Source organism: Anser cygnoides, chromosome 1 (assembly GCF_040182565.1).
Source record: "Anser cygnoides isolate HZ-2024a breed goose chromosome 1, Taihu_goose_T2T_genome, whole genome shotgun sequence".
NCBI lineage: Eukaryota > Metazoa > Chordata > Aves > Anseriformes > Anatidae > Anser > Anser cygnoides.
In genome coordinates this window covers 165,674,892-165,894,192 of record NC_089873.1, presented here as the reverse complement: position 1 = coordinate 165,894,192, position 219,301 = coordinate 165,674,892, and the positions used below count along the sequence as shown (strand labels likewise).

The window sequence follows — 219,301 nt, the reverse complement described above, 5'->3', positions numbered from 1 at the left end:
AACTTCTGTTATCAGTCATTGTTTTTGTCATAAATAAATGTTAATTTTTTGTTTGTTTGTTTACTTCTCTCTGAGTTTATTTTTCTGAAGCTACCAGACTGCTCTATAGCATTATGAAATTCTTTAATTTACCCAGCTAATGCTTCATATTATTATTATTATTTTTAAGTAGGAAAATGAGATTGCATATGTAGCCATTCATTTCTGATTGTAGGTTTTCTACTGGTGTACTAGTTTGGCACGGTAGACCCACCAGTTCCAGCCATGAAGCCTGTCATATCTCCCAGAAATCCAAACAAATGAAAGCATTTAAACATTGCAGGCCTCAGGAGTATCTGATAGAAGATCTGGCGATAGAGAGTTTCATGTCCTTGCAATATACCATGCCCTGTAGCATGAGAGCATTAGCTGAAATAGCAGGGTCAATGAAATTGGATGGCATCAGGACGGTTTTGTGGAATAAAAATATCTTTTTATGTTGTTCAGATTTTTAGTTGGCACTTCCTGTGTGCTTTGGGTTTTGCTGTTAGTTGCTCTTTAGATATGTGTAGATGTACATCTTACATCTGTAGAATTACTGCCTTTGCTCTGCGTAGGAGGGGTCAAGTGATACTCCTCATGATATTCTTTGTCTACCTCACACACTGTAACTGTGTTCAGCTCTGGGGCCCCAGCACAAGAAGGACACAGAAGTGTTAGAATGAGTCCAGAGGAGGGCCGCAGAGATGATCAGAGAGCTGGAGCACCTCTCCTATGAAGACAGGCTGAGGGAGTTGGGGTTGTTCACCCTGGAGAAGAGAAGGCTCCAGGGAGACCTTACAGCGGCCTTCTGGTATTTAAAGAAGGCCTACAGGAAATCTGGGGAGGGACTCTTTGTCAGGGTGTGTAGTGATAGAACAAGGGAGGAATAGCTTTAAGCTAAAGAGGGTAGGTTTCAATTAGATATCAGGAAGAAATTCTTCACTCAGAGGGTGGTGGGGCACTGGCACAGGCTGCCCAGAGAAGCTGTGGATGCCCCATCCCTGGAGGTGTCCAATGCCAGGCCAGATGGGGCTTTGGGCAACCTGGCCTGGTGGGAGGTGTCCCTGCCCATGGCAGGGGGTTGGAACTAGATGAGCTTTAAGGTCCCTTCCAGCCCAAGCCATTCTATGGTGCTAGTAGGATTCTAGGACCTAGTATATCATTAGATATTTTTTTCAGGAAGCATAAATACAAGCTGTGAGGAGAATGTCGTGTGACCTGAAGACTCAGCCTTCCGTATTTCACAATTAGCAAAACTCTGTCAACTCCTGAGCATATGAAAGCTGAGGCATTTCTGCATTTCTTTGTGAATACACTTACTAGTACTGCAACAGAGCAGCAGGTTGGCTTCGTATTACTTGATTGTGGCTCAGAAAGATCAGTGTTTATACAAATGTTCAGTCCTTTGCTTTTACTGTTGAATCCTGCACAGGGCATTGAAAATAAAATTAAAAACCAAACAAACAAACAAACAAATGAAAAAAAAACTGAGGCATTGCCATTTAAAAACTGGGGCCTGTAAAAACTCTGAGAAGAGCAGATGGTCTGTAAGGTAAGAATGTCGCCCTCTAATCTTGAAACCACACATTTTTAATCATGAAATACGCAGTGGACATTAGACGACTTTCTGTTACTATAGTCTTTCTATACTATAGACCTAACTGATGAGATTGTATATTGCTCCTGCTTTTTGTTGCTGCAGGAAGCAGCCAGGTGACAGAGCTGGAGAAAAGGGCTCTTGGGTGGCCCTGCTTGAGCAGGGGGGTGGACCAGAGGGCCTCCAGAGCTCCCTTCCAGCCTCAGCAGTTCAGTGGTTCTGTGAAAGGCTTCTGTCTGGTTGCCTCAAAGCCAGGCAGAGTTGAAGCTGTGTTTTCTGTCCTGTGTCTATCTTACAGATGTGCTGGGATGGACAAAGCACTTCCATAAAGAACAATCTCGGGGCCTGGGTGTGCAAAGGGCACATATAACCTCTCTCCATAAAGTTACTGGAGTTACTGTGTTTTGTTCCTTTGCCTTATTTACAGGTAGAGAATCAATCTCATGTATTTATATTTTTAGAATCAACAGCTGGGCTTTTTGTGTATTCCCAACGTATAAGATTCCCAGACTAACAGATTAGTAAATATTTCTGAAAATGCCTATAATTTTGCCCTGCTGCAGTTTTCACATATGTAAGCTAGGGACATTGGGGATAATCACCTTCATACAGTATTCAGCCACTATCCATGACTGAAAATCTGTGAGTTATTATTTTTATTCTTAATTTTCTGAACACCTGAGTGACAGGTCTTTGAGGTGTTTGTAGATGCTGCATGTTGCATTTAGCCTGAGTTTGCAGGTCATAGAGCTGAGCATTGCTTTGTTGAACTGACATTAACAGTTGTTAAACAGGTTTTCTTGAAAGCCGAGGTCAGAACAAGTAGTTACAGTCAAAAGTCAAATCTACAAACTCTCTGTGTTATTATTGTTTAAATATAGAGACATTACCAGTAGTGGATATTTAACAACATTCCTCATGCTTCTCTAGTCACACTATACTAAGTCTATATGGTATATCTCTAAATGTCACTGTGTTCAAAAAAATAAAACGTGTTAGTTTTGCAATACAAGATGCTCATGCTGTAGAGCCTCATTAGTTTGCACTAATGCGGGGACAGCTTGTTGTGGATTGCTCCATTTTGCCAATGGCAGCAAAAGTAAGCTTAACCCCTACTTCTGCTATGGGAAGAATGACTGAGAAAGGGCCCAGGGTGTAATTAATACATCCTCTTCTTCCCCAAAAGAGGTGGAGCAGGAAAGGAAAGACACCACTCATAACTCTGCCCCTATGACACCAACCAGCAGAGCTTCATCTTCCAGAAAGCTTCTTGGTGCAGTCAGCAAGTACCAACTGTGTCATTCTGGTCTCTGCGTGAGCAAACAATTACGGGGCAGAGCCACACCTGGATTTGTGCCTCCACATGGGCTAAGTGGCTGCACATATTCCCAAATTCCCTTGCAGGAGCACAGAGACTGGATGAGCCTGGTTGAGGCTGGATGCAGCTGTGACGCTGATGACAGCACTGTGGTCTCGGCCTTTGCGTCGTGTAGCACATGCTCTGTACATGGGATTTCCCACTGGAGAAGAGAAGCTGGCTTTCCATTAATTATATCCATCCCAAATGTCATTCCCAAACTCCTGTCTTCTGTGCATCTTACATACCCGCTAGTGCTCTGACCCATTTTGGGCCATAAACCTGCAATTTTGTGCCACATTGCACAGCACATGGACTGTTGACTTCGGAGCTTTTGAGTTGGTACTACCTGGTGTATTTTGGTACACAAATCCTATGTAGGCATACAGAAGGCATAGTACCCTTTGAAAGTTAGATATATAAATCATGGGAGGAAGTAAGCAGGATCTTGATTTTGCCCTTCCTGCTACCTAGTCTGGCCCACCTTCCTGTTAAATTGAACAAAAGTGGAGTTGGTTTTTTTTCGTTTTTTTTTTTTTTTTTCCCCAAACCAGTGTTTGTGCGGGATACATCACGCTGCAGTTAAGCTGTTCCTGAATCACGGTGTGAACCATCTTCTGCCTCGGAGATAGCTCAGCTATTCAAGGTCATAATCAAACTTGTAGTAAATGAGACCATAATCACAAGTGGCAGAATGTACTTTATCAATTTACCTTGAAACCACTAATTTATTTTTAATTACAAATAAATGCTTGTTTCAGTTAAAACCGAATGCCAGCCATCTTGAAAGGCTGCTCAGACAGGCCACGTGACTAATCCAACAAAGATGGCTTCGCACTGCAGATGGAAGAGCTCTGTACTCAACATATTCAAAACACTGACAAAGAATTTTGAAGGATACATTCATATTGGAGGTGAAAGTCGTATTGTTCACAGCACCCATTGTTCTTCACAATAGGCTGCTGTATACAGAATCAAGTATAGCAAAGCAGTGAAATCTCAGTCGTGTGAGTTCTTTCTACAGAAATGTACAAATAAATCACCCCCAAGAGAATGACTTTGTTAATTTTTTATTTCTGTTACTCTTTGTTCTGGGGGAGTAATTGGGTTTACTGATTAAGCAATTAAAAATGATCTAATTTTAGCAGTAAAAAGGGTATTTAAAATTATTTGTGAAGAATGTATTCAATAAACTGTATTATTTTACAACTTGCAGATTGCCCACCACAGATATTAGGATTTCAAGAGCTGGTTGGATTACTAAGGATTACTCCAGTATTACTGAAAAACTGATGTCATCCATTGTGCAAGACATTTTTATATTTATCAACTGTCAGACCTTGGGGGGAAAAAAAAAAAAAAAACACTTTGGAAATACAATCTATTTTTGTAATGATTTGGTTTTCCATTTGAAGCAACTTTTAATTTTTATGTTTCTCCTTATAGAAGGTGAAACAATATGGTGCTTTACATTTTCATTTTCTCTGTTGTGCTCGATGTCAGCGTATTTTTTTTTTTTAGGTCGATGCTGCTGCAGAGCCAGAAGAGGGAGCACAAACATCGTTTCTTGTTGGTCATGCTGTAGGGGCAACCTAGATGATTTCTCTTGGGAAAACCAATAAATCTGCCTTTTTTTTTTTTTCTTTTTAGGGGATGCTTTCTAACACACTCTTAAAATCTCTTTTACAAGATTTAATGGAGGTGAAATTAATATCTAGATATTATCAGCAATTCTTATCAAGTATAAAAACTGTTCATAGTTTATAAATAGCTAGTAAATGAAGGATTCCAATTTATAAAACCTTTTAGTGAGATTTTTTTTTTCTTCTGCAGCCACTGAGAAAGGGGAAACCTACCAGCATCCAAATATGCTAGAAATGTTTGAATCACTTCAGTGTAATATTAGTGTCTTTAAGCCTGTTATTAACCACTCCTATTGTGAGCTATATTTGTGTTCTACCCTTAGATTACATACTTACTGAGAATTTTCAAATATAATTATTAAAGAGTATTTTAAAGACACAAAGTATATATAAAAACTTCCTCCAACTTTTAAATGCTAATTGCTATAATTGCTCAAATCTCATATTTCTCATATTTCTCAATTGTTGTAATTTCTCATACCACTTAGATGTTCCTGACTTTATAGAGAAAGTCACCAGAAAAGGGGGGCCACCCTATTTTCCTGTAGCAGGAGCTGCATGAAGTTTTTTATTTTGTTTTGTTTTGTTTTGTTTTTTAGGGAACCACTGAAATAAAGTAAAATATATAATCTGTGTGACAGCTATGCACTATTAAAAAAAAAAAAAAAAGATTTCCTTTTACCCCTTTGTTTGTACTTAAAATGGCTTTTATTTGCTTAGGGACATTATATATGTTTTTTAGTTGCTACTAGTTACAATATCATTTTTTTTTTTGTCTGCAAGTTGTTTTATTTTGAATATGAATGACATCTGACCCTGCCTGAGAAAGCATCTGACCCCTCCTTGATCTCAAGAGGTCCCTTCAAACCTCAACAATATTGGGATTCAGTCATTTTCTAGTAACTGTTTAAGAAAATATATTTTTTTAAATCCTTCCAAACACACATTCAGATATGACCTAATTAAACATTTATGATACAGTATATAGAAACAGAAAACCATGTTCAAATTACCTGCTGGCCTTCTCCATTAAAATCCTTTCTGCAAGCTATGAATTGTGCATTTCATTTAAGTTCCTGACCTGTTGTTCTTTTATTGCACTGAATAACAATACTTGTCATTTAAATAGCTCCATTTGCTTTAATGTAGACTTTCAAGAAGAGTAGTGTTTTTCAGTGTAAGAAGCAAGGCAGGATATTTCCATAGGAGCCAAAGTTACTTAACACTTCCAGCCTTCAGAGTACTAGCCATAAACAGCAGGATAAGGGAGTGTGAGTAGGATCTGAGATCATCTATAGATTACTCTTTCCAAGAGTGGACATTTGCAAGTCGTGTGTGGCATTACGATCTTGGTCTTGTCCTCTTGGATAAGCATAGTTAAATACTGCTCTTACTCTTAAAGTATTGGTCCTTTTGCTACTCCCTGTGGGTGAAATTACAGCTTCATTAAATGAATGGATTTAACCTGTGAGTTTTGGCCTTACAGAAGTGTACGTATATTTTGCAATAAATTTAAATAAAACTCTTCTCCCTCTCTCTCTCTCTCCCTCTCCCTCCCTCCCTTCCTCCCTCCCTCCCTCCCTCCCTCTCTCTCTCTCTCCCCTCTCCCTTCCTTTCTTTTAAATTTCTTTCATACCAGCTCCTGCCTTTTGACTAATATCATATATGTTCCTTCAAATCTCTTTCTGAAGTCAATGTTCTTTGCAGAACTGCATGCAGGTGGTCAGATAATTAATGAAGTTTAATTGAATTTGAGTTTAATCTTAAATACCATAATGCCTAAGCATGAAATTCAGCTTCCAAAGCCATTAACTCACAAAAAACAAAAATAGAATGATTTTGGTTGGCATCAAAATAAGAAAGAGAAAATGTTACTTATACAGTATTCTGTATATGATGTTGAATGGATTCTATTTTGAGAACATATTTCCCTGATGCTGCAGGATGGTCAAGTTCACAAATCCTTTGTGCCAGCATATATGTTAGCATAGTTCTCTGGAAGCAAATGGAACTGTAGCCTACAGGAAGGTTTTTAATTGGGCCTGTTCATCCCTAGAATAGCTCTACTGCAATAGTGATTGAATTTCATTGAACATTTCATTTCATCTTTACAATAAGACAATTCAAAAAAATTTTAAGGAAAAAGAAAAAAAAAAAAACACAATCAAAAAGCCCACAAAACCACACAACAAACTGAATAAAAGCGTGTTGACCCCACACAAGGGATAGGATTTGTAAAAGCCTATTACGAATTGTAAGTGTGAAGGTATGCCTTGTAACCAAACAAGAACAATGTTTGTGTTAGGCAGTACATAGATGCAGAGTAGATTATTAAATCCTCAGTAAAATTGAGGGGTTTCTGGTGGGCAGAATTGGGCAATTTGAGAATCCTGTGGTCACAAAACAGTCCTTTGGTAGAAGGCCCCCACCAGCAGTGGTTCCCATTTTAAAAGTGCTGAATACTCTGCTGAGCTCCCTTGTGGTAATTCTTCTATAATTAAACACTGGAGAGAAAACATACCAGAGAGGAAGCCACAAACCTTACCAAATCCAAAATACAGCAGAATGTTGAAGTGTATATTCTGACAACTGGCACAGATTTCATTGTCATTGAAGATGCAATGAAGCAATAACAGCCCAGAACCATAACGGATTGCAGCAAACCAAGCCCTGGTCCTTCCCTCTTTGCAGAGCATCAGCCAAGGCAGACACAGAATACCAACGCAGTTTGAGATTGTTGCAGAATAGAGCCCTATTCAAGGTGTAAGTTTTCTCTACAGATTGTCAGTGGCCCAGGTCCAAGCAACATGGAGTCTCATAGATCATGGTCATGACTATGAGATCCAGCTTCTTAAGCAAAATTGAATTTACTCAAAAGTTAATACAGCAAGAACACGATCTCAAAGGCTAATCTGAAACTGTGAAGTTACTTTCTAAAAGAATCAATAACTAGGTATTTCCTACCTGCTGTTTATGGAAAAATTTGCAGGATTTTTCCATTAAAAAAAAAAATAAAAAGGTAAATACCGTAATCCCATTTGATATAACAAATCTACAGCTCTTTTTTTTTTTCCTTTTTTTTTTTTCCCCTCTCAAGCAGAAGAAGGTATGAAATGCACACACAAAATATGATAATCACAACATTTTACACAGTTCCTTAAAGCAGTCTGACCTGGCCTGATCTATGATTTTTTGCACTTAGCTTGTGATTATTCTGGCAAAATGACCATTATTCTTTCCTCTCCCCTTATTGCAGAGTTGGCCTATCGTGCCTTTCAGTCATGTGATGTGACAGGAAAAAATATATATATATGTCCCTCTTTTCTCCCACTAGAGGTCTCTCCCAAAATGCTTGTGGGAGATGTCTCCAGTGACAAACTCTTCTACACTAGATAGGCATTTGTAGTCGCATGATGGGCAGAGTAATGACTAGCCTGCAAGGAAATAAAATCAAATATCTGCCAGGTTTTGCAAAAAGAAGTGGATATGGGTATTTGCTTATTTTAACATGGTTGTGTACTTGCTGTGTGTTTAATTCAACCAAACATGCACAGTCTGACACGTGAAGCTGGCAGAATTTTATATATATATATTTTGGATTTGAAAGAATAAACACAATTTTTACGGAAAAAAAAATTTACATCTTCGTTATCACCCACAGTAATATGCCCATAAAGTTGTTGGCTCAAGAAAACCTTGCTGTGCTACAAATCTGAAACTAAACACTTGCACCAGCACTCAGTAAATATGTTGTTGAACTAAAAATAGGAATTACTGTCATCAGCAAAGAGTATCCATGAGGGAGTGATATTTCCTATAAATATACTAAGATACATGTGGATTAGTTTAATCTAATGAAGGATATGTAAACAAAGCAAACGACATACCTCTGAATGGAGGAAGTAGGATGGATAGAAAATGTTTGAGGGAAACTACTCTGCTTGTAAAAATCCTTAATTTTATGCCTTGATTCAGGAGAAAAAAAAAAAAAGTTTCTTGTTTGTTGAACAATTATTAAAATTTAAGAGCTTGTAAAATACTATCCCCAAAGAAGAATTTATTGGGGAGAATTTTGTAAAGAATTTCATTCAAGCTGGGATATCTTCTATGTTTATCTTACATTTTCAAATATTAACCTGTGGTTTTAAGTATCTAAATTTCAAGTTTCTATCTGAGATGCCTCAAAAGGGGCAAGGTTTCATAGGATGATTGCTTAGTATTTTCTGATTGTAGCATTTTCTCAAAGCAAGACACATTTACAACTCAGGTAAGGTTTCCAAAAACTCATTCAGAATAAATGGTGACATGTTAAATGTAGGCCATGGAATTAAAGACATTAGAACATTTTATAAAGAATAACTTATTTGCCTGCTATTAGCCTTTTCATGTTTCCAAATTTATCTGTAATCAGAAAATGATTGCTATAAATTGGGTAGTTATTCAGAGCATTTAGGCAAAACCTGTATAAGATAAAATTTCAGTCTGTTGGCTGTTCACAATCTTTGGTCCAGGACTATACAGTGTCACTGTCCCACATTTGGCCGTGAGAAGTTCAAATAGAAGAATGTGTCAGATACTTTTTGGACCATAATACCCATGACACAAGAAAAATATCAAGGATAAACAGATCACACACACACACACAAGGGGTTTATTGTTATAGTAGTAATGCAAGAAACACTCAACATATGAAACATCCTATTCTGAACAATCTGAAAAAATATCATGCATTTAAATATTAAAAAAAAAAAAGTTTTAAAGTATCAATGAGGATAATACTGTGGATAAAATACTGATAATGATGCTGTTTACAATCATATATTACAATAGAAATTCTATAGAAATAACTTCTTTAAATTTATAAAGGCATAGACACAAGACACTGAGGCAGAGCTCTTTAAGCTGCGAAGTTTGACTCTTATCAACATTTATTCTAATCTCTTTGGTGTAAAAAACAGTGTTCCTCACTATTTATTCAAAGTGGGTGGAGGATGACGAAAGCCCTTGGACAGGTGCAGTGTCCAGTGGGACATGGGAACACATCCAATGCCCAGTGGGAGCATGAGGAGCACCCAGATTAGCTGAGTGAAGAGGTCTCTGCTGTGCAAAGCAAGGAAAGTTACCAGCCAGCTTTGAAGACCAGCCAGATTTAAGTGGGTTAAATTAGTTCTAATATTGAACTAATAGTCAGTAAAAAAAGGTCATGAAAGTCAGCTTGTATTTAGAGTCAGTGGGCAGTCTTAGCTAAGGGCACAAAATATCTTTGGAAGACATAATCTAATTTTTCTTTAATGAAAGTTATAAAGCTAAATATACTGTAACTTAAGCAGAGTACAGTTAATCTCATCACTGTCCCCAACTAACTGCTTTAATAAATGAAATGAAAGCAATGACATCTTAGGATTTAACACACTACAAAAACCTGCAGACATTTTCTATTGATTTTCTCAAAGGTATAGCCTAAGCTTATACTGGACTACATATAGCCTAATATATATGTAGCCAAAATTATCCAATATATATTGGATTATTGTTCTTCTGAAAGATAATTACCAGGAAGAGAAGATAAAGGACTTTCATACAGATAGACTATAAAAAGTTTTGGGCCAGATATATTCACTACACTTGGCCTTTTTTTCACTGTAATTTTGGCATTTTGTAGCTGTTAGAGGTCATACTTCTGTCACTGACCCTCAAATGTGTGTTTGATTCCATGCAAGTACACAGAAAGTAGCCATATTCCTGCTCAAACATTAGCTACCAAAGTTAGCTACCTATGATACTAGTGGCCTACATGAAGCAGTAAATATTGGGCCATATAGGGAACAAACGTATCTTAAACAAGTATTTTAGGAAGGGAGCTGAACGAGGAGGGAGGATTATGTGACAAGTTACAAGCAGTTCCAAAATAATCTGTAGCACCATCCGTAATAAAGCACACGTGGTGCTGAGTGCACATTTGGGCTTGCTGAGCGCACATTTTGGTTTGCTGGGTGCTTTACCGCTTGGATCTGTCAGGGGGCAGCCAGTGTAGGGTACTCCACAAGGGTTGGAGGCCAGCTGCTGGGGGCTGGCAGGGCGGCAACTCATGGCACCTAAACAAGGTGAACCAAGGAGGGCAGGTTATGGTGAGCAGGTCAGTCAACAACCCGGGTCTCTGGATGTGTCTGCAGCGGCAGGACAGGTCTGGGGTCAAGCAGGAAGTCTTATCAGCGGATGGGGATCATGTCTGTGACAGCAGCCAAGGTCAGCCACCCCTCCAGTGATGTCCAACCATGTCCATGGTGATGAGGTAAGTCCAAGGTCAGAGTCCTGACAGAATGGACAAATAGATCGAAAAAGGATTCTTGCAGCCATTCAAAATAATGATATACTGCAGTTTCTTTCTTATTAGTCTACATTTCATCCCAGGTATTGGAACAATGGTGTTGCCAGCAACACGGCTAAATGCTACATTGCTGTTTTTGTTCTTGATTGTTTCTGTTTTTAAAATACCTACGAATGCCAGCTGACACTGAGAACTTTCAGTCAGAATGCCAATGCATATGGAAAGATTGCAATGGAAAAGTTTACAAGCTAAACAGAAAACACAAGTACTATTAGCCTCATTTTAAAATGAGGAACAGAACTTGCTCCAAGTTATACAAGAAGACTTTTTGGCAGAAACAGGGCTTGGACTCAGTTTAACAATTTATGTGCCAGACCAGCCCTCTGTCCATCACTTGGCTGGTGAATGGTCCAGGTTCCCTGGTAATGACCAACGACTGCATATTCCCAGCTGGAAGCTGCGGTGACACAGATCTGCAAACCATAGTCAAACATTTTTGCTAACTGAGCAATGTGTGAACGCAATAGCAATGTTTATATTGTTAGACCTGGAGGTATTATCATGTTCCCCAGGCCAGATGCACAGCCAGCTATGAGACACAGGCACACACTAGCATCTCTGTCTACTTGTAGACCCTCATTGTTGAGGGAAAGAAAGAGGTATTGAGCCTAAACAGAAACCAGAAAGTCATAGCTGCTTCCATGTCAGTTCTATCAGGAGTTCAGGACCCCACAGCATGACCCCAGTAGGTCAGCCTAGACATAAAGAAAAAGACTTACATGGTTGCCTAAGTCCTATCCTGAACAGATATGCTACTTCAGTTAAGGCATTTCCTCAACTCTCAAGTCCCATGTTTATCCCAATACCATTTAGCCCCTTCCTGCTGCATGCAATGATCACTAGGTAATACAAAGCATCTAGATATCTATTTCCACTCAGTTCTTTTCCTCAAATTTCTATGAGAAAGAGTGTTTTTTTCAAGTGATTTGGTCCTGGGAGATACAAGAGCCATCACTGGGCAACAGGCAAGAGGAGTAAACTGTAGGCTGGTCACAGCTTTGGCTTGAATAACAGCATTGCTTTGTAGTCTCATTTTATTTTAAGTATACACAGTGGACTTTCAATTTAATGCAAATTAACTAGCTGATTTGTTTAAGAACTGTATGTAATGGAGCCCTCCAAATGGTAAAAAATTTCCATACTTTTCACATTAACATTATATGCTAAAATTCCAGATGTGAGAACAGTTGCTGAGATATTATCTGTGATGCAAAATTTCTAGATCTCATAGTGTGTTTTGTATATTAGTGCTGCCTTGCAGATGTTGAAAACTAAGCTAATTTTGGAATGGTTTATAACCCATAAAAGCTGTAATAGACTAACTCTGCATCTTCAATTAGCCCATGGAGGTTGGTATGTACATATGCAATAAATTAGACATCATATTTTATAAATTTTTAAGGATACTATAAAACTATAACATAGAGTACAAAAAGTGCTCTAAGTGATAGTAGTTTATTAAATGCATGCAAATTATATATTATTGATTGCTGTTATAATTTTACAGTGTCTAGAGTTCCCAAATGACTATGGGCTCTGAACAAATACATTATATGTGACATTTCAGGCTACTAAAGCTGTAAAGTACAAACAGATAAAAGGTTAAAAAAAATAGATTAATAAAAGACAATAGAAACAGAGATTTGCCTAAAGTCATAGATCGGCTTATTAGAATATCTTCAATGTGCTAAAGATTTCTAAGAGCTTTAAGACTTTGCTGGTCATAATGCAGTAGGCATATTTAATGCATCCTCCATCCTGACTTAGCTAGCTGTTTCATCACACAGCCAATTCAACTATGTCTTTAAGTCCAATTGAAGTCAGTAGACTTAAGCTCTTCTTCTCCTAAAATTAACAGGTTCCAAATCCCTCAGAGAAGCAAGTGACCATCTACTCTCTTGGCATTCTTATGGCATCTTTATAATTCATGAGATTAAGCAAAAATGCCCTCTGTTTTGTATCCCACCCAAAGGACTGTCAGCTTTTGCCCATCTCATAGTACAGAAAGGATTTACTGCTGCTTCTCATCACTACATCTGGAAAGGGTTCAACAGTTAGAATGACCATTTTCACTGAAGAAAGTGCAAGGGCATCTACCCTGCAGATGTCCAAGCACCAGAGCTGGCACCAGCACTGGCACTGGCACTGGCACCGTGTGTTTTACAGGACACTAGAACCAAAGAATGTCAGGCCCTGAGCGCAGAGTACTCACGGAGTACAACACAAGATGGGATGTAAGATCCTATATATTTTTTCGCTTTAGACAGAATTTAGGAACCAAAATAAACTTAAAGAAAATTCTTTAGTACTTCATAAATCAAAGACACTTCTCTTTTCATAACGAAACAGTCAACTAAAGCTGCAGTAATGTAGGGACCACTATCTTACATAACATGCTTAAGGCAAATATTGCACACATCTTCAAAAAATAATCTGAAAGGATGTTCTGGACAATCCCATCAGCTGCACTGGGAAAATCATGGAATGATCCCTCTGGGAACATAATTCTAGGCACGCAAAGGTGGGAAGTTGTTGGGAACAGTCAGCATGGACTTACTATGGGCAAGTCATGCCCAACCCACCCGATTGCCGTCTGTGATAAGGTAGCTGTATTTATGAATAAGACAAGAGTAGAGGATGGCAATTACTTTGACTTTAGGAAGGCTTTGATGCTGTCTCCCATAATATTCTTGTATCCATGTTTGAACACTATGATCCAGATGGGTGAAGAACCAGTTGGATGACTAGTCTGAGAGGGTAGCTCTGCTTGGAGGCTGGTAACTGATAGGATCTGTACTGGGGCCTGTCTTGTTTAACAGTTTTAGAAGTGACCTGAAGGAGATGAGGCGCTCCCAGAAAGTTTGCTTACGCTACAGAACTGGAGGTGACCAGTGGATAAGCTGGAAGGCAAGGCTCCATCCGGAGGCACCTAGACAGGCTGTGTTTACAGGAACTTCATTAAACTAAACAAGAACAAATGCAAAATCCTGTTCCTGGGGAAAAAGACTCCCTGGCAGTGATACAGCTGTTCTGGGGAGAAGGCCCTGCAGGACAGTGAGCTGAACACGATCCATCTGTGCACCCTGGCAGCAGAGGCAGCCGGCAGCATGCAGGGTAGTGTTAACAGGAGCTCAGTACGTCAAGGGAAGTGATTATCCCCAGCTTTACTTAGCACTTGTTGGATCACATCTAAATGCTGCGCCCAGTTTTGGGCTCCCCAGTACTGATAAAGACACTGATAAACTGAGGTGAGATCAGCGGAGGGCCACCAGGGTGTTTGGGCCTGAAGCACTTTCCCTGCGAGGAGAGGCTGAGGGAGGAAGGCTTCTTCAGCCTGGAGAACTGATGATTTCAGGGGCACATCACTGCAGCCCCTGGTGCCCACGGAGAGGTCAACAGGGAGATGCAGCCAGGCTTTTCACAGCAGCGCGTGGCGGGTGATGGAACAGGCACAACCTGAAACAAACTGGATATCAGGAAGAATTTTTACCCATGAGGGCAGCCAGGCAGTGGAGCAGGTTGCCACGAGAGGTGTTCTTTCCATCCTTGCTGGTTTTCGTGACCTGACCGGACAAAGCCCTGATGAACCTGTTCTGACCTCAGGGAGCAAGCCGTTGGCCTGGAGATTTACTGAGGTCACTCCTAGACTGAAGTGTCCTGCATGTTTACGGTGTATGTCTGTTAGTCACCTTGGACTCTCTTTATGATTAACAACATTTCTAGGATGTGATTAATTTGACTTAATTATGAGAGGAATGTTGCCATACTACTGCCTGTTTCTACACTATGAAGATAGTCTAGACAGCTCAGATCTAATTATCAACATGTGAGGTATCCAAAATGAGGTCAGATGGTCCTTCTAAATATCAGGAAGCACTTCACTCTGTGGCTGATGGAGCACTGGCACAGGCTGCCCAGAGAGGCTGTGGGGTCTCCCCTCTTGGACATCTTCAAAAGTCACCTGGACATGTGGTCCTGGGCAACCTGCCCTGGGTGTCCCTGCTTGAGCAGGCGGCTGGACCAGATGAGCTCCAGAGGTCCTTTCCAACCTCAACCATTCTGCGATTATGTGATTTTGTCGATCCCATCCTGGGTGTCTGTGCCAGCTGCCTGAAGGCCACCGCTGGACATCAGGGAGAGAAAGGAAGAAGTTATTTCTGTGCAGTGACATAGTAGCTACAATGGTTGCCTCAAAAGAAAGATCTTTGAAATCTGGACCATACTTCGCTCTTTATTTACATTTTTTTTTTTTTTAGATCCAAATCTTCATTGATACAAAACTAACAAATGTCCTTACTGTGGATTTCTGCATCTCTCTGTTCATCCTGTTTTTTTGCCTGTCTCTGGCCCCCAGGACCTTGCACTGGACTGTGCACCACACACTGTGTACCATGTGCTGGGCTCTCACACTGTGACGGAACCATGGCTTCTTCCTGAGCAAACCGCGGGACCATCTCTCCCTTTTCTTCAGGAAATGGTCCAGCTGCTACTAAGCCTAATACAGTCTTGCCTCAACACCAGCAAAATTATTAAAAAACAAACAAAGAAAAACTTGCTTCTGCTGGGACTTCAATTTCTGGCAAACAGTTTCTAATTTTGAAACTGATTTTTTTGAAAACACCTTTCCTGGTGTGATTTGCAAATAGACTACAGAAATAACATTTGTGCTACCACATTGTACCTTTGCCAGTGTAACTGTAGCTGACGAAATCTGTTTACATTTTATACCTCTAGCCATAAAAACTTCATCATATTTATTTATGTTACTAATAACATGTTGGATACAAACAACAAAATTAAGCACATCAATAAATGATAATAGGTATGATACTGTTGAATTTTCCTTTGATTACTCCATTCAGGTTATATATTGGAAAAAGTTCAGTAGGTTTTAATCCATTTCAATTTACAGATCAGGAGAAAGAAAACAAAAAACAAGTAACAACAAAACACCTTTAAGCTTGCTAGAAACATCTTTGGTGTTCTTGGCTATTTCTATTGCAAATAAATCCCATGGTGTGTCCATAACACGCTACAACATAGCCTTTTCAAAATTGTGCCTTTAGCTTAATTATAGCCATGTTTTTTCATGCCCTGTTAGAGTTCTGTGATTCATGATTTTTATTTTTTTTTGTATGTTTGTTATACAGACACCTTACTTTACATTATTTTTCTTCTATCACTTTGCATGCTAGTACCCTTCTCCTTTGAAATTCAAGCAACAAACATCTTTGTTCATAATAATTCAAAGCAAGAATGTGATACTGCATTCAACAGTGTAGGTGTTCTTGACACAGCTCTTGCTACTACATGGTGTATTTTGTCTTCAAACATTACCACCCCAAGGCACACATATGTCTGAGTCTTGGGAATGTGTAATTTCTTTTGAAGTTTGTTTGCATTTCTAATTCACAACAGGGTGCAAAGTTAAGTTTTCTGAGCACAGAAATAAGGACTGATTACCATCATTTATTTTCACCATCTCATCTATAGATGTGTACATTCTGTTTGTAATTACTGTGAACTGTAGACTTTGTACATATTGACAGATTAATTTTGTACTAGACTATGAAAGACAGTCTGGTTTGCATTTATTATGCTAAACTGTTAGAAGGAAAATACCTTCTAAATAATAAAATTGGTAAAAAATCAGAGCCACTGAAATAATGTTTGTTGGCATTCTCATTTTTAAAGATAGTATCTTTACCTAGATTAAATGTTATTGAACAATAAAGATTTAATTAAAACCATTGGATTTACAGATGTGATTCCTGTGACCTCAAAGAATTTTAGTGGGTGCTTAACTTAAAGAATAAAAGTAGTGCTACTGTGTGTGCCTGATTTAGCTATTTTTTAAGTACTTGCATGTCTTTAAACACATACTTACATACACAATCATACTGCCAAAGCAAATTGAGAACCCTCAGCTTCTTTCAAAATGTGTTCAGCTCTCTTCAGGATTAGGATGCTACTTGGTCTCAGATTTGTATGCCTCTAGAATGAGTGTGTGTTTTATCCTGGACTGGGTTGCAAGGGATAGGAGTTTTTTGCTTGTACCCATTTTCTGATGCTTCAGAAAAGGAATAGAGAGATAAAGGGAAGAAATGATTGTTTTAAAACAAGAGTGTAAATTTAAAAACAACAGAAAACACACACATAAAAAAACAACAACAATAACAACAACAAAAAAACACAAATCTTTAACAACTGAGTAGACGGAATTACATCTGAGATACCCATCCAAATAATGCCATTTTCCCTTTTCACTTTGTGAATATGCACACCTTCAAAAGTCATATTGTCCTATTTTTTGGTGTTCAGTCTTGGAAACATATACAGTGCTTCAGTTTCACATATCTAAATAGAACTGTTGTAAAAAGTAAAATTTCCATGTAAAATTAACACTTGAAAAATTCTATGCTGGGTAAGTCTTGTTGCAGAATATTTGAAGAGTATTTGAACTATATTTTACAAATTTCTCTCCTACTCACTCTCCTACTCAGTGCCCATACTTTATAATGTCAGAATATCTTCTATATTATATCATAGATCTGTATGAGAAAGCAAACACTTGAAAGGCAAAAATGAAAGTAAATGGTATTAAAATGTGCTCTCATACAGGCCTTGCATATTTTTGATGAAAAACAAGATTGGTAAAACTAATATTCATGTCCTAAATTGCTAAAGCAGACACTGCTCAAATACGGAGGCAATTATGCCCATTCAGTTGTTTATCCCTCCCCTGCAAAATATATGCTCTGATAACTGGGGGGGGGGGGGGGGGTTAGAACTAGATGATATTTAAAATAACAGATTTTTCTTGCTTGTTTCATTTTTTAGAAAAATAGTTGTTCCGTAATGACCGTGACTGTTATTTATCATTTCTGTTACAATGCCCTAACAATATATTCTTTTTTGTTTTTATGTTGCCCAATTAAAAATAAAATATTTTTTAAAAAGTCAGTATATGCGAACATGTAACCATTCTGTGCATCTTTTTGTTATGTCTCTCTATTTTGCCAGGTGTCACTCATTTTGTAGTTATGTTACTGATGTGACATACATTTTGAATATTATAGTTTCAAATGTACTGGTGAATCTTGAAACCAATGTGTAGTCTTTTGCATAGCCTGATTATGAAGACTTCTAAATAAACAAATAAGAATCAAGATTTCAGTAGTTCTTATATACATGAAATACCCTCATTAGTCTGATTGACCATGCTAGAGACCATAAGGAATTTTTGAGTATAAACATTGAATATTTATTTGCTTCGGAAAAGTAATCTGTGGATAGTTCTGCTTAGTTCATGGGCAAAATAAAAGGATGGATTTTACCCTGCATGTCATCTTGGAGGGGAAAAAAAAAAAAAAAGAGACAGAAATCCTTTGATTAGAGAAAAATATATTAAATAATTTCCAGCTTCTTTTTCTATCACAGCTGATGAATCTCAAGTATTGGATTCTAAGGCTTCCTACACTCTTAACAGTGATTAGTGTCTTTTTACTTATGGAGGAAAGCGATGTTTTAATCTTAGTTTTTATTGCCATTTGGCTGCTCTCTAATATTTTAGAGCTCGGATACATAGTTTCAAGATCTATTGTTCAAATAACACCATCCTTAAATTGATACCAGAAGTAGATAGCTCTGACAAAATACAGTTTTTGATAGCAAATCAGGAGGAATAGGAGCTCCTTTTATGATTTTTGTGGTCTTCATCCAAATGGAAGATAAGAAAACTTTTTAATTACATTTTAAATTATAATGATTGAACTTGGTTTGAGTCAACTTTCAGGTTATAACTGTCAACTACAGAAGAATTAGACATGTTCTAATTGCCACTTTCTTCAAAATACTATACTATATTAGGCATAAATATATGTAGACTGCTTTTCTCATTCTCAGACTTCTGAAATATTAAAAAGAAGCAATCTCAGGTTTGAAATATTGTTTTCTTGAGCCACTTTAACCCAACTCTTTAATGCTTATTTAATCTAGGAATTTTCCTCCCCTATGTTTCCTTCCATGTTATCCTGATGGCAGTGCTGAGAATGCACTTTTGACTCATCCTTCTATCTTCAGATGACACTGTCCTTATAAGCATATCTCATGCCTACTCATGCTGGTCTTTGTCTATAGAAGATTGGAGTAATAACAACACAATTTGTCTTATAAGCAAACCAGAAATTCACAAAGTTAACTTTGTAAGAGTTTTTTGGAAAGTTCCTGACATTTTGTCTTTCAAACCAACACTTTTTTTTTTTTTTCTAGAAAGCTTAGATGGTCATGAAAAGATGTAAATACCTGGTTGAATGATATTTCTTTTTTTTTTGTTCTTTTTTTTTTCTATATCTTCAGTCTTACCACAGATATCTTTAGTTTTTAACTTACAAACCAGCAATGTAATCTGTTTTTCATTTCCTTTATTGATTTACTGTGTTGTGAAAGGTTAAAGTTAACTGACGTGACAATTGTAGAACCATGGAAAATAAGGTGGGAAGTGAGTTCCAGAAACTATGCATACCAGTGTTTTTCCACCATTGTTTTTTATTTCCACTACAAGGAATCCCACTGATATTAGTGGAGTACTCAAAGTAAGATATTGTTTACTATAAGCAAGAGTATCATAGGACAAGCAAGAGTAAGTATTGTACCAGTCCACTTCTAACTTTCCGATGTTAATGTGTAACCCCCTTATCTAAGAAAGGAAGGTGGTGAACTGCTGGAAAGAACTTCCTAGTTTAGTGGGAAAGATATGAAGGTCTTTCACTGATATTAAAAAAAAACAACGACGATGACAAAAAAAAAAAAAACTTGGCTTTTACAAATAGGAACTAAGAAAGAATGAAAGGAAAAGAAAAATAAAACAAAACAAACAAACAACAAGGAAAAAAATAAAAAAGAGACCTAGAAGTGCCACACCTGCCTAGCCATACCTGTACTAGTAATTTTAAGAGGCTAGGGAGTATCTCAGGCATTGTAATTCAGTGGCTTGTATCATTAAACTGCAAGTATGATCCCTAGAGAAGTTTTGACTTTGTCCAGATTTCTAACAGTTCCTAGGCACATGGCTTGGGAAATAACATGGGTGAGAGGCCATTCCCAATTTAGGTTAGGCGACCCTATTCTGCAGCTAGTAGTACAGGTATGGGAGTGAGGGGCTACTCCATGCCAATTGCCTCTATTGCCAGAAAACAGTCCTTGGTACATTTGATTTCTTAATATAGACCAGCCAGCTGATGTGGAAATTTCCAGATGCTTGACAATTCTGAAGTCTGATTACTTAAGTTGAAATGTATGGATTGATGGCCTAATTATAGACTTCTTTTTAAAAAGATGTTGGCCTGGATAACTGAACAAGTACAGGGCAAAGAGTTCTTCCCTAATGCTGAAGGAAACTTGATGGCTAGGAGACATGCCAGCTCCTAGCTGGATCACTCACTATGAGCCCTTTATTGGCTTTCCCCTCCTTTGGCTTCTCAGTAAGTGCCCAGAAATGCTCCTTCCATTGCCCATTTGTACGTGATTTATGCACACTGGAAAGCTTAGGTTATAACCAGCAAGCAGTTGTGACAAAAATAGCAACACAAATGACTTGACTTGGTTTGCTTATACTCCTTTGTCCTCTTTGTTACAGCAATACATTTTTGAGGAAAAAAATAAAGAAAGAAAGAAGAAAAAAAAACCTAGATAAGCTAACAACTCTAAGGTTTCAAATAAGTAAAAGAAATCCTCATGTTACACGCTCAAAGAAAAAAATCACCATTGCCCAGACTTCATTCCTTGGAATGTACAGCTGCTTTTTGCTTTTGGCTTTAATGAACACAGATAATATCATGGGGATAAATTTGCACCTAGGTACTTGGATCTTCATAAATCCTCAGATTGATTGAATTAGAAAAACAATTGTATATGTAGGTACCACCTAGACATTTTCCTTTGTGTCCTTCCTTTTGAATCTATTTACTATTTCAAGGTATTCTGGAGGAAGGGGTAGAAAATTCAAATGATAATTAGGTTTCCATAAATTTATTGAAAAACAAAAACAAAAAGAAAAAAATCAGTAACCTATAGATTGTTACTTTATTTTATGATATATGGAATTGTCTTTCTTTCCCATTATATTTTCTGTAAGAGACAGTCTTTCACAAATGATTTTTTAGAGCTAAAATTGTCTGAAGAAATATTAGAAGCATTCCATTTCTGCAACCAGGCCTTAATTTATTCTGTCCCCAGATAATTCTCAATTAATGCTGGTAAGCATTTAACCTTCTTTAACTTACCAATGTTTATGTTTACAGGTTAATATTGTATGCCAACTTAAACCAATAAGTTTGTTTTTCAGTTTGTTGATCTTAACTCCTTTTTCCTAATTCAATTACTTTTTTCCCTCATCTTCTATTTCTCCTATCATAACTAGATTATTAGCATATCTAAAAAGATGGTAGAACTCTTCTGTAGTTGTGACATTCTGAAAATTTTACCTTATATTAAACCATTTTTTTCCATAGTCACTGTAAAGAGGATAGAGTATTTCCCAGTGTGCTCATGAATTGATACAAAGAGAAATTTCCTTCCCTAACTATGCAGTGTATTTTTTTTTCAGTTCTAAGCATCTAATTTTATCACTCAAATGTTTTATTTGAGATTCCAAATTTTTCTTAAAAACTCAAGGCTATTTTATGGAATATCATAGTATTTTCCATGTTTTTCTTGAGCCACTGACAAATTTAAAATATTTTATCCACAAGGGTACCTTTATTCTAAGTCCTTTATTGATGTTCCCTTCTCATTTTCTTTGATTTTGAGATAGTGTAATGAAGATGGCATACATGGTAGAGATGGCATAATAATCTTTAGATTTAATCTTATCACGCTTTTTCATAATTTGGTATATGTTAATTTTTTTCTGTTCCACTGAGATACCTCCAGTCTACTTAACCTAGTTTGTATATTTTTTTTTGTTATTTTATGTGTTTAATAATTAATCAATAGATTTACCATTATCTGTTAATGTGCTGTTCCCAAGCAATCTAATCTTATCTTCAGTTTCTTTGAAAATTTACTTCTCCCATTTTTGCTTCCAGAAGGAGTTTGCTTTTAAGATAATTAAGAAGCTTACTAAAATCTTTCCTCATTTCTTTTATGAGTATTATTTAAAAAAGAAGAAGGACACAGACCAATTCGAACGAGTCCAGAGGAGGGCCACAAGGATTCCCACAGGGCTGGAGCACCTCTCCTACAAAGACAGGCTGAGGGAGCTGGGGGTGCCCAGTCTGAAGAGAAGGCTCCGACGAGGCCTTATAGAGGCCTTTCAATACCTAAAGGAGGCCTACAGGAAAGCTGGAGAGGGACTCTTTGTCAGGGGGGTGTAGTGACAGAACAAGGGGGAATGGTTTTAAACTGAGAGTAGATTTAGATTAGATATTGAGAGAGGGAGTTAGGAGAATATAATAATTTACTAACTTTTAGAGAATTTACTAACTTTTTAGAAAAGGGGGGACTGAGAGAGGGAGTTAGGGGAATCTTATCAAGTAGAGATAGAGTGCTGACGGCATGAAACTAGGATCCTACTTAGTGTCTTTACTAACTATGGTGCTTGTCCAAATTAATTAAAGCAAGAAGCCTTGGGCCCCTTTACCAAGGTCAGTCTCTTAATAAGAGTGTGAGCCTATCTTAAGAAACAGGTAGAAACTGGTCCTGTGGATGGACAAGATCCAAGAAGCAACTGAGTCTGCGCAGAGACAAGAGGTCAACTAGCGGTGACGAGCAAGAGTCATCAATCTTCATCCCCACGACCCCCGACGACCACCGCCAGAATACACTGCGCAAGTGCAGATGGGAGGAGTTTATGGAAACGACTCCTTGGAACTAATTTTAATACGAAGCGGGGACAGGTTATGAATATGTATAGGCGTATTGTGAAACTTCATGCATATGTAACTCTATACTGCATATAACCAAGGCAAGTTGCCCCGTCAGGCGCGCACGACTTTGGCGGGACTACCCCCCGTGCTGCCCAGCGCTGAATAAACATACCTACTTTACAATCTTACTGATTGTGGAGTCCGTTTTCCGCAAGTCAATATAAGGTAGAAATTCTTTACCTAGAGAGTGGTGAGGCACTGGAAGTGTTCAAGGTCAGGTTGGATGGTCTCTTTGAGCAACCTGGTCTGGTGGGAGGTGTCCCTGCCCGTGGAGGGGGGGGGGGGGTTGGAACTGGGTGATCTCAAAGGTCCCTTCCAACCCAAACCATTCTGTGATTCTATGAAAATATTCCATTTTTTTGCTCTCCATCAGAAGTCCTTCTCCAGTTCAATGGCAATATTTTTCTGTATTCCTGCTCTGTCTCTTTCACAGAGCTATATGGGCAGTGCTTTTAACACCAGCTCTTCACTGGCTCTTTCAATACCACACCTAGAAGGTCTGAAAAAGAGAAAACCCAACTGAGACACAACAGCAGTCTATACAAGTAGGGGGAAGAGCATGAATAGAGAGCAATTTTTCATTGTCTCTTGGAGGGGAGAGGTATCAAATGAAGCTGGCAGGTGACAGATTAAAAAAAAAAAAAAAGAAAAAAAAAGAAAAGAAATACTTCATCATACAGTGTAGAATCCTTGGCCATTTGGCATTGGGATATTAAAGGTTTACAAGGGTTCAGAACGCAATGAACAAATTTATTGAAGAAAATCCTACCAAGGCCTATTAGATACAAAGCTCTCTCATGTGACTTTTAAGCCACAAATTGCTGGAATCTGAAAAAATATGCCAGGGATGTATTACTACATGCTTATTTTATTCTTACCATTTTCTCTATGCAGCTACTACTGGCAGTCTTTGGGAGCAAGATCCTGGGGGACTGGGACATTTTGTGTGACTTGGTAATGCTGTCCTTGTCCTCTCTTCTTTATCACATTTTTCAGAGATTCTGTTTCTGAAGACACATGATCTTTGACGCATATAAATTCTCAGTTGTTGTGTTCCAGTCTTCATAAATCCCTGTTCTTATCATTCCTGTTGCCACACTATCTGACAGCCTCCATGTTTACGTCAAGATCAGCCATAACATTCACACTTTTAAAATCCACGTCTGATTTATTACTGTTATTTGGTATCCCTATCTTTATTTGGATTCCCTGAAATCATTGTATTTTATGAACAATGCAGCTATTTTTTTTTCCTATTCTTTATTGTGCCATGGTTTGTTGTTGTTGTTGTTTTGTTTGTTTGTTTTGTTTTGTTTTTGTTTTCACTGCCTTGTAGCTTCACAGTCAACTTCCCTTTCTGCTGTTCTGGCAGGCAAACGTTAAGTGGTCATCAGCTGGCATCGTCATTTTTCAAAGCATCTTCTGAATTTAGTATATGTAAAGCATATTTATATATTCTATATATCTAATAGAGAAAATAAGTAAATATGAGTAATGTTAGCTAAAAGTGTTCCTTAAAATACAAAATGGTTGAGAGGTAGACGCTATTATACTAGTGTAATTACTGTCCATAGCTTTTAGTTTTCATTAATACTTGATTAAATGGCCATATTTTATTATTCAACAAAACCCAGGGAAAAAAAAAAAAAAGATATTTTCCTATGGAGCAACATAAAGAGAACTTCCATTCAGTTGCCATCTCAGAAGCCCTCAGGTTTCTCAGATGGATGCCATCTGACACCTCAGAAAGCTGAGCCTAGATTCTGCCAGTCCTAGGGGGATGACCTGAGGTATCCTAGGGCATTTCACATGACCCTCACCTAGGGTCTCAAATGCTGGAAAAAACACTTTTGTGTGTGGGGTTCTTTTGTTTTTGTGTTTGTTTAACTAGCATTTCCAACTGATTCAGTAAATTGTGTAGTACAACCATAATATGAAGGGAGACAAGAAAAGAATTGCTTTAATCCAGCCTTACTATCCCATGAGCTGGAGGCAAGTCTAATGACTGTCATAAGTTAATAGTGTCTTACAACTATTTTTTTTTCTAAATTCCTGTGGTCTACATTCTGATTCATGGATAGTTGCTCTATGCCAGAAAATATTAAAAAAAAAAAAAAAAAAAGACATTTTGGAGCGATATAGCAGCTTGATGACACCTGAGAATTTCTCTCAGAGGGAGTTATGAATCCTGTTCTTATAGCTGCTTCATGCCTTTGGGCAGATCAAAACTGTTAGGGACATGCAAAGTATCTGACCCTTATGGGTCAGAGATGTTTATTTTAGCCTTGCTTATTTTAACCCTAGGAAGTTCTGCTATTGTGGGGTTGCAAAAGGCACTATTATCTTATTCTATGCTTGTTTAAATAGAAATGATAGTGATTCACTGAATGAATTATTCATACTTGGCTGAAGTGACAACATGTTATTGTACCAGGATACAGGAAAATATAAAATTGTATTTGTTTCTTTAGCTTTGGACACAAGGGTATTAAAAGAAAAAAAGAAAAAAAAAAAGAAAAGAAATACTAATGTGTACTTTGGCACAACATCTTTAGCATTTGTGTCTCCTTCTGATAAAAGGTGATGCAAGGGCTTTCATGCAGCCTCTGTGCAGACAAGGACACTGATTCAGGGGAATGCCAGACAATGCAGTAGCTCTTCTATAGTAGCCAGGGAAAACATACTTCCCCTTAAAGTTAGCTGCAAAGTAGCCTTGTTTTTGTACTCTTTCCTTTTTAACTACCCAGTTCTGCTCTCATTGATGTATGAATGAGATCTTTCACAGGAAATTTGCTTTTGTTCTGTAGAAATTTGAAGGAAGGAAATGGGGCTTCAGGAAGAGTACATTCCTATGAATTTTATGAATTTTCTTTTTCAAGGTTCGCAGCAACAGCATTTCCACTGCATTTACCTGCAATTCAGTAATAAACTTAAACTCTCATTGCTGTCAACTGCACATATTTATGTTTAGCTGCCCTAATGTCTTGCCTTTATCAAGCAAGATATTAAGGGTCCTGCTATAGCCGTACAAGAAAGACTAATGTTAAGTGCTTCCTTAAAACTCAGAAAAGTTTTATTTACGTCTTTTTGCATTTATTGCCACCCTCTTGATGAGATACCTGTTGCTGAGATACTGTGCCTCTTTTGTTTTGCTCTCATGAAGAGGAACTGGACAGTCTTTGTCGCTGTATCTTACTATGAGAGAAAACTACATTACAGCTCGCTTTTTAAAGCAAAAAGAAGAGAAAGGATTGTTTTTTTTTTTTTTTTTTTTTTTTTTTTACAGTCTACAAGAGATAATGAGACATGGTGGGACTATTCAAAAATCATAAGCAACCATTGCACTCACTTTTGCTTGCTTCATTTTCTTAAAACAGCGGAGAGCCACTGCAGATCTTCATCTTTTCTTCGTTATCACAGACATAAATCAAATACAGATTCGGAGACAGGTGTTTCAAATCTCAAACTCTGCATGACATTCAGTACGAAGCCAACATAAAGTGGTTTGTTTTTCTGAAGAATCAAGTCTGAGCACTTGTTTAGGAATATTCCAGTTTTGGCATACATAGTGCACATACTTAAGACATATTTTAGTTAGCAATGTCTGTTGGAATTGTGTGCTTGTGTCCTTAATATTGCCATGCTCAGTACTGAAGACATGGAGAAAGGAGGTTAGTCACGGATTAGGGTTGTTTTACTTTTTTTCCCTATTCATGTTGTTGGGAAGTAAGCTAGTTAATGCCACTTGGTACTGGGGGCATGGGTTAGACTCCTTGATATTTTTGCTCTAGTCAATTGTTTTTACATAGATTTTTTTTCCCCTGGGATTTGAATTGAATCTCAGTCTTTTAGTTTTAAGAGCCTATATAGCATGTCTGTGACTCAATGATCACATAAACCAATTCTAATAGAGTTTACAAACACAGGCGGTGAATATAATTACTCGCATTTAGTGGTAACAGTACTAATAGTGAAGTGAATTAGCAACTTGCTCTATTGGATATTATTAATTTTCCAGCTAGATTTAGACAAAAAGAATATAGAAGAGTGTGGTATCAACATTTTTATCTTAAAAGATAGAGGATACCAGTACTGATTGCCTCAATACTGACTAGTTCACTGTTATTCTCTCTGACATATCAATCACTAGTATATTTGTCATTAATAAACATCAGCAATAATGCTTGGGAACAGTGGAGTAACAAGTTACAACAAAGATTCATACTTATTTTCCCTTTGCTAAATCTGAATTTTTGTATCAGTTTTCTCTACTGTGATAAACAACCTTCTCAGAATTTATACAGCCTAATTCTGTAACACATCTCTAGACTCCCATTACAAAAACCTCTCTCCTTCTTAAGCAGAACTCTTCTTTCTGTGATTCAGAGAAAAGCCTGAAGATATGCCTTTTTTTCCTGTCTGAGCTCTGTTCTTATGTTCTTCCATCTGGTTCAGATGGAGTTAAGGATTTTCTAGTTCATTCAAACATCTCGTGCTATAAATATTCATGCCTTGGTAGGATTCCAAACTTTTGTGTCCATTGGCTACTTTTTCTAAAAAGTACTCAAGTGAGATTTCCCCTGTCTGGATGCTTGGTCAGAATTATCACTGTACCTCCAAAACCTGCTGAACAAGGAAGAAAACTGATGTTGCTTAAAAGCATTTAAATAGCTACACTGAATCAGACAAAAAAGAAGAAAAAAAAAAAGACGGGCATCCTCTCTCTGACACTGATCAACAACACGTGGCACATTCGATAGTGCTAGCATGATTTCACATTGAATTTTTCAACCGTTCATCAAGTTTTGTCTAAAGTTAGCAAAGAAATACTTCTTACAGCTGACAGAGAGAATGGCATAGATGTGGACTCCAGTTTAAATAGTTTCTCTATATTTGGAGATACCCAAAATTTGACTAGGCAAACCCTGAGTAACCTGATCTAACTGGGTCTGGTCCTAGCAGAGAGTTGGACTACCTGACCTCCATGTGTCCTTACCAACATGATTCTGTGATTCTATCCTTTTCATTTAGCGCCCATCCATTGCTAATCCCTTGGTAGGAGAAAAACAAATCTTTCTAGCACTCAGCTGGGATCTTTTCTGTTACGCAATAAGAACATCAAAACACACATTCTGTAGCATTTTGAAGGCACGCAGGCTACGGCTAGACCTACTACCTGAATTTAGGTGAATTCTGATGAGCTGCATGGCAAACTTAAAAATTTAAGATCAAAGGACTGACTATACAAATCTAAATAACTAGTAGCAATGACTTGTTTCCAGATTGATAGTTTTCCCTCTGCTCTCATGTCTTTTATGCTAGGAGATGGCTATAGTTTCTACAATCCGATGGTAACAGAATTACATTGAGATCAGTTTTAATGTGAGGTACTTAAATGATAACTAAACGTAGTTGTCTACATATGAGCTGGATGCCCAAATTCCCATTACAGTCAGTGGATATCAAATTAATACAGTAGACAGTTGCACTCAATTTTAAGAATCTAGGTTGCCCACGTTCTCTATAAACTTGTTACTAATTTGTTGCATTTAAATTACATCTCAGGTTGCTCCTGCCAATTTGGTGCACTGCAGCTTGTACAGTTTATGTGGGTCACACACATTTTATGCAGAACTGGGAATTTACTGCTAGTCTAATTAAAGTCTTGACAGTCTAATCAAAGACTTATTATTAGTCCAGGTACAATGATACTAACAATTATATTTCAAATTATCCAATTATTACAGCTCGTCCCATGATACACCTAAAACCAGAATACCCAAACTTCCTAGCAATTGTTCCTTTCTCTTTCTCTGGTATCATGCTCACCCTTCTGTTGACGCTCTGGTGACTCAGAGACCACCTCCTCAGGCTGATGGCTTCAGTCGTGGTGTGAAGGCGTCATGGCGAATCATCAACATCCCACCCTTCACTGGCAAAGGTGTAATGTTGAGGGGTTCTTTCTCCTTTTTTTTTCTTTTTTTTTTTTTTTTCTTTTTTTTTTTTTTTTTTTTTCTTTTTTTTTCTTTTTTTTCTTTTTTTTTTTTTTTTTTTTTTCCGGAAATATGATGAAAATGTTGATGGTTTCTTCCTCCTTGCTCCTGGGTCTGCCTTGTGTCGTTATTATACACTGGCTAACACAATCCACTTGCTCCTTATTTATTGGTTCACTATTCCGTATTATATCCAAATATACTATGTATGGTATTTTTTACACATATCAGGTACCTGTTCCATGTTCTTTTTGTTACCCCAAAACTGTTTTACCCAGCTCCCAAGGTTGCATTCCTTTGGCAGACAGTAAATGACTACTGCTGAGTTGTTTATGACACAGGGACCTCTGTTATCATCCTGTGTCTGCACTTTCAAGGCCCAGTTATCTTCCTGTGTCTGTACTTCTGTACACTGCATTTTTATTCTAGTGTCATAGTTCATTACAGAAAGAAAAACTACATCCTGTGAATATCTATAACTCAGAAAAGTGTAAGTTACAATAAGTCTTACACCACCCAGTTGTACAAAGCTAAGCAAAGGATGAAACAAACTGAGTAATAGCTGTATGTCAAATAACAGTTGCTACAGCTAAACAGATGAAAAACAAGCTCTAGGAAGGCCAAGACCAGCCCAGATGAATCCCGACATGTCCTAATGCCTGTGTTGTCAGCTTAACACAGAGCCTGTGGCCTGTTACTAGTAACGGGAGCACTGTATGCCCTGAGCTGTACGGGTGAAGTCTGGAGGGCTGTCCAGCTCCCCCTGTAACAGTTGCCTCCCTTTGAACAGCTCAGACCCACATGTACTGTCCTAAATCTGCTTTGAGTCTTGAAGATGCATTGATTCATTCCTTGATCTTCAAGGAGAGTGAATTATTAACATTTTCTTTCTCCATTTCTGATAGTGCTATGATATATTTTTTGTTTCTACAAATCTTCCTGAAAAACACAGGCTTGGCAAAACTGTTTTGAAATGCAAATACCATGGTCTTATCTACACACGCTTTACCTCTGTGAGAGTTCATACGTCAGAACAACTGGTACCTTACACGGTTGGAACCAGCTTTTCAATCACTCATAACTTTGATGTTGTCCAAATAAGCCCAAGAAATATTCCACTTCTTTCATGACTGGAACATTTGCCTCAGAGTAGAAACAGTACAGACCAGTATGTTCTTCTAAGTAGACATTGGTGCGCTGAGTTAAACAACATTCTTTGTTGCTTGTTGACACCTGAATTCCAGTCATATTCCTACAGTACTTGCTGACTTTTTGCTCTACCTGCTACATGTAGATTCACTTCTCTAGTTATATATATCAGGAAAAAAAAAAAAAAAGATGGAAAACACTGTGGCTGTCATTCAGCCAAAATTATGGGCTTCATTGCTGTTAAAACTTGGTACGGTATACACCGAAGGCTGGGAAATTTGTTATGATGCATGCCCGGGTGTCTGTCCTTGAATAAGACCTGGGACATGGTCAGGGAAAATGGGGCTTAGGAAAGCAATCTTAGATCCACAAGTATAGAGAGCAAAGGACTATTTCTTAGTTACAGTCAAACTCTCTCAAAGTATCAGCCAATGTCATAGGCAGTATGGTTTCTCACATCTGCTAGTTTCTAGGTTTTCAAAGGGTCTTGCAAAGAGTTTCTCTCCTGTTTCCTTGCTCTTTGATACCTTCTCTTCTTTCTGAGACATAACAATGTCTGCAGATTTTACGTGGTCTCCCATTTTCATCTCCCAGCATCTTGTTTCTTATTACATTTGTCAATGCAAACAGCTTAATAAGAGTATTATCAGCACATGATCTGGCATTTCTGGAAGATGTCACTGCACAATATTCCAGAACACAATGAAATAAGCTCACTTAACTCTTATTTTATCTAATTATTAAACTGTACACTTATTTGCTAGAATATGTTGTGACTGTGATCATCAGTCATTCATTCTCCTGTCTGAGATAGGCACCTCGTTTTCTTTTCTGCTGTGGCCACATTGCAGAACTAGCATGGTGGTTGATACCCAAAAGTTTTTACTTCCAAGAAAATATAGCTGGCATGTAGACACAGTTCCAGGATAGCAGACTAGTTTCCTATGCCTAGAATTAACCTTTTGAATATTCTTTTCCCATTTCATTTTCTCCCCCTTATGCCTTGATGAGCAAAATTATCTCTTAAATGGCTTATTCATCACTTTTCCAGCCAGAAATACACAGGATTACCTCTATTATATCTGCTTAGAACTAATGCATTTAGAGGAAGACTTCAAAGCCTTCAAGGGCTGCATGAGCAGATTGAATGAACCCTAGAAACTAAAGCAAAGTGCCATTAAGATGTATTAAGATCTAATCAACTGAGAGCTAATCAACAACAACAAAATGAGACTCAACACTGATGTGAAGTAGCTTCTGCTATTTTTCTAAGAAGCACACCCTCATCAAGTATACACCCTGTAATTAATTTCCCCTGCTTCCACATCTTGTGCACTTCCTTTTTATATCTGAATTCAGTTAGGAGCTCCTTGCTCCTCCATGCAGGCCTCCTGCTGCCTTTGTTTGATCTCCAGCTTGTCAGGATAGGCCTTTCTTGAGCTTGGAGGAGATGATCCCTGAATATCAACCAGTTCTTCTGGGATCCCACGGGATTCTTCCAAGCAGATCTCTGACGAGGTTGAAGTCTGCTCTCCTGAAATGCACTCTTTTTATTGTGAGGACGTTTAAATACTATAACAGATTGCCAAGAATTTTTGTGGAGTTTACATCTGTTGAGATTCTCAAAACTTGACAGGACATGGTCCCAGGCAATATTCTCTAGCTGACCCTCCATGAGCAGGGGGGTTAGACTCGGTAATCTCAAGAAGTCCCTTCCAAACTCAGCCATCCTGTGATTCCACAATTCTGATTCTGTTCTGCAACACACAGAGCAGTCAGGTTTTAGTATCTGCTTTGTGTGGCATTTGTCCTTGACAGAAGTGGGCAGAGCTGACACTCCTTTTTCTAGAACAACGCCTTGGTCCTCAGCTAAGTTCACTACTTGTGAATGAAGAAAATCAGCAAAGAGCAAGCCCTTTGAGGGTGGACTACTTACTTACCTCAATGTAACTGTAGTTGTCTGGGACCTTTAGGTTTTGTTGGCAGGGATGGTACCCAGGCTGTCCCTTCTGATGGTCAAGAATTGTCTAGTACCATAGAGGTCTATATGATTTATTCTCATATTACTATTAAGCTTTGTAAATTAAAATTCTGTTTTGGCCAATTTAGCAATGTACTGCTCAATTCTACACGTATAACTTTGGCAAGAGGCACAAAGGAACTACGTGGTCCTACATATCCTCATTGGGTACTGGTAGCCAACGTGCTCTGACCTTGACACATGGTCATTAAGGTAAGACTAATTTTACCAAACTCCATGTGTCTATTGTGTCAACATCCACAGCCAACCTATTCATCAGTGGCTGCTTTTGTACTCATGGAAGAGAAACAGACTCTTAGCAACAGCCTGATCTGATCTGACTGATTTTAGGCATTTATCTTCGAATGAGAAGAAGAATTGTATGCTGAAACTGCCTGTTTTCCTCCACTGAGTATAAAAAATGCCCAGGTATCTAGATCAGATGCAGACATCTGTATCAGAAACATCTACATTTAGGTGAACTAACATCTCTGTAGTGGAATAAATCTGGGCAACACAGCTGACAATATTTCAAACTAAATGTTCTTCCTTTAGTTTAGCTGAACTCTTGTAACCCTGTGCGGGATCAAGCCCTGACTGAAACTCGGCAGCATTTAAACACTCAAGCGTAGCACTATATTTTTGCCTCAAGGCTAACATGAGTGCTGAAATGCCATGCCTGAAGTGTCATACGTGCACCACACAACTGAATAAAAGCTAGCTTCAGTGGAAATTGTCAGTGGAGATGATTTCTCAAAATTCAGTTTTACTTTCTGTCACTGCAGTCCTGAGTCAGTGCAGATGTTGAAGGACACTTCCACTCAAGACTGAGTGCATTAAGCATTTTTTTTCCAGAAAGCTACCTGCTTTTGAAAACATAGCAATGGAAAAGACTTGAGCAATTTTAATTACAGATGTCACTATGTGTTTGGGTATTACCAGTTCCTGAGGTGCGTCTGTATAAACTTTGGGTGACTGCCACTATTTAGCCAAAATAGTACAGTGCATTCTGGCAGTGTAACACATGTTGTTTGACTGTTAACCTGCTAGTCCACTGAAAAAGAACGCTTTTGTCCATGTTTAACAAGTTGCCTGTTGAAGTATTCAGCCATACTCAGCTTCAACTCCCATCTAAGCACATGAACCTAATTAATAGGCAAAACTATGTATGTCAGAAATCCTCTAAATGCCATTTGAAGGGCTTTTCCCGATATAGAATGCTTATGGCCTATCAACAGAAAACTCAAAGGATACGGCCTGAGGCAGAATTTGTTATTAGTGTTGCAACTGGATAGATTTGGTTTATGATATGGTAGTAATGATAGGTAATGATATATTTTTGTTTATACTCTGACTTACAAAGGAAGTTAAGCTAGCATTATATGAAGCCATTGTATATTTGTGCAGCATTGTATATTTTTAATGCTATTGTGTTACAAACAGAAAAAAATGGTGCTTCCTAATCCGAGAGGTTTATAATTTATGCAGAGCTTTATTTTATATAGAAGAAAATCAATTTGGGCATAAAGTCTGCTCAAAAGCTGTATGTGAAACATATATAAAGATGACCAAAATGAGTGTTATCTAGAACAAAACCATTATCTGTAGTGTGCAGGACAGCATGTCACAGGATATCTAATTTGAATTATCAGTAACATTTTGATAATGAAAAGAAATTTTTCATTTCATAGATTTTTCAAGCCGATTTTTATATTGTGTTATAAGTGTTAGGAGAAATGCCAATGCATTAAACTTACTGACCTAGCAGTAACTCACTCTGAATATGTATTCAGCTTCCCTCTGTTCCTGTGGGACCACACATTGCAGTTAATATTTCAAAGCAACATTGGAACTACAAGAGCGTGGAGTTACTTGTGTATCTATTCCTTGGCCTCTCCACTTCTAGTTGTATAACAAAATGATTTTCAGATAGCATCCAGGCCTTTACCACTTAGATTTATTGCACACTTGTTCTCATGTAATTTAATTCGAGGTGTTTTAACACATAGACAGCATTCACTTCATTCCAAGAAGACAGAGAACAACTTTTAGAAAAGTAACTTTCAGATTAATGGGTGAAAAAATATTTGAATAATCTCTTTCCTAAGTAATACACACTAGAATTGTTTTCTACTTAATCATACCTAATTGTAAGAACAACAACAAAAAAATACTAGTATTGCCAAGATAGCAGAAATACCTTGTCCAAATAGGACTTCATAAGAGCAAAAGATTTCTTCTTGTGGTATCCATCTGTATTGACTGTCAATGCACAAAGCATATTGCCATCTGTATTTTCTACCGTTTCCTCCATTTTTCCCATCAGACCAAGGGTCTGGTGGTTTTTTTCGTTCATTGTTTTGTAACAGGAGATATTTTCTCACATATTTACTACATGACTTCATAATTTGGCATATATTTACATTCTGTATTCTGCATTTCTACTTTACTGTCATCAGTTTTATTCGCTCTGCCTGACAGAGCACATTCCATTCAGCTCTGTTTGTTAAACGGAAACTCCGAGGCCATATGGGGATTTTTTCTTTTTCTTTTTTCTTTTTTTAAATGTTGTTTATTTCCATAACATAACATGTTGGGTATTGCCAAGACTAGGGTTTTAACATCATACCTGTACCTGGAGAAACACTGAAAAAAGTATACCACACACATTTTTTAAAAATGTATTTAATTCAGGGATGTATTTTCTCAGGTAGTGCTCACCACCAGGGTTTGTTGCCCACAAATATTTAAACAATTATATTTAATTACAAGGTGTTTAAAAAAAGTTATAAACACATAGATTTTAAACAGATAACTGGTTTTAAAGATAAAAGAAGTCAAACTTGCATGCAGGCAAGTGTTCCCTCCTGTGATTCTTCTCTTGAAGCACACATACCTCTCCGATGAGGTGGAAGCAGATGCTTCTTGCTCACTGCTAGAACCCCCTCTGCCACCTGTGTCAAACTCCGTCAGTTCTTGCATTCGTTCTTCACAGCAACATCCAGTTTGTATCGCATTACATAAAAATACAGCTTTTAAGAAGAACTTCTCAGAGACGAGCACACGCTGCAGCAGCCTTTATTTATGGACTGAGTCCAATTTCCTCTGGCTTCGCAGATTACTCCACAAAATTGGCTATGAAAACATAGCTCTGTGGCAGCTTGCTATGCCTTTTTTTTTTTTTTTTCCCCAAAACACCAAGATATACTGGAGAAGCTAAATCAACGCCACTGTGAGCATTGGCTTCCTGAATCTGTCTGAAGCATAGCTATGTCTGTTTGGCTGATCATTTTCCTTCACTTCTTTGGTTTCCTCTTTTATCCATGCTTGTGGCAGTTAGTGTTTTAATTGTCTGGGAGACAACAGAGACTTAAGGATCTGACCACACTACAAATTTAGACAAAGTATTATTTGCCTAGCTGTGACAAGCTTGTCAGTATATACCTGAACTAGTTTTAAACTGTCTCTGTGACTAACAGGAAATAGCTGTGGCAATAGAAAGATCAGCGCAGACTGCAAAATTCGTCCTAGACCAAGGCAAATATTTGAGATGTTTTCCACCCTAAGCTCTGTGTTGCAGTAATTACAGTTTAGGCTGGTTCACATATATCTGCGTGGTATTTGGACATAACCAAGGACCAGGTTTACAAGACTATATATATGTATGTAAACACTCAACAAAGATGACAACGATGTAATTGAAAATGCGTATTCATCTAAAAAATCTTAAAAGTAGACGCGTGTTTCTGTTAGTGATGGCTCTGGTATTGCCTGTGTTCCCTAGGAAAGGAGAAGAAAAGATGGAGAAAGCCAAGCCAGCCTCCTGCTGTTTCTTTCTAAGAAATTCAGTCCCAGTGGCTTCTTTAAGCCAACTTCCTGCTTAAAGTATCTAAATCCACAGAGATCAGAAACTGTATGCATAACCAAGAACTTGGAATTGAAACAAAATAGTTTATAATCAGAGGTTGAAAGAAGTGGAGAAAATAAATACAGTCAGTAAATTCGCATCCTGGTTTCAGATCAGTCCATGAGTAAATCAGGTACATTAATTTATTAGCTTTATATTTGGAAAAATCTATTTATTTCCCCCGACATTATTTGTATTAGAGGTTTGAAAACCACTGTTCAAGATGCAAAATGAAGCCACAAAGTCTGATGTTTTTTTCTCTTCAGTTTTTGATATCAAGGTACAGCTTTTATTCTAAATTTTATATATATTACAGGAAAAAAATAGCACAGTAAGCATAATATTTACTTAAAATAGTGTAAAATTGTAGAGTGATATAAACATGCAGCATTGGTTTTATGTATGTTTATTAAGATAACATTAACCTAGTTTTGATATCTACTCTCTTAATGTGTATGTTCCAGCAGAAACTATAAAAATTCAAATTGACTTATACAGGCAAAGAAGTGTAAAGTTAAATATAGCACTTCTGTATTTGATGACCACTGATAGAACAATGAGTGAAAAACAAGTCTAAAGTTGTTAAGTCTTGTACTGCTTGCCTTTGTGTGATTAAGTTCAGACTTGTCTGAATTCAGATCACATCCTCTAAGTCAACTTTTCACAGAACTGAGCTTGCAATAGTTGTTACTACCAAGAAGATTGCTTTGTAGGCTCATTTCCATAGTAGAGCAAAGTTTAAACTGTTGCAAACTTGCTGACTAAACGCAAATAGGTTTCTTCTTTCCTGAAACAAATCTGAAGCAATGTATTTTTTTAAATGTCATTTTGACACTATTTTCTTTACATGGTGAATATGTTCCATAAACACAGCTCTTTTACAGTAAACAATTTACTACATGATCCAGAAAACAGTGATAAGCGTTACTGTCTCTGTAGGCCCTTAAGGTTTAAGAAGGTCAAGCTGAAAATGTAAATATAAAAACTAACATTATTCAAGTGTTTTAGTCAACATGACTTGTTCATCAAAGTAATAAAACCCTAATAGTTCTGAAGTTAACGTCTTACATTCAATATATACTTATATATACTTGAATATATTCAATATGTACTTATAAGTCTTAGTGCTTGCTGATTACTTTGCCCTGTACTATGATTACTGTGACTTAATACTATGTCATAGTCAAAACTTCTGGAACCAGACCGTTAAATTAAAATACAGAGATAGCACTATTTTGAAAATACAAAGATCTGACAGAAATGCATGACCTTCCTTTTTTAGCTTTCTATCATGCAGCGACACAGCCACCTACTCAGTTACTTAGAGATAACAAAGAGATCTACAATGTTCCAGAGAAAACAAGAACTGAAAGATGGACATATTCAAAGCCTAAATTAGTTACAATGTCTATTTTGAGGGTAGTCCCATAAGCGCTTTGATAATATTACTAAAGAAAAAGAAGCTGGGTCTCTGTGTATCTTCTAATTTGCATCATTCATCCAAAATTTGTCCCTAAGTATGAAACTCTTCCCGCACAAACCTTCTGAATCCACCGCTACCTCTAGGGTGCTTTTTCCAAGCTTCTACAGAATATTTTTAAATTTCACAATTAAAGATCTTCTAGATCTTGCCTACAGTTGTTTCTTCTTTTAAAAGACAAGTAATCTGTAGAAGTTCAAATGTCAAAGTTGCATCTTAATAAATGCTTTCTGAATTGTACTCTAACATTTACAGAGTGAATGCTATTTGGAAGCTATTAACTAATGCCCAAGTTTTAGTTTCTAGGACAGTGCATTCGACAGAGCTGAGAGGTACATAAAAAAAAAAAAAAAAAAAAAAGGAGGTCAGGTGACATTTTCAAAATGTGCCATGAACACTTCAGAAAGGGTTTACTTTTGGGAAATTTGTTTTGAGCAGTATAGAAGACATGAAGTTAAACCTATTATTACATGACTGATCTAAATTCCATTTCCCATGGAATCTGGTAATACAATTAAGAGTTTTTCCTTCTATTTGGTAACAGAAGCACAGTACAGGACTCTGTACATGCTATTTCTAAACTCAACTTGACCTTTAATAATAATTGTTCCTTTTAAGACAGAATAATTAAACATAGAAACTTTCATTATGTACAGAGGGAGAGAGGAAAAAGGAGGAAATCCTGCTAGGAAAATAATGACATTAATCTGTTTGTAACACATATGTCTTTGCCAACTTTGTTTCCAAACCGGCAGGGCTTTACACACGCAACAAAGTTCTACAAGAAACAATAGGAAATGCAAGAAGCAAGACAGAAGTCCCGCAACATCCCAACTGGGGCTCGTTGGGGTCCCTTTGCTGAGTGCTGCGCTAGGCAGAGGCTGGCTTCAGGAGGTCACAAGGCGTCATATACCCACCCCCCTCCTGCCTCATACTCCAGCACAGCTTTACTCCCACACCCGACTGGAGACAAGCCACGGAGCTCTCCCTCCACCTCTCTGCCCTCCTACACACTGGGGCTTAAAACTCAGCTCCCTCAAGTCTTTCTCCAGGCTGCCTGCATGAAAGCTCTCGCCCCGCAGCTCCGGGCAGTCTCCAAGTAAACCAGTGGCCTGGCGAAAGGCGACCACCTGGATGGGATAAAGCTCTGCCACGCCAGCGATGGCAAGAAACCGCTTTCTGGAGAGCGTTCACCTCTTGGGCCAGCCATGCCCCGTACTCGGTGTGAGCGGCAGGGAGCTGTGCTCTCAGCATTTTCCAGATCGCCCCACACCGCAGCCGCCTAGCCCAGCGTGCGAGAGCCCCGGCGTGAGTCATCCCGGCCCCACTGTGGGCGACCGTGTTTTTCACTGCTTCTGCCCCGCCAGGTCATAAAGCACGCGGGCGTGGAGACGCTTTATGGGTTTCAGGAAACATTTACAGGTTTTAGGAGACGTTTAAGGGCTTTAGGAGACATTTATGGGGTTTAGGAGACATTTAAGGGGAAGGAGGGAAGGAAATGGCGGCAGTTTGCCACACTCTTGTCAGAGCGTTTTGAACTGAGGGCACACCAGCCCAACGACTTAACACGCAGGGAAACGCCAACTGAGACACCCGCAGGCGGCGCACTAGCTGCCTGGAGGGGCCACACGCCGCCCGGTACGAGCCCGGCCGCGTTTTGGGGCGGCCACAACCCAACAGAGCCACCCTGCCCCCTCCCTCCCCGCCCCACCGCTCCCTCAGCGGTCGCAGCTGCGCGCATGCGCGGGCGGGGCGGCTCGCGGCGCTCCGTCACGGAGGCGGGGCGGGGCCGCGGCTCCCAGGGTTCCGCCCCTGGAGGGGGCGGCGGGGGCAGGGCCGGGCTGTGCCGGGGCGGCGGCGGCGGCGGCTCCGCTGGGGCGGGGAAGGGAAGGGGAAGGGACGGGGACAGGGACGGGGGAGGACCGGCACGGCACGGGAAGGGAAAGGAAAAGAAGGGCCGGGCCGGTGGGGTCGGAGGAGCGGCCAGCATGGAGCACCACCAGCCCGCCAGCCGATACCGAGTGGTGAGCGCCTTGTCCCCGGCGGGGAGGGGGGCGAGCCCTTTCCCCGCCCTTTATATTTTATTTTTAAATTAATTAATTTATTTTTTTTCACCCTTATTTTCTCGGCCGTCTCTCGTTTGGAGGCTGTGGATCGCAGGCGGGTGACCTTCAGGCATTATACTCCATAAGGGTTTGCCGCATGCCTGAGCTGCTGGCACTGGCTGCTTTATTTTTATTATTTTTATTATTATTATTTTTTGCAGTTACTGCTTTATGGTCGGTTGTACCCGTCTGTGGGTTTTGTTGCCGGTTATACCTGTCTAGAACCCTGTGATTGTGTATCAGCCTTGTTTAATATCAATTGTGCTCAATATAAAAGGTTGTTGGTCGAAAAAGAGGATGTGAGCACAGCCAGTGTCCTCAAAAGTTTCAGTGTAATCCCTCAGTTCCTTCTCCTTTATGACTTTCGCAGTATAAGTTATGTACATACCAAAGTCTGAAATCTCTGCTACTGCTCATAATTCCTGTTTCTTCTATGATCTTTCACCTGAGTGCTGAATTTGTCTTACTGGCCTTGTTTTTTTTTGTTGTGTTTTTTCTTTTTTCTTTACTACATCTTGAACGTCGAAAACAATGTCGACAGAAGTCATCACATCTACTTGTGCATACATTGTATGTCCGAGGCTTCTTTACACATTTCTCTAGATATAAACGTTGCCTCTGGGTTCCAAGCGATAAGCTCGCTTTAAAGTAGAAATAAATGCTAATACCTATATTCAGGTTCCTAAGTCGTGACGTACAAAAACGTAGCAGCAAATACCTTGTTATAGGTCTGGCATATTTCTGTTGAGAGATCGGCAAGCAGTGTGGGAGGTTTCTATGTGCTCTTGGATGGTGGTACGCTGGGACTGTCACAGAGCTGACGAGCAGAGCCGGCAGCCTGTGACTTCTGAGGAGCGACGTGTGCCTTCCGTACAGCAGCGGGTCCCAGAGCGCTTTGTGGGTCAGTGCTTCTCTTCCTGCACCACATGACCATAATTTAGCTAAAGTCAGCAGAAGTCCTGAAGTCATTCCTTCCTTTTTTTTTTTTTTTTTTTTAACAAAGTCTCTGCCAGCAGCCTTCAAACGCTGTATCCTCCTTAAGGCCTCAAATAACCTGGGTATGTTTTAAGTTTAAAAAAAAAATAGTTCTGTTACTCAAAGGAGTAGAATAGAACATGGGAGGATGGAACAAAGAAATAGTTTGCCTCTAGTATTTTAAGTTATATCTGGAACTTCCAGCTGTGATGCTGATGCCTAGCTTTGCATAAATGCTTCTTGGTGTGGCCTTCCGAAAGGGCTAATCTTAATGTTAGACAGTAAGCGTTAGCCCATTCTGTTCCCCACGTATGTTAAATTCTGTGGCCAATTTATGTCACTGAGGTTTTGTTAGAGAAGTGTCTCTGAAGCCTTTGCAATTACAGCACGTTAAATTCCATTGAATTTATTGTAAGTCATAATGAAAGTGCAATTTTAATCTCTGATGTACTCTGGAGTTTAAAATACCTTCCTAATTACTATCCCATAGGTAAGACCATGTTGTTTCATCTTCTCTCCATTATATCTGACTGCCAGACATTGAGATTTTTGTAATACTTAGTTACTGTGTTGGGTCAGGGAATGGAAGGAACCATCTGCAATTGCAGATGTACTTAATTAGCACCTGACTATTCAAGCTTGTGATCTTAAGTGTTATGAGGTATTTGCTTGTGTAATGTCTGTGATAGGTAGTAGGCAGTAGATTATTGCAGATTTTACGGTCATGTCCTAATCGTTGAGGACAAAATATAGAAGTGAAATACTACTTAACATGGCTAATACTGCATTGGTTTTGTGCGTGTACCACTCCCTAGTGCTAAGCTTATGAAATCTGACCAGTTCTGATATGTTCACAATATGTCCTTTACTTTTTGCCTTCATGAGTAATAGCAAGAACTCCTTTTTTTTTTTTCCAGTTCTGCCTTTACTTCTAACTGATTTTTTTTTCCTCTATTCAGTGCAAGTTCTCTTCTAAATAGTAACAATTATTGGCTTATGTTTCTGTTCATAGCAGTGACAGTAGGACTTCAGTGAAGTTGAAGGAGCTACCTCACTGCTATCTCTTCTTGTTTGTGGCTCCTTTAAACAAGTTAAAAGGCTTTAAGAACTATGGGCACTTGAATTTTAAGCTTTTGCACAACAAGCCACTTTTAGCACTTTTTATGAGATAAAATGTCTGATCATAAATTTAGCCCTCATTTTTTTTTTTTTTTTTTGTGACAAACTACTAATGCTTCATTCTGCATCCTATTCTTTCTTTTGCATCTGTGTTTTATTTAAAAAGCATTTGAAAAATGTTCAAACGATGCAACTGTTAAAAAGCTGCTGTTTGGAATTGCAGCAAAGTAAGTGTTGTAAACTAAGAGTGGGCAGTAAATCAGCATTACGTAACTATCTGCCGCAGGCGTGTGTGACTTGTATTGCTCTCTGCCCCTCCTTTTTCGTCCTCCCTTTATAGGGCAAAAAGACAACTAATTGATGGGTAAGAACTTGTCATGCTTTCCTGCAGGAATATGACATCAGAAATAAATCAGCCAATCTTTGTTGTCTTGCTTTACTTCCTTTTTTTTTTCCCCCCTTCTTAGTCACTTACATACTGCAATTCTGTGGGTAAATGACTTAAAACTTCAATAAAACTTCAATTCAGGCATAATCAGTTCAGTTGTTTTCCTTTCTCCTTGCTGTCTTTTTTTTGTTTGCTTGTTTTCTTCCCCTGTTCTGCTCGTTATTAGACAAGCGGAGTGAGGCATAAACTCTAGGAAAACTATAATTAAAAATTCTTCAGTGATCACTTTCTGATTCTTTTTAACTTCTTGCTCTGTCATCTGACTTCAATTTGTGCATTGCTATCTTGCTGTCTGAAATGTTTGCTCGTAGTCCAACTTGTTTGCAGAAAAAGATGACTCGAATGATGCTTTGTGAATCTCTACTGAAGCAAAGCAAAAGAAAGGCATCTGTTTTCTGCAGTGCGTAAAACTGAGGAAGCGACTAAGTCCTAAAGCTTGCAATTGCTTTTTTCTTTTTTTTTTTTCTGTGAAATGTGGTTTTCCAGGTAAATGAGTCATGAGGGAAGACTTCAAATCCACGAGTGATCTAGGTGCATAAAACCCATCGAAAGCTGCAGAATTTGTATTCTGAACTGCTTAAAAATTATAACTCCCCCCAGATGTTTCCTGATTAAAGCTTTAAGGTTGTTTTTCTGGGATCAGGTAGCCAGCAATCTTTGATTTATATGGGAGGTCAGACCTATATAGGTGAGTGGTAAAATGGCTAGGTAGGTAGAGCAAGAAGCAGCTGTCCACATGGATGTCAGTTTAGCTGTCACTAGACTTGCCAGTGCCACTGGAGCACGTGGGGTTTGGGAATGCTGCTGTGGATTGTGAGTGATGTGTGATGCCAGACTCCCAAGACCTCAGACTGCTATTGTATGGCACTATACAGGATTAAAGAAACTGATTTTTTTTATAGGTGTGCGAATCTTATATAAGTGTGAAGTTGCGCATGCTTTTTAGGAACAGGATGAAGAAATGAAAGTTGCTACTATAAATACTTAATTCCAGTTAATTCCCCTACATAGTGCTACACATTGTGAATAGTTTTAAAATTATCTCAGATAACGCTTAATATTCTGCATCTTTTCTGTGGTGGGTTGACCTTGGCTGGCTGCCAGCTGCCTACCATGCTGCTCTCTTACTCCCCCCCCTCCTTGGCAAGGCAGGGGGGTGGGAAATATAGGAAAATAGGATGAGATACCTCATGGATTGAGATAAGGACGGGGAGATTGCTCACCAGTTACTGTCACAGGCAAAACAAACTTGATTTGGGGAAGACTAATTTATTGCCAATTAATACAAGCAGAGCAGTGAGAAATAAAGAGAAAACTAAAACTACATTCCCTCTACCCGCCTTCTTCCTAGGCCCAACTTCAATATTAACTCTTCTACCTATTTTACCAGCCCCAAGTGGCACAGGGCCATGGGGGCTGCAGTCAGGCCATAGTGCTTTGTCACTGCCTTTCCTTCCTCATCTTCCTTCTCTTCTCCTGCTCCAGTGTGGGGTCCCTCCTGCAGGATACAAGTCCTTCAACAACTGCTCCCACACGGCTCCGTACCACGGGGTCCATCCCCCAGGAGCAAACTGCTCCAGCACGGGTCCCCCACGGGCGGCAGCTCCCCCCAGGCCCCCTGCTCCTGCGTGGGCTCCTCTCCACGGGCTGCAGCTCCGGCCCGGGGCCTGCTCCTGCGGGGGCTCTCCATGGGCCGCAGCCTCCTCCAGGCCACATCCACCTGCTCCACCGGGGGCTCCTCCACGGGCTGCAGCGTGGAGATCTGCTCCGTGTGGGACCCGTGGGCTGCAGGGGGACAGCCTGCTCCACCAGGGGCCTCTCCATGGGCTGCTTTTGGCAGTGGTGTGTCCCTTTTGGAGCTGGTTGGAACTGACCCTCCTCTGACATGAGAGAGAGGGGGGCAGCTCCCAGTCTCTTAGAGAAACCACCCCTGCACCTTCCCGCTACCAAAACCTTGCCACATAAACAGTACATCTTAACTCCGTTGTCACTGACTCTTTACTCTCACAATGTTATCTGGTTGAACCTTAATCAAAGTCAAATCGTCTTTTTAGGTCTTACATAAACATGAAAGTCAGCTTACAGGAGAAATGTGCACAAAGGAAATTTTCTCCTTTCTTTCTTTTTATGGGACTAAGTAGTGACTGGCAAATAAATAAAAACCAAACCGATTATTCTGCATATTTGAAATGAGAACTCTAGCCTATATCTAACATATTTATTGTCTTTGGAGCACTCTTATGTAATTGGTATTACTGGACAGATCGAGCTAGCTTACATTAGGGAGATTTCTGTTGCTTTCCACAGATCTGATGGTGAAGTCAGAACTGGAGATAAGATGCTGCACTTCAGAGATTCAATTTATGGTACTGAAGAATATTGAGTAATGATGCATTAAGTGATAAGCTTTGCTGTTGCTTGCCTATGACAGTTAAACTGGCACTTCAAGGGATGCAAACCTCATATTTATTGAAGATAAACTTTTTTCAGTGCACCTTATTTTTGTACTTGAAGCTCCTAGCATGGACCTTTTAATAGTTTAGAAGGACTAATGAGGATCTACTGAAACGAGGTGGATTACACTTTTAAAGAATGGGCTGTCTTTGCACCTCAGATACTTTTATGATTTAATAATAAAAACTTAAAATTTTGAATATTTCTGTAACGTTTTTACCTGTGGCAAATTTGTCTATTAAAGAGTATGTATTTTCTTGAAAGAATAGCTTAATGTTTTTATAAACTTCCTCTATTTTTTGAGGAATCTTGTCACAAACGAAGATGAAAATTTATTAATGCTTAAGTATGTTTTCAGATACAGTAGTGATGCAGTGAATGTTTAAAAAGTAGTACGTTTTACATTTTTTCACTTTTCAGTTATGTTTTTGAATACTTTCTGTTCCATATGAAACAAGGAACTAAACCTCAAATCTCTGTGTGCTCCTCTCCAGTCAAGGAGATGAGGTACCAGATATTTACAAGGAGACAGAAAGTATTATACCCATTAAGCAGGATGCTCTGACTTGGTGTGCTGGTTTTGGATCCCTTTTTGGAGGACCACAGCTTCAATACCCAGCTCTGTGCCTGATTCAGAGGAAGAAGCCCTGTCTCACTGATAGAGCAGGAGCGGCTGCAGCTACAATAGCTTGCTGCTGCTTTGTGTGGGCGCAGGTTGTGGCATGTGGGTAGCTTCCTGTCTCTTTGGTGGGGACGCAAGGGGAAGTAAGGTGGGTTTTTATCAGCCCCGTGTACAAATTGGATTAGTTATATAGGGCACCAGTATTACCGTACTGAGCAAAATGAGTAATGTGCACTGGTAAAATGTACCTGGGTTGTTCCACTCATGTCTTGCTCCAAAAGTATTTTTAGGCATAAATTTAGGGTTAAGTCTGAGCAAGAGATAGGCAGGGAGGAAAGGATGGAAATATCACTGTCCGTTCCGGTGCAGCAAGCTGTTGGCTTGTGAAAGCTCTGTGTGGGGGGGGTTAGGTTCTTAAAAGAAGGATATGCCTGCCCTAAGATGTGACATTAAGCTGTGGAAGGTAAAAGGAAATCTTCAAGCTGTTGTGTACCTGACACATCTAGTAAGTCTTGTAACTCTGTTAAATAGTAATAAAAGGCAGAAGTTTGGTAGCAGGAAGAAAATGCTTTCAAATAACACGGTTCTCAGCAGAAGACACCTGTAATGTGGCCAAGCTTGATCTGTTCAGATCATGCGACTTTAAAAAAGAGGAACTTGAAGCACTCTGTCAGCTTCTTTGCATGAAAAATGAGGTAGGAAGTACGTTAGGAGAGCATCAGAAACCTAGTACTTAGAAAGTGATGTGTTAATATAAAATTTTAGTAGAAGTCTTCCAGGTGGGGTGAAAATGAGGCACTTAGGAGAAATGCCTAATTCTAGGCTGTATTTGAAACACTATTCCCAATGACAGTGTTAACAAAACGACGAAGTATGTATCATCAGTACAACTGGTAGTATGTATCATTATTCCTAACTTCTTGGGACCTAATCCCTAGTTTTCTGTTGTAGATTTGATCATGGTGTTGAGTTGCATAGTCTCCAAACCTCCTCCTAGACTTCAGGTGCTTAAGCTGCTTTGGAAAGGGGAATGATGGCACATACCAGCACACCCACAGTGGGCAAATCGATTTCACGCTGAGAAGAAAAGTAATCTGAAGAGGAGATGGGCACAAAAGAATGAAAAAAATTGGCAACTTGTTAGCTTGGAGAGGCACTGCCAACCCTTCCTACTGAAGCTGAACTATTGTACAGCCAAGACTGTGGGTTTGAGCTGCCTCAGGCTTAGGTCTCCCACTTCCTGGACAAGTACTGTAACAGCTAGCATATTTTAATAAAATGGGCACCCCCCTTGCCAGCTGTGTTTTTAATGAAAATGACTAACTTCTTCTGTTTTGTGCTGAAGTCATTTCTGACTTGCACAGACAGGGCTCACAGATGTCAGGATGTGGATGCCTTATGGCTTTGAGACTTATAATGAAAGTGGAAAATATATTTCCATTTTAACATTTAACTGTTTATTCCACTTAAGCATCATTTCCATTATCATAGGCTAAGATTAGCCTAAAACAGGAACAGTCTAACTTACTTTTCAATCGCTCTGTAACCAAAACATCATAGGATATCCTGAGTTGGAAAGGACCCGTGATGATCATCGAATCCAACTCCAATTAGGTACTGAGCCACCCCCCACAACCTCGTCCCTGACTGTGCCTCATTCAGCTGAGTTTGGAATGGACAGGATGATTTAGAAAACAGGCCTCAAAACTTTGATGTAGACACAACAAAATCCGGTCAGTATCCTGTATGTTACTTTTTTTTTGTTTGTTTGTAACGCCACTTTTCATTTTCTTCAGTTACTGTTGGAGGTGCTTGGCAGAGGTTTGTCATATTCCTTCTTGTAAAACGTGGCCTTCCAGGAGTAAAAAGAGAGGAGGAATCTTGGTCTCTGACTACTGTGTAGTAGTTCGCAAACATAATTTGTCCATTTTAGCTTTGAAGAATATTTTATATTTTGGCATTAAACCTGTTAATGTTAACTGTAAGAGGGGTCAGAATCAAGTTCTTGGTAAAGCTGTATATGTAGCCTGAATCAATGAACCTGTTTTTGCTTTTCCTTGCTTAATTTGAAAAGATTATGTAGAGCAGCCTTGAAGAAATGATAGATGATACTGTAAACATCATCCTATCTCCATATTGCAGAAATAACCTTTTTTTTTTTTTTCTTGCAAAGTAGCATAAGCTTGCATTTAAACATTGCTCTGGTAATGCTTAGTGTGGTTAACACTTCTCATTTTTGTGACGTGAGGGATGCCTTAGATAAAGCACAAGACGGTTAGAATAACAATGCTGGGTATTATTGAGGCCAGTTGTGCAGTTGATTATGGTATTTTGAATCTACTGTCATTTTGGAATTTAAAGGAAACAGTACCTAAGGTATTTTTAAGGAATGTACTGAAGCATTAAGATTTTCTTAGTTAAAGTTCTAACACTGGGGTCACAACATAGGCTTGCACCAAATGCAATTAGAAAAAATAATATTGTAAGCTGTTTACTATTAAAAACCTATTCCAAATCCTAGAATGAGAGAGCATAATTCAGACAAATGAGTAGGCTGCTGAAGCCCTGCAGTGTTGGTCTACAGCTGGTGATGAGCATTGTTCCGTGTTCCTTCCCTGTACCTCAGGGTCAGCTATTTTTATGTACTTACTGTGGTTCAGAGGTGGCACTAGTTTGGTCTTCTGCTACTCTCCTCTGAACAGTTGAGCTTCCTCCTAGACTGTTATGATGCTTTGTTTTGTTGATGTTTAGCTACCTCACAGTTAAAAATTTGACCTGCTGGAAAGTACCTGCTTCTAGATGTGTGCATCATCTAACAATTGAGGGGCCCAGAGAATTGTGCTTCGGGCCATGTATTATGTAGACGTGTTTTAAAACACTTAGTTGACACTCTAGCTCTGTCTAACAATAGGGTTGGAAAGCTCACTACTATCTGTTGAGACATAAAAATGCATTCCTTAAAGAAAGGGCCTAAAGGTCATGGTTGTTGTGAGTTGTGTTTTATTAAAGCTGTGTGTTCCATAGTGGGTGGAGAAGGATAAGACCACAAATCAAAGTGAGGATTTCTTCATTAGAGCTCATTCTTCTGCATGTAATGCATAGAAAGTATGTTCAGGTCATGTCGTGTATATGTATGGGTTTTTTAACCTGTTGTAACATCTGTTTTTTTCTCTAATCATTTAGTTTACTGCTATCTTAAATTGATGAGCTTGAGTACTCTATTTTCTTGTTACTAGGAAAAGGAGCTATGCTCAAAAAATCACACGTGATTGACCTGCTTATAAGAATAGAGTGAGTTAGTTTTTAATGACTTGATAATTTTTTTAATTTGTGTGTTATTTAATTAATATTTTCATTTTTGGGCTACTTCATGGTGTTGAGTAGGAGACTGTTCCTTCATGACTAGCTTTTTCAGGTGCAGAAGAGAGGAAAAACTCAGTGCTGCCAAAAAAAAAAAAAAAAAGTTGAGACACTTTAAGTTTTTTCTTAGTTCTACTCCAGAATTTTCAAGGACACATAATTACCTGTGATATAAGAGGCATAAACTGGAGTCTTTTTTTTTTTTTCTGCTGAACTTTGGTCAGGGATTTAAGGTGAAATTTTATGCTCCTTCTGCAGTGCAGTTACCACGATACTTCTCCAAGAAAAAAAATTAAAACCAAAAAAGACAAACCAAAACAACAATAACAACAAAAAACTACTTTTTCCTTATCTTCCCCCTGTAAAATGAATTTGCCATTTTTAGCATCCTCCTGCACTGTCCTTGTTAGGAAGCTGTGTGAGCTGTTCTACTGTACTTTGACTTTTAAGTGAAGCATGTATTACATTTACAGTAATACCCAGCTTTTTGAATCAACTGATTATTTTTCAGCTAAAATGAAAGCTGGAACTAGCTGTTGAATATTAAATTTGCTATTGGTGAAAGCCCTGTGTATTTCCCAATTTTACTTTAAAAAAAAAAAAAAAAATTTTACAGCTTACATGTTTTGTATGTGTCAAATGACCAGAATATACTTTTGAACAGATTCTATAAAGCTGCTGGAAAGTCAGGGTGTGTCTCTTTTGATTTGCGATTCCTGGAGCTGTCGCTGATATTTTGCTGGAGCTGTTGGTTAGTGGCAGCTGCCAACAAATCCTGACGGAACATTGGCCATGACCATGGAAGATACTGAGAATGAACAAGAAGGCTCATTGTATGAAACTGCCCAGATGCTGGGTACTGTGTGCACCTGGGGATTCTCACAAGAAGAGCCTAGTGGAGCTACAGCAGGCAAAGGGAGGCAGCCTTCGTAACAGTGCAGTCTAAAATGATTGGTGGGAGTTGGAAGTGACCGGTGCTCGCAGGGTCATCAAGGCTAAGCAATTGTAGAGCTGTTAGTCACCCCCCAAAAGGCCGAACTTTGGTTTAAATCACAGGAAATAAGCTACGTGCAGAGAAATGAATATATGGAGTTTGTTAATACACAGGATCATTGGTAGTATTAGCAGATCCAAGAATGTAAATTCATGCACATCAAATCCATAACAGATGCTAAATGAACGAAGCAGAGATGTACCATTTACCAGCCATAATATAACAGCTGGGAATGTTAGAGAAGTTTGAGGAAAATGGATGGCAAATAAATGACTAAGGTTTTTGTGCTTTCCGTGCATATCCTGATAGTTGTGCTGGAGACAGAACGTTTCCTTAGACTGATCTCTGGTCTGAGTAATACTGCTTTTTTTTACTAATGGGTCTGTAAGTTAGATTTTCATTTTGAATGAGAAAGTGTTCAAGGAGGAGAGCCTTTTTTAATACTTTTTTTTAATAGAGTTTAAACTAGTTCCTCAAGCTGTTCTTGAGTTACCATTTGACAAACAGAAGGCTAGGTGGTGCATGGTGATCTTTTTAGTAACTAGAGTTACTAGTTACAATTTCTTACTGTGCACAGGCTTTAGAGTAAGCTTTTACAAACTTCTCTTCTAGAAATATTTTTACACTAGCAGAAAAAAGATTTGAAAGCTTTTGGTCCTAATTGTCTGCTTCGTTAGTGTTAGAGACATCAGTTCTGTGTTGGTAGATTTACAATTAATTCCTATAATCATGTGGTAGGAAAAACTTCTAGAAACTATAACTGACTTGAAATTTTACAATAAATATGAAAGGTATATCTTGATCATACCAAAATTTCAGTATTCAGAATTATCTCTGAATAATTTTGTATGAGAGAAGAAACCCCCCTAAGTGGGGAGAAATGGAAGTGTTAACGCTACTAAGAATCGTTTAGTTTTTAGAATATTTACTGTTAGAGAAGAGTTCTGATACTGACACATGGAGGTGAACATTTTTCCTTGAGGAAGTCGTGATCACCATTTCTAATTACTGCCTCCCTCTGCTGGTTATAGGTTTCTTTGAGGAATAATTTGATAATTGGGAAAATCCAATAGGCTAGATCTCTAGTTAAACAAAAGTGACTAAAATTATTTAACAGCTTCCTAAGTTAAGTGCCTATAAAGCATCTTCAGTGTCTGTGGCTCACCTTAGTTATACATGGGTGTCTAACTTTGGCAGAAAAGCCATCCTGTTGCAACATATTTTTCAACAACGTTCAGTATAAATCTTTTCGGATTCTTTTCAGTAGAAGTTTGCCGACAGAGGTTGCGGGTTTCCATGGTACCTAATCCTTATTTAGCAGACACATTTGGTATTTCTACACAGCTGTGGAATGGCAGTAATGGACTTGTGTTCTGCTTTTCTGCTTCTACTGCAGATTTTACACCTTTGACCTCAAAACATGTTGACTACTGTTGAAAACTTTCTGCAGAGATGTATCGTTTTAAAAAATGACAACAGACAGACAAAAAAAAAAAGGCAACCAAAAAAAGCCACTCCACTATCATGACTGTCACTAGATCTCAGTATGTGATAGCGGAGACTTGCCAAGTGATGGGATGATGGAGGAAAAAAAAAATGTTCCGTGTGCTTGGGAGTGCTGATTAAATTTGATCAGTTAGTTTTAGATAAATACCAAAGAATTAAAAGCAAAAGGTAGCTGGAAGTTGCTGGACTTTGGTGTTTTACCAGAATGTACTGAGTGCCTTATAATCTTCATCGCTTCAGGGTTTGGTATTTATTAGAAGACTTTCATCTTCAGAGACTTTCAGTTTTCTAGAGTTCTGTGGCTGTGGCCAGTACTGCGTGTTTCAGGAGAGATTGCATATGATGATGATGGACTACAAGTAGCTTGCTTCCTAAGTAGCTGGGAAGTCGTCAGTCCGCTCTGTGTGAGTTTGTGTTGGGCTGGTGTTACAACAGGAACTTGGGGAAAAAGGCATCATCTTGTTGTAAGCTGTTGTATTGGTAGAAGATGAAAACCTGTACTTAAAAGAAAGCTAGTAACTTAAAATGCAGTGATGTGTGCTTCACCCCCCCAATATTATTTTATTTTTAAAAATTATGAAAGATTTCTTCCAAATGCTGTTGTGGATTTTTATTTTCCTCCTAAGAAAATAAGAACAGTTCTTTAGTGGAAGGATTTATTTCTCTCTTCTGCTCTTGCATTTCTTGTCTAAGAGTATTTACAGATTAAAAGCCACCGAACAATCAAAACTAAAAGCAATAGTGACCTAAATGAGGGTTGATTGATCTTAACACTTGAATGGCATTTATAGGTTAATGGTATGGGTTTTATGTTTATTTTTTTCTAAAAATAAGGAAGCAATAGTCTGTAGTGTGAGCTGGTTAGACTGTAATGCCATTCAGAAACAAGAGAGAGAGGGAAGTTGAACTAAAAGCTGTCTCTAACATGAACTATTTTCACAACAGGTTCAGAACTAAATTTTATTTCAAGATTGCATTTGTTTTTATTTTTTTCCCTAGAAAATCCAAAGATTAACACTTTGCTATTTGCAGATGAAGAAGCCCTACTTTACACTACTAAAACTGAAAGAGGCGATGCAAGATGTGGTTACAAGACCAGCACTTAATACGCAACCCTTATGTGGTCTAGTGAAATTGTTTTTGTGTATTCTGCATTTCTTATGAATAGCATCTCATTTGTATGGAACAGTTAAGAATAGGTTTACAAATCATTACCAATAGGCAGGTGTAAAAGACCTTTATCTTTTTTAGTACATAGCAATACCATGTATAACATTAAAAAAAAAAAAAAAGGGAGAAGCTTCCTGAAAGCTTGATGATGAAAGTTTTCTTGTTAACCTGCTGTTTGTTCCACCTATAATATTTACTGTGTTAGAATTCCTGTGGAATAAATACCTGTGCACCAGTATGGAAGAGGTCCTGAATCTACTGCAGAAGTGTTGGAATACTTGTTACGCACTGCAGAGGCAATCTTAAGATGAGTCCTTCCCTGCAGCACCAGAAGCTGCAGTAAGTGGATATTTCTGGTTGACCTTTCGGCATGGTCTGAAACTTGCTCTAGAAAACTACAAGTGTGGAAGTGTTTACTTCTACAAAGTGACAAGATAAGCCTCTGCTGCTGAGAGTGTTGCTTTTCATGGAGGAGGTGTACCAGTTGACTGGCTTAGCATGCAAACGTTGAATTTGCATGATCTAGTTAGGTTATCTCCATGCTTTCACATAAAGCATATCATAAGATTCAGTGTTTTGGAGTTCCTATGCATTGTATTCGTTTTAACACCATTGGGATGAACTCATAAACTGATCAGTGTGAGGTCAAAACTGGAGGAGCCAAGCTTCCTGAAAAATGTAATAGTAATATCATGGGAAAGGCTAGAAAGGAGGACAAATCAAAGTACTTACAATTGAAAATTGCTGGTGAGAATGCTGGTCTTCCGTGTCCCAGGCAGAACCATTACTACTAAAACTTATTCAAAAGCTTACCTAAAAGTCAGGTTGTGTCAAGATGAGCTGGTCATAAAAGTATAAAAAAAAGACAGAAGAAGCAAGCTAGCTAGATGCTTTTTTTTGTCTGTGGCAGCATCTTCTGGATAATTTTATGCTACACTAAAGAAATTTTATAAATAGCATGAAAGTAGCTTATATTTTTAAACAAGGTTTTTATACTGCTTGTAACGTGCTGTTGAAATTAATTATGTTGCAACAATTTTACAGTGTACATAACTTCTGTAAATCGCGTTTTTTAAAATGGAAATTTACAGCTTCTGGAAGAATGTGCAGAATATTAGTTACCAGAATTAATGAGTGATGTTTGTGTATGTTAACCTATCAATGTGAATAGAGCTGGCATGTGCTACTTTATCTACATTATCAGAAAACATCGTTCTAATCTTGTGCAAATAGTATACACGTGGCATTGGACGTCATCACATGATATCTCTTTCCTGTGCCCTTTTTAAAATTTAGTGCATCTTAACAACTTGCCTATATTGCCCCTCTTCTACAAGTCAGTCAATGCATTACCTATGCATTGACTGGAGTAATGGATTTAAACTGAAAGAGGGGAGATTGAGATTAGATGGAGAGGAAGAAATTCCTTACTCTGAGGGTGGCACTGGCACAGGTTGCCCAGAGAAGCTGTGGGTGCCCCATCCCTGGAGGTGCTCAAGGCCAGGCTGGATGGGGCTTTGAGCAACCTGGTCTGGTGGGAGGTGTCCCTGCCCAGGGCAGGGGGGTTGGAGCTAGATGGTCTTTAAGGTCCTTTCCAATCCAAACCGTTCTATTAAATGAAGCAAAATGTTTATCCAGCCCAGCAAAGTTTGGTAGGTCATAGAAAATTACTGTTTGCAGGCAAAAGAATAGCGTAAGCAGAGTGAGGTGGTTTTTTTTTTTTGGTTTGCTTTTTTTCCTCCTTTAAAGGCTTAAAGAGTGAAAATATCCATGCCTGTCCCCTCAGAAAAGGACCCTGTGCCAAGCACTTTCTTCTGGTTCATGTTCTGTATAGTGTATAAGTAGATTTTAGGTATCAGATCTGATTACTTTGGAAATAACTACACAAACAAAACAGAGGACTTAAGGAAAGGAGAATGCAGCACTTAAAGAAGTGATTTGTAATAAAAATTAAATGCTAAAATAGCTGTATTTTCCAAAATATTTTTATGCTGGTATATCTGTCCCTGATTTTTAGCTTCTTCTGGAATGAAATAGTGAATTATTGTTTTATAGATGTTTTCTGCGAAATAAACTGAAGGTGTATTATTTTTCTTCAGGTGACTTTTACCATGTGTTTTTTCCTACATTGCAGATATTCTCTGGTAGTCTCCATGAGATTTTAAGCGTTTGTCAGAAAAAACATTGCTGCTGTATCTAGCTTTGAATTTTAGCTGTGCTAAGACAGACACATCTTGCAGTGTATCTGCTAAGACGGATACATCTGACTCTTCAGCCTGGAGTGTACTGTAGTTCAAGGGCTGTGAAAGCTGGAGTTGAAATACTTGTGCGTATAGTTTAAGAGAAATGTAAGTCGATTAACAAATATTCCCTTTTTTAATTGTAAAGCTTCTGGTCAGCCAGATACAGTGTATACAAGCCAAGATTTAAAGGAATCTGCTTTGGATTTTATGAAGATGAATTTCTAGACAGCTAACTATTGCTAGGTATGGCCAACTAAACTACAGTTGCAAAGGAAAGCATTTTTTCAGAAGAAAGTTTGATACAGAAATAACAGGAAAAAATGTCTTTTGCATCCCACTTTTAAAATGCTGTGATGAGGGCAGGGGAAGGTGGTAACTTGTAGTTGCTTGTAGTTCAAGAGGTCCTAGCAATTGTTTTTTTTTGTTTGTTTTTTTGCTGTCATCTTAGCAAATGCAGTTGTATTGCTTACAACTATATAATGGTGGTGGTGGTGGGGGGTTGAACTGTAATCTGTAATTTCCCCTTGTTCCTTTAATTAAAAAGGCAGGCTAAAATAATCTTGCTGTTGGAAAACTTTTTAGGTCTAATTTCTTCACTTTTAATGTTAAATAGTGAGAAGGTGATGTTTAAATACATAGCTTAAGTAATACCTTGAAACAGACGTTTTCTGTTCCCTTCTGAGTGTTTTTAGCTTGGTTTCTATGGAAATGAAACCAATGCAGTGTGTCAGGCCTCTTCTTCCCCTGTCTCCAAAAATAGCTTCTAAATTTACCAGCCAGTATAAGCCAAAATTAAACAGGCAGGGGGAGGTTCAAAGAGAGTTGGGCTCCTACAGGTTGCCAGCAAACTGGTGACTCCACAGAGGAGGATCAGTGCCCTGTGAAGACAAGGCAGATGGAGACGGTTGTACCGTCCTGTCTTGCAGCACGTCTACACTGTTGGCATAGGCAGAACTTCCAGCTTGCCAGAGCAAGCTATGCTTTTTGTTTTATTTTTAATTTTTTCCATTGGAGTCCGAGGAGAGCAGAAGAGCTGAAGTTACTGTCTTGAGGAGAGAGTAGGAGTCAACACCTGAACCAGCACTAACAAAAGCTAGCTTCTGCTCGTGGGACAATTAGCATTTATTACTCTAGCTGTAAATACTCAAGCTTCTTAAGCCGCTTCCTGTGATTTTAATGCTGGGGTATCCTGTAAGGAATGTTGTGATTGTCTTACTGCAATAGGATAACCCTTATACACTTAAGAAGTTCTGAAAGGTCTAGAGAGTAAAATAAAAGACAGGATAAATAGAAATACGTAGTCCCTGAATGAGTCATACTAAACAAAAATCAGAACTATGCCTTCTCAATGCTCTAAAAGGCATAACAGGACTCCTTTGTATAAAGCCTGTAGTATGGAGTTTCTCAGTTTCCTAATTGCACTTGCTACAACAATTGAATGACTCGTTAACACGGTGAAGTAAAGAAGTCTTAGGTTGGGAGAATAATATGCACCTAATGTTACCTACATCATTTGTAGCTGTTAATAAATTTCAAATAATCTGGAGAAAAGTAGCTTTCAAGAAACCAAGCAAAAGAGAGAGAAAACTAATTTCCTCAGTAATGTCAGAGTGGGTATTGAGCAGTGATATGCTCCTTGACCAACTGGTGCTGTGAATCTTTGCAGAACAGTCACAGCACAAGCGGTGTATTGGCAGGAGGGAAAAAGCTGTTATTGAAGCAGACAGCAAGAGGAAAGGAGGAACGAAGATAACAGACAGAAATACATTAACTAGGCTTTACTTCTTCCCGTGTTTGTAGACCAGGTTGTTGCAGTGAGGTAGTCAGAACTACACACGCATCCCAGATGCTATTTGTATTTGGTGTACTAGCCATTAATGCAAAAAGCCAGAAATTTTCTGTTATTTATCTCATTGCTAGTAAAATGACAATTTTATTTAAAAGTAGTTTTGTTAGCTGTATCAACTTCAATACCATACGATCTTTGAGAATGATTGTACTTAATGTAGAACCATTTTTCTCTGACCTGCTTGACCTTTCTAGAATCAAGTGTCTTGTCTTCTCACACGCTTTCTGTATCTCTAAATACATTAGGTTATTTTGAAGTGGTTTTCTTTTTTCAGGCCTTAACTACTATAAATAGCTTTACGTATTTCTCAGTTTACTGCTTTTTCTGGATCACTGATTAGACATTAAATGACCTGACTGCTCAGTACCCAGAGACCTTCAATAACCCCTATCAGTTCTATTCGAGGTCACCCCTCTTCAACAGCATGTGCCTGTGTGTGTTGTGTGTGCTTGTGTGCATGTGTGTGTGTGTATATGTGTATGTATATAGATTTGTGTATATATCTGTTTTATATACAGATGAAACCTTTCCTCTAAGCTATAGTTCTTTGAATGCAGAATTTGGAAGGATTCTCGAGAAAGGCACTAACAAGTAACAACACTTTTTCAAATTTGACACATTTAAAGACAATAGCATAGAAGCCGTGTGAAAATTTTATGAAGTTGTTCTGTCACAGTAACTTTTTTGAAGTATTTTCCATTTGCCCTTGACCTGTCTTTTCAATTTACCTGTCTTTAGTTGAAATGTCTTATTTGCTTGTAATTCCTTCTGTTATCACTAGTTTATTGTTAGAAGGAAAAGCACAGAATTTATAACCTGCAGAACTTAGATATACTCTGGATATACAATCATTTTGTAAGAATATAATGCTAGTTAATAAAATTTGTTTAGCATTTTTATTTTCCAATAATCTGATTACACTTTGCCCAATACAAAAGTAATGATATATTCTTAGTATTTTTTTTTTTGTTGTTGCTAGGACAATAATATTCTGTATGATGTTTTTAGAAACTATCAAAATTATAGAATTCTTGCTTCAGATATGTTCAATTTATTCACGTGACTGTGTTTTAAATATGAATGCCTCAGTAGTCATCATATAGGCATCTTGTAGTTCACGCTAGTGTGAACACTAGTATGTACTAATACTTTTTTTTTTATATCAAGCTTTTACTCTTCCTTCTTAGTTTGATTCTAAACGCTATCAATTTAGCTAAAATAATCAAAAACACCTTCTCAAAGAACATACGTTGGTTGATGGATCTGAATTCTATTGTTTTAACAAACATGCTTGCTTATCGTAATTCTCAGTTCTTCGTAAGCTTAACTGGACATGTCCTTTTAGAACTACATTTTAAAAAGTAAGCAAACCAGCAACTTAGTTTCATAGGAAAGGATTCTTTCTCGACGGTAGAGAAATGCAGAATTTTTTGGAAAGTCTTAAAATTTGAGTGGAGAAGCTCTCTAACGAGATGCAAGAATATAGGAATTACATTTATACAAGTAGTGTTATTTCTTGATTTCCTGTAGATTGATACAGTAAAAATAGTTTTGCTCACCTGTTGTATTTTAACATCAGTTAATATATTTTATGAACGTATTTAAGAAGATTGTTTAATAGTTTTAAAATATTAATGGAATAGAAAGTATTTTAAACTTAGCATTTTCCCAATAGAAAACATTAAAAATGCAGATTTTTAAAATTCTGCGAATGTCACTGAGCAGAAGTGACATTCGGGGGGGAGGGGGAGCAGTTAAGATTACTTTTCGGCTGTTTACTTTAAAAGTACTTAACTGGACTTAAGTAGTCATGTGCTGTTTGCATAAATATTTTCTTTGGTTTGGTGGAAGAGCAATTTTCTTTTTGATCACAGTCCTGCTAGTGTTAGGTGGTTGTGTAAAGAATTGCCTGAAATTTGTGTGTTTTTCTTTTAAGCTTCACAATGAGGATGACCCACCAGAGTCTTCAGCAGCTGAGCAGTCTTCCACTTCTACAGAGACTACACAGACTCCTCAGACAGCAGCCGTATCTGAAGCAGATACTTCCCCCCCACCTTATTGTAGCATAGCCGTAGAAGCAGCTGCAACGTCAGGTATTTTTCCTTACATAACAGCTTGTCAGAGAGGAGTGTGTATGAATCAGCACTTGGTTCAGAGTGGTACGGTGCTGCGGTATTTCTTCTATGCGCACAATTGCAGCAAAAAGCTAGGCTTTCATGCACAGCCCTTTGTCCAGTTCGTTCGGAAGCACGCTTTTAAATTACACTGATTCTTCCAAATTGCTAGACTAAATGGATGTTCGTTAATTAGTGTAATGATTAGCTTTTATTTAAGTCTGCCTGTAGTTCAGTTCCACATTTAATCTACATATTTGAGTAGTGCTTCATTATTAGACCTCATTAGCAATCTTCATTGCCTGTTTTAACACCCCTCCACTCCCCTGTCAAACCTAAGACTTCTTAAAAGTATGTGCCATGTTTGGTGAAAATATTGCCATGAAAAAGATTTGTTTTCCTTTAAAGACTCTTCATAAAACTTCTTGTGGAAAATTAGAAGCAGGACTTTTTCCCCATTTATTCACTACTCCTTTTCTGATGAGGCTGTGACCCTCCTTTAGGGTATAGGAGACCTAACAGCAGGCAACATCAAAGTCACTGTTTCAGCGAAGTTGCCTGGATTTGCATTTCCCATGTGCCGAGTAAATGTTTCGGAATTAATCTATGACCTAATTCTTTAACGATGATTAAAGAAGCAATTTCCTATCCCTGCTCTTTCAGACAGTGTTTGCAAGTGTAACATGTAGCTGTGCTGAATTAGCCCTACGTGTAACATTTTTGTAGTGTGCTGACATATTTTTGCCATGTGACCTGTGCTGACAAATCTTTCCCATGTAAGCAATCTTGTGCAAACTATTACTGGCTGTAGGCAGAACCTTGAGGTGCATTTTAAATAGATTTATTCACTTAATTAGTGGTTGTATGCTATATTTACTTTGCTATTTTGGTATGTAACAATGAAGTCTGTGGTTCGTTTTGATATAAGGAACATTTTCAAAAGACTATGATGAAACTGAAAATCTGGAGAAAATGAATTTCATGGAGCAATTGAAGTTAGCAACAGGATCTTGCTAATAAAAATACATTGTAATTATTAATAGACTTAACTAATTGATGTTGAAAATTAAAAGCTTTTTAGGATGTTTCTTTGCATGTCTCTTCTATGGTATTATAAACAACACTGGTTGGAACACCTAGAGATATAACTAAGCTCATGAATTTTTTTCATAAACTGTTTGCTTCCTTGCAGCATCTATTTTAAGGTTACTGCCGTGAGTAGCAGCTAAGAGAACCATTAATACATGTTCACCACTTAGTTGTATAAAAATACGTTTTTTAAAAGTTCATAAGAACTTGAACCCCAATATCATAAGTTTCAGATTCTAGAGAATATGCACTTTAAAGCTCAGTAGTTTTATGCACATAAAGCTTGTTATTCTTGATATCTTTCTGGTTTAAAAATGCATAACCTCTTTATTTTGAACAGAAACACACAATGAATTTTACCCTGTACCACCTCCATACAGTGTAGCTACCTCTCTTCCTACATACGATGAAGCAGAGAAGGCCAAAGCTGCAGCAATGGCAGCTGCTGCAGCAGAAGTTGCCCAGCGAGTAAGTGTTGTAGTTCTTTATTTCAACTTTGTGAAACCTGAGGCTAATCTAATTGTTTATAGTAATTCGGATCGTATTATGGCCTATTTATTAAAATAAAGGTAAACAGATGATTTTAGATATTTCAGATTTTTTTTTATAGATTAAATTCGTTGTACTATGGAAAGTGTGTAGTATTTACTGTTCTGAGGCATAGCAGCTGGCTAAACACTTCTGAAAGCCAAATATTACTCTGTTTTAATAATTAATTTACTATTTTGTTACCTTTTAAGTATCCACTACTAACGTTACTTTCTACAATTAGTGCTGATCTTAAGTGTTTCAGATGGTTTAAAAAATTTAATCAGTAAAGAAGGTAGAGCTTTGGAGAGGAAGGGGATTCTAATAGTCTGGAAGGGTTGAAATACCAAACAGCAGAGATCTTCCAAAAAGAAAAGTCCCTGCTACTTGTTTCATGACAGCTTTAATACTGAAGTTTGAAGGAATGTTCCAAGTAACCCTGAATGTTCAGGCTGAGGGAGATTGGGTTGTTCAGCCTGGAGAACAGCAGAAGGCTTTAGGAGATCTTACAGTGACCTTCTAGTACCTAAAGAGGGCCTACAGGAAAGCTGGGGAGGGACTCTTTGTCAGGGATAGGATGAGGGGGAATGGATTTAAACTGAAAGAGTAGATTTAGATTAGATATAAGGAAGAAATTCTTTACTCAGAGCGTGGTGAGGCACTGGCACAGGTTGCCCAGAGAAGCTGTGGTTGCCCCATCCCTGAAGGTATTTAAGGCCAGGCTGTATGGGACTTTGGGTAACCTGGTTTTGTGGGAGGTGTCCCTGCCCATGGCAGGGGGGTTGGGATTAGCTGATCTGTAGAATTCCTTCCAACCCAACCCATTCTATGACTTAAAATAACTTGTGGTACATGATTTTATTTATAGTACACAGTAAATGAATAGGTATATAACCAGTGCTTTTAATTTTGTTTGAACTAACGTTATAAAGAATGCAGTATTCGGAGTAAAACCAAAAATTCGATACCTGCATTAATGTTAAATGTTAGTTTTGTAAACAATTGATGATTTTGTTCTTTCTTTTTCTCTCCCAAATTTTGAAAGGTGGAAGTTCTGCTGTTTGATAGGATTGGCCATAATATGCTGTATTTAATGTAGACTTCCAGTGCTTTCACTAGAAATCCCCATTTTGAGATCAAGGTGATTTAAGATGGATTTTAAGGTGGTTCCTTGCCACCTCAGATAGATTTTGAAGTGGTGCCCCACCACCCTCTGAGAATAGGTTGTCCAGAGAGGTTGCGGATACCCCATTTCTTCAAGACCAGGTTAGATGAAGCCCTGGGCAACCTAGTCTAGTGACTGGCATCTCTGCCTATGACAGGGGTGTTGGAACTAGATGATCTTTGAGGTCCTTTCCAACCCAAGCCATTCAATGATTTTATAATTCTAAAATCTTACTGACTGGGTTGTAGCTATTGGGCACATTGTGCCTGTGAATGGAAAAAAATTTTTACTCACACAGGTGGAGTTGGTTTCTTCCTTGACTGCCATGCACTAATCAGTATATGCAGCTTTAAGTATATGCAGCTAAATTTAAAATGGGTTTGTGTAATGTCACCAGTGAAGGTGTTGTACAAGCCTGTTTTACTAAATGTAGCAGTGAATCTGGAATATTTGCATGGTTACTTGCCAAGCTCCTGCTAGGAGGTGGTCATCTTGTAACCTTTTAATACATGCTTCTGTTAGAGCAATTATGTTGTCTGTTGTTACTGCTTGTAATGTAAGTACAATTTATGATGAAATATTGGTCTGAAAGAAATCCTTAATCTGAAATTACAAACCTTTACATTCAAAACATTAGCAACCAAAACCTTAATTCTAAGGGTACTGTTACCAGTCCTATGACACTTCAGATGGGGCACGTGTAACTTTCTTGCAAGATTCCTGTTGGTTTTAACTTTGTACGTCTGGAACCTTATGGGGTGAAAGCTGTAGACTTAAAAGCAATTGTCCTTGACCTGAATTTCATTGGAAAAAAACCTCAGGCTGGGATTCAGCCAATTCTAAGAATAGAGTTAAGCAAAAACAATAGTTTTTAAACTGTTCTTAAGCCTTTTTATTTTGGAGCACTTGAATTCTCACATGTTTAGGTCACTGTGTCAGAAACATCTTTTGCTCATTCTCAGAAAATCTGCCTGGCTTTGGCCAAATTCAATTATTGAAAAATGAGTTTCCATAGCACATGCATACAGCTTTAAATTTAATACATTTGTGGAGATTGTCCTTCATGAACAAGTTCAGACTGCTGATAGTTCTGAAGGAGATAGGACTTCAGATGTTTTGTCACCAGAGGATGTTTGTAGATGTCTTGTATCAGAACAGGATTATCATTATAAATGCACCGTGTGACTGCTCATGACTACTTCTGGTGAAAACACTGGAACTGTGAGTTTCTGGTGTGCTGTGAAATAGTTTTATTATTCTCGGCCTTTGATCAGTACATAACCACGAGGTTATTTGTATTAGGTAGAAGGGTAAAAGGACAAAGACCGAGTCTCTAAAGCTTACAGCTTACGTGTTTTGTGAAGAGTAGTCTGGTTTTGGTTGGTCAAAGAGGTAACTAACTTAGTGAACACAGGCAGGGTGAGGGCGGATGGGTCTAAGTCAAAATGAGAAAAGGCAAAGCTGAATGGAGAGCATTGGTATGTAAGGAGCACAGAGCGATCTTAATGAGAAGCAAGAGGGAAAAGAATAAACTGGGATTGGTGGAGAAAGGAAACCAAGTGAAGACAAAATGTGGTACTGTAAAAGCAGCTGAAGTGTGTGAGTGAGAAAAAGAATAGGAATGGAGAAGGAACACTAAGATTATGTTGCTTTGTGAGGAGGCACTTGTGGAGCTGAGGAAGGGAAATGACTGTATTCGAAAAATGTGAGTATAGTAAAAAAAAAAAAAGTGAGTAAAATGATTGAGCAGTCAATCAGTAAAGAAAGAATTGCCATGACAGAAGAACAATAAGTAAAATGGAGGTGAGGAGGAATCTAGATTTTAGAAGTAGGAGAGTAGGTTATGGTGACAAAGGGATAAATGAACTTTTGCATGAAGCCTGTCAGTATACATGCTTTTCCAAAACACACAGAACAACTCAGGAAGTGCTTACACTTAAGTGAAATTTATAAGAATTTCACCTACTTATGAAACACAGGTAGGAACACACCATCTTTCCACCAAAGCAGAAATTAACTGGAAAGCTGTAGACTAAGGCAGTACTGTATCAGAAGCCGCCTCAGTGTACCTAAAAGCCTCAGACTGCTAAGGATCTCAGATGTGATAGTTTCTGCTTGTTTTGTTTCTGTGTTTTTTCTCCTCTCTTTTTCCTACCCTTTTTTTTCCTCTCTTTTCCCTTTCAGCACACACTCATGCATAAACGCACAAGCTATATTAAAGACTCGGTATTAAGACTGTGGAAAAAGTCACATTATGGTTAGGGTGGTGATTTGCCATCCAGAGGGGAAGGATTTTGATCCTTAGCTCTACATACCTGTTGAAGAATAAGTCACATGGACTTTACTAGTTTGCAATTGTTTTCTCATTTTCATTGTCTTTGAGATCACAAGCAGTGAGATCTGCACACAGTGTCTGAGTTATGTATTACACACTTTGCAAAATGTACACAAACTACATAATGTATTTTTTCTGTTTCTAATTTTCAGGTTTATGAAATTAGTGCTTTAAGGATGTAAATTATGTTATGATGTGCCTCTAGCTTCCTGCTTGTAAAATGAGGATGTAGTGCCCCTTCACTACTATAATGGGAACAGAGGCAAAGAGTTAGATGCCCTTACATTATCTTGAGTGACACATGAAGCTGGTAACTATTTCATGGTACAGTCGAAAGTGTGCAGTAAAGAAGGCTTCAAACCTATTAATTGAACAAAAGAAAGGAAAATGGTATAAGAAGATAGCACAATTAATGAACTGCTTTCATACTCTTTTACTGAATGAGGTAGGGATGTTATGGAAAAAAAAAATTACCGTAATCACATTATAGATCTCATAGTCCCTGCTTCCATAGATTGTATGAACGATCCAAACTTAAAATTTATGGGTGCTTTTTGTACTTAATTTTGTGTATTTAATCATAAATATTTACACACAATCTGTGTTTTTATTCCCTTCAAATTCTTCCAGTTAGCTCAATGCACCAAAGAAATTGTAGCAATCCTTTGTCATCAGTTGTGATAGCATTAGTTATGCTGGCTTTTTTCATCTTTTCCTTTTCAAATCCTAAAGGTCAGTTTTAAAAGGTTAATTTAAACGGGCAAACATATTGCTAACAGGTAAATGGCTTGTTTGTATGTTGCAATGAATGGCTTTTACTTAATGCTCTTCAGTTGCATTTGTCTTACGTTTTTCTGTTTTTACATGCTTAGCACGCCCAGTTTAGGGAGTCTAGGAGTCTGTTTGATGAAATATTCCTCAGTCGTCCCGAGGTATGGTATAGTTCTCTCTAGTTTAGACTTTAACTATGAATTTTCCTATTGGCAAACAAATGCTTCTGGGTTTCATTATGCCCCCCCACACCTCCTCCTCCTTAACTTCTCCATATTGTTTTGTATGCTGAAGATATCATTTATGGATTTTACTAAGTAACTTGATCCTTTTTCCTTACAAGTTTTTCTTCTGTAAATCCTCTTCATTGAGAAGAGTTACCAGTTTAGCTATCCAAAGGGTTACTGAAAACAGTTTCTTTCCTTGAGTAAAGGTGGTTGTCTCACAGTATGCCATGCTAGGTTTCAATTTAAAAGAAGCTACAAAGCCTTGGGGGAAAAAAAAAAACAAACCACAGCCCTCTTTTTGTAAAACAGCTACAGAGAACACTGTTTCCAGAGGAGTTAATAGGTTTGACTTCAATAGATCCTGTGTAGTATTTCATATCCTTTAGCTTAAAGAAATTCCTCTGTTTGATATACTATTCATATTGATAATATATTTTGCTATTTAACTGTTTTCCTGGTTGTAGGAATACTAATTTTTCTGTTTATACAAATTTCAGCATATTTAGCAATCAAATGAATTGTCTGTGATCCTTACAATGGCTGATTTTGTCAAAAATCAATATAAGATATTAAAAAAGTGCTTCATTTTTTAGGAGTTTGCATGTGTGTATGTATAAACTGTGTCAATAACTAGTTATCTCTATATAACTAGGTATCAATGACATTCTCACTAAGAAGAAAATATAAATATAATTATTCAGTAAATGTCATTAATATAAAATAGAAGTATCACTATAAAGTTGTTCATTTTCTGAGCATCAGCTGAGAGGACAGAGTCATTCTGCATTGTCCCTTTTCATTCCTCAAAAATGGGACCCAAAAGGTGGCAAACAATTATACTTTGAAGAAAAGTTAGGACTGTTGACAATAACTAGATTAAATGAGAGCACTGTCTTGCAAAGGACAGCCTATATTAGTGGGAACTGAGCGGTGGGACTGATTGTAAAACCAGATACTAAGTGATGTAAGCGAGGGCTGAATCTGGTTTAAAGGGAGAAAACCATTTCATTAAAGATTCTGATAATTTCAATGTGCCAATTTTTGGAGATGGTAAATAGAGCTTAGTTTACTATAATTGTCTTTTGACATAGAGTACAATAAATAAGTTGCTCACGCTTATTGCAAATGCCTGTTCTCATGTCCCTGGATTATTTATTGATTCACATTTCTTATACATGTAAGCCTTAGCAACATGCATATAGAGAAACCTGTTAAACTTGTTAATGTAGCTAAGCCAAATCTTGTTTTTTCAGAGGGAACAATTTGTGTAGAGCAAATTTGATAACTGATGTGGAAATGCAAGTATGAAGTACAGTAGCTAGCAGATTATTTTAAAAAAGTTATTTTACAGAGCTTCTGAAATTAAAGTTGAAAATAGTCTGACTTGAAAGCAAAACCTTTGAGGCATACGCTTCTGATATAAACATGTTCAAATGTAGCCTTTTGTTTAATGTATTTTCAGTCCTTCCTTCACTTTTCCCCATCAGTCTTGCAGCTGCAGCAAAATTATGCTAAACAAATTAATATTTTCATAATCAGTTAAGATGACCATTTAGGGACATCTGAAATTATGTACAGTTGAGTTACGGCTTCTTAAGATTGCTGTTCAACCAGCTTTTTGTGATTTCATTGGAATTGTCTGTATGAACAGCAATGTTTTTAAAATATAATATCTTGTGATACAGAGGTCTGGTTAATTAATCTGAAAGGAAAGAGAGCAGCTGGAATTTCATGGCCATGTTATGAAGGGTAGTGCTGGCTGCCTGGAGTTGGTACAGTTTGTTCTTGCATACTTTTAACTGTAATCACTATACCCTGGTAGATTAATTTGCACTGTTCACAAAGGTGAATATGTCAATCTCATGACAGAGCTCTAGATCATTGTGACTGTTTAATGCCCTTTTAGTTATGAATATATCCATATATATATGTATGTATGTATAAAACATGCATAAAATAACATTTGGTACAGTGAGTGAATAACACGTTAAAATCAGAATTACATTATTTCAGTAGTAATTGTTTGCTCTGGGTGAATCGGCAAAATAAATCTCACTTTAATCTTCCTTGATATAATTTTTTTATTACCATTTTTAATAAGCTACTTCTTACCTCAGTTCTAAGTCATTATAATCAGCAGTCGGAGAAAAAGTACAGGAGAAGTCAAAGAATGTTGCTCCTGCTTCTGTCTAGATCAGATTGCTACTGTTACTGGCAGCATTATTTAACTTGTATCATCCTGTGTTGTTTTGCTGTTATTTACTTAACATATTGTTTAACTGTTCTTTCTAGTTTTCATCATGCTCTCTTTAGTGAGAGCTGCCATAATGAAAACTTCTGTTTCCCAGCCTACAGAACAGTATATAAGAGCTACTAAGCCCTGTTGAAAAACAAGCACTGAAAAACAAAACATACTCATACTTTCCGTATTTTAAGATCTGGTATTTTGACATGACCAGAGAAATTTCTGCATTGTTTTGACTGATATCTCTGTTTACTTTTGTGTAAGTTAAGAGTTGTCTTTTCTGAGTTTAGAAGTCTTTAAAACAATTTTAATGTACTCATGCCCTCTAGTGTCCCTAGAGGTTTTCTTTGCTTTATGTACGTTTTGCAGCAGGTTGTTGGATAATCTATAAATTGATTAGTGCTGTGCTTTTGCATCAGCAATATTAAGATACACCTTATTCTAAATCTTTATAGTTTGTAAAGTATTAAAAGGCCTTTCTGTCAGGAAAAAAAAAAATAGAACATACTATGTAATGATTTTATCCAATAAGTTTTTAACATCTTGGCTGCATACCAAGATGGTTGCAATAAGAAGGGGGAATTCTGCTGGTTTTGATTTTTAAAGTACTCGTCTGAAATAATTTCTAGTTTCATTTAAGATGAATATATAATATGTATCTTCTACAGCAATTTTGATTTAATTCTGGGCTCTGTCAACATAAGTACCAATAAGCCTTGTTTTATTGATATGAATTATTTTTCTTTTGAAGTTCCTTGATATGGACATATTATAGAAATGTCAATTCTTTTCTAGATCTAGAAACACAATTTAGTCCTAAAGATAGTTATTCTAAAATAAATTTTTAATTAAATTATCACTAACCTGTAAATCCAGGAAGAAGAGTATCCACCACGAGATGATTTCAGTGATGCAGATCAGCTTAGAGTGGGCAATGATGGCATCTTCATGTTGGCATTTTTCAGTAAGTTATCTGGTATTGCAGACCTATTGAGGTATATCTTAATTTTACCTTATTTCTGTGGAATATGGAAGATAACTGTGATAAACTGAATTAATGTACTGTAATGAATTACTATTACTTTTACCCGTACAGAGATGTAAGCACTTACTGTTCCAGGTGTAGCAAGTGTGTTCCGCTTGTTTTTCTGTGCCACCTTTCATAGATAAGGGGACCAAAAATCACAATCTTCTGAGATGTAATAAGACTGCACTGTTAATTCTGAATTGAGTAATCCTGTCATCTTCTAGCTGGACTGCGACCTTTAAAGGCTGGATCACAGAAATCTGGCCATCAATTCTTAGAAATTTTAGAGAGAAATGATGTACCATATAGAAACTACTTGTGTTAGTATAGTGAAGTTAATTATGGAACAAGTCCAGCCACACTTACTTTCAGGTTGAACTAACCACTAGCATATAAATATGTACTCTTAGGTAATATGTGATTGTAGCTGGTGCTAATTTTACAATTATTCAGGCCCTGTGTGTGTTGTGCATGCCTTGTCTTATAACTTACCTACTGTGTTGAGCAAACTTGGATTTAGCCACTGGAAATTACTTGTAGAAAAAAGCCGTTTGTTTTTCCACTTGCATATTTATTTATCATTTCTAAAGATATTTCCCTGTTCTGAAATGCTTCTCTGGCAGCCTTTATGAAAGTTTGATGTGGGGGATGCAGCTGTTCTTTTTAGCATTCATCAGGATGAAACCTGATTGGTTATCCACTGAATTTTGGTCTGAAATAGGTCTTTCAACCGAAATTTCATTTTAGTTCATGTACCTTTTATGTCTTTCATAGTCTCTTGATTTAAAAGCTAGAGGTCCAGGTTATAGAACTTTATGAAAGCTTTTTAGTGTTGATGTATAAATCACTAGGACAACTGGGGGATTGCATCTTCGGATAATTTTTTTTATAATTTTTATATGTCACGTAGCAAATATACAAATATGTATGTACGGGAACAAAGTGACTTTTGTAGTCTGGCCTCTATCTGTAGTTGGACCATAAAAAGGGTATGTATTCTTGGGGGTGAAGGGTTTTACTCATTTTCTTTTTTTCTTTTCTTCCCCTGCCCTATATACTACAATGTCTTGTATTTAACCTATGTAAGTTCTGTGTCGTGTGAACTTGCTGTTGCAAGTCCTGGTTCAGGCCTTCATTAGCACTGCACTGGGAGGTCAAGTGGGTGAATTTTTGGGTCTAAAATGTTTTGTGTCCTTTATATCAGAGCTTAAAACAGACTTGTTAGCTTGCAGTTAGGAATATAGTAGTAGTAAAACTCATGCTATGCAGAAACTGAAGCAGAAGCAAAGACTCCATTGATACTCAAATGCAGTTGGCCAAAACTGCACACGCAGAACCTTGTGCACATCTTCAAGAATGGAGAGGCTAATTTGGATAAACTGGCTTCTTCCTCTTCAAATCACTCATTTACTTGAGACTGACTGCACAGAGCACTACTTTTACGTATTTTTAAAAAATACCCTGTAGATCATGTTTTTTCTTGATCATTTTGAGACTGTGTAACTGCCAACTTTGATCATGTCTGAATGAAATGCATAAAATGAGTGCTCTCAAAATTAAACGTGTTGCAAGGTGTATATATAAAAATATATGCTTAATTGGTCTCTGTGTTAACTGTTACTGGATACCAGTTACGTATGGGAATTTATATAGTTTACTTGGTGTTTGTGTTCATAGTATGAGGAATTAATGAAAACTGGTTGCATGTATAGACTTGTAATGTTCATTTTCAAAGTTTTTTTTCATGGTGAGATTGGACAATTAAATAAAAAATGAGCTTAACTTAATAAGGTTAGATCTTAAATAGTGTGTGATGTATTCACATAAGGAGATCAAAGTCTTCATAAATTTGATGTATGTAGACTTAAGGAAGCAGGAGTTGAAGTGAAATTTCCAGAACAGCTATCTGTGGGATTTGTTTGTTTTTTTTCCTGGGTGGAATATGTTTAAATGCTGGAAGCAAAGGTGGCAGAACACTGAGAGTCTAGAGTAAATTTCATCGTGTAGTTAAAATTCAGGACAACAATGTCAGGAGCTGTGGTGTAGTGAGAGAATTGTGGAAAGAACGACTTGTTCTAGATGAGCTCTCCTTCATCCTTTTTGTGACTGTTAGGTACGACACTTGTAGTAAGATCCTGGAGGTTGATTACCTTTATTTTAAGTATAAAACAGAATTTAGCTTTTGTTACCTCATTTTATTCAACCAAAATATAACCAAATACATTTTTTACTGTTCTTGCCTACTTGCTACAGTGAACTAGTGATGAGTAGCTACCATCTAGTGGTAGCTGCCTAAATTGCAAAAATATTTGTCTTGAGGCCATCTAGTGGCCAGATGTCTTTTTTGTTTTGTTTTGTCTTTTTGGATCTTGGTGCATGCAAGTTATAAATCTGTTTCTCGTCTAAGTTGAAAAATACTGTTGTGTTTAGCATAACTAAATAAAAGGAGACAATATAGTCTAAAGAATAAAAACCCTTTACACGAGCAGGTATTTTGAGCATCTTTTTTGTGTTTGTAAAATGTCTTTGGGTTTTGTGTGGTTTTTGCTTGAACACTTGGTTCAGAAACTTTGTAGAAAAATTTGGAAACCTACCTATTTTATCTCTTAAGTGGTGAAACTGTTTTAAGAAACTGCTGTCACTTTCGAAATCTGTGATTATGTTGATCAGTGAATAATCTCTGCTCTCTAATGGTCAGGGCTGGTGTTTGTCAATTTCTAATGTGGAACTAAATTAATCTATGAAGTCAATGCAGCAAATTATGCCACCAGACCACTTAATATATTTTTCATTTATGTATTTTAGTCAGATGTGCCTTATACAACATAGTATAAACTTTTCAGAATGCCAGAGAAATAAGTTAGTAGGTGAGTTACTCTGAGTAAATTTTGTATGCATAACAAAAAGGAGGAACTTCTGAGCTGTTTCTTATCATTTTGAACACAGCTGTAACGGTGATAGAGAAAGTAACTGTCATGCCCAAAAATGTTTATTTTTTTTGCTTAATGTGCACATAGTGGAAGTTTGAATCATGTCCGATTGGCTTATCCTGGCTAACTGACAGTAATAAAAGGTTTTTCTCTTGTATTTAAGGAGTGCTTTAGAATATTACCAGCATTTTCACCTGTGGACCCCAAAATAATTGTGGAACTCATTTGGATTCTTTGAAACCATGGAAGAGAGTTTTGGGCAATCCTTGCTCTGGAAGAACTAAATATTAATTTGAATCTCACAAATGGTTTGATAAGGAAGTAGAAAAGGAGAAAAATGTTTGAGACAGCTGAAGTTTAAGTTCTCATCTGGAGATGTGATTCACTTTTGAATGACACGTGGCCAGCCAATTTAAACACATTACAACTTGACAGCAAAAAAAAAAATCTCATAATACAAAGAAACGTAAATGTAAATTTAGTCCAAGATGTTATATTGGAACAGATAACACCCATAACAGTAGTTCAGAAATTAATGTTCACGCTGTTTTCAAACCTAGTAGATGCTTCAAATGATCAATAAATTGCATACAAGCTAGGATATCTACTTGGGACATTGCAAGCAGGCATAAGTTGGGAGGCAGAATTGTAGCGCAGGCCCCAGATTAGCACAGCCTCCTGTTGTATGCTTCCTGAGAAATGGAAACATGGTCTAAATTGCCAGTGGGAGGATTCCTTTGTGCGATTTTAGGAAACCTGACTTTGTGCATGTATTAATGCTATGCGGGTTTCCCTTAGTCATGCAAGAGAAACTAAGGGAAAGTCATTTGACTGAAATAGCAAATGTTGGAACGAGATAAAGGAATTGTGCTTGTTTTCCTCTGATCATCGGGGAGTCTGGCTGACCTTCACACACAATCACCAAACTTCTTTCTTTATGCAGAAAGAAATTGACTTCTGTGGTTTCTACGTGTGCATTGGATGTAATACAAAATAATTGGAATGAGGAAGCTTCCAATTGGGCATTAAGAGAAATTTACCAACGTGGGTAATGAAGTACTAAAGATAAACTGCCTAGGGAAGTTTTTGAATGTTCATCACTGAGTCGGGTAAAAAAAAAAAGAGGCCGGTAGCAAATGCTGTCACTGATCATCAGCAGACTTAAGGTGAGGCCATCAGGAAGGGGGAAAAATGTATACCAGTTCAGAGTAGAATAAATTCTATGCAGAAGTGGGAAGAACATTTTTTAGTGGTGCATGAAAACTATTATTTATTACTGTATGTTTAGTAAACCTAGGCAAGGTATGACGCTTTAAGATCTTTTGGTGTTTGCTGTATATTTAAGAAAAAAAACACAACTATTTGGACAGACAAAGCAGGGAATAAAGGACATAATTGAGCATGGTTTCATTTTGTATATAGTTGCCATTTTAATAGTGTCACAGACTTGACCTGTGCTTAAAATTTGGAACCAGCATGTGTTTTCAGACCAGTTCTACGTTTAGTATCATGAAAAGAAGGTAGTAAACTTAAGACAAGTGATTAATGTGAAGCTGTGGAAAGCTAAGTGGAAAAGATCAGCAAGTGAGGTGAAAAGAACATTGAAGAAGTAGATTTGTAATAGTATGCTTGTCACTACTGTTGTATCTTCTGATGTATTGCAATATGTACACGAGATTGAAAAACTCAGTTTTCTATGTTTACTCTAAATTGTGGGAATAGAATGAAATGATGTGACAGTATTGGAACTGGTGCTGTTTAATATCTTTATCAGTGACACGGTCAGTGGGATTGAGTGCACCCTCAGCAATTTTGCAGATGACACCAAACTGAGTAGTGCAGTAGATACAAGGGAAGGAAGGGATGCCATCTAAAGGGAACTGAACAACCGTGAGAAGTGTGCCCATGTGAACCTAATGAGGTTCAACAAGGCCAAGTGCAAGGTGTTGCACATTGATAGGGGCAATCCCAGACATGAGTACAGACTGGGAGAAGAACTCACTGAGAGTAGCCCTGCAGAGAAAGACTTGGGGGTTCCAGTGGACGAAAAGCTCGACGTGAGCCAGCAGTGTGTGCTTGCAGCCCAGAAAGCCAACTGCATCCTGGGCTGCATCAACCGAGGCATGGCCAGCAGCTTTAGGGAGATGATTGTCCCCCTCTACTCTGCCCTTGTGAGGCCCCACTTGGAGTGCTGTGTCCAGGTCTGGGGCCCCCAGCACCAGAAGGATGTAGGTCTGTTCGAGTGTGTCCAGAAGAGGACTACGAAGGTGATGAAGCTGGAGCACCTTTCCTGTGAAGAAAGGCTGGGGAAGCTGGGAACGTTCAGACTGGAGAAGAGAAGGCTCTAGGAGACATCATTACAGCCTTTCAGTACTTAAAGGGAGCTTATAAAAATGATAGCAACTTTTTACACACAAAAAACCCCCCTTTTTTTTTTTTTGAAAGAGGTGGTACTCTTGATGGATTAATAAAATAGTAATGGCAAAGTATACTGCATCATACATAATCTTTGCCTTGCCCTATATCTCTTAGAGTATAAAAAATACCAATGGATGTAAGGTTGTTTGTCAAAACCAAGTTGGATAGTGGTACTCCATTTTTCTTAGAAGTGCAGATGGATAAAACACTTTTTTTTTTTTTGATTTTTGATATCAAAAATCATATGCTGACCACTGCCACTCAGAAGAGGGCTTTGGTTTTTCAAATAGCTTATGGATGACCTTGTTTGAAGTGTCAAATTCTGAGACTTACATAACATTTAGAACATCCTACATTTTGTATTTCAACTGTTTTTTTAGCACTACAAATCAGAAAAAATAAAATGTTGTAAGCGCTACAAGATATCAAGAAGACTTTTTACTGGAGAAAAAAAAATCTTTAGTTTATCCATCTTCCTCTTGAAAAGCAGCTTCTCTCTTAAATTTATTAAAGGGAAGAGGCCAGTAGTAGAAAGTTGAACTCAAATATGAGTCCAAATGTTAGTCATCTCTGGGACAGGATTAATAAAATCATTAAGGTTGGAAAGGACCTTCAAGATCATCTGGTCCAACCATCACCTTTCCACTAATGTCACCTGCTAACCATGTCCCTAAGCACCAAGTCCAACCTTCCCTTAAACACCCCCAGGGACGGTGACTCCGCCACCTCCCTGGGCAACCTGTTCCAGTGCCTGACCACTCTTTCTGAGAAGAAATTTCTCCTAATTTTCAACCTCAGAAACACTTTTTGTTGCAGAATACAGATGGTTGCATTTGTTGCAATAAGAAGCTTGCACAATTTATTAGTCTCCATCTTGCAGACAGAGAAGGCAGTAGATACTTCGTTCCATTAGTCTCTCCTGATTCTATTTTCTCTGTTGGTGTGGTGGGGAACTCGTGCTATGGTTTATCAACGGCAATACGGAGATGAAAGATGTAGACAGCTTTTATTGCAGTAATTATGTGAGACAGAAATTTTACATAAATTTACTTCAGTAACTCTTTCCAGATGCAGTGTAGGCCACAAAACTCAGAGAATTTGCATCACTGACAGAGGATATACATGGAAACTATGATGGAAGAAGATAGATAAATGAGCCTAATCTTGATGTAGAGAGTTTGAATATAGATTTTAAAAAAAAATAATAATTTGTTGCAGTCTGATCAGAAGCTGCAGATGCATTTCTGCAAGGACAGAATTATTATTTTTTAAACAGAATGAGACAATAAAGATGAATTTTAGAGGTAGAGATAGGACACAAGGGAGGGAAAAAAAGCAATGGGAAATATTGAAAACACGTTGACTTTAGCATTTGTTAAGGTGATGCAATGCCGAGGAAATGTTGGGGGAAGCTCCCTAAGGTGTTGCTTAGGTTTTACAGAGGTAGAAGTAATGATTTTCTCATATTGCTGAAGACATGGATTTTTGATTAGGTCCTCACTGCAGAATTTTCTAGAAATGGACAGAAACTTATACAGAAAACAAATCTCAGTATTTATAGTTCATTTTTTTAGAATGTGTGAACTTGGGTAGTTTACAACTTTTATATATTTTTTTCTTTCCTATATTCATTGTCAGTTTGTAACTTGATGGAACAGCACGCTGAGTTGGGGGGGGAACTGTTGTGAACTGTGCTGGAAGATGATTCCTTGTCTTTTAAGAGTTGGGCAAATAACGTAAGCTTAAATATCTTTCTAATACTCATCCAGTGACTGGATTCTATTTTGAGTATTTGTCTAGGTAAATTTGAAAGGAGGATAAAATTGTTGATGTGTTCAAATTTTGTTATAAGAAACGAAAGAACTTTTCTTCCCTTCATATACTTTGATTGGGAAATTATTTTTTTTTTATTACGTGCAAAAATAGCTATTAGGTACTTTAAATCCTTATCTTTTTATGTACACATTAAAACTGTAAGTATTCTGGGGATCCCCATAGTCCATTAGAAACTTGTCTGTCTTTCGTCCTCTTTGGCATGCCTGTCAGTGGAGCCATGATCAGTCACCCTTTGCAGCTTGAGTAATAGGGAGGACGGGACAGAGCAGTAGCTTGTTATGCTGAGGCAGGAACAGACACATGCCGAAGAACTAGCTTCCAAAATTTGTTACTCTTAAAAGTATGTTGAATTCGGAGAGCTTGCTTAAAAAAGGAAAATCCTGCATTCAGAACAGTGTATCCAAGCTTTCTCAAATGTAAATGCTTTTCTGTTTTGGAAAGCTAGGCGTTAGGATTGCGAACATGCTGTTCTGTAGCTGTTATGTAGTTAAATGCTTACTCTATTTTTTATTAGCATTTGTTCAAGGTTTTTGTTTGTTTTGAGGATTTGTAATTATCATAAAAGTAAGTTTTCTTATCACTACCCTAGGCAAGATGTTTTCTCGCTTGTACAAAATGACTGTGGCGATGATGCAAAGTCTTCCAAAATTTCTTTTGGAACATCAGTTTCTTTACAGTTCCACTTCAGTTTTACAGACTGTTTGAATTTTGCATTTGTGGGCTTGGACATAGATCTAAAAGAGAAGACAGTAACCAATGAAACATCAGCTTCTCAATTTATCTTCATCTCTATACTGTGTTTAAAGAGCAGGATCAGATACTTTATTCTGTTTTATCCAAACTGGATAAAGCTGAATATGCAGCCTTGACGCATGCATTTGTGTGCATATAACTCTGGTTTTGGTTATAAGAGTGTAGCAAGGTTTATTTTTTGTTTTAATCCAGATTTGTATGCTATAGTCCTCTGTTTGCATTTACCTTACTTATCTAGTGTCATTTGGTCAGATTTCTGTAGCAAAGTAATACTTTCCTCTGTGTTGGAATGTTCTCTTGTTTAAAGTAGTAGGTTACAGTCTGTTTACCATTTGCTTTATTATTAAGTGACTATACCATTGGGAATGTCTAGGTTCAAAGTAAATCTCTGAAATCTTGAGTTACCGGAAGGGAACTGGTACTGACTGTATAAGCCTTATTAGTTTATAGCCTTATTAGTTTATAACCTTATTAGTTTATAAGTGAAATTAATGTTAAGTCTGTTTGCTTAGCTATGCAGACTAACAGAAGCTACTGTTTCTTTTATTTTATAGTGGCATTTATTTTCAACTGGATTGGATTTTGTTTATCCTTCTGTATAACAAATACCATAGCTGGAAGGTATGGCGCAATCTGTGGATTTGGTCTCTCCCTGATCAAATGGATTCTCATTGTACGGGTATGTTTCTTGATTCTGCTTGTAGAACCAAGCCATAATAATTTACCCAAGCATCTATAGTAAAAGAATTAAAAATAAGTATATTAAATTCTGCACTTAACAGAGTGAGTAGAACTTTCTCTAACCTCCGCTTTCGTAGGGAATTTACTTAATATATTTTCATACGTGCTTACTAAGAATGAAACTGAATCTGTCTTTATCTGATTTATCATTTTGTGTTGATCTTCCAGCTAAGATAAATGGAGTGACTCATTCTTAGTATTTAAAAAGCATGCAGAAGTGGAGCAAGTACCAGAAGTGTCATTCATATTACTCAGAAAGTGTTCTAAAAGAAAAACATAAATGGTGGCGCAGTCTATCGGGGAAAAAACAAGCAAACAAAAACATTTCTCACTTGTATCTTACAGGGGAAAAGAAAAGCACATACATACTAAATTGAGTCAAAATCAAATATGTGGTCGCATTTTTACCAGCTCAGATACTCAATTTCTTGATGCTTTTAGTGTGGGACTAGATGCTTTTTGGAAAGGTATGTTAGCTAAGTGGAAGTTCCTTAGCTGACTAAATGGATGCTAGGTGAAACTTGGTAATTCTTTCTGAACTTGAGTTCTACACATCTCTGAGAAACAACATTAAAATCTCATCCTGTCTAACAAAGAGAAAGATCTTTGGTTATTAGTAATCTTTTATGCCATGCCAACTCTGATTTTTTTTTTCTGTATGTGCTAGTAATCTAACTTGATTGGCTGTTAGTACAATTAGCGCAAGGATTGTAGAGAGGAGAGATTACGTGGTCCTTATGGCACACATCCTACATCCTTCTTACAGCTGAGAGGTACTTTTTTGCTTCCCCAGGGCAGAGGAATCCTACCAGATCAGATGCAGTTCTGGTGTAATTATTTGGAATTTGGAGTTTGGAATGGAGTTTATCTCAATGGGCATGAAGACATGAATTTTTCAACTGTATATCCATTGGGGCTATTTTGAACTTCCCTCGAGGCATACTAAACAGAGGGCAGAACTTGCTCATTGTGTCAGTTTTATTATTCCTGTCTACTTGAGAATGTGCTCATAACAACCACTAAAATGAATACATGCTAAACTTCTTTAAAGAATTACTGAGTTATAGCCTGCATTTAAAATCTTGTGTATAGTCTGTTACTAATCTCAAAATATTAGAGCTGACCAGTTCCAAGACCTCGGGGCTGCTTTTTTCGTAGTCAAGATAATAAACCTCCTGTGCTGTATCCTCTTCTGGAGAAAATAACAGAAGCGCATAGGATATGTGCCAACAATTTTGTTTTAACGGTGACATGCAAGTGTGCATTTATACACAAAATTGTATTTCCTTTGCTTCAGACTTTTCAGAAAGCTTGTACTGAACTTTCTCACTCAGGCTCAGTAGTACTGTAGTAGACACTATATAGTGTCTAAACAGTTCTAGTTTACATATGCTTTCTCTGTATCACTTTTTATATCCAGAAAAAATAGTTTTTTTTTCTAGGAAACAAAAGCACAGATTTGTGGTTCAGTAAATTCTGCAGCAATGATTTCTTTTGCTTAAAAACGTGGGAGTAATGCATGTTAGGCCAGTAATTGATTGGTTAGTGGTTTTAATAAATCTTCTTTCCAATTAAATGAAATTGTAAGTTAAAAAAAAAAAAAACCATGCTTAAGAAAATTTACAATATTGACTATCAGGTGAAGTGGGATTCATAATGCAGTGAACTTTCTTGGAGTTGAATATTCATTTGGTCTTTTAATGAACTGTCAAAATACAACATGCTTAGTCTGCTGAATAATAGATATGCTAGTATTTATATAGTGATAATGTAAATTGTTCTTTTCATTCAATTTGGCAATTCTGTTTCTTTACCTTTTTTTTTTTTTATTGAGCCTTTAAAAAATTCAGATGATCTGGCTTTATTTTGTAGAAAACGTGAATCTCAATGCATAGTTACTTGAGGGGAACAAAAACCCCTCAACCCTTTTTCAAAAAACCCTTTTAACAGCTCTGATTTTTATTTGGTTGAATATGTTGCCCAGTATCATCTCTGGTTATTTTAGAGAAAATAATGCCTGAATTACTTGATTTCTTGGTTGATAACTACAGAAATGCACTGGAAATGACAAATAGGATGTGCTGTTGCAGGATGCAGTAAACATACTGAATGACAGTAGGATGGGAAGTGTACAAAAAGTGTGCAGAGCTACTAAAAAGGTTATTTTTTTCCTTCTGGCAACTTTTCACACATCTCTTCATTCCTACTTCTTGTGTGAGTTTTGGAGACATTTGATTAGCCTTTTTTATCAGTGAAGCATGCAGTCTGGAGTCGGGTAAAGGCAAAGATACCTGTCTCCAATACCATCACACCCTGCCTTCCAGCTGCCTCCCACATCAGAGAGGACAAAACTGTCTACCATGGTCACTAACAGGAACAGTTGAAATGCCTCTTCAAGGTTCATTTAGTTGCGTTCAGCTCACTGCTGGGAACTGAATGCTGGTTTGAAAATGAAAAGACTTTAATGAGTTGGGGGTCTTTATGGGGCTGGTATTCTTGGCAGCGATTAACAGTAGGGGGTATACAGAAGGTCAAAAGCTCTTCTTTTGAGGGGTCAGCAGAACATCCCTGTCTGATAAGATTAAACTAATGTGGCTTTTGGTGTTAATATCTAAAGCAGCAGGCTGCCGTAATGTGTTCAGGACGGCAGGCATTGGGTGGGGGGGTAGGAAATTGACAGTGGTGATTCATTATAATAGAAAATGTCAGATGATTCTGGCAAGTAATATATGCAACATATACACGTATATACACACGTATATATATTTTAGAGCTTTTGAAATAACTTTGTCAAAGACCACCTGATACTGGAAGTGTTATTTGTATGTTAAACTATGACACAAATACCAGTTTTCTATTTTAGGAGAATACAGTATTTTTCTTTAATTTTTTTTTCCCCTCAACTTCCTGTATTTGCATAAAGCATTAAATGTGTCTTAGTCATCTTTCTTGCTACAGCTAAGCCTTGTGTATGAATTCCAGTTTTCAGATTACTTTACTGGATATTTCAATGGACAGTACTGGCTTTGGTGGATATTCCTTGTACTTGGTAAGTGGCAATGGAAAACATTTCTGTTTTGATGAAGTACTTAAAGATATATCATGTCCTTGTAGCTAGAGTTCTGTAACATGTTTAGCTATATGTTTTTCTTTTGCTGTTGATAGTTTTGTATGCTGTTCTTATTTCTGTAGTGTTCACCAGGTTATTACCATAGTGTTACAGTGTGGATTGCAGACTATTCAAATAACATTCAACTCAAAATGGTACTCTACATTTGTAATTACGTACATACCTGAGATTTGTAGCTTGTGCTTTTTAATCTGCTCATGCTCGTCTAAGGGTGCAGAATTGTGTAACAAAACCTCTAGGTTTTATGCAGAGAACGCAGTGAAAGTAAGTGATACCAGGTACTTACATATATATGCTTGTATGTCAAGTTTTAAATTTTATGAAATGTGACTGATCCTAGGAAGGTGGAGTCAGTTGTCTTGTACACAGGTCATGAAATGTCCTTTTCTACTCCTTTGAAATGCATGCTGCATCAGTAGTTACTCAGTCAGACAAGAGAATGGCTTCATGCTTGCTGATCACAGTGCTTCCATGACGTCAGCTTTTTCTGAAGAGGTCTGCCTGCCTGTGTTCAAAGTTTTATACACATCACGTTCTGCCTTTGTTTTTAATTTTGATATTGCAAACACCAACCATTATAATTTTTTTCCTACTATGGATTTTGTGATTTGAACGTGAAGTCTGGAGTGATATGCTTTTACAGGAGTGAATGCTACTATCTATTTTATTTTCTTGCTCTGGAAGCATAGTAAGCTGCTGATGATTCAGTAGGTGGCAGTCTTCCCTTTGAGTCAGTTCAACTGAGGTCTAACAGCAAATGTTGGAGTAAAATGTTGAGTAAATTTTTTTTTTGAGAGATCCTGACTGCTTCTGATTTATTTGTTTCACAATAAATGCCAAAAATCCTTAATAAAAAAAAAGTTTTCCATATCCTTCTTTCAATACAATTTAAGAGTATTAATCAGATTTCTTAATAGCTTGCTCTACCGTTGTATACTTGGCTACATGAGGCATATAGAAAAAGTTGTGCATTTGTAGTTCTTTTTACTAGTCTTTCACAGCACTTCTCACATTCGGAAGTTAGATCACTTAGATTTAGGAAAGCCTTATTTTCAGCCTGAACTGTTAGAAGACTTTTTTCTTAAACTCACAGAGCTTGCAATAAAAGGCACTGTATGTATCCAGCAGTTAGCATTCCCTTGTTTTACAAATGTTTTGCATGACGTAGGCCAACAGCATTTTAGAACACTACAGAAGAATTTACCCCAATAGACCTACTTAGTAGGAAATGAAGGACTATTATCAAGTCATGGGAGTTCTGCCAACCAAATCTGTATTTCATTGTTTCAGATAACTTTCCAATCAGAACATGCTAAGTAGTATATCCTGTGTCTCTTTCAAAGTGAATAAACTGGAGCCTTTCTTTTGGATGATCCTTTGACATACTTGAGCCCATGCATTGCTATCTTTTTCTCTCTTCTGGTGTTCACCTATCTGTTTATGTTCCCTTTACTTTATTTAAAGTCTGGAAAAATTTGCTCACGCTTCATGGAAAAGTGAAATGGTCTACTTCCAAAGACCTGTCATGCACAGTGAACAAATTGGAGAGAGAGACAATTTTCATTTTTAAATTTAAATGTTAGCCAATGTTTCTTTTTGAGGAACACAATGGAAAGTGTTTTTTTTTCTGTGGTGTATTTTTTTTCCCTCCTCCGTTAAACAGCGAAATATAAAAGTATGGGTTGAACTTGGACTGTTTTCCCAGCATGTGTAATGCAGAAAATATGCTTTCAGGCACCTTAAAATCTTCTTGTCCACCTTTTGCTGTTTCAGCTGCTTTTTAGTTGAATGTAGGACTATCTCTGGTAACGTCTGGGTAGCACCTTTGGTAGAAATGTACAGAAATGTATCTGTCTTAGGTCAAAGTTAGCAGAGCATTCTCTGGGTAGGTTTTTTCTTCTTGGGTGTGTGTCCTATGGAGGCTTGGGTTTAAAGAAGCAAAAAAAGTAAATGCTTTTTGCTTGCCAATTTTTATTTTACAAAATAAATGAGCATGGGAAACAGTCAGGGTCTCAGCAGGGACAGCAGGAAGAAAAAGTGCATCACATAGCAAAATATCAGTGTAACCATAGAGATTGTTTATTAAGATGTAAGAGAACAGGATGTAATCCTTTGCTAAATTTGTTAACTTTTGTTTGGATTTTCATTTGAACTTTTGGAATCTCACTATATAAGTGTATATATCTTAAAGGAACCTACATGATCATTTAAACATATAAATGAACCCAATCCCTGTATAATAATTCTACACGTGGAATTGGGTTATCTAGTTACGATGTATTTATGATAAACTTAATTTTCTGTTTGTGGTCAGCTTGCTTTTTAAACACAAAGGTGCATAGCTAAACTAACCAAAGACTTTTCCCCGGTGGATTCAACTCAATTGAGTATTGATCTTATCCAGAATGTTGTCTTATGAGCAAGCACCAGATGCACTGTAAGAAAGTACAAGGATTTAATGTACCAACATCTCAATCTTAGATGATAAAAAAAAATTTAAAATGTTAAGGGTCTCTTTTTTTCCATAAACTTTGAAAATATTTAATAATACCATATTTTTTGATGCATGTCAAAATGAAAAATGACCTCTCAGATGGATAGCATGACATTTATAGTTAGGGGAAACACTGAAGTTTCTTCATCTGCCCTGCCCTGGACCTTTAAAAATTGGTTTTCTCTGTCTGAACCACTGGCAGTAGGCCCTTGCTCAACTGTGGGGAAAAAAACAGGGGCCTGCTTAGAGAATACAACGTATTCTACGATGGAATTGCTCTCCAGATATCTGCTTCTCTGCTATATGTATAATTCAGATTTCAACCCCAACATTTTGGGCAAATTCATCTGTTGGATCAGGGAGAATCCAACAGACGTAAAATAATCTGTTGGAGTTTACTTAACAGAGAATGGAGCAAAGAGCTGTGTTCACTATGCAACAGTGTGTTTTTCTGGGTTGGTTTGCTGACCTGTCCAGCGTGTGAATCTGTGTTGGTTTAAAAAAAAAAAAGTTAGTTATTTCCACTGTTGCATCTGTAAATTGTGTGACGGTTCTTTATCTTTTGCTCTTATTATTAGAGCAGAGATATTCTTTCAAATGCGGCTAAATTTAAACATTTAAAAATAATTTAAATTGTGCAGTTGACAAAGAAATAACACACATTGAGTAACTTTCTTTGAACTAACTGCTGTTCTTTCTACTCTTGGTCAGGTGCATATTTCTGGATGGTTAAATCTCAAGCCGTAATCTCCTACAATTTGTTATTGGCTTGTTGCTAGAACAATTTGTACTGACTTGTTTCTTCTTTTCTGTTGACTAGCAGTACATTTTTAATCTTAAACATTTCCAAAGTATGTTTGGAGATAATGTGGAACGTATCTCTTTTTTTCTTTTTTTCCTTTAAGTTTTTTCACGTAGTCTTTTTAGCAGATGATACGTGAACTCAGAATGCGTGTAAAATTTCAGAAAAGCCTTCCATAATGATATATTCTTATATCACGCAAGATCAAAGTGGAAGACTTGCTTGTTAAATTTGTGAGTGATGCGTAAAGATCTCACTGTTTTTATATAATCTGAATTTTTTAAATAATCTTAAGAATTTGTAGGATACTTTAGGTTGGTATAATTAATTTTGTGCATTTTCTACACTTTCAGGACTTCTCCTGTTTTTTCGAGGCTTTGTCAATTATCTTAAAGTCAGAAATATGTCTGAAAGCATGGCAGCTGCTCACAGAACAAGATTTTTTTTCTTGTACTAAAGGTAAGCAATTTTTAGTATTGAGATGAGATTCTCTCTCCCAGGCACACTGAGAAGAATACAATACTTTCAATTAAGAAAAAAAAAAATCAAACTTCAGTCACATGTCAAGAACATCTTGCTGTTGCATGATTTTTCAACATCTGTCATGAATGTTGCATATGTTCTACATATACTTGAAAATATCTTAAGACTCTTGAAATCATTAAATTTGAAAATAAACAATGTGTCCTCACTGCTGCCCCTAGTCCTCCCTGGAACTAATGTTCAGTAACAAAAACAAAGCAGAACTGGTTGTTTATCCTATGCAAGAATCCTGTCAGGACACTGTACTTTGTGTAGGAAAACTGGCTTTAATAGTCAACCTGTTGTCAGTGTGCTAGGAAGCACTAATCTGCCTGCATGTTAAATCTGATTGACGTGGGTCTGAACATGCAAACAGTAGATAAGTATTGCCTCTCTTTACATGACTGGCTTAAGATAGTCTTATACAAGGATGATTACTGTGTATGCAACAATGTGCTTTATATATCCTTTCAGGTAGCTGACTAATCAGTCTGGCACATATCCACTCCTTTTTTTAAATGTGCTTTATCCATTAGGTGGACCTGTTGGACTTCTATGTATCTTAAACTAGAGGTCTCCATTTGTGTTTAACTTTTTACCTAAACTGCACGACAAGTTAAATTTAAATCCATAAATAAGTACTGTAGCATCTTCACTGTTTTGCAGTTTACCTAAAATGTTTTAAATGCTGTCTTTTGACTTAACTGTGAAGCAGTGTTGTTTGTAATAAAGCAGACTTCCTTAACTTTTTGCAAGATTGGACACAGGATCAATATGAGGTAGCCAGCAATACATTGTTGGATGTCTGAAAAAAACTGAAATGTTGTTTGCCTAGAAAAGATGATTCCTTTTATATAAGACAGTGATATACATATAAAAACAGTAATGATAAGTAATTGTTCCTGATCGTGGAATGACCCTGTTAACATCATTGTGACGTTTATTTTTAACGTGTCATTTTGTCAAAGCTATGTGGTAAGTTGAACTTAAATAATAATATATTGCATTTTAGTAATCAACCTAAAATGGCACCTGTATGGCAGCATTTCCTTTTTGTAAGAGTAACATGTCTCTCACTTTCTTAGTAGTACGGTAACCCTTTCAGAATGCTGAAATTCATAGAGTAGAGACTGTGTGAAAACATCTTTATATCCATTAGCTTTCAGTATAATGAAGTGTAAAAACACTTTAAAAAATATCATTAGGACTGAGCAGTATTTGAAAATTGTACCTTGTAGAGAATAATGAGAGTGTAGAAAACATGGTCTGTGATTCTTTATTCTCCTGGTGTTTAAAATCTGTTTTGGGGCAAAACACTAAAGCCTTACTCAGTATTGAGTGATGTTAATGAATTGTCCTATCTGAATTCAGCGGCTTCTTTTAGCTATAAGCATTTCTCACCACCAGGATGTATGAGCTGATAAGGGTATGGAGTTTTCTTAGAGAGCTGGATACCTAAATACTATTTGTTGAAGTGTCTTAAGTATTGAAACAAGTTCAAATTAATTGCTATCACACTTCAATGGCCTTTTTCTTAAGTAGCTTGTTAACTTCCTGCACAATGTCTGTTACTCTTAATAAATAACAAATGTTAACTCTAAAATCATAAAATATTCTGAGGTGGTGTTAGGAAACGTAGCTTTGACAAAATAATAGTGAGTTTTCACTTTTTGTGCCATCCTAACATGGGTGGGGGAAGGCTGTTCTTTGCTGCTTCTACATTTAACATCATTTAGTAGTGTTGCTTTATGGTTAATCGCTCCAATGAACTGAAGTACGATTCTTTCTTTATCTTCAGACTGCATCGAACAGACATTCCTTTCCTATACCAGTGTGAAATTTCCAGATGATCTGTAACCCTCCAAGTTAATAGAATAGAAGACTACTAAAAACAGAAGACAAATTAGTGAAGATACAGCTTCAAAAATGAATGACAGGATGGTTTATGTTCAAGTGCCCGCTGTGGTCATTCTAGTAAATATTTATAACTGCTGCCTTTTGTTTCGGCACATTTGCATATGTGCTTATTAAAAAGATAATGCTGAAGTAAGAACAAACCATCTGGTAGTATAGATTAGGTACAGTCAGACTTGGTTAATCTGTGATCGTTGTATCTGACAGATGTAAGTGGTAACTTGTTTCACAGCACGTGTACACCACTGACTTGTTGACCTGAAGTTTGAGTAAAATGAAATGCATTAAATGATTCAGATTAACCAGTTCAGGCAGTTTTTTCTATATTTTAGATTCATTTAATTATATAATTATGTAGAACTTTTTTGTTAAGTTTACTAAAACCCAACGTTCCTTGGTGTCACAAATTTGTACTCATTAATATTTTATCAAATTCAAACCAGTATACTGTTTTACTTAAAGCTGATGCTCCATGTTGAGTCCCCTGTAAATAATTCTGCATAAATTACTGTTTGAGTTGCTTCTTACGAATTACAGCAAAATATATTTTGCAACAGCATGTTCTCCAAATTATGTTTAATCTTCATATGACTACATATTTTCTTATTAATTTGGCCATTAAGGGTATAATTACTGTTAGATGTAATTTTGGAGGTAAAAGCATTGAATTGTTTGTCTTGTCACAACTTTCCTCACATAGATTTTTATTATCTCTTTTGGGCTTGATCCTGAAAGCCCTTATTCTTATGCACGATCCCATTAAAAGATGGAGTTCATGTTAGCAGGGATGGACAGCCTTGCGTCTGTAGCCCTTGGTTATGCAGTTGGATCCTTATGTGTGCACCTTTGTTCCTGAAACAGAGTATTGCAAATGTATCCCCTGACTTATAACAGTGGCTCTGTTTAAGAAGTCTTGAGTTCAATAAAAACTCAACATCCACTCTTAGGGTATAAAAAAAAAAAAAAAAGCTCTTATAATGCTTGTTTAGAATAAATACTCTATCTCATAAGAATAAACTAATTTAAGCTAAACCTTGGAAATAATCTATGAAGGAAATCTTACTTTTAAAGCTCTGAAATTGGAAAAAGTGTGTTGCACTTCTCTCAGTATACATTTAAGTTATACCATTACTTTCCTATAAATATCATCTCTATAAGGGGTACTCTCTAGTGTTCATGCACATTTGATTTCCTTTAATGTTTAATGGTTTATGCTTCTACCTAAGTAGGAGAACACATCTCTCAGTCCTTTGTACAACTGGAATCTCAGTTGCAAAATACATTGGTTGCACCTTTGGGGAAAAATTACAAATACTTTCCTCCAGTTTTTCTTTTTGTATTAGAATTTTGCCTTTTATTACTAACATTAAGAATAATGAGGTTTATGTTGTTTTAAGCTAGTGCTGTATTCAATTTTGTATCTATAATGAATGTTAAAAATGCATATGTAAACTGGTTACATTATTCATTTTCTTAAACTTTCAGAGGTGCTGAAAGTGACTAAAACTTTAGGGGCACCTTCACTTCCCAGCTTTTTATGGAAAATAAAATTAAGTATTATCTTCAATATCTGATTGGAAGTTCCTTCTAAACTTAGCTGTTTGTTTCTGTGTTCTTTTGCATTCATTGTCCTTATGAAAAAGAAATGGAGATAATAAAACATTGCTTTGTTTTGCTAATTAAGACTTAGGCTTTTTGTTTTGGGGGTGGAGGTAGGTTTCACATTGAAAATAGCACACTGCAGTACTTCTGGCATTACAGACAAATTACTTGGCAAAATAAGTACTAATCTCTTCTCTGCTCTTCTCCTTTTCATCTCATGCTTTATGGCAACATACTGTAAAAACATTTCTTTTAATGAGTTAATGCAACTGTGCAAAGCCTGCAGTATTGATTCCTTTTCTATGTTTACCAGTGTCAGCTAGTACTATTTTCCATCTGTATCAATTTTCCTAAATTAAATAGCAGTCTTCTGACTGATTTATTTTGGTTTGCTCTACTACATTTTTACAGAAAGCTTCCTACAGATACTCTGTTGTTGGTTTTTTTTGTCTTTTTTTTTGGCTGGAGTAGCTTGCAAAAATTCTCCTTTGGACAAACAATATGTAGGGTTAAAAATGTACACATTATCTAATCCTCTTTAGTTGATGCAGCAGTTTGGTAGCCTGAAATCTCATCAGCAGGAGGAAGGGAATTGGGACACAGTTTTCAAAGACTCTGCAATCTATTCCAGATGTGTCAAATGCTGCATATTTTCCTTGCTATTTCCTGTGAGCTTGGTTAGGAGCAGCTGGCTCTGTGGTTTAGAGACACCTGGCCAGCTTTGCTTTGTGTCTTAGTTGGGGTAAAAAAAGCTTCAGTATCACAGTGAAGTTGACTGTAAACAGATTTGGTATGAATGTAAATAAGGCTTTGAAGTATGGGGCAAAAACAGCTGGAGGGGAGGGAGAAAATGGAGGGAGAGAGAAAACTTCATTGTATTCAAGTAACTGGCTGAATGTAATTTCTTCAGTTTTTGTCATCTACTTTTATTGACGTGGACACCACGGGAAGATGGACATCATGTATGTGATTCAGGTAGCCTGGAACTCACACTTCTGAGACGATCCATCACTAACACTTCCTGTGCAGATGACTGATGAAATTATACTTCTTGGGCAGAGAAGGTTGTCTCCAGTCTTTCATTTTGCTGACTCACCTGCAGTGTGGGTGTAATGCTCATTCTACAACACCTTTTAACCTTTTTGAATGCCATACTCTTTTTGAATCTGCCTCCTTCGCTTTGAATGACGACAACAGATGAGGAAAAGTGATTTTAGTAACATACTATCATAATATCAGAAAGCTTTTAATCTCTTTTCCACCTTTTGTGAATGTTCTTCCATTAATACTCTGCATTAGTCCCTCTCGTGTGGTTGCTTACTTTATTCACCTAAACAAAATATTCCTATCATGAAATTACCATTGCTTCTTGGACTTCTGAAAAGTGAATAACATCTGGTATGGTAATAGGTATCTTTCAATAAGGAAAACATTTCTAATCATCCTAAAATTGGATTAGCATCTGTGCACAGCTAGCCAGAAATGGAGTCCAGTATGTCCTATATATGTTATTCTTTTCCATTATCCCAAGATCGTTAGCATCATTTTCCTCAGCTTCCTAGGATACTTTCATTGTCTATATCTTCTCCACATTGCATATCTTTTCCACTTTCATGTCCTTTCTTATTTCGTTATGCACTTGTCAAGTACATAAAGGACAGTAAGGACAGGCAGAAGGCTATGCTACTGCATGTTGGCTGCAGCTAATAAATAACCCACCTAGCAATTTCCAATTTTTTTTATTAACTGCAATGATAGTTTGTATTTTTGTAAGTCCATATTTTACAGGTAACTTTTCAAAATCAATGACTTCCAGACAGCTGAAAATGTGTGAAATATGTAACTGCACCATCCAGCGTTTGTAAGTATTGCATGTGCAAGTGGCATTAAAAGGGTGGCAGAATTTGTTGTAGGTATATTTTCCTTTATCTCCTTAAGGGTCTACATAATCTACTGTAACCATTTCCTGATATATATTTACCTTTTTCCCCCACCCTTTCCAAATGAAAGAAAAATCAGCTTTCTGGATTTTTGTTGTAGTGTCTAAAGTTGTTCTCTACTTTAGGAAACTTGCAAGCAATGAGACTTAAGTATTAAAAACATCATCAGGTCTCCAGCTATTGTTCCTTTTGTGGAAAATAGAGAAGTATATATTCAAAAGAGAAAGTTTAAAATCTTTTGGATTTTTCATATGGAGGGATGGTTGCAGTTACCCTTGTTTTTACATCTGTACTTGTAGTCTTCACTCTCAATTTTTCTTGTGGTCAAAGAAGCAGTATGTTTGTGGAGATATCCTTAATGTAATCCAAGAAGTTCATTGATTCATCACTATGTATGCCTGCACAGAGGCCCATCCTGCTTCATTTTCTGGATTGGTGTAGTACCATGACTTCTAAATACTCAGTTTCACGTGGAACAGATGGTATAATTTGTTTAACAGCAAAATAACTGTAAAATACACTTCACTTGCACATGCTTATTAAATGAGTATTGCAGTTTAATGTAATTGTAGTAGCATTGCTGGCTTCCTTAGATCCTCTCCTTCTTGCATGAATATAATGTCAGGCCACTTCAGCTGTACATAGCTGATGAGCACTCAATCCTAGATTCTGAAGTTTTAGGTGTATTTTTCCACTGGCAGTGACTGGGTATTTAGTTGAGTAAAGTCTGCTGGAAGTGTTAGTAGAATAAAGCTGATGCTAGTCACTGTGTAACTGTAGAATGAGCGCCTGTGGGGTCATTGCTCAGTTGGTCTGTTCTTTGCATCCCTAGGTGACTTCTAATTAGCTAATTAATCTGTTTCTTGTAATTTTCATAGAAACATTTTGTGCTGCTTTTAGTCTTAAAGGATGAGAAATTGTTTTTTGATCATTTTATCTCTGTACCTCTCAGAACAACAAACTTTTAAAGGCAGGCCTGTCATTTCACTTCCCACTGTAATGAGGATCACTTTTGCAAAAGAAATTGAGCCAAATCCTACTACTTTTTACCTGAATTGGAAATCAAATCCAACTTGAAAGCTGTTACTTTGAAGATAGTCTGACACTGCAGTTAAGCAAAAACAGAATTTTGTATTGTAAATAATTACCAGCAGTCAGTTGTTGTGTTACTTTACTCTGAATTCTGAATTGCTGCTCTCTTTCTGCTGAGGAGTCAGTTTTGTGTGTTTTAGTAAATTTTTTTTTCTAGTTGGAAACTCACAGTGCTCATACCAGTTCTGCTGGTATTCATTATAACATGGGTACACGTTAAATACAAGAAATACTGACAGCATAATCCCCTGGTTAAAAAATTGTAAGCGTAAACATCCAAGAGACTTAAATGTTTGTGAATTCTGACTGTAAGCTGACTGATGTGCCACGTTGGACTCGGTTACATGTGGCTTGGCTCAGGCCTGTACCTGATTTCTCCTCCTTAGGGATCATGAGTGCTGCTATGCAGTGTGCTCGGGATATGTCACAGGTTCAAACTGAGACTGCTGCATGTTCTCTTCCCACATGTTAAGCGCATATTTACAGCAAAGGGAGTAAGGGAGCGAGAGAAACTACTCGGACCTTTAACTCTGCATTTGCAGCAGCTGATTTAGCAGGTGTTTCTGGCAACATGATGTGAGCACACTTATGTGCGGTCATCACCCTCTTTCTCCCCAGTTGACCAGCACTGTGTCTATGCCGCTTTGTGTACCCACGTAATCTGTGAAATAGTCCTTAGGTTTTCTTTGCTTCCTGGAGGCAACTAGAATAGCAAATCCTCCTCCACGTGGACAGAGGAGAATAAAGGAGGTCCCGTCTGGCTGTCCATGAAGGCACTTGGCCAACAGCTATTAGCCTAGCTGGCCCTATGGGAAAGGCCTCTGGCTGTTTCCCTGCCTTCCCAGGAGGAGTGTAATCTTCAGCCCTGGCTTTGATTATACAATCTGCATGGAATATGCAGCCTTTTCAACTCTCGCAATATCGAGGTTTACATTAACAAAGAAATCAGTGTTGTCAGCTTTTGTATTTTGTCACAAATCTTGTGATGTTGGGCAGCTTTCTTACTGTTTTACTTAGATTGGTAGCTACACAAGGTTCAGCTGAGGGATTGGGAAAAAGTTTCTTCCCAGCATATTTCTGAACATCTTTTAGGTTGGTGCAATATATCCATAAACATTTGCTCCTAATCTTGTGTGGAACTTTCTGTAACTACCTGATACAAAGGGGGTACTGTGATTCGTGACTGACTTCTTAGGAATTACCATTTTACTCATAAAATTTGCACTTTGTAAGACAAACTGGTGCTTACTAGAAATATTATCTATCCAGTTACAGCAACAGCTGTAGGAGGAATATTACCCAGAACACTAATCATTCTTGCTAATAGTGCCTAATATAATACATGATTTCAGTGAGAAAAGAAAAATCAAGCACCATGTTAAACTTTTCATGTTGGATTGATTTTTTTTTACCTGCTTTCATTTGATTTTTGCATTTAATTTTTTCTTTGGGGGATGTAACAGCTAAAGGATGAACGTTCTCAAAAGCTGGGCCATGAAATTTGGTTATTCTTTGAAATATGAATGTAAAAATGATTAAGGGAGTTTTTTAGATCAATGAGTTATCAAGAATTTAAGAATCAAATTGATCAAGAAGACATACACAAGAAATAAAGTAAAAGGGGTGTGTGGGGGAATCTCTTTCAGTTTTTCCACTTTCCATATGCCAGTCATGCTAAACTAACTTCAGTTCTGCAAGGTCTTGTCTTGCAAATCATCACTATTAATAAAATCTCATCAGAGGAAAGAATCCTTCCAATTATCTTCTTACAATTAAATTTGTATTTAGGCTTCCCACAGTTAACGTGCATATAATCTGTTTTACAGAAACTCAGAAAAACAGAGAAAATTGGTGATTTTGTAAGTCAGGAAAGGTGTCTGTTCTATGATAGTAATTAACCTAAAATTTGGTGCACTTGCCATTTTATGAGAAATGTCTCTTTTTTTTTAAATTCCCCTCTTATGATCAGACTCTTCAAAGCCATGTTGTGAAGTGAGTACACTTAAGACAGGGTAACTCTGACAAGTATGTGTGGAGCAAGATATATAATTCTTGCCTTCTTCAATTCTCTTGAAAATGCATAATGCAAGAAGATACTTCAGCTTTGACTCTGTAGTATAAAAAGAATATTTTTGGAAAATGAGAAGATGTGTTCTTTGTATGCTTTGTGCTTTCAAATCAAAGAACTTAGAAATAATTATTTAGTTATGCTTTGTGATAACATTTACTGACAGCATGTTTTTTTGTATGTTTATCTTCCTGCAGTTTTTGTAAGTCTTTCTAACGATGAAAGCTGTGCTATATATGCAATGCGTGTAAAATTTTAGCTGTATCTGTGGTCTATACCCATAATGACTCCATACTTATGGTCATGTGTTTTTTATACACATACAGTAGTATGCACTTGTGTAATGATATCAAGAGAAAAAATGGTGTGTGTTTAAAAAATAATAATAAAAATCTAATGAGTCTTGCTTTTGGTTTGTTTTGGAATTTTCAGCAGGCCATTTACCACTTCTACATCTCTGCCCTCAAGTGTAAATTGTAGAGATAATGGTGATTTTTGCTTCTTGATTTCCTTGTAGAATCAGTGTTGTTTTTTTTTTCCTATGAGTCCTGTGTTAACTATTGTGCAGTGCTGAGCACAATCCTGCACCGCATCTTTTTAAAACATCTAATTATACAGCATCTGTGTTATAAAAGTGATTAAACAGCCAGTGTGTATGATTTAATCCAGATTTGGGGCTTGTGAAACGCATAATATGCAATCCATTAGTATTTGTGCTCCTAATTAGTACAGAATTGTTTTGCCCTTCAAATGAAAAATGCCATACAGTTAACTCTCAATTATCCAGAGGTAGTTTATCTGCATTATAAATCAATTAATGCCATGGGCTGACACCTGCAGTGGTTTTGTTTGGCTGCCAGCTCTGCATTCATCAGTTTAGTCACAGCAATGATACTGCTTGTGAGTCCTGATTTAGGTTTGAGTTTGGAAATGGCATTGCTGCCATTGTATGTCACAGATCCTGAGGAGGTAAGTCCTCTGAACCCAGGCTAGCTGCATTCAGAGCTATCTTAGTCTCTAATTTGTCTGTGTATTTGGACTAGTGGGAAACACTGTGCAGAGATTTCAGTGCGGAGCCAGCTTGTGTCATGGCTGTAACTCAGGTAAAACAAATTTGGTCAGGCTCAAACTTACCCTTTTTTGACCACAGAGCATCAGCATCATGCTCTTTAGCACATCTTTAGTATCCATATTAAATAGATCTTTTTTTTCTTTTTTTTTTTTTCATGGTAGTGAGAAATGAATATCAAGCTGAGGTATATAGTATTTAAGTTCCTTTAGGAACCTGTGTTTTGGTGTATAGTTCAGGTATACAACAGGTAGAAGCTGAGTTCCTACTCTCAAGATCATTTCTATGTTTAGTGTGAAGGAAAACATCGTCCCCTGAGTATCCCAGCTCCTGACTGAGTGCTACAGCTAGATTAAAGAGTTAGTTATCCTCTTACCTCCTTTCCTTTGGACCAGCAGTCTCCACACTTGCGGCAGTCAGTCATTCAGGTTGGAGGGGAGCACGGAAGGTAACCTAGTGCAAGCTCCTGTCCGAAGCAGGGCCAGTGCTGAGTTCAGACCACATTAGGACTTTGTCAGCTGGGTCAGCGATTTCACACACACTCTGGACAGTTTGTTCCAGTGGTTCGTTATCCTCAGTCATGATCGCTATTGACCTAGTTTCCATGAGAGATACGGTCAGTGGCTTCTTCCGCAGTACCCCACAGCTCTGATCTCTCTCCTGGCACGTGAATCCCAGGCTTTGGGGCACGAGGAAGGATGTCTTAGTTACTGAGTAGCCGTGCAAACTGCTCAACTGTCAAGTGTAAAGAGGGAGAAAGAATATTCAGTCTCCAATGAATTGCTGACATTTCCAACACTGAAAAAGGCATGGCAGGCCTTCTACTTTTTTCACTGTCAGCTTCCTCAAGGATCTTACTGCTCAGAGCTCTGGATGCTGTAAATTCTCTTAATAGTTCCTAAAATTGTCGCTTTTAGGAGGCTTCTTGCTCCGTACGTGGCACTTAGGTATTCTCCTGTGATTACTGTTTTAGACTAACTCCAGGTTTAAGTATCTAAATCATTTGGAGTGGGACTTACATAATCTAATTTCATTTACCTAAAAGTTTAGTCATCTAGTCTAAGCTAGTCATGAAGGATTACTCTGCAGTCAGATCAAGAGACTCATCTGCAAATGATGTTTTTTCCATACCCAAAGATTCCTGTCAAAAATGGAGTCCACTGAATCAGTGTTGAAAAGTATTTGGACTGCAAACTGCACCTTTCAGTACCTTTTAAAGAATGTGCCCTGCAGATTCTTAAGAAAACAATAGCTTTTGGTCACATTGAAGCTTGTTGAAGAGTTTCTCATTTATAGGAAACTGGCTTTTTCTTTCTTTGGCATTCTGTTGAGCAATTTACCCCAGCTTCCAGTGTTCCTGCCCTTTGGGCACATCTGTCCTGTGGCTGAGGATACTATAACTTCCAGAGCTGCCAGTTCCTTGGGTTCCCCCAGGATCCTGCCTTGTATTTGGCAGTAGGCTTCAGTCTGTGGTGTTTCAAATTAAATGGTTTGGGCGTTGTGAAATCCTGTTTTCCTACTGACTATTTCACAAGTAAATAAGGATCAGCTGTTTGCTCTTTTCTGATCCAAGAACTGAGGGAACATAATGAAGCAAGTACGCAGATGTTGATTTTTTTTCACAAAACATGGCATTGAGATGTGGGACTCCTTTCGCCAGTATTTTGGTATATTGCTGTGATTAGAGTGACTAAGTTCTTTACAAAGACCAGAGAAACGAAAGAAACAGCTTTCCATGGTTGTGCTCCTTTTTGGTATGGCTTGTGGGGTCTGTATGTTTTTGTGGTAAAGCTGGTGAGGTGTGTTAAGAGTGCCAAGCAGCAAGCCTCCAGTCAAAATTTGTTATATTCCCAGCATGTTTACCTAGTTTATGAATGGCATTTGTAGCTGTTATTTCTGGATTAATCACTACTTTAGATAGGCCTTGAGATTTCATGAGTTCACCCAAGTACTCTTAGACCTATGGCCTCATTTCACTCTTGGGTCCTCCTCCCACAAAAGAGATCCATCAGTCCTGAGTCTTAATTAGTAGAATAACAAACCCTGCTCCACAAATGCTGTTCTGCTGCTAGAAAACACTTTCAAGATATGAGCTACCTGAACTATAAATTGAACCAATTTTCAGAGAGTTTCTGCAGCTTTTAGTATATTGCTAACAGTGTCACCGGCAGAAGGGGATCCTTGGTACATGGCCAGTGGTGGAGGGTGGCTTACATCTGCACTACTGCTACCCAGCAGACCTGGAGAGGGCTGGCTGCATCCACACTACAGATGTCCACAGCGTTTGGCCTTGGCTGTCGTTGAGCCCTAAGTCAGAAGTGTTATTTTTCCATTCGTGTTTTAAGTCAAAGTGTCTGAAATGCGACCTACACTGCAGCTTTTCAGGCTGGCGCTTTCTTAGTGTGGAGCAGATGGTCTGCAATATTTTGAAGAGTTCAAGGGTTCAAAGGCTGCTGAGACAGTGTTTGGAGGACTCAGACCTGGTGCAGTCTTAGCCATGCTGCCTTTTGAGAGCATCTTCTGGAGTACAGTTTCTCACCAGAACTTCATCCAAGTTTGGTCGTGGGGAGAGAGCCTAGCTACAGCATCCAAAATAGCGCCAGAGAATGACCTAACAGCTCAGCAGTGCAGAAGATCAGGGCTCCAGTGCTTGCATTCAATCCCCAACTCTTTCATTTAGCAATGTGGACATAACCTTAAAACCTATTTCCATTGTGATGCAAAGTTACTTAGCTACAAGCTCAATCAAAGAAATTTGGAACAAGCATTTATACCCTTGAAGAAATTGTGTAGATTCTCTAAGCTCCAGAAAACTGCTTCAGTTGCTCCAAACTAAGCAGAATTTAAAGGTCTGAATGTTTCAGTCTCTTATAAGAAATTGTTCAAAATGCAGTGCTGTAAGCTGAAGGACTTGAGGAGTGTTTAATTTCGGCTGCTGGGGAACAGGAGAGCCTACCACAACTCTGAAGCTCAAACCTGCCCTCCCTGGTACTCGACAAGTTAAAATGCTGTATCAGTTCCAGGCAGGTAGCAGGAGATGCATGTTAATGTTTAATTTCCATCCTGTAAGATGTAGGAGTGCCTCCCAGCTCCTGACTCGGCTTTGCGTCCCATCTTCTGGCACGCCAGTTTCCGTACAAAGGAAGGGAGTTGCAGTAAGCTCTGAAAATATCCCTGGATCTGAACAATTATGAAAGGAAGGTGTGTTACAGAATACACTTGCCCTGCCCAGCCAAAGAGACCAAGTTCAGATAGTTTCACAAGCTGTAAGGTCTCGAATCCTGCCAACATTAGCACATAATCTTCACTTTACGTTTGTAAGTGGTCCCCTCGCTTTTGAAGAGGAGGAGTTAAGAAGAGAGGCCTCTCTTGTACGATAGGTTTTCAGCTGGATTTTTTTTTCCATCTCAATTAGTCTTTTTGGTTAAAAAGAAAACACAGCAAATGTGACTCGTTTAATATTGTAGTCAACTTTTCCTCCTTCAGGCTTCTGTAAAGGTGTACAAAAATGATTTCAGAGCTGTTTACACAGGGCTAAATAATAACTGGCCGCTTACAGAGGGGCTAGATAAGTATCTGAAGGGTAATGCTTTATGTAGGCTTTGGATTCTGCCTGATGCTTGTGCCCACCCAGAAGGCTCAATAAAACCTCTTTTTTTTTTTTTTCATTACCGTTGTTCTACTTAGAGGAGGCTTCCTGAATTCAGCTCTATAAACTTTTAATGAGTGACCTATTTGCAAAACTCCTTTCCGGATTGGCAAACAGCGTTGATATGGAGCTCCTGATGCTTTCTGCGCTGCAACCCCCCCCCTTTCCTCCGTGTCCCCTCGAGCTGGAACGTGACCAAGGCAGAAATAGCTTGAACTGAACTCGACAGCAGCGAAATACAGCGCTGACAACAGCTGGACACAGCATTTCTGCACCTTGCTGTATCAACATCAGAAAAAAATAGGCACCTTGTGTTGAAACTGGTGTTGTGTACCGTCTGCCCCAGCCGATGAGAGACTTTTCAGCCCTAAAGTAAATAGCTCCTGCTAAATGCTGAGGCCTGTGCTATTGTTGACATAGCGATAAAACAGCATTTGTGGCATACAGTGTGCTTTCTTTCACTGCTTTTGAAAGGTGTAATGAGTCCTAGCACCAAAAAAGAAATGGGGTTGGATCTAGCATGTCGTGCTTTAAAAGGAAAGATCCTGATGTCTGTCTGGATGGGGTATAATGTTCATTTCTGCTTCCTTCTCCTCACATGACAGTCTGAGTTTTTTTTTTTTTGTTGTTTTTTTTTTTTCTCCAAGCATAGGAAACATTGGATTAATTTCTCCATACAAAGGAAAGACAATTTCTTGAAATTATATTTATTGCATGTTGATATTCTTTAATCTTAATGTGTTCCCTGAAAGGGGACTAAGAATTTGAACTGGGGGAAAAATATCCCCAAACCTGAAATGATCACAATAATTAACAAAAAGCGGTTGGAAAAAGGTAAAGTGAAGTTGCAACGTTATACATTGTCTGAAACCCAGGTGACTTCACACTGTGTAAGATGGCATGGTACGAGAAGTTTCTAATGAATAATCCAGTTCATCATATGATAGCCCATAAATGCTGGAAAACAGAAATATTGCTCAAGTCTGTGCAATCAGATGTTTTTTTATGAAAATATTCCTGAGTTAACGCTTATGGAGAACTGTGGTCAGAATTTGTCCCTGAGACAGTTAGCTAAGGCTTTTTAAAGAAAACATCACCAGTAAACTTCCATTAGGTAACTTTTCCTTTAACAGAAAGGAGCTCATAGAGTTTACTGGTGACAGCTTCATTCTCCGTCTCTGACAGACTTAAAAGATATTCATACCGGAATGTATACATTATGTATGTTGTAAGGAGACAGGATACATAAGAGAATAAGCAAGCATCCATTACCATCTGGTTTCACCTGAGACATGTGGGTTTCACATCTTGGACTTTGTTCCATTTTAGTTACGTATAGGCTTTGTAAGAGACCAGATGCACATGCTGATTGCAAGCAGAGTCCATCTTTCATGTCTAAGGTACCTAAAAACACATAGTTCAATGCTGTACGCAGGGAAAAGGGCAAAAACATCCACATTTGTCTTGAAGCTGCGCACAGAAAGTGAAATAAAAATGTCCATTTCAAGTCCTCAGCATCACTCTGTGTTTCAGTGGTTTTCCACTGAGCTGCCCTGTAGGCCCATTTGCAACTCTGCAAAAATTGCTGTTATAATTTGCTTCCCTATATTAGGCCAGCTATTTTTCTACAGCAATTACAAAGGGTACAAGACTAACGTCCATTTGAACAAGTGGCCTTGAAATGCCAAATTTTGATTACAATGCAGTTCAAGGTTTGTGTAAATGTCTTCAGCCTGAAACTTGAGTTCAAATATTGGTTAATTCAGCATGTTGGAAAGAGCTTGAGAGTTTGTTTGTGTGCATCTCAAAACCACTGCATAGTTTGGCATGGGAAGGGAATAGCAGAGAATTTGCAGGTCAAGAATGAGGTCAGCTGGCAAAATGGTGAGGAAGCTTGCACAATACCTGCCCACAGTTGGTTTGGCTCTAGCTGATATGAATGTCCCTTACTGTCAAGAGCCCTGAAGTCATTGACAAATCAAACAATTTTAAGGAAAAACCCAGTGAGTTGTAGACATTTGTATAAAATTGTAAAAAGGAATCAAGCTTATTAATGAACTGGGATTTATCAATGGAAATGGGAATCTGGATTTGGGGGAAAGGAGATTGATGGGAGATGTTTTCTGGGGGGAGGGGGAAGAGGAGTCCCTTCTGCACAGTGAGATTCATTCCTCTGGAACGTCCCCACCAGGTGTTTTGGTGAAGTTCTGTGTAGGAATGTGTAGTCGTAAAAAATGGAGATTCAGTGAACAAACCAGCAGGCAGAGATAGATTTATGTCCTTGGCAATTCAGGCCATTCTCCATATGTTGTTAACATTAGATGACGAGAGAAATTAACTGTATCATATGCTGTTGCACAGCCTGTATTTTGAGCCTCTCCTGTTTAAAAACAGCTTAAAACAAATGGAAAAGATAAAACAAGTATTTCCCTCAAGTGAGAACAGATGGCAATGTTTTCAGGCTCTGGAAGTCAGAGGGAGGCTTTTCCATGATCAGGAGGCAGACGAGGTGGGATGAGTTCTCCTCAGGGCACCGGGTGACCTCTTTCTGTATCAGGAATGTCTAAATCCTCCAGCAACATGATTTTTGTCACAATAATGTGGTTTTCGTAACCAGCTACCCTCTCTTTGCTTTACTGTGGCTTACAAATGAAAATATGGGTATAAAGTTCCTTGACAGACACAGTCATTACTCTTGCTGATGGTTTGTTAGACTTCATTTTCTAGTTGTCCCTCTGCGACACTTTTGGGTCCTTTAATGTGGCACGGTCGAGCATCTCAGTTTTATTCCTCTCATATGTATCAGGAAATGTGGGAGTTTATTATTGATTTTTGCAGCATCTAAATTGCTCTCAGGAAGTCTATTTGGCCAGCCGGCACCTCCGGCCGTTCCCGGACTGTGGTGCCAAGAAGCAAAGGAGCCGTGCCTGGGTTTGGGGAGAGACCAGACGTCGGCAGGACCCGGAGGTAACCTGCCACCGGCATCCAAAGGCCCGGGAATGAGGCAGGGAGGGTTCTTTTGAAAGCAATTAGCTCAATAACTCTGTACTTCAGCCCTATGTATAATTAATTTGTTAAATACGTGGGCTGACTTGAGTTCCTTAAAAGCTTTAGTTGCAATTTTGTTTAATGATGTGAATTTAAAAAGGCTCTGAAACACAAGCAAATGAAAAAAGAAAACAAAAAAACACACAGAGGCACACAAACCCAATTCCCATTGTCCAGCAATTTTGTCACTAGAGCACCTGTCTGAGGAGGCTTCAATCCTCGTTTCACCGTCAGGCAATTTAAACCATGACACTTACCTCCCAAAGGGGTGCCCGAAGTAGCAGGCTGACTGGGGGCTATTTTCGCAATCCCTGGTGATGACGTTTTCCTTCTTCAATAAAAACGACTGGCTTACTGAAATAATATCGTGAATGAATTATTCACTGGTTTGCTATACCTCCCAGTAGAGTGCCCCAACTGATAGGCCTTAAAGTCATTTCCCTCTCTCTTTGTTCAATGTATATTTAAGTAATTACCCTATACAAAGGGGTGGAACAGCTCCAGGAGGAGAGCTTGGCAGAGCATGGCTGCTTTCTCATGGCGAGCAGGATCCTCTTCCCAGAGAGGGCTGCTGCGGCTTTCAAATCCCCAGTGGGGAAAGCGAGAGGTTGAACCGGAATCTCCCAAATCCTGCACGTGGGCTGCTGAATAAGAGCGCTGCTGCCTTCATTTTGCAAACAGTGTCTAAGCACAGCCGTCTGAACCATTAGGAAAGAGATTCTGCTTGACCTGGAACAGATTGTTTTGTTTTATTTGAATGTCAATGAGAACCCCTCTCTTCAAGCCACATTTTGCTTTGGAAAAAAAAATGCCTTTTGAATTTTTCAGTGGTTTAATTCTAAGGCTTAAGTAAAACAAACAACAAAAATGAATTTGTTCACACATCTATAACTACCTGGGCCTTGCAGAGAAAAGACAGAGAGGGAAATGCAGCTGCAGGTTGATCCCTGCAGGGCAAAGAGAGAGTTTCTCGACGTTTCATTTTCCATCTGCCACAAGATGATGAATTTCACTGCATCTGGAAAATAGTCATGGCTATAGGATCTCAGTTCAGCTACAACCTTCTGGGCAGTTCATAGCGCTCGGAAGCCTGGTGATTTGATGGGTTGCACTGCCTTACGCTCAGTAAACATTTTGAAAGCTAACACTGCAGCTCCAACTGCTAGACTTTATTTTTCAGTGTAACCTGAGATTGGAGAGCATATTTTGCAGAAGGGTGAAACATGGGTATTCATAAAACACAGAGCGAAGGCTGCCATCGTTTGTTCATGCCTGTATTTCTAATCGCTGAAAGTCTGGTAGCAACCAAAGCACTTTACAGCCTCTGCAAATGAGAACAACTGAAATATTAGGCCAGCCAAATGCCGTGAAATGACTACAAATAAACTACAATGTCTGGACAAATCTAGGGTGGATTATCTGTCTAATCAAAATTTGTAAAGTGTATTCAGGAGTACAGAATCTGAATTTCTCAGCAACAAGTCATCAAATAATTTAACAATTGGCCAGGAAGCTAATTGTTTACACTAAAACAGTTTTCTTTCAAGACTTTGGGTGTGGATGAAGCATAATATTTATTTAAAGTCAGAGATAAAAATTTACCATGCACACACAATCTTGTATGTACATCTCTGATGTAAATATCTTCTTATTCCTACTGCCTCTGACTGCTGCAATTATGTGTTGTGCACTATTTATACAATCAGGAAGATAAAATTAAAAGAGAAAATCCTATACATATTAGAGTGCACAGAAGCACCTGATGCAGGGAATCAGAGCCATTGTATTTTTATGGATTTCACATTTTTAGCGAACAAAATGGTTTACAAGCACAAGGGTTTTCATCTCCCCACACAGTGTCTACCTGTGACAGTACAGGTGACACCTAGAGAAGATGAATCAACTTTTTTTTTTTTTTTTTTTTTTTTTTTGCCATCTTCATAATAATAGTACTGTAGGGACTTGTGAGCCTTGCCTTTTCTCCTTCACTGGGTTCAACCGTGCACTGGCTGCGTGCTCTGCAGCCCATGGAAATGTTAATGGCGAGGCGATGGCTGCAGTGAGGAGATGCTTCACAGGCTGGTTCCAGCAAGGCACACGTCTCCCTTACCAAGGGTTTTAAACCTGTTGACTGGGAAAACCCTACTTGCCAGAACAAGATCTTTTTATACACAGCAAGAACAATCTCCTATTGTCTCCAGGGATAAAATGATGCCAATAAAAGATAAACCCATGCCAACACGGTGATATATAACTATGTTAACTGCTTCACCACTATATTTAACCACGAGGTAAAAGCCTCTGAAAGACTTTTTTTCCATCTCACACATCCAAAGGAATCAAACATAGCAATTATATTGAAATGAAAACAAATGTTTCATTCACAGCTCCATAACTATATAAGAATGAGTATTGCCATTTTTGGGGGGTTGTTCTTATGTCCTGGCTGAGTGTTTGTATGGCAGGGATGGAAGTGTTGAGCCTAAAGAGCCTCATTTGTTATCTTAGGGACCCAAATGAAAAAATTGCATCCTACCTGGGAACATCATCCTACTGTTGTAGGGTTTCTGGAAGGATGGGATCTGTCACTAATGACAAGTTCACATTTTAATTCTCTCTAGCTAGGAAGAAGATGCTCTAAGCCCACATTTTCGTGGGAAAGCACCGATTCTTGTTCCTTCTCTCACAGTTGTTCCTCCGCACCTACAGAAACAGAGGCTGCCTTGGTTTCCCTCACCACTGCACTTGTTTGGTGTAGCCAGCAATTTTCATGAAGCAGAAGGAGTCTGGGAAAACATTGGCTAGAAACTTGTAGAAGCCGTGTCTGATATTTCTTATTTCCCCTCTCAGTTTAATGCCCTGACTGTCAGAACTCAGGGTCAGGCTTCTTCTTCCCCTGACTCCACCTTCTCCTCTGATTTCTACCCTTGGCTACATGGTGGCCTGTCCCTAACAAGCGAGGTAGAGAGTGCTGGCAACATGGGATCTTTATGTAGACCTCTTAGGTGAGAGGAACCTGAAACACCTTCTCTAAGAGATACTGTCCACCAAAGGGCGTGAGGGACTGTGTGTGCCAGAGCAATTCCCAGACAGGACATTGGATGCAGCAACACCTATTTTAAGAGGAAGAGCATTTAGCTTTCTCAGGCCTGTCATATTCCACTGTGGATAAGGTCTGCAGGATGTGAAGCTGGGACTTGCAGAGCATCTTCTTGTGGCAGATTGGTTGAGCCTTGTTGCTCTGCTGGTGCCTTTTCCTGGAGATCACCCTGCCCAAGGCTGTGCACTGGAGATGCCTGAGCTCACCAGGGAGATGCTGATGGACTGCAGGATCTTCAGGCTTAGGCACCGCTGGGAGGCTTTCAGGGTCCTTTGGGTACTTGGATGTAAGTAACCACAAGGAGAATTTGGTGTTCTGAGTCTTGCTCTGTGCTTTTGTCTGATTTTCCCTACACAAATTGCAGATTGTTCTGGGAGTTTTTTAAAGAAATCTGCTGCTTTTCCTTTGGTCTCCCATTGCTCTTCCTGTATTGTTATATTGTTATATATACTCTGTATTGTATATTGTTATAACAGCCCACTTTGTAAGTTGGCTGGAGGAGTGACAGTATCTTTCACGCTGATAGCGTTATGTTTGAACAGTCCTCAGCAGTTTGCTGAGGGGTGCCTTACCTTCAGCTGTTCCCTTCCACATTCCCTGACTCCAGCTCCCCTTCACTAAGCTGAAACAATATGTTGCCTAAAGGTCAGGTAGACAAACAGTTAACAGCATACCTTGCATATGTGTCTATGTACAGTACACATACACATACATATATATATGCATATAGAGAGAGAGCGCTGCAGAACAGCTCTGAATTTTGCATAGCCTCTAGATGCAACTGCACTACCAACAACCAGCCCCTCTTTCAAAATCTTTTTTTTTTCTTTCTCTCTTTTTTTTTTTTTTTTTTTTTTTTTTTAAATGTTTAGATATGCTCATTGTGGAGAGCTGGCCCCATTATGGGGCTTGCCCTTTTCCATTGATTACATGGCACCGAAATGTAGAATTGAATGCAAGTCTAGGTTCATGCTGAGAAAACCCTGCTAACCTCAGGGAGAAGGAATTAGTTGGTTCTGGAATTTTAATTTGGTCCCAACTGTATTTCAGCTTTCTTTCAAAAATCTGAAAAGCATAAAAATCAGGAAAACCATGCTACATAGATCCATGTCATTGAGTTAAAATGTTTGTTTGGAATAAATAAATGGAAGTGCAAACCACTCCAAACAATCTGTTTGCAGATTGTTGTCAGAATTATATACACACGTATACATTTTCATTTCCTTCCTCCTCAAGATAAATTATCCCTTAAGCTTCTCCTGTGGAACACATGTGTCTCTGGAATTTAAGGAGACTAAAATGTGTGGAAATGCAACATGTGAAATCAGAATTACATCTGGTTATGTACTTTTTGACTCCAGTATGGCTCAGCTTCTTGCTTCCCAACAATGTTTAGATTAAGCCCTCCAAGATGAAAATCGATTCTCTTTGTGCCTCTGAAGTTGCAGTCATGAGAATTAAAAAAAAAAAAAACACAACAACAAAAAAGGCAAGAAAGAGACTTTTTTTTTCTTTTTCTTTTTTTTTTTCTGGTGTAATCTTTTCCTGTATTGCTCTACATCTTTTCTAATTGGTAAAATCGGCTGTTATGACAGAGGCAACATCATAAATAATAAGCAGCAAGCTGTCCAACTAAAAGCTTCTTTCTCACGCTATTTCCTGCAGAGTCAGATTGTATGGATGCCTGCAAATATCTAAACTTGGGGCAGTATTTGAACATCCCTATTACCTTTATGAGCTTCAGAGCCAGCTCTTTGATTTGTTCTCTCAAGCTCCTTAAAGCTCCTTCTCTGCCAGTTTGGATGATGTGTAGGAGTCTGTGATGAATACGCTCATTATCTAATACAAAGTGGCATAAAACACTCATGCCATGAACTCCGCCACACAGCTATACCCTGCTGCAATTCTCTGATTCATGCTGTACGAGATTAATAGCATTTATGTTATTCATATATCTTGGTTGACCTTGATCTGTTAGAAACTCCCTCCTTTTTATCTCTGTCCCATACTGGGGAGGTTTTGTCCTACATTAACAATGGATCTTTTGTACTTCAAAGCACATTCCCCCCACGCCCAACATCCTGAGTTTTAATTTTCCTTACATATATAATATCTGTTCCCTTCTCTTTCCCTCTCATATTCTTACCTATGTTTAATGGGCTGATACTATCTCAGGAGCTGTAAGCTTTTATTTTATTTTTGAAAAACATCATCCTAAGTTAACCCTTTGGAAGCTAATTGCAGGAAAAAAAATAGAAGATTTTAATTCTGTTCTAATTCTGTTCGCTTCTTCTACTGAAGGAAATAAAAACATGCTTTAAGATCAGCTAGGACTCATAGTTCATCTCTGTGGAGGTTGTAAGGCAAACACTGTCACTGCAGCTGGGAAGATATATAAGAAGACATATGTATGTATCATGCACAGGAGAGAAAGCTGATACAGGAAAATAAGGGGGGAAAAAAAAGGGGTCACATAGTTATAGATGTGATTTTTCCAAAAGCTATGGGTTCTGCATTTCTCTTCAGGCACACTACAAAACCCAGGCATGCTCCTGTCTTGCATGATGCTCCTGTACTAGGAGGTGTGAGTTGCTCTCTGCAGTCACCCAGCTCCCCTGCCCCCTGCTGCAAAATGCTGCTGCCCACTCACAGGGATGCCAGGGGCCCTTTGTCAGAAAATTCGTGGAATCACAGAATGGCTTGGGTTGGAAGGGACCTTAAAGCTCACCTAGTTCCAACCCCCTGCCACGGGCAGGGACACTTCCCACCAGACCAGGTTGCCCAAAGCCCCATCCAGCCTGGCCTTGAACACTTCCAGGGATGGGGCATCCACAGCTTCTCTGCACAACCTGTTCCAGTGCCTCACCACCTTCTGAGTAAAGAATTTCTTCCTGATATCTAATCGAAACCTACCCTCTTTCAGTTTAAAACCACTACTATTTGTCCTATCACTACACTCCCTGACAAAGCATTCCTCCTCAGTTTTCCTGTAGACCCCCTTTAGGTACTGGAAGGACGGTGGAAATTTGGGCAGTGTAGGAAAAAGTGGGCTGCTGGTAGTGTGTGCCCATGGGCTAATATGTCTTTAGCTGACAGGCGTGCCTTTTCTGGTGCTTCTGGTGATGCACAGGCAGGCTGAGGGCGATCAGGAGCTGGGGCTTAGAGGAGCCATCTCCTGCTGAGGAGAAGTCTGATGACAGTGCCTTGGGGACAGCTTTGCTGCCATGCTGGTTGGGAAGGAGAGCTGGATGGGCCAAGCAGCTTGCTTCACAGAAGGAAATAGGAGGAGGAGAGAGGAGCAGGGCAGGGGATGCTGAGCATGCAGTGGGGAAGGGAGGTGCAGAGAAGCACAGAAACAGAGGCGAGAAAGCAAGAGAATAAAAAGACCACAGGTGGGAGGTAAAGAGGAAGCTAAACATGAGCCAATAAAGACAAAAACAGAGCCCCTGTGTATGGAGCGAGGACAGATTGCCTTTAGCTCCAGGGCTGGTCTCACGACTTGAGGAGTCACAGCTCTGCTGTGGAACAGATATCTACATCCAGCGGCCACACGTACCCTGCCCTCACTGGCCACCTTCCATATGAGTTGGAAGAGGGATCCAGCTCCATTCACGTCCGAGTGTTGCAATTGCCATGACACTGCTGTGGGTAAGCTGGGAGCTCCAGCCACCACCGCCCCACCTTGTCTCCTTCTGAGCACACGCCAGTGCTTAGAGCTGTCAAAACAGGTACATGCCAAAAACTGCAACTGGCAAAGACCATGCGATTCCTAGGGTTAGAGCAGCTTTTCCGGTCTGTTTGTTTATGTACATCTCCCTCTGGTTTATGGTCGGTGGCCCATTAATTTTTATTTTCACATCAGTGTTCTGAAAGCCTGGATGAGAAAAGTAATGGCTAAAAATGCTGATCCGGAATTATATATGAAGCAAGATTCATGGGGAAAGGCAGTGTCTTTCATTAGGCACATTGAAAAAAAAAAAAAAAAAATAGAGACAGCTTTCAGACATACTGTCTCGTCTTTAGGTTGTGAGTCTCTCTCTCTCTCTCTTTTTTTTTTTTTTTTTTTTCCCGGAGTTATTAGTCAGGTCTAACAAAAACCACGACGTCTCCTTCCAGATTCTTCTTGCTTATGTGCCCAGACCATCACAGCTCCATCAGGGCTTATCACTGAGTGTCTGTGGGCAGAGGGACAGAGCTACAGAGCTCGGAGCCATCCCTCCCTCAGGCTGCCTCCAGCTCCAGCTGCCTTCTCCTCGTCACCCCCCTGCAGCCGCCCTGCAGCCCCTGTGCCTGGCTGCAGATGCCCCTGGAGCAAGGGATGTCTGTCCCTGCTTCACATCCCCAGCGCTGCACCCGGCTGGCTCCGGGAGATTTGCTGAAAGGGAAGTAAAATGATGGTGCAGAGTAAATAAAGCAGGTCCTACCCACCTTTCGCTGCAATGTGTGGTGAATTCTGCATATTTTAACCTGCTGTCTGCTGGTTGTTGCTTCTTGTTTGTTTGTTTGGTTGGTTGGTTGTTTTGGTTTCTTTTTGGTTTTTGTTTGTTTGGTTGTTTTTTGGATCATGAAGTTTCAAAGAAAATTGTTTTTTCAGTGAGTTTTCCTTGTGCATGTGTTGTTTTTGTCCCCCAGGTGTGACTCACACTAAGATCCATCCATGTTATAATCCGTTAAATTAGCGAAGGGAGAAAAAAAATGATAGATTTTTTTTTTTTTCCTAATCTCTGCTTTAACCCTGCACAGAAAAACCTGACACTGTCTAAAAGAAATCTTAAGTGATAACAACCGTATCGGTACTAGACCCACGGTGTAGCTGTGCTGTGCCTGTGCTAAAGGAAAGCTCTGTTGACTCTGGATTTGCAACTGAGCATATACTACTTTCATGGGATTAGAAGCCCATATACTTTGGCCTTGTGAAATTGTTTTGCTTTCTCGGCATGTTCGAACTTTCTGAGGAAGTGAAGGACTTCCTCTATGAAGGGCCATGCTGACTTCATTTCTTTGTGCTCCAAGTACTGAGACAGCAAGTTCCTCGGGAGATCTGTTCTTTGTTCGCTTTGGGTTTATTTATGACATGCATCTGCCTGTCTTTTCCTCTCTGCATTCAATACTAAGAAGAAAAAAAGAGAAGGAAAAAAAAAATAAAACACAATGAAAAGAAGCTCTTGGTGCTTCTACAAAACCATATCCCCTAATCTTTATTCAGGGTTAGATTGTCACTTTAAGGCACAATTACACAGTAAATTAAATGGCAGGGTGCAGTGCTAGCAAATGTATCTAAACGTCAGTGGGGAAAGCATCCTGCCCACCACCATCCTCCTGGACTTTGAGGGAGATCTGAGAGATCTGCTGCTTTTTTTTTTTTTTTTTTTTTTTTTTTGTCTTTTGAAAAGAAGCAGGATGTGCAACAGTATGTCCAAATGTTTTCTAACCTTATGGTCTGCCTTTTAGGCCCAATTAATAGGTTTGTTTTCTGGCTTTTGAAGCCCAAGTTTTTGTCTACATTTTTTCATGTAACTCTATGTGACAAATTCCTAGTTTCCATGCAGGTCATGTGAATTCCCACCAGTGCTACAGCACATGGGTAGTGCTTGCAAAGCTGTGCAAGCGTATTGCTTGACAAGATAGGGTCCTAATGCACTGTACATAGGATGGGACTGTATTGCTGCTGTCCTAGAACAACTCATGGGACACAAATTGAAAAATGGTTAAATTTAAAAATTAAATTTAAACATTAAATTAATTTTAAAAATTGTGATCCCAGAGTTGGTTGCAGGGGTTAAAATTTCTCTAGCTCCATCTTAAACTCAACCTTAAGGTCACTCCGTGGTTGAGGGTGACAGGTTCATCCCACTCAAGATGGATAGTCTAAAGCAGGTGGAGCAAATCACTGCAGGGATCCTTCTCTCCCTCCCTTCACGGGTAACCCAGCTTAGACTAGCTGACTGCATTTTATATATTTACATTTAGACAAAGTGAATCCCACCAAACACAAGCACTTCCCAGCTGGAAGCCAAGGTACCCAGACAATGATCAGGTTAATACAGAGATGCTTGCAACAATTCCTCAGTAGATCCCACAGCACAAAGCTACCCAGAGGACTTCCTTAAGAGATGGATGGAGCTTCTACCTGCAACTCATGTGACAGCACGTACTTACCAAATCTACTTGCTGATGCACAGCATGACTTAGTGAAGAAGATGCAGCAGAAGTGGGGGATGAATGATCATGGAGTTTAATTGATTTCTTCCAATAGCAGAGGAATCTTCTGCTTTTCAGGATCATAGGAACAAGAAGTAATTTCATTAAACTGTATTGAAGGAGGTTTTGGCAATAAAAAAAAATGTTGTTCTGATGACTAAATGCTAAACTGAATGAGGAGGTCATGGAAATCTACCACTGGAGTTTTTTCAGTAAGAGGTTAGACAAACTTTGGTGTAGTTTGGATAAAGAAACAAGACCAGCTGAAGAGAGATGGATCTTTCTCCAAAGTTACAGTAAGGGCTTCCCAACACACAAGTTTCCAATGCTTCCTCTGGGCACAGAAGTCTCCTTTCTAGTGCTTCTGCGGGGAGCAGGAATCCAAAGGAGGAGGCTGACTTGTAAGGCATTTGAGAACGGCTGAACCGATGAGTTTGGATTTGTGGGAAAACTTTATGTAGTGCTAAGAATGTGTGAGTACAGGGGTTATAACAGAATTCTGAATGAGCACCGCATTGCTCATCAAGGACTGCTGAAAAGCCATTTGAATTAATGAGATACGTGACACAAACCTGGAAACCAAGCAGCCAAGCCCTGACTGACGTCAATTTGCCAACTTGGTAAAACATCTTCCAGAATGAATATAAAACAAATAAGTATTTGTAAGAAATTGCTGGAAATGCACTGAACAGAGGTAGCAGGCAGTGTGATAATGCAGAGATTTTATAATGTTGTGTCTTTCTGTGCACATGAGTGTGGTAACACAGCAATTATGTAATGTTGTGTCTTGCTGCACATGTGTTCATGTATCCCTGCCACTGTGTCCCCTAAAACCATCTGCAGTTGTTGTCTGCTTTCTTTGGGATCTGGACAGTGGCTGTATTTTCAGCTTGAGTTCAAACATTGTCAGTACTTGGCTCTCTGCATTGCACATGCTCTTGCCGTTTCCAATATTCTTTGTTTGGGACTGGAAAGCCTTATGTAGCCTTGACTTGGAAGATAACGTTTTCAGCTTTTACAGTCACAGGAACTGACAGACTGATTTACACTCCCTTGGTGTTGAGGATTTAGATAAAGCCTTCAAAGACCTCCCAATATTGTTGAGTAGAAAATGGGAAACTCTTCTAACTGGTACCATATTTCACAATTTCATTGTAGCTTGTTTCTTTTAGAAGCTCCTCCTAGAAGTGGATTAAACCCAGTATCTTAGATGGGGCTGTTGTGGTAAGGGATGTGGCACTGTCTGGAAACACCAGTTCCTCTTCACTTACTGTAGAGGGAGCCTAAAGGACTAGCTTAGCTTGCACATTCATCTTTCAGACTGCTGACATCAGATTAGAGGCATCTAACTCTTTGCCACTGGTGAAATCAAACCACTAGGAGCGAAAGTGCCAGAAAGCAAATCCACAGAAGTCAGTACAGAGTGGAAAAACTTAGCTGGCTGTTAGGAAATACTTATGAGATAGTGTGGTTTAGGCAATACTTCTGAAAGTGCAATACCTACTTTGAGGTTGCAAAGAAATGCCTACTGCTAACTGGGGTCATAACTACGAAACAAACGGAGCTGGTTACCTTAATATATTTTTTCTCACAAAGGTCAGCAGAAGATGGGAGCCATATCTCTGGAGAGCAATTAAAGTATTCCCTGGCAATGTGAGAAATATGAAGCCTGCCTTTCTGCTTTCTTCTGTCATTTGAGAGAAAAGGCTGGTTTAATAACTGAAGTCCAAGAGAGAATTCCACACATGGACGGATGCAGGTTCCTGCTGTTCAGATATAGGTGTCTACTTTGTTCTGAGAAAAGTAGAAAGATGGCACAAAAACAACGCCCAGACTGGAATTTGCAGGCAGAACTGTGAGCAGTTTCTCTATTTTCTGTCTGTAGATGTGAATTGTGTGTCAGCTTGCTTGACACCATCACATCTTAGGTTGTTTTGGGAGTGCCCAGGAGAAATGTATTTTGGTATCAAAGGAAGTTTACTTTTGAAATCATGAGTTAGGTGCCTCCAAGCTGACATGGCATCTAATCAGAGATTTTGAAAATCCAAATTTGGCCCTAGAGACATAAAATAACAATAAAGCAATTCTGGAAGGACATGTCCTAATAGCTGCTCTGTATGGCAACCAGGATCACCCTCTGAGTGTTTATCAGATTTCACTTGTGCAGTCTGCCATGAATTGCAGGGTGTAGGGGCTAGAGGACTTCCAGTTCCTAAATAACTAAATAATAGATGGGCCCATGATGGCCTTGTGGAAGCAACTGACTTAATTGTGGTTTACTGCCCAAGTTATGAACATTTCTACATATGCTGCAGGGTCACTTTTAACTATATTAGAGATATAGACCCCATACATTTTCTAGACTGTGCTTTTAGCCCCTGAGACTCAGAACCTCAGAGGCATTAGGATCCTAGGTGCACCTGAAATCCTTTGTAGGAAAGAGAGAGATTACCTGCAGAGAGAAGGTACCCCTGCCTTTAAGCTGAGGTGCCTGGGGGTTGTACTGCTCGATGTGGGGACTTTATCTTGTGCTATTACCACAAACGAGACGTCACACTTATCTTACAAACATTTCTTTACAGAGAAGCCAGAAGCAAAGCAATGCTTGCCTTTCATAAAAACAATTAATTTGGAGACAGTTTGAATTCACGTGTCCTAGGTATAGGTGTTTTGGGTACGAAAATCTAATGGAGTGTTTTTGCAGAGAGAGCCATTTCATAAATCTGATCATGTTATATGATGCTACTGGTCCTCTGTGTTTACTTTCAATTTACATTGTTAGCTCTGTTTATTGCCTTTTATTAAAGTTCATCATGATGATCGTTTTTAAGTCCTGTTATGAGAAAGATGAACACCAACATGTGGAACAATCTTGATAAATAAACTGAAAGTAGTTGAAAGCTTCTCTACTCAGAAATACCTTATTTGAACTTCTTGCGTGGGAGTATTTACTTGCAAAAGACAGGATATTGATGATCAAACCTACAATTAACTGAAAAGGTTCTGTGTTCTTTGTATTAAACAAAAGTATATTGCATAAAAGCTCTGGCAGTTTATTTTTTTAACTCTTTTTTCACTCCTTTAAATGAATGAACACATATGTTGCAATATGCTTTACCATAAGCTGACTAAATGTAGACACATTTGGTGAAGGAAAAAGATCAGCTTTCAATGATTTAAAATCTCACAGAACTGTTGATATAAACTGCTTCATCTGTGCAAGCTGATCTGTCCATCTGTTATATTTTATACTGACTTATTTCTATATTTCAGTCAGAGGATTGTTATGAACATCCTACATCTCCTGTGCAATGCAGACCATAGGTCAACTAACAGTTTTGAATCAAGCCTATAGTGTCTATAGAAGCTGGAGTGTCTCTTAAAAGACATCTCATTGACTTACGACGCCTAATGGCAGGACATTTTTGCTTTAATATTTACCACTCCATCACATTTCAGAAATGATTTTATGTAACCATCATCCTTCTGTGCCAACCTCTCTAGTACACTTTTCTTTCTTCCTTCCTTCCTTCCTTCCTTCCTTCCTTCCTTCCTTCCTTCCTTCCTTCCTTCCTTCCTTCCTTCCTTCCTTCCTTCCTTCCTTCCTTCCTTCCTTCCTTCCTTCCTTCCTTCCTTCCTTCCTTCCTTCCTTCCTTCCTTCCTTCCTTCCTTCCTTCCTTCCTTCCTTCCTTCCTTCCTTCCTTCCTTCCTTCCTTCCTTCCTTCCTTCCTTCCTTCCTTCCTTCCTTCCTTCCTTCCTTCCTTCCTTCCTTCCTTTTCTCTCTCTCTCACTTCCTCTGTTTCTCTGTCCCTTTCTTTCTATCTTTCCTTTCCTTTCCTTTCCTTTCCTTTCCTTTCCTTTCCTTTCCTTTCCTTTCCTTTCCTTTCCTTTCCTTTCCTTTCCTTTCCTTTCCTTTCCTTTCCTTTCCTTTCCTTTCCTTTCCTTTCCTTTCCTTTCCTTTCCTTTCCTTTCCTTTCCTTTCCTTTCCTTTCCTTTCCTTTCCTTTCCTTTCCTTTCCTTTCCTTTCCTTTCCTTTCCTTTCCTTTCCTTTCCTTTCCTTTCCTTTCCTTTCCTTTCCTTTCCTTTCCTTTCCTTTCCTTTCCTTTCCTTTCCTTTCCTTTCCTTTCCTTTCCTTTCCTTTCCTTTCCTTTCCTTTCCTTTCCTTTCCTTTCCTTTCCTTTCCTTTCCTTTCCTTTCCTTTCCTTTCCTTTCCTTTCCTTTCCTTTCCTTTCCTTTCCTTTCCTTTCCTTTCCTTTCCTTTCCTTTCCTTTCCTTTCCTTTCCTTTCCTTTCCTTTCCTTTCCTTTCCTTTCCTTTCCTTTCCTTTCCTTTCCTTTCCTTTCCTTTCCTTTCCTTTCCTTTCCTTTCCTTTCCTTTCCTTTCCTCTTGCCTTGCCGCCTCCCCTCCCCTCCCTCCCTCCCCCTCCCCCCTCCCCCTCCCCTCCCCCTCCCCTCCCTCCCCTCCCCCTCCCCCTCCCCTTCCCCTTCCCCTTCCCCTTCCCCTTCCCCTTCCCCTTCCCCTTCCCCTTCCCCTTCCCCTTCCCCTTCCCCTTCCCCTTCCCCTTCCCCTTCCCCTTCCCCTTCCCCTTCCCCTTCCCCTTCCCCTTCCCCTTCCCCTTCCCCTTCCCCTTCCCCTTCCCCTTCCCCTTCCCCTTCCCCTTCCCCTTCCCCTCCTTACAAGAATCTGTATTCACAGTTTCTCTGTCTGTGTTTTACTTTGACATCTGACACCCTGTTTCTGGACTGGGATGTACTTCTACAGTCCCAATCTTTCCCATTTCCTGTTCAGTTGTCATTTTTATCCGACCCTTTACTACCATATACAAAGTTACCTTTGTGCTTTTGACATCTCCAGCAGATGTCTTTATCTGACTTGAGTGCTTCCAGCACCTGTTAGCTTTTCCCCAATTCCTGTTTTAAATAACCCCTTCCCCTCTCAGTCCTGACAGCTTTGTATAACTTGGCTCTGCCACACTAAGTACTTCTTTCTATGTAAGACCCTTCCCCTCCTTATTCTAGTTTAACCTGTATATAGGAAAAGTAACCCTCCTTCACACTTCTGCAAATATCCTTGCCATTTGCTGCAAGGTATGCAGCAATGAAGAGCAGTTCAGGATAGGATTTATGTGGGCAATTTCATACTAGCAGAAGCCCTAAAGTCTGTGTAGTCATACTGGAATAAAGAGATGTGTGCAGGGATAAACTGCATTAATACTACACCAGCCATATTACTGAAGTTTGGGCATGGCCTAAGATCATAAGGTTCGACTGAAAGGGGTTTGAGAGAGGATTTAATAACCTAGAAGTCCAGAATTTAAGTCATGTCCTGGACAATCAAAGTGTCACTGCCAGACTGCTTAACTCCTCCCCAGATGTGTGGTACAAGATTGTGGCCGACAGTGGAGAGCTGTGGATCCACGGTGAGATACCTTTTAGTCCTGTGATGTATGGAATTACCTCTGATAACCACGGTCTGAGGGCAGAAGATGCTGGATCATGACTGCTGCACCTGGGAGCAGCAACTCCTTCCTGTAGCCGATGCTGCAACCACATAAGAAAGAGGAATACGACCAATTGTTGATCTTTCCCAAACTTTCTGAAGCCCATAAGAGAGTAGCCCAATTTGATACACCTTCTGGCCACTCCAAACCCAAATTCTGACCCCACAATAGGAATTGCCCCTTCTTAAACTGCTCTCCCGTTCCCAGTGCCCTAGCCTGCTGCTTTTTGCCCATTCCCACCCCCATGTGAATGTCTCTGAAATATGCTATCCCTCTCTATGGATCTTGGAAGCATGGTGAAGAAATGTCCAAGCTGTCCCTGTGTAAAACTTGCCCAGATTCCATTTATTTGCTTAACTGAACTGCAGCTCTCATCTTCTCGAGTCACATCAATGAGACATGCCTCCCTGCTTAGGAACCAGCAGTAGAGGCGTCAGCTTAGCATGTAGAGCAAACCATTAGCTCGATTTAAAAGTGAAGAAAATTGTGCTCTTTGAACTGTGTGGTGTGAACATCTCTTCTAAGAAATGTTTGTTCTAAGTGAAGAGAGAGTGCGTCATGTGCAAACCCATCGACAAATTCTCTGCATGTGGAAAATATGATCTCTCTTAAAATCCAGCAGGTGTATTTATATTTAATAGAACATGTTGAGGTTCTCTTTTCAAAACATATTTCTTATTAATCAGTACTGACAAAGTACTGCAAGGCGTAAGATTTAGCATGCTGGTATCCATAAGTTTTTGGATCTCTTCCCTTTCTGCTTGTCCTCTCCTTAAATCACAGGATGTCTTGCCCTGTCCCTGAGCTGTCCCACTAGGCAGTGGCTATATTTGGCTGCTGATCCTCGGTCATACATAGTATGAATGATCTGTTTGTTTTATGGAGGGGCTGAGAATGTTTAATAGCCTGCAAAAATACATGGGTGACATGTAGGAAAACACCCATGATTGCTTAAATTGCCACTGAAATGTGGATATTTTAACTGTTTGGGGCCTGCGTGGCCACCTCTCTGCATTATTAGCAGCCTACAGCACATCTGTTCAGGACCTGCAGCTGCATTAACCTTGGGATTATGACATCAAGAATGGCATTTGTACAATTAAAAATGTTATCTCACAGGGCAGCCCTGCTGCCCCCGGCCACCTTCGGGTAAATTGCGTTGTAGGAAAGGTTAAAAAAAGCTGCTGGAACTAATCCTTTTGATGAAACATTTAACAAGTATGTCAGGCTGCTCTGATCCTGGCCGTAGCAGAGTGTAGCTCTAGTTAACGTCCTCAGCGTTAACTCACTGTCTCAGATCCTCTTTCCTGCAGTGTGTTTTCTTCATCAGTTTGTATTTCTGCCAGTCAGTGTCACAAAGCACTTCCTGTTTCATCCCCGCTTGACAAGGTTAAGCCATGCTGATGGTGTGCAGTTGTGCACAGCTTCATTTTTCATAGATTCTTTCTGATAACCATAACATGAACTCTGGAGTATGTGTTAGGAACTGAAAACAGGCCAAGTGTTTTGTATTAGAGCCTGTATTCCCACATTCACCAATTCTCCAAGGGTTGGAAATGCATCAGTGACATGTATGAGAAAAAAAAAAAGGCTGAGACCAAAATCAATTTTCTTCCCTCTTGCCTACATGAAACAAAATTAAAAGCACAATGAGCCTTATTCTTTTTTCATTTAAGGCTGAAATTCCACTGCTGTCTGTGAAGCAGCTCTTGTCACACCACCGTAACTGGATGGAGAATCAAACCCAGTGTCTGGTGCAGATGTTTGTACCTTAAAAAAAAAAAAAAGAAAGAAAAAAAAAAAAGGAGAGAAGCACGCACAGATTTTCTATTAACTCTTTTTTTTTTTTTTTCCTGAAAAAGCCAGTAAATATTTTGTCTGTGTGGATGGAGCTAGACCCTGGAGAACTATATTAACCAAGCCTTGTAACTCACTCTAAATGAATGATTTGATACTCCCTTATACATGGCTGGCTTTCAATATCGCAGTACATATTTTGACCTTAAGCTGTCAGTTTAATGCCTATGTTAACACAGATCAAAGGAGAACTGAAAGAAAATATAAAAATATAGCAATAAATAACCTCGTGTGCTTTCTTATCGCCAGTGAGAACTTTATATTAGGCTGGTTTATTTGCTTGGTATTACACTGTCTTCTTCACTTCCGTTGAAAAAACTGAGGTGAAAAGCCACAATAATCCTTCAGACAAAATGGAAAGAGTTATTTATGCCTGTGCTATTAATAGATGTCTCTTCTTAGAAAACAGCCATTTGCGGTGTTTTTCTGTAGCATCAACTGAGATTTCACAACCCCCACCCCCCTTTTTTTTTTTTTTATTATTATTTCACTGTAATGCAGACCCATGTTAACAATTCTGCCTTCCTGGCTGTCAAAGAGATTTCCTGTGGTCTGTTTTTGGCTGTGCACTCAGCCAGTTGCAGTGTATATTAGGCATTTGTTTAAAAAGTAAACAGCCACAGCCATCACCAGTAGAAAAATTAACCCGTGCCATTCAGGATTTTTCACTTTCCTTGTGCGTAACCACCCGAAGACTCATGGAGAGATGGACACAGACGAGGAACTGAATGAGGCATTTGGGGGTGGTTGTTGCCATGAGAAAGACAGGACAAGTGTCATTGTTAAACAGGGGTAACAACAGATGTGCTTACATGTTTTGGCCCCTCTGCACTGCTCGGGCACAGAAAGGGATGGAGGAAACACTGCTGAGGTCTCTGCAGCCAGGGACAGGGCGTCCCTCCCTCCCCGTCCCGAAGTGACAGCAGCAGGCTGTGTGTGTTCAGCGCCTCTCTGCAAAAAGTCGGGTTCATTTTCTCAGAACAGGTCAGCTAAGCATATTTTTCTCAACATTGTTTGAAGAATAATTCTGGTTTCACACATTACTTTTCACAGTTACACATGAAGAAAAGACTCGATTTCTCTACCTTGGTCTGGATGCAGGGTACGTAGGCATATTTACCAAATGCAGTGCCTTTAGGCTTAAAAAACTAATCACTCAATTATTTTTTTTCTCTACTTCAATTTTGAAATAAGGTGCCTAGTCCCGTTTTAAACATCAGATCACTGTCTGGCTCTATCTCATAGTTCCTAAGTATTAAAAATGTTTTTTTGAGGCTTGCCAAGAATGCTATATGAGTGAGTAATGTCATTTGATTTACTGAAAGGGCTCTAATGCAACATTAATTCAATGTAACAAACATTTCACTGAGCAGTAATACGCTTCCTTTTAAAAGTCAGTGAGATACCATATTATAATGTCTCAACCATAAAGATTTGTAATGCATTACTTTTAGACCTGGCTATTTAAAATTGAGCAACATACAGATTAACCTGCATAATTATTAACTTTAGCTTTGAGAATGAATCAGAGTATATATTTCTGGCATTAGACTGTACTTTTAACATAAGTGTCATTGGAGATAAATGCCTGTATTTGTAGTAGCAATATACGTTAACACATCTTCAAAAACAAAAACAAAACAAAACAAAAAACCTGTTCTTTCTGATAAAGAAAACAAAACACCAGTACATTGTATAAAAGAACATGGGTTTTCATCATCACTGGTAAAATGAAACTCAGGGTTATGCAACTAAATTTTTCATATACTCAAAAATGATGTACTAAGTCATAGTACAGAATAATTTGGGTAGATCTTATTTCACCTAAATTTAGCTTTCCAGAGGTTAGGCAACAGGCCTCAGGTACTTCTAGACAATTATACATCCCATCTTTAGGTTGGAAGTCTAAGACAGTTGAAAAGGTTCTCATTTGAAGTTGGTTTTTATTTTCCTCCCCCCCCCCCAAATATCTAAACATCTAACATCAAATGAGACAAATCATTATTTTTTTCTCTATATAAATACTATGAGACATGGAAAATGTAATGAATTAGAAAAAAAGTATATTCACTGGAAGTAAACCCCCTCAAAGATGCAGAAGAAGAACCTCAGATTTCCATATAGGCATATCAAGTGTATTTTAGCTAGCAGTAGGTATCCATTTTTGGAAGAATGTTCCACTTGCAGATCCTGGTATAAATGTGTTTCATGAAAGAAAGGAAAGACAGTAAACAAAGTCATGTAGTCATTGGTCTTGGCAGCTCCCTCCTTTCTTTCAGGGACTCGTTCCTCTAGTATTTGTTAGCTCTCCTTTTCTTATATTATTGCAGTGGCGAGCTCTAATATTTTATGTTCATCCAAATGAACAAGGGGACCATCCTTTCCCAAGTAATTGCAGACCAGGAAGTAGAAAAGAAAAAAAAAAAAAAAAAGATCCCAGGGAAAATGAGTAATTTGTAACTTGTGTGGTGCTACAGAGAAAGGCCAAGGAGACATGGTGCTTGTGTTTTGACCAGAGGACTGGGCTGGGGGAAAGGCGAGGATTTGGGTCTGTGCTCAGAGGGCAGTTCTCCTTTTCTGTCCTACACCCAATGTACAAGGCACATGCAGTCCAGATGAAGGACTGCCCAAAAAAAAAAAAAAAAAAAAAGGATTCTAGGGGTTCTCAAGCCAGAGGAAGAGCAGAAATGGGAATCCAATATTAGGAACTAATGCTATTCTCAGAGCAACAGGAGTGCCTGGCTTAGAGGGCGGCTTGGGAAAACACTTCACATTTGGGGGCCCTTTATGGGATGTGACATGAAATCACTTCCTAAGCTGAAACCCCATACTTCAAGTGCTGATGAAGATGCCATTGCAAGTCACTCATTTCACATATTAAGTAGATCACTTATTTTGGCTCTCTGACCTTCCAGTTCCAGGAATGCCCTGGGCTTTTTTGTTCCCAAGCTGTATTTCTTTTTGCACAGACCACGAACTGAATTCATTTCTCTAAGGAACATGAATAAAGTTTGTTTTTCCTAAATTCCTGGCAAACAAGTTGATGAAATCCATATGGATCACAAAGACTGAACTCTTGAGTACAATGTTCCTCATGTGAGCAAACACTTGTCTTTTAAAATAGATGACTTTTAGCTGTGCGGATTATATATATACATATTTAAGATCCGTTCTGCGAGCCATCAGCTAGATTTCAAAAGCATAAGACAGGAAGCTGACTGCCTCTGAAGGTGTTTTCCTTCTTCCTCATGTTAAACATACGTGCATTTCAGATAAAGGTTGTTAATTTTAATTTGTCAGCTTATCCAATAATTAAAAAAGGAAAAATAGTTAAAAAGCAGTTTGAAGCTGTCAGGCCCGTGCCTTCACCCTCACCCCTTTACTCGTTTTAAACCCTAAATCTTCTCAGCCCAAATGTGTCTGAGTTTTAACCTTATTTTACAATTGCCAAAACCCCTTCAACACACACATGCATCCTGCCTCTCCCACCTTGGTCAAGCTGTAGACAATCCAGCCTACTGAGGCTTTGAATCAATCTCTTTTCAATATGTCCTGTGTGTGTCTCCATGCCCCAGCACGTCTCCAGCCCACACCTTCCTGGCACCAGGCTACCTGAAACCATGCTCAAGTACAGGCTGGGATGGGAAAGAATCCTGGGGGGAGCGCTCTGAGAGGCTGCAGAGAAAGTGCTTTCTCACACCTCCCTGTCTGCTGCCGCATTGAAGGAACACTATGCCATTCTCTCCTTTTGGAAAAGAAAGGGATGACTAGCTTAGATAATTAAAAACTCGTGGGCTTTTTGTTATTTTTTATTTTTTAATTGTGGAATTAGTAAAATGAAAGATCAATTAGCAGAGCCCATTTGTATATACTTAAAATCTGTGTGGTGCTTTCTGTATCGCTGTCTGTACACGAAACATAGCTCAGATGCTAGAACACACTGGCTGGGTCACCAGCAGGGGATTGTGGCCTTCTGTGGCTGCATCCTCTTTGGCATCCCCAAAATCCTGCTTCACTACGCACAACCTTGCCCCTTTCAGGACAAGAGTGAAAAGGTGTGTTTACTCATATTGCATATTGTCTTATCTCCTAAACTCCTCAAAAGAAGAAAGAAGTGGAAATAGTAGGAAAAGCTCCTTGGAAAGTGCGTAAGATAGAGCTGGGACCTGAAAGCATTGGTGGGCGGAGAGTGAGTAGCAACATGGGGAGAAATCTAAGTGGGAATGTTAGATCTGAGCAGACTCAGGGGGTGAGGAGGAGGTTAGTGTTTCCATCTCTCGGTCTAGAGAGGCTGGGTAGGGCTGCGCAGCTGCCCTTGCACATGGGGTTGGAGGTGTCTTCTGGCAATCCACGGTGGCTCTGCACAGTGGTGCATAATCATCACTTTATCTGCAAAATAAAGCGTAAACTTTTTAGTGCACAGCCTCAGAAACCTTTAAAATGACTTGAGAGAAGAATAAAAGCAATTAGAAAAATATGTGGTTAGAACCAAGGCAGTTTCCGCTGTTTTTTTTTTTCTAAATGTTTATTTTGTAAAAGTGGAATGAACAGCGCTCAGCAAAGAAAAAAAAATTAAATAATTGAGAAAAGTTTTTCTTGGCAAAAAGAAAGCATTTTAAAAGCAGCAGAAGACAAAATGTCAAGGCAGCTGTTGGATTGCTGTTTCTATGGCAATCATAACACAACACTTCAGTTAGGCACATGACGGAGACTCTGGGTAAGAGATCCGGGGGGGTGGAAAGGCAGGTTATTGTTTTTTTGAGAAAGTTTTAAAAACTCAGCGCAGAGAAGAGTCTGGCTTTTTTAGAGGTTAATGCATGCCAAGTTTTCTCCTAAAATGTGTTCGGACACACATTTTGCCACTTTGAAAAGACCCCGTCTTAAAGTTAATCGTGGGCATTTCTTGCTAAAATATAATGCTTGTGGGACAAAAGGATGATTCCCTCAGTATGGAATCTGAGCCTTGCACGTCTTTCACATATTTGCATTCCCAACACCCTGTGGAACAAGGAAGCCCTTTATTCCCATCTTTCCCATGAGGACCAAGAGGTGCAGATTCATGAGCAAACATAGGTGTTTGGAGGCTCTGCATAACCTAGCATGGGCGCTTCCAATGTGGCGAGTCAGCCAGCTTAGCCTCAGAGGAGCAACCTGCCTGGTCAGCTGGAAATGCTTCACACTGGGGTTCCCCAGCCCTGGATGCTCCTAGAGACATTCCTAAATGAAAGACGACTAAGCACTTCATTCCTCTGCCACTCAGCAAGTCCAAACTACCCACCTAATGAATTAAGTCCACCTGTGTTTCCGTTTTTGCAGATAGTGGCATGAAAGGAATCTGTTGAAGGCAAGGCAGAGCTTTCCTTCCTGCTCTTTTCCACTACCCACAAACCAGAAGTGATCCCTAAATAGTGTTATTATATAGAAGTGGACACTCCTTCCTTCCAGTACAGGAAGGAAAGAAGGCTGAACAGTTTTTGAAGAAAAGGCCTGGCTTCTCAATTCCAATTGTAGGAGATCTTGGAAAAGCTCTTGGTGGAGCTGAGCAAGGGTATGTTCAGGTGGAAGAGTGTGGACAGACTTGGCATCAGTATCCTCCCTGCTGCTGAGCTTCTGGCTTACTGCAAACAAGGACATTTCAACATAGTATTTGTGGTTTCTCTTCACACCTTTTGTCTGTTGTGTTTATTTTGATTAGAAACTCCTTAATAAGGTGATGAGGGGTGGGGGGACTGGCTTTTATTGCTTGTGTGCACAGCACAGTATACCTCTAAGTTGATTTGAATGTTGTAGGTACATATCACCATTGCAAACAATACAAATAATGTTATATATTATTTTAGTGTTGAAATGTATGAATCACCTAGGATTACACATCACTTGTTTGTCCATTCATCTTTCTAAAAAAGACAAATCAAGATCAACTTTAGGTGTAGGGGTGTGTGGGGGGTGGACTTTGAACAGGACTGACAGGCCCAAATCTTGTAAACAGACTTTACCAGGGCATATTTTCTTACCTCTTTCTGAGTTGCTACTAATTTCATGGGGTGAGTACTACGCTCTCAGAAGTCATGGTATTAGAGTCTCCACTTTGTTTGTCTGACGGGCTTGCAGGACTGAGACCTCAGCGCATGGTCTGAAAATTCACTTCAGCCCACAAATGCTAGAGTAATACTGTACTGTAAAGTAATACCTAAACAAACCCACAACACCAAGAAGGGAAGAGATTTAAATCCTGTAATTGCCCAAAGCTTTGCTAATTGTGAGACCACCAGCTGTGATAAAGGAAATTGATTTCATCAGTTGTCAGTCATCCTTCTTTTATTAATGATCAGAAGTTCACATCTCCACCAGGCAGGGCAAAGTCCTTCCCTGCTCTGCTCCTGTCTGTTATGCTGAAAGGTCCGGCTGTAGCAAAGCCTTGCATGTTATGCGGCGAGTTTTCTCTCTCTCTCCAGTGGTTTCTCCTGCTGGGATCACGCTGAGACGAGCCCTTGTCCTGATGACATCATTCGGAAGTTTCTTGTCAGGCTTGTTGCTTCACCCCTTCACTTATTAACTAATATATCTGACTTCTGGGGCACAAGCTGCCTGTGCTGTGGCTAAACTGGCTTCTGTTGAACACAGCTAGACAGCTACAGTACCCTGAAAGGGTGTTACTATGTATGATGGGTAGCACAGAGATGCTGTAATACACTGACTGCTTCTAAGAAAAAAAAAAGGTCTTGCTTCTTTTACTTTTACATGAAATCAAAGTAACGATAGCCATATTGTTATTGTTATGCATACTGCATAAATTCTTTTCTTTTCTTTTCTTTTCTTTTCTTTTCTTTTCTTTTCTTTTCTTTTCTTTTCTTTTCTTTTCTTTTCTTTTCTTTTCTTTTCTTTTCTTTTCTTTTCTTTTCTTTTCTTTTCTTTTCTTTTCTTTTCTTTTCTTTTCTTTTCTTTTCTTTTCTTTTCTTTTCTTTTCTTTTCTTTTCTTTTCTTTTCTTTTCTTTTCTTTCTTTTCTTTCTTTTCTTTTCTTTTCTTTTCTTTTCTTTTCTTTTCTTTTCTTTTCTTTTCTTTTCTTTTCTTTTCTTTTCTTTTCTTTTCTTTTCTTTTCTTTTCTTTTCTTTTCTTTTCTTTTCTTTTCTTTTCTTTTCTTTTCTTTTTTTCTTTTCTTTTCTTTTCTTTTCTTTTCTTTTCTTTTCTTTTCTTTTCTTTTCTTTTCTTTTCTTTTCTTTTCTTTTCTTTTCTTTTCTTTTCTTTTCTTTTCTTTTCTTTTCTTTTCTTTTCTTTTCTTTTCTTTTCTTTTCTTTTCTTTTCTTTTCTTTTCATGTAGCAGGGAATGTTCCTCTCCACCTCTCCATTACTCCAGTGTAAAATTAACTCTTAAGAAAGCTGTTGAAAGATGGAATTTTATCAGACAGGAAGGTGAAATTTTACTGGCTGTATATCCATCAGTTCTTGCTTGTTAGGCTTTCAGTTTCAGAGAGATGTGTATTGACAAGCCTTGGTGCTGCTCTTGGAAAAATGAGAGAGGTCTTAAAAATAATTTTAAAACAGTGAAAAAGTAAACCAGAATAGGCATGTTCTTCTCCTTCTTCAGTGTTAACAAATGGTTCTGGCAATGTTTTTCCAGCACTACGGACTGGATCTATATGGAAGCAAAAGCTATACCAGACTTCCAAATTGTCAGCACTGAACTTTATTCTCAGTGGTAACAGAACATTTAAAAAAATACTGAAGGAACATTCTGAAAAAAAAATAATATTGGGCATCAGATGAAATTTCTGCTTATATGTTGACTTTTTTTTTGTCTCTTTGTTTACTGAATTCAGACTTGTCCATCTAATTTTTGGACACCTGCAGTAGTGCTGATGAATCCCATGACTGCAGTCTAATGGAAAAACTGGTACTGCAGTATATAAGTTCTGCATTTAATCAGTGTTTCCATGAAGAATTGTAGGGTCATGCATCTGCAGTGCTTCAAGCAAAAATACTTTTGACTCTGGTACTGGAGAATGACTAGAGAGAGGGGAATGGATGGATGAAGTGGTGCCTTGGGATCTACACTGACTGTGTGAAATAGCAACATTTGTTAATTTTGCAGGTTAATTAAAGACTTGTGAATGATGACCTGTGAAATTCACTACCTTGTTAAGTATTCATATGTTAAAAAAATTATCTTCTAATTGCAAATATTAGCATCTTGGATAATCTCTAAATCTTTTAATGTAGCATTTGACTTATGGCTTTTCAAGTAAAAATGTAACTTTTAAGAAAAAAATATTAAGGAAATTCATGATATGCTCTAGAACTGGTAAACAGAATGTGGAACTAGTAGGGCGGTGTAGATAAGATAAGGGTTGGCATTGGGATTTTGCAGAAGGATAGTAGGAGTGGAAGATGGCAGAGAAGACAAGTGGAATAGGGTGAATTAGAGGGTGGGCATCTGGGTACAAAACCTCATTGGCCTCCATCTTTGAAGAACTGGGCCTGGGCCTGCAGGGTCAGGACCTACACCCTCAAAGTGTGAAAGAGGTTGAGCTTGAGTCTCACACAGCTGCAGCATTGAACCCATGCCTCAGGGGTCAGAAAAAAAAAAAAAAGAAAAAAAAGAATAAAAAAAAGGATTTGAGTGCTGCCTTTTATGATGTGCAGAAAGCTTCTCTGGAAAGCTGATGTAATGAGCTCTGCAGAGTTCCAGGAAGACTGTTATGGCAATAAGGAGAACATTTCATGTTGTACTTTCTCATCACTGTGTGACCTTGATATGTTTTATTATTTTAAATACTTAATTGTGTTATTTAAAACCTCTTATAATTACTCAGTTCTCTAGAGGCATACTTATGGCTTTTGCACAACAGTCCTGAGTAGATCCTGAAGAAATTATTGAGGAAATCCTGTGAAATACTATATTGTAGAAGCACTCTATGGGTTAGTTATAATAACTACAAGAATGTACATAACGTGTTAGCTTACTGCTTCTTGATGCCTGCAATAGGAAATTGCAGTTCCAAAGGGGCAATACAAGGGGCAGTATTGCAGCCCCTGCCAGAAGTGCGTTGCTCCATAGTCACTACCTGAGCATTGCTTTCTACCTGAGGCAACGTCTAGCAGTACCAGAGTCCAACTGGGGTGCGGACAGACAGAGGTCAGCGAACAGAAATGTTAGTCATTACAGTTGTTGGATGACTCTTTGGATTGAATTAACATTTATTCTCTTGTTAGATGCAGTTATAGATTCAGGCAGATGTACTAAAACATAATAAAACAAATTACAAGCCACTTCTCTTTTTTTTTTTTCTTTTTTTCTTTTTTTCTCGTATCCACTTTGGGATATGTGTGATAATTCTTCTCTCTATGAAGTTCTTGTGGGACTTCCCTCCATTCTGTGTTTCAAAGGGTTTTCTTTGTTTTGTTGTAAAAACTTGAAGGAGTTCAAACCAAGCACCATATTTCAGTGTCGGCAGCTTGCTGTGACGCCACTTCTCTTGGAAGTGCCACCTTTTACAGGCAGGAAGCCTGGAGTCCATTTGAAGAACATCTGCAGGGGAAAACAGATATTTTTAGAGGCACCCTCCAGCAATGAGCAGTTTATTGCCAGCTTATCTCTATGTTTAAACAATAATCAACCTCTTCCGCTCTCAGTGATTCACAGTAATTTTGTCTTATACAGGCTCTAGATTAGATGAAGGCAGCTGCATACATTTGATCAGACTCTCACATTAGCTGGGTTTGACAGTCTGGCACTGTCCTGTTTTAGCACTGTCCTTTGTGCTCACAAATATTCTGGCACAAGGATTTCCTAAACTACATGGGTAAGGCTGACCAGCATGGGAACCCTGCTACTGCAGGGAGTGAATAAGTGCCGTGCCTACAAGGTTCAGACTGTTTTGTTTCCCATTTAGGTCACTGCACTGGAAACGTGATACATCCAGTTAATCTTCAACGGGTGATTTCAGACATTATAGATCCACTTATACCTTGTGATGAATTACTTCAGTGTTTGGCAAATATTAAATAACATTTTTTGTTGACATGGAAGTGTGACCTGCAGGCTGCAGCTGGTCCCAGTGTTCGGTACTGTTTGTGTCCTGCCGTCTGGCTCTTCCTCTCTCTGTTCTCTCGCTATTGAAACACAGCTGGTTTACGTCCATCACAATCAATGGAAGGACATTTCCGAGCTGGTAATTGCTGAGAGGATCCGGTGCTGATGGCTTCTGGAGCTGCCAATCCAGGGAGCAGCTTTTGGCTCCCACTGCATGCAGTATGTCTGCAGTTTGACCATTTATCTCACTTTACATACTTGAACTGAAAGAAAGGTTTGTGCAAGCACTTGCTGCTTATTCCCTGGCATGTCTTTCTCCCCCTCCTCCCCTCCCTTCCTTCCTCTCTTGCGTGTTATCAGCTATTGCAACAGTACTAAATTGTGTCATATAAGGTGAATGATGTTGTCTAGTTCCAAGGTAATGCTAATGGGAAATAGAGTCACAGTGTAAAATATAACTGAAATAATCACTGGTTCATGATTATGGGGAAGGGTATACAATTGTACTGGCTACATTCTAATTGATTGCTATAGATTCAAGCTGTCAAGATTTGGTGGTTAAATGCAGCTACAGAAAATGTATTTAAGCATTTTCATAGGCATTTCTAAGCTCAAAAGCTTCTCTGTTAAGGAAATATAAGAGGTGGAGGAACAATGAAATCAGGCTTCTTCTGTAGATTTTTGAGTTTCTTCATTTAAGCATATCACAGGAAAAAAATATTCAGAGGGATCCAGTCTGCAAATCCTGCTTATGCTAAGACTTAGATTCCCCAAAACTACTCCATTTCTTGTCTTGCTTAATTCTGTATGCACCAAAATTCACTAAGCCACTAAGCCAACTACCTAGTTAAAACCTCTCTGAGGTAGCTTGATTTTATTCACCTGTAAATGCTCAGATTGCTGTTGCTAGGAAATGGGTGCCTATCTGTCATCCAAAGTAGTTTCTGATTCAAGCTGAGGAAGACAGGAGCTCAAATGATGCCCAAATCCCTCAGGGGAAAAAAAAAAAAAAAAAGCAACCTGAAAAATGAGATTTCATCAAATCACTGATTAGTTTCCTTTGACATAGTGACACTGCTTGTGTGTTGCTGATTAGCTTGGTGTCTAACATGCTGACAGAAGAAGGACGATGCTGGGTGGTTAGCACACTGACAGAAAACTGACAACAGAAGAGAAATGCTACTTAGCATCTTTCTTTCATCCATAGAGCATGTGGAGCCCTTAGAGCTCCTAGTGGAGACTAGCTAGAACCAGCTAACTGCAAAGTGCATCCCTTTTATATTAGATTGTTAGTAGATAAACAAGAAAAACTGTCTTGGGAGCAGGGACCAGAATAGTAGGTGTCCACTCTTTGCCCTTCCACTCTCCAATGTTTTCCAAGCTATTCAGACATTCAATGGAAGAAAACTCCTAGATAAAAAATTTACTATCTTCCCTTCCCTTCCCTTCCCTTCCCTTCCCTTCCCTTCCCTTCCCTTCCCTTCCCTTCCCTTCCCTTCCCTTCCCTTCCCTTCCCTTCCCTTCCCTTCCCTTCCCTTCCCTTCCCTTCCCTTCCCTTCCCTTCCCTTCCCTTCCCTTCCCTTCCCTTCCCTTCCCTTCCCTTCCCTTCCCTTCCCTTCCCCCTTCCCTTCCCTTCCCTTCCCTTCCCCACATAGAGGCCACATGTGCCTGCCTGTCCCTGTGGGTGAGGACTGACATGGACTGTTTAACCTCTCTGAGATAGCTCCCCCTGCATTCTTCTCATTCTCAGTCCTGTTCATTAACGTTGTTTCATCCGTTTTAACTTTAACCAGATGCTACTCTCCATCGCAACTTTCATGGTCCTGTTCTCTCCTCTGCTGATTGGTGCATACATTTGTACAGGAGGAATGCTATCTTTCTGCTCTGGCAACATCTTTGTTTAGCTCACCTGTTGGTCAAGACTATTCACATCCATTTGCTTCTCAGGCTCCACAGAGACTACATATAAATCCAAAGTGAGGTGACAAAGTCATCATAGAGTGGTCTGTTTGCTTCAGGTCGGATATTGAGAAAGTTCTGATATGCAGCCACCAAGTGGAAGTAAACATCCTCCCTGCTCTATGAAATATGGAAAGTTCACAATAATTTCTCATTTCTTACCTTATGCCTTCAATGAGGTGTCACCAGATGGTAGGATCTGTAGTGAACTTACACCAGTCTACTTTTTCTCCTTGTCATTTTCGTCATTAGTCTATTATATCAGCTCTGTACTAGGTATAGGACGGATCATGCTTGATGGAGAAAGACACTTTTAAAGAACTACTGAAGTTTAATGTTTAAACTACTTAGGTTAAAGAACTACTATTCTGGTCTGCAGAATCCTTAGTCTATGTACGACAGGCTTCTCTGTCTGGCTGTGTTCTTTTAAGCATATGGTGTGGCACAGCATTTGGAGGAAGGAAAAAAAGAATGACTGTCTGTTCCTTTTTACAGTCCACTCGTGGGTGCACATAACTCAGAGTTACAAGGAAGAGCCCTGGAAGGAAAGAGCTCAGCTCAACACTGCAGCTGGTCTGGCTGTAGAAATCCATTCCTGGTTTAGCTGCTTGCATATGGACAAAAAATAATAAATAAATTTTGGAATGACTTTCTGGCTCAAAACTGTTTAGTTTCTGAAATGAGGCTCAGCAATATGGAAGGATATTTGTGATTAATTTGACAACTGGCAGAAATACTCTTGTGATACAATCCGTTTCTAATTATTATTCAAATATATGCACATATCATCTCTCTTAAAGTGTATTATTTGATGCTCGCCTGAACATGAGCTGACAGTGTGCCAAGGTGGCCAAGAAAGCCAACGGCATCCTGGCATATATCAGGAACAGTGCAGCCAGCAGGACCAGGGAAGTGATGATCGTCCCCCTGTACTCTGCTCTGGTGAGGCTGCACCTTGAGTGCTGTGTTCAGCTTTGGGCCCCTCACTACCAGAAGGACATTGAGGCCCTCAAGCATGTCCAGAGAAGGGCTATGAAGGTGGTGAAGGGCCTGGAACACAAGTCCTGTGTGGAGCGACTGAGGGAACTGGGGGTGTTTAGTCTGGAGAAGAGGAAGCTCAGGGGAGACCTTATGGCTCACTACAACTACCTGAAAGGAAGTTGTGGGGAAGTGGGGGTCAGCCTCTTCTCACAGGTAACTAGTGATAGGACTAGAGGGAAAGGCCTCAGGTTGTGCCAGGGGAGGTTTAGGTTGGAAATTAGGAGACATTTCTTCTCAGAAAAAGCAGTCAGACATTGGAACGGGTTGCCCCGGGAGGTGGTGGAGTCACCGTCCCTGGGGGTGTTCAAGGAAACCTTGGACATGGTGCTTAGGGACATGGTTTAGAAGGTGACATTGGTGGTGGGGTGATGGTTGGACCAACTGATCTTGGAGGTCTTTTCCAACCTTAATGATTCTATGATTCTATGATTAAAGGGAAAGTCTTCAAAACGGCAGGACAAAATATGTGCAAAGAACTGTCTTGCTGACTTGTTTTCGATGTCCATCAGCTTTTTATGGCTGCAGATAGCTACAAATAGAGCATAGCAGAAAAATTGGGCCACCGGAGAGTATCAACAATAGCTAAACTGGTAGGCAACACAGCTCATAGGTAACTGACAAATAATTATTTTTAAAAAAATAACAAAAACATGCTTTACTCTTGTTTTCAATAGGACAGAGGAGACTGGAAGTCAAGAACTTTCAGTATGATCTGGGACAGAATTGTTCCTACAATTTTGTTATTTTTTCTTTAATAGAAATTTTCTGTTGTCCTGAGTAGAGAAGATATCATAAAGAAAATTTGCAGGGTTCGTGGTCACTTACAGTGAACTAATTTCTATATTTTAATGTAGTACTCAAAAGTTGCTGCCAAAAGATTTGTTTTAAAAGTTGATGGGAATGTGTGCCCATAATAGGTAAATTGCAAACATAACATATACCCATAAAAATGCAGGCTTTAATAGTTCCAGGTCTCATGGGAATACTTTTCTTTCGATATGCAGATAGTGTTACCTTTTCCCCTATAGTTTAAAGCTGAAATTAAGAATTGTGGAGTATTGATTTCCTATGGTCTAGGACTTACCTGATGGAATAGAAAAGTTTGCCTTCATTTGCAAGATGTGAAGAACATTAATTGAATATAAATTTTGACAAAGTATCCATTGGTTCATTCATAAGGAATGTGAGTAAACAGATCAAAAGAGAGACAAAGCCATTCACAGTTTAAATATTCCTGAACTGCAGTGCAGTTCCATATGATTTTCTTTTGCCAAGACTGTCTCTAAGAGAATCATTTGGTATGTGTTCTTATCCTAAACCAACCAAACTATTCACAAATAAGAATATGATGCATTTGTGTGCAGGCTTAAAGAAGAAACCTCTGCAATGACAGTACATTGCAAAAAATGCAGTAATGAACAAAGAACTGTAGGAACTGATCTTTCTTTCCATTTGCACCAACTAACAGCAGGTAGATTAGTCCATGTGAGCTCCTTATGAGGGAAAAAACTAAACCAAACCAAACAAAAAAAACTCATTCAGAAATTGTGCATTTCTTTTTTATTTCCCACAGTAAACAGTGGAACTCTATATCAAACACCAGCTGTCCATCACATTACAGCATTGAGGCATTGAGGCCTAAACACAAATATTTGAATATTGCATGAACTGGATGTGAATATGACTATAGTTTCTTTGACCTTAATGAACGAACGAACCAATGAATGAATGAATATACAAGACAAACCAGTGACTAGACTCGTCAAGCAGGGCTGATTCACAGGAAAATACTCAAAACGATAAATGACACCTTCAGAACTGACTCTGACCACTAATTCTGTAGCAGATAAAGAGGACAAAAGAGAAATAGTTACAGATGAATGCATGATTCAGGTTTGTCAAATTCAATTGACAATCACAACATGCCTTGGTAATGATTTAAATAGAGACTTTTTATCTTAAGGAAATAATGTATTCACTGTACTCTTTGGACATCATCGATGTATTTATTTTTAAATCTGTACTCCTTGTAATTCTTGTTCTGCATCTAAAACTGCAAAAGAATTAAAAATATTATGTTAATTCAGAGATACAAACCTTTGTATCAGAGACGATATATCTAATAATGATATAATGTATGATTACATAGGCTCATAGAGCAGCTTGGCTATATTTATTTCCCAGCCTCTTTGGTACCTCTGAGACTGTCTTTTGCATTTGTTACAGAGTATAGTGAAAAGTATGCGGCAGAAAGAGGGGTACACTGAGGTGTAAAGACACAAAAATTGAGATAACATCAAAGGGAAAATAAGGGTGAATTGGGGAAGATCAAAAAATTAGCTGTTCAAGACGGCACTGAAGGCTCTTTCTTCCCATTTTCTTCTCTCCTACATATATGTGTGTGTGTATGCATGTGTATGTGTATGTATATGTGTATATGTGAATACATATGCAACATTGGTCTCTCACAGTTGATTGCCACTGTTTCAGATGTTCTTGTATCAGGGGTGAAGATGAAGAAGACTAAGGTCACCCAGGAATCTTTCAGCTCCCCTCTCTCATCCCCTGACACATCATCCAGTCCTTAGTGGCAGTGCCATCCTATAGCTTCCCTCTCTCCCTAAGAAATGCTATGGTATAGATCAGCTACCTGCCACTGATTTTCCCACCATGTCTCATGAAAAGATTGTGGGGCAAACCTGATCATCTGATACAGTGAGGGTGGCTGCATCTGGGTTACTTGACCAGACACAGATGGTGGTCTAGTCCTCCAGTTGCCATCACCCCATCATCTTGTTCAGCAGTTAAATGTGCAGTAAATGAGTTTCTTGGAGAGTTATCAAGATTTTTTTGACAGAGACTTCTCAGGGAAGGTTGGATGACCATATGTGGGGAAGAAAATTGGATTACGTTCTCTTCAACTTCCATATTTTAGTGTCAGGAAATATGCCTGCTCTTCTAAAACAAACAGGACCAAATTATAACATTCTTGGTCAAGTTTCAAAAGTTTCTGTAAACAGACTTTAGGATATTTTGTTTCACCCATTCATGCATTTGCAGTAATGCACCAAGTACAAAGTGGTTACTTCTCTCATACTGTATTTATATAAGAAACTGAACTGTTGCTGAAGGTGCTTTCTGAGACTGTATTTAGAATGGTTTGTCTCATACACATTGGTTCTAGCATTAATTATCATTAATGGTTTTGCAAGCCTCCTTATTAGGCTCCAATGTCAACAATACTGTTTGCTTGCTTAAAATTTTGGTTTTGATCACAGAAATATAAAATAGTCTCTAGGAAGTGCCTTTGGTTTGCAGAATTCTTTAAAATACAACTAATGAATGAAGTCTGATTCTCTGATTACTGTTTTGATCAGATACTCTTGCACTGCACTGATTTTGACATGCTGTCTGAAAATAAATTAAAATAAGAAAGGTAAACCCATGGTTCAAATGTTTATTTCTATTTAAAAAGTTAGTTAAAAAAAAATAAATCAGAACTGAACCTCTAGAATTCCCTGTTCAACACATTTACTGTTCACACGGGCATGCATTTTGATCTATTTCATACTAAGCAGTGAAATTTCAGACTGTTTCCTTTGCCTTTCTTTCAGTTTGGTTAGAAGGTACAAAACAATCTTTTATGATCAAAAGTTTAATATTTAAAATATTTACATTAAAACTATATTACAGATAGTAGTGTTGTTTTTTTTTTTAGCTCAACTTCCATTTTCTTTTTCTATTCTTCTCTTTTCTTTTGCCTCAGAAAATTAGCCTCACAAAAGTGATTTTCAAAAACATACTTTAGTAATTCTTACAGTCAGACAATTTTGCTGGAAAAAGAACATAATTTGTCATGAACTAAACTTTTCATTTGTTATGCCCTGAAATATAGCATCTCGCCTGCCTGTCTAAAATAAATCATTGACACTATGAGTTCATAAATAACAGGAATAACATCCTTTATAGAGCATTTTTGATGTAGCCCAGTCAGGCTGAATTTAAAACATTCCTATACCTTTAAAAATATACATACTCATGGTTTCTCCTGTTACAGATTGGTTATTACACTTTATACTGAAGTCTACACACTAGCAGTTCTAACATGGAATTTTCTAAAACATTTGTTTATCTTTGTCTCAGATTTAGACACAATAACACTGGTTAATAACTACCTAGTTGTGCTTGCTGTCTAAAATACATAGAGCATTTTCTGTTCTGTGCTATGATAACCCAAAAAAGAAATAGTAGTAACATTGATTAACTCTGACGGTGATGGAGTCAGACTGTACAATTCAGTGAACTCTTTGTGAATATGCTTCTCTTCATTTTGGAAGCTTAAATCCATTTTCCATCTTGCTATTGTTTCATTCAGCTTTATTGTATACTTATTTCTGGTAAACTTCCTTCAGCATCTTAAGAACAGTAGTTTCCATTATTTCATTTTCCCCTTATTGCATTTTGAAAAGAAAGATCAAACAAAATCAGAACCATTTTCTGCCTACAGACAGCATGGATGAAAACAGATAGAGCCTACCTCTCTTCTTAAAAAAGTTTTCAACTTGCTCAATGTAATATCTTCACAGTGTGAGTCTTAGGTTGGCAAGATAACAGGTATTACCAAGTAATTTAGATATTTCTGTTTTTCTTCTAAGACCACTAAAAACTTTCTGATATTCTGGAAAAAAAAAAAAAAAAAAAAAAAAAAAAAAGAAAAAAAAAAAAAAAAAAAGAAAAAAAAAGAAAAAAAAAGAAAAAAAAAGAGGTCATGGGTCTTTGGTCACAGGAAGAAGCTTGGGACCTTTCAAATTCACTGCTCATTAAAAAATTCAGTGAATATGAAAACTTTAACTGGATATTTAGTCAATGGGATAGGACACACTTAAATAGTACAGAGTACAGCCATATAAATAAAATTCAGATTCACTAGCCTGAGAATAATGTACCATGAAAGTGAATTGGTCACTCCTGAGTGAGAATGGTTTGCAAGTTGTCCCATCATCAAAGGAAATGATGAAGCCTCTGGTCTTATAAATTTATTTCCTAAATCCCTGCTCCCTCACTGTGAATACACCTAGTGAAACATGGTAATACTAATAGCTATCAATTATCACCAAGAGTTCAAAAAAATTTTAAATGACCAGGATTCCCTTTCTGCATCCACTCTGGGACAAGGTGCAGCCTATGGTGTGTCTGGGCTTGGACTCTGGACACATTCACTGACTAGATAGGAAGCACAGACCAAAGAGCCAGGTTAACAGGGGAACTCCATCACTGTTACTGGGAAATCCATCTGGAAAACAAGTGAATGAATGGAGTAAAAAGGAGGGCTTATAGACTGAGTTCCTTGTGAGCTCTTGATTTCTGAATGTGCAGTGGTCAGCAGACATTTTTGTGGCACACATCTTTGTCTTGTATGGCTTTATCCTCACATAACCCTTGTGGCAGAAAGAAAGGTGGTGGCCACAAACAAATTCTGGTTCCAGATGGTCTGGGTTGGCAGGAGCAATGGTGTAGATGGAACCACTCGTGTCCAGCAGATGATGACACATGCAGTCTTGAGGAATCTAGCAGATATATGTTCCCTGCAGTCCCTGATTCCTCACTGATCGCTCAGGGGTAAAATAAGCCTCTATATCGCATAACAACTGTTGCCAGCTCACTGTGTTCCAGTAATCTCAGAATGCATGTCTCAAAAAGGGCAGCTTCCCAGCTTCAGAGTTCAGATACCTGTCATTTTTCGTCTGTGCTGTTCATGAGGGGCAAATTGAGGTGTGCATGTTACTCCCGGTACAGCCTGATTCTGCAAGGGAAACCTGCGCACATGGTGAAGCCATGTGCATTCCCCTAGTCTACATGACCAGTGCACCAAGACACCTCATGGCAAACATCTGTCTGCTGTTTAGATGTGACTTGATGTACTGTGTGCTGTAGCATAGTTTTCCCATCAGTCATAATTTTTTCTAGTTAGCAGTTGTTGAATTAATTCAAGTTATGTCATGTTTGAGGGCTCAGTTGTCTGAACTTGTTTGAGCCGCTGCCTTTATGTACCTTACTAGGCAATTATCTCACTGACATTCATGTCCCTCCTTTCTGGAATGTTAAGAAAGTCTGCTTGTAAAATGCGTTCACCCACATTGCGAAGAAAATGATGGTTAGCTCAAGCACTGGACTCCTGACTGTCCACACAGTTAACTGCTAGTTCACTTCCTGTCTGACTCCGTGTCATTTCGAAGCATCACAGAATCAGAGAGTGGTTTAGGTTGCAGGTGAGTTTTGAAATCTTCTAGTCCACCCACACTGTTCAAGTAGCATCACCTAGAGCAGGTTACCCAGGACCATGTCCTGCACCTGGGACGGGGAAACCCTGGCTGCACGTACAGACTGGGCGATGAGACGCTGGAGAGCAGCCTAGAAGAGAGGGATCTGGGAGTCGTGGTAGACAGCAAGTTGAATATGAGCCAGCAGTGTGCCCTGGCGGCCAGGAGGGCCAACCGTGTCCTGGGGTGCATCAAGCACGGCATCGCTAGTAGGTCAAGGGAGGTGATTGTCCCGCTCTACTCTGCGCTGGTGCGGCCTCACCTCGAGTACTGTGTGCAGTTCTGGGCACCACAGTATAAAAAGGACATGAAACTGTTGGAGAGTGTACAGAGGAGGGCTACGAAGATGGTGAAAGGCCTGGAGGGGAAGACGTACGAGGAACGGCTGAGGTCACTGGAACGGGGTTAAGCTGAGGCAGGGGAAATTTAGGCTCGACATCAGGAGGGGGTTCTTCACAGAGAGGGTGGTTGCACACTGGAACAGGCTCCCCAGGGAAGTGGTCACTGCACCGAGCTTGTCTGAATTTAAGAAGAGATTGGACTGTGCACTTAGTCACATGGTCTGAACTTTTGGGTAGACCTGTGCGGTATCAAGAGTTGGACTTGATGATCCTTGAGGGTCCCTTCCAACTCAGGATATTCTATGTCCAGTCAGGCTTTGAATATCTCCAAGGATGGGGATTCCACAACCTTTCTGGGCAACCTAAGCCAGCATTTTACCAGCTTCAAAGCAAAATAATTAATAAAAAAAAAAAAATGTTATTTTGCTTTCAGATGGAGTTTCACGTGTTGTAACGTGTGCCTATTGCCTCTCGTGCTGTCACTGTGCACTATTGAGAAGAGTCTGTCTGCCTCTTCATCAATATATCCAAGTGTATTTTTATATGCATTGATGATTCCCCCCCAGCCTTCTCTTCTCCAGGCTTATCATCCCCAGCTTTATCAGCCTTTCCTCACAGTAGAGGTGCTCCAGTGCCTTCATCATCTTCATGGACCTATGTTAGGCTCTCTCCAGTATGTCCATATGCATCTTGTACTGTGTAGCCCAGAAATGGACACAGTACTGTAGATACAGCCTCACCAGTGCTGAGTGGGGATCACTGCCCTTGACCCAGTGGCTACACTTTCTAATACAGCCCAGGAGGCTGTCTGCCTCTTTGCTGCAAGAGCACATTGCTAGCTCACTGTCAGTTGTGTCCACTAGCAACCTGAGGTTCTCAGCAAAGCTGCTTTCCAACCAGTTGGCCCTCAGACTATTGATGCTTGCGGTTAATCCTCTCCAGACATAAGACTTAGCATTTCCCTTTATTGAATGCCATGAGATACTTTTCTGTCCAGTTCTCCATCCTGTCAGGGTACCCCTGAGTGCCAGCATACCCATGCAGTGTATCAGCCTCTTATACTTTTTTTTTTTTTTTTGTGGTTTTAGTTCATTAATTGTTTTTTTTCATCTGTGAGCTCTCTGAAGGTACAGTCTATCCCAGTGTCAGGTCAGTACTAGTACCAATAATGACTCCTAGGGTACATCACTTGTGACCTGTCTCCAACTGGACTTTGTGCCAATGATCATAATCCTCTGACCAGATCTATTCTGCCAGATTTCAGTCCAATTTACTGTACACTTATTTGACCTGTACTTTGTCAGCCTGTCTATGAGAATGTTATGTGAGATGATGTCAAAGCCTTACTGAAGTTGAAGTAAAAAATATCCACTGCTAGTTCTACCAAAGTCAATCCTCCTAGGTGGTTTGGGTGATAGTTCACTCTAGAACTTATTTCTGAAAGGTGTTACAGATGAGGCTGTACAATGTCTAGCATCCACTATCTCTCTACAGACATCTCATTTTATTCCACCTGTTTTTGCATCCAAAGAAACACCCACATGCCCTCATACCACATCACAGGCCATGCACCACATACCTTTGAATTAATTTTGTAAAAAAAAAACACACTATGGTGACTTTGAAAATGCCTTCAGTCTTCAGACATTGCAGACTGAAATAAACACACAGAATAGTCATCATGATTCAGGGCTGAGGGAATACTACACTTAGTAGATAAGATCAAGGCCAGCTTTTACAAGGGGGCCATGATGCTTGCCGGGACACATGTTGAACACCAAGGATGCTACAAAGTCCTTGCCATGTGTCTTAAAAGCCAGGGAATCTCTTTCTGTTTCTGCTTTGTGTGTGTGTTTTTCTAGCAGCAGAGGCATAGCCAATTACTTTCTGCAGGGTTGCCTCTAACTGTTTTTATTGGAGGTTAGAAAAATCTTTTTTTTTTTTTTCTGTTTTTGGTATTATCTGATTAATATGTGTGTGTTCTCACTGTAAAATCTAGTCTAGTGCAGTTTTGTTCAGTAATATATATTGTTCCATTAACATTTGTAAGGTACTAATTTTCAAATCATACATATGAAACTGAAAAAAAATCTCTCTGTGTTCTTAGGAATATTTTCTGAGTCCCATCCATGGCTGCTTCATCTGTCTGTGGCCTTCCCAGACAAAGTCATGAACATTTAACACAACACCATGAGCAAAATCATTCATCTTTTGGGCACTTAGTTTTTGCATCCATAAATCACTGATTTTCACTTCTGCTTTTCCTTCTGTCTCAGAACTACACTCATCATGGAGGCACCTATGGACAAGTGAGGCGTCAGGATCCTACACTAAATTTTGTTCCTTTTCAATAATGTTCCATGGTTTGTATCTTATTCCCAATTTTGCATTGTAATGGCTTCTCTCTCATATATTTTCCTCATCTGTACAGCCAAGTAGACCATGATAGTCCTGACCTTACTGTGATCCGATTTCTTTCACCCAGTTGTTAGTTTTATTTGACAGAATTTCTATCTTGTTTATTATGAAATGTTAATTCTGTTTAGCAAAACATCTTTGGCTCATTCTGAAACTGCTCAGATTCCTTGGTTGTGGTCATCAATCATCCTTCCTTGGACAAAAACACTATTTATGTACACCTTAGTAGCCTCCTTACCATCAAAACATTTACTCATTTTCATTGAGAAAACTTGTTACCAAATACAAGCTAGATGGTGACTTATTCTTCCAAAACAGAGCGTCAAATAAAGACAAATCTGCTGCTGTGTCTCCAAAGGTAGAAAACTGATGTCAATGACATCTCTCAAAAAATTTACTCTGCAGAGAGCATATTCTATTTTTTTTCTACATTTATTGATTGTTCTGTCTCTATACTAGTGAATGTGTCTATTATTTCTCCCTACAGTGATTCTTTTTAACTTTACTTTCTGATTTGTAGAGAAGTTGGTTTTTTTTTTTTTTTTGGTTGATTGGTTTTTATTTTGCCAGAAGGAATGCAATACAAGGAAAATTATCTTCCCCTAATTTTGTACAAAAGAAACCTTTACACTAGTGAGTACAGAAACTCAAGTATGATCATATATAGTTGTGATTTTACTGTACACCAAACTGATAGGAACTTTCTTTCACAGTGTAATGAATGGTTGCTTTCCAAATGTGTTATTTACATTTATTGTGCGTATTCCTGTAATGGGTATAGACCCAGCCTTGAAAGATGCCTGTTTTATTTCTTCAGTCTGGTCTTTTCTTACAGTACTAATTACAGAAGTATTGTCATTGTCTCTGAATTTATATTAGCCCACGTACCTACCCACCTTAAAAATGAGTGATATTCCATTTTCTTTCAAGATCTTCTGATATTCTCTTATGACTTAAGCAAATGCTCCGCTTAGGAAAGGCCATTTAAGCTAACACTGCTGTTGCCATCTTTGTTGTCCAAGCAATGAATGTCCTGTTAGCATTTGGATAGTTTTGCAAAATATATGCTTCATTGCAATCCTAGCTTTTCTCATATGTGTCAGGTATTTTCTTGGCTTATTGGTGAGTATGTGTATAGCGTGTTGTGTTTTAGGGACATAGGCAAGCTCAAGGGGCTCAGAATTAACTTAGGGACATGTAACAAGAGGACATAGTCTTCTCCAGGAGGGCTAAAGCTGAACTGTGTGGATATAAGCTACTCGCAGCATTTTTATCATACAGCACTCCCTGGGAATAATGCATTTAACCATATAGTATATTTACCTACCATATGAGCTGTTGAAGGGTTGGCAGCTTTCAGGCTCAGCTCATCAGCAGTGCACTTTGCAAAGCAAGTGAAATGACAGGAAACCAAGCAGTCAGATTCTGGATGGAAACTTTCAGAATCATCACATTCTGAAACCTAAGTGTGCTTCTAAATTTTGTCAGCCTCATATCATTTCTGAGAAATATTTCACTTTTGAATAATCACCTCTGTTCAACCAGAAAAGCTCCACTGAAAGCCCAGAAGCTTTATTCATATGCACGGCTGTAATTTCAAAGAGGCTTACACATACATCAGGATATTTTAAGACAAGTTTTTTTTCTAGAAACATGGCGTAAAAGCCTGTTCTGCCTCACAGAGATAGCAAGAGACTGTTGACATGAGATCAAAACAGATGAACTAAAAAGAAGATAAACAATCACACAGTATTAGTTATCATGTTAAACAGTGGTCCCAGTCTATCAGCTTATCGGTTTTTGACATATTTGAACTTCCTGACTTTTCATTTTGAAGTGATATTTTCCTTTATAGTGGTGACCTAAATTAAAAACATTGCCACCACCACCAAAACAAGAAAAAAGATTAAGAAGTTAAAAAGGGATGGGAAATTAATTAAACTACAAATTAAATAATATCTTTAGTTGGGAATTAAGTACTTTACATTGATCCAAAAATCTTCTGTCAAAAGCTTGGTTGATTGTTTTGCAAAAAAAAGTTTTAATTTGACTATCTGGTTCTTTTGAAATTATTCTCACTTTCCCATTATTTTTTTTAAATTTTTTTTTTAGGGGCGGGGCATTTTTCTGAAAAAAAAAAAAAAGAATATTCATTCAGTTCTTTTCTGAGATGACTGTTTTTTTCTCTGAATATGTTCCATTCCTAACTAGAAAAAGCTGAGACCACAACTTTTACTAGAAAAGTACTAGTACATCAAAAGATTATTAAAAAGCCTTTTTTATTTTTACTGTTATATGAAGCCGTAAAGATAGGATTGACAGCTACTGAGACAAAGTAAAATTATCCAGCAATTATGGCCACTTCTTCTGTTATTTATCTGATACTAGATTTTCTTAAGAATGCCTCCCCTTTTGGTTCAATTCATTTTGATAATTCCCTCCTTTGTATATCAAAAGCTTGTATTAATACACCCTGAATTTTTTTAACAAAGGATATATTATTCGATTCCAATTTGAGACATAAATATCAAAGCTTTTGTTGCTTCTCTTTCCATCCTGAAGAAAGATTTCTGTACCTAAAAGTTTATCTAATTCTTCCACCCACATCATCTGATCAAACAAAAGATACTACATTTTTCTTCAAATATTGTCCTACCTGTATTTTTTTGGTTATCACTACAGCAAAAAACTACTTTTGAGAGAAGTTTTCTGGATACATTTTTTGAGATCCTCTCTCTCTGTCTCTCTTCATTGTCTACAGGGCAATGCAAGGCACCCTAATGTCCTAATTTAGGCACTTTGTTAATTATTTTGAGAATATTCCATGCAAGATCTCTACTCACATCTTGATGCTCCCTTGCTGTCTCATCATTTAAATAACTTTATTCAAGAATGGTAAAGATTTCTATGTCACAAAGTTTGTATGTCAATACAGAAAAAAGTCATGCAGTGCAAGTGTAAACACAGTGTTGAATTAATTTGTGTTTTTAGACTTCTAGCTTTTAGATTGCACAATATCCTTCCACTGAAATAATTCCAAATGACTGATATTTATCTACTGGCTCCTTGTCACCAATGATCCTAGTGAGATGATGCCTCAGCCTCTGAAGACCTGCAGTCTCACATCATTGTATTGCTGCTTCCAGGTGCACATTCCATTCAAAAGAGGGTGAAATCAGGGAATGTTATCTAACGTACCCTGTGTGATTTGTAATAGTCAGAAAGAAATCACTTTCTAAAATCATATTTTAGACAGATTCTCTTGAGGCATATATATAGAGAGATTTATATATACATATATATACATACATATATATGATCCTCTATCCCCTGAAATTGCTTCTCTGACATTGCTAGAAAACTATCTGTGTGATCTTTAGAGATTCTGTGTGGTTCTGCTTTCTTTCCTAGTTGTGCCTGGCTGAATGCGAAGTGAAGTCAAAGGAAACTGTGAAAGGAATGGCTGCAGAACTTAACAGGAAAGGTGAGACAATGGTCTCAGATAAGGGCTGCAGGTTCCCAGCTTCAAAGGAGTTCAGATAACAATGGCTAGGCCATCGAGTGATGGGAAGCATTTGCCTGTCTGGCTCCATCTCTTCTGGGATCAAAGACATGGAAAAACCTCAACGACACTTGGAAAGGGAGGAGACTTGGTTGAACCAGGAGAGTGCCCAGACTGTGTCAGTGAAAAAACGCTGGTGGGCTCCCTCCTCCCACTTTAAAGGAGGGAGTATGCCACATCTTTTGACCCAGAAATTGGTAATAAAACAGGCCTTCCTTTCGATTGGGTGGAGAAAATTTGCTAAATACATGTGGGTAACATAATTTGAAAAATAATTTTCCTTGTATTGCATTCCTTCTGGCAAAACAAAAACCAATCAACCAAAAAAAAAAAAAAAAAAAACAAGAACAAAAAAAAACAAACAAACAAAAAACAAATGCTTTTTCTTTCCATTACAAATATTTTCCTTATTACTGTAGAAGATGCCCAGGCTCCAGGAAAAGGGCTCTTATAATGGACAAGAACAGTTATATCTGTCTCTAATTCATAGCTAAAAGGGTGATAAAATGTAGGCAGGCAAATTTTGGACACTTCTCTAACAATAGTCTCAATGAAACCTGTCACTTTTGAAAGCGTGTTCCTAAATGGTTGGTAGTGTCTTACAAGTATGTCATCCTGTGCATTGTAGTAAGAAAACCATGTAGACAGAATATTTGCTTTTCCCTCAGGACACTCCTCTGAACACAAATATCGTGGTCATCAGATCCCCTTGCTCAGTATACAGAACATTTAGTGATGTCCCATAAATGTCCGCACACTATGTGCTCACTGAAAACACCAGATCATGAAAACACATAAGCAAGAGCAAAATCACCCCCAGCTATCTGATTCTGTTTAGACCTGTAATATTTATCACACGAACACCTCACAGGAGTTGTAGTTTTCAAGCATTCAGGATTTGATGATGGACTTTTTAGCAATTGTTCATGAACAATCATGAGAGATCATCCTTCCTTCTCTAGGTCTTGTTTTAGCACTTGTCTCTAAGATATTTCCATAGGAGTTAGTAATCTTGGACTAATTCTGTTGTCAGTGGAAAGAAACTGGTATCTTGAGAAAATACCCATCATATCTCTATTAGATGTCTGATTTTGGATGAGATGACTCAACCTCATGATTTATGTGTCTTTACATTGACAAAACAGAGGCAGTCTTAGAAATCTGCCTTTCAGACTCTTCAGGTAAAGGAGGTGAATATTCCTCAATCTCTCCTCCTGTCTGCAAGAAGCAGGGTAGCTATGACTAAAAATAATATAACAATAATAAGTAAACCTTACAGAGAATAAGTCCTACAGTATATTTGCAAAAGAAGGTCTCATCCTGGTGAAGGTATCATAAATATCATTATTAATGTTCATGACAGGGTTGAGGAGTGTGAAACTAGGTGCAGAACAGACTCTATCGTTTTTCTTACAGTCTGAAGCCATATGTTTATTTGCCTATTTTAATTTCTTAGCATTATTATTAGAAGGTACAAGGGTATGAGCTAAGAAATGGTTTAGTGACCACTGAAGTGGTCGATTTACTGTCTGAATTTTCTTATGTTCTACTTTTCAGTGTGTTGATATATGTGCATGTGATATTAGAGATCTGGAAACAATGACAAACAAGAAACTTTCAAATAACTGAGTATTTTTAATGTTAATAAGAAAAGGCTGAAACCATGTATTCATCCCAAATAATTAAATGGTAGCTACAAAAAAGAAAATCAACTATGGTTATCAGTTAATTATCTGCCAATGGATCTCTGTTCCTGAAGATTTCTGAGGACAGAACAAACACCTGTCAGAAGCACTGAGCATTTTCCATGCATGGTCAGCCCCACTTCAAGAAGCAGAAGATCTTATCATGCTCCTTCTGTCCCTGTTTTCTAAGGCCACATCTATACTGCTAAGTATGTCTTAGGATAATTTTTCTGGCATGATGCTAGCTATTAAACAGCAGTATGTATCTACAGTATTAAACTCCTTTGCCACCCAAAGCAAGGTGGCCAACTCCACCCTACTCGTAAGGGACATTGACCCTGTGACAACTGCTAAGTCATGCGCAGAAATTGTTTTGGAGGCTGCTAACTATGTCAGAGTGTTTTGTGGAGATTCTTCTAGCACTTGAACACTGTAAATGGTAAGAATTGTTCAGGAATATTCCCTGGCCCAGTTTAATTTACTAGTATAGATTTAACCTATAATTCTGTGGTCATATCTACACAATTATCATTTTCAAATCGAAAAATAAAGCTCAATGTTCTCTCCTCCTGAAAACAGTCTTTTGTTTCTTGTACTAACTAATGAAGATTCTCTGCAGCTCTAATATTTAGACTTCTATCCTTTTTTCTCAGTAGAGGGCATCCTTAGTACAGTCACTTCAGTAGACTGTATCCATACAGCAAAGAGTGGGAACAAACTTCATATTGCCTCCAAAACAGACTAAACTGAGAAAACACTTGGTGCATGTGCATATTTATGAAAAACACTAGGTCTTGTGGATCAATACGGGCCAGTATTCACTAGAAGAGGTTTTCTCCTCTTCACCATAATAGGCAAAGAAGATGAAACAGGGCTTGGAAACTAGAAAACATTTGTGAAAGTTTCATGCTTAACTTTTTTCTTTTTTTTAGTTAAAAAAAAAAGACACAGTATGAACATAGAGTTAAAATCGCATATTTAAGTCCTTTTCAGAAGGAGGAGGGGAGATTTCTCCGTTTACTTTAATTAAATTTCTCCACAAGCTCTTTTTTCCCCTTAGGTTTAGGAGTTTGGCAGGCTTTATGTTTTTTAAAAAAATCCAGCTTGCTCACTAGGCAAATTTTCCCATGCTTTCAAAGCTTACTGTTTAGGCAATCAAATGTTAATCCGACCACAGTCTAGCTTTTGCTTTCTTCCCAACAGCTTGATATCTATTGCCATTAATGTTATACCCTCAGATGTAGGGTAGACAGTGATGTCGCTGTCCAGCACATAAGTGGTAATGAACTGCAGCACAAATAATGAGTTGATAACATGCATGTGTTCCTCACTCCCAGAGCATGTGCATGGGTAAGCCAGCTGCAAATGATTTATTCTACTTACCAAAGCTATACTAAATCAAGCCAAACAATATATATTTTTTTCTTTAATAAGAGTGAAGTATTTCCCACGAAGCTGGTAACTTCTATCTATTAGCTTATAATCTATATAACCCAAATGTTTTGCTTTTGTGCCAGTGGTAAGAAAAAAAAAAAAAGAGAGAGAGAGAGAGTAAGCATGCAACTGAAATGAAGAAGGCAAACCTAAGGAGAGTATAAAAGTGAAAGTCAATATAGTTAAGAAACCTCAGCATTTGAAAGGTTTTTTCACTGAGTGTGATCTGCAAAGAGTTACCATTATAAATACATTGAAAAGCAGGCTGATATGAAACCTTGATTACAGCACTTATATCTACCTGATCTGAATCAGTTCATCATCAGTAGATTTTTCTGATATTTAATGTTCATCTAGGATTCTGGTTATATCTGGCAATAGGAAAAAAATGGAGTAAGTTTAAAAAAATGTATTGTTCCACCTTTTTCCAGCATCTTCCTTATAAAGGAGATTTGCAATGATACTTATGATAAAAAGTGTAACATTTATTTGTTAGAAGCTAAATTTAAATGACAATACTTTAGCTATGATTGTTTTTGATGATAAGCTGGAAACAGCATACAGTGATCACTACCACATGTATTTAGACTTGGGTTGGCTAGACTTGTATTCTCCCAGGGAAACTGGATTTCATTTTTCAAAATTTATATCTCACTGAGAAATTTCCAACTTAGTTTCCAATCTATTTATTCACAAGAATTCTTAGGGTTTCCACTAACTGTTGCAGATGTTCTTTGCTAGCCTGGGTTCCGCAATCTTGGAACAAACTCTTGGGAGAGAAAAGTCCTATTTTATGGGATCAGGCTGTTTATTCACACTGAAGTCAACAGGACTAGCTGTATCATGTTGCAAACAACAGCAAGTTATCTGAACAGATAGATTCATTTTCATTACATGGATAAATGTACTCATACACATATATGCACACACCGATAGACACATAGAAACATCCACGCATATGCATGAACTGTTTGAGAGTAAATATGAGAAAAAGAATGAGGGAGGGATGAGGTTAGAAAAAGTTAATGGGAGAAAAATAACCCCCTCAGGCTTAACTCTGTTCCTGTCAAAGAGTAATAAAGGGGTTTTGTTTGTTTTGTTTTGTCTTGTTTTTCCCCCAATGAAAACAAATGACTGAGGCCTGATCTTGTTCTCGGAAAACTTATAGTAAAATCTAGAGCTGGAAGTTGAGCAAAAAGGGGCACTTGTTGATGCTTGCCCAGAGAGAGGAACTTGAAGGTTTAGGGCCTAAAACAGTAGTGTGACATTAATGTCAGAAAGTTTGGACTTTTCTTCTTTATTTATAAAAAAAGTATCCATGTCTTTTTAGGTCCAGAAGTTAGATGGATGCAGTGGTAACAAAGGACCCAGTTTCTCAGAGATTCTTAAGAGCTGCCAGATAAAATTAGGGTTTCATGAAAGGCTGAGAGAGTGCAGACGCTCATAAATAACGATGCTGTCCTCCTTCCTTCAACAGCGCTGCAGTGGGGCTCTTCTGGCAGCAGGCACTATGTTAACGCTTTTAATATGCTTTAAAAATGAGTTTTATTTTTTAATGAAGTAGTCTTGCATGTTTTGAAAGAGATTTTTTTTAACTGAAAAACCGAAGTTATTTTTGTTGAAACAATGTAGCCATCTCTCCTTCCTCCTTAATAATGTGGAATTTCTCCTTGGAAATAAATAATGAACTGCATAAACTGCATAGCCATGAACCTCCTTGCAGTCACTCTGCCTCCCAGAGGTGCATTGATGGATGTCAGTTGCACCCCAGGTTCCACCTTACTTGGTGGTAGGGATAGTTTGTTTATTGATTGTTATATTTACAGTAAAGGCTATGATGTGCTGCTACAGCTTTGTTCCAGTGGTCAACAGAAAGATGGAAGAGAAGAAAGGTGGTGCTGTGTCTTCTCTAATTCTTCCTCCCAGCCCAGAAATAATCCGATTTTATTTTCATTTATATAAATGTGCAAGTTTTATTTAATTTAAAATGATTACAAAATGTGTATTAGTGACAGGCTGCAAAGTAGCTACTATTTGGTAGTATTTTGTCTCCCAGAAAACAGGTGTTTGCACTGGCCTAGGCATTGTCACATCAGTCAGTATAAATGAGAGTCAGGGGAAAATGCCTTTTCAGGTTTGTTACTTTTACTCCATGTGTGTGAGAAAAACAAAACAAGACAAAACAAAGCAATCAAACAAAAAAACACTATTCCACTGACCTTTTTTAAAAAACAGATAAAAAAACGCAAGCATGAATCACACACACACCAAATAAATAAATAAATAAACACATAAATAAATAAATAAAACCAGAAGCCCAAAGCCCCAAAGCAAGTCCATAATATTTGTCTGAAATCACCCTTCTACTTGAAACCAAGAAAACCAAACAATTGAAGCAAGAATAGACAGCCTTCCCTTACTCTGGAATGTTGGCATCCTCCGTGCACTTTGGTTTTGTTTCAGAAGGAAATCCACCTTCTAGCCATTCAGCCCCAGAAGCTCCTTGGAACAGGTGGTCTCTAAGCTCCAGGGGGAACCAGCAGGCTGAAAGGGAAAGCTCCCAACTGCCTCCCACCATAGCCCGAGAAAATACTTCATTATTTGTGTTTCTTTATTGAAATACAGTCTCTTTTATAGCTGAGGCGATACAGACAGCTGTTCCATTTATTTCAAATGCTCCCTGTTTCTGGGGTAATCATTTTGAGCTGGTAGCTAAATGTCTGAGCAGAGCCCGCTTGACTTCTTAAATAGGGATGAAAACCCACAGTCTGGAGAGTGACGGGAACATTTCTGGTAGTTCTGGTTAATTATTTTAATTTTTCTTATTCTTTTCTTTATCTCACAGCCAGACTGTCTTCCCACAGGAACTGAGGAAAAATAATAAAACAATTTGTAAAAGTCTGCTTCAAAACTAAATCTTAACATGTGATATAATCTTTCCTTTGGTTAGGATTTTGTTTTTCCTCTTGACCAGAATACAGTGCTGCCATTTCAGTGATTCCAGAATTTGCAAGTCACACTGATCTGTGAAGGAGCTTGGGCGCATGCATCATCTTATATTGCACTTGCCTTTCCCATTGCTACATCAGCGAGTGTTGCTAATTTCATTAGCAGGACTAACAGTTCTAGTTTAGTTCTGGTTCATATCAGCTTCAATGAAAGCAAGTATAGTAACCCTTCACTTTAGGTGGCACTAGTAGAACTAGATTTGTCATGCCACAGAACAGACAAAAGAAAAACGCTTATTTCTGGGAAACAGACTTATTTACAAGTTACATTCTTGTTAGTGCTATATTATCTTAGTTGTCTATACTTAACAGGCTTAGACAAGAGATCTGGATAAGGGTTATAAAAGAGGTAAGTAGAAGTAATGGGAAAAGGGGAAAAAATAAAGTGAAGTACTGGAAATTACAGAGAAACTCAACAATTGATGCCTACTGAAACACAAGTTTCAAAAGGCAAAAGGATACTGAAAAGAAAAACATAGGCAGCATAGAAGAAGAAATTGAATGTGGTAAAATTCAGGCCCTTTACATTTCAAAAAAAAACACCAAAAACAACAACAAAAAAAAACACACTAAAAACAGAGAGTGTTAAACACTGTATAGATATATTCTGGCCAGTTCAGGTGAGTATGGAACCTATTCCTTGGAAAAAACAAACAAACAAACAAACAAACAAAAAAACAACAGAGCTGGCTCTTGACACCTATAAAAGTGACAGTTGAGCCCCTCACTTCCTTTCTCACTCAAATTTGTGTTCCTATTATATCTGCATTTCAATTATGCATAACCAAAATTATGTATGCTGCACACTTATTCATGTAATAATGCAAATTATTTTGTCATGACAAGCAGAACCTGTTATAACACTTTTGAAAGAAAAGACAGGAGCACCAAGTGTTTCTAGAGAACACCTGTGTGATGCTAATTAATATATTAGCCCCTAAAAAAAAGCAAGGGATTGAGCCATCCACTTAAGACATCAGAGAAATGTTCAAAACTGCTTTGGGCCATGCCAATCTCTGAAGACACCACAAAAATTATAATTTTTGCTTGTGAGATAGGGGTTATGGGGAAGGTTAAAACATTTAAAGATTGATAAATAAGCATATGTGTTTTAAAAATTTGTCTGAAATAAGCCCAAATTGCAGCCTGTAGTGAATTCATAAATCTGCAGTGCAAACTCTAGAAGTGATAAGGGGAAATTATGCTTTTCATTCATTGGCAAACTGGCAGAAGAAAAGATTAATCACTATCATTTTCTTCAGTAATTTCAAGGGGTGTGGAGAAGGCTCTCAGAACAATTCAAATATCTGAATTGCAGATACCAAATGAAAGGAGACAATTGCAGCTGATTTCTGTGAACTATTGCCCAATGGCAAAATATATTTTCTTTCTGAGGAACGCATATTCCAGATATCCGCTGCTGGCATTTTGTCATCTACTTCATCGGATGCTGTGCTTCCTGTTTTGGATCATATACTGAGCACATGTGGTAACTAACTTTTATCAAATCTGACAGCAGACCACTGTTTGATAGACTAGTTTCTAAAAAATGCGTGGAACTTTTTCGATTTAAACACAAGGAAGTTCAAACTCAGTTGGCCATCCTCCAATGGATTTTATGCAAAACAACTCTGGTTGAAGATTATTAATAGCATTCTCTTAGCAATATCTCTAAATCAATTTTGAGACATTACAAGTCCATAGCTTGACTTGCTATAGTGAAATTGTCTGGAAACTTTAATTTTTCAAAGGCAAGTAAAGATGACTTTTCCAGATATCAAGCAGAGGAAGCCTGATTGTGACATCTCCAGAAATGTTCAGGTCATGGCTGCCAGTTTTAAAGCCAAGAAATACTCTATAAAAAAGGGGTGACAAAAACTGTCTTTGGAAACTTTGGGTTCTGCGGCTGGCTGAGATAATATGAATCCTAAAAAGACACGACTTTATTTCTACACATTTTCCAGGCATCAGAAGAAAGGCCAATGGAATTTACAGAGATTATTCACCTTTCAATCAACTCATCAATTTCTAAAGCAGAGATGTAATCCTGGGTTGATTTTTTTTTTTTTGTATGGCTTACAGACTTTCAGAAATGACCTAATTCTAAATTAATTTATACAGAACATTTCTCTATGTCTGTGTTGGCTTCATCTCTTTTACGTTCTATGGGATCTTTCCACGTGGATGAGGAAGAGCCTTTTACCACCTGAGAGAAGTGAAAGCTGCCCGTTTAAAAGACATGGGTTAAGGGTATGTCTGTATGGCACAGTTCAGTGCCATGCAGAGATACTGGAAGCAGCCCTGGGTGATCTTGCTGTGTTATGGGAATCATTACAGCTATATTAAGACAGAACTCCACCCGGGCTCATATCATTTGCTATTCAGCTGAGCTTATTAGCCTATGAAAGATTTTACTGATGCAGAGTTTTGTTTGTCTGTTTGTTTGTTTTTTAAACTCTTCTAAATAGAAACATATTTAGATTTTTTTGGCCTTTTTAGGGTATCACATCCTGTTAGACAGACTCACCAAAAGTGGCTGGAAGGAAGAAAATGCTTACTTGCATGAGAGATGACTCATCCAATGTAAGCTAAATTCACTGCATCCCCTATGGAAGGTATAAACAAATGGGAATGCCAAATGCAATTATTTGCTGTTGATCCTGATCTTAGACATTCTTTTCCAAGAAATAAGCATGCTAGTGTACAGTGAGGAGGAGGAAAGTGTTTCTAGTGTGGTTGAATAGGCTAGCCACAGGCCTAGTGATCTGATCTAAGGCACTTGGGCTGAAGTTTTCAAATGCCTCTGCCTACCCACTTGTGCACTTTAACACAGTGAGAACTAGTTCTTCCAAAGTACATATGAATCTAACCCCAGACTATGTCTGAGATTTTAAAATAAAGGTTTAGAGCTTCCTAGAATGCTATGTACCATAATTCACACCATTTTGTGGTGATTTTTGTTATTCTGAGGGCAGTCTCCAAATATCATATGGCATACGATTTCCAACAATAACAGAGTTTATTATTATTATTATTTTTTATTTTTTTATTTTTTTGCAAGTGGTCGGCTGCTTTATCTGCACTGTGATAACTGCAATTTCGATTTAAAAATACACTGCCTTTGCAAGAGCCAGGAATTTCGTTCACCATATGTGTCTGGATTCCTTTACATTATCCTAACACACATACAGTTGTAAAGCTAGACTTTGACAATGAAATTAGTGTCATGGATAAAAAAAAATAACAGCTTTAGCCTTTAGGTGCACCTGTTTACAGCGACTGGGCAGACTCAGTCAGGGTGTGTATGTGTGTCAGTCTGCCACTGCAGCTGTTCCGTTACCATAAAAAACACGGTATTTATAAAGTTTTAAGCCTTTCTGAACTCCATAATTTCGGCTTACAAAAGGAAGTTGTAATGCTATGTCTGGACTGTGATAATAGTTTAGATAAAGATCCAGCATGTGACTCGTAATGACAGCATTAAGTCTATTGGAAGGAATTATATCAAAATATATGCAGTAAAACAGACAGCAAATATGAACCATGAAGAATTAATGATTAACTACTCGATGCATGCTTCACTGGGAATAGCACTGCCATTGCAGAAGTTTGCAAACTCTGTGGAAGAAGTTAATTCACAAACTGAAGTTACATAGCAAAATAAAAACCAGAAATGGAGTGCTTAAACTTTGTGTATGTGTTCCAGTGCAAGAAAGTTAACAATTGTAAATAAATATCAGGTCTTGTCCAAGTCCCCAGTCCTGCAGCTGATTCTCTATGTGCAGGACACCTCTGTATCTTCACAAACCCCTCCACCCTTGAATTTAATGGCAATCCCAAGGATGTCCACATGTATTTAGCTATGGTGTAAGAGTCCCAGCAAAACAACCAAGCAATATCTTAGTTTATAACACCTTAATTATTCTTTAAAGACTGCTTTTTTAGTTGGTTGGTTTGTTTGTTTTCAAGAGAAAGTTGTGTGGGATTGCACTCATTAATCTTTGTGCATTCTGTAATTTCAGCAACCCATAACGTTCGAAGCTGACTTTGGAAGTGCTGCCTTGTAAATGACTTCTATGTTAACATATACAGCTTCAAACTAACATCACTGAAAGACCTAGCTGGAAACACTGGAGAACCCAATGCCATGGCTGCTGGCAGGCTGTAAGGACAACTTCCATCTTCCTCAGTTCTTGGGGTCCTGGCAGAGAGGAACTGCTGCCTTGCAACTGCCCTCTTACTTCTGTGCAAGGCCCAAGTCTTGGCTCCTGCTGCCCTTGGAAGTCAGCGGTAGGCAGAAAAAGTGGGCAGGAGCCCTTGACCCTCCCAGAGATTAAATCCTTCCACCACCTAGTATGTAGTAGGTCACCATGTCCACTTCAGCAGCTTGTGAGCAACCGTGAGCAACCCCTGCTACCGTGAGGGGTAGTGGTGTGCTGGGGACCTATCTGGTCTCTGGGACCTTAGGTACGCACATCTCTGCAGACATGCTACAGCTGAAATCCTGATCTGCCTCCCCAGCCTGAAAGTCAGGGATGTACCAATAAAGAGTGCTACTGCAAAACTGCTTCTGTAATCAATAGAGGAAAGCAGTCAACCTCAAAGGTCTGTTCAGCCAACCCCAGATTTAAATTGCCTGTAGAAGACTGCATTGACAGCATGAAATGATGAGACTCCAACCTTATGGCTTGTTGGAAGCATGTGGCTGTTTACCTAAGTCAAGAACCAAGTAGAGAAATTACGTTTATGCCAATACAGTTCTATTTATGGCACTTGTATTTATCTTGCAATCATGAATGGGTCTAATGAAAATGAGGATGAACTGCAGCATAATGAGGAAAGTAGGTTATGATGTTCTCTTCCTAAAACTACAGAAAATTTTCACAGTGAAACAAGAAGTACTTAATGGCTTGGGTTAATGTTTTAGCCCAGACTGATGCAGCTCTTGATTGCTCCACCTCCTAGCACTGTATCTCATCTCGTTATAACCAGTAAAACACAAGCTGATTTGTTTTATACTTTTCTTTCAATGACTTTTAAGTATGTTTTCTGCTGTTATATCAGTGGGAATTTTGAAGGACTCTGAGTCTCTTATGTTTTATGACAAGTGTGAACACCTTAACCACCTCTGTGGTGGGCTGACCTTGGCTGGCTGTCAGATGCACTCTCACTCCTTCTCATCAATAGGATGGGGAGAGAAAATAAGACGGAAAAGCTTGTGGGTTGAGATAAAGGCAGGGAGATCACTTACCAGTTACTGTGGTGGGTCAAACAGCTTTGACTCATGGAAAATTAATTTCCTGACAGCTAAAGAAGAGTAGGATGTTGAGAAACAAAGACAGAAAACTAATGCACCTTCTGCCCACCATATCATCTTCTTCCCAGTCTTCTTCTTCCCAAATTTACTCCTTTGTTCTCACAGAATCACAGAATTGAAAGGTTGGAAGGGACCTCAAAAGATCATCGGGTCCAAGCCCCCTGCCAAAGCAGGTGTCTTAGAGCAGGCTGCCCAGGTAGGCGTCCAGACGGGCCTTGAATATCTCCAGAGAAGGAGACTCCACAACCTCCCTGGGCAGCCTGTTCTAGTGCTCCGTCACCCTCCCTGTGAAGAAGTTCTTTCGCATGTTGGTGCGGAACTTCCTGTGCTCTATCTTGTGGCCATTGCCCCTTGTCCTGTCCCCACAAACCACTGAAAAGAGGTTGGCCAAATCCCCCTGTCTCCCACACCTCAGGTATTTACACACATTGATGAGATCCCCTCTCAGTCTTCTTTTCTCCAGGCAGAACAGACCCAGGTCTCTCAGCCTTTCTTCATAGGGAAGATGCTCCAGGCCCCGTATCATCTTTGTGGCCCTCCGCTGGACTCTTTCCAGGAGATCCCTGTCTTTTTTGTACCGGGGAGCCCAGAACTGGACACAGTACTCCAGGTGAGGCCTGACCAGGGCAGAGTAGAGGGGGAGGATCACCTCCCTTGACCTGCTGGCCACACTCCTTTGAATGCACGCCAGGATCCCACTGGCCCTCTTGGCCACCAGGGCACACTGCTGGCTCATGGTCAACCTGTCGTCCACCAGGACCCCCAGGTCCTTCTCCTCAGAGCTCCTCTCCAGCAGGTCGTCCCCCAGCCTGTACTGATACATCCAGTTTTTCCTTCCCAGGTGCAGGACTCTACACTTGCTCTTATTAAACCCCATTTGGTTTCTTCCTGGCCACCTCTCCAGCCGGTCCAGGTCTCGCTGAATGGCAGCACAGCTTTCTGGTGTGTCAGCCACTCCTCCCAGCTTTGTGTCATCGGCGTACTTGCTGAGGTCAGACACTATTCCCTCAGCAAGGTCGTCGATGAAGATGTTGAACAAGACCGGACCCAGCACCGACCCCTGGGGAACGCCGCTAGTCACAGGTCTCCAGCCGGACTCTGCGCCACCGATCACCACACTGAGCTCGGCCAGTCAGCCAGTTCTCAACCCACCTTACTGTCCACTCCTCTATCCCACACCTTCTCAGCTTTGCTATCAGGATGTCATGGGAGACAGTATCGAAAGCCTTGCTAAAGTCAAGGTAGATGACATCCACTGCTCACCCCCATCTACCCAGCTGGTGATGCCATCATAGAAGGCAACGAGGTTGGTCGAGCACAACTTCCCCTTGGTGAATCCATGCTGACTACTCATAACATTCTTCTCTTCCAATTGCTTGGAGATGGGATCCAGAACAAGCTGTTCCAACACTTTTCCAGGGACAGAGGTGAGACTGACTGGCCTGTAGTTTCCCGGATCCTCCTTCTTGCCCTTCTTGAAGACCGGAGAGACATTGGCTATCCTCCAGTCTTCAGGCACCTCTCCTGTTCTCCAGGACCTTTCAAAGATGATGGGAGCGGTTCGGCAATCACCTCTGCCAACTCCCTTAGCACACGTGGATGCATCCCATCGAGACCCATGGATTTGTGTGCATTGAGCCCACTCAGATGCTCCCGAACCACTCTCTCGTCAACCAGGGGGGAGCCCTCCATTTCCCAGCCCCTTTGTCCTCCCGCCAGGGTCGAGGAGTCCCAGGGGGGGAGTCCTTGAAGCAAAGACTGAAGCAAAGAAAGCATTCAGTATCTCCGCCTTCTCAGCGTCTCCTGTTACCAGGACACCCCCCTCCCTACATTATCCCTACATTATCCCTACATTATACCCCACATTAACCCTAGTCTTCCTTTTACTGTTTACATACTTAAAAAAACCCTTCTTATTATCTTTTATCTCTTTTGCAAGCCTCATCTCTAGGTGGGCTTTAGCCTTCCTTGTCGCATCCTTGCAGGCCCTGACAACACTTCTATACTCCTCCCAAGAGGACAGGCCCTTTTTCCACATTTCATAGACCTTCCTCTTCCTTTTGATCTTATCGATGGGCTCCTTGCTCATCCACACAGGTTTCCTGCCCCCCTTCCCCGATTTCCTGCTCTTAGGGATGCACCGATCCTGAGCTTGGAAGAAGCGCTGTTTAAATGTAGCCCAGCTGTCACAAGCACTCTTGCCTTCTAGCAACCTAACCCATGAGATACTCCCAAGCATGTCCTGGAAGAGGTCAAAGTTGGCTCTTTGAAAGTCCAGGGTAGCAATCCTGCTTCTAGCTTTACTTCTTCCACCAAGTTCCATCTTGAACTCCACCATCTCATGGTCACTGCACCCCAAGCTGTCCCCAACCCTCACATCCCTAACAAGCCCATCCCTGTTGGTAAGGACAAGGTCCAGAAGCATCCCCCGCCTCGTCGGCTCCTCCACCACCTGTGCCAGAAAATTGTCTTCAGCGCATTGTAGGAACTGTTTGGACTGCTCGTGCCTGGCCGAGTTGCTTACCCAACAGATGTCTGGATAATTGAAGTCCCCCATGAGAACCAGTGCCCGTGATCGTGAGGCTACTACCAGCTGCTTGTAGAAGGCCTCATGGACCTCCTCCTCCTGATCTGGTGACCTGTAGTACACCCCCACAACAGTGTCCCCCATACCAGCCCACCCCTTAATTCTCACCCACAAGCTCTCCACTTGTCCTTCACCCTCCCCCAGGTGCAGCTGGGTACACTCTAAGTGCTCCCTCACATAAAGGGCAACCCCACCCCCCTCGCTTCCCCAGCCTGTCTTTCCTAAAAAGGACATAGCCCTCCATGACAGCGTTCCAGTCATGCGAGCTGTCCCACCACGTCTCTGTGATCGCAATGAGATCGTGGCCCTGCGACCGAACACAGGTCTCGAGCTCATCCTGTTTATTTCCCATGCCCCGCGCATTGGTATACAGGCACTTTAGGGAAGCAGCAGGCGCAGTTACCCCTGGAGGGATGCAAGAAGAAGATTCCAGATGGGGTATCGGGATCATTACCTTATCTGAGGAGCCCTCAGACAATCCTATGGGACAACTCAAAGGTTTTTCCCTACTATCTTCAACAGTGACAGCAGTGACAACTGCCCCCAGCCCTTCTCTGTCACTTTTAGCTCCCTTCCCTTCTCGACTCTACCTCCTCTCCTTGCCAAGCAGTGCAAAATGAAGGTTGCAGTCAGTCCATAACAGTTCCTCTCTGCCTATCTTTCCTCCTGACATCTTTCCCCTGCTCCAGGACAAGTCTTCTGCATGGGCTGCAGTGCCCATCAGGAGAACCTGCTCCACTGTGGTCTTCTCCATAGGCTGTAGGGGAATGTCTGCTCCAGCACATGGAGCACCTTCTCCCCTCCTTCTTCTCTGACTTTAGTGTTCACAGGGTATTTTCCTCATTCTTTTTTCCTCACTCCTCCCTGCTATGTGGTGTTATGCCCTTTACTACATAGGCTTTTCTCGAGGTGACCCCACCTTGGCTGCTGGGCCCAGCCGTGCCCTGTGGCGGGGCCGTTGGAGCTGGCTGGAACTGGCTGTGTCCAGCATGGGCCAGCCCTGGCCTTTCCCCCCAAAGTCCCCTGTGGAATCCTCACCATCAACACCTTGCCATGGACGCCCAACACATGCCTTCATGTACTGGGTCTGGCTGGGATGGTGTGAACTTTCCTCCACCCTGTGATGCCTAAAATAAAAACAGAACTGTGATTTAGGCAACTGTATCATACGCTGCTGGCCATGATATTCATTAACCAGAGATTTATACGTTTCCTTTAAGGAGGGCACTTCTTTACTGTGAGGGTGACAGAGCATTGGAACAGGCTGCCCAGAGAGGCTGTAGAGTCTCCTTCTCTGGAGATATTCAAAACCCGCCTGGATGCCATCCTGAGCAATGTGTTCTGGGTGATCCTGCTCCGCAGGGGGGTTGAACTAGATGATCTTTTGAGGTCCCTTCCAACCTTGGCCATTCTGTGATTCAATTTCAAATCTGTTTATTCTTTATATAGATATTTGGGAGATTGTGATACCCTTACCAAAAATCAGTAACACTTTACATTATGGGGAAACATTAATTTCACTATGATTTAACACAGTGACGGCTCAGCTGATGAATGCAAGAACAGGTAAACCAGACTGAGAATGAATGTACAAGAAAGGAGATTGGTTCATAATATTCACAATTAATTTGAATTTTGAATTCATTTTCTTTGGAAAGGAATTCTTTATTATTTTTCTATTTTTTAATACTTTTTTAGTATTTGGAATTGTCTAAATCCTTCCTGAGCCTGCATTTTAAGTTGGATGTCTTTGCATTCTCCAGTTTTATAAATTAAGAAAATTATCCTTGCATTACAAAACCACATTTTCTTTTAATTTAGTGGCTGCTTTCCAAAGCAGGAAGTTATGAAAATAAAGCAACTTTATAGCCAGAGTAAGATAAATAATACTGTCCTAAGAGGGAATGCTATTTATACTCCCTTTGTATTTGTATTTCCTATTCTGTCCTCTTCCCCATTCCAGTGACTGTAATTAAAATCATAGCTTCTGAAGTAATTTTATGTTTCCTTTCCAATGCTAATGCTGCTTTGCCCCCTACAGAAATTATAACGTGGGACTGCTGGTGTAAGCAAACTAAAAAGGACAGCTAACACTTTAATGTGTCTTTTCAACCTGCTCTTTGTAGGTGGGTTGTTATGGTGAAATAGGTGATGGTTTCACAAATGTCTTATCATGAATACAGTCTTGATGTTGCACATGTTCTAACAACTTCATTACTGTGCAAAAATACCTATCTTTCTGAATTCAGCTTCTTTTCTCAGAAGAAGGGGATTTGAGATGGATTTCAGCTGGGTTGGAATCACATAGCATTTACATTAGTGTTTTGTTCAGTCATTATAGAGAAAAATATGCTTAGGGTGCTTGGATTGTCTTCTGGACCTCTTCATAGGCACATAAGCCTCTTCACTGAGAATACAGGGAAAAGCATTGCATAATTTATCAGGATTGTGTTACTTACTTAGGATGATATATGTGAGGTGTAGGCACATATGCCCTAGAGCTGGGTGCTGAAATTAGTCACCTTAGACCTGGATACAGGCTATTATATAAATGTGCTGTTATCATCATCATTATCAGAAAAGAGCTTGGAAGTAATCCTAGCTCATAGACTCCAAGGGAGAAGCCTCATTCCCAGTGGCTGTGGCTGTGCAGCAAAAGACATTTGTTCCAGCTGAAGTAAAATAGCCATGTCACTGTAGCAAGGGCTTTAGGGGCAGTGGCACTGGGGGAGAAGCCATGGGCAGCCATGTGGGCTGGTGGGAGTGATCCCTGAGTAGTGTTTCCCTGGGACAGCTTGCAAGGCTGGTGTCACAGAGAGACAGTTTCTTCACTTCAAACCAAAGCAGATTATGAATAAGATTGGGAACATTAGATAATCAGGAGTGAAGGGGGTTAGAGGGGTGGCGGGGAGGGATGCCAAGATATTTGGCAGCATAAGAATAACTATTATTTCCTAAGGTATTTTACTGTACAAATGAAGAGCCAACTGTGGTGGAGTCCTTCCTGAGACACCTGTCCCACACTGGCTTGTGTGGGTTTGGAGCATTTAAGCCTGATAGAGAGTCTGGATTTATCTGTAGGTGCACTTTGGGCACCATAGTCCTTTAATGAATCTAATTACGAGGGCATTCATAATGTTGTATTGTTCATATGTGGTTCTGAGCTGGAACTTCCTAGGGGTGAAACCTGCTCACAGAATCACAGAATCATAGAATCATAGAATTGCAGAATCATAGAATCATAGGATCATAGCATGGCTTAGGTTGGAATGGACCTTAAAGATCATCTAGTTCCAAACCCCCTCCCATGGGCAGGGATGCCACCCATTAGATCAGGTTGCCCAGAGCCTCGTCCAACCTGGTCTTGAACACCTCCAGGGATATAGAAATATAATACAAAATGCAGTCATTAAAAACAGTGACAGAATTATCCTGATATCACAAACTCATATCTTTGGGGTTGTACAAATCACTGTAAGTAAACAGGGAAAAAAGGAAAAAAAAAAAAAAAAAAAAGAAATTGGCAAGGCTTTTCCAGTATGAATAAATGTTCTCTCACAGAAATCCAAACAATGCCAGGCACAGTAGAGGCTGATCCCTATTTAGGATCTTCAAGAACTATTTCTTTATAAATATTAAACAATAATTGTACTGGAGTGTTGACAAAATCTGTATTACTCTGTAAGATTCTCTTCTCTCTCTGCAACTGACTTTGGAGCTTGTTTCCCTTCAGATATTGTTCACTTTTGATTTCCCAGAAAAGCCCTTCTTTATTATATTTGTTAATCTATCTATGTAAGAAAAAGGCAAGCACAAGGCCTGAATATTTTGTTTGGTTGGTTGGTTGGTTGGATAGTTTATTTGTTTGTTTGCTTTTAATAGCCAGGCACTGGAACTCAGATATATCCCTAATATAAAAGGGAAATTTTAAAACTGTGCTAATAAAGGCATCTCAAAAAGCTACCATGAATCAGACTCCTGGCAACACCATAACCCTTTTCTGTCTTTCACCATTTTGCCTAGTAGTGAAGAGGAACTGGGTGATAAAAGGTTTTCAGAAAATTTGCACAGAAAGTGTATGAAGGATAGGAAAACTGCACAGACTGTGGCTGCTTCATCACACTGTTTTGAATGTGGAATAAAGGTGGCAGAGTTAAATCCACTGGAATACCTGAACCACGGGAAGTATAATCACTGCTCAGTGTTGAACAACATAAAGAAATGCTGACATAAAAGTGAAACATACCCTTGTCCATCCCTCCTCTAAAGCAAGCAACTGGTTTGAGTAAAGCTCAGTCATACCTAGAGCTCTTCCAAATTGGTAAAATGTGTAAGAGCTGTCTGGCAGATGTGGAACAAATCCAACACAAATGCAGGACATACTGGACTGATGAACTGATGGCATGTGCAATGCAGGGGGCAGTGCTTGGGCTTCTGTCTGCTGCTGCTCTCTGGAAGTGTTAGGGTAAGGTGGGTCAGAGCACCTCTCAGGAGGTGGGACAGAACTTCCATCTGGCTGGTGATGCAAGATATAAAGCTTTTGGCCTGGGCCAGGGCAACCAGACATCAAGTCACAAACAAAACTTATCAAAACACACCTAGACAGTCTTTCAGCAGAAAGGGGGTAGGTAGGGTGGGTTGTGTGTGTGCAGGGGGACATGTAGAGAAAAAACTATGAAAAGCCCACTATATGCCTACAGACATGGCATGAAATGGATCTCTTATTGGTATTCTCAGGCTAAAAAAGTTTTTTTTTTTTTTTTTTAACATAAGATGCTGTTTTGTTGTTGTTGTTCTGTTTTTATTTTTGTTTTTTTTTTGTTTTTGTTAGCTTATAAATGTTAAAATATGATCGAAGCAGCAGTTTGTCCATTAATAATATGGTGTAAAACTGAGCAGCGATTCCTAATTGCAAAATGGGTAGTACTCAGCCTGGCTCTCTGATTGGTTTTTGGGAGCTTGAATGCATGGCCTTATTTCACTGCAAAGCCCTGGCAGACTTTGCGCATTAAAATTCTAAACTGTCTAAGTAGGTGTGAAACTAATTTTGTGTTTATTTTTTAAAAACCACCTATGATCATTTAGGGCCATCCACTTCACTTTGGGAGGCCCTTACCTAGCTGCAGGTGGGCCCTAGGAGACAATAAAGCCCACCTCAGAGAGGATAATTTCTTGGATATCATAACTTGAATATTTATAGCTTCTGGAATCGTTGTAGCTACTTATCCATGTTTCCAGCCACAACTTTTCTTAATAAGAAGGGCTTTGAAAAACTTGCTAAATCTGGACATAAAAGGAAACAGAAGTTTTCCTACTGCAGTGGAATTTTTTAAAAGTCACATAGTAACCTTATTGATGAAACAAGGAAGAAAGCACTTTTCCACCAGACTTTGCAGAGCTTATTTACAAAACACAAGGTTTTTTTCATTAATGTGTAGGCTAGGCAAAGTCATGACGAGGTTTCCTGCAGAGTGAGGACACTTATGTGGCTAGTCATTTCATCAGTGGGTTATCTTATTCCTTTGCTTGTGGTGTTTTAATATGTTTATGAGAGACAAACCTTGGGAAAAAAATAACTTTCAAAGCAAGAGGAAAGAACTCAGAGGCACTTTGGCTTTTTCAGGTTTTATTTAACATGTGAAAATGTGTGCTACATCCTGTTTACACAAGTACAAAAATGTGTGCAAATCACCTTGTACATCTATAACATCTTGACTCACTTTGCTTTGCCTTGCAGTTCACTTAGTCACTTACAGAGACAAGTTCCAAGTTTAAGAAATAAATAAATATAAAAAAAAGGTCAGTGAAATCCAGAGAGCACAGAAATCAGAGTGGCTGGGGCTCACTCTCATACATGTAATGTATGAGAACCAGGTTCCTTCCAATGCTCAAGAGAGGACCAGGTCACCTGTAAGTGGGTCCTCTGCCTATCTGCTAGTCCTGTGCGGGTGATCTGGATATCCCAGGCTATCTCAAAAGGTACAAATATATGAAGTAAAAGAATCACACTTTAAGTATTTGAATCTACAGCTGAATCCTTGCCTCAGTTGTTTTGCATCAGTGCACTGCAGTTTGCTTCTGGTATTTTGTAGTTACTCATCTCTGTAGTATTTCTCTGTGCTGCTGTTCAATGATTTTTGAGAGGTCAGACCGCTGGCTTTGCCAGGCTTCTTGCCACCTGTTAAATGGTTGTGCATAGCTCTGGGAAGACAGAAACTATGGCTTTAATAACATCGTCTCAAATAGACAAATTTGGAGAGCATGTTAACCATTAGCATGTAGTTAGATTAATGCAGAATCACAAACACATCATACATTTACTGCATTGAAGGAGCAATGACTAATAAATAATTTTCTTCTTAGTATTTGTTTATTTCTCAGCCTCAATAGATCTGAAAATGGTCATAGTAATTTCAGTTTGTGAACACAGTATTGTGAACCAATCACATCTCCGTCCTCTGTAGGCATGGTTGGACGAAAAGTACTTTTGCAAATGTGGCCCTTCTTTCTCAGAGATACAAGAAGATACCATCACTGCTGGGGGGGGGTGAATTTACCTGATGAATGAGGCTGCAAACCTAATGCTAGTAGGCTATAAATCACCCGGGGAAGTTGTAATGCATTATTACTAATGAGGAGCTAGGAAGTGTTGTGGTTCTGTGGAAGTCTAGGCCTGTGTTTGTGTTATTACTATGTCTGTAAGTGTAGGGACTGAAAGCTAAAGTATTGGTTTTCCACTATGCATTGTCTCTCCAACTCAGAAGTAATGGATGTAAGTGCATAAAAAGAGTGAATCAGCAATGCTATTCTCTGTACTGTGAGTAAACAATTGCTCTGGAGACTGTCTACCATCGGTTGTGCAGCTTCTACCATAAGACACTAAAAACCAAGAAACTGTTCTTTCCGGCCATCAAGACTTCTTTACCCTAAGACAAATCTCACAAACAGTAAACTGTGAGACAGATCCTGCTCCTTTGTATCCAGAAGGAGGAGGCCTTAGTTCTTTAATTAAGCAGTCCGAGTCTTTTTTTTTTTCTTTTTTTTTTCTTTTTTTCCTGTAGTGTTGGAAAAATAAAATAAAAAGACTGATTGATTATAACAACAATCTGAACACCAGATGTTTTATGAATATATGGCTTCCCCAGCCCACACCCATGTGCATGTAAGAGAAAAAGAAAAACAAAGGACTGTTTATAATTGTCAGAATATTAAAACCTTTGCTTATTCAATGTTCTTTCTTCGCTGGCCTGTTCGTGCAGCCAAAAAATTGATTTATGACACAGACCATTCATTGCTTGAGTTTTGCTTTCCAAACTTGGTAGAAGTATTTCATGGCCATAGTCAGATGTCTTTCTTTATGTAAATTTTGATAATTTTGAGGCTATCTTTAAACCGGTTCCTGAAACCACAGGCTGTAATAACTCATTTGTTTTCATGTGCTCTGCTCAGTCCCATCAAGACAAATTGCTGGATTCAGTGTCCTTTGCCAAAAGAGAGGAACATTCCCTTCTCCTGTTACATAACATTAAGACACTTGAGTGGGAGAGACAGGAACCGAGGCTTACTGACTAGTGGGTATTCTGCAATTTTGGGCCTTTCTTCCACATTTTCGACTATCTTTTCTGGACTGATGTCAGAAATCCAAACACTGCTCTCTACAAAATATGCTAATGTAGTTATTGCCAGTACATCAGCATTGCCATGAAAGAAAAGCTGTAGACCAAAATTTTCCTGCTTTAACCATACAAACACTTCCGTTTGCTTTTCAGGGACTTTTTGTTTCAATGATGCAAGACTTGGTCCAAGAACATAAAAAAAAAAAAAAAAAGTTTGTAGTACTATACCTTTGTTTCCATTAAAATCTAAGGTTATTTTTCCAGGGCTGTCAAAGGGCAAAATCCATCTTAGGATTTTAACTCCTTTGATTACAAAGTATTTGAAGGTGATTTTTATTTATTTATTTATTTATGGCATTACCAGTTTCACGGGTTTATCATTTCACATCATTTGATAATGCACCAATGCACCCAAACTCCCTTCAGACTTCACATTTTAGACTTCTCTGAAATGAGAAATGACATGACTGCCTTGTTTAAACTTCAAGACATCTAAAAAAGTGCTACACAAACTCCTTTGTTTTTCTGTTTAAAGTGTTTTTCAGTGTTTTTTAAAACCTGTATATTTAAATAGAGTTAACTCCCTTAGCATTTTCCCTAACTCAAATAATTTAAGTTTTGTATGAGTTTACCCTGGTTTCTGAGAGGAATGAGGCTTAGACCAGCACATGGTGAAGTCTATGTCCATATGTCCTGCTCAGGTCTCCTCTGTAATAACTTTTGAACAAATTACTATGTGACAACCTAAACTAACAAGCAGAAGGTCCCAGAAACCCTAATTTCTACACATTTCATGGAAACTGAAGGCTGCAGGGGTAAGAGAGACCCAAATAAGGTCTGCTACCAAGGGAAAAGCCTTTATAATTCAGCTCTGAAGGCAGTGCAGCTGACCAGCACGCACACACTACTAACTAAGGGCAGCACAGCACATGCTGCTGCTTTTCTGACATCTATGGGAGTTGTTTCAGGGTATCACAGAGGGACACATTGGGTGGGAACAAATGAGAACAAAAAACTCACTCATCCCACTGCTCACTGAACAATATCAGCGTATATCTGTATGTATATAGCATAATTAAAAATCTGAATAATTTTTATGCATACTTCTGAGTGCAGTGAGTGTTAATCTGCCCTTGTGTCAAGTTGTTAATGGCCACCTAAGGACCTTGGCATTTTCTTAGGTAGTGTATAACCAGGGAAAGGGAAAAAGGGAAAAGATAGGATGGAGATCACAGGCTATTTCCGTGACTTAAATATTTTGTGTACTAGACTTCCTAGACAGGACTCCAAGTCTTGATCGTTGATCAGCAGTTTCTTTTTCTAGTGCAGATATGGAGGTGAGATTCTGGCAGTACACTTATTCTTACAAAGATAATCAAACAGACTATACAGTTCCTCTTCAGTCTATGAGCGGAAACGTCTGATAATACACAAACATTTATGACTATTGCACTTTAAATAGAAAGCACCGCGATTGTCTTTTACAAACAAAATTTTAGACTCCTTGATATTCCGGTGCTAAAAAAGTATTTTAGGTTATGCTGTAGTGTAGAGAAAATGCAGTGTATTTTTAGCCCTCTTACTAACAGTTTTGATTTCTTGTTGAATTATTATTATTTCCCATTGACAGCACCAGGGAATGTTTTCAAAGTATTAATTAACGTTTAATGCTGGACAAAAATACAAGTAATAATGAATCTTTCTCTCTCTCTCTCTCTCTTTTTTTTTTTTTCCCTTGTCTTTTCTTTCCTAACATAGAATCATGGGTTAAAAAAATGTTGTGAACTGAAGTCTGAGTTAACTTTGAGCACGTGATGGCAGTGCATATGGTCTTTTTACTCAAAAGTTCTGTATTATACAAATCTCTAGTTATTTATAGTGCTCTGTAATATTGTCAATGAAAATGAGATTTGAAAATTTCAGCAGCTGACATAGGGTAGGTTGTTAGCGTTCACCCAGTTTTTCAATACTTTGCCAAAAGTTACCATCTCTTCTGTTCTTGTTTAAACATTCTTTTAACCTTGTCTCCAACCCAAAGCTTTGCAGTTATCTCGCTTTTTAAGAAAATACATACAATTGTTGTTGGTGGGGATAATAATAAAATAGTAATAATTAAATAAAAAGAATAATATAATAAATTGGGAGCACAGTTCCTCTAGGCTCTCTTTACAGTCTATGAAGACTATATGAAGAGAGCGAGGCACCTGCAAAATGCAACTGAAAGTTTTGATGAGTCAAACCACCTGCTTTCTGCTGAGGAAGGGATTTTGAACTGCCATGACTGTATTGGTGGCACCTCTGTACTGCTGTAGTCCAGTCCCTGAGCTGGGAGTGCACAGCCAGTGCCATCAGATCTCAGCACATCCCTACGCTGGCTCCACACACAAAGGACACAGGATTTTATATTGGGTCTCTGCTTCATCAGGAACTTCTCATGGAGGAGGGGGTATGTGTTCCATGAAAGGATAGGGGAGCAGCTGGGGTCTTGGGAGATTTGGAAGTATGAGATGCTTCCTTTTCTGCATTTAGATTCTTTTGATTTCAGTGGGAACTTCTCATGACACTATTTCTAAAATCTCCACAAAAGCATTACCTGAATCTTCCCTTGAAACCCTCAAAGATATTCAGGTATCAAGAACTCAGTACTTCTAAGAGCCTGTGCCTCATTTTCCCCTGTGTAAAGAAATGGCTTGGAGTTCTGCCATGTGTCATGGGAGCTGAGGTATTGCACCGCAGCCCTCATAGCTGTAGGGAACAAGCACTCTAAATGTACATTACAGCCTGCTTGCACTCTTCAATCCCAGATCAGAAAATCTCTTTTACAAAGAGTTGTATTTCCAGATTTTACACCAAATTTCATCTGAATTTCTACTGAAATATACTAAAATTCTTAAATATTTCCATTCATCCAAGTAAAATGTTGTTCTCAGTAGCTAAATGTGGATTTAGAGAGCCTACATTTATAGCAATGTCTCAAAAACAGGAGTTGCTGAATTGACCATGATCTAAAAATATTATATGGAGCATTTCAGCTAGTTGTATCAAGACTAGAGTGGACAATGTAACTATGAACAGCTGTGATTTCTTTTTTTTTTTTTTTTAAGTGAAGAGTGGAAAATACATGAAATATCAGACAGTTTGGCAGTTAAAGCAGACAGAAGACAGCAAGAGGAATCGTGATATAATAAATAAATGAGGGGAAGAAATAATTCTTTCTCTACATTTTCCACACACAGGAACACTTAGATGCAACTGTTTTTTTTTTTTTTTTTTTTTAAGTGAACCTATATCAAATGCATAAGGAACCTGATAATGACATTAATATTAACAAAAGAGGAAAACTGATAGTTTAAAATATGCATACCGTGATCTCCGATTTATTTTACACAAACCAGACAGTATCAGCCAAAGCTAATCCCTGTCACAGAGCAGAGACAGTGTTTCTCATTCAAAAATAGAACTCTGCTATAAATAACCTACTTTATTATAAACTTTATTCTTCTGTGATTAAATTATTTAGCTCCTTATGAGGTATAATAGTGAAGTTCAAAGCGAAAAACACCTTTCGAAGCTGGTCACTTTAGTTAGGATGCAAGTCACTGTTCTCAGTTTCTAACTTAGTAGAATAATGAGAGAATTGTTTTGATTCCATTCATAAAAGGAAAAGAAGAAAAACAGCAATACAATTGGAGAACAATCTTTCTGGGAGCTGGCCCTACCACGCTGTGGTTTTAAGTGCTGCACAATGCAGAGTGGCTGCATCCTTTTCCATTCAGAAGGACACCCAGCGGAGGTGCCCAGCTTTTGTGCTACAACCCAGAGTTCAATGCGACTGGGAGATCCGAGAGCAATTGCGTGAGCAATGCCTGAACGGAGGAGATCTCTATGCCTCCCGCAGAATTTGCACTACCATTTAGTCAAAGGGGAAAAAAAGCCCATAGATCAAAGGGAGAATAGTTTACTCCCTTTTAAACCCAAATTGTAACGGTAAGTGTATTGGCTGGTGGTGAGGGAGAGAGACATGGGTTCAAATCACTTTCCAGTTATTTCATCAGGTCCTGGATTCAAGTTAGGATTTTCCATTAAGAAACTGAATCCTAATGACAAGTTTTTTGAGAGCGGCCTTCTTTTTCTATCTTACTGAAACTGTTGTACTTGAAATAAATATAGTTTGGGTGAAGAAAATGGCCAGGGGTTTATACTGCAAATAGTTAGGAGAGAAAGGTCATTTTTTATACCAGTCATGGTGGCTCCTATTTCACATGCAAAGCAGAACAGTTTCCACAGAAAAGCTCATGTATTTGCTGGGCTGTTTTTGTGCTCTGGAACACTGAAAGACACATTTTATGTTCACATACTGAATGAGGCAAAGGGAAGATTTGAACATTGGCTTCATATTTTGTGAAAGATTATCCTAACCAGTAAGATATATGCCTCCTCTGGTCTGTGAGTTATTCAAAATCTCCCTCATAAATGTAGCCCCTCTTTATCAGTTTGCTTCAGAAAGACTAGATAAGCCAATTTGTAATTTTTGAATGTTTGCCTAATTTTTTGTGTCAATCCAAATCTGCAAAATCTGATTCACATTGGGGAACCTGTCAGTTGAAACTGTCATATTTATTTATTTATTTTAGAAAATAAATTATTTATTGAAAATAATTCACTTGGCCACTCTATGGTACAGCATTTCTGGTTATGTTATAGGAGAGCATTGCACTCTCCTCACTGTCTGGGCTCCTTGTTCAGTGCATATTCTGAGGCAGGGTAGGCAGATTAATTCCGTATTAGCCAAAGAGAGGGATCAGAGGGCCAAACACCATGCAATATTAATTTTCCATCTGGATAAGCCCCTGAAGTGAGAGGTGTGAGCAAGCTGGAATTCTCTAACCCTACAGGACAGAAATGTGAAGGGAGAGATTCAGCCAAGGCAGTGGCATAAGCTGCCAAGTCTTCGGACAGGAATAAGAGAGGAATCTGTGGCTGCTAAGTGCTAATCCTCCCAGAGCTACAATTTGCTGATAGCACTGCCAATCACTTTCCTTTTTAGTGCACTAAATTCCCATATGAACTTTTATTTTATTTTATGTTATTATTTTATTTTATTTTATTTTATTTTATTTTATTTTATTTTATTTTATTTTATTTTATTTTTATTTTATTTATTTATTTATTTATTTCCAATGGGATTTGAATAATTGGAAATTACTTTCTGAGGCTATGGAGAGATTTTCCTGTTGAAGCATTGCAATGTCAAGTCCTGTACAAGTAGCATGTCCTGATAATACTGCATTGCTCTAGTTAACCTTTGTCTAATGCTAAATGAGAACATTGGTTTTGAGGGAACTTGTTCAAAGACGGGAAATTTTAAGTACGAAGGTATGAAAAAATGAGAAAAGTGGTGCAATAAGTATATTTGCAGAGTCTTTTTTCCTCCTGCATTTTAGAGCAGTGCAGAATGTCCAGAAGGAGGAGGAACCATGGAGGTTCTCAGAATTCTGCTTAAAACAAAACAAAGGCCCTGTTTCTTTTCAGAAACCACCTGATCCTCATCTAAACCTGGAAGACTGACATTCTCTTTGTTCTCTGCTTCAATCAATTAAGTATATGTGCACAGCTTTTTTGAATCTGCTTACTGCTTACTTATGACACAAGAAGGATGTTCCAAACTGGTGGTCACTGAATTCTTTTACTTAAATCGAAACATTCTGTAGAAATCTATATTTAACCATCTTTTCTTTCCCCAAGACTGACAATAAGCAGACTCATAAACTAAAGAGGTACAGTATCTCTTTCCAATACAGTGCAAAGAAAGACAGAACCGCATCATATATTTAGGCTAGCTGATAGAGGCCAAATTCAGTCCTCTTCTGCATTCTTTGGGATCATATTGAACTCAATGAGAACCACCTGCATACAGAATTTGACCCCAAAATGAAAGCCTGGCCACAGATTTGATTTGAATTACTTGACTTAGAAGTGAAGTAGGCTTTTTTTTTTTTTTTTTCCTTGGGAACATTTTTTTGTAGTAGTTGTAACAGTAATAAAAAAAGGTGGGACATTTTCCTATGGAATTTGTAAGAAAATATTTAGAAATATTTCTGGAAAGTAGTGATGGCATGCTATACTGTACTGTCCTTTAAAATGCGTCATTTTTCTGTGGTATATCTTAGCCTTTATGTTAAAGGTGACAGGGCTTTTTATTCCAGTTGACTCACAAATTTACCTGAGGTGCAGTTTGCAGGTCAATTGAGTCTCATTTGGAAGCAGAACACTACCTGTCTCTAATTGCTCTAGTGTGAGCAAACCACTGCATCCACCGTACACTGTCGCTAACTTGTTTATAATGTCTTGTTAAATTACAAAACATGGGTTAAAGAATTTGTCTTCTACTTTGTTTACAAGCAAGAAGTTAAAAATTATAATCCTTTAATAATATTAGTCCAAAAAAAAAAAAAAAATCCCACTGGTGTTTCTATTTGCCCTGGTACAGATACAAGGACAACTGGAAAATTTGGTCTAACATTTTTTAACTTTTCCTTATCAATTGACTATGGCATGAGCATTCTGTTATTTAATGTACACCTGCCTATGTGCCTGTCAATGAAGCAACATGGCATCAGAGGTCAGAAAATCCCCATTCCACTTTCCATCTAAATAATAGTCCAATGGTGGCAGCAACGTCTATTTGTTAGAAGCTAAAAGAAGTACCCTTGAAATATTTCAAATACTCTCATATATACTTGAAAGTGAAACATTCATTTAATAAAAGTGTAATCTTGAACAATGGAAAGTGCGAGTGATTAAAACATGTACACTAATCTTTTGAAATACAGTTTCTCCCTCCTTCTGTTTCTTTGTCCCCTTTGTAAACAGAAAAACATGAGAGAATTGTACAGGCAGCTCAAAGATATGTACTTAAAATCAAGTGACTGGATGCCAATGGTATTTTCAAGGACATGGGAGACATTGATTTAAACCAAGAACTGAAACCACTAGAATATGTTCTTAGGCATATTCTCACTCCCTTTCTTCCCTTCTGTTCCTTCCATTCCTCCGCTTCTAAAAAAAAAAAAAAAAAAAAAAGTGTTTGATTAAATAGAAGAGCTCTCTTGCTTCTTGAATAGTTACTTATTTGGGGCCAGATCTGATACCTTTTCTTAGACCGAGTAGTACCCTCTTCCACGAGAGTCCTTAAGATTGCAATAGCACTAATGGCAGCATAAGGTTTCCTTCAAAGTAACAGTACTCTGGCTATTAAAACACATGCCTTCTATAAAGTCACCTATACAAGATGTTCCCATTATGCATAGCAAGTTTATAATTATCAGAGGTAGTGTGAACATCAAAAGCAGTGTGGTTGCTACAAAAATGCCATAGCATTTGAATAGTCAGACTGTACGGAAGCCTGTATCCAAACTGGTACTGGTACCAAAGGGAGCTTCCTTTGGGACATACCAGAAGCAATGCAACTTGTCTGGTCCAAGCTTCAGTATGGCTTAGCCATGTAAGCAACAGCCAGAAGACAACCCCCTCCAGGAATTTGGCTACTTGGACTCAGAGCCAGCATAGAGACAATTTAGATGCCCAGCCATGTGGTGCCTTAGCAAGATTGCTCCTCATTCATTTGGGAGTTGCTTTTAAGATCCATCTTTTTCTCTTGGTGTCTGCCAGGTCTACTCTGGAGCTGTACCTGTACCTGGTCTTGTATCTCCCTGATTTGGACCTTCATGCTGACCCACTGACTTGTCTGTGTGGTTTGGCCTTGCACTTGGTTAACTGCTATGGTTTTGCAGACTGGCTTCAGTAGTCTTGACTTTGCTACTGGCTTCAGCAGTAGCCACATCACATCTGACCTACAAGTTTTTATTGCCTTCCTAACAAAGAGAAAAAAAAAAAAAGATGCTTGTGGTACACTTGTCCTATCTTATTTAGTCATTTTACGTGGGAAAAAAAAAAAAAGTATGTGTATATATATATATGTATACATTCTGGAAGAGTCTCTTGGGGTCCAATTACTCTCCTAAGACAAGACAACATTAGTGTAACCATCACTGTGCCATCTCTGAGTTAACAATGTTCTCTTCAGAGGAAAGTCTAATTTCTAAATCTAAAGGTGGTATTGTATATCTCATTTGGTTGGTCTCTACATCATCTCTTTTGGGGTTATTACATTTGGTGACCTGATGGTTTCCCACCTGAGATATACATTAAAAGAGCAGTAACTCAGAATTTTCAAAAGTAGATTTGAAAGGTTAGTTCATAGCAAGAACCAGCCTGATCCTGGAAGTTTTTTTCAGACTGTAACAACTCCCATATACTTGAACTATAGGCAGCTTTTTTCCTTAACAACCATTACCTATCAAGCTGTGTTTCATTTTAAGCCCTTGTCTTGGAGATTGCAGGTTTCTGTTCCAAACAGTCTCTTCTTTGTTTCCATTCTTCTGGAATGTGAACATGAATCCTAAAATCCCCAACTGGCTACAAATACGTCCAAAATTCAGCTACTGGAGTGTTGTGATGTGTCGTGTTTTTTTGTTGTTTTTTTTTTTTTTTTCTTAATATTCATATCCAGCATGTGGGTAGAATTTTGTTTTCTAAAAGTGCTGTGTACAAATTAATGAGTTGGTCTAAATTAGCAGAGAAAATAGTTGGCAGAATTGCCTGCCTCTTGTTGGCCTGGCTGGGAGCACATGAATGCTCTCAAGCCTGCATCTCCCACATGGCATCCCATTGCTGTGCCCACTTGAGTCAAAGGACAAGAAGCAAGTACTCCTTTGAAGTACTACATTAAACAAGAGATAAGGAATAGTAAACTTAACTGAAGCCTAACTGATGTCAAACAATTCTGTCTTCTCATGCACAATAAGCAATTGCCGAAACTGTCTTTCAACCTGTGTAATGTAATCATGACAGCAATCAACCAAGCCCAGTCTCTTTTTTTCCTCTTCCCATGTTATTCTTTTACTTCAGCAGATCTTTCCTATAAAGCTGAGTGATAAGACTTTGCAATTCCATCCATGTTTCAGAAAAAACAGTGCACAAGGTAATGACAGGTTTCGTCACCGTAGTGGTGGCTGTAAACAGTTCCCAAGCTTCCTGTTCCTGAATGATATTGTAGTGGCTTCCTGCAATTACACAATATATTGTCATGCAGATTAGCTGTGGGTCACTGCATGGGGATAGGAAACATCAGAGGTTTCTGTTGAACCTGTCAGGTTGGCAGATCTAACATAATGTTGGGATCACCTGCAGCATTCCACTCTGCAATCCACACAGTTTATTGCAGGATCTCTCTGAGAAGGAGGTGTAAAATGAGTTGCTTTGTTTCACTACCTAAGGAAATGCCCCAAATACCTGTTTTAGGAATGGGCATTCAGAGTCTAATTCCTGGAGGAGAGATGAGGACTGTAGGTTTATAGGGATATAGAAGTGTCTCTTAGAAAGGCAGTAGAGTTAGAGATCTTCACAGCCCTGGTTTGTATTCCTCTGAAAAAGGGATATAACAAACATGCAAATATAACTACTATTCATGGGAATTAAAGGAAGACAGTGAATGTGTGGTTTTTTTCCTGAAAGTGCCAGGGACAAATCTGTGGAAGAGATTCGTCCTTGTGTTCAGGAGATGGCGTTTAACAGTGATCTTGTTATGCATCTAGGGTTAGGGGAAATATTGAATAAACCTCTAAGATCTGAGGAGGAGACAGAAGAGATGACCTATAAAACTAAGTTTAGAAAGAGGAAGCTGAGAAAAGAGTCAGGGCTAACATAATCAAGGAAGGAACCTGCCACAGGTGTCTATGATTTAGCAAATCTCACACTTTTAAAGTAAAGGACAATATATTTGGACTACATACCACATGCTGATATCATAATATAAGCTATGTATAAGCAAAAGAGCAAATGGAGATTGTATTTAATAAGGCAAAAAAAAATAATGATTAAGGGATTTTATTACAAAACTAGGCTTAGGAATTAATCAAAGAAATTATAATGGGAGGAACAACCATGTCATGAGCCTGGTCAGACAGCACAGTGGTGTTCCATGAGAAGATAAGACAGTGTTTCTCGGGTCTCTGAAAGCTTCACTCCCACCCCCAAATGTTTTCTTATGTATGCAACCCATTAAACTCTATAGCCAATGTGTTTCCAAAGGACATTAGCCACCTTTTGAGATGTTCTTTTCAGAAAACCACAAAAATGATTTCTTCTTTTTAGTGAGGTCATCTCTAAGGTGAATTTACACTTTCTCTGTGTTTGCAATGGACAAACTAGTTTTCTATGACAATAATAGCAATTATCTCTATTAACCTTTTCCCTGTTTTTCAGGGCTACTATGTGTTAAAATTTTGACAGCATTCTGAACACCTAAAAAACAGCTAGAATGGCAGCAGAAAACTGGACAGGTCTGGAAATGTTTTGGCTTCATTTTCTGCTCCTTTCATTAAAATCTCCTGATGAAGGCAGGAGCTCTGTAACATGCATCCTAGAAAGCTCACTGCTTCCCAGTCTGTGGTGCTACTCTGATAATAGTAGAAAACATATTGTATATTCCTGTTTTGTTTTAAGCACCCCGTAAAGACACTGATCTGAACCACCCTCCCTCCCCCCCCGCCCTTTTCTTTTTCCTTTCTTTATTTTTTCTTTTATTTTCAGTTGAGTAAACGGCAGTTTTTTGATTTTATATATTTTTTAAATTATCTGTACTCTCATTCAACAGATGTCTGTCCCTCCTTTCTGTGTCCCCACCATTGCAATTATTTTCTTGAAGACATATGGGGAGGAGCACAGGCCAGACATTCACTGAATTGACTCACTTATTAATCATTCATTATCTTTTGTAAGAAAGAATGAATTTACTGGCTTCTGCCTGAACAAGAGTTTTCTGAGCAGATTCTACAAGTCAGCATTTTCTGAAGCTGAAAAGAGCCCGGAGATGAGAAAAGCACTGTCTCCCTCCGTTAACAGTGCTTCCCCCCTAATCTGCTGCATATTCCGAGTAGCCGGAGTAGCCAAGATGTGGCTTGTGTCTTGGCACAAGCTTTGTGCATGCAGAACATTTTAACTTCTGTCATGGTAGAGGACTGTGTTCTAACAAGCTGGTTGAAGCTTATGCTTCAGCTTGTCATGGTATGTTTATTTAAAGGCTTAACAGCTTGCCATGGTTTCACTTGATGTTATTGTTAATAGGAAGTGTTTTGTTTTGACTCTTTTTCCTTCCTGACTTAGGGTCCCTCTTGCATCATGGTTATCCCCAGACATCTCAATGCACCTTCCTTCGGCCTCTCTCTACATGCTCTGCAGACACATTCGTAGCACCATGATGAGAACTACTAAAATCAAACAGTAACGGCATATCCCAAGGCCAAAATGATCACAACCTGAATCAAAGTAGAGCCAGCAAGATTTGAAGTCTTCTGATTGGGGGAATTTTTCACCTATCAAAATATCCTTTAAACCTCAGTCATATATATATATATAGGCTTAAAGTTTATATATATATATATATATATGTATATAATCCCTTTGAGACAAACTCTTGTGGTAACTGTTCGAGAAGTATTATGGAGAGGTTTCACTTGTTATTTTAATTACAATAATGTGATATATGATTATATCAAGATGAAAGATTTTACAAAAAATATAAATTAATTGTATAAATTTATGGAAAAACAAGCAAACAAACAAAAATTTACATTTCATTAGAATTACATTTTAGAATAGAAGAATATGCCTGAACCAAAATCTGCTAAACTGCATGTCACAGCTCCTCTTGACCGCACTGCATTCTGGGTCAGGGCCTGCGTGCCTTAGTTTCCCCCAAAGAAGGCCATTCTGCAGGTAGCTGGTTGGTGTAACTAAATTCTGAAAACAAGTACAGTAGCTGCAGTCGGCTGATGAATATAGCTAAACTGCTGTTCTCTAAACAGTCAAATAGCTAAATATCACTTAAGTGTCTTGGCTTAAATTACCTTGGAACAAGTTACTGTGAAAGGGAAATGAAAGCATATAAATGAGTCTGAGACACTTGTATTCATTTGCAGAGAAGTGAGGGAAACAATTAAGATAAACCAGAAAATGGCAGGCGTGTTGAGCCATATGGCCCTTTCCTGTTTCTAACACTTCTTTTGTTTAACTTTTCCAAAGCAATTTTGTCACTATTATTACTGTGGTTGTTTCAGTTTTAAACATGTTTTGCTAGCATTCAATCTTTTCCCCAGCTGCCCCTCTGGTACATAAAAAGAGAGACAGAGAGAAGAAAAAAAAAAAAAAAAGGAGAAAGGAAAAAAAAAAAAGGATAAAGGAAAAAAAAGAGGGAAGAAAAGGGGGGGGAAATTCCAACTCAATTAAAATTAAATGCTGGAAAAGTCTTTAAGATGCTCTTTGGTTCAGAGTACCCTTATAAGTTTGCACTGTTTATTAGTTTCTTATCATTTTTTTTTCTTTGCTTTCTGTCCTTTCTGTCTGTTTTACCCAGCTGTTGGGCACTCCTGTGTCTTGCCATAGCAAAACAGATGCAGAGTGCAGATCACATGGACTGCTCCAATGAATGAAAGCAGCTTTGGTCATTAATCCTGTCTATAGGTTCCTTGGCTTTTTTTTTTTTTTTAACATTTTTTTTTAATTTATTTTCTTTTTTTTTTCCTTTTCTTCTTTTTAATTCCAGCTTTTAGTCATAGTTTACCAAAAAAAATTAAAAAAAACTAAGAAACATGTCTAAAAAAAGTGTGAGACAGAGATCAAGCAGGCTGCTGTGAGCTTTGAAGCATAAAAAATAGAGGAAAAAAAGAAGCTTTTATTGTCAGGAAATGGCAAATACCTAGCTCAGTTTAACAATTCTGTCTGGCTGCTAGATAGGGAAGTAATACCTTTGGCAGTACATAAACTCTTGTTTTCTTTCCCTTTGTCTTCCGGTGTAAAACACTGCTGAAAAATTCACCTGTCCGTTGCAAAGTTAAACTACTGGCTTTAACACAGTTGCATGGGAACTTGGGTTTATTAATGAATGCAACATACCCTCTTTGATTTGAAAGCTTTCAGAGTGCTGAAAAGATTCAAAAGGCATCGCTTCCTGCACCAGCGGCATGCCTTTATACATCTCAGTGGTTCACCCCTACCCAGCTGCTATATCTAATTAACAAGCGTTTGGCCATCGCAGCAAACTTCGCAGTGTTGACACTTGAAAGGCCTAGGCAGGCGCTGGCAGGCTATCAGCTATGGCAACAGGAAACTGCCCCGAGACAACACTGAGAAAACAGCAGCTGCAAAAGCCAAAAGCAAAAAAGGGACGGAGAGAGCTAGGTGTTTCCAGGCTGTACTGTTTTCCATATGGACTGTTTGTGCAGCAGAGACATGCCAAAGAGGGGAGGAAAAGAAAAAAGAGGGGAAAAAAAAAAAAAAAGGTCTAATAAGGAGGTTGATATAAGCTGGGTACACCCTAGGGCATTAAATACTTTTTTGTTACATTTTAATGGCTTCCTAAAGCCTATTTTCATGCAAATAAAAGCCCGCCTGTCTAAGCGTTCACAAAAGCCAGGCCTGGGGCCTGTTGGTAAGCCAGGCTCCCCAAGCCATCCCCTGTCTGTCTGGAGTGACTGTGGCCTGGCTGCCCTCCCCACAAGGACACCATGGCTGTCCCCTTCCTTGCAGGAGGTCCGCACTGCAGATGTGCTGGATGCTTAACTCCTGTGACCTCATGCTCTATTTCCTGCATGACTGTGCGTTTTCAGTCCATTAAAGCAGGCCCCACTTCATAATTTTGGCTAGAGGGGCGAGGACCAAGCCCCTGAGCCAACATGGAGCTTCACTATATGAAGAACATCTGCTCTGCTTGGCAAAGTCATCTCTGAAGCAGCCAGACAAGTCAAGTGCACACCTCTCAAGTGGTAGCCCTCCAGCCACAGTAAGTGCCTGGCAGGCAAAGACACCTACTGCTCCAAAGACACACACTGGGGAAAAGAATACCATTTTGAGGCATCTTTAATTTTGGCCTGGGCCAAACTCTGTGGGCTACACCAAGCAGAGCTTTCTATCTATCTGTCTGTCTGTCTGTCTATCTATCTACCTACCAATCTATCTATTTATTTCTTCATTACCAACTATATACAAGACAGAGAGGGTGGAGAGTGGGAATTCATCCCATGGAAGCATGTAGGATGAATACTTTTAGCTCTGTAAGCTGGGATGGGTGAAACTCACTGGTGATTGATTACGAAGGGATGATGATGCTGTAACTAAACAGTGAAATCTGAACACTGAAACGAGGATTTTCACCTAACCTACTGCATATATTTTATTCCTATTTTAAGTATGTAAAGCAAAAGCAAACCTCAGATGCAGAGTTTGCCCTACCTGTTAATTTGTATTTGCATTGGTGTTCCTGAGGGTAGAATGTGAGCAGGCACCAGGGTAATTAAAACTGCAGAATACTCTCTGCAAACACGTGCAGCAAATCTTCAAATAAGTCAAATTCATATAATGATAATGTAAACAACAGCAACAGAAAGCAAACTGATATTGGCTCAAGACTCACCATCACCTTAAGATTTTCAATGGTCTGGAAAAAACCTCTCAAACAGTTTCTTTAGTAAGGATCCATCATTATTTGTCTAGTGGTTCAAATGTAGCACTAACCATTGTCACGTTTCTTCCCTCATCTTGTTCAGGGGTTTTGCAGCTGTCAGAGGCTTGCAGCTGGATATTTGGATAATCTGAATTTGTATTTTACATTTACAGGCAGAATTTGTATACACCATCACTACTACAGAAAATGGAAACTCTTTTCTCGATCTTCATGTGTGTCAAGCTCTGAGGTTTACAATAAAAGCGGATTTTATACTATGTCACACATTTCCTGTGCCAGGGAACCACAAGACAGAAAACCTGCAACCTGGGAAGTTCCCCTTCCTCAGACCTGGGTGTAGCATCATCATTGATGGTTTCCAGTATGGCACTTCATGCTTCCAGCTCTCTGATCTGTGGTTTGGCTATGGCGTGACTCAGGAGGTGATTCAGTAGGTGGCGATTCAGTAGGTGGCAATCTTTCCTCTGTCAATATGGAATTTATGCCCCACTATCTGGATATGCAGCGTTGTTTAGAGTACTATCTCTCCGATGGGATACAAGAACGATGTGGTGACTGGCTACTGTTGTTGAAGATCCCATAACACTTAATTTTTGCATGGATGGAAATAATAACTCTTGGGCGCCAGCCAGGCTTCAGTTTGGAGGAATACATTCTGCTTAAGCTTTCCTTTCCTGTCCTTATGCTGGTTTGTAATCTTACTCTTCCTGACAGCTTCTATCCACATGACAAAAGGCTGCATGCTCCAGCATGGGAGATGATTTCTCTGGATCCAAACAACTTGGGATGATGCTGGTATCCTGAGTTCAGCAGAGAGAAAGCATAGCAGGACTGAAGTTAATCCCCATTATTAGAAGTGTTCACTCACCCTTTGTTCAAAAGTACAGCCACCTAGAGATATTCGAGTACTGGATTCTCACGTGCCATCTGTTGCCAAAAGAGTATGCAAGCAACAGGGTAGGGCAATGCAGGCTTACCATGCAGCTGTTTGTCACAATGCAGGCTGCTTGGAAATATTAGTCACTTTTAAAATAAATACCTTGCTAATAAGAGCTGTATGCTGAAAGAAACACTTAAATCTAGTTCTGCTGAGTTTTTCGCTACTATAGAACCAGTAGAAACCACATTATTCTTCTATATTTCTAGTATAAGATGAGGAGCTGATTCTAATATTCAGAAAAGCCTCCCATACTTCAGATGTTTGCTAGTTGAGAAGTGGCACTCCTGGCAATTAAAATGAGCAATGGTTGCTCTGCAGCTGGCATGCCCCTGTAACGGAGCAGTTAGCTTCCATGCTTTCGTGCCAGGAGTATGTAGCCTCAGTGTGTAACTCTTTCTTTTGCTCATTTGTGCAGCTTCATAGGTATTTTTTCCCTCCTGATAGATCCTTTCTTGTTTTGGTATGAGTTATCTGTCTGTGCACAGGCACAGCCTCTGCTCTCTTCTACTGCTTGAGGAAAAAATGAAAGACTCACTCTATGACTTGCAAAATGACATCTAGAATACATAGGGGTGATTTATGATTTATTTGTCATTTGTGTCACCCAGGTAAGGAATTACCAATCTGATGAAATAGCAAAGAGAGAATTTGGAGATGTAGTGTTATCTCCTCTGAATGCTACATTAAGACAATAAAACATTTATTGATATCAGTGTTGTTTTTTTTTTCACTGTCATGAAAAAACAAACAAACAAACAAAAAAAAACAATTTCCAAGCAAAACATGTTTCTAAGTAGTTTCTAAGTCTTTACTGAAAAGTACCTATTGTTAATTTTGGGAAGACTATATGACAGAATATAGTCTTTCTTTAGGAATGTAGAAAAAATGTGCTTATCAGTTCTGGTAGACAAAACCAGCTCTCTGACTCATGCATCAGACAGCACTATTTTAAATTTATACATATGAAGACAACTGTATGAGAAAAATTACCAGGAAATGAGAATATCATCGAATGTGACATAGCTGTGACAACTTATAGCTATGTCTGAAAAAGACACTTAAATAAAGCACAAAGCTGTGTTTAAACCTTATTTACAGTCAGTTTTTCTGTAACTTGATGTCAGATGTCACTTATTCTATAAAAGCTTATCTTTTTCAGATAATATCACACAATGCATATGTTCTTAAGATCAAATCTGTTATTTTAATGTGACGTACTGCAAGTCTTCACAGTAGAGTATCTTTTTAAAAAACTCATAAAACCTGAAAAGATACATCTGACCTGGCATGTCTTCAGTGAAAATAAAATCATTTTCATTGTATAACTTTGATCCTCATAGTAAAAAAGGAATACTAAAAAATAATATATATTTTTTTGTTTGTGTGTTTATTTAGGAAGGCCAGGAAGGGCATGGAATTTTGAGCGAAAAATTATCACTTTGATATTGTCAGACACACAGAAACATAGACAGTACAAAACCAAAGAGTTACAGGTTCTGGAATGAGATTTCAAATGTGAAATTTTGCTCCAAGGCAACTTTTTCTCTCTGTTTCTTATACTTAGAATACAATGAAACTATAATGGAAATGTTAATTGCAAAAATACCACTGGGTATTTTTAAATGAAATCCTCATCTCACAAATATATTTTAAAGGAAGAAAGTTTTGAAACAGTGACTTGGCCATACAGATTGTTTGGAAGTATTTGGGGTTTCTTTGTGTGAACATCTAAGATTATTTCTGGTAAACAAAACAGCTAGTCACTCATCCACAAAGCACACAAACATTTACACAATTTCCAGTTCATGAAAAGTGCCATGAAAATTAATTATGAGCATATTTATTTGAAATGTTTCGTCATGTTCTGCTTCAGGAAACGATGGCTGATTTGAAATTGAGAAAAGTGCCATAAAATGGGTTTCTTCAGCTTGATCAGGTTCAGTGAAGATTGTAAAGCACTGTAAAAGCCTGGATTCATTCAGTCTTGTGCTTTTGCAAAGCTCCTGTGAATGTTTTGTATCATTGCTGTCAGATGTGATTTTCTCTGCTGCTGCAGATGTGCACAACAGATTTACTGTTACAAGTAATACACAGTAAATTCCTGACATAGAGGCATTTAGGGCCACTGCCAGATGTCTCATTTTAATAATACATTTGTATATCCTAGTGCTAGAGGGACAATTAAGCTGTGAACAATAAAGATAAAATCAGTGGAGGACAGGTATTACCACTTTATTGTTGTAGTCAATCTACGGTGCTCAATAAAATGAATGAATTCAGTTTTGGTTTTGTGTTTTTACAACAGGATTACTATCATCTAGGTCTCATTCAATAAATAGTGGATAGGCACATGTCTTTATTACAACTGTCTGCGTAGAAGAAGGTCATCTGTTGCTCCATTTCTTCTCTGACAGCCTGGATGCAGAATTATCTCTGTCAGCTCCAGGATGCATTAGGCAAATGCAGTATCGTTTCCATCCTCAGCAAATTAGTAATGTTGAGAGATCCATTGGCTGAGCACTGCCAGTTTGTTATCTGTGCAATTGCCTGGGAAACATTGCCTGACCTTGTGAAGGGTTTATCTGTTTGCTACAGGTACAGGGAAACTGTATAGGGAGGTTTTAATGCTTACCCTCTTTCTATCTTTTCCTTGGCCAGAGTTCTTGAATTGGTTTTCATTAGCTGACAGAAGTAACAAGGGCTACTTTCAGTACTAAGGGTTCTGAATAAATGCCTCAACCCCAAAGAGAAAGAGAGAGAGAGTACAAGTCTAAAGTGTACCTGCATTTAAAATTAGTGGAATCATGCAGGTACTTACACAGCAAAACACCAGAAAGTCCCTAGTGTTTACTGTAGCATTAAGTGAGTCAAGACCTGACCTTTTCAGAAATTCAATATTGCTTGAATTGAGTGAGAAATTCTGATATTGGTACTTACTGTTCTGTGTTTAGCCCTATGGTGCTAGGATTTTGTGCTTAGATGTTAATATAAAGAGGTGGACAGCTTGTAACAATCAGAACAGATAAGAAATAAAGGGGTTTCCAATCTTCCCTAAAATCTTGCTGGTTTACATAATGCTCTCTTCTGGCCTTAGATAATCGTCTTACCTCATCTAAAGAGATCATATAATTTCTTCCAGTTAACTCCTACACTGAAACTCACAGCCTGCTTTTAGATTAAGTATATATTCCAGAAATACATTCACTTTTAATTTAAAGGCTTTGAGCAATGAAGGACCTAGCACTTTCCTTCACAGTTTGTGCCAATGGTTACTCACTGCCATGGTGAAAAGAAGAAAAAAGAAAGATATGTCTTGAAGAGTGAAACTGATTGGCTTTGACTCTTAGCCTTCACTTCTCATAATGCCTAAATTAGCAGTTGTGTGGGCCCAAACTCCCCTTGTTCAGGCTTGCAGGAGTCTGAAGAATGGTTAACAAAAGGTAGTGGTAGACAGAAAGCACTCCGGATGGTTGTTTGCAATTGTGGCAATTGTCTGAAATTGTCAATAACAGAATGTGATGCAGCCCCTGTTTCCATTTCCCACTTTCTGGATCACATATGTCATGCCCCTGCTGGGGAAGAAGTGAGCTGGGTGGTGAGCCCCATCGTCCTGCACACCCGTAACTCTGGGCAGCACACTGGGATCAGAGGTGGCTTTGCGCTATGATCGCTTTGGGTAGAAAACGCATGCAGAGGTGAAGAATGGACCCTGGCATCTTCCAGTAGGCCCACCACACTCAGTGATGGGAAACCAGGACGGTTTCTGCCTTCACTTTAAACATTCTCCTTGTGATACAGAGGAGACAGGAAAGACATATAAAAACTATATGCTTAAAAGATTTGTTTCTGAGGCTGCTAGTTGGAGAATCCCTCTCTTTTCAGAGCCATAGTAACATAATTTAGTATACATTATAGCTTCCTACCATAGGGTCTCCCTAAATTCTGCTCTGAAGCAAGCATGCATGAGTACAATCAATCTGGATCACATGCTTTAGTAAATTCAATATACAAGTGTCCCTCTTCAAACTACCCCTCCTTTCCTAGTAAAACTGAGACAGAATGTAGACAGACAGTTTTAAGAATTATCCCCTGAGCCCTGTTAAAGAAACCAGTTCATAGACACTCATGTGTTAACCACATGTGTGTCATTTTGCCAGCAAGTACTTAGAAGCTAATGGCAATGGGGTAATAAAAATAGCTGAAACCATGGAAGGACACTCAAAAATATGCAAAATTTTTGCAAAATAATTCATGAATTAAAAAGCTACTGGGCTATCAACATGATGTATCAGAATAAGAGGAAAAACTGTTAACAGTCCTGCCAAGCCATTATTAGCAATTCTTAGCTTTCTTCAGACACATCTTCCTCCTCCCTCACTTCCATTTTTCCTTGCAAAGAGTGGAATCTGTTTGCCAAGTTGCTTCCCTGATGTCAGCAGTCCAGAACATCTCCCTGACATAAATCAACTTGTTCTGGAGACATCTCCCTTCAGCTGGGTCTGGCAGATTCACAATGAGAAGGGAAGAGACAATGGTAGAGTCAGACAGTCCCCCCAAAAGCACATAAGCTGAGAGCTAATAGCTGATTAGTAAAATCTTCCCATCATTTAAAGATGCATTTTCCTTAGTGATGAAAGCCAGGTCTCCTAGACCTCAAGTCAATGTCTGGTCTTCTAGATCAGTTCCAGGGTAGGTTTACATTGTGATTATCATGGACTTTGCAGTTTGAGTAGGCATATGTACAAGTTAGCTTTTAATGTCAGAGCCTGGACAAGATTCAGCGGTGTAGCTGCAGAAAAAAAAATAAAAATAAAAAATAAAAAAAAGAAAGAAATTAGGAATCACACCCAAACTCCCAAATTGAATTCTGTGTTTCTGTTAGGGTCCAGTCAAACTAATGAATCTTGGGTGAAATTGTAGCAGAGCATACACTTCACAGTTGCCCTCTGTGCAGAGATTTCAGCATTACCTTTGGGTTGTAAGGCAAGTAGTGTCACCTTCCTTGGTGCAATACTTTCAAAAGTATGCTGATGTTTTGCTTTGCTTGTCCTCTATAAGACAAAAAGAGTGTCAGTGTGGAATCTGCAGCATGTGAACTATGATTTTCTGATGTCTTCAGAGTGAATTTTTTGCAATTAATTACTGGTAACGACTGCATCCCACCTACTTTAAACCGTGTTGAGAAGCTCTGTGAGCTGTTTTGCATCTTGGTCTGCTGATACATAAACCCAACTTTTTTTTTTTTTTTTTTTTTTTTTTATGCTGGGATGCAAGGATATATAATTATAAAAGAAATTGTAAGTAGATGAGTATTTAGGGTGAAATACAGATATTTCAAACAACATTTATAAATAATGAATTTGCATTTTTCATCCCATTTTACTATTAGATTTTGAATTATTTTAAAAAAAGATATCATTATAGAGATACCTTCCTGTAAAATACTTTAGATGTGAACAATGGTCTTTTAAAACAACTGTGACTTTGTGGTCTTGATTAATTTTGCTTGTTTGCTTCAATAATAAGAAATTTATAGTATAAATAATAAATTTTATCTCTACTGTAATGTATTAGAAATCTATTATTGGTGGAAAATATTTTAATGCTCTCTGGTGCATTTGACTAAATATAGCAAGATTAAATTGATGCAATGTATAAAGAAACCTGAGTTTAGCAGGATATTTATGTGTATATATATATATATATAAGAAAAAAAGGCTATGCAAGCCATATAAACATCCCTGCTTTCCCCAGAAGAGTCTGTATCAATGTCTGACAGAAAACAGTTTCCACAGAATGTTATTATCTTACAACATTACTGTTCCTAAGTCTCGTGATGTCTTTTTTTTTTTTCCCCAAAAACTTTCGTTGTCAGAGCAAGGTGATTAAGGAGGAACCTCAGCTTTCATTAAAAATCTTAACATTGGCTGCTGACAGCTTGTACAAATATATTAGCTAAATATGTTTGACTTTTGTAGTAACCTGAACCTAAATGTGCATACTGCAGAAGCTGAAACTGCACTTTCTCAGTGTTCAGGTAAATGCATGTCCTCATTTATTTCCAAGGTGTTCTCTGACTGTGTGTCTGTACTGATAAACAAAAGGGAGACCACAGTCCCCTCAAGCACCGGATCTTTGATTTCCCATATTGCTTACCTACCACATCATTCCCTGACTCCATTTTGGGGTGCCCCAAATAGCTGCTGCTGTGGCAAAGCTGGGAAGTGGCTAAGGATATTTTATGTCAGAGATCATTCTCAAAAAGCACAGTGGAGGTGACTGTACCAGTCTGGACTTGATCTAACCTAAACAGTCCTTCAGCAGCATCCCAACCCTCAAACACCATACAAGCCTTCATGGCATTGGCTAAGGAAGGCAATAAATAAGTTGCCTCTCTGGCAGCTGTGAAACACACCCCATGCTAGTTTAGACACCTGTCACTGGAACAAAACATTAGATGAATAATAAGAACGTCACAGAGCCGAATGGTACTGACAAAGACTCTGGGCTAACTTCTATATAGTGGAGGCAAGGTCAGCCTGCTTAAGGTGCCACTGGACCTGAGCCAGGCAGACTTGGGGTCAGTCCCAGTCTCTAAATTGGATGCTAGACTTTAGAAAATGAAGCTTCTGTGTTTATATGCAAATCTAATTAAAACATTATTTTTCCTTATGCCAATTTCCCCTAGCAGCTAAGGCAGATATCCATTTACCAGATCGTTAACGATTTGTGTGATAATCAGATGTAAGTTGATTTTTACTGTTTGTCCTAAATCCCTGGGGATTAGAGTACCTGGATGCTTTAATGCTGTTGGGGACCACTGAAAATCCCACTGACTAAGCAATGTGTGGTATGTTTGTTCAGTTAATCCTAACAGCTCAAGCTTGTTCCAGTTAATTTTATACCCAGAAAACTGCCTGGACCTTTCAATGTATTCTGACAATTTGTGTGTAAATCATTAGAAATCACTTTAAAATAGAGTTAACATGTTGTCTACCTATAACATAAATCTTGTTCTCTACTAAGTTTCTAAGGGCCTTCCTAGGTGTGTTTCTGCAAAGCACATCTATACAGTTTCTGCAATGTGTCAAACAGCAGAAGGGACAGGGAAGCATAAGAAGCAGTCCTATTCTTTCCTCCATACCATGAAAATGGCTCCAAAATATGATTATTTGTGAGAAGGAAGATTTTTAACAACAATTTATGCATTTATCATTTTAAATTTTGCCTTCTCCATTTCAGGAGGCAATGTTTTTGTATACATTTTGAACAGAACCACACCTTTACTGGGCAGAAAAATCCTAAGGTTTATGGAACATTTCTCTGTTCACTAAAAGATCTAGCAATGCTTGATCTATCCTGTGCAGCAATCATTTATACCTGGGTTTAGCTGGAGTGCATGAAGGATTGATTCTACTGGAACTGGTTGAATTGAGTCTATGTTTAAAACTACCTACATGTACATATAACTGGGCTGGCTGGTTTGAGACCCCAGCTTGCATCTTTAATTGCTCAGTTAGGGCAGTCCTAAGGATCGTTCTTACTGGGAGACTTAAAAATAAAAAGGAAATGCACCCACTGATCATTTTTTCCTCCAAGGCCAGCTTGGAGTTAGGATTGCAGCTATGAAGTGTTTTGACACAGGCTGCTTTGGTCTCTAGGGCAAATAAAGGGTAGACACAGTCCTGCAACAGAAACAGACAGCTTCTGCTCCCTTCCTTGTTTATGGGGACATCTTTAATCTCCCTGCGTCATATCAGATTAAATGCACCTGGAGGCCCTTCCTGGGCTAATGGCCTTCAGCAAGTTACTCAGGAAAAGACAAGGAACCTAAATATGGCGAGAGTTCTGGCTTGGCCCTTAGAAGTTTCCTCTTCATTCAGCTCAGGTGATTCTACGCAGAATGTGACAAAATGAGGGGAAAAATAGGCAAAATCTCCAAAGAGATCACATGCTCTCTCAAGTATTTTGCCATGCTCTTCTGTAGGGATACATGCCCAGCAACTCCCTTCTCATCTGTCACCCCAAGGCCATCTACCTCAAGACACAGGTTCTCAACATCTTTTTTTACTGTCAACCTGGATGCCCTTTCTGGAGTTTGGAGCTGCTGGGTATTCTGGAAATGGTGCAGGCTGGTCATTCACAGGAGAGGTGCATGAACAACACCGTCCGCACTGCTTCTAGGGCAACATTACCCCTTGTGTCATTGCAAATTCACAAACAGACAGTTGCTGGGTAAGCAACATTTACTTCTTTAATCCAAGAGGCTGTGCTACATCAGCCTTTAGCCAAAGGTTTGTGTAAGGAATGGCTGAGGTTTTCCTCAATGCTGAGCATATCCAGTGCCTGATCTATCCCTCTTTCACAAAAAGCGCTGTAGACGTGTTTCTGTACACGGCCAGAAATGGACTCAGCAACATCAGTGCCCTCGGCTGGGGAAGCAGGAAATTTCTGTGGATAGCAGAATGATCTACTCCCACACTGCATCCCTTAGGCAATTCACCTATTCAAACAGGTATATCAGCTAACTTCACTGGATGGCTGGTGGCCTGCTCTCTGGTGGTGAAGGGTGATCTGCCTGAAGAACTAGGGTTTGGGAAAGAAGGAAGAGGCTGGGATGAACTGTTGGGCTGGACGCTACCATATAATTATGAAAGAAAGGGCAGTGCCATTGAATTTGAGGGGAATGTAACATCCCAAATTATGACTCTCCAGAGACGTGAATGATGATAGTGGTCTGCAGAAATACATAATTCCTACACCACCTGGAAAATCTCACTGGAGGATGTTGGGAGAGGTAGGTGTGCCTGAGGTATAATTTGCATTCAGAGCACCTTAAAAAATCATCCTGAAAACCCAGTAGTATAAATCAGCAGTTCATCACTCACACAAGGAGCTGTGCTAATTGCCCCAAGATAATTTCTGCAAACATCCTCTAGAGCAAGGAAGGGGCCCATAGTTTCTCTCAGAAATACAGACAATTTATGGATGCTGAATAGAGAAAAATATAACAGTGTCCAAAATAACTGGAAGAGAGAAGTTTGCATTGACTGCCAACCCAAAGTATTCCTGCTAGATATTTCTCTACTGCTTTTTCTACCCTCAGAGCAAGAAAATAAGACAGCGTTTTTTGTTGACAGCTTCACAAAAAACAAAAGGCTGGGGAAAAGCTTACTCCAAGACCTCCTTACCTCCTTCACAGAGGGAGGGCTGGAGTGGGGGGAGCTCACAGCAGGGGCAAATGCGATGGTTTGGAGAGCAATTGCAGGGCTTGGAAAGAGACGACAGGAAGCAAGAACTGACCGTCTCCCTGCCCAGCACAAACACATACAGACTTAACCTACAGCTGAACTTTTGCCCTTGAGTGACCAGTGCCATTAGGACACAGGTCAAAAGGTTGCAGGGTGACAGAAAATGGAACTTTATTGAATGAAAGAGAAAATGAAAAAACTCCTTTGTTTGCTTAACTCCGTGTGGTTTGTATAGCCACTGTGATCCCATAATGGAGTCCAGAGTGAAAAAGTAACTTGATTTATCACATGCAAAGGAAAAAAAAAGAAAAAAAAAGGGGGGGGGGGGGAAGGGAAGGAATTCACTAAGGGAGTAAATGAGAAAAGTAAAGAATAAAATCTCTAAATCCTTAAAACATTAGAATAAATGTGACTTTAATCAATAAAAGCCCCTTATATAAATGAGGCAGAGAGACAGAGAAAGAATTTTCATTCCTTAGGAACAAGTGTATATTAAGGAAACCAGTGATGCATGTTAAAAGAATATTTTCCAGTTTGAGTAAGGAACAATGCACATGTGTATGAGCATCTATCTGAAACATATTTTGGTTGGACACATATTTGAATGCCAGAATTTTATATGTGTAAATCACCTGCATTTATATGCAGATATAAACTCCAGATATTTAAAATTAGTTTGAAGGTGAGAAACAACTCTTGATAGGTACAGGTAGAGAAAAAATGGGTACAACTGGTAGGACTGTGGGTGAAATTGGAGATTCCAAATGAGTTCAATTTAAGATAGCCTGAAATGTCAGCACATTTGATATGCTTAATATTTTCTTCATTTCTTGACAAAATGTGTTCCATCGGTAAAGATATGAATGGCTAAATTCAGATGTTTTAAAATGCTGCTACTACTCCTTGGATTTTTGGTAGAATGGCATATTCTGGATTAGATCCAAAGAGTTACAAGGGCTAATGTGCTAATTCTGGTCTGTCTTAATAGTGAGATAGAAAAGAGTGGAGTTAGAGCACAAGAAATCTAACAAATTCAAAAAATATACAAGATATTCAGAGTATAGAGATATTCCCCCAAAAGCCTAAGTAAATGATTTGTCAAAAGCAGACCCTTAATGTATTTAATATTTCATGATTTGACCTGCAGAGCACAAAGGAGCAAATTTTGCCACCTGGGTACATGTAAAAGTGCTGTGAGTGTGATGAGTAGTACCATACTCTGTGTGCTTTCATGCCTAAATAGTAATTGAGGGGCAGGAGTATAAAATGCTAGTTTGTATGAGTAGGGTATCAGAAGGTTCCAGATAAGCTCCCACATCTCCACTACTCTTCCCCTTTTCTCTGGAGTGCCCTCCTTCCTCCCTCCAGTTTTAGTCAGTAAGCCCATGACCTGCATGGCCACAATTACGTCCACGTTACTCAGTGTGCCCTGCAGCCTCTCCTTTTTGATCACTGTGAACAACTAAACCCACCATTTACCTCCAGAGAGGGACATCTTTTACAGATTATGTTTCTAATTTCTCATTTCCAGAATACGTCTATGTCTTGCTAATTCTTTTTGCCTTGTGTCACAAGTGCAGACCTTTTTTTCTTATCCATACAGCTAAAAATCTTACACAGACTAATTTTAGGTGTTGCAGACGCATATCTCAGTTACTGAAGTATCCTATGTTTTTATTCCTTACAAATGAAGCCATGTTCTGTTCAAATCTATTTGGACTGCTGCTGTCAAGATTGCTATCTCCGTTTCCTTGAGTTTGTCATTTCTGTGTCTCTTTGCACTGTCTCCTACTTCTCCACTTTAACAAATGCACTGCTTGTTCTCTATTCCTGCTTAAGTTACACTATAATCAGCACGAACAGGCTGACTGATACCTCCATTTGGACCGTGAGCTCAGTTTCCATCATCTCTTTTTCAGTTTTCAGACATGTATTTCGAATTTTTCATCCTTCTTTCCACTCAGGTTTGCAAAGAAGTCCCCATACACGTTTGCAAACCTGCTTTGCTATCTAACCTCAAAAAGCCTATTCCAGTGCTATTATATAGTTTCTTTCAGTTTTTCCATCAGGCTGATTTCATCTAGTGTAAGCATTCGGGCCCCTGAAACCTTCCCTTTTTGTTCTCATTAACACAATGTCTAAAGTAATTCGGTACTCATTCCTGACTAAAGTTTCCAGTTTGATTGGATAATACAAACAGTAATTATTATTAATAACCTTCTTGGTCACACAAAGCTAAACCAAAGGTAACTCTACTGACTCTAAGTAGATATAGCCCAAGTCTATATGCGTATAATAGAGAATAAAATTTTCTCCTAATTTTGAGTTTTCTATTCACCTTCAGAGACTAGTTAACAGATCCCCTTCCACCCCCAAAGAAAGAAATGTGGCTTTAAGAAAAGTACAAAACAAACAAACAAACAAACAAAAAACAGTGTATAATTTTACATGCAATATTATGAACTAACCTTAAGGCTGTGAATTAAATACTTGTGAATTTCCTTAAAATACCTTTTAAAAATAAACATGGTTCTACATGATATCTTGAAGGCACTATTTCCTCATTCTCTCTGTTTTCTTTTTGCAAGTATAGTTAGACATCATAGGTTACTGGCTTGCAACAAGTCTCTTTGACAATGAAAACTGCTTTTAAAATCATGGAAAGAATCTGAAAGACGTATTTTATATTTTGTAAAGCAAACTCGCTTCTAGTCTAAGATCTTTCATGCCAAGTTTCAGTGAATTCTTACAGCCAAGTTATGCACTTCCTCTGACATTTTTTTAATGGTACTAGACAATTTGGCTACATGGTATTTTTGTTGAAATGTTAAAAGGAAAACTCAACAACTTATTATGTTGGGGAACTGGTGGCACTAGACAGTTATTATGATTTTAGTGTTGTTTCTGTTCAGCAGGTATTAACATGTTTGGAAAAGGGGGAAAAAGAATAGTAATAAAAGCTAGTTTTTTTTTTTTTTTTTTTTTTTTTTTTTGTGGGTGGATGAATGATTAGGCTTCAGCACACTGCCAGAGACAGCAAGTAATTTGTGGAAGGCATTGTTCAAAGCAGAGATATTTTTGGAGTAGAAGTATTATGCTGTATGCCAACCTTTTGGGAGGTCATGACAGAGTGGTAGAAGAAATTAAAAAACAAAACAAAACAAACAAAAAACCCACACTGTATTTCATCATCTTCACCTACTCACCAAGAATCTGCTGCCTGGAAAATATGAATCTAGCAATTAAACTTCCCTTTCTCAACAATAATGTCTTCTAGGCAGCCAATATAGATGCATCCCTATACACAGAGCCAGTACATTCTGTGCCATGATAGAGGGTTTCTGGAGCTATTACAGAAGAGAATGTAAAAAAATTTGAAAACTTTGAATGGAATTCTTCTGTAACCAGCTAACACTTATTCTTGGAATGGACAAAGCATTTGTAGATGCATCTTTTAATAGAGAGATATGAAGTGTAGAGGGAGAGTAGGTGATTCATTTAGACCAAGAAAATGACACTAGAAATAAGATTTGTAGGTGGTTGAAGTTAAAGCTTATAAAAGTTAAAGTGCTTTTTTTTTAAAAAAAAAAAAAAAAGTAAAAGTTAAAGTTAGAAGTTCTCACTCACAGAAAATACCTATGCTTGTTGTTTTGGCATTCGTCATAGAGTATGTAAAGAACGAACCTGTGATCAGTGATGATAGTGTCACAACTGAAGTCATGACATTGAATGTGGCAGAATCCAAAGCAGCAAGATGATCCTATTTAATACCATGACAAAATATGGATCATTTGGAAAAAATAAATAAATAAATAAATAAATATATTTAACCTCCTTAGAACAAAAATAGGTTAATTACTTTTCAGATATCTGCAAGTGCCATGTGCAATCAGCACATAGCTTTTCTGTGAAAACTGCCAACTTGTTCTGGTGGCTCCAGAGAGGGGCTACTGCTGGGAAATAACGAAGATGCTCCCTCATTTAACACAGACCACAGAACAGCTGCCAGATACGAATGCCTTTCAGTCACCATTGATCAGGGATCGATTCAAATTAGTGACCTAGAAATGAAAGGCTGCATACTGAAAAACAAATTTCCTATACCATTCTGTCTTCAGTAATGAGAAATGCAACTGTCTGCCACATTTAACTTTCAGCTATCAAATACAAAAGAAATAAAGGACCTTGAAAAATGCCAATATGAAAAATCTCAAATACTTAGGACATTATTCTTGTTAAGTGTTTTTTGTTGTTGTTGTTTTTGAGCTTGTTTTTTGTTTTATTGTTTGTTTGTTTGTTTCCTCACTGAGGTTGGTAGTAGGGTATTTACAATTTTAGGCAAATGCAATAGGAAACTAATATTTTTTTTCCACATTTTCTCATAAAAACTTGTTTTAGAAATTGTTTCTCAATCCTAAACTTCTTATATTACATTCAAACCCGCAGGGAGGTCATGTTTTCAGTTTCTAGGGTAGAGTGCTCAGGACTTAGATTCCAGTTCTTGGCTTTGTAAGGACTGCCTCCATGGCCTTGGCAAGCTGTTTGTATTTTTTCCATCTCAGTTTCCCACTTACAAATGGGGAAAAGTAATGTTTCCCTACCCTGGGAATATTTTGAAATTAAAGTCACAGATAACTGAAAGACACTCTGTTACACATATACGAACAATCAAACCTTGACAATCTTATTGGGCTCTTTTGGCTAGCTAATGTTTCCTTTGAAGGCTGAGTTGGGAATACAAGGTTGAAATAGATTTATGGATATCGTTTTCAAGCTTATGGTACTTAGAGATAAAAATAAACAATACTCCTCTCTTCCCAACCACTGAGGAAAATGGGTCAATCGAAAATTATCAAAATGACAGGTTTTTCCTTTCATTAAGATTACAAAACACTTAGCGTTAGGAAGAATTGTAGAGATTTTTCTGACAGAATTAATTATTCTGAATGATTAGTTTGTTATGCTCCTTGCAGGCACCAAGTTTGGAAGAGGAAGTGCTTTGTCTTTCGATTAAAAATATCCAAACAGCTCTGTGGAGTCATGATCTGAGAAACCAAAACAAGTCCTTAACTGTAGATAAATGAAGGTTGGCTGATTCCAGTTTGCAGAAAGCCAGAGGAAGCCCTCTGCTCTGACCCTGCGCCCTCTGGCATCACAGCTGGTGCACGAGCACAAAGACAACTTGGATGTAGATGCTGCTGTGGGCACTTTACACAGGATAGATTGTAAATTTGTCCATTTATGAGTGTCCTGCAGGGGTTCCCACCAACTCAGAAGACAAAGCAAGGGTTGAAGCAAACAAAGCATATCCATAAAAGCTCCTCTGATTGCCACTATTAATAAAATGGAGGCCATAAACAAATTTGCTGTGTACTGTTTCTTCAGTGGGGAAGCAGGAAAGCAGAACATGCCGTTCCTGAGCTGAATGAGGTATGTGTGTTACACAGGGTGAGTGGAGAAGGTATATACGCTCCGCGAAAAATGGATCTGTCTACCAGAGATGTTTTCCTTTACACTTCTTTCTATTGGGCTGTGAACATGAATTCCAGCCTATCTGAAATCTCTAATCGCCTTGGTAGGACTTTGCAAGTTCTTATCTGCAGTCCACATAAAACAGATATATTGGGATTTCTGGGGTGTTTTTGATATTTTATTCATAAAAATTCAGAAATAGGGAGAATATTTCTGAAATTGTCTTTGCACATCAGCATACCCCACTGAGATCCATTTATAATGTGTATTTTTCATTTTCATTCACACTTTCTAGCAATAACGACAAAATTCTTATGTTTGATGCCAACATCTCTTTGAAGGAATGATAATACAAAGCATTAGATATGTTCCAAAAATCACAGAAGTGTTAAACAAATGACTTAATCTGGGGGGGTGGGGGAGGAATGATTTACATAATGTACCTTGTAGTCTGCCTTGTTCTGCAGCTATACATCCAGAAAACTCTACTGCTTCCCAAAGCTGTACTGTAAAGTTACATACATTGATTGTTTACTAGGCAATGAAGACCCAAGACAAAAAACATTAAGTCTCAGTTGTTCCCAGAGAATATGCAAGTCAAGAAGGGGCTAAAGAGTATCTGTGGCCCAGCAGTGGGAACTTCAATTAGGGGCAAAGACCTTCAGGACACCTGGGATCAGTCGCTGGCAACTGATGTGCACAGCAAATGCCAAAATGACAGGGTGTGAGAACACGAAGATACTACTTGTGCTATAGCTTGCTGTATTGAACTTGGGTCCTTTTTCAGATAATTGGTTTTTAGGAGTTAGGAGAAACTTTATATTGAAGAAAACTGGATAACTATCATGGCACTTAATTTGCTGCCCAGGGAGCCATCAAACATAGCCAAGATGTCCATGTGGGTGTTTTTTTGCTTAACTTTAATTAGTGCCAGTTAAGTTCTGGGTAGAAACCGGACACCTACCTTAGCTGGAATTTATGATCTGGAAACCACTAAGAAAAGCCAGTTTCCATGTTTTACATCGCAAACCTAACATCACATGGTCACACTCTATCATGCAGTAATGCTGACAGCAGTGCAGGAAATTGCCTGGAGAAACGCCCTCATTCTATTTCACTTGGAGCTCATTTGTTCTGAAACATCCAGTGACAAAATTATGGTGTGGTTTTAACAGGAGTATGTGTCTAAACTCATACTCATGCTTTTTCTGCAAATCTGGGTTAGAAGATCTCATTTTTCTCAACCCACACATACATGCTCTGCCAACTGCACAGACAATGACCTGTATTCATCCATACTGAAACTCTGTTGACATCAGCAGGCTACAACAGAGATAAATTTGGTCGAGTAAGGCAAAGTGCTGTGAAATGGTTTGATTTTGCTCTTTTACCCAAGGAAAATGCATCTAGAAACATATCATACTTTCATGTTGACATGCAGGAATGTCTTCAACATTATTAGGTGACTGGTATTCCTGCAGATTCACAGCTATTATCATTATTTTACATAAATGCTTAAATTGCAAATGCAGTGCATAGTATTTTATTTTCTACCCCAACACAAATCTATAAGTTTGTTTTTATTCTGTTTATGTTATTCTGTTTTATTTTGTGTTATTTATTTATTTATTTATTTATTTTGAACTATCAATGCATTAGGCATTTCCTGCCTTCCTTCTGTTTTTAGGAATATTTTACTTCACTTCCAAGGGATCTAAGATTCAAAGGTGACATTTTCAGAAGTACCTAAGTGCTGCTGGAGACCATCTTGCATTTTCAAAAGTGGTTTAAGTAATGACATTGACAGGATTTAGGAATATAGAGTCAGGAAGAACTCAGAAGTGGTGTCACTCAGTGTAATAAGGCTTTTTAGCTAGTTAAATGAAAACAATGCACACAGTCTTGAGGTAGGAAACTATCCCAATCCATGAATAGGAAGAGGTAGTGCCAAAGAATAGGATTTGCAGAACCTAGCATACAGAGCAGAGGCACACCCAAGCAACCTGAAAGCAAAAGCTGTGGAAAAGATACATCTGAGATTGTATTTTCTGCAGATTTTACTACATCCTCGGGATAGGTGCCTCTAAAATCAACATCTAAAGCCATAAGTTACATTGGATACATGACTGGATCATTGTTTTCCTTTAAAATGCAGCTTTGTAAGGGCAGAGTGTCCTTTACTTGAAGGAATGTTCACTCCCTTTTCTATACAGTACAATGGAACTGGAGAAAGAGAGATTTCCTTAGAATAGTGATTTTTCATTTGCTTGTTTGTTTTAATCTCAGATTTATAACAAAAAAGAGTCAAAGGTGCTGTTTACAGAATAGAAAGCTCTTACATATTATAGCTAATATAAACTATTAACTGTATTGTGAATAAAACCAGTTATCAGGTTGTTGACTTCGAGACCTGAATGACCAAGCCCTGATACCAGAAGATTTTTTTTCACAGATCCTCAAAATGTGAAATGCTGCTTTTAAATGTGTCGCAAGACCAACATTTCAGATTCACCTGCAAACTACTCATTACAAGTATGACTTAGAAATGACCATATCTGATTTTTTTTTTGAGTTTTCTTTGGCTTTGGTATAGTCAAATTCAGATTACCCCCCTGCAAAGTTAGTATAATAATATTTAAACACTTGCAAAAGACTTAATTAGTTAACTAATATTTGTACAGTCATCAGAGATTCTTGTCTATGAGGTACTGTGTTAATTTTACAAGAAATTTCATTGAAAATTTAATAGAGAATTAAATACTTGGGTATACATTCCTTACTATATTTGAATTAAACGTATTTTACTTCTTTTGTATTCTTTAATATAAAAAACTAAAATGAAATCAGTAGCAACCCCCCCCCCCCCCCCCAATAAATAAATAAATAAAATAAAATCAAGGAATCAAAGCCATGAAAACAAAGCTATGGTGGCAGAAAGGTTTTCTAGTAAATAAGGAATCATCCAACAAGTTTGGAAAAGTACCAGATCATTCCTCTCTGCCTTGCGATGCTGATTTTCATCTTGTTGCCTGGTTCATACATACCACAAATAACTCCATGCAGAGGACAGTTCTGCATGACAGGAATTCAGTCCCTGGTGCCAGTCCTTCAAAAATTGACTCATTGTTCCTGGAAAATTGGATTGAAGTGAAAACAACTGGCTGGTTCAAAGTAAAGCTACAATTTGGTTTGGGACCACTTACTATCATACCAGATAACTTTTTGCAACAATTTGCTGTCACCACATGTACTAAGGCAAAGAGTCCTATGCTAAAATGCATGTTTAATTTACTGTGAGGTTCATTTTTAGCTGGGCTGCCCACAATGCTGGCTTACCAATTTGGGGAATGAAGGAAGTACAACAAGAGTCCCTGACCTCCAGATAAACTGAGACAATGTGGTACAATACACAAGCTCTGAAAGTAGATATCTGCTACGGTAAAATAAAATTGGTAATAGGGGGTTTCTTCCTGGTAAGACATACTTCCTCTTCCCATCTACATGTTTCGTGTATGACGAAACAATACCAGAAAAAGAAATCACACCCTAAGAGACTACGGAGACCAGCAGATCCCTTTCATACATATCCACTGGAGAGGAAATTGAGACACAGTTTGTTGTGCCCAGTCAAGTAGAAAATATTATGCAATGAAGTGCCTGGCTGGATCCATGTAATCCAGCAACAAGGAGAAAGATTACCTCTCCTGACACGTTGGCAATGCTGTAGCACAGCCCGGGATGAAGCTGACCTTTTCATGCAAGAGCATATTGCTGGCTCATGGCTGAACTGGTACCCACCACAACTCCTAGGTCCTTTTCTGGAGAGCTGCTTTCCAGCAGGTGAGCCCCCAACATATACTGGTACACGTGGTTGTTCTTCCCCAGGTGCAGGGCTTCACACTTCCCTTTGTGTCAGCCCATTTTTTCAGCGTGTGGAGCACAGCCCTGCGAGCAACACCCATCTGGTGTACCAACCTTTTCTTCCAATTTTGAATTGCCTGCAAACTTGCTGAAGGCACACTATGTTACATCGTCCCAGTCACTAATAAAGATTCTTTGAAGTTTTAAGCACAGTATATGATGTTTCTAACATCAGTAGATACCTGCTGATTCACAAAGATGATGCATGTATCTCCATGCTGAATTTTTCATAAAGAACTGGTACATAATGCATAATTCGTAGTTGTGTGACAATGACAGAACATGCATTTTGTTCTTTTCTATCTGGATTATAACATTTTACACTGCATTTTGGACTTTCTTTGAATTGTGTGATATAAAAAAAAACAATGAACTGAGTTCTCTTACAACTCAAATCATATTCTGTCTCTTTTCCATGGCAAGGAAGCCAGACAAGCAAGTTGTAGCTGTCCCTCTACACAGAATTAAATGTAAAGTTGAATAGAATATGCAATACTCTGCATATCTGGTACGTACTGGGAAAAGCTAAATGATGTCTCATGTTGACAAATTCAGCCTTAAAACATACTCTTCAAGAACAAAATATTTGGAAAGTCTAAAGAATTCTGAGTAGCTACCCAAAATTTACGTCATTTTTCTCCACAAAACAGATACCTCTGCAATATGTCATGCCTTATGAGATTTACTATCAGAACCCTAGGCTAACTATCAGAACAGGCATTTCAGTGTGACTTTCAGATGTACAAGAAGCCCACTTAACTCCCTGGTGCTTATTCTCCAGAGTGTAATTCTTCAGGACTGGGCATGTGCTCGGGATTGCTATAAGAAGATAGCAAGAGAAAAACACCTGGTGCTCTCCATGGCTACAAGCCATCTCTGAGAGACAGGAAATTTCATCACGGCAAGAGAAGAACATGCTCTGAAAAAGACAATAAGTATGCTCTGACACTACTTACATGGAAATCCAGATTGTTGCAGATGATGTCTTTTGAAACTAGTCAAATACTGTGGAAAAGACAAAACTTTAACTTGAGTAATAATTGGTCTCTTCAAAAATCTCTCTGATGCACTTTATGGCTTGAAGGAAATGAAGGTGTTTTCACTTCCAGTTCTTGGCATGCCATCTTAAAGGGATGCTGAGTGATGCAATGTACAAATACTATTGCTACAGAATGAATGAATACTTGTAAGCTAAATCTGCCCATCAATACCTGCAAGAAATGTCAGACTTGGAAGGAAAGTTCCAAAGGGAAGAAAAAATTACCAACATGATGACAGATCAGGCTTTCATTTCCCATCTGCTGATGAGAAATGAGATGAAGGTGATAGCTTCTTGAGAGACTGTTGTATATTGATCTCCTTCCCCAAGAAAGGAAGATGTGATGCATGATAGTTTCTTACCTTCTTCCCCTTACGTTTCCTACATACTGAGAGTGGTAGGGAAGGTTTCCACATGAGCCAAACTGCCGCCCTTGAACCTTGCACCTTCCCATCATAAACAGCAGTTCTATATATTGTGTGGCATTCATCACCATCGCAAATCTCAGAAGCAGCAGGACTTTAATCTTTTCTTTTGAGAGTGAAGTGTGATTTGTCCCAACCAATCAGGTCAAGAGCACTCAGTCATGTGAACCAGCTCCTTACTGCCAAACCAAGGCTTCCCTCGGGTCTTGCCTGTAAGGCTTTCAGCTAATCACTAGAGAGATCCTCCTCTCTCCTTTTACTTTTTCTCTCAGCTCAGGCTGATTCTTTCTATGTCCACACAAGCATGGATTTAGTTCACCTCTTTCAGTCTTACATGCTCATTCAAGCCCATTCTGCTGGCTGCTTGCTGCACTACAGTCCCGTGTATTCTTGCAGTGAGGCATAACAGTTTCTCTTCCATTTGAGGTCCTACTCAGTATGCTTCCTGAAGCCCAGGAAGAAGCACTGGTGTTATATTGGTCTTTTCTGGAAATGTTTAATTGGCAGGGACCCAACTGCAAGCCTCCTTCTTGACGTTCTTCCATATGCACGTTGGCTTACCCCTCAAACCATGTGAAAAACATGCACCTTGTCTGCATGACTTGGACACAACAGGTGGCTGCCCTGTCACCAAATGAGGTTTGTCAAATATGTAAGTGAATTATATTTTTACCAGTCTTGGTTATTTAAAAGTGGCTTCATCTTAAGCTCCCTACTTCAAAATATATCATAAAATTTCTTCATTAAAACTACATTGTCATGATTCAGAAATGAAATATTTGTTTAAAAGATATTTCTGATAATTTTCTTAACCTGGAATAGGAAAAAAATAATGTTAATTATAGTCTAATTTACTAACATAAATAGTCCCATTGATTTCAATAGAATTACATGAATTAGTGAAATTAGAAAGTTTTCCCTGAGGTAAACCTTTAAATTAAGAGTTGATGGAAATCTTGATATAGATAACTGTTGACTGAATCTGAAATATATACCTCTGATTTTGGACTCATTTTTTACTTTTAGACTTGGTATGCTTGCTTATTTAAATTTTATCCAATGGAGATGAAAGGAGTCTCAATAGAAAAATGAAATGTCAGCATATTTCTGTTTCTCCTGTTGCTCTTCATTTAAAAACTGATTGTTTTAATGTTTTATTATTATTTTAAGTAACTGAAATGGTTGCTGAAAGCTAAGTCAAAATGTTTAGCATGTCTGGCAGGTAAAGTTAGATCCTCATCTGCTTCCTGTTATTTATTGTTTTGCTATTTATTGTAGCAACTAAAAGCCTGGATCAAGATGGCAACTGCATTGTGCTATACAGGCTGGAGCAGAGGAGGGATTTCATGGCCTGTACCAACATTGATTATATGCACAAATGTAAAGAGATACATTCCACAAGTCCATGTGTATTCCTACACATGTGAGTGTGAGTGTGTGTGGACACACTTGCTCATGCACATGTGCACTTTGACCTTGCTTTGAGTCTGATGTGCAGTGAGAGAATTTTAATCCCATTTATTGACCTTTCTGAGAAGCGATGGGAAAGAGAGGAGGGGGAAGCATACACCTGCAGTTTATTTCCTTTGAAGAGATGCCTTTAAGATAATAAAGATGAGATGGAAGAAGAAAACTGCCCAGTGCCAGGAGATTTGTTCACAATGCAGTTAATACACAGCCTCAGATGTTGACAGTGAACTGTTACCACTGAAATGAAGAACAGTATTGCCAGGGGTTCACGGAGCAGCAAGTGCAATTGATTAGAGGTATAAGTCTTAAGATGGCAGCAGGGAAAATGTTCAGTGACCAAACCAATGTGCTAAATGACCTTTCCTCCAGATGCGTATAAGATTATTCTTTTAATGCTGAATTTGCATTCAGGTGCTTTAGCTTAGCTGGCATTGAAGTCCCTGGAAGCAGAGTGACTGTCTATGGGAAGATAATTTAGAACAAAGAGTTCATGGAGCATTTATTTAGCATGAAAAATTGCCAGCCTGATATTTGAAAACAGAACTACAAGGGAATCCAGAAATAAGGTGCAAGAAGCATAATTTAGCTAATGTTTCTTGGTGATAGGTAACCAATTCCCATTTAAAGGACATTCCTAGTCCACTGATGTCAGCAGTAGCTTTTCAGGAGATGTTTGGCTGGGCCTTTAGTATCATCAGTCTGTAGAGATCTTTTAAACAGTATGATTGGATACTATTTAAGGCAATAGACTCCTAAGCAATTACATTGCTTATGACAAGCCACATTTTTTTCCCCATTTAAGTATGACACATTCTGCATTTCTCCTATGAACTTCAGTGCAAGTTTTGGTATGTAAAAATTAAGACTGGGCAATTTTAACCATGTTAAAACTTGGTACATCTTTGGCAATGCTTCTTTGTGCTTTTTTCTTTGCTCAGTAAGAGAAAATACAGGTTGCAGTACACTCAGATTCAACCCATTAGTATACTCTTGCCACATATTGCTGTTTCTATGTCATTCAATGCTGACAAAAATAATACACCTCTTACTGGGTTATGAAATCTTTTTCAGCAACATAAATTCTTTCTCCTTCATGTTCTGTTTATGCCATACTGTGCTCTGAATCTTACTGATGTGGAGAAATTCACTGCACTATTGTGATCTAAAACAGATTTGAACGTAACATTCCAAAGATGAAAGCTTTACTAACAGCAGTATGGAGTTCCTGGCAGAAATCTCTGTTCTCAATATCCTCTGTCAGAAGAAATGTTTTTAGCTACAAAATAAGTTCATGCTCTTCACAACTGAGTAGTAAAAGTGCCTACTCCCAGACAAACTGAAGTATTCTGCAGATGTGGTTACGCTGTTGTGACAGTAGACTTTCACTGGTTATGTTGGTATTTCATATTTGCACTGTAAAACTTTCAATCACAAAGACAAGTTACAGTTTTCAGCTTCAAATGTTTCTTGATAAACTATGCTTTAATTTGATCATGATTTCTGTTAAAATTCACTCTGCTAAAAACTTTAGTTTATTGTTAACTCAGAGTGAGTTAAAGTATTATTTTGGTATAAATCTTACAATACAAAGTTGCATTATGTTTTTTGACATATTTCACGGTTTCAAGATCTTGTTTTAAGACAGCTTTTCATTTAAGTATGACAATAGAACACATTCTTTGCTATGACAAAAAGTTGATGTTCATATCTAAGAAGGATAGTAATATGAAGGAAAAAGTCAGAAAAGATCTCTGTCCCCACACCAGGAAATACAAATGTTATACTATCAGAATGTGCTATTCTCTCATTAAAAAGAGTGTTTATTCAAACACCCTGAATTCCTACATTTGCTTTTTTTTTTTTTTTTAACATACCAATTCTAACACCAGAATAACATCTAAGCTCATCTTTAGACAATATTTGTTGAAAGTTTGATAGAACTGATAGTTATGGTTTTCCCTTAGTTTGAGTACATAACATGCAGGAGGAATTCTGTTGTTCTCACATCCTGTTTTGCTCAGTGTTTTGGTATCCTATAGCTGGCATCTGAGAAACAGTATAAGTACCTGGTGTAAGAAACTATCAGCATTTTACAGCCTTTAGCAGCTATCCACAGGCAGTACACTCATACACACCTCTGCAGTCAAAAACAATTCTCCTATTTCAGCTATGATATATAGCATTGGATTTCTCAGTTGCTGTAGCCAGGAAAGAAAAATGTGCTCAAATTTTTTATTTATTTTTATTTATTTATTTTTTAGGGGTAACACACTTCAACAATCAAAGGCAGAAACCAGATAAAAAGTCACACAGAACTGTATTTAAAATCACTGGTTTGGTAATATGGGGTGGGGGTATGTGTGGGAGAAATCCCCTTAACTAAACGCATTAGAAAAAAAGGAATGAATGTAAAATTCAACAGTTTAATTGGATCCCAAGGAATTATCTTGGAACCTGCAAACTGGCTTCCAAGCTCTGCTAACCAACTTACCTTCATCAAATGCTTAAAGGCTTTCCTCACATTGTCAAAAGCATTTTTAAGCAAGCACAGCACTCAGCTACATACCATGACAAATTTTGCCTGTAGGCTGTTAAAATGGCTTTAAACTCATGAGGCGTGCTCTTAAAATATATATATATATATATGCTTTCTACATACTTCATCCCAAACTGCCTCCCTCACTCCCAGCTTTTTTTTTTTTTTTTCCTCTTAGCCTTTATATCTTCGAAGCTTAGCGGGGTTATTAATTAATGAACTTGTGCATTTTTTGTCTTTAGCTGCTGAAGAGTGAGGAACTGTCAATCAGATGGGACCCTCCTGAATTAGGTGAATGCTGACATTTGGCAAGTGTCATCACAGTTGCCTGCCCATGCCCTTGTAATGCTCTAAGCCAGTGACCCTTTCCTCTTTGTCACACATTTCAGGTAGCACTCAGAGCTCATTGTGTGCAACTGAGGTCAACCGCCAACCAACCAAGTGCTCTGTCCTGTTCACACAAAGCTTTCCCTGAAGGCAAGAGAAAAGAATAATAAAAGGGGGAAATGGCCTGCTGAGCAAAGGCTCTGAGTCTTTTATAACAGGAGGTCGTTTTTGATTATAGGAAGAAACCTTCTGTGGCCATGGAAACCAAAATGCCACACAAAAGCCAGAGGGTGCTTGGGAGGTAAACAAGATAGATGAAAGGTGATGGTGATTTTAATCTCCACAATCAATGTACTTAGGTGGGTGACTTTAATTTAATCCATTTCTGATTAACCCTCTCCCTTTGTTTACACCATTATAAGAGGTTTTCTCCTGTAAAAATTTTTAACAAATGTAAAAAAATTCCAGGGGAGGGCTGGCCACTGCAGTGTTTTCATCCTATTCACCCCCCTGATGTAATCATGGATGTTCTCATTATCCACATAAATGCCTAATCCTTCTTACTCCTGCTAAGCTTATCCTCAGTTCTATATTTTGAATGAGAGAGTGAAAGTTCTTATACAAATACAAGTTCTTGTGACTTTCTTTTTTGGACACCTAGCAGGATGAAATAGCTGGAAACAATGGCACTCGGTAAGGAAACCTTTTCCATCAAGAAGCCTTGGAGCAGTTTGGTGAAAACTGGTTTTGATTTGATTGAGTTATGATCCCTTGAAAACTGCACATTGTGCATGCTTAGACATTTTTAAATAACAGCAGTGGTTTTAATGACAGCTGAATGTTCGGAAGGAAGTTGTGCCGTGCATGCGTGCGCGGCTAATTTACCTACTTACTGAAAAATATACTCAAGGGTAGTGCTCCAAATGAACCCTGCCACATTCAGTTTAGGTTGGCTTACATGACTGAAAATACTCTTGGACTGCTGCATAAAGTTTTCCAGAAGGATGAGCATTTTATGGATGAGATTTTCAAAAGCAAGGAGAGCATATCCCACTCAGTAGGGAAAGAGGGAATGAAAAAAGGCTCGGAGGAATTTGTGTTTCTATGAGTAGATTCAGTAAAGACAGCCATTTAAGTACTTGTCTCACTGTCATTAGAGCTTTAATACCTCTCTGAATCTTGACCTGGCCCCTGAATGGAAATAAAATGCAGACTTATTCACTTAGGCTTCCTAAACAATCTGTAGGAAGAGAAAAATGCTTCAAAATAGAGTTTGCAGGAAAAAATGCCAGAACTCACTGACTTCAAGTTATTTCAGCGCTTTCCAGAGCTAAGGTGATTTGTCACAGCATATAACATTTGTGTTTAACTAGCCAAAATCTAGGTCCTTTCCTGAGCTAGCTGCCTCTCTCAATCCTTTGAAAGAGTGAAGCAGGTCTTAGCATTTTATTTTTAAAAATAGGCAGAGGAGGCACTGTAACTGCTGCTGCCCACTCTCTACAGAATAACCTGGAAACAAGGGTTCTTGCTCAAGGAGCAGGAGAGCTGAGTGCCATGGCCTAGTCAGTGCAAGGATGCTTCAGCCTGGTCCTTTGCTGCCCAACTGAGCAGGTCAACCCTGGAGAAGAGGACTAGCTGGAGCTGGGCTGCTCTTCAGAAACAGATCTGTGCATTGGTGGCCCAGAAAGGAAAAAAACAGTGTGTGGGTTCCTAACCCCGTAATCCTGTCAGAATGACAAGATCCCCCTGAGAAGATGACACTTTGGCTTATAAGGGAACAATGTGATCGGATACTATGTCAGAGAAGTTCTTTGCTTGAATTGCGGTAACACTGCAAATATTTCAGGAACTTCAAGACAATATAAAAAGGTGTAAAAGAGACAGAATCGAAGTACTTTTCAGAGCTACAATTTCAGGCAAATCAACCAAGACTTTCTAAATCCTGTTTTTCATCTGTTCCTAATTGCATAAAGGTGGCTGCAGATGTTGCAATGTCTGATTTTTAATTAACCTACTATTATTCACTTGAGAGGAATGTGGGATTTCTATGCCTTGAATGCAAAGTTAGGATCCTAATTATAAACTTCCCAATAGTTACAAAGCAATTGCATGAAGCTGTCTCCTTTAGCCAGAAGGAAATGCAAGGGAAAAGATCTAGTCTTGAGACTAGATCCAGCTCTAGGCAAAGGAGAGGCTCTTCTTTCAGACAGGGTTGACAGCTGTGAACCCTCCCATAGAGTTAGATGCCTTAGACAGGTAACACCCTCTGTGGAAAAACAAAGATTTTGTAAGCTGCCTTCTTCTAATAGTGAGCACCCACCTGTCATTCAATTATTCAGATCCTACTGTTCTGTTAGGTCTTGGGCTTGAGTCTTCCTCTGCAGCTCCCCAGTGGGACCTCTATCCACTAAGATATCCACTAGATATTTTGAGACAGACATCAGAGAGAGCTCCTCAGTCAATGACAATCTCTTTTAAGTAAAGTAAGAATCACAGAATCATAGAATCATTTAGGTTGGAAAAGACCTCTAAGATCATCTAGTCAACCTTCAGGCTATCACTGCCAAGTCCACCATTACAACATTTACTGAATCCATGACTACTTGTTATTGAAGACACTGTATCCAAGAATCTTGTGAGCCTTAGCTGCAGTCATTATCTCTCTCTGAGCCAACTGCTGTTTAAATCATTTATGTAAAATGAAGCAGCATAAACAAGCAGGAAGCATCTTTCAGTAACTTTCATCCTAAGAATAGAAATTTTAAGTTCCAGCATCTGTGTAATCTGATATTAGTCATGGAGCAGGGACACAATCAATTGCTCTTTATCCTTGTTCTCTTCTACTCCGGTTAGCCACAGTCAGAGATTACCTTCTGGTGCTCCTTGTTAGCAAGTCCCCACCATACAGCTAAGAGGCGTCTGAAGTTCAAATGTTACATACAAAGACAAAAAATGTCAGTATATATAGCCTTCTAGGTGACAAAGTACTTGAGGTACCTTCAAGGTTGGCTTTCCAGGTTCTGAAGAACGGTTTTCCAGGTTCTTTTGTTATCAGTAAGTTTTTCAACTCATTTTCACAAGTCTTTCCAGAACTGAAGTTTTTCAGGCCTTTCAAAAGCCTTTACTGTATTGTGTTCTGTATCTAATATCTTGAAAGGTCTGCGGTCAATCAACTAGCATAAGAATTGCCTGTGTGCATTAAACCTATGGTGGGATGCAAAGAGCTTTCCTTCTCCCTTCCTATTTGTATCCACGCAGGTTGCCTACAGTTGCAGTGATCCATGCTATGAAGATTTACATTTGAATTAAACTTACTTTAGACTTTACATGAGCTAAGAGCTAAAGAGGACTAACCTGTGATAGATTTGAGATAAACTTCTTTTGCCTAAGTATGTTCAGGAAGAGTTTCCTAAGATTCTCTGCAACATACTAAATTTGGCTTGTTTGAGCTAACAAACCCAAAGATTATTGTTGGCAATGTGTTGTGTCACAGTGAAGCACTCAAAGCACCATTCTCACAAAGGAACAAAGGAAAAACAAATACTGCGATCCTTCCCTAGTTTTACTCAAGCAAAATTCAGCTGTTTAATGAGAACCTCATGACTGGTTGTATCAGATGGATTTGTAGAGTTCTGGCTTTTGATAGAGTACACTGAATCAAAGAGCCTGTTTCTCAGACAAGTTTGTTGCAGGGCACGAGAACAGATCAGCCCAGTTGGATGGAAATGAAAACTGAAAGGCTTGTCCAGTATTTTGGCAGGTTTCAAGACCTTCCACTCATCTATCAGAGGGTCACATTCTTGTTTTTGCCCTGTTCATGGGAACATTTGTTGGTCTCTTTAAGAAGGCAAAGGATGAACAAAAAAAGCAAAGGAAGCGGTGGACATACACCACATAGTGGGATCAATAGTTTACTCTGTAAAGATAAAAGTAATGTATCACATCATTTAGACAGCAAATTATAGAACTACTCAAGAAATAGAGGATAATGACTGAATGGAAGGGAGAAAGCTTTTTAATTGACCTGAAGGGAATGTGGATAGTATCAAGACTAAGAATATGGCTAAGAAGATGAGGAACTGAAGAGAAAGATGATAAAGTGCTATTCTAGATTTTGCTTATATTCCTACGAGGACTTTTGGGCCATTCACCACCATGACTGTTTCCACTTGACTCATTTGACTACCTCAACAACATTTTGCAGATGCAAACCAAATTTTGCTTATTATTTTGTGTGAATATGCCAACATTTAAGTTGCCAACTTCTTTGGTATATTTTAAAATACTCTATTTAGAAAGAAAATAAAACAAACAAAAATGCCACACTCAATCACTTGAACATATCAGAATAAATGCATTATTTATTACCAGCTTCATTCTGATGAAAGAATCTCAAGTTGCAGTGGATAAACCTGAGATACTGAAAAACAAAAAGGCCTGTTCTTTCTTTACTGTGTGGTCAGATTATGACAAGTACAGCATCTGAATCCAGACAGATTGCTAATGTCCTGTGAAGTTACAAGTGTCCATGTCTGCTGCACAATAACAGAAATGTTATGTGGCCAATTTAGGCAACCCAGTGACCACCATGAAATCTGTTGACGTATTCCTTAGAATTAATGTGGATACTTAGCCAAACCTCTTTGGCTGAGCAATTGAGCTTTATCATACTCCTTTCCTCTTCTCCCAGCTAAAAATATAAATACCCTTACATTTATGCTAGTGCAACACCACCTACTAGGAGGCAAGGGTAAGAAAGCTTGCTCTTTTAAAAATTAATGAGCCTTGGAAGGAAATGAAGCTGAGAGAGTATGAAAGCATATGAATTTCTCCTATACAGAAGAACCAGCATTCATTAAACTGTAACCCTACACTGTTCAAAGCTCCAGTCCACTTCAGCAGTAGATTACTCTGAGTAAGGATGATAGAGTTCAGAGTGTCTGTTTTTCTCCTTCCTGGAAAAAAAAAATAATATATATATATATATATATCACTGTATCTGTGCATTACAAGACTAACAAAGACACTTATTTTGTCATAGCAACATGCACCTATGTGCTAGATGCAATAAAATTGGGTCTTCCAATAGTCCACGGATATGGGAGATTTATATCCAGTAATACTTTTAAGGTCCACTGAACAGGCTCTTTGCAATGGTAGTAATTGTAACCACAATCCTATTTTTAGAAGACTATCAGATGTTGGAACTTGCATTAACTGAACATGTTCAAAATGGTACCCTAGAGTTTTTGATACAATTTAATATTAGAACTTGATGAAAGCAAATGTTCTTACACCTACTTCTAGTAAGCAAGATACTGATCCTTTGTTGCTCTTTTTACTTGAAGAGATTTAAAAAAATATATCCTTTTATAGCTCTTTTTAAATACAAAGAGGCAGAAAACTATTGGTAATGAATGTATTATTAATATATATTTGTTTCCCAGATAAGATTGCATAACTGGGATTTTTATTATTAGTATTATTATTGTTTTTACAGGAGGGTGTTACTTAATCTTTCTCAGCCATCAAGAAATATAATATCAAAGAATACATATTCCAGGCCAAAAAGCTAAACAAGAGCATATTGACCAGGATTCCTCTTTTGTACATTTCAGACTTTTTCTCATATTCAGGATTTTATTAAGGGTAATTGCTATAGAAAATGTTCCTATCAATATATCTGTATCAAATGAAAATCGAATGTTATTGATATATTAATGTAAAAATATTGTGTTCACATTTACATTGGTATAAATGTTATTCTTAATACCATCTGGGAATAAACGATACAGATCATACATAAATGTCAGTACCTATGTTAATGAGCCATTTTACCGGAATCCCTACATATCACCAAAAGTAAATAAAGAAATACAACCTTACAACCCTAAAAGGAAATTGCTGTCAGATATGATAGATTGTATTTCCTGGCTTTATAATTGGTAGATTTATATTTAGTCTTCAACTGATTATCAGCTATCTATGCTGTGTTTATTGCATCATCAGTCACTAAGGGATGTTCAAATAATTTCCATGCATCATCAGTAACTAAAGAATGATCAAATAATTTCCATGAAGACACAGATACACCATTACACAGCCATATACACAGATTTTTGAGGAGATCCACTTGCTTTGTCTTTAAAAGGCCAGCTGTACAAAGAGTGACTTGCCAAATATAAGACTAAGCCTGTATTCTCTCCAAACAGTCACAGTTGCCATTTTCAAACAACATTAGTGAATTCAAGTAGGATTGAGCTGATGGAAACCAGTGTCTCAAACAATTCTGCTTTTCTCAGGATAATACAGGATATGCAGTCCCAAAATCAGAATAATATTCAGGTGCTAGTCACAAGAGGGAGCTCAGTGCTTCATGGCTATAATAGAAATACTTCTGGGAAAAAAAAAAAAAAAAGGAAAAAATCAAGCTAAATTTGAATAGTTCATAAGAGGATATAGATTTTATAAATCTATAGCAATTTCCAAGGCTTATACTATGTTAATTCAACTTGGATTTATCCTAGAACATCAGCCTTTGGCATTCAAGAAGAAAAATATTTCCCACTCATCTAATATATATCTCCCTTTCTCTGTCTTTTATCTTCAGTTTCTCATACTTCTATTTCTTTGTCAAAAGTAAGAATAAAATGTAATTGAGGATGATAGTTCATAACAGTAGTTTAAGGAAAAAAAAAAAAAAAAACATAAATCAAACCAAAACACAAAACAGTAATACTATATTAGTCTTAGGAGTGGACCAGAACAAAACTTTTTATTGTGGTAAAAAAACAGTCAGATCTATAAGTTTGAAACATCAGGTTTTCTTTGAAATGTAATTTTAATATGATAAATAAAATTTAGAAAAATGGAAATTGATTATTTCCAAAAAGTCTGGTTGCACACCTGAGATAGCCTAGCCTGATGACAACACTTTTTAGATAAGCTTTAGAGCATTGTAGCCACGAGTACCACCTTGCTATCCATCCACACAGTCAGTTACACCTGCTGCCCAGGAATCAGAAAGTAGATGAGCTAACATGGAACCAACCTGGTTATTCTGGGAAATACAGTTAGTTTTCCTCCCTAGAACAGTGCAAAGCAACTGAAATGGGCATATATTTCTTCCTTCTTCCTGTAGAGTGCCTTATCTCCACATCTCCTAACCTAGGATGTCTTAAGACATTCTAGACCTAGACCTTTTTCACACTCTGCATTACCTGAGACATGTCCCACTCCATCTTGCAAAACTGAAATAATCCTCATCTCCTCTTCGAAAGATTTTCTCTTTTAATTTAAAATGGCCACCATGTTCTACCATTTTTACTAAGTATGCAGTCAAGTGCTGCTATTTTACTACGGTCATTTATTTAAAAAAAAAAAAAGCATGACATATAATAATATATTTATTCAAATCTCCAGTTTAATTAAATCAATTTATGAATTAAAATATTTGTAATTTTTAAGAAGCTGTTTTTTAAAATTAAAGAGGAAGACTATAATTTTGAAGAGCATGAGACTGTGCTTGCAACTAGTTGAGTCCTTGCATTAGGAAAAAAACAGCCTCACTTCTGAATACAAGCAATGATTCTATGATAGACATGCACAAAGTAAGATAAAGCATCTACACTTTCATGTATACATAATTGATGTAAAATGTATAAAGATAAAAGATTATTAAAATTATCAATTGAAATTGTCTTTGACAGAAGCTAAATGCTAAGTAGCCTACATTTTTTTGTCTGATGTACCTTTTATCCCATCTTTTTGAAAAGAATATATAAACGTTTAACTTTAAGTTGATTTCCCCCCTCATTTCCCCCCAGAACAAAGTATATGTTATTAAACTGTCTGCGTAGCCTTCCTCCATATAAATATGAAAATTTGTTAGCTGGTTTTAGCTAGAATATGCATTTGGAAAAGAGACACTGTGATGGAATCCCATCCCCATGGAATTTAAGAAAATGTATACAGGGATCCTCCCATCTCTTATGTATGGTTGTTCAGAAACCAAAATACAATTACTATGTGACCAAGCAGTGTATGTATAAATAACTAGCTAATCAATGCTAGTGACTCAGACTTTATAAACAGTGCTCCTTTCTTGCCAGCAAGCTGGAAAGTGGAGGATTTCAGAGGGAAATAAGGATATTCCAGTGTGCAAAACAGAAGACACAAATCCATAGAAAGCCGTGCTTCCTTAGTTGCTTTTTTTCACAACAGACATTTCTGTCCACATAACAGTAAGAGACTTGTCACATGGCCATTAAGTATATTCAAAAGAGGCCATGTGGTTTTATCCTGAGACCAAAATCGGAAAATCACACTTTCAACAATCTAGAAGTTCTTATGATCAAGGCAACACACACAGCTGTAAATTAGTGCAGGCCATTTTGAATTAATTCAAGTACCCCTTACGGGCAATGTCTTGGCAGCTAGGATCTGATGGCTGTGAGACTCCTCAGCCACACACTTCACCTAGGGACATCCCCTCCCTAAAGGCTTCTAGCTGTATACCACTGCTCTTCTCTGCAGGAAATCTGAGGAGGCACAGATGGTCCAACTCTACAGCTGTAAAGGCACTAAGAACATCAAAGTCAAGACTTCATTTCCCTCCAGCACAGCAGGTTTTAAAACAACAACAACAACAAAAACCTCCTAGACTCTCTATAGCTCAGGAAGTAATCTCAGCCCAAATTGGCAAGAACCCAGATAACTTCAAATTGGAAAACATGCAATTAATTTGCTAAATGCAAGGTGGCATGCCCAAGAGGACAGTTTGTGTTTGAAATTAGGGAAAGCTGATCAAAAACTGTGGCCTCTACTAAGGAGGAAATAGTCATCTTGAATCTAAGATTTAGAACACGATTTTATTGTACTCTCATTCAAGTGTGCAATGCCTGATTTAAAATGAAGCAAATCTAATTAATTAATATTGGCCTCCTGCTATCATACATCTGTGTCACACTTACTGAATGACAATCCTGAATATTAGAAAAATATAGAACTCTTTATAATTAAGGATCTTATAAACAACAAAATAAAAACCCAGCTCCCCAAACTATATCCTATCGCTAAGAATAATCCAATGGTATTTTAACCACCTCACTGAACAGACAGGCCTTACATTGCGCTCTGAATTTCGCTAAACTTGGGCTCTGGCGGAGGGCCAAAGGAAGCAGGTTTCAGCGGCATGGGCCCTCCACTGAGAACACCCTACTGCCAGTCCTGCCGAGCCAGGGCACTGCACATTCATTTTATGTGTAGTGCTCCTGTGTCTCACAACTGCTATGTCTGATATTTTCTTTATGACTTCAGCTTATTTGCAGATTTGGCTGTGAGATGTATTTTCACACAGTACTCAATACAAAGTCTAAAACTGAAACTCAGAAGTACAGTCTACTAAATTTAACTGAATTAACTTGATCTCTACAAATAATAACTAATGAAAGAAAAAGAAATCTATTCCTATGCATTTTCAACAATTTCTGTCATGATGACACCAAAAAATATTATACCAAAAGTATATTGTGCCTTGGCAGCCAAAAGGGCAAACCACATTTGGGGGCCATTAAACACTGCATATCCAGCTGGTCAAAAGAGGTGACTTTCATGCTATATTTAGTGTTGATGTGGTCTCATTTTGAATATTGTATGCAATTCTGGGCTCCACAATATAAAAAGGGTATTAAGATACTTGAATGAGTCCAGAGGAGGGCAACAAAGATGGTTAAAGGTCTGGAAGGCATGTCCTATGAGGAGAGGCTGAGGACACTTGAGTTGTTTACTTTGAAGAGAAGAAGGTTGAGAGGAAACCTCACGGCTCTCTAAAACTTCTTGAGGAGGGAAAGTGGAGAGGGAGGTGCCAGTCTCTTCTCCTTAATAATTGATGACAGAACACTTGAGAATGTCAGAAAACTGCAGCAGGAGAGGTTCAGTCTGGATATTGGGAAAAAATTATTTACCATGAGGGTGATCAAACACTGGAACAGGCATCCTAATGAGGTGGTTGGTAACCCATGCCTGTCAATGTTCAAGAGGCATTTACATAATGAACTTAATACTATGCTTTAACTTTTGGTTAATGCTGATTAACCAAAACAGGCAGTTGGACTAGATGATCTTTGAAGGTCTCTTCCAACTCAACTCAACTCAACTCAACTCAACTCAACTCAACTCAACTCAACTCAACTCAACTCAACTCAACTCACCTCACCTCACCTCACCTCACCTCACCTCTTCTACTTTATCCTATCCTATCCTATCCTATCCTATCCTATCCTATCCTATCCTATCCTATCCTATCCTATCCTATCCTATCCTATCCTATCCTACTCTACTCTATATACAACCTTACCTGTCAATCAGGCAAAATTGCTTCATCTGACACAATCCCAGAGAAGCCAGAAAAGTAATGTTAGGTCACTAGTAGTGGACAACATCTTTCTATTCTACATCATAGACTGGCATTCTCACCTGTTGATCTCTTCACCACTGCAACTTCTCTTTAGAAAGCTACCAATGGCTAGCATATTTTTTCTGTGGATCATTATGCCTTAAGGTGTAAGGTATTTTGGCAAATATATGCATATTAAAATATATATTGATATTTTGAAATATATTAATACAATAAAATAATAAAATTTGACATGTGTATGGAGCAGAGTCACAAGTGCGTGATCTGTAGGTATAGTGCCAGTATTATCTTTATTACAAAGCAGTATGAAATCAGTATTTCCTATGATATTTCTGATTCATGTTATGGTAATACTTATAAATATGCCCAAGTGCCTAGTAGCCTCTAACTGCAGACAAAAGAGAAATGTGAAGACCAAATTATCTGAACATCTAATGATATCAGTGAAAAATTATACTGGATTCTCATTTCACTTGTAGAGCAGAAAGAACAGGTCTCAGTATAGTCATATGGGAGCCTGAATGCCTCATTTCTCTAGTGTAGCCATTCTTCTAGCATTAAAGCTAAATTATGTATTATTATTATCCTCATTTCTATTAAAAAAATACAATTTGTTTGAATGTATGTATTCATTTTTATACTTTACCACTTGTGGTGGTTTTACCTTACTGGACATCTGAACTGCACCACAACCACTCTCTCACTTCCCCTCCACAAAGAGAAGGGAGAAGAAAATATGATGGAAAGGGCTCGAGGTGAGATAAGGAAAGGGAGATCACTCAACAATTACTGTCATTGGCAAAACAGACTCATCATAAGGAGATTTATGTAATTTATTGCCTGTTACTAACAGGCTAGAACACTGAGAAACCAAAAGCAAAGTAAAAACACCTTCCCCCCTTCCACCCTCTTCTATGTCGTCCCCACAGGCAGTGCAGGGGAATGGGGAATAGGGGCTGCGGTCAGTCCCTGACGCTTTGTCTCTCCTGCTTCACGGTCACTCTCTGCCCCTGCTCCCCGTGGGGTCCCTCCCACGGGATGCTGTCGTTCCAGAACTGATCCTGCGGGGGCTGCCCACAGGCAGCAGCTCTTCAACAACTGCTCCCACATGGCTCCATACCATGGGGTCCATCCCTCAGGAGCAAACTGCTCCAGCATGGGTCCCACACAGGCGGCAGCTCCCCCCAGACCCCCTGCTCCTGCGTGGGCTCCTCTCCACGGCCTGCAGCTCCGGCCCGGGGCCTGCTCCTGCGGGGGCTCTCCATGGGCCGCAGCCTCCTCCAGGCCACATCCACCTGCTCCACCGGGGGCTCCTCCACGGGGGGGCTGCAGCGTGGAGATCTGCTCCGTGTGGGACCCATGGGCTGCAGGGGGACAGCCTGCTCCACCAGGGGCCTCTCCACAGGCCGCAGGGTAATTCTGCTTCGTGCCTGGAGTGCCTCCTCCCCCTCCTTCTGCACTGACCTTGCTGTCTGCAGGACTGTTTCTCACTCCTCTCACACAGCTGCTTTTGCACAGAAGGTTTTCCTTAACTCTGCTCTCCCAGAGACCCAGCCAGTATTGCTCCCTGGCTCGGCTCTGGCCTGCAGCGAGTCCCTTTTGGAGCCACCTGTAACTCTGTGATCTGACCTGGGGCAGCTGCTGGGCTCTGCTCACAGAGGCCAACCCTGCAGCCCCCCTATTACCAAACCCATGCCACGTAAACCCAATGAACCTCTTAAGGTATTCAAACAGTGAAGTTCCAGGTTTGGTTTACATGGATAAAATGCTTCAATAATGGAAAGTAGCAATACAACAATAGATGTGTTAATGGCCTCAGCCTTGCAAGTTATTTTATATGAAAAATGAAGGGACACAAACTGAAATATGGCTTTGGAGACTTAATTTGCTCAGAGATGTGATTGGGTAATCAGAGGAGAGCAACTGTTTTTGTCCTGAAGTGTTAAAAGCTGAAGTGTCTTAATCCTGAAATCACAGTTATTGGCAAGTCTGTCCAATATTCCCCTATCATTAAGAGTTTTCCTCCTGCCTTCACAGGGACAGAAAAAAGCCTCATCAGCCTGGATTCAACATGCTAAAGGGTTTTGCTGGAAACTCATCACATGTGGTCAGTGTGGGTTGGCAAGTGCCTGATTTTGTTAGCAACCTCTACCCACTAACCTTACAACCAAAGTTGAAACTGCCAGAGACCTCTTTCCTTGATGGCACTACCGACAGAATCTCTGTCAAATCTGGAATGGGCAAATAAATTGAACCAGAAGAACTGGCTTAAACAACTGCATGAAATTCAGAGTGTCTATACTGAACCAGTACTTCAGTTTAAATCAAGGCTGACATAACTTTTCTTTTTTCTTCTCTCTCTTTTTTTTTTTTTTGTAGTCACTTTTAAAATTCCTGGTTCCAACCAGAAACAGAAATTGTAACAGAAGTACTTTTCCATGTGGAGTTTTTTACCAAAAAATGTTGGAAGTTGGATAAACCTCACAAGAATACCTCTTTTTGCAGCTTTACCGGCAGATTTCACAAATTTAAACTTTTTTTCCCCTGAAAATGTGATTGCTGGAGACATTATATGTCAGAAATATAATTTGATTCTAGACTGGATTCAGACATTGATACAAATTTCCTTAATGGTTCAAGAGATAGAAATATTGCCAGAATTGTGCTATTATGGGAAGCTTAGTCTCACAAGAATAGGTTGAAAAATATTTATATTTTATATTGATAGTCTCCTGATATAACTAGGTTTAGGGACTGGAACTTTTCTTCACTAGTCACTGAACCAACAGGAGGTAGTGCTTTTTTATCAGTTTTGTTTTGGCACATGGCAAAGAGATAATGGAAGTTCTAATTATAGCAGATAGCTTTGAATCCTGAGTTGATGTATTTTAAATTAAATATAAAAGCAAACACAGGCTAGACAGAAATGACAGGTCTTTATTTCAAAAAGGTCTGGAAAACTGTATGAAAACTATTTCCTGAGATTTAAGAGAAAGAAGAGTTAGGATATGAGGTGTCTGAACAGTGAGAATGTGGTTCAGACTGAACGTAGAATAGATATGACAGAAAAAGCAAAGTGAGTATTTTATATCAGCCAGAAGGGATGATATTGGCATTAGGGACAAGACAGATAAATTAAGAAATACGTGTATGTTATTGCAGACAAAATACAAGCAAAACTCAACACACTCAACATGGGTGTTCAAATAGTCTCCATCTCACGTTGCTGAAATAACTAACCAATGCACTTGCAAGATCCTCTATCAAGGACTTATCATAATTTATCAAGTTGTGTGGGTTAATTCATCAGGTTGTGCAACAGCTTAGTAAAGTTAAGGAATAAGTATGTCTCTACAGCACTACACTGCAAGGAAAAATGAAGCCACTTCTGACTCGCCAGACTTAGGAGAGAGAAGCACAATAGCCAGGAGGAAATGACTCCCTAGGCTTCTAATAGTTAGGTTGCCCAAAGTTTTGATCTTTTGCTCTGCCTTTGCACTTTGTTCAGCAATACCTTAAGGAATACTGAATATACAGTCCATGATGCAGATAAAAAGAACCTAAATCTCTTCTTCCTCTTAAATGACTGTGCTTATCACAAAATAAGAAAATTGGCGTTCTTCTTTATTTTCTCAAAGGCCTCATTTTGCTCTGCAAAGTGGAAGATCTTCAGCTCAAGGCTCTGTGGTGATAAAAGTACTTTTTGTGGGGGTGGGAGCTGGGGAACTGTGTCATCTGAAAGTGAGGGATGAAGTCTTACACATCAGGTGCTTTAACAACTAAACAACCATGCAAAAGTCTGAGCACAACTGTTTCATCTGCATCTGTGTTTAAAAATAAGCGTTCCAGGGTGGGGAACCTCATTCTTACCACTAAGTATGGGAGAAGATTTTAAGCTGTGAAACCCAGTTGCATGTTGGTTTTTATCTCAGTTATGAAAAGATTATTTTATGTATGTGGGAGAGACAAAATTTCATGCTCATTCCTAAATATTTTTATTACCTGGCTTGAGGCTTTCTATCTTCTACTTCAAGTGCAGGCATCTTTCTAATCCAGTGATTAATGAAGTTGAGTATGTAACTCAGAGCTGTGAATGCCATTCTTAGTCTGTACACCAAATTTCAGGTTCTCTTATGCTTAGCAGAGCAATGACTATATCCCTTTGGAAAGTGTTTAACAAATAACTAGACACACAGATCCACTCCATTATTTTAAGCCAGTCACTACCTTTTCTCTATGAACAAACTGCTTTTCTTGTCATTGTACATGCCTTCTAGACACCCAAATTCTCTTGGATCATTCATTTCCAGAAAGCTAGAGCACTTTTTCTGGAGGTAAGATTGCCAGGAGTAGCCCAGTCTGGTTAATCTGTTTCTCAATTGTTTTGAAATGGTCAGCAACCTTCCTGTATTTTTAGGGAACGTTGAAGATTTCATCCCTGAAAATCAAGCACTTTTAAGTTGTCCTGAAATGGAAAACCCAAACCACTAGCCCATTTTCTCATATAGATTTTGTCCCATGGCTGTAAGCTTAACAGAAAAAACGTATTGCACTGTTCCTGTGAGGAAAAAATACAGGAGGAAGCAAATTCCATTGATATGTTTGGTACATGGTTGATACAATGTTTATTTAGTGAGAAAATTATTTATATGTTGTTTTTTTTTTGTTTGTTTGTTTGTTTTTGGCTTTGTTTTTTCCCTTGATTTGCTTGCTATTTTATTACCACACTCAAAATATTTTTGCCTCATATTTTAATGATTCTTCTTTCCAAGAATCTTTTGTGTGGAAAATCTTGGGGCATCTTAAAAGAACCTAGGTACCAGCAGGTGTGTGTTCAACACTTTAAAATCAAGAATGGGCAACTCATCTAACTTTTTATCCCTGGAAGGGAAAAGAAATCTCCTCACCAATCACATTTGTAAATACAGATTTTTATGTGTACAGATGGATGTTCACTACTGTAGTGTTTTGGTTTTGCTTTGTTTGTTTGTTTGCTTGCTTTTTTTTTTTTTTTAATTATTCTTCCATCTGAATTCCATGGGTATTAACAGATCTACAGAAAAAGTTGAAATAATGCAGTGTTAAATCCAGCACATTTTAAAAATATTGT

At 38.7% G+C, this 219,301-nt stretch overlaps 1 protein-coding gene and 2 long non-coding RNA genes across 8 annotated transcripts; 1 reads left to right on the top strand and 2 right to left on the bottom strand.

The window, feature by feature from the left end:
* Positions 1-14,732: 14,732 nt before the first annotated feature.
* Positions 14,733-31,913, bottom strand: LOC136788606 (uncharacterized). 2 transcript variants are annotated; one of them, XR_010827261.1, is made up of 5 exons: positions 28,763-31,913; positions 23,812-23,940; positions 23,114-23,432; positions 16,894-17,076; positions 14,733-15,129 (listed from the first exon to the last, which is right to left on the bottom strand). It is a non-coding gene; the product is annotated as an uncharacterized lncRNA (long non-coding RNA). The 2 variants fall into 2 exon arrangements; XR_010827260.1 differs by lacking the exon at positions 28,763-31,913 and having other exon boundaries at positions 23,812-25,481.
* A 6,635-nt stretch (positions 31,914-38,548) lies between these two features.
* On the top strand, positions 38,549-180,054 carry NDFIP2 (Nedd4 family interacting protein 2). Of its 5 annotated transcripts, none has more exons than XM_048047473.2 (9): positions 38,549-38,790; positions 58,264-58,420; positions 59,871-59,998; positions 64,431-64,490; positions 67,678-67,765; positions 76,320-76,444; positions 79,489-79,555; positions 83,286-83,391; positions 85,253-89,420. In XM_048047473.2, the coding sequence occupies exons 1-8, from the start codon at positions 38,644-38,646 to the stop codon at positions 83,387-83,389; spliced, it is 876 nt and encodes a 291-aa protein (XP_047903430.2). In that variant the 5' UTR covers positions 38,549-38,643; the 3' UTR covers positions 83,390-83,391; positions 85,253-89,420. The 5 variants fall into 5 exon arrangements, with proteins under 5 accessions (XP_047903430.2, XP_047903428.2, XP_066843241.1 ...); XM_048047471.2 differs by lacking the exons at positions 38,549-38,790; positions 85,253-89,420 and adding exons at positions 39,207-39,506; positions 178,546-180,054; XM_066987140.1 differs by lacking the exons at positions 38,549-38,790; positions 85,253-89,420 and adding exons at positions 39,207-39,506; positions 96,827-112,751.
* Positions 125,678-128,961, bottom strand: LOC125179945 (uncharacterized). Its single transcript, XR_007158034.2, has 2 exons — positions 128,646-128,961; positions 125,678-126,020 (listed from the first exon to the last, which is right to left on the bottom strand). It is a non-coding gene; the product is annotated as an uncharacterized lncRNA (long non-coding RNA).
* Positions 180,055-219,301: the final 39,247 nt, after the last annotated feature.

Excerpts from the sequence above, each read along its gene's own strand:
- NDFIP2 (XM_048047471.2), top strand. The coding sequence starts at position 39,222 with ATGCGCGGGCGGGGCGGCTCGCGGCGCTCCGTCACGGAGGCGGGGCGG. Across the intron at positions 58,421-59,870 it reads AGAAGCAGCTGCAACGTCAG|AAACACACAATGAATTTTAC; the intron begins GTATTTTTCCTT and ends TATTTTGAACAG. Across the intron at positions 79,556-83,285 it reads GTGGATATTCCTTGTACTTG|GACTTCTCCTGTTTTTTCGA; the intron begins GTAAGTGGCAAT and ends CTACACTTTCAG.